The sequence below is a fragment of the Syngnathoides biaculeatus genome, chromosome 10 (assembly GCF_019802595.1).
Source record: "Syngnathoides biaculeatus isolate LvHL_M chromosome 10, ASM1980259v1, whole genome shotgun sequence".
In the NCBI taxonomy this organism is placed as follows: Eukaryota; Metazoa; Chordata; class Actinopteri; order Syngnathiformes; family Syngnathidae; genus Syngnathoides; species Syngnathoides biaculeatus.
The window spans coordinates 438649-682235 of NC_084649.1; the positions used below are offsets into that span (position 1 = coordinate 438649).

At 42.2% G+C, this 243587-nt stretch overlaps 4 protein-coding genes and 1 long non-coding RNA gene across 22 annotated transcripts; 3 read left to right on the top strand and 2 right to left on the bottom strand.

Annotated features, from left to right (window-relative positions):
• Positions 1-2189: 2189 nt before the first annotated feature.
• Positions 2190-81336, top strand: klhdc8a (kelch domain containing 8A). 8 transcript variants are annotated; one of them, XR_009796943.1, is made up of 11 exons: positions 2257-2329; positions 15769-15856; positions 16025-16057; positions 25877-26277; positions 26463-26673; positions 37126-37296; positions 37464-37682; positions 42969-43070; positions 53927-54075; positions 65321-65500; positions 71821-72175. XR_009796943.1 is itself a non-coding variant. In XM_061833549.1 (10 exons), exons 4-10 carry the CDS (start codon positions 26113-26115, stop codon positions 80827-80829), a joined length of 1086 nt encoding a protein of 361 aa, XP_061689533.1. In that variant the 5' UTR covers positions 2192-2329; positions 15769-15856; positions 16025-16057; positions 25877-26112; the 3' UTR covers positions 80830-81331. The 8 variants fall into 8 exon arrangements, 7 of the variants coding, with proteins under 7 accessions (XP_061689534.1, XP_061689533.1, XP_061689539.1 ...); XM_061833549.1 differs by lacking the exons at positions 65321-65500; positions 71821-72175 and adding an exon at positions 80761-81331 and having other exon boundaries at positions 2192-2329; XM_061833555.1 differs by lacking the exons at positions 65321-65500; positions 71821-72175 and adding an exon at positions 80761-81330 and having other exon boundaries at positions 25877-26308.
• Positions 81337-92924: 11588 nt separating this feature from the next.
• Positions 92925-97667, bottom strand: LOC133507947 (uncharacterized). The gene is made up of 3 exons (XR_009796944.1): positions 96222-97667; positions 94042-94437; positions 92925-93966 (listed from the first exon to the last, which is right to left on the bottom strand). It is a non-coding gene; the product is annotated as an uncharacterized LOC133507947 (long non-coding RNA).
• Positions 97668-98103: 436 nt separating this feature from the next.
• slc41a1 (solute carrier family 41 member 1) lies at positions 98104-163750 on the top strand. 5 transcript variants are annotated; one of them, XM_061833547.1, is made up of 12 exons: positions 98672-98891; positions 100515-100566; positions 100809-101595; positions 120043-120150; positions 127951-128022; positions 144272-144416; positions 145365-145511; positions 151924-152071; positions 153997-154076; positions 157341-157481; positions 157603-157751; positions 159401-163750. In XM_061833547.1, the coding sequence occupies exons 3-12, from the start codon at positions 101113-101115 to the stop codon at positions 159584-159586; spliced, it is 1659 nt and encodes a 552-aa protein (XP_061689531.1). In that variant the 5' UTR covers positions 98672-98891; positions 100515-100566; positions 100809-101112; the 3' UTR covers positions 159587-163750. The 5 variants fall into 5 exon arrangements, with proteins under 5 accessions (XP_061689529.1, XP_061689528.1, XP_061689531.1 ...); XM_061833545.1 differs by lacking the exons at positions 98672-98891; positions 100515-100566 and adding an exon at positions 98104-98374; XM_061833544.1 differs by lacking the exons at positions 98672-98891; positions 100515-100566 and adding an exon at positions 98104-98328.
• A 3959-nt stretch (positions 163751-167709) lies between these two features.
• Positions 167710-186083, bottom strand: si:ch211-112f3.4 (EF-hand and coiled-coil domain-containing protein 1). Of its 3 annotated transcripts, XM_061832351.1 has the most exons (10): positions 185149-186083; positions 183068-183497; positions 182860-182994; positions 174453-174511; positions 173715-173859; positions 173458-173608; positions 170513-170626; positions 169729-169845; positions 169504-169570; positions 167710-169404 (listed from the first exon to the last, which is right to left on the bottom strand). In XM_061832351.1, the coding sequence occupies exons 1-10, from the start codon at positions 185711-185713 to the stop codon at positions 169235-169237; spliced, it is 1953 nt and encodes a 650-aa protein (XP_061688335.1). In that variant the 5' UTR covers positions 185714-186083; the 3' UTR covers positions 167710-169234. The 3 variants fall into 3 exon arrangements, with proteins under 3 accessions (XP_061688335.1, XP_061688336.1, XP_061688337.1); XM_061832352.1 differs by lacking the exon at positions 170513-170626 and having other exon boundaries at positions 185149-186082; XM_061832353.1 differs by lacking the exons at positions 167710-169404; positions 169504-169570 and having other exon boundaries at positions 169748-169845; positions 170486-170626; positions 185149-186082.
• An 11571-nt stretch (positions 186084-197654) lies between these two features.
• Positions 197655-235948, top strand: etnk2 (ethanolamine kinase 2). 5 transcript variants are annotated; one of them, XM_061832930.1, is made up of 11 exons: positions 197694-197755; positions 197890-197928; positions 203339-203421; positions 210520-210657; positions 211406-211527; positions 214191-214331; positions 217303-217445; positions 226992-227075; positions 231463-231623; positions 231728-231801; positions 233657-235948. In XM_061832930.1, the coding sequence occupies exons 2-11, from the start codon at positions 197910-197912 to the stop codon at positions 233727-233729; spliced, it is 1038 nt and encodes a 345-aa protein (XP_061688914.1). In that variant the 5' UTR covers positions 197694-197755; positions 197890-197909; the 3' UTR covers positions 233730-235948. The 5 variants fall into 5 exon arrangements, with proteins under 5 accessions (XP_061688916.1, XP_061688914.1, XP_061688913.1 ...); XM_061832932.1 differs by lacking the exon at positions 203339-203421 and having other exon boundaries at positions 197655-197755; XM_061832929.1 differs by lacking the exons at positions 197694-197755; positions 197890-197928 and adding an exon at positions 202981-203227.
• The last annotated feature ends 7639 nt before the right edge of the window (positions 235949-243587 follow it).

A 243587-nucleotide genomic window follows, 5' to 3' on the forward strand; every position in this document is an offset into this window, starting at 1 on the left:
TTTATCTCCGTAAAGCATGTTGTGTTTGGAGGATTTAGCATCACATTGTCAAAATAGGGTATATATTACATGACCTATTGGATAGACTGTTCATGCAAAGCACTGGATATTTGCTTTGGATATTTCCTTTCTAAGTAGAGGCTGGGGTTACGTTATGCATCCATTAGATGGAGCTGCACTAAAGGCTCAATATTGATCTATATATAAGGGGCACCGGATTACAAGGCGCACTGTTGGCTTTTCAGAAGATTACAGGCTTTTAGGTGCGCCTTATATACAGTAATTTAAATTGATCTGAAGGTGCCCTTTGCGTTCTCCATTCTGAAAATGCCAAAACAAGTTAAAACCCACCAAGGACAAGATTATTTGTTACTGTCATCCCAATGCATTACTTACAAAGCAGTTCAGGACCGACATGCAAAAGTCCAGATCACTGTGTAATTCAAATCCAAACAGTGCTACTGTGCCCCACAAATCCTTGGTCTGAAAATGAACAATCACTTGCTGTCACCACTGCTCTCTGCCCACTGGGGACCTAGCCTGATTATAGCACCATTATTCTCCCTCCTATGCTGCTGAACATAAATACACACAAAAATGCACACAATGTTCACCTAATGTACCTCACTAATCATCGAATACATCCATCTATCCATCCATCCATCCAGTTTCTGAACTCCTCATAACGGTTGTGGGAGTGCTGCACCCTATCCCGGCTGTCAACGGGCAGGAGGCGGAGTTACCAGCCAATTGCAGGGCACACAGAGACAAAGAGCCGGACTCACAATCCCACATAGGGGATATTTAGAGTGTCCAACCATTTTCTTTGCCGCTTATCCTCACAAGGGTCGTGGGGAGTGCTGGAGCCTATCCCAGCTGTCAACGGGCAGGGTACACCCTGAACTGGTTGCCAGGCAATCGCAGGGCACATGGAGACAGACAACAGCCGCACTCACAATCACACCTAGGGGCAATTTACAGTGTCCAATTAATGTTCCATGTTTTTGGGATGTAGGAGGAAACCGGAGTACCCGGAGAAAACCCACGCAAGTTCGGGGAGAAGATGCAAACTTCACACAGGCAGGGCCGGGATTGAACCTGGGTCCTCAGAACTCTGAGGCCAACGCTTTACCAGCTGAGCCACCGTGCCGCCTAACTAAACATATTATTTATTTTTTTTACTTATTTATTTATTTTTTTTTGTTTTTTACCACTTGCACCTTCCATTTTGTACTTTTTGTAACTTTTAAAACTGTGGTGTTGTGTGTCAAATTGTATCAGGCTTGTCCATCATCTAAACCACAGATTATCATTAGGGGTATATGAAAGAATAGCACCCAAGTACAGTATAGGTGAAGTTGTATTCAACAAGTTCAATATTAGCATTTGGACATTTTGAGAAGTTTGATTTAAAATATTTAATTTGTACAATTTGTACTTCAAATTTATTGTGCAATACCTATTAAATGAAGCACTCGGGACATTTTAAAACTTATTTTACTGTATTTAAGTGACTTTTTTACTAAGCGGGAAGTCTCACTATTTTTACCAATAATCTTTTTTAAAGTCATAAATGGTGGAGCCTGTTTCTGATATAGATTTTTTTTAATGGTTACGTGGGCTCTGTGTAGATGTTTTTCCTACAGATCATTCAATGAAAATACGAATTCAATATGTGCAGATGCAGACAGCACCGTTTTTTAAAAATGTATTAACAGTAGCACAAAAATATTTCGGATAATTATTGAATCCTCTTTGAAAGTTTCATCACATTTCATAACAAATATTTCTCTCACTTGGAAACGATAGTGTAATAAAAACACAATAGAGACAACAACCACTTACCCTGTTGAGCAAATTGTTTATGATTTGTCATAAAAGATATCAGCCGTGATTAAAACAAGAGAGTACAGATAACAGATTGCATTTGGATACTGAGCAGTTGTACATGTCAGGAGTTACCTATAAATGAAATGATTACGTAATGACATTGAAACGACCATCACTCAATAAACAGAAAGAGATCGCTTGTTCTTGTCATAAAATGGATGAATTTCAGTTTGCGCCGTCAAAGCCCAAGATAAATACTTCATCTCTGACCCACCAAACAGCGAATATTTCAGGCGGACCTTCGACTTCATATAAAGCACTTGTCCGCTGAGTTCTCCCAACTGCGCCTTCAACTGCGAGCCTCGCCGCCTTCCATCTTCCTCCGCCACGAAGCCGCTTTGTCTCCATCCGCATCTGTGACCATCGAAACGCAGGCAAGACGAGAGGCAGGGAAGGCTGAGCAGAAAAAGCCAAGCGAGGGGCGACAGAAACGGCCAGGGTGAGTTCACGCGGGTATGGTTCTGTTATGGCCCACGGTTTGCTGTGGGCTTTTACAGTAAGTTAATATGTGAGCGGCATCGACAGCTACCTAGTGAATACCTGACGTTCAAATCGTTAATGCAATGGTGGAGTCTTATTTCTTCTTCTTTTTTTTTTTTGCGTCACCGAGAAAAAACAAATACGCTATCTTCAATGAGGAAGTACTCACCATAATAGGCAGGTAGATCCGAGGGTAGTTCCTTATACTGTAACTGTACGGAGCCTTGATGATTAGTTATTTCGGTTATTGTAACTGTTTTAAAGCGACACACGACCACAGTGTTGAACACAGCAGGAACGAAATGGAAGCAGGAGGCATGACGGTTGTAAAGTAGAGTGCAATCTTATTCTTTTACTCTGATTTACATCAAACTGATTTGGTGTACCTTTCAGCTTGATTCAGCATTTCTGAAGGATGTAATCATTGAGCAGTGGTTTTATTAGCTCACATTAAAAGAGTTAGAAAGTTGGGACTTTTCACTTCAAGTGTCAAATTGAATCTCATCGGTTCTAGTTTGAATGTTAATTGTATTCTTATACCACTCTCTCTTTCTACTGGGATGGACGATTGAATACTGCTGTCATGAAAGCCATGACTGTCAATTTAAAAAAAAAAAAAAAAAAAACCCACCCAGGTCTGATGAGAAATGTCACTCAGTCAAGAGTCACCATCCTAATCTGTAAGCAGTCCATCATAAAACAGATTCTGTACTCATTCAATGGGAGAAAGTCTTCTTATTCTTTTCTATTTTAACCACCCACCCATCAGTTTCTGAAGTGGCCATCCTAGCTGTCAACGGGGAATAGACAGGGTACACGCTGTACTGCAGTGCAAAGACATATATATTTTTTTAATTAAAAGAAAGTAAATGGGATGTCCTCTGGCTGGAGAGCACTAGTTTATTAACATTCTGGTGATCAGTGGAGACCTCTTAAATGCATGTCATAGTAAAACATTTTGTCATTGGCTGTTGGTTGTACATGGAAGAGAATACAGGTCTTTACGTAATACAATCAAAACTGTTTCTGCAATACACATACAATATTTATTAAGTTGGCATATTTAATTACCCGATGATAATTAAAGTATTTCTTTGTCATAGCATGGCTCATTTTTTCCCATTAACCTCATATCCTCCATTCATTATCTTAATCGAGTTTCCTCAAAACACAAAACATTTTTGTTTCCTGTTCTTCTATTGTCCTGCTTTTCCGCTCACTCCTGCAGCCTTAAGTGCCATTCTTCACTGATCCATTCTCCAGTTTAGCCTTCACAGCCCTGCCACAATGGATCAAGTCACTCCAATTTGAGTCCCACACAGTATTTGCTCAAAGATTGAACCCAGATGTTGTGAATAGTTTTAGAGCCAGTGAGAGCTAAGCCTGATGAAAATATTACATTTGATTGAACTGTACATCCCCATAAGTAACCAAGTATGTTTTTTTTAGATGAAATGTCGGAATGACAATAAGCCTCTGCATGCATCAAGCATTTTTGAAGATTTGATTGCCTTTCACTTTTTCTTGTATTAATCAATCAAGGACAACATCTCAATCAATTATGTCATTATGTACTTCAAATTTTTTGAATCCATTATCCATCCATTTTCTGAGCCCCCTATCCTCACAAGGATTTTAGGAGTGCTGGAGCCTATCCTAGCTATCATCGGGCAGGAGGTAGGATACACCCTGAACTGATTACGCAGGACACATGGAGACGGACAACAGTCGCACTCACAATCACACCTAGGGGCCATTTAGAGTGTCCAATTAATCAATGTTTTTGGGATTTGGGAGGAAACCGGAGTGCCTGGGAAAAAAACACGCTGGCATGGAGAGAACATGCAAATTCCACACAGGCAGAGCCAGGATTTAAACCCCGTTCCTCAGAACTGTGAGGCCAACACTAACTAGTTGTTTCACCGTGCCGCCGTTATCATATTCATCTAATAAAATAATTTTTTTTAACATCATCCAAATTGATATTTTTTTGAAAATCCTTTAACAATTTTCTTCACGATTGATAAAATATCATTTAAACAAGCTGATATACAATAACATTGTCTTACTTGTTATAATTTTCTATGAAGCTGAATTCAAAGTGGTTCATGAAGAACATCTTTTTCTTTCCGCTTGTCCTGTCAGGGGTGGCCACAGCGCGTCATCTTTTTCCATCCAAGCCTATCTCGTGCATCTTCCTCTCTAACATCCATTGTCCTCATGTCCTACCTCACAACATCCATCAGCCTTTTCTTTGGTCGTCCTCTCACTCTTTTGCCTGGCAGCTCCATCCTCAGCATCATGGCTGGCCACACCACTGTTTTGTAAACTTTGCCCTTTATCTTAGCGCGGACGCTTCTGTCACATATAACACTAGACACCTTCCGCCTTCCGTCAACTGTTCCACCCCACTTGGACTCGTCTCTTCACTTCCTTACCTCACTCACCATTGCTTTGTATTGTTGACCCTAAGTATATAAAGTCACCCACCCTCGCTATCTCTTCTCTCTGGAGCTTCACTCTTCCTCCTCTGCCCCTCTCATCGATGCACATTTGCACATATATTCTGTTTTACGTTGCCTAATCTTCATTCCTCTCCTTTCCAGTCCGTACCTCCATCTTTCTAATTGTTCCTCCACCTGCTCCCTGCTTTCAGTGCAGATCACAATATCATCTGCGAACATCATGTTCCAAGGGCATTTCAGTCTAACCTCATCTGTCAGTCTATCCATTACTTCCGCAAACAAGAAGGGGCTCAGCACGGATCCCTGATGCCGTCCCACCTCCACCTTAAATTCTTCTGACACACCTATGGCACATCTCACCGCTGTTCTGTTGCCCTCATACATGTCCTGTACTATTCTGACATATTTTTCTGCCACAGCAGACCTGCGCATGCAGTACCACAGTTCCTCTCTTGGTACTCTATCATAGGCTTTCTCGAAGTCTACAAAGACACAATGTAGCTCTTTCTGACCTTCTCTGTACTTTTCCATGATCATCCTCAAGGCAAATAATACATCAGTGGTACTCTTTGTAGGCATGAAACCATATAGTTGCTCGCAGATACTTACTTCTGTCCTGTGTCTAGCCTCCACAACTCTTTCCCATAACTTCGTTGTGTGGCTCATCATCTTTATTCCTCTACAGCTTCCACAAGTCTGAACATCTCCTCTGTTCTTAAAAATGGGGACTAGCACACTTTTCCTCCATTCTTCTGGCATCTTCTTTCCCGGTAGTATTCTATTGAATAAGTTGGTCAAAAACTCCACAGCCACCTCTCCAAATCGCTTCCATACCTCCACTGGTACGTCATCAGGACCAACTATATTTCCATTTTTCATTCGGTTCATTGCCTTTCTAACTTCCCCCTTACAAATCATAGCCACTTTCCGGTCATTCATGCTTGCCTCTTCTACTCTACCTTCTCTCCCATTTTCATTAACTTCTCAAAGTACTCTTTCCATCTACTTAGCACACTACTGGCACCAGTCAACATATTTCCATCGTTATCCTTAATCACCTTTATTTGCTGCACATCCTTCCCATCTCTGTCCCTCTGTCTGGCCAACATGTAGAGATCCTTTTCTCCTTCTTTCGTATCCAACCTGGTGTATATGTTGTCATATGCCTCTTGTTTAGCCTTCGCCACCTTTACCTTTGCCCTACGATGCATCTCAATGTATTCCTTTTGCCTCTCCTCAGTCCTCTCCATGTCTCACTTTTTCTTTGCTTATCTCTTTCCTTGGATGACTTCCTGTATTTTGGGGTTCCAGCACCAAGTCTCCTTCTCCCCTTTCCAACAGATGACATCCCAAGCACTCTCCTGCCTGCCTCTCTGAATACCCTGTAGTAGTATTCCAGTCTTCCGGGAGGTCTTCCTCCCCATCTCGACCCTGTCTCATCTCTTTCAGAAAGGCCACACAACATTCTTCCTTTCTCAACTTCCACCACCTGATTCTCTGCTCTACCTTTGTCTTCTTAATCTTCGTGCCCACTACCAGAGTCATCCTACAAACCACCATCCTATGCTGTCGAGCTACACTCTCCCCTACCACTACCTTACAGTCAGTAGCCTCCATCAGATTACATTGTCTTCACAAAATATAACCCACCTGCGTGCTTCTACCCCCGCTCTTGTAGGTCACTCTATGTTCCTGTTCACCACCATCTGACCCTCAGAGTTCCTTTGCTGAATGCCGTAATTACCCATCACTTCTTGATTGCCCCTGTTTCCTTTGCATTTGCACCAATCACAACTCTCACTCTGGTTGGGATGCTCATAACTACTTCGTCTAGTTCCTTACAGAATTTCTCTTTCAACTCAAGGTCACATCCTACCTGTGGGGCATACCTGCTAATCACATGATACATAATAACCTTAATTTCAAATTTCATCCTCATCACTCGATCTGATACTCTTTTCACCTCCAAGATATTCTTAGCCAGCTCTTCCTTTAAAACAACCCCTACTCCATCTCTCTTCCCATCTACTCCATGATGAAATAATTTGAACCCTGCCCCTAAACCTAGCCTTACTCCCTTTCTAATTGCTCTCTTGGATGCACAATATATCAACCTTTCTGCTACTCATCATGTCAACTAACTCCTGAGCTTTTCCTGACATAGTCCCAACATTCAAAGTCCCCACACAGCTGTAGGGTCTGTGCATTCCTCTTCTTCTTCTTCTGTCGACTGAGCCGGTTTCCTCCTCTTTTTGTATTCGACCTACATTATCTGAATTTCTGCCTACGCCTTGCAGATAAACAGTGCAGGCGGCGGGTGTAGGTAGGCCGGGCCACGACCTGCCTGCTATGGAATTCGTTTAATGAACGCTCACATATGCTTGGCACCAGATGCCCTTCCTGATCAACCCTGTGCATTTATCCGTGCTTGGGACCAGCCGACAGGTTGCACAAGATTGTGCTCCCCAACGGGCTGTCAAAAAGTTAAAAAAAAAGAGTAAGAATAAAAAGATGAACATGTAGAATATCTGTAGTTGATCATATTTTTAAAATACCAATAACTGAAGAATTGAAAACCACTTTTGTGCCAGCAATCAGCCAACTAATTTAGTCCCAGTTCACTCATTATTTAACCAAGAACATATTGTAGACTGGTAGATTCAGTTTGCTAATTTCTCTCATAAATTCCAGCACAGACATAAAAAAGTGTGCTGGATAGTCTTTTACAATTTCGTTCTCCTGTAAATACAGTGGAACCTCGGAGGTCGAACGTCTCGGTGGTTGTACAAATCGTTTTTTGACAATGAAATCTATATTAAAAATGCCTCGGTTTTCGATCAATTCTCAGTGTCCGAACACCCAGGCAAAGCTAAACCCATGATGACTGTATAGCTGACATGAGCTGAGCAACGCCAAACACACACATGGGGGTGCCAAGATGAGCTGCTGCCCACTTCGAGTCAAGCAGTCACTCAAACACAAGCCAATACGTATTCATAGCACAGAAGTGCATGCTCATGGTGTGAGCATGGACATTTGTAAATGCTTCTCAAGAATGTTTTTTGTGATTTTTCCAGTATGTTCTTTGCCGTGGGCTCAAAGATAGACAGCGGTGCTACCAGCAGCAAAGGAAAAGGAAAGTTGAGAGAACCACAGTGGGTCTAAGTACGCTAAATATGAATATGGGGTGCGTGTTTGTTACAGCTCTTGCTAGCATCGCATGGCTAAGTCGACTATTTCAACTATCCTAAAAATTAAAAATGTAATAAAAGGCTGCTAGTGTTGCCAAATGAGTCACGAAAATTACAAAGCAAAGGCCACAGATAATGGAAGAAATGGCAAAACTACGTGAAAATGACAGTCAAATCCTGGTGGGTAACTTCCCTCTCAAGTCCCTCTCGACCCATTGCACTGCAATCAAATGGGGAAATCATTCACATCTAAGCTCCTTAAAGTTTATGCATTTTTTATCGTTTAAATGCAGGGTGTACATGTTTTTACATATATAGGAATTAAAATGGGACTTTCCTATTTGGAGACTGAGAATGGATTAAACTCATTTACATTATTACCTATGGAAAAAATATGCCAGAGGTTGAACAACTCAGACTTTGAACACTTCACAAGAATGAATTATGTTCAAACTCCAGCATCCCCAGACCATCACACTGCCAACACCATGCTTCACTGTTGGCATAATGTTATTTTTATCAATTGCTGTACCTTTTTTACGCCAGATAAAATGGGCCACACACCTTCTAAATGTTAAATTTTTGACTTGTCGGTCCACAGAATGTTTCTCCGAAAAGTCTTGAGGATCCTCAAGATGTTTTTTGGGCAAATTTGAGATGGGCCTATGTATTCCTCGCTGACAACTGTCACGTCCCATCGGAAACGAGAGTAGGACCCAAATGTAGGAACTCGGAAGACGCAAGGTAGTTCAAGAAGAGACACGTTTATTATATGCAGAGGTAGGGGATCGAGCAGGCAGTCCAGTGCAGCAGCGGTAGTTGGGACGTCGGGCGAAGAGAGCAGATGAGCGGACAGGCAGGAGTCGGTACACAGGGGAACAATCAACGCAGGTCAGAAGTATCAAAGGAGTCGGGCTTACAAGGTTGGTCGGAGAACATGCGAAGGTCGGTACACACAGGTTCGATCAGGGATACCGGAGCACACAAACGGGACATGAAGATCATGCGAACTGGTGCCGGCCAGTTGTCATCGTGGTCATATAAATCCACAGCATAATCAGGCTGCATGAGGCGCAGGTGTGCACCTTCCAATCAGCGCACCTGCGCTGACACCCGCACAGCTCCTGCTGAAGCGGCAGGATCATGACAGCACCCCCCCCCTCAAAGGCACGGCCCCCAGACGTGCCTAAACGAAAAAACAGACAATAATTAACACAGGCAGGGGTGGGGGGAAGGGGTGTCCGGAGGAGGGCACGCCCCTCCCCCCGAACCCCAGTCTGGTAGCCATCCAGGCCACCAAACACAAGGCGTCCGGGGGGACAGGTCAGGAGGACGACCCGGACGCCAAGCACCAGGGTCCCCACGGGGCGATTCGGGCGGACGACCTCTGTGAGGAACCAAACGAAGAAGCAGGCACCAGAACGAGGCCAGCCACTGCTCCGGACGAGAACCTCCCACGCCATAGTTGCCAGACAACCAGGGATTGGTTGCCACCGAGGCTTGGTCAGTAGGCAGCTGTGGATTGGTCACCAATGAGGCCAAGTCATGAAACAGCTGGGAGCCATCTGGAGTGAATAGGATGATGGGGAGAAGGACCAGAGCCATGACCGCCACCATCCCGAAGTCTCCCCAGCTCCAGGGTGGCTCCACAGAACTCCCCAGCTCATTCTGGACAGCAACGTGAGAAGGCGGCGACACTATCGCCCCCTCCTGGACAGCAACGTGAGAAGGCTGCAACACCATCGCCCCCTCCTGGACAGCAACGTCTAAATGTCGGTCCCTACTTTTATTAATCAGTTATTGTTGCTTTATCACTTATTCCATGCGCAAGACTACGACTTCATCTTCTACAGGCGCTGTTGGCCTCATCCAATTTTAGCCCTAGTGACATTTAAGTCTTGTTCACCAATTAAAATTGCTGTTCCATTTGGATACGCCCGTAACTTTCCTGCTGATGGAACTGGTGGCAAGCCAAGGTCTGGTGGTCGAACGCATGCGGGACCAGAACAGGATTCCAATAGTGGCTCGCTGATGCTCTTCTGATCGATCATGGCTAGGAAAAGCATCAGAGCTGCATGGCTGGCTTCTTTGATTGGCTTGCGTCAGGTGTCTGCGCATGTTGTGGCGCCCAAGGACAAAAATAAATAAAAAAGAGGGATTCTGGAGCCTGGCTGGATACCAGGAGGTAATCAAGAGCTGAATACCAAAAAGAGCAAAAGCCTCAATAGCGGAAGAGTAACAAGTGAGACAGAGTTTAAATACCCACAGGGTGTGTCCAAAGTAGGATGGAGAAACTGGGGTGAGACCACACGCATCAGATGTGATCCAAAGTATAATTTGAACTCAGCAATGGCTTATACAGTAAATCATAAACTAAGACATTCCCACCTTTGTGTTCTCACTCATACAATCATCGTTTAAACTTTGGTTGCGGTAGATTGGTAGCTTATTGATCAAATCACATTTCAGGCTGCTGTAAGTCCAATCAAGCAAAACAATTCTTAAAATGTCACGGTTGCACAGGAAAGGTTGAAAAACTTAAAGTTGACACACTAACACAGACATCAAGGCATATATTTGGAATATTTCTGCATAGTTCATGAACTATTAAAACATATTTTATCTTCAATTAACAAACATCATCAGTGGGTCACCTCATTTTGCGGGTAGCATGTCCGCTACATACTATTTACTCAGGACTTGAGTAATAATTTCACTGCATACTTTAAACTCTTGCTCATGTAATTTTTTTTCGGGTTTACTACATGTATTTACATTTACTTGAGTCACATTATTGTCAAGTAATGTACTTTTTCTTGAGGACATTGTTTGACTACTCAACCCACCTCTGGAGTGGACATCCTCTTTTGCTACTCTTATATCACATAAGCCTTTGTGGTACAGTGAAGAAAATAAGTATTTGAACACCCTGTTATATTAAGTTCTCCCACTTAGAAATCATGGAGGGGTCTGAAATTTTCATCGTAGGTGCATGTCCTCTGTGCGAGAGATAATCTAAAAACAAAAATCCAGAAATCATAATGTATGATTTTTTCATGATTTATTTGTGTGATACAGTTGCAAATAAGTATTTGAACACCTGAGAAAACCAATGTTAATATTTGGTACATCAGCCTTTATTTGCAATTACAGAGGTCAAACATTTCCTGTAGTTGTTCACCAGGTTGCACACACTGCAGGATGGATTTTGGCCCAATCCTCCATACAGATTTGTATTGGGTTTCGGTCTGGAGACTGGCTAGGCCACGCCAGAACCTCGATATGCTTTTTACGGAGCCACTCATTGGTTTTCCTGGCTGTGTGCTTTGGGTCATTGTCATGTTGAAAGACCCAGCTACGACCCATCTTCAATGCTGTGACTCTGGGAAAGAGGTTGTTCCCCAAAATCTCACAATACATGGCCGCAGTCATCCTCTGCTTAATACAGTGTAGTTGTCCTGTCCAATGTGCAGATAAACACCCCCAAAGCATGATGCTCTGTATCATCCAAATGGTCATTGGCAAATTTAAGACGGGCCTTGACATGTGCTGGTTTAAGCAGAGGAACCTTCCGTGCCATGCATGATTTCAAACCATGACATCTTAGTGTTTTACCAACAGTCACTTTGGAAACGGTGGTCCCAGCTCTTTTCAGGTCATTGACCAAGTCCAGTTATGTAGTCCTGGGCTGATTCCTTTCTAAGGATCATTGAGACCCCACGAGATGATATCTTGCATGGGGCTCCACTCCGATGGAGATTAACCGTCATGTTTAGCTTCTTCCATTTTCTATTGATTGCTCCAACAGTGGACCTTTTTTTGCCAAAATGCTTGGCAATTTCTCCGTAGCCCCTTCCAGCTGTGTGGAGTTGTACAATTTTGTCTCTGGTGTCTTTGGTCTTGGCCATGTTACAAGTTTGAGTCTTACTGATTCTATAGGGTGTCTTTATGCATCTAACGACCTCACACAGGTGGATCTGATTCAGGATAATACATGGAGTGGAGGTGGACATTTAAAGGCGGACTAACAAGTCTTTGAAGGTCAGAATTCTATCTGATAGACAGGTTTATTTGCAGCTGTATCACACAAATAAATCGTTAAAAAAATCATAAACTGTGATTCCCGGATTTTTCTTTTTAGATTATCTCTCTCACAGTGGACATGCACCTCCAATAAAAATTTCAGAACCTTCCATGATTTCTAAGTGGGATAACTTGCAATATAGCAGGGTATTCAAATACTTATTTTCTTCACTGCATTTATTGGGCTCGTCATTTGTATTTTCATGTTGAGCCGCTCCAGGTTGAGACCCTGTAAAATAGTCACAATACTTTTACTACGTTATAATGATCTAAAAGTTGCATGGTTACACAATTGGTTTGAGCATTGGCCTCACAGTTCTGAGGTCCGGGGTTCAAATCCCCACACACCTCCTGTGTGGAGTTGTTTCAGTGTAGCTTTTGGATTGATTGTCCTTGACTCTGCAGAAACATCTGAACTTGGAGGGTTTTTTTTCCAATCAGTGGCAGTAGGAGCAGGCTTCCAACTGTCAAGAACATTTTTTCTTTTTTTTTTTTTTGAGAAATTTGCCATGGGGAAAGCATTTTACCATGGATTGAACCAGCGTGATATAAATAAAGCTTCTCAAACTAGTGCTGAACTTAACTTAGGGACAATATTTAAACAACTTCTCCAATGAAAACTGGCCGGGAATGATAAATGTACAAAGACTCCAAAATCCAAATTGTCAAATTCTGATGCCTTCCCGTCTGTACAAAAAAAGCTCGGAGAAAGAAGGTGTTTTTGAGCAGGAGATAAATTCATTTTGATTACAGCTATCCTGCAGCAATCATGCAGGATTTGCATAATTACACAGAAGTGAGTAAAGCAGAGAAAGATCTACTTAATCTCTTTAAGATCTACACCATATCAAGCCAAACTCTTTATTTTATTCGGATGGGACTTGGCTATTGAAGGTTCTGCAGGAGCCATGTTGAGACATGAAGGACCAAGGACTGTACATCAGCATGATCCACATTGGAGTAGAACCTGGCTGAGCAGCTGTCCCGCACAGCCTGGGAAACGGTAGGAGGTGTGAGTCACTTGGGCTCAGAAAAGGAGAGAGAGAAACATTAGGGAAAGACAGCACTAAGCCCCATACGGAGAGCACGTCCCCCACTGCCAGAGGTTCTATCTTGTTCAGTGGAAGGTCACTTAGTGAAGAAACCATCCTTGGATTTTATGAGAATTGGGTCAGCATCAACAATGAACCAACAAGCACTGATAGAAACTACAGAACCAAATACAAGCGACAACAAGGAACACTTGGACACGACGAGTGATTAAGAGAGCTGATAGGTTGACGCAAGGTATAGGTATATTCAGAACTGTTTTGTTTCTTTGAGTTTGCAGCACAGATGCAAGACCACAGTAAAGAGAAGGACTTTTGTTGTTGGTGGTGCTGTTTTTTGCTTTAGTGTTCCGTGTCCTTCAACAGTAGAAATGTCTTTGTAAGTTTTGATAATGGTTTGAAAGTGGCGAAACCAATAGCAAGTGGAACATCAAGGTCCCTGATGCACGGTGTCAGAAGTATTATTAGTGACCAGAGTTGGGAAGTTGTGGTGTTAAAATAATGATGTCGCTAGTTTAACTACTATATATTCTTGGTGGCATGGTAAAACTGTAATGTTGCTGTTGTCAACAAAATGATTTTCAGGAGTGAAGCCACATTCATTATCACAAAATGAAATAGTGTCCGGAGGAGCACAATTTTCCCTAAATATGAAATACATCTCTTCCTTTTAATGTCACATGTCCTTTTGCTGATTAGGTGAAAAAAAAAAAAAAACAACTTGTGGTTTCGATTTCCACCCCTAATATTTTTACACCATGTAATAAATCTGTCAGGGGCATGGGTTTCTTGAACTTGAAGGTCTCGACGGTTGACACAAGACAGTTAGACAGCGTCAGGAGCAGCTGTGGTGAATGATGTCTCCTGAAGTCCACTATCATCTCCACAGTCTTTAGAGTGTGCAACGCCAGGTTTTGTTGACCACACCAAAGCTCCAGTCTCGCCACTTCCTGTCAGTACGCAGACTCGTCACTGTCTTTGTTGAGGCCGACAAGAAAATAGATTGCACTGGTGCAAAGGATGAGAGCTTTGTGGGTTCTAAAGGAGAGGTAGGTGTGTATAGTGCAGGGGTACCCAGACTTTTTTACCCCAAGATCTACTTCTCAAGCATTCAGCCTCTCACGATCGACGAAGGGGGTGATTTTTTTTTTTTTTTTTAGAATGACCAATGATGAAATAGAATGAACAAGTCACAAAGATCTACCCACTGCAAAAATGCAAAACCTATTTATTTTAAAGTATATCGAGGATGTTTGTGTGCCTTGCTTAACCGCATGAGCCAATATTACACAACATAATTAACTTTAAACATTTTTTGTAACTATCTGAGCTCACGTTGATGATCACTAAACACCATATAAATGCAAATACACACCTGGGCTGTGTCACTCACGTCAGTGGATTCGTTCAACTGCAGTGAGAATTACTCATATCTCCGATGTCCTTCCACAGATCAGCCATGGCTTGACAGCGCCATGTAACTGCACTCCTTTACAGCTGCAGGAATTTTATTGAAGATAATATTTCCGCCTTATTTTTAAAAGATCGGAACGAGTCAGATATGCCTCTTTTGTCATCTCTCTGTCTTAGAAGGACTTCTTGTTATTAACGATGATGTTACAAACCCGGAAAGCTGCTTCCGTGGCAGCTTTCGCTGTTGAAGTATACTGTGTGAAAAGTGACTGCTGTGCGGCCAATTAGGATTTTCGTCTGTTCACTTTTCTCATTCTCAGCTTGCTTTTCGGCGGAATGTTGGTATCGTATTTTCCATAAACATTTCACTACACTGGCAAATGAGGCAAACGTGCTTTGAAAATTACATCATTAAAAAGCTGGCCGCCTCCCATTCCATATGAAAATGATACAGTTTTGTCTTCTTTACTGCAGCATTCATACTTGTGTTTGATAAGATTTCTTAAGCGGGGCTTAAAATAGGGCGGAACTCACTGACAATGTGTTTTCCTGTACTGTCATTGTTTGCACATGTGCGGTGAGCTCAAGTTAAAAAAAATATATGGCTGATGTCTTTTTTTTTTCTCTCAGCACGCTGTCACGATCGACCGAAACTGCCTCACGATCGACTGATCGATCGACGCATTGAGCACTCCTGGTGTAGAGCTATTAAAAAATAATAGTTGGGGGGACGACGTAAATCCTTTCAAAACACAGCAAAAGAGCCGTGTCATAATAACTTAATAAAGTATTTAAGTTAGGGGTGCTAAACGTGTCGATGTGTGCGGGGCCGGCGTTAGCCTCGACGCCGGCGTTAGCCCTGATGCGGAGGTGGATCGGGCAGGGAAGTGGTTTGGTCGCATGCAGGAGGAGAAAGGAGCTCTCTCCCCCACCGGCCACCAGTGTCTGGGCACCCATGAAGTCGCTACTTCACCCGGCATGGGTCCTCCTGAGTACGCAACATACTGTCATACATACTGTCGGGGAGTCGGTTGGTAGTCAAAGTGATCCGCATATCATCTAAATATGGGTCGAAACGATAGGGTAGTATTGCCCCGGTCACTTAACTTGATTGTGAGATGTTCTATTCTTTGAAAAAAGCTTCTGTCAAAAAAAAAAAAAAAATAAAAAATCTCTCTTGTTCTTCTCCCATACCAGGTGCCACTCCATGTTTTCTATGGTGACTGTTCCGGCGTGACATTTGCAAATGACGTTGCAGGCAATATGGCCGGCACTAGGATGTCAAGTAAGACTTCCGCAACTTAGTGCATTAATGACACGCTCCCCGCTTTTTTTTTTTTGTAAAGACATTGAAGTGAATAATGTTATATATACTCTTCATAACAATATCTATTTTAAAATGTATATTGTGCTGTCAGTGCCCCTTTAATTTGGACTTGTACTTGGTCTTCAGCGCACCAACAGCAGAGAAGCCAGTCCCACAAAGGTAAGATGTTGCAAAAGGACAGCCTTCAGCCCCAAGACTGGATACTGCCTCGCTAAGCTCAGCCAGAATTCATTCTGTCTGTGATCCGAACCTGAGTCTTAATGTAGAGTCAGATGTCATGTCGATGAACTAGTCCTCTTCTGCAGAACTGAAGCCAGTTGGAGCTGGTGCATGAAAAGGATCTCTCAACCAGTCATACTAAGAGCACTTTTCAGGGAATTACTTTTCAGTGATGAAATATGCTTCTTAATGCATGGAATCACTGAAGTGGCATCATATTCAGCAGTCTCAATAAATTCCTGCAGGTTCTCAAATTTATCAGTATTTCTTTCATCAAGTTCCCTACCTCACATTGAAAGCTTTCCAGTGAAAGAGCTGATCTTGTCTCTCAATTGAGGGGGGTGTGTATCTTTCGTTTGAAACTGTAGATTTAGGGCATTTTGCTTGCTAAATATGTCACTCTGGAAGGCCAGTTTCATCAGGAAAGGCTTGTGATTTTTTCTCCAATTCCATTCTTGTGTTCCTGCTCCTAAAACATTTTCATCTGCTCTCTGAGCTCAAAAACTCAGGACAAGACATTTTCTCATGACAGCCACTTTGCTTCACTGTGAAACAGCACAGCTTGATGTTCAGCTCACATCTCTTCACAGATTGCAGAGGAGACTCTTGTTTTCAGTGATCTGGTCTTTATGAAATTTAGAACACCTATGTCAGAAATGACCTCAATTAATTCAGAGGAACGATGCATTGATGCTTGTGCGTATCTGTGTATAACACCACACATCATTAGGTGAGGCTTTTTGCTAAGCACTCGAAGTCCTTTTATCATCCATGTCATGATATGTGCACCATCACTGCAAACACCCATGCAGTTCTCCCACTTCAGACCATTCCTAGTCAGGAAGCAATCCAGCAGTTTGTAAAGCTCTTCAGCTGTGGCTCCGTCTCTAACATATTTACAAAAAAAAGTAGAAGCTCACACAGGGAGTTTGTCATGTCAAAACTTACACAAGTAATAAACATACATTCTTTGTTGCTGTCAGTTGCTTTGTCTTTGGGTTTATATATCAGCTGTTCTTTAAGATCATCGGCAATGTCATTTGTGCATCTGGTGACAGTGTCATTGGATGGAGGGATCGTTATTTTTTTTGTGGCACCGTCGTCATCCAGCATGACAGTGAACATGTCTAATCCTGCAGGTGGTATCAATTCCTCAGCTTTGGTGTAGGGTTTTTTTTCCACTAAGCAATTTGGTACGTCTTCTTATATGATGCAAAGAGAGCTCGCTCGTTTGCTGAAGGAGCATTCTCAAAGTGGGATGGTTGTGGGCAATATTCGGCACGTTTTCAACAAAAAACTCCAGTGGCTTTTCAGTGTAATCAGGGTGTATTGTCTTTAAATGACTCCTTAATTTATTTGGCTTCATGCTGTCCACTGGGAATGTTTTAAAACACAGTAAACACATCAGTCTTTTCTCATTTCTCATCATAGTGCGACATATCATCACTCTTCCTCCACTTACCTGTCAAAAGACTTTTCTTTCTCTGACTGTTTCAGTCTCTCTTTGCCTCTCTTTTTGTCCCTGTGATTTTTTTTTCCATAGTGGGTTTATTAACTTCACTTCATATTTTACCAGTGAACTAATTCTCTCTGGACACACTCTTGACAGTGAGGGAGCCACTACCAACTACATTAGTGGTTGTACAATTACATTTTATTCTAGTAAGGAAGAACAAAAAAAAAAAAAAAACAATCCTTGAGTTCACACATGCCACCACCTGGCATCACACTGAACGAGACTTTACGCTGATCTAATCGGTTTAATCGGTATTGTTTAGTAATTAGCATTTTATGATGATTCGCTCTTCGGCTTTCATCTCATAATTCGACGATCTGATCAATGACGTCATTGACCAGCTCTACTCAAGTCAATGGACGTTTGCGATGGCAATCTTAAGCCCATCCCCTTAGCCATCTCCTACAAGCTTCCAAAATGGAGACTGAACAGAACATTTTTAAAGTCGATTCTCTATACCGTATTCCAGAAAATATTGGGGTATGTTTTTTGCCAAATGCGTCAGACTTGTCCAAGCGAGTTCTACAGAGGGGTCTCAACTATTTCACACAAGGATATGTACACGGAATTAAGATTTTGGATGGACCAGGACCCAATGTCAGAGTTTGTGTTGGCGATCAATGGAAAAAAGTTTGACGCCTCACAAGCTTCATATTGACATCCAACAGGATAAAATAGTGGAATTGTACTGCGCATGTAAAGCAGGGTGATGACTTTTTACTAGTAAAGATCACGAGTAATATCATTGCAGTCTTTATAAGTGAGTGGGCGTATTCATTTGACCTGGCTCGTAATGGAACCCCAGTGCTCTGTTTTAAAAGTCTGATGTGATACAAATAGGCAAACGGACATTTCTCTTGCATGACATCACGCATTTACGTATCACTAACCCGACTCTTCAGTATAAAACATTACACACTTCATTCAGCAGGTCAGTGATACACTAACAAGGTGAAAGTTTTTCTCCTGTAATGTATAAAGCACTGATAATAATTCAATCAAACTCAGAGAAGATAGTTCTCCCTCACTTACCTTTGAACATCCAGCCTTGTGGTTTGTTGATATTGTCCACATTTAGTTGTACGTGCGGTCTTCCGCAAGCCTTAACCCAAAGTAGACACTTGGTCAACTGTGTTTTAGGGTTTGGAAAATTAATTGTAACCGAGCAGCATATCTTTCGTCAGAATTGCATATTCCCCAAGCGCATCTGAGGACCATTTGCTTCGTAACATTAAATTTTCCAAGCGCACTCTACTGAGAACCAGCATTGCTTTTGGGACATTATGGGGAGAGAGGCGTGTCAAGCCAGGGATTAAGACAATGCGGCTATCTGATTGGCTATTATTGTACGAGTGATTGACAGGTTGGAAAGGTCAATTTACTCTGCGTCTTTGTCATGTATGAATCAAAACGCTAGTTTATTTGTAGCCTGATCACGTTTCTTTTGGTGCAATACTGTAACTATCTGGTGGCAAATGAAGTTTTTAAAATCTCGTCGGCAAAAAAGTTAGAATAAGAGTAATAATAAGATATAATAATAATAATATATTATAATAAGAGGCGGCATGGTGGATCATCTGGTAAAGCATTGCCCTCACAGTTCTAAGGTCCCTGGTTGAATCCCGGACCCGCCTGTGTGGAGTTTGCATTTTCTGCCTGCATTCCAAAAACATGCAACATTAATTGGACACTCTAAATTGCCCCTAGGTGTGATTGTGATTGTGGCTGTTTGTCTCGATGTGCCATGCCATTGGCTGGTAACCAGTTCAGGGTGTACCCTGCCTTCTGCTGTTGACAGCTGGGATAGGCTCCAGCACTTCCCGTGATCCTTGTGAGGATAAGCGCAAAGAAAATGGATGGATGGATATAATAATGAGAATTAACAGTATTTGTGATAGCAATGTTATAACAGTTAGTTAGTACCCATTATTTTTCTCATGTAATGTTGATTTGACCCAAACGTACAGTTGTCACGGACGAGACTCGGGGGTGGACCCAAATGCACGACTCAGGTGAGAGGTAAGCAGTGCGGAATAAGCCTTTATTCGTTCCAATGTCGGTTACCAGGGAGTCAGTCCAAACAAGCAGCAAGATCAGTAACGGCAGGCTTACGGGGTAGGTCGGGAGACAGGAGGTAGACGTCAGGAGTACGGTAGTGCGGGAACGAGGCATGAGAGGCAACGATCTAGCAGAGTAATAGTCGTCCCCCGGGTCCTATATGTACTGGGTCTTAATCAAAGGTCATGAGGTGCAGGTGTGCACCTTCCGATTAGCTGGCCACGCCCAGCCCTGGCTGGAATCCAGGAGCATGACAGAACCCCCCCCTCAACGGCCGGCTCTGGACGGCCCAGGAGCATCAGGGTGAGCCGCGTGAAAGTCCCTGATGAGGGAGCGGTCCATGACGAAGCGGGAGGGGATCCAAGAGCGCTCCTCCGGGCCATATCCCTCCCAGTCCACCAGGTACTGGACCCCCCTTCCTCTGCAACGGGAAGACAGCAACCGGCGCACAGTGTACACCAACCCACCGTCGACCATGCGGGGGGGCGGGGGGGATTTAAACGGAGGAGCCAGCGACGATGTGCGATTCGGGCGAAGTCTGCTGACGTGGAACATAGGGTGCACCCTCATCGACCTGGGCAGTTTCAACGAGACGGCGACCGGGTTAATAACTTTGGAAACCGGGAACGGGCCAACGAACCTGGGAGCAAGTTTGCGGGATTCCGTCCGCAGCGGGAGATCTTTGGTGGAGAGCCACACTCGCTGTCCCACTCTGAGCTCTGGTGCGGCCCTCCTCTTGCGGTCTGCTGCGGCCTTGTAGGCGCTGCTCATGCGCAGCAGTGTCCTCCGAGCTGCTTCCCAGGTCCGTTTGCAGCGTCGCACCACGGCCAGGGCCGACGGAACTGTGGATTCTGTGACCAGTGGAGGAAACAGGGACGGAGGATACCCATGCACGACATGGAGTGGAGCCATACCTGTTGAAGCGGAGGGTAGAGAATTGTGGGCATACTCCACCCACCTGATGTGCTGGCTCCACGTGCTCTGGTCCCTGGATGCCAGACATCGAAGACCGGTCTCTAATTCCTGGTTAATCCTCTCAGTCTGGTCGTTAGACTCTGGGTGATGACCCGATGTCCGACTTGCTGAAGCGCCGATGAGGTTGCAGAACTCCTTCCAGAAACGGGTGCTGAATTGCGGACCCCTGTCCGAAACGATGTCCTGGGGTAGGCCGTGGTAACGGACGACCTCGTCTAATACCAACTGGGCTGTCTGCTTGGCCGACGGGATCTTCGGAAGCGGCACGAAGTGGACCATTTTGGAAAAACAGTCCACTATGGACAGCACCACTGTGTTCCCTTGAGAAGGCGGCAGGCCGGTGACGAAGTCCAGCGCGATGTGTGACCACGGACGAAAGGGGATGGACAGGGGTTGCAACTCACCAACAGGCCGTAGGCGGGAAGTCTTATTGGCAGCACACACCGGGCAGGCGTTGACGAACTCCCTTACGTCCTTGCTGAGGTTAGGCCACCAGAACCTTTGTTCGACCACTGAACGTGTCTTCGCCATACCCGGGTGGCAGACCGTCTTGTTGGTATGGGCCCAGTTGATGACGTCTCCCCGCAGAGATGGGATGACAAACAGGCGGCCCGACGGACAATCCGGTGTCTCTCCCCCAGCCTCCTTCACCCGCGACTCAATCGCCCAGGTGAAACCGGCCACGAAGCACCCCGCTGGCAGGATAGTAGCGGCGTCTGAATCCGTGCGCCCTCCCTCGTGGATCCGCGAGAGTGCATCCGGCTTGCCGTTTTTGGAGCCTGGGCGGAAACACACCTTAAAGTGGAAGCGGGTGAAAAATAGGGCCCACCTGGCCTGACGGGCGTTCAACCTCTTCGCCGACTTCAGGTATTCAAGGTTCTTATGGTCCGTGAAGACAACGAACGGTACTTGCGAGCCCTCCAGCCAGTGCCGCCACTCCTCCAACGCGCTCTTGACCGCCAGCAGTTCCCTATCTCCCACGTCGTAGTTCCTCTCTGCCGGGGTCAACTTTCTAGACAGGAACGCGCACGGGTGGATCCTTCTATCCCTGGGACTCCTCTGCGACAAGACTGCTCCGATTCCTGAATTCGATGCATCCACCTCCACCACAAACTGGTTATCTGGATCCGGAATAATGAGAACTGGGCGCAGTAGTGAAACTTGCCTTGAGCCTGCTGAAGGCCTCCTGGCAGGTCCCGGACCAGTCGAAGAGGGTATGTGGCGAGGTGAGCGAATGCAGAGGAGCGGCCACGGAACTGAATTTCCTTATGAATTTCCTATAGAAATTGGCAAATCCCAGAAACCTCTGTACGTCCCTCCTGTTGGTGGGGGTAGGCCACCGCAGCACCGCGTCGACCTTCCCGGGATCCATCCGTATCGCTCCCTCAGCCAGGACGAAGCCCAGGAAGGACACGGATGCCCGATGGAACTCACACTTCTCCATATTCATGTATAATTGGTGCTGCTGCAGACGCCGGAGCACCTCTCTGACTTGTTGAATGTGAGAGGTTAGGTCTGCTGAAAAGATGAGAATATCATCCAGATAAACAAAGACAGATCTGTTCAGGAACTACCGAAGCACGTCGTTAATGAAGTTCTGAAAGACGGCCGGAGCGTTAGTCAGTCCGAAGGGCATCACCAGACACTCATAGTGCCCTGTGGGGGTGTTGAACGCCGTCTTCCACTCATCCCCTTCCCGAATCCGCACCAGGTGGTAAGCGCTGCGCAAGTCGAGCTTGGTGAAGATCCGGGCTCCCTGGAGGAGTTCGAATGCTGTAGAGATAAGCGGCAAAGGGTACCTGTTCTTGACTGTGATGTCGTTCAGGCCTCGGTAGTCGATGCAGGGTCGCAGCGTGGAGTCCTTCTTCTTGACAAAAAAAACCCCCGCACCGGCTGGTGAGGATGAGGGGCGAATGAGTCCGGCTGCCAGCGAGTCCTCGATGTAGTCCCTCATGGCTTGATGCTCTGGTCCGGTTAAAGAGAACAGTTTCCCTCTGGGAGGAGAGGTGCCTGGCAGGAGTTCAATCGCGCAGTCGTATGACCGATGTGGCGGCAGAGACTTTGCTTTAGATTCAGAGAAGACCTCCCGTAGGTCATGGTAGCAGGAGGGCACTGCGGTCAGGTCCAGGGTGGTACTAGGTTCTGTTAGCCGAACCGGCGCAACTTGAATACCCCTGTCTCTCCGGACAGCGACACAGCGACTGAGACAGTCCTCTCCCCAAGTCTTGATCTGACCCGTGGCCCAATCTATGTGCGGATTATGTTCTTTGAGCCACGGGCTGCCCAAGATGATGTCGCTACTACGTGCGTCGAAGACGTGAAAGCTAATACGCTCCGAGTGAGCGTCCGGAAAGCTCATACGTAGCGTCTGAGTGCGATGTGTAACCCGTCAAAGGAACTTGCCGTTGGCGGCATAGGCGTGACGAAAACGTTGCGTGGGAAAGGTTGCTGCCCCAAGCTCCTCGACCACGCGGGGATTTATCAGATTTGCTTCCGACCCAGAATCAATGAAAGCCGTCACAGAGCATGAACGGGAGTCCGTTCCCAAGGTGAGGTGAAGAAGGGACCTCCCTGACCCCGTCGCAGTGTACCGCACACTCACCGGAGTAGCGATCCTGATGTCAGAATACCCTGGTCGAGTCGGGCAACGGCCGATCAAGTGTCCCAAACGCCCGCAGTAAAAACAGCGTCCCTCTCGTCGCCGACGTAAGCGCTCCTCCGCTGAGCTGCCAAGCCCCTCCACTTGCATGGCTTCCGGTGAAGCTGACAACACGGGTGGCCGGGAAGCGGAAACAACCGGACTGCGACTCTCCCTCTCCTCCTCCCTCAGGCCCTCCATCTGTCTCTGCACGGTGAGGCGCTGGTCCACCTTGAGGGCCAATGCGATGAGGGAGTTAAGCGAAGGCGGAAGATCCATGGCCACGAGGTGACCACGGATCTGTGGGGACAGTCCCTCGTAAAACGCGTCATGGAGGGCTTCCTCATTCCAGCGGCTCTCGGCAGCCCGAATCCGGAACTCGATGGCGTAGTCGGACACGCGGCGACGCCCCTGGCGAATTGTCATGAGTGACGACGCCGCCTGGCGTTCCGGAGCCGCATACTGGAACACCTGGGTGAGCGCGCAGACGAAGCTCGCCCATGAGCGGCAGGTCTCCGAGTTACGGCTCCACTTGGCGGTGGCCCATGCCTCCGCCCTCCCTGTCATGTGGGAAATGACGAAGGCGATCCGGGAGCGGTCCGTGGGAAAAGCGGAAGCTTGCAGCTCAAAGTGGAGATCGCACTGCGCCAGGAAGGGCTTGACGTTACCGGAGTCGCCTGAGAACCGCTCTGGTCGAGAGAGCGGAGTGATGGTGGCACGGGGAGGCACAGGAGCGGCCGCGCTAGCTTGGGAGGCTAGCCACGGTTGCAGCTGGGTGCAGAGCTCCTGGATCTGGTGAGTCATACCCTGGAGAGCAGCCTCTTGCTCACCCAGGCGTTTGCCCTGCACTTGCAGCGCATGGCGAATGGCTTCAGAGTCGGCTGGGTCCATGTTCTTGGCTAGATCGTTCTGTCACGGACGAGACTCGGGGGTGGACCCAAATGCACGACTCAGGTGAGAGGTAAGCAGTGCGGAATAAGCCTTTATTCGTTCCAATGTCGGTTACCAGGGAGTCAGTCCAAACAAGCAGCAAGATCAGTAACGGCAGGCTTACGGGGTAGGTCGGGAGACAGGCGTTGGTCGGTACACGGGAGGTAGACGTCAGGAGTACGGTAGTGCGGGAACGAGGCATGAGAGGCAATGATCTAGCAGAGTCTCAGTCGTCCCCCGGGTCCTATATGTACTGGGTCTTAATCAAAGGTCATGAGCGCAGGTGTGCACCTTCCGATTAGCTGGCCACGCCCAGCCCTGGCTGGAATCCAGGAGCATGACAACAGTATGTCAGTGGCCAATCCTTGAATCTTCCCTAGAGGTCATTGATATATTAACTTCTGTCTAAAATGCAAGAGAATTATTTGGAAGATATTGTACACTGTATATAGTACACAAGTATATACAATAAATGTACAAGTCATGTAAATAGATACATTGCTCCATCTTGTGATCAGGTCAGTGATGGGTTATCGTTTTTTTTAAAGTTGGTAAAAATACTGATCATGCAAAGCATACTTGTACTATACTTATGGTTGCAGTAATAATAGTGAACCACGGTTACAATAATCATGCCTCATGTTAAAGGAAGAGGTGGTGAAATAACCTGATTCTGTTTTTTTCTTTCATTTATCCAGGTAAGTAACAGTTTCTCATTTACAATATTTCTGCACTGCTTTTTATGACAGTAACTATAATGAACATTGCAATTTTTATTGATTGCCTGATGTGTTAACATAAATAATATTAGTTACTTTGTGTGCTTGATTATAGCTCTGACTGGACAATCTTGGGCTCGGTACACACCTAAACACAATTGGGCTCTGTTTGTCCCGAATCTGCCCATTCCTGACCAAGCATGTCAAATGCCAGACTCTGTTATGTCTAACAAGATTATCCTCCTTATCATCTGTCAAGAGTGGATTTTTCCCTACAATAGGGTCCAAAACAGGCCGAGGCTAACAATTTTAAATGTTGATCGCATTCAGTATTTACGAGCAAAATGTCTTAATGTGTGGAGAGAAATCTACCCAGTCATGACACAGAGAATTGTGACATGGAACGGAATGTAGCCTAGTGGCCTAACTGAGGAACAATGGAACAGCAGTAAATAAAAACAAACATGAGTTGAACATGAGAAACAGTAGTTTCCCAAGTATGTATTTTTATTTATCTTCATCACTTCTGCCTCCATTTCATTCTGCAACACTTGGCAATGATCAGCACATGCTCGAAAGTGTCTGGCCGTCTTCATTTTTGTGATCACACGAGCTTTTGAAACTGGTGGCGGAACAGAATCCTTATGTACTGTATGTGGTGTTCTGCGTTCAGTAAATTGGCACACAGCACACACAATAGGACTAAAACCATGAACATTTTTTAAATTCTTTATGTGTGGATGTGCCAGATGAAAAAAAAAGTCGTTTAAAAGGAAAAAAAAATCCTTATGTGTGTACCAGGCCTTAGTGGATATTACTGCACTCGGAAGAGTGTGATCAAAATCAGCTCATTTTAGTTTTTACATTTTACTTTTTAACAGTTTATCTGTAAATTGTTTTTCTTTTCTGTATTTATTTTGCAGGGCCCAAATATAAAGCAGTGAATTCACCCTGGGGTGGAAGTCAGAATTTTTCCTGTCCTAATCCAACACTACCACCATTTACCATCACAACTACTATAGACCTCTTCCACTGGAGACTTCTCCTCAGTGTCATAGCTCTGTTCCGTCACCTCATTCGCTCATCAATCTCCTCTCCAAATCTCCATAACGCAGCAAATTCTTGCTTCCTGCTAACCTCTTTGTAAGCTGCTGAGGCCATGGCAGTGCCTTCAGCTCATGAATTTCATTGGCAGAGCCTAGCACGACTGCCCAGTGGCCGTGTCTACCACACTCTATCAGAGGTGGGAGGGCAGATGTACATGCTGGGGGGCTGCGATGCTGCAGGGAGGCCATGCCCCTCCGTGGAACTGTACTCGCCAGAGGTACAAAACAAAACAGGCCTGCTTTGCCAATGTTAGTGGAACACTTTAACTGATATACTGTAAATTTGTCAATAATTGATTAAAAGCAAGCAAGTGGTGTTTTTTCCCCAAAATCAAATTTGTTCATTAAAAGACTATGTATTAATTGTGTAACTGTTTGAAAAAACACCTTTTGCTGTTTGTAGGAGGACCGATGGATATGCCTTCCCTCTATGCCCACCCCACGAGCTGGAGCTGCTGTGGCAGTCCTTGGAAAGCAGATCATAGTGGTGGGAGGAGTGGGAGAAGACCAAAGACCATTAAAGGTGGTAGAAATGTATAACACCGAGGAAGGTAGGTGGAGGAGGAGGAGTGCTCTGCGGGAGGCCCTGATGGGTGTGTCCATCACTGTAAAAGGTATGGGTTAAAGATATTGTCTTAAGTTTAATGCTTATTTTCAATCAATTATTTTCCTTTGGGAAGATTTCTTTATTTCCCTTTTAATTCATTCTCCATTTGGAAAGAATTTGTAGATTTATGGCATGGGAAGCGCAAACGAGTATGCGTGTGTGGAATGTGCAAAATTTTCTCCTCCTCTTTGATTTTTGGTAGATTGGATGATCAAAAAATAATATCATTACAAGATACTACTGTTGTAGAGCAGCACAGTGAAGCAACTGGTTAGAGAATTGGCCTCACAGTTCTGAGGATCGTGGTTCAAATCCCCCCATGTGGAGTTTGCATGTCTTCCCCATGCTTGCATGGGTTTTCTCCAGGCACTCCGGTTTCCTCCCACAGCCCAAAAACCTACAGAAATTGGAGACTCTAAATTGGCCAAAGGTGCGTTTGTGAGTGGGACTGTTGTCTGTCTCTGTCTTCCCTGCAATTGGCTGGCAACTGTTCCAGGGTGTACCCTCCCTTCTGCCCAAAGATAGTTGGGATTGGCCCCAGCACTCCCGTGGTCCTTGTGGGGATCAGCAGATCAGAAAATGGATGGATGGACATTCTTGTAGATGCATTTTAAAGGGGTCCTGTCATGAAATGGATGATTTTTAGTATGTTATTAATGAAAAAACGTCAGCCAATATGAGCCCATGTGTTTTTTCACCACAAAACATGATTTTGACGTATACAACTTTTTCTCTCAGAGATTTGTTTTCGAGAAGAATCAGGAAGTGATGTAGAGAACAGAGGCGCCCCCTAGTGGACTCGTTTGTTTCCATTAGTTTTAACTCCGGCAAGGTAGCTCGTTGTTCCTTCGTGTTAGCCAAAACGCCGGCTCATTGCATTGCTGGACATTGCTTGAACACTGGGGAGAATGGATTTAGCCTTCATAAGTTTGCAAGAGACCGGCTTCGTTGTGAAAAATGGATTGCAAGGGTGCAGAGGACGAGAGCTTCATGGGTTCAAAATAACAGGTAGGCCGTAATGCGCCCTGGCTCGACAAGTACTACGGCGGCTTTGAACATACCCCTAAAAGCAGCACGGCTTGTCTCCATTCTATGCCACCACGGCGCAGAAAATTAGCCACACCGGCTGAGGCGGTGCGTTTGGTGGTCACTGCTTCTGCATAGGCGGCGTGTCAGGCTTTGAGGACGGGGGCGGCTCTGAAGAACCCAGCCGGGAATGCGTCACTCAGCCGCGTGTGCGCATAAAGCGCCCCGGCTCGGCTGTGTTGCTCAGTACTGCGGCGTCTGTGAAACCCCCCTAAAGCAGGACAGCTCAGCTCTGTCATAAGCCACACCGGCCGGCTCATCCGCAATAGCTCATCTCCGCTGCGGAAGTGGATTGGATGAGGATGCGATTTGGCCGTGGTCGCATATCATCTGAATATGGCTCGAAACAATTGTGTAATATTGCCCCGAGGGCTCGAAACAATGGTGTAATATTCCCCCGGTAACTTCACTCGGTTGTGTGGTGTTCTCATTTTCGAAAAGATCTTCCATGACAGAAGGGGTGCGTTTGTCTCCCATAGTTAGGGTGCACCGCATGTTTTCAGTGGCGAATGTCCGGGTGACGTCACGGACGGAGGACGCAGCCAATATGGCGACCACTTCGATATCGTAGATTGACAGTTCTGCAACTTTGCGCATGGATGACCCGCTCTCTGCTCACATTTATTTTTTCGTATAAACATTCTAGTGAATAATTTTATATGTATTTTTCATTACAATATCTACTTTAGAATGTTTATAGGTATGACACTTGGGCTTTAAGAAGTTGTTCTAATATGTATTATGGAATGTTACAATCAGGACATCAACATTTTAAAACTACTGTATATTGTAATCTGCAATCTTTCATATCAAGATATATGCATAAACATACTGTAAAATTTATCAACAGTCACAAAACATTTCTGAAGAAAATGTCCTTATTTTTTTGCTTGTTTACAGTCATAAAAGGCCGCTGGTCAGCCAGCGACTGTCAAACTTGACTGAACTGTTAAACAGTGTGCATGGGTTTGGCAACTATTTTCATGAGTTTCTGTTCATGATTTTCAAAATATGAATTGCAGCTGCACCGTTTAGCCACTAGCCAACTAGCTTCCACACAAAACAAAAAAAATTAAGTTTTAAAAGTGATAGAAGGGCCATTGGGCAAGCCATATAAGTGCAGTATATAGTCTAAAATATTGTGTTTTACAGCAACACTCAAAAGGGATGTAAAGGTTCATTCATCATGAATAAATTGATACACCGATCAGGGATGTGTAAAAATAATGACTTCTCAATGCATTTCAATACTCACCCCCGCAATTCAATATCCATCCATGTTTTACCGGTTATAGGAGCTTGTTCAGTAGCTTTAGCAGGGACGTCCAGTATTTTCCTTTCCCCAGCCACTACATCCAACTCTTTTGTTGGGATCCTGAGGCATTCCCGGGCCATCCGAAAGACCTAGTCTCTCCAGTAGTCCTGGGTCTCTTTCCGGGGGAACATGACCAGAACACCTAACCAGGGAGGCATTCGGGAGGCATCTGAATCAGATCAATTTGAGATTCAACTTCCCGATGCACCCTCCTCTCCAGCATCCCTGAATAGACTTTACCAGGGAGGCTGAGGAGTGTGATACCTTCTATTTGGAACACACACTCCCGTCCCCTTTCTTATAAAGGGGGACCACCACCCCAGTCTACCCATCCAGAGGCACTGTCCCTGATGTCCACACGATGTTGCAAAGGCATATCAACAAGGACAGCCCCACACCATCCAGAGCCTTTTGGAACTCTGGCCGAATCTCATCCACTCCCGAGGCCATGACACCGAGGAGCTTTTTAACCATCTCAGTGACTTCAACTCCTGAGAAAAGGGAACTCGCCTCAGAGAACCCAGACTATACTTGTTGATGGCAAGAAAGTATGCCGGTCCAATTGATAAGGTCTTTGAAGTATTCTGTCTTTGTTGAGGTCAGCAGCTCCACATCCTCACTATACACAGTGTTGACAGTGCACTGTTCAGGAGGAGGATGCAGGAGATAGGCTTCTATGTAAAAAGATGACACATGGCAATCCCTAATGAGACAAGGTGAAAGGAAAAGAAGAAGTTACATTATATTTTTATGATCCTTCTATTTAAAAAGAATATTGTGGTCATTGTGCAGGTATGGATATGAATGGGAGGCCCTGTTTTCTTGGCTCCAGAGCAGTGTTCGAGTTTAAGTTTAATAGTCTAACAGCTTCCTGAAAAAAAGATGTTCCTCAGCCTGATGGTCCTGCTTCGTATGCTCTATGGCTTCTTGCCTGAGGGCATTTCATTTTCATTTTCATTTCACAGATGCATATTTCTTACATATGAGGCATAATTTAAAACGGGAATTACTGGACAAGAAGCAATTATACAACAGATACTGTAATTACAAAAAAAACAAAAAAGCATTTGCACAATTCTAGCTATAGTTATATAGATATAGCTTAATATCAAGAATCTAGGAATCTAGATTTAGACTCTAAGCCCTAGCTGATTATAGTAGGATTAAAATAATTTAAAAAGTAATTCACACAAATGGTGAAAATTATACTTTTGTTAACATCAAACGAGTTAGCTTTTGTGGGTACAATAAGATTAGATATTTTTACTTACTGTAAGAAGTGAAGTAATGCAGCCCTATGAGCCAATGCCATCTGTCGGCTGGTCCCCAGCCGGGATAAATGCAGAGGGTTGCGTCAGGAAGGGCATCCGGTGCCAAACAAATATGAGCATTCAGATACTTACTTGTACTAGTACATGGTAGTGGGACAGAGAAGGTCAGAAGACGCTACCTTGGGTTTTTGTGGATCTAGGGAAAGCCCATGATAGAGTACAAAGAGAGGAACTGTGGTACTGCATCCATAAGTCTGGTGTAAATATATTAGAATAACACAGGACATGTATGAGGGCAACAAAATAGTGGTGAGGTGTGCTGTAGGTGTGACAGAAAAATTTAAGGTAGAGGTGGGACTGCATGAGGAATCACCTCTGATCCCCTTCCTGTTTGCGGTGGTCATGGATAGGCTGAGAGATGAGGTTAGACTGGAATCCCCTTGAACCATGATATTTGCAGATGATATTGTGATCTGCAATGAAAGCATGGAGCAGGTGAAGGAACAATTAGAAAGATGGAGGCATGCACTGGAAATGAGAGGAAGGAAGATTAGCCAAAGTAAAACAGAATATATGTGTGTGAATGAGAGGGGTGGAGGGGCAAGAGTGAGGCTCCAAGGGGAAGAGATAGAGAGGTAGTTGGGATCAACAATCCAGAGCAATGGTGAGTGTGGTACGGAAGTGAAGAAACAGGTTCAAGCAGGTTGGAACAGCTGGCGGAAGGTTTCTGGTGTGTTATGTGACAGAAGAGTCTCTGCTAGGATTGAGAGCAGTTGGGGTTCGAGAGGAAGATGCAGGAGATAGATGCACATGGAAAATGATGACAGCGCTTTGGTGACCCCTAATGGTACAAGCTGAAAGGAGAAGAAGAAGAAGTAAGAAATGATGTCAAATTGTTTTCATTGTTTACTGTTAGAATTGTACAACTTAAATGTGACAATATGCAATTTTGAAATTAACAGCAATATCTTAATACAGCCTTATTTCATTGCCTTCCCCTGCCCCTTGCATTTCTGCCCAAAGATCAGAATCAGAATGGAAATAAGAATCAGATTTAATGGCCAAGTATGTAACAAACCACATGGAATTTTTCTCCACCAGTCGGTGCCGACCTGGTATGACATTCATGTTGAGTACTGAGAAGAACAAACAAACTAACAACAATGAAGAACATTCAGTTAATACGGAACTATTTTTTTTATAAGAATCACAGCTGTGCAAAGATGCAGTCTTCTAGCATTGAGAGCAGTCAGAGTGCGTCAACGTCCCTCATTGTGTTAAGATTATACAGATTGTCCTTACCCATTCGCAGTTCACAGTTATAGTCCAGTGCAATGACAATTGTGCAAAGGGCGCAGTTTAAAGTAATGAATCCTGCGATAGTCTACACTATGTTACTAATGGTAATACTGATTGGATGAGCAGGATGTGAGGGTATGTCCCAACAACGGTGCAAGGAAAAAAATAGTAGGTTCGCAGATCAAGAATTTAATTACTTGATTGCAAGAGGGAAAAAAAAAAACATTTGAATGCCTGCCAATTTTGATTTGCATTGATTGGTAGCACCTACACCCCTAGCTCAATAAAAGTGGAGAACAAATCAGAAGCGGAATGGGACCAGTTCGCCCGTGCTTGCTTGGCCCCTTCAGAGCGCAGCTCTGTCACCCCGCTAGTGCATTGAGAGCCCACTGGCTGCCTCGAGGAACTGACTGCTGCTCCGTGCCTGGCTGGCTACCACAGAGTGCACATCAGCATCACCCACAAGCATGCAATATTCTACAAAATGTTACCAATTTGATGTTTTAATATTTTGGAATGAAAAATTAATCAAAAAGAAAGGAGATCAACTTATTTGATGACTTGGTAAGAACGATGATGAGACGTACATGCTAGTTTTCCAAACTCAGCCATGCAGCCGTCTATGTGCAGGACAGGACCTACCATTATAGTTCTTGTGTAATTGGGCATCTGACCTCTGGGTGGGAGAACTCATTTGTTTGTGCCCAGTACATTTACAAAGAAGATCGAACTTCCTTTGTGCCAGCAAGCAACAACTGAACGTACGTGAAGTTCATCGTCACGTTGTCGATCATTTCGTGTATGCTAGCCTTCAGAAAGCAGTGGCTGTAAGTTTGTTGTGATGCACTAGCCTAAGCTTTGATGTTTATATTGTTGTGTATTGTATTGGAATGTAAATATGTTCTTTTTAATTTCGTGCATAGCCTAGCTAGCTAGTTACTTTTTGACCATTGTATGTCAGATGTCAGGCTGGCTGTTTAGCTATTAGTGTGGATTTTTATGTTAATCTTCCTATTTTAACATCTGTTCATAAGTGGATAAGATTTTCAATTGGTTAACACTGTTTAGGTTGCTATTTTCATACATTTTATTGATGTACAGTATAGGATGAATGGACAACTCACAGTCTTGTCACTGTTTACAGTTTCACTCTGCTTCAATTGTCAATAAAGGAGCTATAGAATTCTCATCTCCTGGCTCTTGAAAAGAGTTTGGCTGGCTGTTAATTCTGCATTCTACCCTGAACATACATACATAGAACAGCACAGCTCCTTTTGAGTGACTTACTGCAAATACTATTTTCTTGTTTTTTTTTTCAGTTGATCTTTGAATCTATAATAAATTAAACGAGTTTTTCTTTTAAGTTGCAGAAATCAGTATAGTTTCACTGTTGATGATCAATCCAGCTGTCTATGTAAGCTCAACTTTCAGTTATTTGGAGTCTAGAGAGTTACATCTTCAGTCCTAGCTAGTTCTAAGTTATGATGCACTTAGATCTGTAAATGGACAAATACTCATTTAGTATGAGTGGACAATAATTCTTCATCAATCCATTGCTATGACATCGTTTGAACACAAAGCGTCTCTGAATTAAAAGATTAATGGTCTGACAAAATTATCAGTCAAGGTAAAGAGAATTTTTAGGTCACTAAATGGAGTCTATGATAACTCTTAGTGAATCATTATTTTTCAGAGATCAGCGAATCCATCCTTGGCTCATGAGGTTTACCTCTCAAAATGTATATACGTTTTGAAAAGGTTTGGTTCATATTAGTCCACGTGGGCTGCATAGTGACTGATATTTGGTTGTCTCACCTCAAGACAAAATGGTTACAAATGTTTAGACAATCTTCAATTACTATAGCTTCCTCTTCTCATCCAAAATGCTTGTACAGATTGTAAGATAACTGTTAGGTAACTTTCTGCTAGACATGAAGGAAACTTGGGAAGAACAAGTACAGGGTGTCCTCTGGTTACGAACGAGTTCCGTTCCTATGCTGGTAATGTAACTTGAATTTCATTGTAAGTCGGATTTCACCATTATAGTCAGAATTTTCGTCAAAATACTTTGTATAAAAAAACTAATACATTGAAATTAAAAAATAAAATGCTGTACTTACCATTACTGTTGAGAGGTGGATGGAGAAGAAGGGGAGGCTCTGCTTAAAGGAAGACTGTCGAAACTAATAGGAATGGGAGCACACATTAAAAGTTAGTAAATGAGGGTTCAGTGTTTCTTTTAATGCCAGAGTCATCCGCGGATTTCACAGAGAAACATCTCTAAATTGGAAAAGTATTATCGAAATTCCTCTCTCGCTCAGACATTCCAATGAGCCCGGCTGTAAAAGTGACAGGCAATCAGCATTTGCCACGCTTGCAATGCTTTATGTTCTGATGCCCCATCGCTCATGGGTACATTTCACCGAACAGAAAACGTCCACTATCTGGCATTTTGTGGCCGATTTTTGTGAAAAATAATTACAAACAAAACAAAAGTAGCATGACGTACAATGTTCAAACCTGGACGCTTGAGCCAGAATACACACCGCCACCAGTTGACTTGTTGGGGACGGGGCGTGGCACTAACGACAAACAATAGTCCCATTATATGGATCGTGGAGATTTTTTTGAAGTCTTTGTGAGGATTTGGTTTAGATGTAGAAAATATACAGCCGGCGTGGCCTGACTTTAAAAAAAAATGTTTTACCCCAAGCAGCAAGCCTCTCTCAAGCAACCGGGGGGTGGGGAAGGGGGGCGCACAGGCGGATCGCTTTAATAGTAACTGGGAAGTCTCGTGTTCTGAGCTTATATAGTAACCGGGAAGTCTTGTGTTCTGAGAGCTACCAAAGCCAGTTGATGCTCCGTGTTATTACTATACCGACCATTGAGCAAACAAAATAAAAATAATCTACAATGTACAATGTTCAAGCGTTTGAGCCAGAACACGCGAGCGGAATTCGCCGTGTTGGGAGGGACGTGGCGCTGATGACGAACAATAACTCCCATGAAATGGACCGCCAAGATTTGAGGCGTTTCTGACTTGGTTTAGATGTACAGAATATATAGCAGGTGGCCAGACTTTTTTTTTTTTTTTAAACACCAAATTGTACTTTTCAAGCAGCAAAACTTCTCGTGATCCAGCGACGGTGATGGGACACACGCGGATTGCCATATATAGTAACCAGGAAGTGTTGTGTTCTGAGAGCCAGCAAAGCAAATTGATACTTGGTGTTATTATTATACCGACCATTGAGCAAACAAAACAAAAATAACAATGTACAATGTTCAAGCATTTGAGGCCGAACTCACATGAGTTGAATTCGACGTGTTGGGAGGGACGTGTCGCTGATGACGAACAACAAGAGTCCCATGAAATGGACCGTGGAGATTTGATACTTTTCTGAGGAGTTGGTTTTGATGTAGAGAATGTATAGCAGGTGGCCAGACTTTTATTTTTTTAACACCACGTTGTACTTTTCAAGCCTTAATGCTTCTCGCGATCCACCGGCGGCGGGGTGGTGGGTGGGCTGTTGCACGCACGGATCGCCGTAAATAGTAACCGGGAAGTGTTACACGTATATATCCATCCATCCATTTTCCCATCAAACCGCCAGTACTCTCAGAGAAGTCACATCCGTGGTCCCATCCCTGTATCCCCGAGATCAAGATTGAGTGAACCCCTCACAGAAAATGGAACCGCAAATAGGGATAAGAGAAGAAAATCCTCACTCCGTGCATGTCATTCCACCATGCAAAGTGATCTAAAATGTATGCGTGTACGCGTAATGATTGTTTATATTTATTAGGATGGTTGATTAAGCTTATGTCGACAAGTATACATACACTAGGGGAACGTACAATCCAAAAGTTCAAAACACGAACTGTGTAACCCAAGTCCAGAAGCAGTGACTTGGTGTGAATGTGTACAGTTGCCATTTGTTTCTTGAATAGCTGTAATTAATGACTTTTCTTTATTGTACTGACGTTGATTCGCTGGGAAATTTCTAGATTTATTATTATGCTCAAAGTTAGTGTACCTTCATGGTTGTTGTTGAAAATTCACTCTTTGAGATGAGATGGAATCAGCCTTTTGAAGTTGTTTTTGAAGTATATCAGAATCAGGTTTAATGACCAAATGTGTAAAAACACACAAGTAATTTTTCTCCCCTAGTCGATACTACCCTGGTACGACATGCAGAACAAAGAACAAGGAACATCATAGCAACAAGAACAAGAGACATCTGATATATATAAGATATCTGTTGGATTACTTGGATAGTCTTCTGTGACGTGTTCTTCTGTGGATGACAATTTGCTTATTGGAAATGGCAGCATATATTGTGATATCGCCACCACTCCAGTTGTCCAGATTACACAGCCTGAACTCTCTGTCCACGAACTTGCACTGCCAGCTCATGGTTGTTGACATAATCATGTAATGTTACTCTGATTTAATTTCAAAGTTGTTGGTTTTTTTTTTTTTTTTTTTAGCATAAACTTCTCTACCAATTCAACTTCTGTCTCTCACGTTTCCGCCCACTCTCATTCTCATCCTGCCTTTTCTTCTTACTCTTACTACATTTTCCATCCATCCTTTCATCCATTTTCTTAATTGCTTATCCTCACGAGAGTTGCAGGAAGTGCTGGAGCCTATCCCAGCTGTCAACGGGCAGGAGGTGGGGTAGACCCTGAACTGGTTACCAGCCAATCGCAGGGCACCTCGAGACAAACAACCGGACTCACAATCACACCTAGGGGCAATTTGGAGTGTCCAATTAATGTTGCATGTTCTTGGGATGTGGGAGGAAACCGGAGTGCCCAGAGAAAACCCACGTAGGCATGGGGAGAACATGCAAACTCCACACAGGCAGGTCCGGCATTGAACCCAGGACCTCAGAACTGTGAGGCTAATGCTTTCCAGCTGCTCCACTGTGCCCGCACAACATGTTCCACTGTTGTTAAAAAAAAAAAAAAAAAAAACCTAAAAAAAAAAAACCGCTGCTTTTTCATAGTGCTTAGGCGACTTTCTGATGGAAGTGGTAAAAATTGACCATAGAAGTTCGGCCATGTGGTGCATACTGAAGCTCATATATTGTAATTTTTTATGCCAATATTTGGAAATGGCTCACTTGTGAACTGTTTTAGTTAGAGAACAATACATTTAAAACAATGGTACAGCATTTTGAATCAGAAAATGTGTTAAAGCAGAAAATGTGTTTTGACTTTAGGAGACGTAAAAGGAAGTTATGTTCTCCACATCACAGTTTAAATAATTGTGCAATGCATGTCATGTATGACAAGGGCAGTGTTCTTTGTAATGTAAGTATGGTGGCTGCCGTTTTAATTTTTTGGGAGGAAACAGGACCTATTTTGCAGAGAAAAATCTTTGATCTCGAGACAGTTGAGAAAAATATCAAATGTACCTCACACTGTACATTCGAGCAAATTCATTCCACAATTTTACAAATAATCTCACTTTTGTGTGCAGATGTAGACGGCCGTGCTCTTGCTGTAGGTGGGATGGGTGCTGACTTGCTCCCTCGTAACATCCTTCAACAGTATGACCTTCGTAAGGATGTGTGGGCTCTACTTCCTCCCATGCCAACCCCACGCTACGATGCCAACACACATTTATTTGACAGCAAACTCTATGTAGCAGGTACTTTCTAATAATAATACCAACTCTGCAGGCACAAAGTGTTGCAAAAAATCATTCTGCATGTCTTTTCAATTATTATATGCATCTTCACTCCCCAGATTTATAATAGTTAATTTTTTACAGTTTATTTTCCATGATTAATATATTGTCTTTTTCAAAATGTTTAGGTGGTCGCCAGTGTAAGCGGCCTGTGAAGGCCTTTGAGATGTATGACATAGAAACACGCGCATGGACAACGCTTCCAATGCTGTCATGCAAGCGCTCATATGGAGGTGCGATATGGGACAGTGCTGGGAAGCTGTGTTTGCTGGGAGGTCTGCGCCAGGGAGGAGGGCATCAGAGCTCAAAATTTACCAAGAACGTCAACATTTTTGACTGTAACCAAGGTATGGAGGGTCTTGAATTCTACTGTTGTGCATTAAGGAATTTTATTTTCATCATGTTAGTAATAATGATGGTATTAATCATTTGTTACTCGATGAAGCGCTCTGTCTTTTATTAATTACGCTCATAGGGTCGGAAATACATGACAGGTAGGTGACTACGTCACAACTAATTTCGTAAGTAGAGGTATCACTCAGCATTCCCTCACTACAACGCGATTCACTTCACATGGTCTCGCTATCACACAGATTTGTGTGTGTAATTTTTTTACAGTGTAGCAGACTTTTTTTTTTTTTTTTACAATGTATGAATGCGCATTGTGTTCTGCATCTTGATTCGCTCATGGAAACCCTGCAATGTCTGCTGCATCTCGATTGGCTAAGGGACTATAAACCATTGTTGACCGCCCTAAGTACCAGATTGCCATTCAGGGGGCCTGCCGGTGTTTCAGCTACTTCTCTTTGTGCAGTGCTGGCAGTCCCGGTACTGAGGGTGGGCGGGCAAGAAGCTAAGCTTCCTAACGGTGACCCAGTAGCTGTACATTCATAGAAAATTGAGTGGCATTGATGGAGTTAGTTCCAAAGCCCAATGCCAATACAAACATGTAGATACATTTTGTATTTAATTCTGATGAACCCAGTGATCCTGGTCACGCCATTAAGATGATAAGTCAACTTTGAATGAAGTTGCAACTAAGACTTGTCTTAATACTTAAAACCTCAATGTGACGAAATCCATTTTAAAGGAAAATTCCAGTGGTTTGGATAACAATGTGTCCAATATCTATGTTGATAATGTGATGTTGAATCCTCTCTCATTTAATAGTGTTTTGACAAGATTTTTATCGACAATTACGAATTTTCAGGTGCGCCGTCATTTTCGCGAGTCACATGACCTATGTGTGCCGATGTGACATGTTACATGACGTTCCAAATCCTCAATTACATGGGACACCATTATGCCCAGCGCTAATGTCTCGGATTTATCCTCATCTGATGAAGAAATAGTAATATCAGTTGATCGGAAAGACAAAGGAATACTTCCATACAGATTTGAACCTGTGGCTGTAAATAATGTTGAATATATAATATCCTGGGGGAGCGAGCTCACGGCTTGGGGCAGAAAGCGATGTGGGAGATCTAAAGTGCTGGCAGATTCCATTTGTTATTTGCTCATCAGATTGTTTGGATGATGCAAATGAATCTGTGCGCACCTTGTCTCGCCCAATCTCGTGTTCGTCTGATTGTTTGGGAACAACTGGATCCTTTTGACCTTGGTTTTTGTAAACATTTTTTTTACAGGGTCGTGAATGACTTACTATTGGAATAGATGTACCCATTGAACATCTTGACAAAGACTGCAGACTTTTGAAAAGCAATACAAATATTGAATCAAAATAGGTTACTTTGTCTGGATTCTATCCCAGCTGTCAACGAGCAAGAGGCGTGGTACACCCTGAAAAGGTTGCCGGCCAATCACAGGGCACATGGAGAAAGACAACAGTCGCACTCACAATCACACCTAGGGGCAATTTAGTGTGTCCAATTAATGTGTTAAAGAACTCAGGACAGAGCACATTTTCTTTGAAGCCATTCACTTTTCAAGTGGGGAGAAATTTTGGATCAGACATCATTAATTTAAAGTAATTCACATTTAATTTTTGGCAGCCTATTCCTTCCTTGCAATATAACTGCAATTGAGCACACGACCCAAAGTATGTGCGGAGATCCATGCTCGTGATTGCTTATAGCAGAGTGAAGGTTGGTTAAATCATCATAACCTGTTGTAGTCCAGACTGTGTGTTCTGTGAAAAAAAGGAGACATGGCCAACAGAACGTTTTGCTAATCTGTAGACAGCCGGCTAGCCATTTATGTTTGTCGTACGTGCTGGCTTGAACGTGATGAATGAAATTCTTCCCCATGTTCGTGATGACTACTGCAGGAGTAAGCCAAGCACTTGAAATTGTATTGCTCTTTTCCTCGAAAATTCTTGGGGATAACGGCACTTAACGTAAAGACTGGATTAAATTATTTTTTTTCATTGTGGGCGGCACAGTGGGTGCAGTTGTAGAGCATTGCCCTCACAGTTTTGAGGTCTTGGGTTCAAATCCCTGCCTACCCCTGTGTGGAGTTTGCATGTCCTCCCCGTGCCTGCGTGGGTTTTATCTGGGCACTCCGGTTTCCTCCCACATCTCCAAAAACATGCATTAACTGGAGACTCTAAATTGCTCCGAGGTGTGATTGTGAGTGCGACTGTTGTCTGTCTCCATGTGCCCTGCGATTGGCTGGCAATCACTTCAGAGTGTACCCCGCCACCTGCCCGATTACAGCTGGGATAGGCTCCAGCACTCACATACCCCTTGTGAGGATAAGTGGCTCCGAAAATGGATGGATAGATTCACTCAATGTGACTCGGCGATGAAATGAACTACTGACTGCTTCCCGCTGAACAATTCTAATAACCCAGTTATCCGCATGCAGCAGGCAAGCTGCTTCACTGACAGCTTTTTTTGCGTTTCAAAATGCGCACATAAAGTAAACAGCCTCTCGGAACTCATGATACTACTTGGTATGTCATTGCCCATGCACAAATCAAGCTGTCACTTTTCCAGCATTTTGGAAAACAGGACTAATTAGACGGGAATATATGACCAAAATAGCTGAACTAAGGTATTATATAATAGAGGACAGTGATGGATAAATATTTTCAATTATTCGATTGAAGGGCTTGGTCATGTACTGGATTTATTGCTTATCGTGACCGCTCGCCACTGACATAGTATATGTACTTTCCGTAAGTGTTGCAAGTTGGAACTTCCCACTGACATACAATTCTTAAGAGCTGTTTGTTCCAAGCATCCTCATTATTTATCTGTCATTTCTGAGCTTTCTGCCTTTTTCATCCAACTTCTTTTTTGGCTACGGTGTGGGTGTGTATGGGACTACTAGTTTTAGACAATGTCGCCACGATTGAATGAGCTAGCCAGAGTAAGCATTTTAGCTCCTTAGCTTGGTAATTAGTTGGTCTTGGGCTAGTGAACACAATAAATATTTGACGTTCACCTAATTGTCCAGGTTGTGGGCATATACACTTACCAAACCGTTCCTTCAGCGACTCGTTGCATCGTCAGCGGCCCATGAGGTGTAATTATAACAATGAAATTTTACCGACAACAAAAAAAAAATTTCTCCATCCATCCATTTTCATAACCGCTTATCCTCACAAGGGTCGCAGGGTGTGCTGGAGCCTATCCCAGCCGTCAATGGGCAGGAGGCAGGGTACCCTGAACTGGTTCCCAGCCAATCGCAGGGCAGATCGAGACAAACAGCTGCACTCACAATCACATTTAGGGGCAATTTATTGTGTCCAATTAATGTTGCATGTTTTTGGGATGTGGGAGGAAACCGGAGTGCCCAGAGGAAACCCATGGAGGCACGGGGAGAACATGCAAACTCCACACAAGCGGGTCCGGGATTGAGTTGCCATAGAAAACACGTAGTGGCACTTGCTATGCGAGACAAACGAGAGATTTTCAGATTTTTCCGATGCCCCTTCTGAGACTGCAGCTCATTTCGAAGAGAACATCTCACAATCGAGTTAAGTCCCGAGGCAATATTACCCTATCATTTCGAGCCATATTTACATGATATGCGGATCACTTCTAACAACAGACTCCCCAACATTATGTATGACAGTATGTAGCGTACTCAGGACGACCCATGCCGGGCGACATAACTACTTCAAGGGTGCCCAGACACCAGTGGCCTTTTTTCTCCTCCCGTACGCAGCCAAACCACCTCCCCGCCCGATCCACCTCTACGTCGGGCTAACAGCAGCCCCGGCGACACCGGCAAAATGTCGACCCTGGCGGTGATGAACAACGCCGTCCTGTGCACATAAACACATTTAGCACCCATGACTCACGTACTTTAGTCATTTATTATTACTCGGATTCATTTATTATTACTCGGATCTTTTGTTACGTTCTGAGAGGATTACGTCGTCTCCCCCAACTATTATTTTTTTAATAGCTCTATACATACCTACCTGTCATTTAGAACCCACAAAGCTCTCGTCCTTTGCACCTGTGCAATCCATTTTTCACGATGAACGGGGTGTTTTGGAAAAGTGTGAAGAGTGATTCCATCCTCCTGAGTGTTCGAGCAAAATCCAGCAACACGACGAGCCAGTATTTTGGCTAACATTACGAAAAAAATATATATTGTCGGAGGTACAATAGGTATAAACTAAAATAAACCCTCGATCCTGGAAAAAACACCACTTTTTGCTTCTTCTCCAACACAAATGCCTCGAGAGGATTTTCATGGCGGGAGTTGGAAAAATCCATATACAACAACATCATGACCTGTGGTGAAAAAAACGGATGGGTCTATTTCAGCTGCCTTTTTTAAATTAAAAACATACTAAAAATCACGCTTTACCTGCCAGTAGCCCTGTAAAATAAAATCCTCTGCCACTCACAAACAAGTATGAATGTTTCCACAAACACACAGAAAATTCACGAAACCATGCTTCTCCAATTTCAGAATTGATGAGATGGGAAATGAGCTGCAGATGGTAAACTGGTGACGAAAAGCTGATAAGATCAGAAAACAGATGGCTTTATTATCTATCTCCAGCAATATCTTTTTCAGAAATAACCACATTTGGTCATACAATCTGCTTCCATTCAGTCATTTTTCACATCTTGCTCCCATATCACCAATAATCAAACCCCTCCATCTGGGTTTTTTTCTTCTGTGAGAGTATTTTTTACTGTCATACATGCAGTGCTTAGACAAGATAGCACACGAATCAAGAATTAAGGAATAAATATGGACTAGACCAAAAGAAATTTTTGATCATGTCTACCTTCTGCATGTACAAAAATAAACAATATAAACTACAAAAGCAAAGTCAAAGCAATCTCGCTCTTAAACAACAAAATGGAACATTATTTTGTTGTCTCAGTGCAAGCGCCAATTAATGCCCATCTAAAACTACAACATAAGGGTATCTCTTATACAAAACTTTCAAATTCTCAACGTATTATTAGTGCATTAAAGGGTTTAAAACGTTCATGGATATACATCTGTTCACAGTGGTCCTAGTGTCTGTATTACGTGTTAGCAAAAATATGCAGATCAGTTTTTTAGAATGATCCGACCTTTTGACCTGTTTGCTCTCATCCTGAATTATAGGATGTGTTACCTTAATGATGACACATCTTGGGACAATTTCTTCCACATCATTCCCACCTTGTTTGTCCTGTATTTTCACGGTTCAGGTATTTGGCTGAAATCAGACGACACAGTTTCCTTGAAGAAAAAAAGAGCGGACTTTGTCGCCACTTTCCTGCGGGGCCGCATGGTTGTAGCAGGTGGACTTGGTAAGATTGAAAATTGATTTATACAAAATGAAAATCAAATCACATTTATTGGGAAATAAAAACAAAGACAACATCGTGAAGTCAGTTTGATATGTTACTACAATACAATCCTTTCCTATGTTTGAAAGGAAGCACCTTTTTATGACTTCCTGACCATATGATACCTTCCACAAAGGTTAAGGATAGGTATTATAAGCAAAGGAAAGCAAATTAAATTGTTATATAGCCCATTTCATACAAAAGGTAACTGAATGTGCTTTACCTAGTTAAAGCATTTGAATGCAAAGAAATAAAACATTTAAAATGGGGGGGAATAAAGATAACAACAAAAAAATGAAAATAAAAGTACAATTAAAAACAGCATACAGTGCAAGAAATTTTAAAAAGTATAAATAATCACCATTCACCATGTTTGCTTTGGACTCCGCACTCCACTATTTGATCTGAGTCTATCGATCTCAGAGTCCTACTGGGTTTGTATTCCGTAAGCATTTCTTTCATGGATTCAGGACCTAAACCATTAAGTGATTTATAGACCAGGAGGAGAACTTTAAAATCTATTCTAAAGCTGACTTGAAGCCAGTCAAAGGATTTTAGAATTGGAGTTATATGCTCTGACCTCCCCTCCTCGAGCCGTCACCTTATCGTGGTGGAGGAGTTTATATGTACCGATGATCGTAGGAGGTAAGTATTTCCCCCCGGCTCGGGGTCTGTACCTTGGGGTTTACCCTGGTGTTTGAGAGGGTAGCCTCCCTCTGCCTTCAGGGAGGGGGATGGGTCCTGACAGTTGTTTGTGGCTATGCATCAAATGGCATTTCAAACTACCCAGGCTTTTTGGGGTCCTTACAGGGAGTGCTGGAGAGTGCCCCCTCTGGGGACTCCATCATTTGAGGCAACTGAATGCAGATTCCGTGGTCACTGAGCCCAAAACCCAGACATATGAGGAGTTCGGTGTGGCCATGGAGAACGACTTCAAGACGGCTTCGAGGAAAGTCTGGTCCACCGTCTGGCGTATCAGGAGGGTGATACAGTGGACTGTCAACACTGTGTATCGTGGGGATGGGGCACTGCTGACCTCAACTCGCGATGTTGTGAGTCAGTGGGGAGAATACTTTGTAGACCTCCTCAATTCCAACAACACTCCTTTCCATGAGGAAGCTGAGTCTTGGTGCTCTGAGACGGGCTCTTCTCATGCTGGGGTTGAGGTCCTCAAGGTGGTTAAAATGCTCCTCGGTGGCAGGGCCACGTGGTTGGATCAGATTCGCCTGGAGTTCCTAACGGCTTTGGATATTGTGGGGCTTTCCTGGTTGGTATGCCTCTGCAACGTTGCATGGACATCGGGGACAGTGCCTGTGGATTGGCAGATTGGGTGGTCTTCCTTTTTTAGGGTGTGTTCCAGCTATAGGGAGATCACACTCCGCAGCCCCACTGGTTAGGCCGATTCAGGGGTGCTTGGGAGAGTGTCCATCAGGAAGTCAAATCTCAGATTCAGGGGGAGCAATGTGGTTTTCGTCCTGGCCGTGGAACAGTGGATCTACACGCCCAGCAGGATCCTCGAGGGTGCATGGGAGTTTTCCCAACCAGTCTACATGTGTTTTGTGGACTCAGAGAAGGCGTATGACCGTGTCCCTCGGGGAATTTTGTGGGGTGTTCTTTGGGAGTATGGGGTACCGAACCCCCTGATACGGGCTGTTCTTTACTGGCCATAACAATTATCTCTGTTTTGTTGTAATTTAGTTGAAGAAAATGTTGGCCCATCCAGTTATTTATCTGCTTTTAACAGTGACACCTCAATTGAACTGTCGTCATCTGGAGACATTGCTAAATATAACCATAAACTATAAATATAACTGTGTGTCATCTGCACAGCTATGGTAATCAAAATTTCTCAAAATGTTGACCCAAATGTAGCCTTTACATGAATAAAGAATTGCTGAATCCTTGAAACACAAAATAGTTTTGAGTTTGTAAAGTCAATGGCAGACTGCTATTTTTTTTACACACCCTGACGACAAAATGCCCCATTGCACAGCCTTGATACTGTGTATATCATGAATGCTGGGTCTTGTTTGTTTTTTGAGACTCTACTGCGCCTACTGGTAGCTTGTTTGACATGTAGCAATAAAAAATATACTGATGGTGTGCCTTGAGATTTATTTGAATGAAAAAAGTGTGCATTGGCTCAAAAAAAAAGGTTAAAAAACACTGCTGTAGGGTGCTTCGTCTCCCTTTGAGATAAGAACAACCAGTGTTGTATTGTCAGTGTATTAACGATGATATTTTTGTGGACTGGGCTGCAGTCAAAGTTGTACAGACAGTACAGAGGGAGGCTTACCACACAGCCCTGTTGTGAGCCGGTCCTCAGTATATGGGTGGAGGAAAGGTGGGAGTCAATTGAAGAGTTTGTTTTCAAAACGAGACATAGGCATTTTTTTCAGATTTACGAAACTCGCACCAAAATTATCCATTCGGAGCTGGATAATTTTGGCGCGAGTTTCGTAAATCTGAAAAAAAATGCCTATGTCTCGTTTTGAAAACGAACTCTTCAATTCTCACAGTCCGGGGTCTGATGATGAAGACGTACTTGATTGAGGTGCATGTGAGAGGATGGAGGCCAGAGATATCCAGTTTAGTCATCAGAATATCTGGAATGATTGTGTTAAAATCTGAGCTATAATCCACAAAGAGCATCCAAGCATAAGTCTGTGTTTGTTATAGGTGACTCATCATGCATGAGGAGCTATGGCGATGGCATCCTCTGTTGATCTATTCACCCAGTATGCGAACTGGTGGGAGTCAAAATTGAGGGGGTACTTTGAGGTACTTGAGAATCAGTCTCTCCAAGCAGTTCATCATGAAAGGTGTGAGGGCAACAGGTCCTATAGTAATTGAAGCTAGTTAAGGATTTCTTTTTGGAGATGTGAATGATTGTTGTAGATTTCAAACAAGTAGGGATAACTGCTTGGGGCAGTGAGACGTTGTAGTAGTGTACTGTAGTCCAGTACAGCCCCTATGTATCTCTCCAGGTCCTGGTGTACAAAAAGGTTTCATTCTGTTTGCTGAAAGCAGTCCTGCAATTTACTTTTTGCAGACTCTTGCCAGGTTGTTACAGTCTTTGTGGTGGGCCTGGATCTGCGTCGGAGGGGGTGTATGAAAGGATGAGTAGTGGGGAGATGTGATCTAACTCATCAATGTGGGGAGTGGTGTAGTTCTGTTCTGTTGCGCTGCTGTTTACGTTTGGCATTGGAGAAAATGCAGCTTTAACGTTAGGATCCGGAGAGATATAAACAGTCAGGTGAACAGTGTCTCCCAATAGCCACGCTGTTGTTGCACCAGTCGTCACAGACATACACAGAAAGGCCCCACATCTACTTTTGCCGGAGTTTTCGGTCCAATCCCAGTGGTGCAGGGCGTGGCCTGCTGGCTGCGCACTGTTTTGCATTTACTCAAATCCTTTTTTCTTGCTCTTCCCTGGAGCTAACGTCCATGGCCCCTCACTCGGGGTTGAGGCAGCCCGCAACGCAGGTCAGCTGGATTTCTTGGTAATCTGCTGGTGTTGTGCCCTCCCTTTTAGATGTCCCATATCGTTGGGCTTTGCTCCCAGCTAATTCCAGGGAGAACTGCTGGATGATCTGTTATTGTTTTCACCGTCCACATCTGTCCTTGTTGTTGAGCTATGTAGCTGTCTATTACCACACTTCTGCTCACCATTTTGAGACATCGGGAGAGACAGTGGATTTTCGTTTCCAGGGTTGACATCCTTTGCAGTAGTTCCTGATAGTCCTCAGTGAAAAAGGGAGGCATCTTGACAGATGGTCTTGATTGCCAACACCTTGGTTGTGCTAATTAGCTGGCCACACTCAAGAAATTGATGAGCGCATATCTGAAAATATTGGAATATGGCAACAACTGACTATCTACAAAAAAATAAAAGTACAGTCGCACAGGTTTAAAAGTATCCTGGAGTCACTGCTTAGATTAAAAAAAAAAGAAAAACAAAGTTTGTCAGCAAGAAAAAATGCAAACAGAGGCAAAGCAAGCAGCGCAAGGGGGAAAAAAAGTATCTGCACTGTATGAAAGCAAGAGACAAGACAATGTTAAAATACTGTGGCTGGTGAGAAGATTTCGCTTTCTGGAGAGCCCCTACGTCACGTACACTAAAACCGAGGCGTTGATTGGCCAAGGAGAAGATTGGGCAAAGAGAAGATCTGTGTATTCTCTATAAATTGGTATTCCTATGGTAACCGGATTTCTATTCCAGCTCGTTTAAAATTCCCTTGTGGAATTGAATCAGAAAGAATCCTACTAAATGTTTATTGGACTTATATAATATATATAATTAATAATGTAATTATATAATAAATATATAAAAATGGCGGCCTGGTGAAGCAACTGGTTAGAGCGTTGAGCTCACAGTTCTGAGGACCGTGGTTCAAATCTCAGCCCCTGTGCAGTTTGCCTGCGTGGATTATATCTGGACACACCAGTTTCTTCCCATCCCAGAAAGATGCAGTATTTGAAGAGTCTAAATTCCCTCTAGGTGTGATTGTGCCTTCCACCTGACCATTGACAGCTGGGATAGGCTCGACCACTCCCACAACACTTGTGAGGCTAAGCAGCGAAGTAAATGGATGGATGGATGTTTCAAATGAAACAATACAAATTCAAATTGTTATACATATTTTGTTTTTCAACACAGTTATGCAAGTTTAGCTATTTAAAGGGCCACTGTCATGAAATGGATGACTTTTAGTATGTTATTAATGAAAAAACGGCAGCCAATATGGGCCCATGCGTTTTTTCACCACAAAACATGATTTTGACGTATACAGCTTTTTGTAACTCCCGCCATGAAAATCCTCTCTTTTCGAGAAGGAAGTGACATAAGGACAGAAGCGCCCCCAAGTGGACTCGTTGGTTTCCATTAGTTTTACCTCTGGGAAGGTAGCTCGTTGTTCCTTCGTGTTAGCCAAAATTCCGGCTTGTTGCATTGCTGGACATTTCTTGAACACTCGGGAGAATGGATTTACCCTTCAAAAGTTTGCAAGAGACCCGGTTCGACGTGAAAAATGGATTGCACGGGTGCAGAGGATGAGAGCTTCGTGGGTTCCAAATGTCATGTAGGTGTGTATACAGCTACAAAAAAAAAAATAAATAGTTTGGGGCGGACCACTTTATCGGTCTCTCATAACGTAACAAAAGCTCCGCGTATGAAATGTGTCGATGAGCGCGTCGGACAGCGTCGGGCTGCTGTGTCGCCAGCGAACTCTGCGCTTCGGGCTCACGGACGGCGGGGGCTCTGAAGAACGCTGCACCAATGCCTCACTCAACTGCGTCCAACGACAACGCAGTAAAGCGCCCCAGCTCGACGGTGTTGTTCATCGTGTACTGTGGCGGCTATGAACATCCCCCTAAAGCACCATGGCTCGGCTCCATTGTAAGCCACCATGGTGCCGACAATGACCCGCACCGGCTGAGGCGCCGCGTTCGCCCGTCACGGCTTCGGCGAAGGCTGCGTGTCGGGCTTGTGGATGGCGGAGGCTCTGAAGAATGCAGCCGACAATGCCTCACTCAGCCGCGTGCAACGACAACACAGTAAAGTGGCCCTGTTGTTCATCCCGTATTGCGGCGGCTGTGAACAACCCCCTAATGCAGCACGACTCGACTCCGTGATAAGCCACCTCGACTCTGAAAATGAGCCACACTGGCCAGCTGCGATGTCTCATCTCCGCCACGGAAGTGGATCGGACGGGGAGGCGGTTTGGCCGTGATCGCATATCATCTGAATATGGCTCGAAACAATAGTGCTGGCCTGGCCAACACGCAGCTCGTGAGCCTCATGCGGCTATTTAACTAGTTTCATGCGGCTCTTCAGGTTGACTGTAAAGTAGTGGTAGGGGAGAGTGTAGCTCGACAGCATAGGATGGTAGTATGTAGGATGATTCTGGTGATGGGTAGGAAGATTAAGAAGACAAAGGTAGAGCAGAGAACCATGTGGTGGAAGCTGAGAAAGGAAGAATGTTGTGCGGCCTTCCGGAAAGAGGTGAGACAGGCTCTCGATGGACAACCGAAGCTCCCGGAAGACTGGACGACGACAGCCAAGGTGATCAGAGAGACAGGCAGGAGAGTACTTGGTGTGTCATCTGGTAGGAAAGGGGAGAAGGAGACTTGGTGGTGGAACCCCAAAATACAGGGAGTCATACAAGGAAAGAGATTAGCGAAGAAGAAGTGGTATACTGAGAGGACTGAGGAGAGGCGAAAGGAGTACATCGAGATGCGACGTAGGGCAAAGGTAGAGGTGGCAAAGGCTAAACAAGAGGCATATGAAGACATGTACACCAGGTTGGACACGAAAGAAGGAGAAAAGGATCTCTACAGGTTGGCCAGACAGAAGGATAGCGATGGGAAGGATGTGCAGAAGGTTAGGGTGATTAGGGTTAGGGTTAGGATAGAGATGAAAATGTGTTGACTGGTGCCGGTAGTGTGCTAAATAGATGGAAAGAATACTTTGAGAAGTTGATGAATGAAGAAAATGAGAGAGAAGGAAGAGTTGAAGAGGCAAGAGTGAAGGACCAGGAAGTGGAAATGATTACTAAGGGGGAAGTCAGAAAGGCACTACAAAGGATGAAAACTGGAAAGGCAGTTGGTCCTGATGACATACCGGTAGAGGTATGGAAGCAATTTAGAGAGATGGCTGTGGAGTTTTTGACCAACTTATTCAACAGAATACTAGCGGGCGAAAAGATGCCTGAAGAATGGAGGAAAAGTGTTCTAGTTTCCATTTTTAAGAACAAAGGGGATGTTCAGAGCTGTGGGAACTATAGAGGAATAAAGTTGATGAGCCACACAATGAAGTTATGGGAAAGAGTAGTGGAGGCTAGACTCAGGACAGAAGTAAGTATCTGCGAGCAACAGTATGGTTTCATGCCTAGAAAGAGTACCACAGATGCATTATTTGCCTTGAGGATGCTCGTGGAAAAGTACAGAGAAGGTCAGAAGGAGCTACATTGTGTCTTTGTGGATCTAGAGAAAGCCTATGACAGAGTACCAAGAGAGGAACTGTGGTACTGCATGCGTAAGTCTGGTGTGGCAGAGAAGTATGTTAAAATAGTACAGGACATGTATGATGGCAGCAGAACAATGGTGAGGTGTGCCTTAGGTGTGACAGAGGAATTTAAGGTGGAGGTGGGACTGCATCAGGGATCAGCTCTGAGCCCCTTCCTGTTTGCAGTGGTAATGGATAGGCTGACAGATGAGGTTAGACTGGAATCCCCTTGGACCATGATGTTCGCAGATGATATTGTCATATGCAGTGAAAGCAGGGAGCACGCAGAGGAACAATTGGAAAGATGGAGACATGCACTGGAAAGGAGAGGAATGAAGATTAGCCGAAGTAAAACAGAATATATGTGCGTGAATGAGAAAAGTAGAGGGGGAAGAGTGAGGCTACAGGGAGAAGAGATAGCGAGGGTGGACGACTTCAAATACTTGGGGTCAACAATACAGAGCAACGGAGAGTGTGGTCAGGAAGTGAAGAAACGGGTCCAAGCAGGTTGGAACAGCTGGCGAAAGGTGTCTGGTGTGTTATGTGACAGAAGAGTGTCTGCTAGGATGAAGGGCAAAGTTTACAAAACAGTGGTGAGGCCGGCCATGATGTACGGATTAGAGACGGCGGCACTGAAGAGACAACAGGAAGCTGAACTGGAGGTGGCAGAAATGAAGATGTTGAGGTTCTCGCTCGGAGTGACCAAGTTGGATAGGATTAGAAATGAGCTCATTAGAGGGACAGCCAAAGCTGGATGTTTTGGAGACAAGATTTGGGAGAGCAGACTTCGATGGTTTGGACATGTTCAGAGGCGAGAGAGTGAGTATATTGGTAGAAGGATGCTGAGGATGGAGCTCCCAGGCAAAAGAGCGAGAGGAAGACCAAAGAGAAGGTTTATGGATGTGGTGAGGGAAGACATGAGGGCAGTTGGGGTTAGAGAGGAAGATGCAGGAGATAGGCTAAGATGGCAAAAGATGACACGCTGTGGCGACCCCTAACGGGACAAGCCGAAAGGAAAAGAAGAAGATGCGGCTCTTCAGGAGCTTTCACATGACATGCGTCAAAAATGATTGGGTGGCACTGTCATTCACTCCCCCTACAGCGAGATGGCACACTGACCATGTAAGCCTGTTTGAGTGAGAATCTTACATTTGTGCTGTAAACAATTTACCTCTTGAAATGGCAGGGGAAAAAAACCACAGCCAAACGAAAATATGAAGAAGAACAGGAAGTTTTTGCCAGAGTGGGAGAGTTTATATTTTCTTGTTGAACGTAATGGCAAGCCGATCTGCCTTATTTGTCACGCAGCATTAGCTCATTTCAAAGCTTCAAATCTTCAGCGTCACTTCAGCTCACTCCACCCTAACATTGAACAGGAATTTCCAAAAAGGACTGAACTTGGCAAGAACAAGTTGGACGTTTTGAAAAGCCAGGCAGAAAAGCGGGTGCAGTTTGTAACGCTTGCATCATATCAGCTGCCTTAGAACATAGCACGGGCTAAAAAGCCATACAACGAAGGGGACTTCATTAAAAAATGCCTCATTGACGCCTTTGAAATCTTGGCGACTGGAGACGAAAAACTAAAACGGAGCATATCAGATGTTCACCTGTCCCGCCACAGTGTTGAACGCAGAATATCGGATATTAATACAGCTGTTGAACCAGTGGCATTGGATGAAAGTTGTGACATACAAGACAAGCCTCAGTTGGCAATATTTGCACGGACTGTGTCAAATGAATGTATGATCAAAAAAGAACTCCTTGATATTGTGCCATTAAAAGACAGAACCCGTGGCATAGATGTGAAAGAAGCAATGATGGCTGCGTTTGCAAAAGCAAATCTCCCCATACTGAAACTAACTGCAATAGCCACGGATGGAGCGCCAGCCATGATCGGATCCGTGAACAGGGTTGTGGGGCTGAGCAAAGCTGATCAAACATTTCCCGACTTTTGGAATTTCCACTGCATCATCCACAGGGAGCAACTCGTGTCTAAATCATTGAATTTAGACAATGACATGAAGCCTGTGATGGAAATCGTCAACTACATCCGCACACATGCGCTTAACCACAGGCAATTCAGGAATCTTATCGCTTAGCTGGACCAAGGGCTTCCAGGTGACCTGCCGCTGCACTGCACTGTGTAGTGTTTGTCAAAAAGCAAGGTACTCTCTCGCTTCTTTGAGCTTTTGGATGGTGTGAAACTGTTCATGGAAGAGAAGGACGAGGACAATCCCGAGCTCTCAGAACTCGAGTGGATTATGGATCTGGCATTTTCAGTCAACATGCTGTGTCACTTGGACAGACTGAACCAGACCCTGCAGGGTCAGTTAAAAATGGTGCCTGACCTGGTGCAAAGTGTGTTTGTGTTTGTCAACAAACTAAAGCTGTTTGAGGCGAATATTCAAAAGGGAGGTGTAACACATTTTCATACTCTGCTAAAAGCCAGTGAGCAAGTCACCAGCGCCGCCCTGAAAAAGAAAAGAGACAGACATGCAACACTGGTTGCAAACCTGCACGAAAGCTTTGTGACCCGGTTCTATGATCTGCAACTGAAAAGACCACAGATTACATTCCTCGTCGACCCATTTAATGCAGAGGTAGACTGTTTGAAAGCCCCGCTCATCACAGATGAGGCTGCGGCTGAGTTGGAGATGATCGACCTTGTGAGGAGGATCAACTGAAAGCTGTTTTAAGGGAAGGGACCGTTGAGTTCTGGAAAAGTGTGCCAATTGAAAAATTTCCCAACATCAAACGAGCTGCGCTTAAGATACTGTCCATGTTTGGGTCAACGTACGTCTGCGAGTCTGTGTTTTCTACCCTGAAACATGTGAAATCAAAGCATCGATCTGTTCTGACTGACACTTATTTGAAAGAATTGCTTAGAGTGGCAACAACAGAATACAAGCCAGATTTGAAGAGGATTGTTCAAGATAAGGAATGCCAGAAGTCTCACTAAGCAGCATAGTAAGAGAAGGATGTCATTGAAAATTATTCTATTATTGTTTGTGGACTTGCTTGAACTGAGAGTTTGTGTGTGTGTGACAGACAGTGCACACAATGTTAACTGTTGAAAATTACTGATATTATCATGTTGGTGTGGTTATTTTCATTAGATTCAGCTGCGCAGAGGTCTGTGTATGTGTGCATACATGATTAAAGATGATGTTTATGTGTACCCATGTGTATGATGTGGATCTTTGCAGTAACACAGCAAAAAGTGGCTCTTAGTCTCTGACTAGTTGGCCACCCATAATATTGCCCGAAAAGAGCTTCCGTGTCAGAAGGGGCGTGTTCGTCTCCCATAGTAGGGTGCAACGCGTTTTCATTGGCGAATGTCCAGGTGACGTCACAGACAGAGGATGCAGCCAATATGGCAACCACTTGGATGTCGTAGAATGACATTTCTGCAACTTTGTGCATAGATGACGCGCTCTCCGCCGAAATTTATTTTTTCGTATAGACATTGAAGTGAATAATGTTATATTTATTTTCATTACAATATCTACTTTAGAATGTTTATAGGGATGACACTTCACCTCTAAATTCAAATATAAATTATTGGAATCCAGTTCCTGCTGGCACAATTTTTCGCCTGCACTTTGCACATTCATGAATTTATATCCTTGCCCTGGCGCCAATCCGCAAAACACTCAGTTGGATAAGGTGAGGGGTGTGAGTCTCAATGTGTCTGAGTTTGCAAATTCTAAGATGTTATGTTCTTTACATAAGTACTTTACATTATGATAGTCCAATGTCATGCATTTCTCGTTTTCTTACTTTTGCGATGACTACGTTGTGCTCTGCTTAGGTCATGAGCCTTCTGCACTGGACACAGTGGAGGCTTTTCATCCTTTGAAGAAAAAATGGGAACAGTTGTCATCCATGACATTCCCCCGATGCTCGGCCTCCTTCATCGTCATCAGAGATCGGCTTTTAGTGGTTGGTGGAGTCAACCAGGTACACTGAAAACACAGGGCTGTATATACAATACACCACAACTCGAGCTGCAGTGGATGTTGTCTGCTGATGCATTAATTTAGATTTAGATTTAAATTTGTGGTTCTAAACTTCAATGTCAAAAAACTTGTGAGCCAATTTTTTAAAGGAATTCAAATGTATATGTACATCAACAGTACGTTGTACATCATCCTGGGGAATACATTAGCTTAGCTCAGTGCTGGAAATTATAATTAACTGAGATAATACTCATTCAGTGAGTCACTGATGCTCTAGTGGTACACTCTCCCAAACACGCTATGTGGGTTCCGTTCCCACTCAGTTATGCTGTTGTCATGTGCCCTGTGAATGACTGGCAAACAGTTCAGGGTGTAATCTGCCTTTCGCCTAGAGTCAGCTGGGATAGGCTCCAGCACTTTCGTGAGGATAAGCAGCTTGGAAAATGGATGGATGGAGACTCGTTCATTCAGAAAATTTACAATGCTAAAACTAAGAATACTGCAGGGGGCACAGAGTTGGAATTATATTGTCGACAGAGATTATTTGACAACATAGTAATGGTTCATATTTTTTTGTAGTTGAAGTAATCAACAGTTTTTTTTAACTCGTCATCCTAGTCACAGGTCTAATGGATTTAGTCACCTAAGGCAAAGTTTGGTTATCTTTCAAAGGTGGCCGGCGATATATGCACATGTCTGGCTTCTTGTTGGATTTATTTTTGTATGCGTTTTTGGGGAACCATATTTCATGCTACATGGATAGAGAAATGTCTGACACATTAGGTGCAACTGCGTAGTTGAATTGCAAAATATGCTTTAATAATACAGTAATCAGTTTTGATTGACACTGACTAAATGTGTTAATTGAACAATATTCTGATTACACTTTGCATTTCATGATATTGTGTACCCGGTGTACAGATTGTGAGTGTTTTGGCAGCTCTGCAGTGTGTTGTTTCTCAGGATCTGTCTTTATTTGTCTTTCCTAGGTGCCCAGCTCGGCCCATGAAATACTCTATGTAAAAGAAGAGGAATATCTGTAGTCCAATCCAATCAATGAAGCACATCACTAGGAGTACACTTTTTGTCACAATGTACTGTAATGGGAACTGACTTCTGACTGCCCCCGGTTGGGCTTTAATAATCCTGCAATTGTTCATTGAGCCACCAATGACAGTAATGCAAATTTTACTTTTATATACAAAATTAGCTTTCTGAGGAAGTCTTAGTATCTAATGGTTTTACATTGTACGTTGTAGTGCACACATTTTGTTGCTTATTCCAATGAATGTGGAGACTTGTACAGTCTTGACAAATATATTAGACAGCCACCAGGGGAGATTTCATGGCAGCTGCCATAAATTTACTGTGCATTTTGGGCCATTGTAATGGTTAATACATCAGTAGGTAGAAGCTCTTTAATGAAACCAGTAATAATAATATTTATACTATTATTGATTATTATTATTATTATTCACTCTTCCATCTTCCGTAGCAGTTATCCTCACTATGGTCGCTAGTGCGCTGGAGCCTATCCCAGATGACTCTGGTGGAGAGGCATGGTACACTCTGAACTGGTCACCAGCCAAATTGCAAGGCACATATAAACAAACTACCATTCGCACTCACATTCCCACCTATGGGCTATTTAGACTCTTCAATTAACCTACCTGGGGATGTGGAAGGAAACTGAAGTACCTGGAAAAAACCCACGCAACCCTGGGGAGAAAATACTAACTCTACACACACGATGCTGAATTTGAACCTGGGTCATCAGAAATTACAATTATCATCATTAGCAGCAGCAGCAGTCATCCATTTTCTATGGCACTTATCCTCATTAGGGTTTCCTGTAAGAGGGGGGTGTCTAATCCTGCTGAATTTTGGTCTGAGAGGCAGAGTATAATCTGAACAGATGAAAGGCAAATCCAGGGCATGTGGACAGTCGTGGCCAAAAGTTTAGAGAATGACACCAGGATTGCTTTTCACAAACTTTGCTGCTTCAGTCTTTTTATTATACTGAAGTATAATTGCAAGAATTTGCAGTGTTGATCTTTCTTTTTCAAGACCTCTGCAATTCGCCCTGGCATGCTGTCAATTAACTTCTGTTCCTGGAGTTTGTCAGAATTTGTCAGTTTTTGTTTTTCCACCCACCTCTTGAGGACTAACCATAAATTCACAATGGGATTAAGGTCTGGGGAGATTCCTGGCCATGGACCCAAAATGTCAGTGTTTTTCTCTCTAAAGTTCATTTTCATGGCAAATAGGGACTTTGCAATTAGTATCAATTCATCTGATCACTTTTCATAATATTGTGGAGTACATTCAAATTACCATCATAAAAATTGAGGCAGTAGATTTTGTGAAAATTTATATTGGTGTTATTCTCAAAACTTTGGGCCACGGCTGTATATGCAAGCAACCATTCACATTCACACTATTTTTAGAGTGTTCAATGAATCTAACATGCAGGATTTTGGAATGTTTAACCAGAATACGTGAAGAAACACACACTAGGAAATTAGGAATATGCAAATTTCACACAGGGAAACTGGAGCTCTCTTATTATCAATCCATCCATTGTCTTTGCCGCTTATCCTCACGGTGGTTGCGGGGAGAGCTGGAGCCTATTCCAGCTGTCAACGGGCAGGAGGCGGGGTACACTCAGAACTGGTTGCCAGCCAATCGCAGGGCACATTGAAACAAACAGCCGCATTTACAATCACACCTAGGGCAATTTAGAGTGTTGCATGTTTTTGGAATGTGGGAGGAAATCGGAGTGCCTGAAGGGAACCCACGCAGGCACGGGGAGAACATGCAAACTCCAGACAGGCGGGTCCGGGATTGAACCTGGGACCTCAGAACTGTTATTATTATTAATATGCTATCAGTAAATAGAAATGTACTGTTTAAAAAAACACCCAAAAGGTAGTAGCACACAGTATGGTTTCCTGATACAATCATCGCTATTGACTTGTATTTGTGAAGAGAAGAAAATTGTCTTTTGAGTTGAATGTTATACCTGATTAATGTATGACTGCTCAAAGAAAGATCACTAAAAATAAATGTAGGTATAACTGTGAAATTGGTCAAATGTTGAGAGCTCACACAAAATAATCGATAGAGTCTACATAAAGTTCTTCCTGTATGATGGTCTCAGAGGGAAATGGTGGTGGTGTAATCAATTTAAGTACCATATTTGAAGTTGACATATTTTATATTTATATTTTAGTTTGTACAAAATCCACCTTTTAAAGTAGGATAGTATGACTGGCATATTAAAGTTCATAAAATGCTCTCTAAATTTGCATTTGCACGAGAGTAAAATTTTTCATCAGTATTTATTCTATATATATGGAGGTACAAAAAATGCAGTGATAAACTGCTGTGATTCCCACGCTCTCTGTTGCAGCAGTGCACAAATGTTCGAATGTAGGTATGGTTTAATAAACTGTTTATCAGGGGCAGAACACAGGAGACCATCCAGATGCAAGACTCATGACAAGTTGTAGTGTGAGCAGAGGGTTTTAATGGCAGGCAAAAGATCGGTACTCAGGCGGTCAGTCCAAAATGCAGGAGTATCCAAAACGTGAGGCAAAAGGCACAGTTAAAAACACAATGCAACGTCGGATTGCTGTGAGTCATAAATGTGGAGCGAGGAATGCGGGAACGTGACATCAAGGCACAACAAACTTGCAACGAATCACATGACACACGAGGCTGGTATGCAAGGCACAATTACCAAACAAGGAAACGGTAGGGAGGCTGCTCTCAGGAGCCGTTGTGCACGAGGCACAGGGAATAACCACGGCCATGACACTGTGTTATGAATATAATTTTGTATTACGACATCAGGCAATAGATAATGGCATATACAATAGTAAATTGATTGTACATTTAATTATCAAAGGAATAGAATACAACTTTCCTTTTCTTGTTTTGTTTGTTGAGGTTTCTCATCTCTAATGGGCTCTCCAGTATCATACGTAATTCCAGAATTGACTCTTAAATGAAGGAAAACACGATGTATCTCCCATATATGCCAACTAGAAGGTACCCACGTGTATACATGTATACTTAAATAGATTTATATATATGGTTACATTATATAAATATATATTATACTTTGTATATAATATATTTAAACCTATGTACAATGAGCTTCATAAATTTGCTACTATCCATGCATTTTTCCCAAAAATAGTCTGGTCTGTGTGCATGTACTGACACATTTCAGATATTTTTAAAACTATATATTAATCTTAAGAATGGGTTGTGTTTTACACAGGTACAGTGAAGAAAATGAGCATTTGAACACCCTGCTAAATTACAAGTTCTCCCACTTAGAAATCATATAAGGGTCTGAAATTTTCATCAGGTGCATGTCCACTGTGAGAGAGATAACTTAAAAAGAAAAATCCAGAAATCACAATGTATGAAGTTTTAACAATTTATGTATGATACACCTTCAAATAAGTATTTGAACACCTGTCTATCAGCTAGAATTCTGACCCTCAAAGACCTATTAGTTGGCCTTTAAAAGTCCACCTCCACTCCACGTATTATCCTGAATCAGATACCTGTGTGAGGTCGTTAGCTGCATAAAGACACTTGCCCACCCCATAAAATCAGTAAGACTCAAACTTGTAACATGGCCAAGACCAAAGAGCTGTCCAAAGACACCAGAGAGAAAATTGTACAACTCCACACGGCTGGACAACGCTACGGAGAAATTGCCAAGCAGCTTGGTGAAAAAAGGTCCACTGTTGGAGCAATCATTAGAAAATGGAAGAAGCTAAACATGACGGTCAATCTCAATCGGAGTGGAGCCCCATTCAAAATATCACCTCATAGATGATCCTTAGAAATGTGAGGAATTAGCCCAGGACTACACGACAGAACTTGGTCAATGACCTGAAAAGAGCTGGGACCACCGTTTCCAAGGTGACTGTTGGTAATACACTAAGACGTCACGGTTTGAAATCATGCATGGAACGGAAGGTTCCCCTGCTTAAACCAGCACATGTCAAGGCCCGTCTTAAGTTTGCCAATGACCATCTGGATGATTCAGAGCAGCCATGGGAGAACGTTTTGTGGTCAGATGAGACCAAAATATAATTTTTTGATCATTATGCCACTCACCGCGTTTGGAGGAAGACATTTCCATCCCAAGAACACCATCCCGACTGTGAAGCACTGGATTGTTGCATCATGCTTTGGGGTGTTTTTCTGCACATGGGACAGGACAACTGCACTCTATTAAGGAGAGGATGACCATGGCCATATATTGTGACATTTTGGGGAACAACCTCTTTCTCTCAGTCAGAGTATTGAAGATGGATCTTTCAACATGACAATGACCCAAAGCACACAGTCAGAAAAAACAAGGAGTGGCTCCGTAAGAAGCATCTCAAGGTTATGGCATGGTCTAGCCAGTCTCCAGACCTAAACCCAATAAAAATTCTTTGGAGGGAGAAGAAACTCCATGTTTCTCAGCGACAGCCCACAAACCTGTCTGATCTAGAGAAGATTTGGATGGAGTAGTGGGCCAAAATCCCTCCTGCAGTGTGTGTAAACCTAGTGAAGAACTACAGAAAACGTTTGACCTCTATAATTCCAAACAAAGGCTATTGTAGCAATTATTAACGTTGGTTTTCTCAGGTGTTCAAATACTTATTTGCAGCTGTAGCACACAAATAAAAAAGAAAAAAAATCGTACATTGTGATTTCTGGATTTTCTTTTTAGATTATCTCTCTGACAGTGGGCATGCACCTACGGTGAAAATTTCAGACCCCTCTATGATTTCTAAGTGGGAGAACTTGCAATCTTGCAGGTTGTTCAAATACTTATTTTCTTCACTGTACATTACACACAGAATTAGGCCGACTCAACTTTTGCAGCATTTATTATAGCTGTGCAGTTTCCCCCCGCAATTATCTGATATTCTCCCAGACTTTACTGGGCAGCCTAAGAACATCTAGTGCAAACAAACAGCACTACACCACCATAGCCTAGTCTAAAACACATACAATGGGACTGACGTACTGTATTTCTGGGTCACAGATACACAAAATGACTAATTAGAATTCCAGAAGACGCAGCTCCCATCCCACCAGCCTTGTTGAATTTGGGGCATTAATGTGGCATCCATGTGACAGTTCTATCATTTGTCTATAGTGTGTAGAGCCCTCCACAGACAGCAAGTGCACCATGACAGTGGTGTCAACTCTGGGGAATACAAAAGACAAGTCTGGTGTCTGGAGCGTGCCATTTTTGTGACAGTACAATTTTTTCATCAAGTCATTTGTCTTTGGAAATGGATTTGGAACTAGGAAGCACACTAATTTCTTGTGGCTCATGAAAGCTACTCACCTATGATGAGTACTGTATCTCAACCACATCACCATAACGAGACAGGAAATTTGAAGAAAAGAAATTCTACTGCACTGTCGTGGTGGGATGATTAAATTCCACTTCCGGAAGTAAGGCCTGATGAAATTGTTCCACATAGTCTTTTGTGTGCTGGCTACTTCCAGTTGGCTTTCTTTTAGATGAATTAGTTAACTTGCTGTTTTTTCATGTATTTTAAAATTTACATTTATGAATGCATTGATTTTACTTGGGAGCTGTGCTCTGTAAAATGGCAGTATAGTAACAGAAATACATCTTCCATCCAGTAAAGTAAGACGCTAAATTCAGAATCAGATTCAGCTTCAATAGCCAAGTATGTAACAACACACAAGGAATTTGTATCCGGCAGTCGGTGCCACCCTGATATGACATTCGTGTTGAGTACTGAGAAGAACAAACAAACGAAAAACAATGAAGAACATTCAATTAATAGGTAACTATTACTTATAAGACTCACAGCTGTTCAAAGATGCAGAGTCAACATCCCACATTATGTCAAGATTATACAGAGTGCCCTGACCTGTTCGGGGTTCACCATTATAATCCAGTGCAATGACAATTGTGCAGAGAGAGCAGTGTAAAGTGCCGAATCATGGGATATTCTCCAATATATATGACAAATACGAATATCGATTTGACCAGCAGGATGTGAGGGTGTGTTCCAACAACGGCACAGGGCAGAAAATTGTAGGTTTGCTGATCATGGATTTAATGACTTAATGGCAAGAGGGAAAAAAAAATGAATGCCAGTCTTTGACTTTCATTGACTGGTAGCACCAACCAAAATGCAGCCCTATGGGGGAACAAACAAGTGTAATCTGTAGGCTGGTCCTAAACCCGGTCAAATGCAGAAGGTTGCGTCAGGAAGGGCATCCGGAGTAAAACTGTGCCAAACAAATATGAGCGTTCATCTAAGGAATACCATATCAGATCGGTCGTGGCCCGGGTTATCAACACCCGCCTCCAGCACCGTTAACCTACAGGGCATCGGTGGAAATTCAGCGACTGTGGGTCAAAGACAAAGAAGAGGAGGAAAGCGGATTTGTCGGCAGAAGAAGAAGAGGAATGCACAGAGCCTACAAATGAGTCTAAGGAATTTGAATGTTGGGACTACGACAGGAGCTGGCTGACATGATGATTCAGAGAAAGGTTGTGCATCCAAGAGAGCAGGTGGAAAGGTAGTAAGGCTAGAAGTTTAGGAGCAGGGTTTAAATTATTTTACCATGGAGTAGATGGGAAGAGAAAGAGGCATATGGCGACATGTACTCCAGGTTGGATACGAAAGAAGGAGAATAGGAGCTCTCCAGGTTAGCTTGACAGAGGGATAGAGATGGGAAGGATGTGCAGCAAGTAAAGGTGATTAAGGATAGCCATAGAAATATGTTGACTGGTGACAGTAGTGCACTAATTTGATGGAAAGAGTAGTTTTGAGAAGATAATGAATGAAGAAAATGGGAGAGAAGGTAGAGTAAGGTTAGGCAAGCGTGAATGACCGGGAAGTGGCTTTCATTAGTAAAGAAGAAGTTAGAAAGGCACTAAACAGAAGGAAAAATGGAAATACAGTTGGTCCCAATGACATACCAGTGGAGGTATGGAAGCAATTTGGTGAGGTGGCTGTGTAGTTTGTGTGTCAACTTATTCAATAGAACACTAGCGGGAGAGAAAATGCCAGAAGAATGGAGAAAAAGTGTGCCAGTCCCCATTTTTAAGAACAAAGGCAATGTTCAGAACTGTGGAAACTACAGAGGAATAAAGATGATGAGCTAAGTATCTGCGAGCAACAGTATGGTTTCATGCCTAGAAAGAGTACCACAGATGCACTATTTGCCTTGAGGATGCTCGTGGAAAAGTACAGAGAAGGTCAGAAGGAGCTATATTGTATCTTTGTAGACCGAGAGAAAGCCTATGAGAGAGTACCAAGAGAGGAACTGTGGAACTGCATACACAAGTCTGGTGTGGCGGAGAAATATGTTAGAATAGTACAGGACATATATGAGGGCAGCAGTACAGCGGTGAGATGTGTCAGAAGAATTTAAGGTGGAGGTGGGACTGCATCAGGGTTCCATCCTGAGCCCCTTCCTTTTTGCGGTAGTCATGTGTCGGCTGACAGATGAGGTTAGACTGGATTCCCCTTGGACCATGATATTCGGAAATGAAATTGTGATCTGCAGTGAAAGCGGGGAACAGGCGGAGGAACAGTCAGAAAGATAGAGGTTTGCACTGAAAAGGAGAGGAATGAAGATTAGTCGTAGTAAAGTAGAATATATGTGGGTGAATGAGAGGAGCGGAGGAGGAAGAGTGAAGCTCCAGGGAGAAGAGATAGCGAAGGTGGACGACTTCAAATACTTGGGGTTAATAATAGAGAGCAATGGTGAGTGTGGTAAGGTGTGTAAGTGAAGAAACGGGTCCAAGCGGGGTGGAACAGTTGGCGGAAGGTGTCTAGTGTTCTATGCGACAGAAGATTATCCGCAAGGATGAAGGGCAAAGTTTATAAAACTGTGGTGAGGTCGGCCATGATGTATGAATTAGAGAAGAAACAACAGGAAGCAGAACTTGAGGTAGCAGAAATGAAGATGCTGAGGTTCTCGCTTGGTGTGAACCAAGAGAAATGAGCTCATTAGAGGGACAGCAAAAGTTGGATGTTTTGGAGACAAGGTGCGAGAGAGCAGACTTCGATGGTTTGGACATGTTCAGAGGCGAGAGAGTGAGTATGTTGGGAGAAAGGTGCTGAGGATGGAGCTCCCAGGCAAAAGAGCGAGAGGAAGACCAAAGAAAGGTTGATGGATGTTGTGAGGGAGGACATGAGGACAGTGGGTGTTAGAGAGGAGATGGAAAAAGATGACATGCTGTGGCGACCCCTAACAGGCAAGACGAAAGAAAAAGAAGAAGATGGGAAGAGAAATGCAGTAGGGGTTATTTTAAAGGAAGAGCTGGCTACGAATGTCTTGGAGGTGAAAAGAGTATGATATCAAGCGAAGAGGCTGAAATTTGAAATTGAGGGTGTTATGTATCATGTCATTAGCGGTGATGCCTCAAAGGTAGGATGTGACGTAGAGTTGAAAGAGAAATTCTGGAAAGAAATAGACGAAGTAGTCCTGAGCATCCCAGTCAGAGAGAGAGTTGTGACTGGTGCAGATTGTAATGGACATGTTGGTGTTGGAACCAGGGGCGATGAAGAAGTGATGGGTAAGTACGGCATCCAGGAAAGGAATTTTGTGGGACAGATGGTGGTGGATTGTCAGGTTCACCAATCATGCATTCATTAAACCGGACAAAAAAGGAAGCAAAGACACCAGTTCAAGTCTCACAAGGAGAGAAGAGAGGAACTGTCTCGTACAATTCACCACTGCACTCTCTGATTATCCTCTCCTCACCACCTCTATTTATTTAGTTTTAAGACGCCCCTTATTTACATGGATGTTACAAAAAGGAGACGGCAAGCAAAACAGTTGGAAACAAGGTGTATATGTTTGTTCATGTGCGTGTGCATGTGTGGAAGATTGCTGAATAAATGTGTGGTCATCATTTCTTTAACAGGCAGCAGTTCTAACAGTTCTGATGATTAGAGGTTTTTGTTCTTGCTATCTCCTACTAGGAGGCTGCCACGTTATCTAGAGCAGAGCAAAGCATTTTTTTATTGGAAGCAGATGTGTGATAATTATGATCACAATTATTCTTACATTCTCCCCCTGTTTATCCTACATTTGCGACCACGTTTTCTAGAGCAGAGCAAAGGATTCTTCATTGCAGGCAGACCAAAACATTCTCCATTGCAGGCAGAGCAGTAACTGAATTGGAGCAGAGCAAAGCATTTCTCCATTGCAGGCAGGAACAGTAACTGAATTGGAGGAGAGCAAAGCATTTCTCCATTGCAGGCAGGAACAGTAACTGAATTGGAGCAGAGCAAAGCATTTCTCCATTGCAGGCAGGAACAGTAACTGAATTGGAGCAGAGCAAAGCATTTCTTCATTGCAGGCAAGAACATTAAGTGAATTGGAGCAGAGCAAAGCATTTCTTGATTGGAGGCAGAAACAGTCACTTAATTATATTTACAATTATTTCTACATTATCCTCCTGTTTATCCTACATTTGCTCAAATCCTCACATCATCTAATAGATCATCCTTTCGGCTTTATTCTGCAGAGTCATATTTATCAAAACAAACATAGTTACCCTCGGAGGAAAATATAGTACTAATTACTTGTAATCTTCTGGATCAGAAAACAGGTTTGTAAGAGAAGTCATAACATATCATCGTGGTCAACAACATCACTGTCATTACCCTGTTGTGCCAGTAGTGGATATATTTCTGCCAATTTTGAATTTGTCGGGGCAATAGCAGTGGTTATAAGTCAGGTAAGTATGCCCTTATGCAGGGAATACAACAACATCCACACAATGTAAGAATAGCTGCAAACAGCTATAAAAACTAGGACAGAGAACACCAAGTTTTTATATTTGCCAAACATTTTTTCCCACCACTCAGACCAGGGTGATGTGCTCACGCCACAGTGCTCCTTCATCTTGTGGTTCAGGGTGCGGAGGCCTTGAATGGCCCTTGTGAGTGACCCATCAGGTGCTGTGTTATTTGGAATAAACATACAACACTGGTCACCGAATATTCCGCAGACGCCACCCTTCTCGGCCAGGAGCATGTCAACCGCTATGCGGTTCTGGAACGCCATGAGTGAGGTTGCAGCTTGTTGCTCTCTTATGGCAATAAAGCCTGACTCCGTATAGTTACCTAGTTTCTCTATATTGTAATGTATGTAGTTGATTCTGTCAACATTTTTATTCGGGGTTATCCATAACAAGATGGATTCCCATCCTGCAGCAATCTGGTTAACCAACTTATACTCATCTGCTACGCCTCGTGGGATGCTGATTGCATCAATGTATGTCGGATCTCCATCTTTCCAAGAGGACCTTTGCCTTCGGGAAAAAACGAGTGGAGGTCCAAAGATGGATGCAGCCAATTGTATATCCTCTGCTGTGGATGGAAACACAGTCACAGGTAGGAGCAGTGATACCAGTGCACACATTCCTGATGCATTTATCAGTGTGTCATACAACTTTTGGCCACCGCACCACCAACACACATCACTGCGTGGGAGCAAGGGGGCATTTTGCCGATGGATAACATGACACCATGTTTTGTTCAGACTTCTCACTTTAACACATGTCCCTGTAAAGTTAACACAGGAGAAATTAGCGAATCCAACATTAGTAGAAAATATCGGTTTGTCATTTACTGCTTTAGTTGTCGGATAAACACTATTCCATTTCTGACAAGTGGTATTAAGAGTTGTTTTTGTCAATATTCCAGGGTGCACTGTGGTGGGATTGCTGCTGGAATGACACGTAGGAGTGGACTGGGGCCCATGCTGGTGTTGCAACTATAATTTACCATGCTAGCTGCATTCTCCATTTACAACAACCAATTATTTCCTACTTGTGAAATACCGGTCACTGCCAAAAAATGTCCATCCTTTTTTTTGGTTCCAATAGTTCAACTCTCTCCATAGTATATGGACTCTTTTGTCTGGGATTTGAGTTCAGGGTGACGTTAAATTGGCAAATGGTGAGAAGGAAACGGGGGTTTTCTTTGACATAACCCCATAGATAGAATGTCCAGCAAGGTGTGGTAGAAAGCTTAAAAGCTGGTGGAATAATTGAACCTTTAGTTAAATTTACTTGTATTGTAAGGCCTTTTTCTGTCTTAAGCAAGGTCATTAGGCGTTTGTGATGTCAAGAATATGATGATGTTCCCCAGGAGGGGGTCCATTTGTTACCTTTGTCCGCCACCAGGGTGTTCCACTTGGAGTCGCGTACATTATTTGTCAGATACCATTTATTTGATCTATACATTCTTCCTTTAAGGGTCCCTTTATTTGAGTGTTCAGTTAGACTTGGCCAGGGAATTAAAACAGTGCTTAGCTGATTCATTGGGAGGCACATATGGAGGCCTGCCCTCATGCCTAGGTGACTGCCGCATAGTAGTTTATCAATGTTATTTGAAATGAGGTTGCGCCTCTTTATCTTATGTGTAGTAGGCATAGTTGACTGAGTATAATTATATGTATGTATAAATTCTGTTATGTGTTTTTGTCAGCTGTACAGGTGCCCAAAGGTACCATATGAACAAAAATATCATAATCGATGTCGCAGTTGCAGCCCAACATGCTATGATTTTATTTAGCCATTTGGAAGTCATGTCGACCAAGTCACCTCTAAATGAGTCAGGTGTCTTTTAAATCTTCACCAGCCTTCGGGTATTTTCAGATACTAAAAATCTGCACCCACCTTATTCTAGACTTTGCTCACCTTTCCCTTCGGATGATGTAAGGATTAGAGATGGTGGCACTGAAGAAACAACAGGAAGCAGAACTTGAGGTAGCAGAAATAAAGATGTTGAGGTTCTCGCTCAGAGTGAGCAGGTTGGATAGGATTAGAAATTAGATCATTAGAGGGACAGCGAAAGTTGGATGTTTTGGAGACAAGGTTAGCGAGAGCAGACTTCTAAGGTTTGGACATGTCCTGTTTGGACGTGTGCAGAGGCGAGAGAGTGAGTATATTAGTAGAAGGCTGCTGAGGATGGAGCTGCCAGGCAAAAGAGTGAGAGGAAGACCAAAGAAAAGATTGATGGATATTGTAAGGGAGGAAATGAAGACTGTAGGTGTTAGAGAGGAAGATGCACAAGATGGTCTTGGATGGAATAAGATGACATGCTTTGGCGACCCCTAATCGAGACAAGCCAAAAGGAAAAGAAGAAGCAGAACAACAAGAAGAACAAGAAGGATGCTAGTGCAAAAGTACAGAGAAGGTCAGAAGGAGTTATATTATGTCCTTGTCTTTGTGGATCTAGAGAAAGCCTATGACACAGTACCAAGAGAGGAACTGTGGGACTGCATGTATAAGTCTGGTGTGGTGGAGAAATATGTTAGAATTGTACATCACATGTATGAAGGTAGCAGAGCAGTGGTGAGGTGTGCCATAGGTGTGACAGAAGAATTTAAGGTGGATGTGGTACTGCTTCGGGGATCAGCTCTGAGCCCCTTCCTGTTTGCTGTGGGAGATGAGGTTATACTGGAATCCCCTTGGACCATGATGTTCGCAGATGACATTGTGATCTGCAGTTAAAGTAGTAGTAGTAGGTGGAGGAACAATTACTGTATAAAGATGGAGGGATTCACTGGAAAGGAGAGGAATGAAGATTAGCCAAAGTAAAACGGATATATGTGTGTGAATGAGAGGGGTGGAGGGGGAAGAGTGAGGCTCCAGGGAGAAGCAATAGCAAGGCTGGATGACTTCAAACACTTGGGGTCACCAATCCAGAGCAATGGTGTGGTAAGGAAGTGAAGAAACGGGTCCAAGCAGGTTGGAACAGCTGGCGTAAGGTGGCTGGTTATGTTATGTGACAGAAGAATCTCTGCTAGGATCAAGGCCAAATTTTATAAAACAGTAGTGAGGCCGGCCATGATGTACGGATTAGAAACAATGGCCCTTAAGAGACAACAGAAAGCAGAGCTGCAGGTAGCAGAAATGAAGATGTTGAGGTTCTCGGTAGGAGTGAGCAGATTCGATAGGATTAGAAATGAACTTGTTACAGGGACAACCAAAGTTAGATGTTTTGGAGACAACATTCGAGAGAGTAGACTTCGATTATTTGGACATGTTCAAAGGCGAAAGAATGAGTATAGCGGTAGAAAGGTGCTGAGGATGGAGCTGCCAGGGAAGAGAGTGAGAGGAAGACCAAAGAGAAGGTTGATGGATGTTGTGAGTGAAGGCATGAGGGCACTTGGTGTTTAAGAGGAAGATGCAGAAGATGGGCTTGGATGGAAAAAAAAAATACACACTGCGGTTACTCCTAACGGGACAAGCCGAAAGGAAAAGAAGAAGAAGAAGCAGGCTTATTTATATATATTATTTTAAATGTATAGTATCTATAGTTTTGACGATAGGTCATAGAAAACAAAACACCCAAATTCCCATACTCTACAAATTAAAATAAAATGCCAAAAGAAATAATTCATTAAAGAAATAAAGTGGTTTTTAATGTCAAAGTTGGGCAGAATTTGCCCTCTGAAAAGTACTTTCCCAAGTGTTTCATGATCTTATATTTTGTATAAATACTGTAATAAATTGACATCCTGACCAAATGCTAATACGAGGGTCATTCGATAAATGAGGTGAATTTCAGTTCAGTCTGACAGAAGCGTGACAGTGGATGACATTGCAAGGACTTTGAGCTTATCTGTTGGGACAGCACACAAAATTGTCCATGATGACCTTGGCTACTTGAAGGTCAAGTGCCGGTGGGTAGCAAAAATACTTACTGCAGAGCACAAACAACGCAGGGTCGAGTTGTCCCAGCAGTGTCTCTCCCACTATGAGAAAGATGGTGATGAGTTTCTGAAGAAGGTCCAATGTGACAAGACATTGGTTTGGCACTATGAGCCTGAGTCCAAACAGCAGTCAATGGAGTGGAAGCCCACAGGCTCTCCAGTGAAGAAGTTCAAGTCCCAGCGGTCCAAGATGAAGGTGATGCTCACGGTTTCAGTGCCAACTACTGTGAACTACTGACACAGGTCAAGAAAGAGATGAAGAAAAAACACAGAGGTCATTAGCCAAAGGGTGTCATATTGCATCATGAAAACACAATGCTTCACACAGCACCCCAAACGGTGCAGACCATCAACGAGCTGGGCAGGGAACTGCTCCCTCATCCACTTTACAGCCCAGACCTCGCCCCTTCAGATATTAACCTGTTTGGTTCCTTGAGAGCGTTCACGAGAAGCACCAAGTTTGTAGGTGACGAAGTTAAAAGTGTTGTGAGCAACAGGGTGAGACATCAGTCCAAAGATTGGTATGCTGACGGAATATGAAAACTTGTGCACAGATCAGAAAAGTGTGTGAAAAAAGTAAGCTTATATCTCTATAAGAAGTATTTATACCAAAATATTCACCTTATTTATTGAATTCAAACAATTATGAAATAATTCAATCTGAGATTGTGCAGTCTGTAGAACTGTGGCAGGTGTCTATAGTACTGCTGATGTGGACCCAAAAGCGAACAAATGTATGGTTAGAGTGGATGGTTCATTTAGTACTGTATATCAGAGGAGATTACATGTACAGCAATTGGGCAAGGTTACTGGGGTGAGGCGAGAACACTGACCACAAGGGCTAAGGGTGTTCTTGTTTTGGTTGAGGAGATGATAGACTTTAGACATGGTGGAGCCAGGCTTAGCAAGAGACATGGCAACGAGACGTTTTTCAAAGTACACTGGTGGAAGCGGAAAATATCTGGCACTTGTTTGTCGATCTGGCAGGCTCTTTAAACCCCATTGATTATGAATTGATTTCAGGTGTGCAAGAAAGAGTGTGCCTCCAGAAGCTGCCCCGACAAGCTTGAAACAATAATGCAAACTAGCAGCAGCGTGGTGCAGGATATGAGCCCCCCAAAATTAAACATAGCTGTACTGAACCAGCACCGGCATGGTGCTGCAGCTATAAAGTGTTGGCCTCACAGTTCTGAGGTCCGTGGATCAAATCCCAGCCCCGCCTGTGTGGACTTTGCATGTTCTCCCCATGCCTGCGTGGGTTTTCTCCAGGCACTCTGGTTTCCTCCCATATACCAAAAACATGCAACATGAATTGGACACGCTAAATTGCCCCCTAGATCACAGTTCTGAGGACCCAGGTTCAATCCCAGCCCTCCCTGTGTGGAGTTTGTATGTTCTCCCCGTGCCTGCATGGGTTTCCTCCGTGAACTCCGGTTTCCTTCCACATCACAAAAACATGCAACATTGATTGGACACTGTAAAACTAGGTGTGATTGTGAGTGCGGCTGTTTGTCTCCATGTGCCCTGCCATTGGCTGGCAAGCAGTTCAGGGTTTACCCCATCTCCTGCCCAATGATAGCTGGGATTGGCTCCAGCACTCCTGTGACCCTCGTGAGGATAAGTGCTTCAGAAAATGGATGGATGGATGTACCGAACCTTTACAAAAACATCTTTATTACACTAGTTGGATGTGTGTAGTGTTTTGGGGGATGCCAAATATTACACATGGCATTGAGCAACACCTGTTCAGAACAAATGTAAGCCTAATTCAAGGAGCAGCAATACATAGCAATACACAGGATAATATACACTGTATTTATAATGTGCTGGTGTATCAAATGACATGGCCATTGAGTTTATAATCAAAGAATTCACGGAAGGTTATTGTCATACCAACATAACTGAGTTCCTAGATTCGCCCAGTTAACTTCCAGGACTTGCTAAAATATGCTAGTATTGTCTTTTTATTGTATGTTTTATGATATCCTCTTGAGGACAAAGAATGAAATTTAGCATATGTTGTTAACTCTGGAAAACTTAGATAATTTTTTTTGTGTGTGTTGATTCATGTGCATTGTCCAAATAATAGAAAAACATAAATGCAGGTAGATTTCAATAAATTAGACTTGTGTCAGAAGCTTAATTTAGTTAGGTAGTTCAATTCAGAAAGTGAAACTCGTATTATAGAGATATACTCCAGACACCAGCGTGACGTGTAATGGAGTATTTTTGTTTTTTTACATATAGGTACAGCTCATAATATTTAAATATAATAATTAGAAATCACTTTTATTCTTGAACAAATTACTTCTTTTCATATGTCATTTTAATTCTTACAGATCTGTAATTTGGCTTTTTGTTTGCTGTGAGCTACAGTATAATCAAATCAAAATTGTACACATATTTTAAGTATAAAATATTTCTCTATGACTGTCTTTACTGAGTTTCACTGTTTGAATTGGACTGCCTCATTAAATTACGATTGACTCTAGTCGGAAGTGAGCATAATCAACATGAGCATAACTGACATGAGTGCTTGACCCCCAGTGACATAAGCATGTGACCGTTACTGACATGCATGCATGATGGCCAGTGACATGCTTGTGTAAATATGACTGACATGCATTTGTTACTGCCAGTGACATGCATACATGAGCGTGATTGACATGCATGTGTGAGTATTTGTGACATGCGCATGAGCTTGTTTGTGTCGTGTTTATGAGAGGAAGACATTCAATCACAAGTATGAGTGTTAGACTTGGGTTTAAGAGCATTTGACAAGCTTTCATCAGCACGTTTGACTACTGTTTGTGAGGGCCTTCCAATAGTCCGTGTGTGTGTGCGTGTGCGTGTGTGTGCGTATGTCTTTGTGTGTAGGTGTAGGTGCGTGAATGTGTGTGTGTGAGAGAGAGAATGTGTAAGAAAGAGAGCATTTGAACACTAAATGTGCGAGTTAATTCTGAATAATGTTCGAAATGGCTCCTGATAGGTTATCGTTCCATAAACACATTCGACATGGGACTTCAAACTTCTCCAGCTCAGCATCTCACCTGCCATCTCGCAGTGGATCTAGAACTTCCTGATAGGCAGGACACAGCAGGTGAAGCTGGGGGACTCCGATTCATCCGCGCACACTATCAGCACCGGGGCACCCCAAGGCTGTGTCCTCTCTCCTCTGGTCTTCTCACTCTACACGAACGACTGCACCTCGCGGCACCCGACTGCCGAAATCCTGAAGTTCACAGATGACACCACAGTCATCTGCCTCATCAAAGAGGGTGACGAGTCTGCGTATCGACATGAAGTGGTGAGACTAGAGCTTTGGTGTGGTCAACACAACCTGACGTTGAACACTCTAAAGACTGGAGAGATGATTGTAGACTTCAGGAGGCATCCTTCACAACATCTGCCCCTGATGCTGTCCAACTGTCTTGTGTCAGCCGTCGAGACCTTCACGTTCCTGGGAATTACACTGTCACAGGACCTGAAGTGGGAGACGAACATAAACTCTATCCTCAAAAAAGTCCAGCAAAGGATATACTTCTTGTGGCTTCTGAGGAAGCACGACCTGTCACACGAGCTGCTGAGACAGTTCTACACAGCGGTCGTGTAATCAGTACTGTGTACCTCTATCACAGACTGGTTTGGGGCTGCCGCAAAAAAAGACAAACTCTGACTGCAATTGACAATCAAAACCGCCGAACAGATTGTCGGCACCACTCTACCCACTACTAAAGACTTGCACGCAACTCAAACTAGGTCCAGAGCCAGCAGGATCCTTTCGGACGCTCCACATCCTGGCCACCTACTCTTCCAGCTCCTTCCTTAGGGTAGGCCCTACATATCAATGCAAGTCAAAACTAGCAGGCATTCAAACACTTTTTCCCCTCTGGCAATTAAGTAGCTAAATTATTGATCAGCGAACTATTATTTTCTGCCTTGTTGTTGTTAAGAGACACCCCTCATATCCTGCTGGTGAATCAGTATTATTATTAGTAATATATTTTGTAGACTATCGCATGACTCATCACTTTAAACTGCTCCCTTCGCACAATTGTCATTGCACCGGTCTATAACATGAACTGCAATTGGGTGAGGGCACTCTGTATAAGTTTAACATAATGTGCAATGTTGACACACTCTTAACTGTTCTAAATGAAGAAGACTACATCTTGCACATCTGTAACTGAATGTCTCTTATTCTTTGTTCTTGTTCATTTGTTTGTTCTATGTTCTAAATGTTGTACCAGGGTGGCACCAACTCCCGGAGACAAATTCCTTGTGTGTTGTTACACACTTGGCCAATAAACTTGATTCTGATTCTGGTCTGTCTCTATGTGCCCTCTAATTGGCTCGCAACTAGTTCAGGGTGTACCCTGCCTCCTGCCGAATGACAGCTGGGATTGGCTCCAGAATTCTCACGACCTGTGTGAGGATAAGAGGCTCTTGTGTATTGTTCCCCACATCGGACACATACAACTTAACCAGAGTGTAACTGATAATAAAACAAAACCAGAGTGGCACAGATTGTCAATATTCAGCCGTAGTTGATTTCAGTGTACTTATTTTCAGTGACATTTGAGGGAGCGGTAACAGTCTCACATCACAGTCCAGGAGCTCAAGTGTGTGTTTACATTTTTATTTGGTAAGAGTGTACTGAGAGATAAAAACTTTTTTTTTTCCAAAGCCAAGAGGCAGCAGAAATTATACAGATAGCACAAATTATAAATTAGATGTAATTTTTGGCACATCGAACTAGAAGAGGTGCATACTTATTTAACTACATTTTCCCACTTATTTATGTTTACTTTCTCTCTACAAGTGAGTTATATACTCTAGGTTACGGTCACATTAATGGTAAAGAATGTTTTGCAAATGTTAAAACACTTTTATTTATATCGCAAAAATCTGGAATTTGAGTATGTGTATAAAATATGTCTACTCAGTCAAGTTAAACACAATTCTAGTAATAGCTGCATTCAATCAATTTGTGATCAGCATTATCCATTGGGATTTTGTGGTCACCTTTGACGTTAGAACCCCTTCAACCCTCAGTGTCTTTTGCACAGAATGAGCTATAAAAGAACGCATTGCGCCATTGCATTGCTGTGAATGATTTCCACTTTCCACTTTGTCTGCCAAAATCTCTTCTTCCATCTGGACACAAGGTTTCCAATTCACCTGTTGCATAACTTGTTGGAAACACGAGTATTTATTCAGTCAAATGTTACAAAGGTAGTTTGTTGGTCCTTGGATGTGCACCAATCTAGCATTGGAATTGTTGTTTGTGAACATTAATTCTTTTATGAGTTGGAAATTGAATTAGGGACTTTATTTTACTTCAGATTCCAATGCATGTATAATAATGGATCTTGGTCATTATATGGTACAATGACCCAGATGCATACTCATATGCTTAGGGGGAGCTCGTATGAAAAAAAAACACAAGCAATGATGATGTTTTTTGTATTTTCATGGCTAAGTTATGTGCAAGCTGCAAAATGTTACTTTTTAGTCACCCATAGAGGCAAACCAATTCCCTACCAGCATCACAAACTTGAAAGAGGGAAAGGCTAGTTAATTTGTAAAGGTGTTTACTTTCTATCATTGATTTTTCCATTCACAGTGAGATGTGTCTTGACCAACAGCGTGATGCAAGCCCCAACAGCATGTGGAAAATCAGTCATTGCAAGAGTTTTGAGGGGCAAAATACATTTATTTGAAATTATTTTATCATCATAATATGAACACAAAAAATATGAAAACTACATAAGGAAGTGTCATTTTTAATGAGATCATGGGTCGGCAACCCGTGGATCCCTGGAGTATTTTCAAAAATGTATGAAAATGCAAAAAGATGGGTGAGAAAAATGTATTTTTGGTTTTAATGAGGTTTATGTGGGAGGGGAAACATGACACAGTCTTACCATTTTCTAATGTTTGAAATAAATACTAAAACCCAACATTTCTATCAAGGAAAGTTTCTGTCATAGCCTGCGACGCAGGCTTCTTTGAGCTTGATGTGGCAGCTGACTGTCGCAAAATGAACAGGTGGGTGTGGGATGTGGCATGGATCGGAAAAGGAAAAAGAGAGAGATAGTTAATATAGTAGATAGATAGTAGAAGATGGGGTTCAGCAGTTTTTGGACCGAGTTATTTGCTTTCATTGCCAATGCTGAATGTTTGCCTACATGTCTGCTTTGCAATGTCAAATGACAAAAAGAGTATATGGGAAGATATTTCCAGGGAAGGCATGTTACATCTGTAGTTGAGTACCCAGTTGGGAGTGAAAATGTTAATCGTCAGAAAGCCTATCTTGCCTAAAGCCACAAATCGAGGGAAATTGAAAGCCCCACAACACCCAGGAAACTTGTTTCAAACATGGAATGCTCCTCCTAACAGTTACAGGAACATGAAGAAATGTTGATGTGGATGAAGAAGGGTGAAGACTATTGTCAATGATGGAGTCCACCCCTCAATACGCCATGCCTTAATCCCTCACCCAAAACCACCGTCCAATAAAAGGCTAAAGCCCCCTCCTCCACCCCTGAAGAATCTTATCTGTAACTCTGACTGTCTGCCGGGTCTTTTTCTAGAATAACTCAGACACCAGTGGAGATCAGGCATTTTTCATCCCTGCAATTACCAGCAACAGAAAGTTATTCAAGGAGATATTGCACAAGAAAAGTAGAACTACAAATTTAGTGAGGATAAAATATGAATCTATCAAACCATTGTCTCCAGTCAACTCTGCGAGACTAGCTCTTTTTAAATGCAGATCAATGGGTAATAAATTAATGTTGATTAATGACTTCATTTTAACCTATAATTGTCACGGCATTGCCGTGTGCGCAACTGTTCCTGGCAGCAGCCCCTCACCTGGGCCTCGTTGTTAATTATGTCATGTATTTATGGCATGAGTTGCCAGTTCATTGCGTGAGTCTATGAGCTTCTTGTGAGTGTATGTGCCTCGTTACGACATCCCAGTGTTCTTGTGCAACCAAAGTCCAGTTTTTTTGCTTTGTTTGGAGTGCTTACCTGTGTATGACCTCTGGCTGGAATTAAACCACCCTCGAAAACTATGTCCATGCCTCAGAGTCCTGCATTGTGTCCTACCCCATATCCTGTGCTCATGACAGAAGGAACTGGCTAGACATGGATCCAGCGCACGTTTGCCCTGAAAATAAAGCCATTCTTGTCATGAGCAAGACAAGAGGTAGGACCCAAATGCAGGACTCCAGGCTAGGATGTAAATTTATAACGGTGGTTTAATTCCAGGCAGAGGTCATTCACAGGAAGGCAGCCCAAATGGGCAAAAACACATGGCAAGAGGCAAGATCCAAAAACAAGAAACGAGGTCAGACTACTCCAAAAGAAAAACATGATACATGACAAAATGAAACAAGACTTGACTATGGTGGCACAGGAATGCTGGGATGTGGTAACGAGGCACATACACTAACAAGACGCCCATGTAGTCTAGACTCACACATAAGCAAGACTCACACACAACAAACTGGCCACCTAAGAGACGACGCACGAGGCTTAAATACATGACATAATTCACAAACGGGGTACAGGTGAGCAGCTGCTGCCTGCTGCAGTCGAGCACAAAGCAGTGACATGACCACGCCCGTCACAAATAAAGCGTGTCTTGCCAACGTTGTTTGTCACCTTCTGTTGAAGCAAACAATTTTTGGAGGTGGATTGAGCAGTTTTTCGATCTGGCTCGGAAGAGGAGATTGGCCAACCCGCAGGCACCCCTCCGTGCGCTTGCTCCCTGTCTTGTTGGCACCCTGCCCATGGCATCCCTACCTTGTTTTTGATGACCAAAAAACTGTAGAGAAAACAGTTCACCTGCTGAAACCATCAATGAGCTGTCTGACATCTTACAAACTATTGTTAAGTCAGTCCGATCTGATTTGCAATTGCTCACTTCAATCTGGCGAGTTTTCTAAAGCTCTTAAAGTAGCTGCTGTTAAGCCTCTTTGAAAAAAAAAAAAAAAAAAACAGAGCGCTGGACGCTTCAATGTTAGCAGGCTATAGAGCTCGTGCGCCTGACGTCACCATTTTCACGGTGCCATAGTACTGGTCAAAAAGAGCTGCTCGACAGTGTGGGGGGACAATGAACCGGAGCTGAATATTCACAATGCTCGGGACTTGTTGTGCTGTTGGTTGTACAATAAACAAGACAGAGATTCAAATACATCATTCCATGGGTTACCAGCGGAAAAGATGATAAAAGCTCGATGGGTTTCGGCAATTAAACGTGATGGATGATGCCCAACCAAATACACACACCTGTATAGCGATCACTTCACTTCAGGTAGGAATTATTTTTCTCAATCTTAAATTCCCAAGAAGTATTTATAAAGCCATGTTGGCTCATTTGCGAACAATGCGTTTTAAAAAAAGAAACAACAGGGAGTCCTCTCTTTAAAAAAGGAAAATAAACCGCTGGGATGGGCTTCAGGCCCCGTACATGAAGCATTTTGCAGCCACACGTTAATCTTCGGTAAACCTCTCCCCAACAGACTTTTTTTTCCTAATATGCTTTGTTCTCAAATGAGTCCAATGCGTATTTAAAAAAAGAAAATAAACCTTCGGTCACACAGAGGTTTACTGAAGTTCAACGTGTGGCCGCAACGCGCTTCCGTGTACGGGGGCTGAAGCCTATCCCAGCGTTTTTTGTTTTTTTTTAAATGCGCATTGGACTCATTTGAGAACAATGCCTATTTAAAAAAAAAAAGTTTTCCAAAGTTTAATGTGTGGCTGCAATACGCTTCGTGTCGGAGCCGACTCGCTGTCTTTTTTTTTTCCAGTCATAGTTAATGAATCCGAGTTTGTGTGAAACCAGGGGTCATTTATTTAAATATTGGTATTTGTATTGAAAAAAATCTGAGTGACTTCATCACTATGTGGGATTTATTCTTGATTGACAACAGACCCAGCAACAACGTATTTGTATGCGTCCAGACTTTTCTACGCTTTCAAACTCTTCCGTGTAAATCTCAATGACTTACTCACCAGATACATGTGTAGATCCAGTTGGCCAAGACAAGCAGAAGCTGGTTAATAATCCATTTTTTTATCGGCGAATACATCAACTTCCGCATTAAATATGGGTCCTCTATGCCAAGTGTCTCTCATTTTTCCATGTACCTTTGTTTATTATCACCTAAATCTTTAACGGTATCAGATGAAACTCTGGGCATTGTGCTGTAAGACATATTTTCACGTCATCTCCAACCGACTTAGCATTGATGAATGGTTTGTTTGACCAGCACTTCCGGCCAGTGACATGATTGGATGACGTAGGTGCACGAGCACTATCGACCCATCTTGAATCTCCCTTTCATAGTCAAGATTGTTGAGACAGTTATTTTTAATCAACTCAGCGATTTATTAAATTTAAATTGACTTTTTGACAAATGTCAATCAGGTTTCCGAACTCATTACAATCCAGAATCTGGTTTTATCGAAGTGCTAAATTATATGAGGTTGAAGATTGAGTCAGAAAAGAAACAGGTTGGAAACATGGGTAGGACTAATTAGAATGGTCTTAACATGGTTCAGGTCATACCTGGTGGAAATTAGCTACTTTGTAACCATTGGAAGTGCTCAATCTCAACAAATGGCAATGATTTATGGGATCCTTCAAGAGTCAGTTCTTGGACCCCTCCTGTATATACTACCGTTGGGTCAAATTTTTCAGAACTTAAATTTTGATTACCATAGTTGTGCAGATGACACACACTTATACTTGAACGTGTCTTGCCAACGTTGTTTGCCGCCTTCTCTCGTCGAACGTCTCTAGATGACTACAGTTCAATTGAAGTGTTACTGTTGAAATCAGATAAATAACTGGATGAGACAATATTTACTTTAATTCAACCACAACAAAATTGAGATAATTGCTTTTGGCAATAAAGAAATAGGATTACTTTTAGTAAAATCACTCTCTTTAAAAACAAAAAGACCATGTCCGAAGCCTTGGTGTTCTTGTACATTCTTACCTGACTTTCAACAATTATGTCAAATAATTTAAAAAACTGCTTTTTACCATCTGAAAATAAGAACATATCTGGAGTGAAGGCTTGCATGTATCAAGCGGACCATGAAACCTCTTCCGTGCTTTTATCTCAAGTAGACTTGACTACTGTAATGGTCTTCTGACTGGATTCCCCAAAAAGAGCATTAAACAGGTGCAGCTCATTCAGAATGCTACAGCTCAGTTTCTGACCAGAACAAAGAGGTTTGAGCAAATAACTTAATTTCTAAATTCTTTACGCTGGCTTCCAGCAAGCTTTAGAAAAGATTTTATGGTTCTGCTACTGGTCTGGTCTGTAATCACTGGTTTAGGTCCTGAATACATGAAAGAAATGCTTCTGGAATACAAACCCAGTAGGGCTCTGAGATCGATGGACTCAGGTGCAATAGTCGAGCACAGAGTCTTAGACAAACATGGTGAAGCACCATTTAGCTATTATGTTGCCCATGAATGGAATAAGTTGCCAACAAAGGTGACCCTATACAAATAAATTTGCTATGCTTTGCCTACCATGCATGTTTTTGGGATATAGGAGGAAACTGGAGTACCCAGAGAAAACCCATGCTGTCATGGGGAGAACATACAAGCAGAAGTGAGGTTGGATTTGAACCTAGGTCCTTAGAACGGTGAGGCAGATGTGCTAACTAAGATAAATAAATCGTGTGTATGAGTGTGTGTGACCAGATAGGTATCATGTTCAGTACCATTTGAACAAGAGGCTCTTTAACCCTTACATCTGTTAAACTTTCTGCTCGCTAATCACTACCTGAAATCCTTTCAGCATTGAAAGATTGACAATCAATTAATAACATGCATTTGTATTGTATATATTTTTCTAACCAAATATATTTGGCCTATCCATCAGGGAAAGCCAGATAGACATCCATGCTTTTTAGCCAGAATTTTCATGTGGGTCTTTTGCCTGGTGGTGACCTTTTATGTTTGCTTTCAAAAAATGCATCCAAAATTGTTTCCTTCTTACATTTTTCTCATCATGCCAATCACTCACCACTTTTCAGAAATCTTGCAAGCAATATTTTTTAACAGCTTTTAAGTTTACATCAGTTAACTTGGTAAAATAAAGTAATATCGTTTTATATATAGTTTTTTTATAGTCACCCTACTATTATGTAGTTTTTTCAAAATCTAATTACATTATGTAGCATGTGTACATTATATAACTAATGATATGTAGTGGAGGCTTTCCTTAAATCTGTCAGTGATTGGATAGGATGATGAGAAAATGACATTTAGGTCAATGAGAAGGAGGAAAACCAATTGCTCACACTTACTCTGCTTCTCTAGGTCTAATGCAGGAAAGTTGGAGTGGTGGTGGTGGTGGTGGTGGGGGGGGGGGGGGGTTCTGGAGCACACATTCATCTTGAACAGAGGGAACATTTCCAAATCCCCCCTCGACATTCCTCTAGGCTCAAAGAATCCCCAGGACAGAAATGGCCCAAAACTGGCACAAACCACAACCGTGTTGCCAGGAACTGAGTGCCTCTGTGATGGGGAGGCCCAGCATTTTTTTTTTCTTAGTTTCACCTCACTTTCTGGTTTGTAGAGAATCATTTACAAGCAGAAGCACCCCTTACAACAACCAGGTTCCTGTTGCCATGTCTTTACATGACCTTTGTTGCAAAGCTTAACTTGTGCTTTGTTGAAGGCAAACATTAATTTACTGTTAGTGTACATGTCTTTTCACCTCGAGGAAGAATTTTGATTTAAGGTAGTTTTACGCATCAGTTGCCACCGGAGTATGGTTGCAAGTCAGTATGCTTTACATTATAATAGTTACATTACCTGAGTGGATAAATGTTTACAAATTGGTCATCTATCCATCCATTGATCAATTATCCTCTGTTTATCTGAGGTCAGATTGTAGGGGGAGCAGCTGCAGAGAAGCCAAGACTTCCTGTCCCCATCTGGTACATCCAACTCTTATGAAGGCATCGTGAGGTTTTCCCCAGGCCAAGTTGGAGACTCTACTCTACCCTGGGGATGATCAAGCTTTTCACCCTCTCTCTGTTAGTTACAGGTGAACTCACCACTTTTGGCACCCCTTCAATTTTTATTCATTTGCATAACCTGAGCGCCACGGTGGAGCAGCTGTATAGCATTGATCTCATAGTTCTGAGGTCCGGGGTTCAAATCCCGGCCCCACCTGTGTGGAGTTTGCGGATTCTCCCTGAGCCTGCGTGGGTTTTCTCCTGGCACTACGGTATCCTCCCACATCCCTAAAATATACATTAATTGGAGACTCTAAATTGCCCTTACATGTGATTATGAAGGCGACTATTTTCTGTCTCCATGTGTCCTGTGATTGACTGGCAACTAGTTCAGGATGTACCCCGCCTCCTGCCCGATGACACCTGGGATTGGCTATAGCACTCCTGCTGCCTTAGTGAGGATAAGCGGTTCATAAAATGGATGTATCGATGGATGGATGTTTAACCTGTATATCTTCAGAAATAAATACAAATGTACCAAACATTTGTCACCATGATGTTGTAATTGTAGGTCCAGAGTAATTTGACAAAGATTTTTTTTTTCCAACTAATATACAGGGAGTCGTCAGTCTATGACCCAGATCCGTTCCTACACTAGCGACATAACTCAAATTTCGGCGTAAATCTGCTTTCATCGTTAAATTAAAAATTTACAACGACCCCTGGGATTTGCTTTAGATTCCCATAAGGATAAATGGCTCAGAAAATGTACGGGTGTTGGTCCTTCATATAAAAAAAAAAATGCATTAAAATAAAAAAATATATCCAGTGCCTTGTGAAAGTATTCGGCCCCTTTGAACTTTTCAACCTTTCGCCACATTTCAGGCTTCAAACATAAAGATATAAAATGAATTGATTAATTGACAGAATTAATTAATTAATTTTCAAGAATCAACAGCAGTGGTACAAAATCGTGAAGTGGAATGAAATTTATTTGATTTTTAGCAAATAAAAACCTGAAAAGGGGGACATGCAATATTATTCGGCTCCCTTGCATTACTACATTGTAGCGTCACGTTTTGCTGCAATTATAGCTGCAAATCACTTGGGGTATGTCTCTATCAGTTTTGCACATCGAGAGAGTGAAATTCTTGCCCATTCTTCCTTGCAAAACAGCTTGAGCTCAGTGAGGTTGGATGGAGTGTGTTTGTGAACACCAGTCTTCAGCTCTGCCCACAGATTCTAGATTCAGGTCTGGACTTTGACTTGGCCATCCTAACACCTGGTTACATTTATTTGTGAACCATTCGATTGTAGATCTGGCTTTATGTTTTGGATCATCGTCCTGTTGGAAGATAAATCTCCGTCCCAGTCTCAGGTCTTTTGCAGACTGCAACAGGTTTTCTTTCAGAATCGTCCTGTATTTGGCTCCATTCATCCTCCCATCAATTCTAAACCATCTTCCCTGTCCCTGCTGAAGAAAAGCAGGACCGAACCATGAGGCTTCCACCACCATGTTTGATAGTGGGGGATGGTGTGTTCAGGGTGATGAGCTGTGTTGCTTATATGCCAAACATATCGTTTTGCTTTGTGGCCAAAAAATTCGATTTTGGTTTTGTCTGACCAGAGCACCTTCTTCCACATGTTAGATCATGGACCTCTTGGCTGCATCTCTTATCAGTCTTCTCCTTGTTCGAAGTGAAAGTTGAGTGGGACGGCCAGGTCTTGGTAGATTTGCAAGTGTCTGATACTCCTTCCATTTCAATATTACTTTGCAGAGTGCTCCTTGAGATGTTTAAAGCTTGGGAAAGTGGCACGAGGCGGCTGGGGCTTGGGCACGGCAGAGGCATGGGTGAGAGGCAGCTGAAGCTCGGGCACCGCAGAGGTATGGGCAACAGGCGGCTAGCACTCGGGTACCACCGAGACATGGGCGAGAGGCGGCTGGGACTCAGGCACCGCCGGATTCTGGACGAGAGGTGGTTGGGTCGTGGGCTCCGCCAAAGCGTGGACGAGAGGCAGCTAGGTTACGGGTGCTGCCGGGGCATAAATAAGAGGCAGGAGGGGCGGGGTCGCCACGACAAGAGCAAGAGGTGGGTGGGGATCAGCTGCCGGCGATGCAGGAGCAAGAGGTGGCTGGGAAACTGCTGTCGCCGTTACAGGAGCAATAAGCGACTGGGGGTCAGGCGTCACTGTTGACAGGAGCAAGAGATGGCTGGGGTTCCAGCGCTGCCGAGACATGAATGGCCTGCGGCAATGGGTCTGGCACCGCGAAGACATGAGCGAGAGGGGGCTGGGTTTCTGGTTCCACCACGACATGAGCAAGAGGCAGTTGTGGTTGAGGCAGTGCAGATATATGAGCAAGAGGCAGCTGGGGTTCAAGCGCCGCCGAGACATGTGTGAGATGCGGCAGTGGGTCCTGCGCTGCCAAGACATGAGCAAGAGGTAGCTGCGCATCCGGCACTGTTGAGACATGAGCAGGACGCAGCTGTGGATCAGGCACCATAAAAAAATGAGTGAAAGGCGGGTGCGGTTCAGGCACCACTGAGACATGAGCGAGAGGGGGCTGGGGTCCAGGCACGGCCAAGACATGAGTGAGAGGTGGCTGGGTTTCAGGCGCTGCCGAGACATGAGCGAGATGTGGTTGTGGATCTGGCGCCACTGAGACATGAGCAAGAGGCAGCTGTGGATAAGGCACCACCGAGACATGAGCAAGAAGCGGCTGTGGATCAGGCACTGCTGAGACATGAGGAGTAGGACGCTGTGGGTCGGGCGCAGATGAGACCTGCACACGTGTTGGACAGCACGGGTTGGGCGCCACCGGAACAAGAACATATGGTGGACCTTGTGGTTTGAGCACCGATGAGACATGAGCACGTAGTGGATGGCATGTGTTGAGCCGGGCGTGAATACCACTAGCCGGGCGTTGCCAGAACAAAAACAAGGGGTGACGGCTGGTCGATTAATCTCTGTTGAATCTGGTCCATGAGAATCGCAAACTCATAGTTCATCGTTGAATTCCTCTGCTCCCATTGATCTTTGAAACGGCGGTGGGGGGCAGCAAATTTTTCAGCCCAATGCGCTTGAACGGCAGGGAATTTTGCATCCCACTGGGCTTGAAGTTTTGTGTTTATCGGCTTTGAGTCCACTGGGTCCATATATGGCCAATTCATTCAGCCATGAGTATGCAACAAGATATTGGACCCAAATGTAGAACATCGAGTTAGTGACATGATGTTGGGTGTGGTTTTATTCCAGCCAGAGGACAGACACAGGTAATAATTCCACAAATCCAGAGGCACAAAAACACTTGGCAACAGGCGAGGTCCAAAAACAACAAGCAAGACTTGATTTAGCTGTGGAGCCACAGGAACGATGGCCGTGACAACAAGGCGAATACATAAGAAGAGGTTTGTATACTCACACAGACTAATGCAGTCTCAAGCACAATGAACTGGCCACTGAGAATGAAAAACAAGGGTTGTATGCCTGACCTAATTAGTGTCAATAAGGTGCAGGTGTGGAGCTGCTGCTGTGGCCTGGACACGCCCCTGACACTAGAGCGGAGGTAGAAGCACGCAGGTGGATTATATTTTGTGCAGACGATGTAATCTGAAGGAGGTTACTGACCGTAAGGTAGTGGTAGGGGAGAGTGTAGGTCGACAGCATAGGATGGTGGTGTGTAGGATGACTCAGGTGGTGGGCAGGAAGATTAAGAAGTCAACGGTCGAGCAGAGAACCGTGTGGTGGAAGCTGAGAAAGGAAGAAGTTGTGCGGCCTTTCTAAAAGAGGTGAGACAGGCTCTCGATGGACAGGAGGAGCTCTCGGAAGAGTGGACTACTACTACAGCCAAGGTGATCAGAGAGACAGGCAGGAGAGTACTTGGTTTGTCTTCTGGTAGGAAAGGGTAGAAGGAGACTTGGTGTTGGAATACAATACAAGAAGTCCTATAAGGAAAGAGATTAGCGAAGAAGTGGGACACTGAGAGGACTGAGGAGAGGCGGAAGGAGTACATTGATATGCGACGTAGGGCAAAGGTAGAAGTGGGAAAGGCTAAACAAGAGGCATATAAAGACATGTACACCAGATTGGACACGAAAGAAGGAGAAAAGGATCTCTACAGATTGGCCAGACAGAGGGATAGTGATGGGAAGTTATGTGCAACAGGTAAGGGTGATTAAGGATTGAGATGGAAATGCGTTGACCGGTGCCAGTAGTGTGCTGAATAGATGGAAAGAATACTTCAAGAAGTTGAAGAATGAAGAAAATGAAAGACAAGGAAGAGTTGAAGAGGCAAGTGTGAAGGACCAAAAAGTGGCAGTGGTTAGTAAGGAGGAAGTAAGAAAAGCACTACAAAGGATGAAAATGGAAAGGCAGTTGGACCTGATGACGATTAATCTCTGTTGAATCCGGTCCATGAGAATCGCAAACTCATAGTTGATCGTTGAATTCCTCTGCTACCATTGATCATTGAAACCGCAGTGGGAGGAAGCAAATTTTTCAGCCCACTGCGCTTGAAGGGCAGCGAATTCTGAATCCCACTGTGCTTGAAGTTTTGCGTTAAAAGCATAAGGGTTGTATGCCTGGCCTAATTAGCTTCAACAAGGTGCAGATGTGGAACTGCTGCAGTGGCCTGGACACGCCACTGACACAAGACTACCACAAGGTTACTGTGAAAGTCAAAGTATTTCCTCTCTATTAATGATGGCAAGCATGTCTAAACAACACCTTGGGGACAGTCAAGTCTTAGTTTATGAAGATGATGTACTGATTGCTTCTCTTAATCAAGAAACGTGAAAAAAGACAAAATGGCTGTTTTAAAGCATCTGGCTGAGGAAGGGTACAAAGTAAGCAAAATGAAACTCCAAATTTGCCAAAAGCAGGTTAAATATTTAGGACACAACATAAGTGCAGGAGGAAGAACATTATTAGAAAACAGGAAAAACAGCTATTCTACAAGCTCCAAAACCACAAACAAAGAAACAAATGTCATTTTTGGAACTGGCAAATTACTGCCAAATTTGGGTACCAAATTATGCCGAAATAGCCGCTCCATACCACAAAATAATGTATGAGGAAGACTTGGAAATCATTGTTTAAATGGATAGAAGAAGCTGTGAAGGCACTGTGTGATATAAGACAAGCTTTAGTGTTAAGCATAGCATTAGCCTTACCAAATTATGATCTTCTTCTTTTCCTTTCGGCTTATCCCGTTCGCCACAGAGTGTCATCTTTTTCCATCTAAGCCTATCTTATGCATCTTCCTCTCTAACACCCACTGTCCTCATGTCCTCCCTCACAACATCCATCAACCTTTTCTTTGGTCTTCCTCCCGCTCTTTTGCCTGGCAGCTCCATCTTCAGCACCCTTCTACCAATATAGTTACTCTCTCACCTCTGAACATGTCCAAACCATCTAAGTCTGCTCTCTTTTACCTTGTCTCCAAAGCATCCAACTTTGGTTATCCCTCTAATGAGCTCATTTCTAATCCTATCCAACCTGATCACTCCACCTGTGCCATGCTTTCACTGCAGATCACAATATCGTTAACATCTAGGTCCAAGTGGATTCCAGTCAAACCTCATCTGTCAACCTATCCATTACTACCCTAAACAGGATGCTGATGCTGTCCCACCTCCACCTTAAATTCTTCTGACACACCTCCAGCACATTTCACCGCTATTCTGCTGCCCTCATACATGTCCTGTACTATTCTAACATATTTCTCCACCACACCAGACTTGTGCATGCAGTACCACAGTTCCTTTCTTGGTTCTTTGTCACAGGCTTTCCCTAGGTCTACAAAGACACATTGTGGGTCCTTCTGACCTTCTCTGTACTTTTCCATGCGCATCCTCAAGGCAAACCTTGCCAATTTATGATAAATTCTTTGATTAAATGGTCGGTTGTAAAGTTCATTTTATGACCTCAGTTTGGACCCAAAGACATGGAGATAAAATGAAACCGATAGCTTATTTTTCATCCAAATTAGGGTAGCATCTGCACTTCCTCATTGTGTGAGAGCAGTCATAGCGGTATCAATGGTTGTGGAGTTTAGTACACCAATTGTTTTATCCCACCCTCTGGTGCTGCGTGTTCTTCATGCATCTCGGCATTGCTCTTGCAAACATGACATTTCTATTGCCAACCAGACACCTGTCATACATAACGACGTTGTTTTCATAACTATGTTACAAAAGAAAGATGCACAACTCTCAACCCAACAACAATGCTACCACTTCTGGAGAATGGAAGAAAACATGACTGCCAAGAATTGGCAGAGAAAACAGTAAAAAGCAGGAGAGGTTTAAACAATCAACCATTACTGACAGGAGGGACCGTCTTTGTAGATGGGTCATCTAAAAAGAATAAATGTGGGAGAACAGAATCAGGACATGCTGTGGTCTCAAAACAAATCTTAAAAGCACAGAAATTGTCATTACATTATTCTGCACAAGCAGCAAAAGTAGTGGCACTAACTGAGGCATGTCAAATAATGAAAGGAAAAGATGTGACAGTCTATACAAACAGTAAATATGCATTTGCAAAATTGTTGGGTGAATTACTAAGTGCAATACAACTGCCAAAAACGGTTGCTCTATGCAATAGTGTCGCACACACATCAAACAAAGATGTAATTTCTTCGGGAATTGCTTTTTCTGATAGAATAGCAAAGGAAGCTACATTGGGAAAAAGTCAAATTATGATAATTGACACAGCTACAAATTTAGAAAAGGACACACTAAATTAAATGCAACAACAGAGTCCAGAAGCTGAACAAGAAGTGCGGAAGAAAAATGGTGCCACACTGAAAGATATATATGTATGACCAAACAATATGCTTGTCCTGCCAAAGAACCTGTACAAATGGGATGCAACAGTGAAGAAAATAAGTATTTGAACTCCATGCAATATTGCAACTTCTCCTACTTGAAATCATGGAGGAATCTGAAATTTTCATCGTAGGTGCCTGCCCACTGTGAGAGAGATAATCTAAAAATAAAAATCCAGAAATCACAATGTATGATTTTTTAAATGATTTATTTAATGTGATACAGCCGCAAATAAGTATTTGAACACCTGAGAAAAACATTGTTAATATTTGGTACAGTAGCCTTTGTTTGCAATTACAGAAGTCAAACGTTTTCATGTAATTGTTCACCAGGTGTGCACACACTGCAGGAGGGATTTTGGCCCACTCCTCCACACAGATCTTCTCTATATCAAACAGGTTTGTGGGCTATCGCTGAGAAACACGGAGTTTCAGATCCCTCCAAAGATTTTCTATTGGGTTTAGGTGTGGGGACTGGCTAGGCCACGCCAGAACCTTGATACGCCACTCCTTGGTTTTCCTGGCTCTGTGCTTTGGGTCGTTGTCATGTTGAAAGGCCCAGCCACGACCCATCTTCAATGCTCTGAATGAGGGAAAGAGATTGTTCCCCAAAATCTCACAATACATATCCGTGGTCATCCTTTCCTTAATACAGTGCACTCGTCCTGTCCCATGTGCAGAAAAAAAAATCCCAAAGCATGATGCTACCACCCCCATGCTTCACAATAGAGATGGTATTCTTGGGATGGAACTCATCATTCGTCTTCCTCCAAACACGGTTAGTGGAATTATGACCAAAAAGTCCCATTGTGGTCTCATCTGACCACAAACCTTTCTCCCATGACTCCTCTGTATCATCCAAATGGTCATTGGCAAACTTAAGACGGGCCTTGACATGTGCTGGTTTAAGCAAGGGAACCTTTCGTGCCATGCATGATTTCAAACGGATGATGTGTTAGTGTACTAGCAACAGTCACCTTGGAAATGGTGGTCCCTGCTCTTTTCAGGTCATTGACCAAGTCCTGTCGTGTAGTCCTGGGCTGATTCCTCAACTTTTGAAAAGATCATTGAGACCCCACGATGTGGGTCCACTCATATTGAGATTGACCGTCATGTTTAGCTTTATATATTTTCTAATGATTACTCCAACAGTGGACCTTTTTTCACCAAGCTGCTTGGCAATTTCTCTGTCGCCTTTCCAGCTGTGTGGAGTTGAACAATTGTGTCTCTGGTGTCTTTGGACAGTTCTTTGGTCTTGGCCATGTTACAAGTTTGAGTCTTACTGATTGTATGGGGTGGAAAGGTGTCTTTATCCAGCTAACAACCTCACACAGGTTCATCTGAGTCAGGATAATACATGGAGTGGTGGTGGACCTTTAAAAGCGGACTAACAGGTCTTTGAGGATCAGAATTCTAGCTGATAGACAGGTGTTCAAATACTTATTTGAAGCTGTATCACATAAATAAATTGTTAAAAACATTATGATTTATGGATTTTCTTTTTAAATCATCTCTCTCACAGTGCACATGCGCCTACCATGAAAATTCCAGAACCCGCCATGATTTCTAAGTGGGAGAACTTGCAATATAGCAGGGTGTTCAAATACTCATTTTCTTCACTGTATTTTGAGGCGTGGGCAAAGGCATGTCTCAGCAGGAGGGATGGTAAGACAGGTTAATCAACATTATATAACCTATGTATTATACAATTCCTATCCAAACATTTGTTGTAGAACATGCTTAACTTGTGCTAGACATAACCCACAAGGTAATTTAAGACCAAATAGAGGAAGGTTTCCCAAACCACAGTATCTATTTCCAATTGTCCACATAGACTTTATAGAACCCTAACCCTAAGTGATGGGAAGAAGCATTGCATTTTCTAAATGGATTAGAACTTTTTCCGACAAAACATGTTTTGGCAGTGGCTAAGGCACCCTGCAAAGTCATAATACCTCGCTATGGCATACCGGAAATAATGTATTGCGATAATAAAGCTTATTTCATCCATTCATCCATCCATTATCTAGCGTTTTTCTGATTTGGGTTGCGGTGGAAGTAGCTTCAGCAGGGATACCCAGATTTCCCTTTCCCCAGCCACTTCTTCCAGCTCTTCTGGAGGGATCTCGAAGCGTTCCCAAGCCGGCCGAGAGACATAGTCTCTCCAGTGTGTCCTGGGTCGTCCTCAGGCGCTCACAATACGTTTGGGCAATCTTCCCCAACCATCGGAGTCAACTCACCACCAGTTGGTGATCATTTGACAGCTCCACCTCTCTCTTCACCCAAGTATCCAAGACATGAGGTCGCAAGTCCGATTACACGACCACAAAGTCAATCATCAAACTGTGACCTAGGGTGTCCTGGTTCCAGGTGGACATGTGAACACCCTTATGCCTGAACATTGTGTTTGGTATGGAGAATCCGTGATGAACACAGAAGTCCAGTAGCAGAACACCATTTGAGATCTGATTGGTGGGGCCGTTCTTCCCAATTACGCCCTTCCAGGTCTCACTGTCATTGCCCACGTGGGCATTGAAGTCCACCAGCAGAATAATGGCGTCACCTGAGGGTGCGCTCTCCAGTACTCCCTCAAAGGACTCCAAAAAAGGTTGGTACTCTGCACTGCTGTTTGATGCATAAGCACAAAAAAACAGTCAGGACCCTTCCTGCTACCTGCAGGCGGAGGGAGGCTACCCTTTCATCTACACCCACCCACATCTGCTCGGCGTCTCTTTCCGTGGGCAACTCCAGAGTGAAACAGAGTCCAACCCCTTTCAAGAGGAGTGGTGCCAGAGCCCAAGCGGTGCGTAGAGGCGAGTCCGACTATATCTGCTCAGAATTTCTCGACCTCACACACCAACTTGGGCTTCTTCCCTGCCAAAGAGGTGACATTCCATGTCCCTAGAGCTAGTTTCTGTAGCCGGGGATCGGATCGCCAAGGTCCCCGCCTTTGGACACCGCCCAGCTAACATTGCACCCGACCCCTACGGCCCCTCTCACAGGTGGTAAGCCCATGAGAAGGGGGACCCTTTCGAGGTGTGCCCAGCCGAGCCCCATGGGTGTAGGTCCGGCCACGAGGTGCTCACCTTCGAGTCCCACCTCCAGGCCTGATTCCAGAGGGGGACCCAGTGACCCCCGGCTGGGCAAGGGAAACCAAGATCCAATTTTGTAGTCATCATAGGGGTTTTGAAGTCCTACTTTGTCTGGTCCCTCACCTAGGACCTGTTTGCCATGGGTGACCCTACCAGGAGCATGAAGCCCCAGACAACTTAGCTCCTATGATCATCGGAACACACAAACCCCTCCACCACGATAAGGTGATGGCTCGAGGAGGGGTGGAGCTCATTTTGAAAACCAAATCATTAAAAAGATAGAAACAATGTTTCAGATTGATTAAAAAGAAAACACTGTGTCGACTTCCCTCAACGTGGCAGACCCGTCGAGAGAATGACTGGTGCAAATAAAAACAGACTTAAGAAGTGCATTGAGGAGACAGGGAGGACATGGATACAATCAACATACATACATAGAAGTTTAAATTAATCAAACAAGCACTGAGGGGTTAACACCATATGACTACATTGTTCGGGGAATCATATAGACTCCCTCAATTTAAAAAACAATAGGAAACAGACAAAAGCAAGTAATCTGGACAATTACATGTGGACAATGTTTGAAAAACAAATGCAAACACCTTCTGTTTCTCAGCGGACACCACTTTGATGGAAATAGGAGATTGAATCCTGGTGAGAAGCATAAAGACGAAGCACTGGTATTCGCCAAAGTGGGAAGGTCCAGTTCAGGTTTTGTTGACAACATCTACTGCTGTAAAAATAGCAGGAAGGTTATTTTGGATTCATTTGATACATTGTAAAGAGGTCGTTTCAGCCTAGAATCCGATTGGAGAGGTGAGCTAAGGCTGGCAACAAGCTAGGTGCAGATTTATAGTATCTGAAAATAGCTGAAGGCCAGTGAAGAAGTTCAAAGACACCAAACCTACAGGGACACCTAGATGAAATGCCTACCCTAAAGTGGTTAGGTCCCGAAATGGTATGCTGTGGCATGGTCACAATCATAGTAACATTCTTCCTGCTTAAGAGATCTATTTGGTGTGTCAGAATGAACAATGAAAACACTTTGACTCTCCAAAAACTAAATGCACCATAAATGAATTTTCATGTGTGTGACGCAATGTTTAGATCTGACTTACAATTGTGAGTGCTGGTAAACTCAACCATTACTATAATCATCCCATCGTCAAGTCCGACAGATTGGGGAGCCAGAAAGAGTGCTTACAAACAAAATAAATGGTATAGAACAAATGATCTGATGCACACGGGATGGGAGACTTTGGTGGCTGATGAAAATGATGAATGGACGCTATCTTGGGGCACATCTAAATTTGCGAGACATCAGAAACAGACTTTACAGTTGTACTAAACAAGTAAAGAGCTCCAGGTCATTTTGAACACCACCAAAGTTCCTTTGAAACCCCCTTCTTATGAAGGAGCAAATCCTTGTTGGGGCTTCTACCTCTGGGCCTATGGCTCCAGTAATCCACACCTCACTTTACTTTGCACGGTGCCAGAAAACAAGAGCATGCAAAATCCTCCAGGACCCAACACACCCTGGTCACCACCTCTTCCAGGTCTTTCCCTCAGGTAGGCACTACGCAACAATGCAAACTGAAACCAGCAGATAGTCCAACAGGTTCTTCCCAGTTGCCATTGACTTCCTAAACAGTTGACTTATACTACAATGGAATTGTAAAATGTTGCCAAATTTGAATGTGTCTGTTGAGACCCGACCATATTGTTCATGCACTCACTGTCCTGTCATTCTCCACTGTATGCATTTCTGTTGATGACCAATAGTGTCCATGCTGTTGAGCTCTATCTGTCCAGATTATCACACTAATAGTCACGTTAATGTCTTGACAAATGCATGCACCTTTTGCACAAATTATTGTACTGTTTGTCACTGAAAATGCTCTAAATTACTTGCCCATTTTCACAATTTGCCATTGTATCAGCATTACCACATTACTGGTAACCTTTCATCGTTCATTGACACTCTGTTTTATGTTTCTGTGTCCCAAAAGTTTATTTCCTCCTAGTGAATGTCTGATGTTATACTAGAGCAGCTCCAAGTACCAGAGACAAATTCATTGTCTGTTTTTGTAAAACCCGGTAAATAAATATTATTCTGATTACAATCAAACTAATTATAAAGTGACAATAAGTGTTTTTCATTACTATTAAATGTTTTATTAACATATATAAAAATAAGCAATGACATCTAAAAATTTCACGTAAATACTTCAACTGCACAGCAATGATCCTAGATCCGGTCCCAGTCATCATAGTAGTGAAAGCCACGCTTGTTTTGGACCAACAGTAGGGTGGTGGGAGTGTGGGGGAGCAGTGGCTCATTGAGTTTCAGGGTTTGACTCTCAACTGAGTTTGCAAGTTCTCCCCATGCTTTTGTGGGTTTTCTCCAGGTAATCCAGCTTCCGCCCTCATTCAAAAGCATTATTAGATTCTAAATCGTCCATATTTGTGAATATGAGTGTGAATGACACCTGACTTCGGCTCAGGCAGCGTGGGATCGATTGCCGCTCAGTGATGGCGTTGATATCTCCCCTGTGACTGACTGGTGACCAGTTCAAGGTGTAGTCCGCCTTTCGCCCAATGCTGGCTGGGTTAGGCTCCGGCTCTGCGATGACCCTTGTGACGGTAAACGGCTTTGGTAATGAATGGATCGATGGATGGATGGATGGATGGATGGATGGATGGATGGATGGATGGATGGATGGATGGATGGATGGATGGATGGATGAATGGATGGAGTGTGAATGAGGCAGCATGCTGGCGCAACAGGAAAGCGTTGGCCTCACAGTTCTGAGGGCCCGGGTTCAGTCGCAACCCCGCCTGTGTGGAGTTTGCATTTTCACCTGAAGCCTTCATGGGTTTTCTCCAGCCACTCCGGTTTCCTCTCACATCCCAAAATCATGCAACATTAATTGGACTCTCTAAATTGCCCCTAGGTGTGATTATGAGTGAGCCTGTTTGTCTCAATGTGGCATGGAATTTGCTGGCAACAAATTCAGGGTGAACCCTGCCTCCTGCCTGTTGACAGCTGGGATAGGCTCCAGCACTCCTGCAACCCTCGTGAGGATAAGCGGCTAAGAAGATGGATGGATGGATGCAGTGTGAATGGTTATGTCTACTGTAAATGTGCCTTGGCCTGGCTACCAGTCCAGGGTGTACCCAGATTTAGTTAGGATGGACTCCAGTTTATCTTCACCTAATGAGGATAAGTAGCTTAGAAAATTGATAGTGCTAGATAGTCACTGATTGTACAGTATAGTGGTTCACTCACCTGATATCTGTGCAGGCACAATGGGTTAAATTTGCACTCAGTGCCGCGATGAGAATGTGAATGGTTGTCTCTCTGCCGGTGCTGCCTGGTGAGTGGTGACCAGTCCAGCTTGTATTGTTCCTTTTGTTGGGATATACAGTGGGGTCCACCTCTTCTCAACCCTCAACAGTATTTGTGGTATCGAAAAAGGATGATGGGATGGATATTTCATAATTTGGAGTTTGGTTTTGTGAGAATTGCTATCATCGCAAACCTGACAATCCTCAAATCTTCAAAATAATCCGCGTGAATCCTCTTAATAAAAACCCGGGAGTTTCCATTGTCACTACTTACATTCCTACGGGCCTCCTGCCACTGTCCAGTACAAAGTTCTGGGTTGGTGTACATGGAAACATCCTGAAAAAGGAAAGTACATGGACTTAAAGCAGATATTAAAAAATCACTGACATTTCGGACTACTGTAGTTCTCAATTACTGATTTTAATGCTCTTTTTACTAAAAAAAGAAAAGTTTGTTTCTATCCATTTTATGAATCGCCATTGTAGCTAGTATAATCAGTCCCTGAAATACGTCATTTAATAGATATCAAAGAGTGTAGACACACAAATAGAATATTCTTCAACAATCATCTGGATGTTATATAAGAAATACCCGTAAGATGTCAATTTTGCCCATCATTTGATAGACCCAGTGCTCTAAAACTTGTTTCCCTTTCCATATTTGGTTACACATATATTCAAGAGGAAATTATATTTGCAGTTATTCTTTGAATCTTCTCAATTAAAAGTATACTCTAATTACAGTATTCTACAAAAATAATGGAAATTTGTGAGGGGAAAACATCTCTTACTAAATCAAAGAATCATTGATTGATGATGGTAAGTGTCTACGTGTTTGTGTGTGCTTGTGTTCAGTTTATATGTAAGCCAGAATGCAGAGTCAATGAGCAGATGAGCAACCAAGCTTCATTGATCAATGACAAACTTGTCAGACAAAACCTTTCAAAGCAAAATGTAGATTTAGGTCTGCAAAAATCTGCAGGAAGTTTACGGAAAAAAAGTGAAAGTATTCACAAAAATATAACATGTATACACACTGTACAAGTATACATGTATCTTAAACCTTTAATCAACTTTTTTTTATCTATGCGTCCATTTTCTTAGCTGCTTATCCTCACAAGGATCGCAGCTGTCAACAGGCGGGAGGCAGGGTTCATCCTGGACTAATTGCCAGCCAATCGCAGGGGACATGGAGACAGACAACAGATACACTCACAATCACACCAAGCTTACTAGCTAACTAGACGTATAGTCAACAAACTCGAACAATTTCTCCAAAAGCAGCAATAATAAAAAGCTCTAGCATCCGACGATGTTATCCTTCTCTCAGGATGTAACAAAAGATCCGCGTCATAATAACTTCATAAAGTATGTAAGTCAGGGGTGCGAAATGTGTCGTTGTTATTCACTGGCGTTATTGTTGTTCGCCAGCATGCGGATGCGACGCGGGGGTGGATCGGGGGGGAGGTGGTTTGGACGCGTGCGGGAAGGAGAAAGGAGCTCTCCCCCCATACCGGCCACAATCCCACATCGTGATGTACCCACTCAGATTATTTCAATAGAAAAACCAATATATAAATAAATGACCCCTGGTTTTACACAAACTAGCATTCATTAACTATGACTGGAAAAAAATAGTCTCCTTACACGGAAGTCTATTGCTGCCACTCGCTTACCTCCATAAACAGACAGATGGTTTATTAATTTTTTAAAATATGCATTGTTCTCAAATGAGTCAATTTGGCATTATAAATACTTCTTGATAATTTGAGATTGAAAATAATAATTCCTACCTGAAATGATTGCTACATAGTGTATTTTGTTGGGCACCATCCCTCACGTGCTCTATACACTTCTCATTTTTTCAATACAAATACCAATGTTTAAATAAATGACCCGTGGTTTTACACAAACTAGCATTCATTAACTATGATTGGGAAAAAAATTTCGGACATGTAGTCGTCTCCTCAGTACACAGAAGCGTATTGCGGCCACGCGCACACACATAAACCTCTCTGTGACCGACATTTTTTTTTTTTTAATACGCATTGTTCTCAAATGAGTCAACTTGGCATCGTAAATACTTCTTGGTTATTTGAGATTGAGAAGGATAATTCTTACCTGAAATGAAGTGATCGCTACACAGGCATGTGCATTTGGTTGGGCACCAATCTTCACATTTCATTGCCAAAATCCATTGATCTTTTCTGGTCTTTTCAGCTGGTATTCTATAGAATGATCTATTTGAAGAACTGTCTCATCTATTGTGACAACCAACAGCACAGTAGGTCTCAGTATTGTAAATATTCTCCTCTGGTTCAATGTCTCCCATAATGTCGAGCAGCTTTGTTTGACCGGCAATATGGCGCTGTGAAAACAGTGATGTCACATACATGTTACTGTGATGAACGTCTTACAAAAAAACAAACAAAAAAAACTAGTAGTTGTATAGAATGTAAGTCTCTGTGTTGAATTGTAAAGGATGTATACAGCAATATATTGAAATAAACTTTCAGTTGCCTTTAAGTGATCAGTTGTCTATTACAGGGTTGTACCAAAAACAGCAAAATACAGTATATGCTACTGGTATGACAAATAAAATAACTCATAAAATGTTTAGTATTCATGGTTAAGATGGACACGTCAAATGACCTGTTACTTTTTTTTAACATAAAAAATACATATATTTCCACCTGATTTTTCCCTTCACTTCTAGAATAATTAGGTGCATTTTCCTTTACTGTATGACATTTTGGCACACAAGGAAGACAACCCATTCATACTAGTTGTACAAATATCTGTTAACTAGCGAGGCAAAAATGTGCAGTCCTGAAGAACTGGATGTTAACATGTATTTTAGGTCTCTCATAGTAATAGTAGCATCCAGTTGTCAGCGAGTGCACAATTTTTGCCTTACTCGTAACGGGGTAACCCGATCTCAAAATTTCCTACTCAGATGGTGAAGTTATCCTAGTACTATTACATATACATTAAGATGGATATCATGGATATGATTTAAAAAATGCTCAAACAGCTGATAAATAAATCCTCAAACAGCTCAAAGGCTGTTCAAGCATAAACAACTGCTCAAATGGCTCAAAGTCTGTTCAAGCATTTGTTTTTAAGAATATAATTTATTCATAATCTAACGCACAAGTAAGCAACCAACCGTTTTCTGAGCCACTTATCCTCACGGGTGCCAGCCAATTGCAGGGCACATGGATACGAACAGTCACACTCACAAATACACTTTGGGACAATTTACAGTCTCCAATTTATGCATGTTTTTGGGATATGGGAGGAAACCGGAGTGCCCGGAGAAAACCCACGCAGGCATGGGGATAACATGCAAACTCCACACAGGCAGGCCCAGGATTTGAACCCCAGTCCTCAGAACTGTGAGGCCAACGCTTTACAGCTGAGTCACCGTGCTGCCCCACTGCTAAACAGAACTACTTAAAATGTTTCCGCGATAAAATGTTTCAACACTCACAAAGAAAGTATATGAACAGTCAAACCAAAGGAGCTGATTTAAAATGTATTTTATCTCTTGTATTCGTTATCTAATTTGATCTCAACGAGGAGGAATAGGAGTATATTTTTTATTTCTTAATATGTTGTGTGTGTGTGTGTGTGTGTTGAGGTTTGGGGTGCTCAAAAGCTATTTGGCATTTTCAATAACACTTAGGAAACACTTTGGACAAAGATACGGTAATTTGTTCAAGTACATATTTCGTGAGGAGAGAGAGCGTAAGCGGGCTATCATTAGCGGTGCAATAAATGTGCGATCGGCGTTCCACGGGAAAGCGGTCACACAGCCTGTGAGCAGCGGCCAAGGGGGCAACGGTGGTGGTAGAGTTGCGTGGAGGGGTTGCCCGGCCCGTCCCGTCCCGTCCAGTCAGCTAAATGTGCGGAGGGAGGGTTCGCCTTGTGGCTTGGTGGCCCCCTGCATCGGACGGCTGTATTCTAGATGCACATCCGAGCAGCTCGGTGGCGTGGGCCAATGCCTAATGTGACGGGGTTGGGAGAGAGCGAAGTTGAGAGAGTTTAACTATTAACCATCTATGTAACCGTACGCGGTCGGGACCAGCATACTTAAGGCGTGCACACCGGCATTCGCGCCTGAGCCTGAACGCGTAACCACGGGGTGGAGGATACATGCAGCCAACTTGCCGGACTCCAGCGGAGCCTCTATTCGGGTCGTTCGCCGGACCACGGCCACTCAGAGGTAACCACCGCACTGACGTCTCTTATAAGACAGACTGCTGGACAATGTGAGCGTTTTCCTTGTATTCCTCCGTACGTCTGACGGAATGTGTCATGTCTTGGTGACTGTTCAGCCAGCCTTTCTTTTCCTTTCCTTCTCTTTCGCGATGTGTTCCATGTTTGAACTCGGGTTTACGCGTTAAAAAGGCACGCTCATGTGGTGGCAATGACTTTCTCTCTCAACCAACAGAAACAGGAACAGAAAGCCTCCTGGCCTTCACGAAACGAGCCCAAGAATAAAACAGGGGGGCTCGTCTATTCACTCGTGACTAGGGAGCACTAATTTACGCCTTTGCCATGTTGGGTTGGCCTGGTGTTGGTCCTGACTACTAAGCAGGATTGTTTCAGCAGGGATAAACGCTATCTTAGACGATGTCGCAACACGCGTGCGGAGGAAAGCTGCGTCAAGTCAGCCACAATAAGGACTTGGTTTGAAAGACAGTATTTGTGCACCCTGCACATTACATTGAGGTCAGGTGTATCGAGCACCTGTTAGCTTTTCCACATTTTCTGCAGGTGGCAAAAGTACGTAAGTATAAGTACACATACGCTTCATGTGTCCAAAGACTATTGTGTAGGGAAGAATTCTGATTCAACTGCCGGACTTAAGACAATGTAAAAGGTACAGTCTGACGTACTTAAATAACTAAAACAACTAGCACTATGCTATCAAAACGCATTCTCACAGTTTCGCGAACTTAGTCACACACAAAAATGCTCAATTAGTTTATGCTAACAACAAATGGAGTCATTACCTGTATGTTTTTTTAGATTAGTCTAAATGATGGGGGGTTTTAGGCCACAAATGTTTTTTGTCAATGAATGGGAAAATCATGCTTCTCTGAATCATTCCTTCACGACACTGCTGTTTCTCGATATTATGCTTTATGAGACACAAAGATTTCAAATTCTCAAGATCTCAACCGCTGCTTACGTCTCCATACCTTTTTGTCATCATTGACGTTGAAAAAAGTAACAAACCCATTTTGACAAAGTAAGGAGTAAGAAATACAACTATCGCTTTCAAATGTAGGGAGAAAAGTAATATAATCAGAAAAAGAAACATTCAAGTACAGATACCTGAAAAATGTACTTAGTGTAGGTATAATAACACCATTTGTACTTTATTACCCACCACCACTGCATTAAAAATGTAATTTACTCCATTATTAATATAAATACTCCTAATGATTAATAGGGGGAGATTTGTGGTTATGTTTGTGAAGGTTGTTTTTTTGGCATGTCGCAGATTGGAAAGATAATATTAATAACTTTTTTTTTTTAAAGTAGTGTGATGCACTGTACTTGTTCTGTGGACTTTATACACTACACTCTAATGATGCATTACCAAGTTAGATTTGTGTTTTCAGAGGAAGGATGAATGTATTCTACCACCTCATAGTGCGATATTTTAGTTGTGCTTAAAGATGAGGTTTCTTGTTTCTTATTATTCATCCATCCATCCATTTTCTGAACTGCTTAATCTCACAAGGGGAATTCACATGGACCATTTTACTGAGCAGTCTTTCTAATTGTCGTACACAATATGTATATTTGTTTTTATGTTAGTATTAGTGGTGGCACGGTCGAGTAAATGGTTAGATAATTGGCCTCACAGTTCTGAGGACCGGGGTTCAAATCCCAGCCATGCCTGTGTGGAGTTTAAATGTTCTCCCCATGCCTGCTTGGGCTTTCTCCAGGCCCTCCGGTTTTCTCCCAGATCCCAGAAACAACAATAATTGGAAACTCCAAATTGCCTTTAGGTGTGATTGTGAGTGCCACTGTTGTCTGTCTCTATGTGCCCTGCGATTGGCTGGCAACCAGCTCAGGGTCTACCCCACCTCCTGCCTAAAGTTAGTTAGGATCGGCTCCAGCACTTCCGTGACCCTTGAGGATAAATGGCTCAGAAAATGGATGTTAGTAGGATGGCAACACGATGGTGTACTGTTGATGGAGAAATTGAATTTCCTCTGCGTATGTGCATATTTAGATTGAGGCTTTGAGGCACTATTTTAAATTGTGTATATATGCGTAAAAGAAAATAATTCATACAATGTCTAACAGTGTTGGACTGATTTGTTTGTTTATGGTCCACTCTGTTTGGAGAAGACCATTTTTGTGGCTTGTAATTTAATCCTTGTGCTGCAGACCTTTAAATATCTTCAGTGAAAAGACCTTTCTCGCAGCCACGTGGTGTAAGGTGAGCCATCCCCAGCCCGTTGTGGCAACTAGTCTACTGTGATCAGTGGATTCAGAGCAGTACTCGCTTGCACTGTAATCTAGTGACTTAGACATCTGACAGTTCACATTTAAAATCCAATGCCGTTCAGAAGAATAAAAACTAATATTCTTAAGAACATAACAATGTGTTTTTTCCTGTTGAGTGCCTGTCCCAGTAGTGAACTACAAATATTAACTATGCCCTCTTCTTTGTCTTGCCAGCCCACACAGAGCAGCTTGCATTGAATGGAGAACATACTGGTCCTGCTCCCAAAACACCGACAGGAACACGGGGTGTGCAGACGAACGGATGCATGCATCTTGTTATATTTATTCCCCAAAGAGCAATTTCCATTTGGCATTTTAGTAGTAGTCATCACACCCTGTCCACATTTTTAATGGGATAAATTACTTAGACTGATCAGGATCAAAACGAGGTCAGGTGATCCAGTGACTTCTTTAGAAAAGTTAGGCAGAATTAGTCTATATTTTCTTTTCAAGGCCATTGTCTTCCAAAGGCTTCCGTATGGTACTTTGGTCAAAAGAACAAGAGAAATTGCCCGACATCAAGATGTCCTCCGGGGCCATCGAGGTGAAGAAAGATGGAGGGCGTCTTTCACCAGCCTTCCTCAACTCCAACTCCACTCTCCACCCGGTGATCCTCACCCAGGGGCCTGAGGAAGGGAGCACAGAAACTGGAAGTCAGTTTGAGCTTAAAGAGGTCACATCTTTAACAGAAATGGCCAATGAAACGCCGGAGAATGAAGAAAGGTTGGAGATTGTTGCAGTGATGGACTGCCGGGCTAATGCCAAAGGCCAGCGTGAGGAGGACGCACTATTGGAGAATGCAAGCCAGAATGAGAGTGATGACATCAGTAATGACCACCGCCCTGAACCACCGGCACCCCTCAAAGAAACCTCCTTCTCAATTGGTCTGCAGGTGGTTTTCCCATTCCTCCTCGCCGGCTTTGGGACAGTGGCAGCAGGAATGGTGCTTGACATTGTTCAGGTGAGCTACAACACAACATTTTAAGCATATTAAGAAGCTGTAAAACTCATAATCAAGTCTCTGTTCATACCAAAGCAAACTGTGGCAATGCTGAGAAAGGCTTATTTATACATCACACACCTGTAGCTATTATTTTGTTTTTTATATTCAATTATTATTTTATAGGCTGACCCTATAATATTCATTATTTTTTTTCCAACATTTAGCTTTTGACCTGGTACAGGGTTCATGACAACAGTCTGGCAAAAAGCAATTGGTAAAAAGTTAATTTATTTTACATGTATTTGTTACTGTCAGATGTTTTGTAGGTGTACTTTCCTCTCCAATACGTCTTGGTTGAAGTAAGCATGGGGTAGATTTAAATCTCTAAGCCGAACTGGTTCTGCAAGCAGACCACACATGCTGAAACTCACAATGGGATAGGCCTGTCACTCAAGCATTTCAACAAACTTGGTAAAAATCATGTACCATGGGTTATTTCTTTGTGTTAATTACATGCTTCTCACAATGCATGTGTATTTAAAAATACTACCAACCTTTAATTTGGTAAAAAACGAGACTTTGACATTAAAAAAAACAACTAAATAATATGCACTACTTGTACAAACACACCTAAAAATTATATTTCCTACATGTCAGCAGTGTTTTACATGGAGGTATCCCTCTAAATTTGGAATTCTGAGGTTTGAGGTCAAATATTTTTCACCCTGTCCTGTGTTTAGTCCCACACTGCTGTGGTGTCACTGTTTTGCAAAGCACTTGTGTGATGCACCATTATTTAAGGCCTGGTTGTTTCCCATCTGTCTACCATCACAGAAGTACTTGTTTTGGGGTAATGACAACATTGAGAGCCTATTGTAGTGAGTGTCTTGTGGCTATCTTGCTGTGTAATTTCCTCTCTGTGACACTGTGAAATGCTAACTCAGCTAATCCCCTATGTCTTTGGGAGGGCATTTCTAACATGGTCTGTCTGCTCTGACTGATTCTGTTCTAAAACCCAGTGATGAAAGTCCTACGGATTTTCCCGGAATTCCGGTTTTCAAATTTTCATGAAAATTGCTCCGCAAAATTGAGGAAAAATTGCAGAAAATTAATCCAGATATTAGTTTACAACGTTGAACAAACATGCGTTTGAGTTTGTTGTTTTGCTTTCACGAGCATAGCCATGTTGAGGCACTACTAACACTAGTAACAGTAACGCCCCCTCCCCTTGCATTCTCTCTAGACGTCACTTATTTTGTGCAGTCTTGACATTAATTTACATATTTATTTCATACATGTTGTTAACTAAACAAGCTTCCTCCAAAACAACTGGTATTCACCCGGAAACAGGAAATGCAAGTTAACCGTACTGAGCACGTACGGAAGTTAGGCCGAAAGCGCATGTTCAGAGCTGCTTCACGTACTGCGAGTGCATTTACGTCAAAAGTCATCAAGATCATGAGCCATGTCAAAGGAAATTCAATTACACCAGAAGTGCTCAAAATAAACTAAAATAAAATGAAACATGTTACCTCGTCGCTTGATTCAGGTGTGGCCAATACGTCAAGCGCATGCACATAAAAGCGCGTTCTAGCAAGCCGGCCTCCTACTTACGGCAATTGCGGCAATGCGCCTGTGCAACACCCCCTCCACAACAACACGTCACGATTGGCGACAGGAATGTTTGTTACAATGTATCGCTAGCTTGTTGCCACGAACGGCGATTATGTTGAACTAAACTTTCAGCATTTTCAAAACATTGCAGGTATAAACCGTTCGTGTTTATTCCTTGACAGGCAATGCATTTAACTGTTCTTCAGATTTTGACAGATCAAGAATTTTTATTGATGACATACATATATATATATATATATATATATATATATATATATATATATATATATTAAAGGCAACTCATTATACTAGTAGTATTACTAGATCTATGTCTAATATAGTGAGCAATCTGGTCGAGTGTATGAGTACAATGCGATGTAAGAAGTTTGAGACTTAAACGTTAATAGTAATTGGTACAGATCAACTTCTTTAACATGATTTGCTGTACGGTGTAGAAATTCTAGGATATATTTTTGTGTATATTCTATATCTATACTATATGTATAATGCGGGGGAAAAGGACAATTTTAGATTTTTCCATAGTTCACTTAATTCATTTGTCCTGAGATAAGATGGCATATTTTAACCATATTTTAATGACAAATGTGATTTTGTAATGGAAATAATCATAATAATAGAAGGATGGGGGCCAAAAAAATCTGCGCTTGGCCCTTGGGGAACTTCTGCCCAATTTTTTTTGGGTCAGGACTTAGAAATTTAACTTTTAATTTTTGTCTGAATTTTCTTCAGAGATATCGCCACAATGCACCACAGCCATCCATTTTTTTCAAAAATTTCACAGGGGGCATGCCCCAGGACCTCCATAACAGGACTTCACTCCTTCAGTGCTCACATTTGTATTTGCAGGAATTTTCACAAAAGTCCACTTTCATCTCTATAAAACCATCAGTCTCTCACTCCCGTGGCCAGAAATTGAAGACTGATGTTACAAATGATTATATATGGGTTTTAAAAATCTTGCAGTGAAAATCATGGGATTTGGGAATGGTACTGTGGTGTATCAAAAATGGAAGACGAATAACATAACATAACGAATAACTGACTCTTAATGTAAGACAGCAACAGACGACAATGACCAATGGGATATCAGAGCAACCAAGTTCTATATGCTCACATTCTAATCTTCTTAACCTGAGTTGTAAATTGACTTACTCTGAACTGGCAATGATAATTATTCAGGTCCAGAGCAGCTAATCTGAATCACTTCATCAATTCAGTTTTTCAATCTATTCAGTAAAGTCTGATGACTCTCACTTTGAACTCATCTCGTGCGTGACCACAAAAAAAAACTTTTATCGTTATTGATTCACCACGGAAACCAATATTTATTTTAGATTGTTATTTTGTTATTCTACCTTGGAATCAGAGATACTATTGCAGGCATATGCAGTATATGAAAATATACATTTCTTTGAAAAAAGTTACACTGCTCAAGCAGCAAAGGAAAGAGAATTGATGCATGACTGAACGCAGATTTTCAGCACATTACAATTTGAAGCAGTGATCTAATATTTAACCACTCAGCAAATAGGTGTATAATAATGACACAATTGAACAGAAAGTAAATAAAAATGTAAACTACTGTCCATCCATCCATTTTCTTTGCCGCTTATCCTCACTAGGGTTGTGGGGAGTGCTGGAGCCTATCCCAGCTGTCAACGGGCAGGAGGCAGGGTACACCCTGAACTGGTTGCCAGCCAATCGCAGGGCATATGGAGGCAAACAGCCACACTCACAATCCAAGAGATCTAAATCAATATCTCCCATTACAATTAATGGAAAATGAAATAATGCATTCCAAGACTAAAAATGGGCTTTTTAAAGCATTTTTTTAGCTTTTCCTGATAATAGACTGCATAGTAGAAATACATGTATATTTTAACTACTTTATATAATGGAATAATTTAAGGAATATATTTATTTTTTGCTTAAAATGTATGCTTTAGTAGTAGAGTAGGCTAGCCTGGAGGTGCATTGCCGTATCTGTAGCAACTCGGCCCCCAGCCTTGTAAACTTTTTTTAATAACAAAAGTGCAGAATAACTTTAAACAAGCAATAATAAGTATAAATAAAATAAATTTAGTTTTTTATTTTTACAAAAAGTAACATACAAAAACATTAACTCGTAACTTGAGTTAGCAAAATCTTGGAAACAAAACAGAAATGCTAATGAACAGGGCATTATTAAAGGACGCCTCTCCCCAAAATTCATATGTACAATAAACCCTCCAATGTGAAGTAATATTATTACATATATTTTGGACATTAATTGAAAGCTGGGGAAATGTCCATGCATCTACCCATTACTGGTTATTAGCTGCTTAGCTATAGCCTCTTGTGCCTCTCAATCCCAGACCTCTGTGGGTGGAATTTGCATTTTCTCCCCGTGTCTGCGTGTGAGTAACCTGCCTCCTCGTCCTTTTCAAACTCACGACAACACTGGCATTCCTCCAGAGTTGGCATTAGGTTACAAAGAGAACACGAACACCAGTCTTTCAAAACGAGCCTGTCCGGAATATCTCCGAGGTCTATGTTATGCCCCCCCCATGAGTGTCACGCCCCCTCTCCAACATGTCAAGTTCCGCCTGTGTGTATTCTGGCTCAAACGGTTGAACATTGTACTTTGTTATTTTTGTTTTGTCTGGTCAATGGGGGGAGTAGTAATAACACGGAGCATAGACTCATTATACTCGCTTTATTGGCTCTTAGCACACAACACTTCCCAGTTACTATTTACGGCGATGCACGCATGCAACCCCCCAACAGCTGCTGGTTGAGGCGAGAGGGTGGCTGCTTGAAAAGAAGAACTTGGGGTAAAGAAGTCTGGCCACGCCTGCTGTATATTCTCTACATCTAAATCAACTCCTCAGAAAAGCATCAAACAAATCTCTCCGGTCCATATAATGGGACTGTTATTGTTCGTCGTCAGCGCCACGCCCCTCTCCAACACATCAAGTTCCGCTCGTGTGTATTCTCAAACGCTTGAACATTGTACATTGTTGCGTTTATGCAGTATATATTATGCTTTGCATCAACTCAAAACTTAAACTACCAATAATAATAACAATAATAAATTCTGGAGTGATGCACAAGTCCCTGAGTTTGAGTGGATACAGTGGGTAGAGAAAGTATTCACACCCCCTTAAATTTTTCACTCTCTTTAATATTGCACTTATTTGCTAAAATAATTTAAGTTAATTTTGTCCACACGAATGTACACACAGGGCAGCTCGGTGGAATAACTGGTGAGAGTGTTGGCTTCACAGTTCAGAGGACCAGGGTTCAAATCCCGGCCCTGCCTGTGTGGAGTTTGCATGTTCTCCCCGTGCCTGCATGGGTTTTCTCCAGGCACTCCGGTTTCCTCCCACATCCCCAAAACATGTATTCATTGGAGACTCTTAATTCCCCATAGGTCTGAATGTGAGTGTAACTGTTGTCTGTTTCTATATGTCCTGTGATTGGCTGCCAGCCACTTCAGGGTGTACCCTGCCTCCAACCCAATGACAGCTGGGATAGGCTCTAGCACTCCCGTGACCATTGTAAGGATAAGCGGCTCAGAAAATAGAGGGATGGCTGGATGTACACACAGCACCCAATATTGACAGAAAAATGTAATTATATATATTTTTTGCTCATTTCTTGAAAAAGAACAATTGAAATATCACACAGTCATGAGTATTCAAACCCTTTGCTCAGTATTTAGTAGACACACCCCTTTGAGGTAATAGAGCCATGAATTATTTTGGGATTGATTGAACAAGTTTTTCACAATAGATTTGGGGATCCTCTGCCATTCTTCCTTGCAGATCCTTCCAGTTCTGTCAGGTTGGATGGTGAATGTTGTTGGGCAACCCCCCTTTCAAGATCTTTCGAGAGATGCTCAGTTGGGTTTAAGTGAGGTCTGAGCCATCCAAGAACAGTCTAGAAGTTGTTCTGAAGCCACTCCTTTGTTATTTTAGCTCTGTGATTATGGTCATTGTCTTGTTTGAAGTGGAATGTTCAGCCCAGTCGGAGGTTCAGAGCACTCACAAGGGTTTTGTCGAGGATATCGCTATAATTGGGCACATCCATCTTTCTTTCGACTAAAACCAATCATCCTGTCGCTGCATCTGAAAAACACATCCTTAACATAATGTTGGCACCACCATCCTTCACTGTTCAGACTGTATTGGACAGGTGATGAGTAGTCCCTGTTTTTTTTTCTTCTCACATATGCCAATTAGAATTAAGGCTAAAGAATTTACATCTTGGTCTCTTCAGACTAGAGATCTTATTTCTCACCACCATCTTGGAGTACTTCAGGTGTTAGTTTTTTTTTTTTTTTTAGTAAACTCCACGCGGGCTTCAGTGTGACTTGCACTGAAGAGAGACTTCTATCGAGCTACTCCACTATAAACCACTGACTGTTGGAGGGTTGCAGTGACTGTGGACTTTTTAGAACTTTCGCGCATCTCCTGACTGCATCTCTGGATCTCAGCCACATCCTCTTTGATTTCTTCTCTACGTCTCTCCAAGGCTCTTCTCTCCTAATTGTTCAGTTTCCAAGACAGCCAGTGTGAGGAAGGATTCTCGTTGTCCCACATGTCTTCCACTTAAATGATTATGGAGGTGACTGTGTTCTTGGGAATCTCAAGGGCAAAGGGATATTTTGGTAACCTTGGCCAGATCTGTGCCTTCCCATAATTTTGTTTTAGAGCTCTTCAAACAAATCCTTTGACCTCATGATTTCCTCATCAAGTCCAGTCAGTACCACAGTGACTTGCGGGTTGTCCGAATTTCTCTGACTCTGCTCTTTTAAACAGAAAATGCAAATGTTCCCTTATCTCACAATTAAACTTCCTCTGAGTTCACATAATGTGCTTGCCCCTCAAAGAGTAAATGAACACAACAGAAGGAACACATGCACACAGACAAATTGACAAGGGATATTAACTGATTCACTGATACAGCAAGCCAGCAATGATAAGACCAAGTTGCAGCCTTTCAAGCGACCTTTCAAACATATAGTTCATAGTTGGCTTAGTTTAGTTAGCAATGTATATTTTTGTTTGTTGACATTTTCATCATAAGTTTGCAAAAACACAAAATTGTTCTTAGAAATGTTCTGATGGGAATTAAATGCTGTAATCTGAATCTTTGAACGAGCCATTTAACTTCAATGGATGACTTATTGTATCTGACCACAGTGCATACGTCTGATGTTCCTCACAGTGGTCAAAGGGGGCGCTCACGGGCTTAGTGTGTTTGCTCAGACACGTAAAAAATTACAGGGAACATTGGTCTTGACATTAATCTACGTGTTTACTTCATAAACGTTGTTAACAAAACAAGCATGCTCCTAAACAATCAGTATTCACCCGGAAACAGGAAATGCAAGTTAACCATACTGAGCATGTTCCGAAGTGATGCCAAAAGCACATGTTCCGAGCTGCTTCACGTACTGCGAGCGCATTTACCTCGAACGTCATCAACATCACGAGCCATGTCAAAGGAAATTCAGTTACACTAAAAACATTTCTGGTATCTAACACAGGTGATGTTTCAGTATCTAACTGTAATAAGCACGAGATTGTGATTTACTTTGACTTGATCTAAGTTCTAACATTAGACTGCCCATATATCTAAATGCGAATGGTCATTTTCCCCTGTGGTACCGCGTTATCTTGAAGTTGAAAACATTTCCCCTCTACATGCTTTAGGAAGATATAGATCATCTCCCGCTAGCTTTTATCAATGGGTTGATAATAGATACCGCCGTAAATTACGCTAGAATATAACAATACATCATGATGAAATAAAATGATTTGATTATATGAATACTTAGTTTTGAAATTGAATGTCTATTGACCGCTTTCAAATGTCTGTCTCAGTACAATGTCAATAAATTATGATTATGGTATTAGGTAACAACTACATACTTGGGTATAACAACTCAGTAAGATATTTAAAGGTCCTGAGATTCCATCCCTAATCACACCCGCAACTTTATCTGCGGACATGGCTGGAGGACCACACCCGTAACTATATCTGTGAGCATGACTGACCACACCTGTACATTTTTCAAATGTAAGTGACTGGTAATGTATTGAGACAATTTTTGTTTCCTAGTGGAGAACCAGAAATACTGTTGTAGCAACACTGCATATTGTTCATGAGTCTGTGATTTCCGATTGTCTGAGGGGACATGAGGGTGGATGTTGGGGAAAAGGACACTTGATCTCCATGCTAGTTAATGTTCTTCCCCCTCGTCCTCTCTATGTGATAACGACATGGTTTAATGGAGGCGAAAAGTGATTTATAATTTCTTGACACAGGACATAAAGAAAGCTTTTGCTTCCAAGGCTCAATAGCTATGAGCCATAATAAAATAGTGTGCATCAAGTATTCATTGGCAGTAGTGTGTGTGTGTGTGTGTGTGTTTCTTTCGGCTTGTCCCTTTTGGGGTCGCCACAGCGTGTCATCTCAGATGAACGCATATATATATATATGTTTGGCACAATTTTTACGCCGGATGCCCTTCCTGCCGCAACCCTTCTCAGGGAGTGGAGGCCCCAGTGGTACCCGGAACAAAAGGGAGGTTGTGCGACTGTTCAATGAGGACAAACCATTTGTTCGATTCTAAAATACAATGTTTACATTTCATCAAATTCATTTAAGAAATTTGCACTGTGTTATAGCTGGAATAAGTCACCATTTTGTGATTTCGATAACAAAATATGGACATTCCCTAACATTTGACAGGTCTGTCAATCAATCAGCGATTGCCTGTCAGTTTACTTCTGTCTACCATGTACATAGTACAATCCCGATTCCATTAAAGTTAGGACGTTCTGTTAAACATAAATAAAAACAGAAAATAAAGGTCCAAGCGGGGTGGACCAGTTGGCGGAAGGTGTCTGGTGTTCTATGGGACAGCGAGGATGAAGAGCAAAGTTTATTAAACAGTGGTGAGGCCGGCGATGATGTGCGGATTAGAGACGGTGGCACTAAAGAAACAACAGGAAGCAGAACTGGAGGTAGCAGAAATGAAGATGCTGAAGTTCTCGCTTGGAGTGAGCAGGTTGGATAGGATTAGAAATGAGCTCATTAGAGGAACAGCCAAAGTTGGATGTTTGGAAGACAAGGTTAGAGAGAGCAGACTTAGATAGTTTGGACATGTTCAGAGATGAGAGAGTGAGTATATTGGTAGAAGGGTGGTGAGGATGGAGCTGCCAGGCAAAAGAGCGAGAGAAAGACCAAAGAAAAGGTTGATGGATGTTGTGAGGGAGGACATGAGGACAGTGGGTGTGAGAGAGGAAGATGCACGATAGGCTTAGATGGAAAAAGATGACACGCTCTGGCAACCCCTAACGGGACTAAAGCCTAAAGGAAAAGAAGAATGATTTGCCAATCATGTTCAACCTATATTAAATTGAATACACTGCAAAGATAACATATTTAATGTTCAAATTGATAAATGTTATTGTTTTTAGCAAATGAGCATTAACTTGGGATTTTATGGCTGCAACATGTTCCAAAAGAGCTGGGACAGGTGGGAAAAAAGACTGAGAAACCAACACCTGTTTGGAACATCTCACCGGTGAACAGGACGATTAGGAACAGGTCGGTACCATGATTGGTGAGAAAATAGTTAAACAATTTAAAGACAATGTTCCTCAACGTACAATTGCAAGGAATTTAAGGATTTCATGATATACAGTCCATAATGCAGTAATCCCTCGATTTTCACGGATAATGGGGACCATAATACCCTGCGAATTGTCAAAAGCCGCGAAGTAGGACCCCCCCCCACCCACACACACCCCAAGAATTTTTATGTACTGTAACTGGGTACCACAATGATTAAAATATGTAAGCAATATTTATGCTTTATATATTTGAGACTAACATTACAACACTACACATATTTACTCAAATCTTTAATTCTAAAACCTTTGTTAATCTTTCCTGCAACAGTCGCACCACTTTGCTACTTGTAAGGCTTTATTAGATCCTTTAAGCACTCAGAATCAACGTGTCCTCTCTTAAACACTACTCCTCCCCCAGTCATCCTCGCTAAACTTGTAAACTGTACACACCAGCAAGTGCTTGTGCTGCTTTTCCACAGGCCTGCAGAGTCCTGTCTCACTTGTTCTCTCTCTCACGCGCGCACACACTCACACACACACACACACACATTTGGAAGAGAGGCTCGTAGAGGCTTAAAGTTCACTCACCTGCAGCATTGCCACATGATGATCGTAAACATGTCCTCTTCTAAAAAAGGCCTTTTTCATCCATGTTAAAAACTTGTGCCCACTATCTGGGAAACTTCCCCCATGTAAAGACAAGCAGCACCATACAATCGCACGTTTCTGAGGCCGTATGTTTTTTGAAAATTTTGAACAAGCCTTTGCTGGCCAAAAAGCCACATCCTCGAGGGGGCGAATAACACTGCCGGGTCCAACAAGGAGAAAAATGCCCCATCTGGTGCCCTGGAGGACATCCCACAAGGTACCAGAGTGTCGGTACCATTTGCTGCACAAAGTGGTTGATTCCTCTGGCTGGATCCCTAAAAGGATAAAAGTGCTCCCAAATAGGAGCCCATTACTCCTGCTGGTTACCTAAAAGGATAAACATGCACGCGGAGTCACCACCTCTCGGGTGCCGCGGAGGAAGCTTTTTGCTGGGGCATAACACTGAGGTGCTATGTTAATTATATAATAAAAAAATGTTATTGCTTTAAAAATAAAAGTTATCTCAAACACAACACTATGATACAGTACATATGCAAGACAGTCAACAGTGTGGACGAGGCAACGCGGAAATGGGTGAGACAAGGGAAGTTGCTGGATGAGGGTTAGCTGGATGATGATGATGCGCGACCAATCAGGTTATGAGATAAAGCCACTCGTGCTCTTATTGGTCGATGTCACGCTGGAAAGCAATCATGCGCCTTCTATAAACGTGTCTTTCGGCAATATGCCGATGTGGCTGCTTTTTTTCTATTCTTGATTGATAAAAAACCCGTGAAGTACGGAAGCCGCACAAGGTGAAGCGTGAAGTAACAAGGGAAAAGGTTCAGAGAATCTGGACGAATCCCTCTATGTAAGCGGCAAGTCCAACAACTGTATTATACAACCATCCATTTTCTAAGTCGCATATCCTCACAACGGTCACGGGGAGTGCTGGAGCCTATCCCAGCTGTCAACGGAAGGAGGCGGGGTACACTCCGAACTGTTTGCCAGCCAATCTTAGGGCATATGAAGACAAACAGCCGTATTCACAATCTCACCTAAGGGCAATTTAGAGTGTCCAATTAATATTGCATGTTTTCGGAATGTGGGAGGAAACCAGAGTGCCTGGAAAAAACCCACACAGGCATGGGGAGAACATGCAAACACCACACAGGCGGGTCCAAGATTAAACACGGGACCTCAGAACTGTGAGGCCAACGCTTTCCAGCTGATCCACCGTGCTGCCTCAAAAACCGTATTATGTATATTTTATATTATAATATATCATCCCCTCCTTGAGACATCACCTTATCGTGACTGGTCTGTCTGGGTGCTCTGAGGTGGAATCTTCTATCTCTTGGGTTGAGGTCAACGAGGTGGTTAAAAAGCTCCTTGGTGGCAGGGCCCCGGGGGTGGATGAGATTCGCCCAGAGTTCCTAAAGGCTCTGGATGTTGTGGGGCTGTCCTGGTTGACACAGCTTTGCAACATCGCGTGGACATTGGGGACAGTGCCTCTGGACTGGCAGACTGGGGTGGTGGTCCCCCTTTTTCAGAAGAGAGACTGTAGGGTGTGTTCCAACTGTAGGGGGATCACACTCCTCAGCCTCCCTGATAAAGTGTAGTCAGGGGTGCTGGAGACAAGGGTCTGTCGGGAAGTCGAATCTCAGATTTAGGAGCAGCAATGAGGTTTTTCGTCCATTTCGTGGAACACTTGACCAGTGCTACACCCTCGGCAGGATCCTAGAGGGTGCATGGGAGTTCACCCAACCAGTCTACATGTGTTTTGTGGACTTGGAGAAGGTGTTCAACCATGTCCCTTGGGGCATCTTGTTGGGGGTTCTTCGGGAGTATGGGGTACTGAACCCCCTGATATGGGCTCTTTGGTCCCAGTCCGACCATGGATGATTTCACATCTTTAATCAGTAATATTCCATCCCAAATATGAGAAAATTTTGTTGTTGTACTTGACATGCTCACACCCTGTCTGTGCTTCCAATGTACTTTGCATATTTTTGTTTTTGTTCTTTGAATCATGATCAAATCTTTCATTAATTTTTTCAAATATATTATTTTCTATACTTTGTGATATCATACCCACTGATTCCAGGCAAAAGAAATTGCTTTCCATTTCTTATAAAACAGTTGTCAACTATTAAACGTTTACATTAATTTCCTTCCCTTGTTAGTGATTTTCTCTGTGTTTGCATTTAATCCATGTTCACACAGTGACAACCACTTTCTCACTAGTTCGATGAATGAATATCCATCTATCCATTTATCTATCCGCTTATCTTCACAAGGGTTGTGGGAGTTCTGGAGCCTATCACAGCTGTCAACGGGCAGGAGACAGGGTACACCCTGAAGTGGTTGCCAGCCAATCGCAGGGCCCATCGAGACAAACAGCCGCACTCACAATCACACCTAAGCGCAATTTAGAGTGTCCAATTAATGTTGTATGTTTTTAGGATGTGGGAGCAAACTGGAGTGCCTGGAGAAAACCCACACAGGTACGGGGAGATCATGCAAACTCCACGCAAGCGGATCCAGGGTTGAAGCTGGGATCCTAGAACTGTGAGGCCAATCCTTTCCAGTTGATCCACCATGCCGCCCTGATTAATGAATATTTAGATTAATAATAGTAATAATAAGTCAATGATGGCATCATGATGCTGACTTTGGTGCGGGCAGCGTGGTATTGATTCCCGCTCAGTGATGGTGTCCATATGTACCAGGTGACTGACTTGCCGACCAGTTCAAACTGTAGTCCGGCTTTCACCCAAAATTACCTGGGATATGGTCCGGCAGTCCCGTGACCCCTGTGAGGATAAGTGGCTTGGAAAAGGGATGTGTGGATCGATATTAATTATTATTATTATTATTATGAATGTGGCAGCACGTTGGATCAGCTGTTAAGTGTTGGCCTCACAGTTCTGAGGTTTTGTGTGATATTTACATGTTCTCCCTGTGTCTGCGTAGGTTTTCGCCGCTCACTCTGGTTTCTTCCCACATCCCAAAAACATGCAACACTAATTGTTTCTAGATGTGATTGTGAGTGCGGCTGTTTGTGCCTTGCGATTGGCTAGTAACTAGTTCAGGGTTTACCCTGCCTCCTGCCTGTTGACTGCTGGGATGGGCTCCAGCAGTCCCACGACCCTCATGGGAATAAGTGGCTAAGAAAATGGATGGATGGATATTATTAATGCAGTAGATATTGATTAATATGTTGGATATTCTATTTGAAAAAAAAATGTACTTGTAGCCAGCATTACACATTTACCCTAACCTCCATCTCCTCTCCTTTTTTTTTTCTTCGTACGAAGTCTTTTAAGATAATTGGGACACATTCCCCAATGGTGTGTGTGTGCTTAGTTTCATGGGGCATGATTCAACATTAGCCGCTAGGTTGGAAAAATTGATGCCAATCAAACCATATTAAAGCGAAGAGAAATCAGAATAAATCAGGGCAAAATAGTTCATATGTTTTGACAGCAAATGAAGCACTGAGGGCAGAATCAGTAGATGTGGTCATTCTTCAATAATTCCCGCTCAGCCATTCCCGCTCCTGTGCTGGTTGGTTATTTGATGATAATTGAGTGAGTGACAGGCTGAACCAGGAGAGGACAAAATCAGTCCATGAAGTGATCCCATTTCGTCATTCAATCAAAAGATTTGTTCTTTCAAATAAATGCTTCATAAACGATACATTACTGTAGTGACCACCCCAAACCGAGTGAGGCTAAGTACAGTGAAGAAAATAAATATTTGAACACCCTGCTATATTGCAAGTTTTCCCACTTAGAAATCATGGAGGGGTCTGAAATTTTCATTGTAGGTGCATGTCCACTGTGAGAGAGATAATCTAAAAAGAAAAATCCAGAAATCACAATGTATGTTTTTTTCACAATTTATATGTGTAGTATAGCTGCAAATGAGTATTTGAACTGCGGGGCTATCAGCTAGAATTCTGATCCTCCAAGACTTGTTAGTTCGCCTTTAAAACTCCATGTATTATCCTGAATCAGATGCAACTGTTTGAGGTCGTTAACTGCATAAAGACACCTGTGCAGCCCATAAAATCACTAAGACTCAAACTTGTAAGATGGCCAAGACCAAAGAGCTGTCCAAAGACACCCAAGACAAATTGTACAATTCCACACAACTGGAAAGGGCTACGGAGAAATTGCCAAGCAGCTTGGTGAAAAAAGGCCCACTGTTGGAGCAATCATTAGAAAATGGAAGCTGAACATGACAGTCAATCTCAATCAGAGTGGAGCCCCATGCAAGATATCACCTCGTGGGGTCTCAACAATCCTTAGAAAAGTGAGGAATCAGCCCAGGACTACATGACAGGACTTGGTCAATGCCCTGGAAAAAGGTGGGACCACCGTTTCCAAGCTGACTGTTGTTAATACACTAAGACGTCATGGTTTGAAATCATGCATGGCACGGAACGTTCTCCTGCTTAAACCAGCACATGCCAAGCCCAGTCTTAAGTTTGCCAATGACCATTTGGATGATACAGAGGAGTTAAGGGAGAAGGTTTTGTGGTCAGATGAGACCAAAATGGAACTTTTTGGTCATAATTCCTTTAACCGTGTTTGGATGAAGACGAATGATGGGGGCGGTAGCATCATGCTTTGGGGTGTTTTTTTTTGCAGATGGGACAGGACGACTGCACTGTATTAAGGAGAGGATGACCGCAGCCATGTGTTGTGAGATTTTGCGGAACACTCAGTCAGAGCATTGAAGATGGGTCGTGGCTGGGTCTTTCAACATGAAAATGACCGAAGCACAGAGCCAGGAAAACCAAGGAGTGGCGTCAGTGGCGACTACAGGAAACATTTGACTTCTGTAATTGCAAACAAAGGCTACTGTACCAAATATTTACATTGGTTTTCTCAGGTGTTGAAATACTTATTTGCAGCTGTATTACACAAATAAATCGTTAAAAAATCACACATTGTGATTTGTGGATTTTTCTTTTTCGATTATCTCTCTCACATGGATATGCACCGATGATGAAAATTTCAGACCCCTCCACTTGCAATATAACAGGGTGCTCAAATACTAATTTTCTTCACTGTATAACTGTTACAAACCAATAGGTACAGTCACTGTCGTGGAAAAGGGGCTGTATTTATGTCACTATTGTATATGAATGCGATCATATTTTAAACACCCCCCTTTCAATATTTATCAATGTTCACCATCTCAAACAGCAACCAAAGTAATGTTATTCATATGTCAATATTATTAATAAACCAACAGGAAACCCAACCTCTGTAATCAAGCTAGTAAGATTGACATTTCATCTTGCAAAGAGCATGTGACCATGTTTTTTTTTTCTGCATTTGTGGAAGCACAGTGCAATGAACATAACTCCTCAGTGGGGTTGCACTCGAACTATATTATCCAAAACTGTTGCAAATGGAAAGTGACACTACTTGCTGAAGTCTCTATGAGGCTGCCAGTTTGCGTCAACATTGCATGCCTTGAGGTTCATCCGCTCAGTGGGTGCAGCAAGTAAGTGATCACAAATGAAATACAGCCATGTTACTTAACAAGGCTATTTGACACCGAAAGAGATCACATACCAGAACTCCTATAGGTCTGCACATAGTGGTACAGGGGTTATCCTGTCAAGTTCCTAGAAGAGAGGAGGCCATGAAGAGAGGGCTTCTTTGGCTAAAAGCCAGTTTTCAGTGGAGACAACAACATATATCACCATAGGGGAGGCAAAGAGCTAGCTTGTGAGACAGAAGTAGAGTGTGCTAGAGTAAGCTCTAAAAGCATGTGGCTGTGAAAGAGGAGAGGAGTGCTCAAAGGTGCTCTCAAGGCTGCTGCTTTGACAGATGGCAGTGAGCCAAGTCAAGGGACTTGGCTGAAAGCAGCTCTCCTTGACCTGACAACAGCAAAGGCAAGTCACAAGTACTGTAACTACTAATGTTTTAGTGTCACACCTAAAAAATACACAAAAACAAACAGAGCTTTGACAACATTCTTATCTGTCATGTACATGTGCATGGAGAGTAGAATCAACATAGCTGACTTCTTCTTAAATAATTCACATTCATCCATTCCTGCTCCCATGCTGGCTGGTTATTTGCCGATAATTTAGTGAGTGTCAGGCTGAACCTTTTATTGCAGTACATAATTAACATTCCTCACTTGGAGTATCTTCTGCTGGAGGCGGAGGCGATGTACATAGCTGAGTTTTTTACCTAAGAGATGAGAAGTTGCTTTTAGTGTGTGTATGTGGGTACCAAAATGTTTAGAATATGTCAACAGTACAGTATGTATTTATACTTTGCATATTTAAGGAAAATATTTTCAACGGTACAAGTGTCTAGTTCAGGGGTGCTCAATTTGTTGATAGTGAGAAGGTTTTGGTCGATCGGGATGGCGTGCCGCGAGAAAAAAAAAAGACATCAGTTGCAGTATTCTGACCTTTAGCTCACCGCAGATGTGCAATCAACAATAGGACAGGAAAACACGCAAGTCAGTGAGTTCCCCCCCTATTTTAAACCCTCGCTTAAGAAATCTTATCAAACATGAGTATGAATGCTGGAGTAAAGAAGACAAAAACATATCACTTTCATACGGAATCTGAGGTGGACTTTTTTTTCACAATGTCATTTTCGAAGTGCGTTTGGCTCATCTGGCAGTGTAGTGAGATGTGGAAAATACGACACCGACATTCCGCTGAACAGCAAGTTGTGAATGAGAAAAGTGAATGAACTAAAATCCCAATTGGCCGCACAGCAGTCACTTTTCACACAATATAGTTCAACAGCAAAAGCCGCCACGGAAGCATTGTTCCGGGTTCGTCACATCATCGTTAATAACAAGAAGTCCTTCCAAGACTGAGAGATGATAAAAGAGGCGTAGCTGACTCGATGTTCCGATCTCTTGAAAATAAGGTGGAAATATTATCTTCAATAAAATCTCTGCAGCTGTAAAGGAGTACAGTTACATGGCGCTGTGAAGCTGTGGCTGGTGTGGAAGGAGATCAGAGATTGTGAGTTTTTCTCACTGCAGTTGGATCAATCCACTGACGTGAGTGACACAGCCCAGGTGTGCATTTTCATGGTGTTTAGCGATCATCAACGTGAACTCAGATAGTGACAAAAAAAATTTATGGTTCACTATGTTGTGTTGTGCAATATTGGCTCATGCGGTTACGCAAGGCACACAAACATACATTTTGAATCATAAAGAATCCTCAATATACTTTAAAATAAGTTTTGCATTTTTGTAGTGGGTAGATCTTTTTGGCTTGGTCATTCTATTTCATTTTTGTCGTTCTAATTAAAAAAAAAAAAAGCCCCCAACCCCCCTCCACCTAACCCCCCGGTAAATCGCGAGCTGGCTGCTTGAAAAGTAGATCTTGTGGTAAAAAAAATCTGGGCACCCCTGGTCTAGTTAATTCTTTATTTATTAAAACCTTGTGCTGCACAAAAACATTACATATTTAAGCACTTAATAAACATTCCTCACTCGGAGAATCTTCTGCTGGAGGTGCTGATGGTGTAAGTGAGGTTTTTATCTTTAACGAAAAACATGGTGATGGGTAGTTGTTTTTGTTTTTCATTCTACCTCAAAATTCCCCTGTACAAGGACATAACCTTGTTAACACAATTGCTAAACTCGACAGCTCGTACCATACTGTCATTGTGATGTGCAAATAATTTCTCCACATAACAACAAGCAGCATCGTTTTCAGCGGAGGAAGCCTCAATATATAGAGGCAGACTTCTGAGTCTGTGAGGCTTTTGAAATTTTTAAAACCAACCTTTAATTCCTAAAAAGCCTCATCATCGTGGAGGTGAATCACTCCTTGCCACTCGAGGTTCACCAGCACTTTCTTCAGCCTCTTCATTATCGTCACCAGACCGTTTTTCTGCAATTTGCTATCCACAAAGCTAATACAGCTTCCATTCGAACACTTCCTATTTCGCTGAGTCACCACAAGTTTCGCTTCCTTTGTTAAAAGTTATTGAAGCTGTTTTACATATATTTACAACATCCTTCTTAATGTACGATACCGTGGATTTATTTACGCCATAATGGAGCACCCAAAAAATTTAACTTCTGGCGTCTTTGATCATAACCAAAGGTTTAACTTTTTCACTGATAGTCAACATCTTCCTCTTCCTCTTGGGCGCTTCAGAGGAATCTTTCGCATCAGCACAGAGCTTCGGTTGCAATGTAAATCACACCATAATGACGTGCCACAAAAGCATAACTTTTGCTGTCTTTGATCATATCCAAAAGTTTTGCTTTTTCACTGATTTGCATTGTTTTCCTCTTGGGCGCTTCGGAGGAACCTTTCGCATCAGCACAGCGCTTTGGCGGTATTGTAAACGAGAGGTTATCAGATAACATGAGTGTTTTGCAAAATTTCTGTTCAAACCAATGCAAAATCCCTTGCTCTGCCACTGATTGAGTCTAAAGACAGAATTTAAGGACCTCACGAGTGAATGGAGGTCAAAGCACAAAGCCGTGATGACAAACAGGCAATATAAGGATGAACACTTATGCAGCATAAAAGCATTGAGTTGTTTATTCTGCTGTTAACAATGTTCAGAATGTATGTACATTGTGATCATTTCAGCACTGGACTGTGTTTACGGAGGTCTCAGAGGTGTTCATCCTTGTTCCCGCACTACTGGGGCTCAAAGGGAACCTGGAGATGACACTGGCGTCTAGACTTTCCACAGCAGTAAGTAATGTTTGCCTCTTTGTCTTTATTTTCCTATTGAGTTGCCCAGGTTTTTCTGGATTCTGTGGCTATTTAGTATTTTTTTTGTCAAGAGTTGCCCAATTCCAATTCCTGACAATCATCGAAGTGGCACTGTCCATCAATATCTTGGGGCCCATGGTAAAAAATGATGAATAAATCCACGAAGAAGTTGTCGAGTGTACACAAGCGTATGAGAATGGATTCGGTGACGAACATACAGGAAGTGCGTCACGGGTAAAGATTGACGTCCTCCACACCCCCCAAAAAAAAAAAAATAATTGACATTGCTCCAAGCCAATGGACGGATGTGATGCCAGGAAGATGCTACGTGCTAGCCAATAAGGGAAGTTGCTCTATTGCACCACACTTACCAAGAGTCAGGATTTACGTCATGGCTAAAGATTCACATCTCTCTGAGCCAATGTGATACCAGTAAGATTCTCCGGTGGTGGCCAATGGTGGCAGCTCTATTGCGCCGTTTTCAAACCAAGATACAGTACAAGATGTTTACATTCGGTGGAATCCAGCACCATTTTTTTTATCACCGGGCACTCGGAGACAGACAACTCTTGCACCCGCAATAACACTTAGGGGCACTTTAGCGTGTACAATTAATGTATGTTTTGGGGACTTTGGAGGAAACCGGAGTGCCTGGAGAAAAACCATGCAAGCACGGGGAGAACATATGCAAACTGCACACAGGATTTGAACAACCCACTAATATGGTGGAAAGAGCAGCAGGACCCGTCTTTGCTGTCATCTCTCTTTCTTTGAAGCTGTCCAGAAATCTTTCTCCATAGCCCCAAACTCCTCCCACAACTGAGTTTTTGTCTCAGTGACCACCAAAGCTGCATTCTGCTTGGCCAGCCAGCACCCATCCGCTGTGTCAGGAGTCCTTCATGCCAAAAAAGCCCAACAGTACTCTTTCTTCACCTTATTGCCATCTCTCACTGACAAGCACCGACCACCTTATGACCACAGCTCTGTTCAGCCGCCTCAGCAATGATGGCGTAGAATGTGGTCCACTCGGACTTGATGTTCCCTGCAGACCCTCACAATATCTTTGGGGCTCCAAGGTTGGACTGGCATCTTCTCCATCATCGGAGCCAACTCACCACCAGGTGGTGATCATTTAACAGCTTGCGCGTCTATTCACCCGTGTATCCAAGACATGCAGTCACAAGTCCGATGACACTACCACAAAGTCGATCATGGAACTGCAACATGTTCTTAAAAAGGATGTAATTGGCTGACTATACTCAAATATCACTCGATTGGGGCAATACGGTGGTTAACTAGGGAGCACCTCCGCCTCACACTTCTTTGGATCCGGGTTCAAATGTGGCCTGACTTGTGTGGACTTTGCATGTTGTCCCCGTGTATGGATGGGTTCTCTCCAGGTACTCAATGTTTCCTCCCACATCCCAAAAACATGCATGGTAATTTGGTTTAACACTCTAAAGTCCCCATAGGTGTGAATGTGAGTGTGAATGATTGTTTCTGTGTGCTCTGCGATTGGCTGCTGACCAGATCAGGGTGTATCCCGGCTCTTGCCGAATGATAGCTGGGATAGACTCCAGCACGGCCACGGCCCTAGTGAAGATCAGCACTATAGAAAAAGGTTCGATGTTTTACCGTATAGAAAAAACAGCACCATTATTTAGCCCATACCATGAGTTTTATTGACACTTTCATACATCTCCTATTGAATCAGAACAGAGGGGTGAAAAAAAAAAATCAAACTATAGTTTGTGGAAACAGTAATTTCGTGACTAAGACAAGTCTTTGAGCTCACAGGACAGAAATTGATTGAAATGCAATTACATGCTGACCTTCCAGTTTTGGACTCCACAGTCCACATACTTAGAAGAGAATTAGGCAAGAAATGCAGCTAAGCAGACCAATCCTCACATTCTTTCCACTCGTGTGTGGGAAACAAGTGACAACGCTGATTAGCACTAGGCCCAACTGACCTGGCTCAAATGACTCCCACTTCACAAGGAATCAATTCCAACAAAATGCGATTTCAAGTCTCCTATGAAATTGTAAAGATAACAGTGTTAACATGTTGGCATTTTTCCATGTAGTTTTGTTGGGGAGTAAGCCAATGTTTCTAGCAGCTATGGTTAAGCTATTTCAAACAGTTGGTCAGGAAAAAACTGTAAATCTTTGCAAGTTGGATAAATATAATGTAATCCCTATTTACAGCTGTTCTCTACGGTCAGATTTGAATCTCATATCACCATTTGTTTCCTTATGCAAAACAAAAACTAGACAGAAAATGAAAACTACATGATAGCAGGTGCATGAAATTTGTGAATATTACTTTTCTCTTGGTTTTGCTTGAAACCTCTTCGTCATTGCCCAAAGGTGTAAGCACAAAATTATCTACCGTCACTCCTCACAAACTGGGCCAAAGCATGTCTTGAAAGATTACTGTGATCTCTTGATTGATTGACGCTTGCTGGAGCACATTTCTTTCCATGTCGCCACTAATTAGGAGATTAAGATTTCCTCGATCCACGTATCATGTTAAAACACAATGTAGCCTGTAGTGTATCTCACCTGTCAGAGTTTTGAATTTATATGATGTTTCATTTTCTTTCCTTTTTGCTGATCTTCACCAGATCTGATATAGAGACTAATATTGCATTGATCTCCAGTTGTTCCAATGAAACAATACAGTATACGGTATATTGCAGTGGTTCCCAATGGGTCTATTGCAATCGACCAATCGATATGGGAGAGGCAGTTTTGGTCGATCGCGTGACTGAAAAAAAAAAAAGAAAAAAAGTCGTTAGACCAGGGGTGTCAAACTCATTTTACATTGTGGGCCACATGTGGCCTCGGGAGATGTCAAGTGGGCCAGACCATTAAAATTAATGCAATATCATGTCTTTACTTTGTTTTGGCGTAAAGAAGCACAAGAACATTAGTAAAATGTTGATGTTTAATGAACATTCCTTTTACAAAACATTTTATGAAACACATCAGATTTCCCAAGACAAATGTGCAATTTACTTTTATCATTCACATATATGCATTGCAACTGATCCCACTGATTGTACAAAGGCACAAAACTTTAACAAGTAACTGGTATTGAAAAATATAGTAATGCATTAAGATTAAATGAAATTTATAAAGAAACTCATTTTTAAACCATTTACATGTGCAAATTAAATTAAATTTAATCGTCTATATTTCCCACAGCCACCTCACCACACCTTACAAACTAAGGAAAGTGCTATTTAATGTGTAAAGAAAAAAGTATTCACATGTCAAGTAAATGTGTAAATTTCATACATAAAACATACACATACAATGCATACTGAAAATTCACAGAGTTGCATGAACAGTAGAATTCAACAATACTCTTTTGTAGTGAAGTTGGTGACTAACATCAAAGGTCAAGTGACATCACTATAAACATTCTAAAATAGATATTGTAGTGAAAAAGACAACATTATTCACTTCAATGTCAATACAAAAAAATAAATATGAGCGGAGAGCGCGTCATCCATTCGCAAAGTTGCGGAAGTGTCATTCGACATCCAAGTGGTCGCCATATTGGCTGCATCTCCTGTCCATCACCCCGGACATTCGCCATTGAAAACACGCCTTGGCCCCTACTGTGGGAGACTAACACGCCCCTTCGGACACGGAAGGTCTTTTCGAAGAAGAGAACATCTTACAACCAAGTGAAGTTACCAGGGCAATATTATCCTATTGTTTTGAGCCATATTTAGAAGATATGCAGATCACGGCCAAACCGCCTCCCCCATCCGATCTACTTCTGCGGCAGAGATGAGCCATCGCCTTGTCGGTCGGGGTGGCTCGTCGCATCGCCGAGGTGGCTTATCATGTCGCGCGCGTTGGGCTGCTTTACGGCATTGTCATCGCACGTGGCTGAGTGTGCTGTTGCCGGCAGTGTTGTTAATACAGGGTTCGCACGCAGCCCTAAAAGTCCCTAAAAACCCCTAAATTTTCGAAGGTGCATTAAGGGGCTCCTAAAAATCCGCGAAAACCGCTCAAGCCCCTAAAAAGGCCTTAAATTAAAAAAAATCAAACGGATGACCTCTACAGTATCATCAATTGCACGAATAAATAAGACCAGTTGTGCCACGTTTGTGATGTCAGTGCTCTTGTCGATTATAACGGAAAATGCAATAAATGACTTGACTCTCTGTTTCAATTGGCTGTCCAAATCTGCTGATAGGTCCAAAATCCTCTCTGCTATAGTACTCCTCGATAGGCTAATACTGGCAAAAGCGGCTGGGATTAAAGATCGGGCGAAAAATCAGAGTCCAACAGAATGTGAGGTGCTGGACAGGTCGTGGTCGGGTCATATTCATAGCTTGCCGGCGGACCGTGTGACACGGAAGCGGAGAACGTCATGGAGCCTACCCGGATCGGACAGGCTTGGTCCTCCGGCAGTTGGTCTACCTTGCGTTGGTCCCAGCAATGCCGCGTCTTTCCTGCTGGGTCCTGTTTCGGCCAGATCGTTCTGTCACGACCCATCAATACGGAGGTAGGACCCAAATGCAGGAGTATACAGGAGACGCAGAGGTAAATGGGGAAAAACATTTATTGTTCCACGTTCAGGGATCGGGCAGCCAGTCAGGTGCAGCAGCGGTAGTCAGGACGTCGGGTGTAGAGAGCAGGTCAGCGGGCAGGTAGGAGTCGATACACAGGAGATCGATCAAAGCAGGCAGGAGTATCAAAGGAGTCAGGCTTATGGGGTTGGTCGGAGGACAGGCAGAGGTCGGTGCACACGGGAATACGATCAGCGATACAGCAGGGCTGGAACGGGGCATGAACCGCAACGATCTGGCGCCAGACCAGTCGTCCCCATGGTCCTATATACACCAGGACCAATCAGCCAGCATGAGGCGCAGGTGTGCGCCTCCCAATCAGCGCGACCTCGTGGGCACGAGCGCAGCCAGGGCTGGACCGGCAGGATCATGACAAACCCTCGTTTCTCTCTTCCTTTCAAGTTAGTCCTATTAAAAATAGCTAACAAACATTTTCCTCTTTTCTAAGCTTGTCTGTTGCCATGGTGGTGCGATGGTTAGTACTATCACCTCACAGTAGGAAAGTTTTGGGTTCAAACCTACCTGCTGGGACTTTTCAGATTGGAGTTTATAAATTCTCGATTAGCCTGCATGAGTTCTCTCTCTCTTTCTCCCACAGACCAAAAACATGCAAGTTTTTACAGGATGGTCAAACTCTAAAATAGCTGTATGTTATAAATATGTGTCTCTCTTTGTCCATTTGCTGAGTGACAAATGATGCTCTAGATGAATGAACATGTTCTGAAAATTGAAATTGAATCATCATTATATACTCCAACTTGTCAAATACTCAGCTGCTTTTTTGTCTGTCAGATTGCATAGCAGTGTGGCTCATGTAGTTGGGCACATACAGACAAAAAAAAAAGTCTTTCACATCTATCGACAGTTCTAATGACACTGATAAGGAGCCAATAGCTTTCTTTTTCTACTTTTCTTTTTAAAATGATTTCTGTTAACACTGAAACATTTCAAGAAATATGTGTGCTCACACTGACACTGAAATATTTTATATATGCCACGTGAAGAGTCAATGATGCTGTAGTGGTGCACACACCTGTCTTTGATGTGGGCAGCGTGGGATCGATTCCCGCTCAGTGATGGTGTCGATATCTGCCCTGCGACTGACTGGCGACCAGTTCAGGATGTAGTCCGCCTTTCGCCTGAAGCTAGCTAGGATAGGCTCCGGCTTTCCCGCAACCCTTGTTAGGGTAAACGGCTTGGATAATGACATGACATGCCAGCCTTGAAGTGGCACTATAACCCTGCCATCGGAAGTCACCAAAAAGCTCGTGTGATGTAAACATTCTCCCAATGATGACGGCCAATGCGACGCAAGCAATAAATGAGACATTCATGTGGACTGACAACACAGTAGAATTTCTATTTTGAAACAAAGGACCAGATTAAAGCAAAAGTAGAGAACATTCAACACACTGATCTGCAATTGTTTTTTTATTGTTGGTGATGTTCGTGCAATGTCATGTGATACTGGGACAACAGGAGTGTTGTTTCACAAAAGATCCACATGTGTTGCACACATGGAAAGTAGAGGGCATTCTTTTAACAGCTATCCTCGCGGTTTGAGAAATAACTGATTTTGGGTTAACAAAATATGGATTCAAAGTTGAAACAGAAAGCCTTTGCAGATACAGTACACTGAAAACATCTGCAATTAACAAGCAACCACGTTTTTGCATTATGGGATGAACCTGGATTAACCGGAAGTACAATGACACAATACAGGTAGGTATTGAAGAAAATGGATACTGACGTCTCTATAGTGAGACAATACTTTCCTTATGTTACTGAACACATAAATCAATTGATTAGTTAACCTTGAATATTAACTCTCTTGGACTATTACACATCTGTATGTTCCGTGGCATCAAAAAGTATTTTCATTAAATTAAAAATCGTCCAAAATAGATCTGGTAGGCTACTTTTACCTTGTCCCAAATGCCCCCAACACACAAAGTATGCATTGTAAACTCTTGTGGTACAAATGAGAAAAAACACTTACCTTTAGCACAGTCCCATTCAGCAATGCTGTTTATTCCACCAAATATGAGTTTTTACACGATCATTTTTTTTTAAGTACAATCCATAGTTATTACACTAGATTGGCAGATAATGGTCAAATTACATGACCAAACTCAAGATCTAACGCTTCCAAAAAAAAAGCCAGTAATCTTGCCTTTAAGATTTTGAATAGCTGCACCCACAAATGACAATCTAACAGGACATCTTCAAATTCCATTTTGTAATACATTACTGAACATCTGAGCAATAATATAGTCTGACAAGTGTGTTTTATCCCTGCTTTGTTTCCTGCTCTGTTGAATGTGTGAATGCTAGAAAGACAGATAACTTGTTAAATGCTTGGGAGGTTTAAAGCCAAGACAACACTGTTTTTGGGGGGACCACTGTAAATATGATGTTTCTTGAGATTTCTATTTGATTACAGTGATATTAAAAATATGATATTTTGATACAAGGTTTTTGGACCTCTGGTGCCATTAGTACTTTAGAAAACTGTTTCTTTCATATGTTTTGATATTTTTGAACACCTATGATTTAGTGTGATTGTTTGCATCCTCTCATATCATTTGCATGAACATTGGAGAGATCAGTTTGCATAATAAGCAGTCTGCCTATTTTAAAATGAAATCAGATCTCAAACTACAGAAACTATCAACTAGGTTGTACCGCAGCGTTACTTTCCTTTCTTTGCATTTTTACTCCATGCATCAAGGGTAAAAACCAGGAAGTAAGTGTTGTCTGCTGGATTACAAAGTTTGAAGGCCAAAGCAGTGGTGTCAGAGAGACAGATGGAAGTGCAAGATACGGGTAATCCTTTTCAAAGTTTGGTGACCTGCAATGCAAAATCCTGACTGCCTCTGTGGGCTGGCCTTTACACAGAGGACTACTGTTATCATTGACTACAACCATTTGATGTTTGAGAACGTCTGCGCGTGTATGTGCGTGCTCACGCGCGTGTGTGCGTGTGTTTGTGTGGTGTGTGTGTGTTTGGTGAAAAAGGGGAGATGAGATAAGTGGAGTCTGCCTGGGGAGGGATCAGAGATCAGAGCATCTTTGTCTTGAAAACTGATCTCTTATTGTTCTGATGGGGCCCAAGAGGCAACACCGTGCACAAACACATTCACATGCAAGTGATAACTAATTTGTTGTGTTGTGCCTTGTCTTTCAGGCTAATATTGGTCTGATGGACACGAACAAGGACATGTGGAACATGATCATGGGGAACTTGGCTCTCATCCAGGTATAGAAATCATCACAATATGCACACTTCAATAAAGCAGTGGTGGTTCATGGATACAGAAGGGGCAGTGCCCCCCAAGACTGTGACTACATCTCCCTGCATTCTCCCTTCAAATGGTTCCTACAGAGTACTCTAGAGTAAGATCGCGGCATCAGCAGCTCATGCACACTAACTACTGTATGCACTTCTCGTATGCTAAAAATGAGCAAGGAGTCACTACATAGACCACAACCTACTCTTACAGTACAACAACACAACAAAAATGAAAATCAACAGGTGAGTAAAACAGATAATGTGAATGGAAATACACAAAAAACATCTAACATTACAATTGATGCATAAAATCTTTCAACTGTACAATTAACGCATAATGACCATGTGTAGAACATGGCGTTAGGCTGCATCCACCTCTCGCGGCGCTACAGTACATATTGTAAATATGAAAAAGGCAGCACTAATGTGTTTGGCTCAAGTTCAGAATTCTAGTAGAATCCTTTATTGTGCGTTATTGAAAACCCCAGCACAAAGTTACTGTCCACCTGGTAAAAGGCAGTCAGAACCAACAAACAATTACATTATTATCAGACATGGAAGAAATCCTTCTGGCCAAAATTTGTTGTTAAGACAACTGTGTGAATTATAACAGTAGAATATCAGACCAGACGTGAATGTCATCTTTTTTTTTTTGCATACTTCTAGTTAACAATCGTTAATCTCATGAATACACAAAACCGAGCAAGCCCAAAACAGTAGCCTATTATAATAAATGTTCTTTATTGTATATAAGCCTACTGCGTTGGTGAAATGTATATACAGTGGTGCCTCGGTTCTCGAACACAATCCATTCCAGAAGGCCGGTTGAAAACCGAAACGTTGGAAAACCGAAGCGTGTTTTCCCATGACAAAGAATGGAAAATGAAATAATGCATTCCAAGCCTAAAAAATAGTTTTTTAAAGCATATTTTTTTTAGCTTTTCCTGATAATAAACTGCACGGTAGAAATAAATGTATAGTTTAAATACTTTATATAATTAAATCATTTAAGAAATATATTTATGTTTTGCTTAAAATGTAAGCTTTAGCATTAGAGTATGCTTGGCTGAGAGTGCATTGCTGTATTTGTAGCAACTCAGCCCACAGCCTTGTAAACCTTTTTTTATTAACAAAAGTGCATAATAACTTTAAACAACCAATAATGAGGGGGGAAAAGAAACAGACAAATGTTTTTTTATTTGCACAGAAAGTACGTAACGTACAAAAAAATTAACTTGCAACTAGAGGTAGGGTTAATGGAACAAAAGAAAAAAGCAATGCAAAACAACTGTTTCAAATGTCTTTGGTGGGGGTGACTCGCCCTTTTTTAGCAAAGAAAGAATCTAATGTAGACTGTTTCTGCCGTCTTTTAAGCACCTTCCTGAAGTGGCTCATAACAGCGTCATTGAAATTTTGCAGTGCTCTGCAACGTTCTGCTTTGTTAGGGTGATGGACATCTACAAAATTATAGGTAGCCATTTGGCGCAGATAGCTTTTATATCGGCACTGGAGACATCCTTCCTGCCTTCATCCTCATCAGACGACATCTCCTCCCTTCCTCGCCAACACTATCCCCCGCTAACTGCTGCTCGTTTACGAAAATAAGACGCAACTTTTCGACTTCCTCCAAGATCTGTGGCTTCGGCTTGGTGAACACAGTTGCTCCTTTAACAACATCACTTGCTTTAAGGGCATCCTTGTGTTTCAAAATGGTGCTGATCGTGGATTTCTCCATACCATACTTCTTCGATACACACACATCAGATTCGTACTCGGCTATCAAATGCTTCTTGAAGTCTACAGTTTTGTGCACCAATTTCCTTTTTCCAGCATCAGCAGTTCCACTTTCCTTCTTTGGAGCCATGATCATGGGTTAATATTGCTCAATTGGAAGAAAGAAAGTCACTACCGTACACGTCTGCTTGCAGAGGAGTGTGTGGGTCAACTGGTTGCATCGCACGCGTTACGGCGTTACTGGTTTTTTTTGGGGGGTGCGTTCGAAAGCACAATAACAAAGTGTCGGGGTGTTTGAATACCGATTTTTGTTCGAAAACCGATTTGTACGAAAACAGAGATGTTCGAAAAGTAAGGCACCACGGTATTCCTCTCCACTGCTCTGTGTTGCCTTTCAAAATACGAATATATGATGTGTCAAAGATGTATAACTTCGGCTAATTTACAGTCTGATGCTACATTTACACCGAATGCGAAAATGTGCCACCCACTTGAATTTGATTGCAAGAGTCATTGAATGTGCATTAGCTTCATTTTTGCCACAAAGACTGAAGAGGAGGGGCTTCTCCCTCAGGAGGAGATGACAACATTTCCTCCTGCCACACGTAAGCAGCAATGGGCGACAATTTGACGTGTATTGTAGCTCTTGACTTGTTGTGGAAGTCCAAACATCATCGGAATGCCAAACGCCATAGTTCTTGGGTCCACAACACGATCCAAAAATCCACCAACTTTCACCAGCTTCTTCGGGAGCTACTTCTGAATGACTGTTGGTTCCAGTGCTACATGAAGCTGACCTGTCCCAAACTTCTAAACTACAACTGCCTGTCCATTTGTCCGGTGAGTGGCAATTTCATGTCATTATTAATTGGTGTGTCACAATAAATTAATAATCTCTATATCTAGTTAGACGGCATGGTGGATTATTTGTATTTGAAAAATTCCAGAGCAATGAGGAAGTTACTTTTTTAGGTATAAACAGTATTCCCTTGCCCATTCGCAGATGACAGTTCACATCCCTGCATATTCATGGCTTTTGCTCTCAATTTTTTTTCCATAATCTACCTTATTTTAACGATGATAAATTGCACTTAAAAGTTGTTTAAACAAATGTAATGTAAATGTAATGTTCTTCTGCTTACAAATGTAAAATTGTGTTTGTTCTTTCCTGCTTCGCGAGCCCTACCCTATGGTAACATACATGTAAATAATTATAGTCCAATGTGACTAAACAGCTTAATCCACATTTTCTGTTTTTTCTTTTATTGCTACCTCTCAAACAAGTTACCAATAGGTGCAATAGATTCATCATCATTCATGATATATACACTCTTAAGGCTGTGCAATTTGGCAATTTATTAAAAGGGGTGTGTTAAAAAAAAAAAAAAAATAGCAGTCTGCCATTGACTTTCCAAACTAAACTATTTTGTACAAATCTTTATGTTTCTAGGATTTACCAATCCTTTGAATCATTAATTCATTTTCTGAGCCACTTATCCTCATGGGAGTGCTGGAGGCAATATCACCTGTCATTGGTCTTGACTTGGTTGACAGCCAATCGCAGAGCACATAGACCTTAACAACCAATCCGCACTCACTATCACACTTAAGGGCAATTTAGGGTCTCCAATTAATGCATGTTTTTGGGATGTGGGAGGAAACTGGAGTGCCCGGAGAGAACCCACACAGGCATGGAGAGAACTTGCAAACTCCATACACGAGGGGCACTCCTCCACACAACTGTGAGATCAACGCTCTACAGCTGTGCCCCCGTGACCCCTCCTTTGAATCACTAAAATAATATTTTGTTGTTTGATCAGTTTTTTATAACTGCTTCACATTTGTGTGGCATGGATCAGCCAACTTGTGGTACCTTTTAGCAGTTATTCCAGTCAGATTCCTTAACAATATTCTACAATTCATTTACAATTCTTGGTTTTGCTTCAGAAACAACATTCATGTCACCCCACAAATTCTCAATTGGATTAAGGTCTGTGAATTAGGCTGGCCACTCCATGACATTAACTTTGTTGGTTTGGAACCAAGACTTTGCATGTTTACTCGTGTTTTGGGGTCATTGTCTTGTTGAAACACCTATTTCAAGGGAATGTCCGCTTCAGCATCAGGCAACATGACCTCTTCAAGTATTTTAACATGGGCAAACTGATCCATGATCCCTGGTATGCAATAAATGGGCCCAACACCATAGTAGGAGAAACAAGCCCTTATCATGATACTTGCACCACCATGCTTCACATGCTTTCTTCACTGTGTACCATGGCTTTAATTCAGAGTTTGGGGGTCGCCTCACGAACTGTCTGCGGCCCCTGGACTGTATGAAAAATAATTATTTTACTCTCATCAGTCCACAAAATGTTGCTCCATTTCTCTTGAGGCCAGTTTATGTGTTCTTTGGCAAATTGTAGCCTCTTTTGCACATGATTTTTTAAATAGGGACTTTGCGGGGGATTCTTGTAAATAGATTAGTTTCACACAGATGTCTTCTCACTGTCACAGTACTTATAGGTAACGCCAGACTGTCTTTGATCATCCTGGCTCATTGGCTGACCCTTTGTCATTCTGGTTATTGTGCGATCCATTTTGAAGGTTGTTTTCCGTTTTCCGTGTCTCTGGGTTTACTCTAAATTTTAAGGCATTAGAGATCATTTTAACGAAACAGCCAATAATTTTTTTGCAACTCTTCATAATGTTTTCCCTCTACAATCAAACTTTTAATGAAAGTACGCTGTTGCTCTGAACAATGTGTTGAACGACCCATTTTATTCATTTTGTAGAAAATTTAAGACTTTTAAGTGCATCTTATGATCATGAAAATAAAGTACATATTATACATAAGCATTTTAATACTGCATCCATTATTACATTATAGTTAGATTTTCAAGTTTAGTGGGGGCCAGGGCGGTGGATCCTAACTTGGTAAATTTGACATTTTATATGTTGCAGATACTTATGCCGTGTTCAAATCTTCGTGGTCTCCATGATTATTCCTGATGTGGCAACACTGATATGGGACTGGCTCGTGGATGAGTTCTTCATTGTGCTCACCAGAGAGGAGTGCAGGAAAATTGCTGAGAGGTTTGAGAAGCAGCGGGATTTTCCTCTATACTGTGGAGCACTGGATGGGAAGCCCGCGCCATCTCCCAGATCCCAGCTCTACACTTTAAGAACCACTTACACATACTTTTGAGCAAACTTCCTACAATATTACTTAAAGTGCCACTGACACCAAACATTACATTTCAAAACTACAAATGATATTAATAACTTTGATAATAATACCAGTCGGAACAAGTGAGCTAGAAGCATTTTATTAAAGTGCAAAGTTGCGTTATTCTGACTCGACACAATGCTCATCCCAGTGACAGCCATATTTGTCTGTAAGGTCATGTCCAGACATCACATTGGATCCCTAGCATTGAAAACATGCTGTGCTGAATGCAATGGCAGATGAACGTGAGCGATTTTCAAATTTTTCTGACACCCCTTCTGAGATTGAAGCTCTTTTTGAGGAAGAAAACATCTCAGAACTGTGTGAACTGACAGGGGTCATTTAACCATAGTGTTTCAACACATATTTAGATGATGTGTGGATCACTTCTCCACTAATAACAGACTCCCCAATATACACAGACGAGTGGGCACACGAGGAAGAAGAGGGACCCCATTAAATATTTTAAATGACTGGCCCATAATTGTGAATTCCTAAGCCTTTTACAAGTCTTGTGTATGTAGCGTACTCACGAGGACCCATGCCAGGCGAAGTAAATATTATGGGTCTGAATGAATTTAATCTAAAGCTGTATGTTACCTGTCTATTGTTATTGTAGTTATTCATTCTTTATTCTTCTCTTTATTTCCCTTTCTTACGTACTTTATTACTTACGGGTGGCCGGTGGGTGGGTGGGTCGGAGCTCCTTTCTCTTCCCCGCCCCCAGTGACCGCACACGCTCGCCCGTACATGCCCTTCCCAGCTCCCCGCATGGGCCACCCGGAGGAAATGGTGGCCCGCGCATCGAGACACTGAGCACCCCTGACTTACATACTTTATTTTTATTTATATGACGCGGATCTTTTGTTACGTTCTGAGAAAAGGACAACTACGTTGTTGGATGCATCCAACGTATTTCTAGAATGTTCCTATAAGGACAAGGATGGCTGTTGACGGAGGTTTTTCTTAATACTGCTGCTTTTGGACAAGTACACAGACGCCACACTGCCATTTCATCTTTTGGACATGTCCGGAACATTCACTGGAAATAATATTCGCCCATTTGGAACATTCGTTCGACTGTGGTGACATTACTTTGTTTGGCTAGTTAGCTCGTGTTACATGCTACTTAACTGTCTTTGTTTTATGTTGTGTTATATTGTATTGTGTGTGATTAAATTGTCTTAAATGCAATACAAGTCTTCTTTTCCTTTCGGCTTGTCCCATTAGGTGTCGCCACAGCATGTCATCTTTTTCCATCTTAGCCTATCTCCTGCATCTTCCTCTCTAACCCCAACTCCCCTCAAGTCTTCCCTCACAACATCCATCAACCTTCTCTTTGGCCTTCTTCTCGCACTTTTGCCTGGCAGCTCCATCCGCAGCACCCTTCTACCGATATACTCACTCTCTCACCTCTGGACATGTCCAAACCATCGAAGTCTGCTCTCACGAACCTCGTCTCCAAAACATCCAACTTTGGCTGTCCCTCTAATAAACTCAATTCTAATCCTATCCATCCTGCTCACTCCTAGAGAGAACTTCAACATCTTCATTTCTGCCACCTCCTGTTCTGCTTCATCGTAGACGCAATACAAGTGCTTTGAAGTGCAGTGCTTTGTTATATTTTTATAGTTTGACCATTTATTCTAAATTCACATGTAACGGATGCTATGAACCGTGAGACAAATTAGTTCCTCCCCAACAAATTTTTTTTATAGCTCTATACACACCTACCTTTCATTTGGAACCCATAAAGCTCTTGTCCTTTGCATCTGTGCAATCAATTTTTCACGACGAATCGGGTCTTTTGCAAACGTGTTAAGAGTGAATCTATCCTCCCGAGTATGGAAGCAAAATCCAGGAACACAGAGACAGCATTTTGGCTAACATGCGGAAAAAAATGCTAATTTCTCGCCTATACAACATGTAAATATATTCAACTCCGCAGTTGTAAGTGTGCAAAATACCCAAAACCGTCCACAGATTTTTCATGGCAGGAAATGAAAAAAATCGTTATACGGCAACATTCTAATGTGCTGTGAACAAACGGATGATTCCATTCCGGCTAATTTTTTGGGGGTTAACAACATAGCAGATTTCATGTTTTAGGTGTCAGTGGCATTTTAATGAGCAGCAAATTTCTTGTACCTCTTTGTTGAAAGTACACATCAAGAATTCAGATGCCTATCATAATGAACATTGTATCTGCTTTTATATTTTTTCCAAGACGTATTGTAATTCATTTATATATATATATATATATATATATATATATATATATATATATGCAAAACTGTAAAATGTATGGACTGCATTTAATAGGTAACCAAAATGTACACAGTAGAAAAACACCTAAGTAAACCTGACCTACGTCCAAATCCAGCCTCACCTGTGTGGCGTTTGTTCTTCCTGCATGAATATTCTCTGGATACTCGGGTTTCCTCCCACATCCCCAAAGCAAGGATGGTTGGTTCATTGATGACTCTAAATTGCCCGTAGGTGTGAATGTGAGAGTAAATAGTTGTATATATGTACCTAGCAATTGGCTAGGAAACAGTTCAGGGTTGTTGGTCATTCTCATCCCTGACGTTTGGAAGTTCCATCTTAGATACATTAGTCCTGTTTGTCCGTGTTTTCACCACAGGCTGTGCCCATTTAAGTTTGTGTCTGTACGTTGGTATTAAGTGAATTAAACAGTGATCACATAAGTGAAAAGCTGCATGGGGAATAGCATGGGATAAGTCCTTGACTTAGACTTAGACTTAGATTTGGTATAGCTGTGGTGTAGAATCGTATCTTCCCTGGTTGTACAGCCAATGTGCTGCTTGAGTTTGTGGTTGAGTTTTGCTTGATTAAAGTTGCCAAGAATAATGAGGAGTGAATCTATGTGCCTTTTTTTTCAAGTTCCTTTATTTGGTTGGCCAGCGTTTGCAATGTTCACGTTAGTCTAAGGAGGTGAAAACACCAGCGAGTATGAATGAGGTAAACTCCCTCAGTGAGTAGAAGGACTTACATTTCAAAAACAGTGACTCGAATCTAGGCTGCAGTGTGCTGAGTCTTGGCTGCACTGTGTGGTGAGCTCCGTGATGTCAGTACACCCTTTCTCATTCAGGTAAAAGCATATTCCACCACCTTTTGTTTTCCCCAATACCTACGTGCCACAGTCCACTTGGTTTAGTTGGAAGCTGCGCAGAATGACGGGACCATCGGGAATGCGTTCGCAAAGACAAGTCTCTCTGAAGCAGAACATGCAAAGTCTTGCCTTTTCTTTGTGAGATGATGCTCGTTCATTTTGTTGGATAGAGAGCATAGATTTGGGAGGTGAGTCAATGGTCGCGGCATTCGAAATCCACGCTAGCAGAGCCTAGCATTAACTTCAGCATGCTTTCGTCTTTGGCATCCTTTTTGTCTTCTTCAAGGAATGTACGATGAAGCCAAACCATAAGTGAGTATCTGGCAATGTGGGAACAAATGGTAATGGGGTTCCTCAAGGCTCACTTATTGGACCCCTCCTGTTCAGCATGTATATTCTACCCTTGGATGACATTTTTCAAAACGCTAATATTGATAGCATATGTAGATGACACACAGAGGCCCCGTAGCTCAGTGGTTAGAGCACTGGTTTGGTAAACCAGGGGTTGTGGGTTCATATCCCACTGGGGCCTCCACTCCCTGAGAAGGGTTGCATCAGGAAGGGCATCTGGCGTAAAAATTGTGCCAAACGTATATGTGCATTCATGTGAGATGACACACTGTGGCGACCGCGAAAGGGACAAGCCGAAAGAAACTATGTAGATGACACACAGTTATATTTAAGCAGACTCTCTAGATGACCACAGTTCAATTGAGGTGTTGTGTTACTGTCTAAACCATATAAATAACTGGATGAGCCAAAATTTTCTTCAACTAAACCACAACAAAACTGAGACGACTGTTTTTGGCGATAAAGAAAAGAGAACTGTTAGTTAGTTAAAAAGTTTGTAAAAAATACCTGGTCTCACTATCTTTGAAAACCAGACTGAGACCAAGTCCGAAACCTGATCTGATAGATTCCGTCCTGATTTCCAACAGTCATATCAAATCAATCACAAAAACTTCCTTTTACCATCTGAAGAACATATCTAGAGTGAAGACTTGTATGTGTCAAGCAGAAAGAAAAAGAAAAGAAAGAAAGAAAGAAAAGCACATCCATGTTTTTATCTCAAGTAGACTTGACTACTATAATGGTCTTCAAATTGGACTCTCCAAAAAGAGCATTAAAGAGTTGCAGCTCATTCAGAAGGCTGGAGCTCGGGTTCTGGCCAGAACAAAGAGGTCAGACGATATAACTCCAATTCTAAAGTCCTTAAACTGAGTTCCACTCAGCTATAGAATATATTTTAAAGTTCTGCTACTGGTCTATAAATCACTAAATGGTCTAAGTCCTGAATACATGAAAGAAATGCTTACGGAATACAAACCCAGTAGAGCTCTGAAATAGACAGATTCAGGTCAAAGAGTGGAGCGCATTGTCCAAGACAAACATGGTGAAACACCATTTAGCTGTTATGCTGCACACAAATGGAATAAGTTGCCATTTTTTATATATATTTTTTGCTTTATTTTTTATATTTATTTTTTGTTTTTTCCTGTTTTAAATGTATTTTTATGTATTCAGATGGTTTAAATTATGTAAAATACATTAGGTTACCTTGTGGATGAAATGCTCGATATAAATAAATTTGCTCTGCTTTGCTATCTCAGAGAAAAAGCTTTCGACTGTAGATTTCTCAAAGTTGGCGAAAGAAGCTTCAGAGTAGGCTTCCTAAGTCTTCCCTAATGTCGGTTAGTCACGCAATGTCTCAAAAGACAAAAAAGTCAGAATCAGGACAATACTTGAGATTTTGTCATGGACTACTCTTGCACGTCCCTGAAAGGTCGAATCCAGAGGACCTATATTTTATTTGTATATCACAGAAACATAGCTATTTTTTCATAAAACTTTTTTACCTCAAGATCTATTTTTCAATGCTGGGGGAAATGAATTTGTCAGGCGCAGAGATTATTAGAATTTACAAAAAGCCTGTATTAGGGTTAGTGATGAAAATCCTACAGATTTTCCCGGAATTCCAGATTTTTTAATTTTCACGAGAATTGCTCCGGAAAATTGAGGAAAAACTGCCTAATCTGGATATTAGTTGACAACATTGAGCAAACGTGTTTGAGTTCGTTGTTCTGCTTTCTCGAGCGTAGCCACGTTGAGGTACTAACACTAGGAACAGTAACGCCCGTCCCCTTGGATTCTCTCAAGACGTCGCTTATTTTGTGTGGTCTTGACATTAATTTACATGTTTATTTCATAAACGTTGTTAACTAAACAACCCTGCTCCAAAACAACCGGTATTCACCCAGAAACAGGAAATCCAAGTTAACCGTACTGAGCATGTACGGAGCATGTACGAAAGCACATGTTCAGAACTGCTTCACGTAATACGAGCGCATTTACGTCGAAAGTCATCAACATCATGAGGCATGTCAAAGGAAATTACATCAGGTGTGCTCATTGCGTCAATTGCGAGGCAGTGTGACGGTGTAAAAAAAAAAAAACACAACAACATTAGACTATCATCCACCTCGTCACTTGATTCGGGTGTGGGCAATACGTGGAGCCCGTGCACATAAGCAAGCCGGCCTCCTATTTACGGCAATCCCGTGGTGCATGCCCCCCACAACAATATGTCACGATTGCCGACAGGAACGTTTTCAAAACATTGCAAGTAAAGACCGTTCGTGTTTATTCCTGGACAGGCCAGTGCATTTAACTTTTATTCAGATAAAGTTTGTCAGATTAAGAATTTTTATTGATGAAAAATTTTAAATACCGTTTTATATCATGTTCTACTAATATCAGTTGAAATTGGAAATTATCATTTCTGGGTTTGAAGTTTTAGTTTTCTATTTTAGTTATGTATTTGTTTATTTTATTTTTAATTTACAGTTATGTTATATTAATCCAGTAAATTATTTTAAGGCCATCCCTAATCACTGTGTATATGTATGTATATATATATATATATATATATATATATATATATATATATATATATATTAAAGGCAACTGATTATACTATTAGTATTACTAGATCTATATCTAAGATAGTGAGTAATGTGATCGAGTGTATCAGTACAACGCGACGTAACAAGTTTGAGACTTAAATGTTCAGAGTAATTACTACAGATCAACTTCTTTAACATGTTTTGCTGTATGGTGTAGAAATTCTTGGATATATTTTCGTGTATATTCTATATCTAGACTATAATATGTATAATGCGGGGAAAAGGACAATTTTAGATGTCTTTTCACTGAATAGTTCACTTAATTCATTTGTCCGCGAGATAAGATGGCATATTTTAAGCATATTTTAATGACAAATTTTGTGCCATCCAGTGATAGGGAGATGGGGGGCAAAAAATCACGGCTTGGCCCTTGGGGAACTTCTGGACAGGACTTAGAAATTTTACTTTCAATTTTTGTCTAAATTTTGTTAACAGATATCGCCAGAATGCACCACAGCCATCCATATTTTCAAAAATTTCTCGGGGGGGCATGCCCCCGGACCCTCTTCGTGCTCGCATTTGTTATTTCAGGAATTTTCACGAAAGTCCACTTTCATCTCTATGTAATGAGCCTATCTTCTTAAAAAAATCTAATTAGTTTTTAAATGCTGAAATATGTCCGCTCCTCGCATGCGTTCTTTCATGGGTAGGACTGTTAACAGTTCTTCTTTTGTGATTATATCAGAAAGAACCATCCGAATAAAAATGCACAACTGGGCTGTCACTCACATTTGTAGACTCTGATAGATAATGGGTCTGAATGAAATTCTCCCCTAGTGGGGTATCAATTATCTTGAGAACGGTGAGGGAATAGTCTAAAACTGTAGGTCAATGACCTAAAAAGACTGGGACCACAGTCACAAAGGTTACCATTAGTAACACGCTATGTCATCACGGTTTGAAGATACACATCCTCCACTTTAAGCCAGCACATCTAGGCCCATTTGAAAACACTCAGCCCAGGCAACTAAAGAGTAGGTTTAGGTCTAATAAATGTTACATGAACAATGTAAAAAAAAAAAAAAATTCAAGTTCAACTCTCCCCATAAAATATCAACATAATGTAGTCATTAAGAATAAACCTTAGTTGTTAAAGCACTAATCCAGAGGAAATGTATTTTATTTGTCTATCATACAAAACAAACTAAAATTTAATTATTATTTTTTTTTTTAAATTCTCAACACAACAGAAATGAAATAAATTATCGCCTAAGTGCACAATTTTCTATGCCAGACAACCCCAGTAAAGAAAATGGCTTCCTATTCAAACAGTCACGCTGTGAGTGGGATCTCGAGGAGATAGACAGCAGTGATGAAGAAGTTTTTATGGAATGCTCTGTGGAAGAGATAAGAACTGAAGAGAAGGAATTTTCTAATTCTTCCCATGTTCGAAAAACATCCCATGCGGGTGTAATTCAACAATATTTGTTCGAACTGGAGTTGACGAGCACAACACAAGGACGGTATTCGGGGAGACCTGACGACCTGACCTGGAACTTTGCACCCAAAACACAGACTGGTAAGTGCCTCGAAAAATCTACCATACACCTTGTTGATGAAATAATCTAATTCAAACACGTTTAAACGTCTGATGCTGCTTCCACACAACAGTGAGTCGTTTTGTTGGTTTTTGTTGTACTAGCGACTGAGTCGACATAAAATAAAAATTGAAACCTTCGGTATGGTTCTGCGTTTAAAGATCATATCGATAACATTGTCCATTTCTTAATCGTTGTTAAGGTAGCTTTGCATACATTCAAGTGTGTCATGTTTTCTCTTTAGTCAGGAGATAATGAAAGAATAAATGATAGGGCTTTACGCCACAGCGGCAATATTTCAGCCTTATCTTGGCGAGCAAAAGATAGTAATGAAATACAACTTTATCCTTAAAACAAAACAAATAACATTATTTTAACCGATTATATTTTTTACCCAGGTGTAAATGTGGAAATTGCCAGCCAATGCCTTCCCAGGGAGAATGCAGCTGCTGTCAGGAATTTACAGAAACCACCCAGAAGTTGGATGGAACCGCCTTGGCTTGCGTTGTTAACCACAAAGGCTTTCACCCAGTCTGCCTAAACCCATTTGTATTGGAGACAGCCTCGCATGTCTTTCAATACCATTATGGCAGAAACACCTTCACAGGAGAAGGACATGAAAGAAATCGCTTAAAGACGTTAAACAATAAACATTTGTATATGCACATGCTAAATATGATACTGTTTCATTCCATAATGTCATTAGGAGCTGGAGAGTTCAAATCCAGAGTATGCCACCTCACCTTGCTTTCACCATGGAGGTCATATTTACAGAGATTCACAGAAGTTGAGAAAATTACTATTGAACAGACCGGAATAATGCATTACTTTTTTGCATCACGCAACATGACTGGTTTATCAGCATGCGTCAGAAGTTTGTAACATAAAACTTCTGCCACTGAAGTTCCATTAGGATAGAATTTAGTTTCAGTTTAACAAACCGAACACAGTTTTTAAATCGGCTTCTTCAAATTCAATTTTTTTTTTTTCCCAACCTTTTAAAAGCTTTGATTTAAAAATCTTGAAAAATTATCCTGAATAGCCAAGTCTTTGCTTGGTTTTGTGTATTGGCTACTGAGAGGTGGTGGTGCTTGGGGGTCAGCAAAGGAAGTCGTTTGGTCTGCATCCACGTAGAGTGTCCAGAGCACTTCTAACAGGCGTTCCACATACCCTGAAACATGGAAATTACATTACTTCATACATATGTAGATATTGATTTCCTGGTTTACTCCTTTATCCTATAGCAGGGGTGTCAAACACAACTTCACAGTGGGCCGAAATTTTAAATTGAACAAAGCCGCTGGCTAAGGTTGAACAAATTAACCTTTTGATATGGAACCAAACAAGTGTGTCATACTTGTAATACTAGCGGGCCACCTCTAATATTAATTTGAAATTGCCTCACGGGCCAAATATAATTACAATTTGGGCCGCGGGCCAGAGTTTGACATCTGTGTCCTATTGGTTAAATGTGCAAGTGGCAAGCCTCATAGTGAAAGTCTTTCTGGAAAACAAAGATTACATCCCTCGTTGGCATTCAAAGTTATTCTACTTCCGTGGACGAATCATTTGACTATGTCAAATTTTCGTCAAGCTGTTCGAGTGGCCCTGTCATAAAATTTACATCATAAATGTTTTTACTTTACATTTTGACTGTCTTCTTTGTGACATCAACAACTGAGTATTTGTAATTATACACAATATTATACTTTGATAGGGCTTTTCTTTGTGTCGTTCTGCTTTTCTTTCTTTTTCTTTTTTTGTGTGGTGGGGGGGGCCTCACCAAATGTACAATCCTGCATTATCTTCTTCATCGTGTTATGCCTTTGTTTTGCCATTGGAAGGTTATGTTGAACATCAAACTGCCATATTTGTCTTTTGCTTGAGCCCGGTGAGCATTCTCGTTGGAGTGAAGTGGTGCTAAGCGTAATCGATCAAACACAAAATTGAAAGTTAACTGATATCTTACAGACTAATTCAGTAATTGTCATTTACTGGTTTCTCATCCCATCATATCCAAAGTGATACATCTTGGGAGTAAAGTGGTTCACAACACTGTGGTATCCCTTGATACTGGAGGTCTGTCCCAGTGGAGATAGATCACATTGTTACTCAAATAGGCACTTTCAATGATGTCTGCCAGCTCTTCGTTCTCACTTGAACCTACATCAGATACACAACTTCTGATAATGGGTCTAAACTGACATTTGTGGATATGGCCATGGCAGTAAGCATGTGAATTATACACAAACGTTTTTTTTATTTTGAAAAACAAGCAATGTTGATAGTTGTACAGGCACATGGTAGTAACCTTGGCTTTCTGCAAGATAAAACAAAAAACGTTTAATTCATATTTTCAATTTTGAATATTTCGTCAGATCAGAATAATGTCCATTGTTTTTAGCACTTTCTTCGTGTTATTTACATGCATTTAGCCCGTATTATAATGCACCGAACACTTGAGCCCACACACTGCTGTCGTCGAATTTGAGGAAGACCTCAGCCTCAACAGTATATTAACTTTATACAGTGTCCAAATTTTGTCACCTCCTAAACATCATATTGTATTTACATTTAAAACGAGGTAGATACTTGTCAATACTAAACAATTGAACATGGACGTAAATGAACACAGACGTACTTACTTGCTAGCGAAGCCACGTGAATGCTGCACAGGGTTTTCAAAGCAAAGTCCTCCGTGAAATGCTTGGAACATAGTACTGTCGACTTTGACTTGTAACTCCAATGCGCCCGCTTTGTCTTCACAAACCTGGTCCATATCTTGCCTATGTCATGTAAGGTGATTCCGTCAGCGTTTTGTACGCAACACACCTCCTCACCATCTTTGCTAGATTTTCACTCTCTGGCTAAATGTTGCCTGGACGTGACGTTAGATTCCGGAGAGAACCGTAACTTGCCGAATCTAATCGACATTTCAAAAAAAATCTTGAGACTGTCTTTGATGCTAATTTATTTAATTTGTGTTGTGTTTAGAATTTTTAAAATATTTTTAATGAAATTTTAGCCTCATTTGTATGATAGACAAATCAAATACATTTCCTCTGGATTAGACCTTTAAATAATCAAAGGTTACCATAAACACACTATTGATGACATTTTCAGAAGAGTTGAAGCTGTAATAACTGCAGAAGTTGGACGTGTCATATTAAGCCTTATGGATTAGGAATGGGATGTCACTTAAATTCATATGCAAGTCAAGCCAGGTGAGCAAACACTTCTCGCAATATGGTGTATGTCCTTGGTTACTGTCTGGTTGCGCACTGACCAAAAGCATGTTAGAGCCAATCTAGTTTATACCACGAATTAGATGTGGCACAAGATGTGGCTGAGCTAAGTTCAGATGGACGTGTCACTCTTTCGGGTGCATCTCCAAGGGCACACCTTCACAGTGCTGGAACACCCATTGTGGCCCAAAGTGGTCTGCCAAATTGGCAGAGACACGCAGTGAGCCTTGCTCTTTCACAATAATCAGAATACACTGGCATTTGTTCTGCCAACACTGATGCTGTGCCTGTGAAAATAGAGCCCAAGAGTCTCAAAACCATTATCTGTAGCTAAGGAATGTAAAATATTTTGATGTTTCTGTGCATGTGTTCAGGTCCAAGCCACAGTCGTTGGGTTCCTGGCCTCCATTGCTGCTGTGATCTTCGGTTGGATTCCAGAGGGCCACTTTAGACTGGGGCATGCAGTGCTGCTTTGTGCCTCCAGTGTCGCCACTGCCTTTATTGCGTCTTTGCTACTAGGTACACAATTACCACCTCACACAATATCATGGCTATTCAGCATTAACACAGACTCGTCAGGTTTAATTGAAGTCTGTCATCATTACAAAACATGAGGGTTAATGAGCCCAGACGTTTGAAGGTCCATACACAGTTTCAGATGTTGGTTTTGCAATTCTAATGTTTTGGAGGTATCAGGTGACACAGTGGGGCAGCTGTAGAGCATTGGCTTCACAGTTCTCCCCCTGTGTGGAATTTGCATGTTCTTCCCGTATCAGAGTGGGTTTTTTCCTGGCTCTCCAGTTTCCTCCCACATCACCAAACCATGCATTAATTGGAGACTCTAAATTGCCTTTAGGTGTGATTGTCAGTGCAACTGTTGTCTGTCTCCATGTGTCTCCATCTATTGGGTGGCAACCAGTTCAGGGTATACCCTGCCTCCTGATTGGATGGGCTCCAGCGCTCCTGCGATGTTTGTTAGGATAAGTGGTGCAGAAAATGGATTGATGGATGGATGGATGGATGGATGGATGGATGGATGGATGAAAGCTTGCATTGCTTCTTCTGCCATAGAAGAAACTGAAAAGAGTCTCCTCCTACCGCCCCCCCAAATAAAACCCAAGATGGTGTGGCAAAAGCCTATACAATTATGTAATACTTATGTAAATGATTTACGCTAATAATCTCTTAATAATCTCTCTTCCAGAATGTTTGATCATCAAAAAAAGTTCTGTTAAAAATACAGATGTTATATTTACAGTTATCTGTCATCTGCCACGACGAATACATATAAATGAAAACTGGTCATCACTTGTTTCATATTCATCTGTTGATGTCAAACCCAAATGTTTTCCTTCCACAGTCAATATAATGGAATTTGGCTTGCTGTTCAAATACGTTTGGAGAGAACTTTTGACGATGTACAACAAGTGAAACTGACCATTAATATCTGCCTGCTTTGGCCCACAGGACTGATCATGATTGGTGTGATTCTTGCATCCAGGAAAGTTGGCATCAACCCAGATAATGTGGCCACACCTATTGCTGCTAGCCTAGGAGACCTCATCACCCTGTCCTTACTGGCCGGCATATCAACAGGACTGTACAAGGAACTCGGTAACAAAACTCTTAATGATACTTGAGTGATAAGATGAAGACCTATGTAATGGAATTTATAGTCCATGGTATGGGAGTCAAGTCATTTTGGGATTTGGACCAATATTTAGAAGAAAATTACTAAGAACGTTCAAAAATCCGGAGTCTGAACCAGCATTGTGCATCTCGTCAATCAAGACCTTGGTGGACCTCAGTTCTTTGAGCATCTCGAGCAGCAATCCAAACCACAGAATTGTTTCACGTGAAGCAGTTTTTTGATGGTACGAAACAAATAAAAACAAATAATTCAAAATAGATGTAATTTTTATTGTCATTGTAATTGTAATTAGAAGGAGCCCTGGGCTTCTTTCTCTTCAAAGAGCCAGTCTTATTGTATCTTTTGATGATTAACTGCAGCACAGTTCATTTTGTGTGTTGTAGGGGAAGCCTAAGAAAACGTGAAATTAGCATGAGCAATGTGGTTTTTAAAAATAAAAGCATCTCTGATTTTGTATCTTTCATTGCAAGTCTAAGATGGGCTCCAAACAGTGCCAGCATACCGGTGGCAAATAAGAGTCAGTGGGAGTACTTTGTCTTCATGTAATTTAGTGTTGGTTTGATTGATTAGCTACATCTCATGATTGACCGATATTCATGGAAAACGTTATCAACGCGCATCTATCAATGCCTTTCAGTACCAATAAAAAAAAATGATGACCTGTAACTCATACTTTCCAACCTATAAAGTAGGTGATTAGTGTAGCACAAGGGTAGGCGATTAATACAAATTTGAGCATGATTTAAGCTGTTTATTGACACCTGAGTTGGAGTTCACTGTAAAGCTAACCACAAAGGAAAAATAATTACCTTAATTTTATATCACAATACAAGACATTGTTTTACAAATTGCCATCTAATGACAAGAGGTGATGGAAAACTACTCATAGTCTATCAGAATTAGCTTTAATGGCCAAGTATGTAAAAACACGCAAAGATTTTGTCTCCTGCAGTCGATGCCGCCGTGGTACGACATTCACATTAAAGAACAGATAAACTAACAAGAACAAAGAACAAGAGACATTCAGTTATTGAAACTATTCCTAATAAGAGTCACAGATGTGCAAGATGCAGACCTATGTCAAGCTTGTACAGAGTGCCTTAACCCTTTGGCGGTTCCGTTATAGTGCAATGACAATTGTACAAAGGGAGCAGTTTAAAGTGACGAATCGTGCAATAGTCTACAGTATTTATTACTAATGCTGATTGGACCAAGGGGATGGGGAGGTGTGTCCCAACAACGGCACAAGGGAGAAAATAGTGGGTTCTCAGAGCAAGAATTCAATGGCTTAATTGCTAGAGGGAAAAAACAGTTTACTTGCCTGCTAGTTGGAAGGAGCTGGAGGAGCTAGTGGCCAAGGAATGTAGGTTCCAAAAGGATCCTGCCTGGTCTGGTCCTAGTTCGAGTGACGTGCAAGTCTTCACGGGTGGGGAGGGTGGTGCCGACAATCCGTTCAGCGGTTTTGTCTGTTGCAGTCGGAATTTGTCCTTTTTTGTGGCAGCTACAAACCACACTGTGATGAAGGTACACAGTACTGAGTGGATGACCGCTGTGTAGAACTCTCTCAACAGCTCTTGTGACAGCCCGTGCTTTCTCAGAAGCTGCAAGAAGTACATCCTTTGCTGGACTTTTTTGAGGATGGAGTTGATGTTCATCTCCCACTTCAGTTCCTGTGACACTGTAATTCCCAAGAACTTGAAGGTCTTTACTGTTGACACAAGACAGTTGGACAGTGTGAGCGGTAACTGTGCAGAGGGATACCTCCTGAAGTCCACAATCATCTCTACAGTCTATAGAGCATTCAACACAAAGTCTTGTTGGCCACACCAAAGCTCCAGTCTCGCCGCTTTTTGTTGATACGCAGACTTGTCGCCATCTTTGATGAGACCGATGACTGTGGTATCATCTGCGAACTTTGGGAGTTTGACAGCTGTGTGCCTCGAGGTGCAATCGTTTGTGTAGGGCAAAAAGAGCAGAGGGGAGAGGACACAACCTTGGGGTGCCCCAGTGCTGAGAGTGTGTGTTGATGAGGCAGTGTCCCCTAGCCTTCCCAGCTGTGTCCTACCCGTCAGGAAGTTGTAGATTCTCTGATGGCAGGCAAGATGCTTAGCTGGAGAAGTTTGGAGGAGAGGAGTTCAGGAATGATGGTGTTAAACGCAGAGCTGAAGTCCACAAACAGGATCCTTGGATAAGTTTCCTCACTGTCGAGATGTTCAAGGATGAAGGGCAGAACCCATGTTGGTGGCATCATCCGCAGACCTGTTAGCTCGATAGGCAAACTGCAGTGGGTCCAGCTGGAGACCTTTGACGCACTTGAGGTGGTCCAGCACAAGGCGTTCAATGGATTTCATGACCGCAGATGTCAAGGATGGATGACACAGGCCTGTAGTCATGAAGACCTGAGACTGCTGCTTTTTGGGGGACCGGTATGATTGTAGAGCGTTTGAAGCAGAGTGGTACTTCACGCAGTTCTAGAGACCTGTTGAAGATCTTTGTGAAGACAGGAGCAAGTTGGTCTGCGCAGAGTTTGAGGCAGGATGGGGACACAAGGTCTGGGCCCGGCGCTTTGTTGATCTTTTGTTGTTTAAAGAGCTGCCTCACGTCCCTCTCATGGATGTTAAACAGTGGAGTGGACGGTGGTGTGACATTGGTGTGTGTGTGTGGGAGTGAAAGTGTCTATTTCAAATCTGCAGTAAAAGATATTGAAGACCATAGAGGTCGAAGAAGCTCTTCAAAGTCATTTGCTTTTAACATATTTTGCTAGCTTGTGGGCTGTATATGATATGTTTCACATAAGATTTTCTCAGTCTTCCTTTGGGGTAGCCAATACAGAAACTGTCCCACTCCGTACTTGATTGGCTGACAGATACCGTAATTTCTCAAAAATAATGCGCAAATTTTTCCAAAAATATTTTCAAAAAGTTAATAGAGCGCATTATATTTGGTTATGGATGAAAAATAAAAAATACAATCACATTGTATAGGTGTATACAGGTACATAACGTGGTAAAAAAATCGTATACATATACATCTCGATATGATATTCGATGTCTTATGTTATACATTTATATATATTACGGTAATGTGCGCCTCCAACCTGAGCTCTCAGAGCTCCTCTAGGAGCTTGAATTTTACGATTGTTAGCGTAGCATCTTTGTTGCTACCCGCACCAAAGATCAGAAACAACTGTCCTTGAGTTTGTTTTAACTTAAACCAACACAAAAAAATGTCGACTTCAACAGCTAGTTGTGCAGCTGCTTTTAAAAGAAATGTCATCACTCGTGCCGATGATGCCGGCAACCCGGAAGTCACGACGCAATCCGAAACAACGATAGCTCGCCTCAGTGGCTTCAGTTGGGTATCAAAACAACGTGAACTCAAACTATGTAATAGGATTGTCTTGGGGAGATTAAAAAAACGGGAGAGCACACACAATTGAAATGCTCGCTTTTTAAAAAATGTGCCCATTACACTTGTTTCTACGTAGTTTGAGTTTACGTTTTGATAGCCACCTGACGCCATAGTGAAAATGCTACGGATTGAAGCCAAATAGAGGGGGAGAGGTTGTGTTGCACAGCCCAAACTCTTGGGATTAAAAAAATATTTCAAGTCATCAATGATGAGTTCTACAGCGATGCACCAAATAAAGCTACTACAGACCTTTTCCGGATTGGAGATGAGTCATAATGCTTCTTTTGATGCAGGGTTCGCACGCGGCCCTAAAAGTCCCTAAAAAACCCTAAATTTTCGAAGGTGCATTTAGGGCCTCCTAAAAGTCCTTAAAAATACGCGAAAACCGGTAAAGCCCCTAAAAAGGCCTTAAATTTAAAAAAATTAAAGGGAGGACCTCTTCCGCCAAAAAATTATCTTTTATTTTAAAAAAAATAGCGATCCGTCTGGCGTCCAAAACAGCCGTAAATTGTCAACGGAAGTCACCGTGTTGACGACTTGTCTCCATCTTGTCGATATTCCATTGTTTGTTTCCGTGATTAGGCATTTCATTTCGTCTTTGTTACGACATTGCGTAGTTCTTTCATCGATCCAACTTGTATCATGGGGAAGTGCATTTTTCAATATGCTTGAGTTGAAAGTAAGGAGTTTGGGAGCTGGGTTCGTTGAGATCCAAAAGATCGGCACATGTTTTACTGCCATCTGTGCAAGCAGAGTTACCAGCTTGAAAAGATGGGCGTCAAAGCGCTGGAGTCGCACCGGAAAAACAGGAGACACGCTGATTTGGCGAAGACTCTCTCATGTTCCGTTGGTATAAATCTGTTTCTAAAATATCAAGATAGTGTAGCATCAACTTCAGGCAGTGGTACTAGCAGTGCATGCGCACCTACAGGTGTCCAGTCATCGACTTCAACCAGCCGGAAGTCAGGCTTTATGAACGTAGTTCAATACACGAATACGGACTCGTTAAAGGCAGAGATCGTGTGGACTTTAAAAGTGATCTGCAGCCATTACAGTTACAAATCTTGTGAAAATAATTCGAAAGTGTTTGCAGTCATGTTCCCAGACAGTGACATTGCTAAAAACTACCACTGTGGGGAAAGGAAGACTTTGTACCTGGCTCCATTTGGCATCGCTGCCCACTTTTCATCTCTACTGCCTCAAAGCCAAAAAAGCTAGAATAGAGACTGACATATCTACGCTTATTGAGAAGGCAGAAGAAAAGAGGAATCTGAGGTTTATCACTGAGGCCAATGCACTCAGGCAGAGCAAAGGACAAGAGAGCCACTTTGGCACCTCTGCAGCAACAAATAGAGGAGGCACTGGGTAGGCTCAAGGAGCTAGAGTAGGGGTGCTGAGACAGACATCAGTAGAAGATATTTGTGTATATCGTCGCAATTGTAGTTAGAATCTGTTTTTCTGTAGACTGTTATGTGAAGACATTGACAATGGTCATATCAATGAGAACTACCACAAGGGGCGACAGGTGATCACTGTCACAGGTACTGAGGTACTGGAACATTTGATGAAACAAGAACGGTTGATGGCACCCACGATGGCCCTAAATTTTTTTGTGTCGGCCCTAAATTTTTTCTGTGTCGGCCCTAAATTTTTCGTGTCAGCCCCTAAGAATGCCCCTAAAAAGCCCTTAAATTTTTGGGGTCAGACTGAGTATGAACCCTGTGATGGCTTGGCCAAGGATGTGGAATGTAGTGGATAAACTGCACTATGCAGAAACGTTTTATGCACAAATACTTAATGCAATGTTTAATAAACAATGTTGAAGAGTTTATATTTTTGGGACTTAAATACGTGTTAAAAGTATTAATAAAATTTTGTGCCATCATTGAGCATTTATTTTAGTTGGTTGAGGGTGTCCTGTGGCCTGTACCAAGATTATATTACCGCTACATCAGGACTTGCACATTATTAGTAATGATTGTTGTACAGACAGTTTTTTGAAAAACAATACAAGTACAAACCTGACAAAATATAAATACAGATCATTCCTAATATTTTGAGCATATGGGTAGCGGCAAATTAGTAGTGTGCATCGGACATTGGTAGAAGGATTTTCCTGATTTTGTAGGTCAACTTTGGGAGTGCTCATTATACTTCAGGGTGCATTATACTCGATAAATTACAGTAACTGTTAACATCAAACTTTGAAAACACTAAGCACTTTTTTAAAGCCTACAGCCTACACAATAAAAGTCACCTGTCAAGAGAACACGACAGACTGGATGTCTTCCATTGTTGCTCACTGTTAACTTTCACGTTACTCTTTTTTTATTGAATTACAGTAAATAAAATGATAAAATTAAATAATAAAACTACCACTGGAATTATGTCAGACTAGTAATGCTAAAAGGAAGGGCAAGTCAGGTCACATTTTTTTTCATTCCCAAAAAATACAGTGCTCCGCTGAATTGTGTAGCTTAGAATAGGTGTCTGAAATGTTGAATGATGTGTGAGAAAACGGGGAAAATGATTCCTCAACTATTTACCTTCAATGTTGGTATAGTCACCACACCCAGGTTCACCACACTATACACTTTTCCATCAACTCGGCTGATGGACAGATGGACAAACACAGCACACCTTCTATTCTATTCGTATCTAGTTACAGAGGTTCTGACTTTAAATGTGACACATAAATCAAACATTGTGGCTCGAAGACACATCCTGGTTTCAAAGAATTGCAGCACTTGTTTCCTGATGTGCCTCGAGGAGACTACTTTATCTACACTTCTAAAGTCAAACAATCTGTCCAATCAAAATTGCAACTAGTGGAGAGGGTGAACATACCAATTTAAAAACTTTAACTGCACATTTTGTGAGTAACATTTCATCATCACACATTTTTTGAAGTGTAATTTAATCAGTGCCTGGATGTAAATCATGGAATGTGATCCTCTTGTACAGATTACAACAACTATGCCAATCCTCTGGTATGCGCGGTGTTTGTGGCATTGTGTCCAATATGGGTGCTGATAGCCAGGAAGATCCCATCTACTAGGGAGGTCCTTTACTCGGGATGGGAGCCGGTCATCATCGCAATGGCCATCAGCAGGTATGTCACTTTCGGCTCTTTCCACCTATAATTCTCTTTTACCTTGTGCCAATGCGGTAAATACAAGTCAAATAATCATAATACCTCTGATTACAGTAATCTTCCTCAATCGCTGAGGTTACATTACAAACTTGAAATAAGTGAAATCTATAATATTCAAATCCCTGTTTAAAAACACCCGAGGCTTGTTTTTTGTAATATGTAGCATTCATGGGATTTACATTTTTAATGCCTTTAAACACTTTAAAAACAATACAAAGAAACACATTTAAACAGAACATATCGGTAGAGACTAAGAACATCAACAATACGCTAAATATTGTACAAAAAATATAAACAAAATAGACTGCATGCCGATTTGATCGGTGGTATCGGCCTGGTAATGAACATTTTATGGTGATCAGTTGATCGAATTTTAGAATTGGCCAATTCAATCAATAGCATAATTCGCAAAAGACATTTACTCCGCTTTTTCATTGTTTCCTGTGTATTTGAATACAAAAGCGAGTTTATTTTTAACCTTCTGGCATGCCCTTTGATGTAAACTCTAAATATGTGACGGCCATCAATTTATAATTAAAAAAAAAAAAAAAACATTGTCGCCATGGGAGAGACAAGCCGGCTGAGAGATTGCACGTAATGCACAGATCAGACTGCAACACAAATATGCTCTTTCACGATTGCACTATGTCAGACTATTGCAATAAAGTCTTGCATTCCGAGTCCACCGCATCGCATTTTTTATGATATTTGGGCTTTATCTTGTCAACTCAAATGCGACCGGATAAACCGTGGCTACACCAACAAGAGTGGATCGCGCCGACTGTATTATAAGACGAAAATGGGGGAAATCGCTGCTCAGGAGAGGACTTTCATTCAAAGCTCGCTCGAGGTATTTTTCATGTACTTTTATTGTGATACAGCTTGCAAGCACGCAGCAAAACTTTATGTAGCCTAGCAAACTAGAGTTAGCGATTAATGGTTGCATGTAAACATTATGTCAAATCATGCTCTAAAGTTTCGTTCTGGTAGAAGTACTGTACTCATAATAAAGTAATTTAATTAACTTAGCACACATTATTTCTGTCATGTTTTAATTTAATTTGACCTGACTAATTAGAATACATGACTGACCAATGAGTTCCAACCTTAATGGAGCCAAAACACATTCAGTATTTTACAATTAAAGCTCTCACTGCACACCAACAAACCAAAGTATTTCAAACAGTACATACATTAATTAGTATAAAGACTACCATCTAAAAGAAGAGCATTAATTTGTTCTGTCTGTCTCTATGCCTCACTGTCATAAGTAGAAGAACAATGACATATTATTTATTGTAAATATATATTTTTGAGGGCAGCACGGTGGAGCAGCTGTAAAGCGTTGGCTTCACAGTTCTGAGGTCGAGGGCTCATTGTGGAGTTTGCATGTTCACCACGTGCCTGCGTGGGTTTTCTCCGGGCACTCCGGTTTCCTCCCATATCCCAAAAACATGCATTAAATGGACACTCTAAATTGCCCCCAGTTGTGATTGTGAGTGTGACTGTTGGCTGTCTCAATGTAACCGCGACCCTTGTGAGGATAAGCGGCTAAGAATACACAAGTATATCCAGTAAATGAACTGTTTATCTAAGTAGACACATTGCTCCATCTTGTGATTAGATCGGTGATCGGTTACCGTGCTGTTTTTTCCAACTCGCTGATCGGCCCCAAAAATCCTGATTGTGTAAAGCCTAGAACAAAATAGAGAAACTATAAAACAAAAGTAAATACAAACTGTGTGAACTGCAATGTCACAGGGAGATACTATATGCAGTTTTTTATACTTTTTATTCTGTTTATAGTATAGATGATCTGATTTCACTTTTAATAAGTTCATTCTAAATACAAAACTTGTGGATCTTATACATGTTTGTTTCAGTGTCGGTGGCCTTATTCTTGACAAGACCGTTACCAACCCAAACTTTGCTGGCATGGCAGTCTTCACTCCAGTAATCAACGGTGAGGAGCCTTTATTTGTTACACATTACGTCTTCATAAAAGATCCCTGGAATACAGAAGGGCTCTGGATCATGCAAAAGCAGAGTGTGGTTACGGAACATTACCATGACTACTGGGGGCAGAGCTAGGGTATGCGATCAATTGACCCCTCCGTACTTAACCATGCCTCCTGAAGTTACGTCACCCCACGTGTGCTAACCTCAGACAAACAATTAGCAAAAATGGCGGCGCAGGAAGAAAAGACTAGAGGGAAATTGTCCGATTTACCATCTGATTTCTCACTCGCATTCTTAGCGAATAGTGAAATATCGTTGAAAAGCAGACAGCAGGGCATCAAGTATTTCAGCAAGGGGTATTTCAATGGTATTTACATGCACATCGACGGAGAAACCATCGATATTAGCGCGAGATCTTTCCGTAGTCAGAGGAAGACCAAGAAGCCACATAATATAATATATTATAACCCAATGACGAATTCGTCATTGACAGTTTCCTATTTTCGTGTTACATATCACACTTGTGTGCAGAATCTGTATGTGTATCTGTATAGCCGTTTGTGAACCGCCGTATGAAGGAAAAGAAGGCGAGGCTTAATTTACGAGTTGTTTTTCTCGTTTTCTTTGTGTAACGTCACGCGCTCCCCTCAATAGTTATTCTTGAATTAGTGCCGAACCTACGTAAGTCCCGACCGAGTATGACAATCACTACTTTATAGTGTCCTCAAACATCCTTCCTTCAGTGTTGGTGTCTCGGTGCACGTCGAAGGCTTTTAGGACTCGCTAGTCTGGTTTAGCTTAGCTCGGTAGCGGCCAACAGAGACACGTTTGTGCAGTCAGATCATCGCAAAATATCGCTCAACACAGATCAAGTGTGTCAATCATTCACACGTAGCTATGTTATGCAAGCGAGGAACTGCTAATTCATTTATATGAGACATGTATTGAAAATCAAATATAGGGCTTACCTTCATGCAAACATATCTGTTCCGGTTGATTTTAGATGGATTCAGTTGATCATACGATCTTCCACAAAGTTTGATCCATCGAAGACATTTTTCGTACTCGGTCTTCTGTTCAGGTTGATTTTAGATGGATTCAGTTGATCATGCCTTCTTACACAAAGTTTGATCCATCAAAGACATTTTTCGTACTGGGTCTTCGGTTTTGGAAAGGGTACGAATTGAACTCCACCAACTAGTCTTTCAGGATACCTGTCGTCACTATTACAAAGTCCGTGACTACACCTCTTAACCATATCTATTGTTAAAGAACCCAAATAAGCGATAAAACGCTAACAAAAGCTATACTGGACCATGCAACGTTGTCTGAGGTAATAGCGGACGCCAACAAGGGGCGTGGTTTATGCAGATCTCTGGCCTCTAATTGGTCAGTGACGCGGATGACGCAATTTATACGGAGGGGTCAATTGAACACCCACTCAGTGTTCCCAAATTTGTGACTGCTTGTATGTTTAGCAAGTTGTCCGATCTCTATAGAGCTCATGCACGTGACGTCACCATTTTCACGGTGTCAGATTGCCGGTCAAAAAGAGTTGCTTGACAGTATGGGGGACATTAAACTGGAGCAGAATATTCACAATGCCCGAGACTTGATGTGCTTTTGGTTGTTACAACAAACAAGAGAGATAGGTCATTCTGTAGAATACGAGAAAAAAAGATCTATGTTTGCGACGCCATATTGCCGGTCAAACAAAGCTGCTCGGCAATACAGGAGTCATTGAACCAAAGCAGAATATTCACAATGCCCGAGACCTGTTGTGCTGTTGGTTGTCACAATAGGCGAGACAGTTCTTCAAAGATATCATGCTATAGAATACCATCTGAAAAGACCAGAAAAAAATCGATGGATTTCGGGAATTAAATGGGATGGATGGTGCTCAACGAAATACACACGCCTGTATAGCGATCATTTCATTTCAGGTAGGGATTATTCTTCTCAATCTCACATAACCAAGAAACTGTCTGTCACAGAGAGGTTTACGGAGGTTAACATGTGGTAGCAACACGCTTCCGTTTACAGAGGAGACGACTCCCTGTCCTAATTATTTTACCCTTGTGAGGATAACCGGCAAAGAAAATGGATGGATGGATGGATGGATGGATGGATGAATGGATGGATAGTTAATGAATGTAAGTTTGTGTAAAACCAGGGGTAATTTATTTAAATCGTGGTATTTGTATTGAAAAAATCTGAGTGGGTCCGTCACTATGTGGGATTTTTTCCTGATTGAGAACGGATCCGGCAACGAAGTATTTGTATGCGTCCAGACTTTTATACGCTTTCAAACTATTCCGTGTAAATCTTGACGATTTATTCACCAGATACGTGTGTATATCAAGTTGTCCAAGACAAGCAGAAGCAAATTAACGGTCAAATTTCTTATCGCCGAAAACATCAACTTCGACATTAAATATGGGTCCTCTATGCCAAGTGTCTCTAATTTTTCCACGTACCTTTGTTTCTTATCACCTTGAAAGTATTTAACGGTATTGGACAAAGCTCTGGGTGTCGTGCAATAAGACATATTTTTGTCTCCTCTCAACGGAATTAACTTGCAACAATGCTTTGTTTGACCGGTAATATGGCGACGTATACAAAAATAACGTGCTTTTGTGGCGTAGGTGCACAATGTCTATAGCAACTATTTTTCAAGAAAGCCTAGACACTCTGACAGCTTTTTGTAGTATTAATGGTTTCTTCTAGAGACTCTCCAAGCATATCTTCACTGCAGGAGATCTACCCCTCGATGTCCAAACTGCAAATGAATGGTGCTTTGTCAAAGGCATCACTGACAGGTTTCACCATAAAGCGAGCGTCATGGAGTTAGCACTTAATCAGTAAAACTCCAAATTTCATCCATCCATTTTCTTAGCCGCTTATCCTCAAAAGGGTTGTGGTAGTGCCGGAAGGAATCCCAGCTGTCATTGAGCAGGAGGCAGGGTACACCTTGAACTGGTTGCCAGCCAGTCACAGGGCACATGGGGACAGACAACAGCCACACTCACAATCACACCTAGGGGCAATTTAGAGTCTCCAGTGTTGAGTCCCAAATGTTTTTGGGATCTGGGAGGAAACCAGACTGCCTGGAGAAAAAACCCACACAGGCACGGGGAGAACATGCAAACTCCACACAGGCAGGGTGGGATTTGATTCCTCAGAACTGTGAGGCCAACGCTCTACAGCTGCCCCACCATGCCGCACTCCAAATGTGTTTACAACCTTATTTGTGTGTCTGTTTTTTCAGGGGTGGGTGGGAATCTGGTTGCAGTTCAGGCTAGTCGAATCTCCACCTACCTGCATATGAATGGGATACCGATGGGGGATCCAAACCCCACGTCGAGGAACAGGAAGTGTCCCACACCCTGCTCCACTTTCTTCACCTCCAGTAAGTTCTGTTATTTAGTTAAAAAAAAACATCAATGATAGTTCAAAGTACAATAAAGTAATGTGGTTTGAGTTTTCAATGGTGGGTTTAAGCTAACTCTTTCACACTCCTCACTTTGTAGCTGTGAACTCCCGTTCTGCACGTGTGCTCTTTCTCCTGGTGGCCCCGGGTCACCTTGTCTTCCTCTACACCATCAACTCCCTGAGGGGGGGACACACCACTCTAACCCCTGTCTTCATCACCTTCTACCTGGGAGCTGCACTGCTGCAGGTGAACTTGTGAAACACAAGTCTGTGGTTTCCAGTCAACCAAAAAGCATTGATTATATCAAAGAGGATCCAGTTGGGCACATCAGTATCCATAAATACTCTATCAGGGGCCTTATAATGTCCTGCAGATGTTCTTTTTGTTCTTTTTCATCTCGGTTAGGCCATGCCACATTATTCTGTACTACACATGAAAAGGACACAGTTCCTCCCTGTCATTTGAGCTGTCCATTGGCATATATATTTCATTCATGTCATAGTAGTTTTTTTTCCTAAATTTGTTTTAACGCTGAGAACCAAACTATGTGCAATGTAATTTAAATGTAAACTAAAATTCTTTCTTGTCTATCTGAACTAGCCAGTTCAATTTAAAATGCAAAGACTGAGTGGGTGGTAAATGCCAATTAGTTTAATCTATGTCCCCTGTTATGTGTTGGCGGTGTCACTCATTATCATTCATGGTGCCAATTTGAATTGAATTTCAGTGGTACTTTTAACCCAAATTAGTTATTCAGAATGCATTATTCAAACCCACTTTACCATTTATATTTCTTACCCCCTCTGCTTTCACCGTGCATTTTATTGTGTAGTGGTTTTCAAAGTTTGCTACGAGTACCTTAGTGATATGTGAAAAACTAAATGCTCACACTGCATAATATGATACTGATTTAAAGTGTTTTTTATAATCCAATAGGGTATATTTGATAAATTCCATTTACTTGTATTGAACTTTGAAGCACAATACAGTAGATGTAATTTTATTTAGCTGCTTGATTTCAAAGATGTATTTAAGTGGAATTTTAGTACATTTTCTAACAATATCCATCCATCCATTTTCTGGAGCCGCTTATCCTCACAAGAGTCGTGGGAGTGCTTGAGCCAATTCAAGCTGTCAACGGGGATTAGGCAGGGTACACCCTGAACTGGTGGCCAACAGTGGGCACTCACAATCAGACCTAGGGGCAGTTTAGAGTCGCCACTGAATGCATGTTTTTGGGGATCTGGTGGGAAACCGGAGTGCCCAGAGAAAACCCACGCAGGCACGGGGAGAACATGCAAACGCCACACAGGCAAGGGCGGAATTTGAACCCTGGTCCTCAGAACTGTGAGGCTAATGGTCTAATGAGTCGCGCTATCTTGCCGCCATTTTCTAACAATATTTTACTTTTTATCTTCTATGTTTAAGCACATTGTTACTCTTTAAAGTGAGCATAAAGATAGTGGTGACTTGATATACATTTTAGGAATGGAGGTTCTAGCTTGTTTTAAATTAACATTTGGGCCTATTATGTGCCTGTGAATTTCATTGTCAGGGCATTAAATCAATCCCAGTTGGACTGTTCTGGTTCTCTCTTCTCTAAGCAGGCTTCATCAGTCCATGTAACGAGACTTTGTGAGAACTCACTAGCTCGAGTTGTGCAGAAACTCAACTATTTGGATTGAAACCAAATCAGTGATTCAGACTGCAGATTTGAAACCAACTTTACCATTTAGGTGTTTCTCTGTTGATTGGTTAATGGTCGACTTTCATCATTTGAGAATGAAAATGGAAAACATACACACAGTACAGAACTGATGAGAAAGCAAAACATGTCAAGGTAAACAGCCTTTAGTTAGTGTTGCATAATGGATATATCATTGGTTGTCTTCCAGGTGATTATCCTGCTGTACTTAGCGGACTGGATGGTCCACTGGATGTGGGGTAGAGGGATGGACCCCGACAACTTCTCTATTCCCTACCTGACTGCTTTGGGTGACCTGCTGGGAACCGGCTTCCTTGCCCTCTGTTTCCACGTGCGCTTCTTCATTGGTGACAGAGACTCCAATTTGGGAAACTGATTGCATGTGTCAGCAAAATAATTCTTTTGCACGCATGGACATTTTATTACAACTGGATGTTTCCTTTGAAAGGGCTAATCCCTCGTAGGGTTCTGATTGGAGCTATAGTGCTCTAGTTGACAATGAAAACTGGGTGCACTATAGTCTGTTTTCATGTGCAAACATTGTAAACTATTTTTGTCTTATCCTGCCCCACGGATTTTTTTTTTTTTGATAACAGACAGAGTCCCATCTCTGTTATTATTGTACGATTGTAAATGATTATTATTATCAGAAAATAATCCATTTGATGTAGATTGATATCAATTCAATTTTGAATGGCTATTTCTCATTATTTTAAATGGGGAAACTTGCCAGGAAATCCATTTTTACATGATGAACTTGCAACAAATCCAAGAAAATGAGCAGAAAAATAAACATTAACAAGCCTACACTATATTCGTTCATCACCAAGTGGTTTGTCTAGAAATTCCATGAAATCATTGAAATGCATTTGTATCGGCATGCTTTAGAGGAGTGCAAATAGCCACATCAAGCTAGCTGTAGCTCAGTTTTCCCTTCATCTAATGACAGCAGACTTATGCACTTTTACCACAGGATGGAACCAGAAATATAGCAATTGAAAGTTTCTTCCACAACACACACAAAAAATCATTGTTTAATTCTGCTTTATAAAAATGGAAGGTCAGTCTGTAGGATCAGTCAGTAAGAATGTTTGAACCTGTTGGTTGGCTGTTATCAAAACAACAGACCACATAATCCTCCTTGTCCTGACATTGCAAAATTTACTGTTTCTGACTGAATGCGCAAATCAAATTATGAAACTAGTGCTTGATTCCAATTAGTCTTTGATGTAAAGACAACGCACTGAAATGACAAAGTATTGTACAAAGATACCTGTAGCCATTACGGTTCTGTACCACTTTCAAAACATTCTGCTAATTGTGTACTAAAGCAGACTAATTAATTATGTGATGCAGGTCAACCCTTTAGCCATAAAAAAAGAGGCTGAAGAAACTTGCGCAGTTTAGTTCAATGAACATTAGTGTATTCTCTATATTTTGGATAATTTGTCAGTCATTTGTTATTATCGTCACTGGGACCTGGAATCATTAGATAAAACAGCACCAAAGACTCACCTTCAGTCCTCATAGAGCTGATTTCAAATCGCCGGTTCCAGGAAGTTCACATAGAAGAACACATAGCATCTATGTTGATTTCAACTATAATATTTAATTGAAGTTTTATATCGTGCTTTTTTTTTGTCACAGAGGGGTTTTTTTTGTTTGTTTTTTTAATGTACTTGATGAAGTTGGGACATTTTTCCACATAAACATGAACACAAAATCATAAAGTCTCATTTGGCCTTTCTCACATTTGAAAAAAAATGGCTGCACTGCATATATGTGCAGAATAAAGTGGCACACACAGAGTGTAGGTAAGATGTTTAGGAGCTTGGATTTGGTAAATCACTTTACGTTAAATGTTGGTTCCATTAAATATTTAATTGTTTGCATACAATATCATCACAAATTCCTGTGTAACTTCTCTTATGACACACAACTGCATACTAACTCCCTTTTGCCATGATGTGCTTTACTCAAGGATCCCATCCATCCCAAGACTGAAAATCATGACCCATAACTGGAACATTTGGATTAAAAAAAAAAAGAAAGAAAATCTTAACTGAATTTAAATTTTCCTGATAAAAATTTGCCCAACAACAGCCCTTGCTTTTTATGTCATCCTGTTTTTGTCATAGTGTAAGCCAAGTGAAAGATGAAATACAATTTCTTTATGATAATGCAAAGTGTTATTTTGACCAATTGAAATAAGTCCAAATATGCGGGATGCTTGAATTATTTGCCACTTGTCGGACCTCTGTGTTATCTCAACGGGGCCAGAAGAATACATGTGCAGTGCACATCCTATGAATGTGAACATACAGTATACGTAGTATGTATTAGTGAGATGTTGTCTGTCAATCTTTTATTTTTGTTTTGAATGGTTTTCTGGAGAAAGTTCAAGTCATGTTAAGATTGTGACCTCCCCCAATTACCGAAGGAAAGAACAACCCTCTGTAAAGGAGTCATTTCTCCAAGGCGGGCCATGATATAGAGTACTGCAATTTGCTAAATTGACACTAGAGAGCGCCAGAGATATCCTTTGATGTATTATGTTTATCTTGGTTCAAATCCACCTTGGGAGTCATAATATTGTTATTTCTAATATTTTTCTTTGCGGGGGTTCTTTTCTTTTGTTAGAAGTCATATCCATACATCTGTTAACTCATTTCTCTTTTTGCTCAACCTCCTTACAGACCAGGTGCCAGCCTTCTGTTCTAAGTTAATGGAAAGTTGTGAATACTTCTATAAGAGGCCAGATAATGGTTTATTTATTTGTAGAAGCACACAAAGCAATTTGTACATACTATATTTATTCTATATATGAGGCTGTTTTTTGTGTCCTTTCATTGTGGCTCTGTTACTTTGTCACTCGTGTGAATGGTGTTTGCTTCTTTTTTTTTATTTTTAACTGTATTTTTTTGCAAATGGCCAGTAGTAATTTTTTCGTTTGTTGCTTGCCACAATGGTGGTGAATTGTTGCATGGTGCCTAATAATGACATAGAACGGCCTTAACCTCTGCGAGCCAAGCTCAATTCAGCGTAACCAATCAACAGCTTGGTAGCACCTTAAATTAGCGCTAATTAACAAATGATTTACAACATCTTGATTGTGCTATGCAATGTAATAAAATACTGTAACTTAGTGTGATGACGCTGTGATGGAGGACTGGAAGATTTGGGTACACACTTGAGTTCACTTGTACAGTATGTGCAAACACCTCTGCAGTTTGGGTACAACTGCCTGGGACAAAGATCAGCATAAACAAAACTGTCAAACACCACAAACTGTGCAGTGTTATAAGTAATTGTAGATTGTTGTGCAATCTGAAATACCCAACCAAAACCCACATACTGCCTTTTTAACCTCAATGCTTTAACCCTTGAAAGCAAAAGGAACCAGACAGGTTCTCAGGCTATCAGTATTCACATTAAACCATGAACAGCATTTCCGGTCATATTTTCTGCACAATGCATAATAATGAAAAATAATCATGATAATGTTCAAAAGCATGTGTGGTCGCACCAGGTCGGAAGATTGTTGGTTCATTGTCTGTTCTTTCTTGATTTGCTGGGAATAAAAGACAATTGTTTGATACCAGTCAACTGTGGTATTATCTTGTGTTTTCTAACGTGCATGTATCATGTTCATATAATTGGATCAGCAATCGTAAAGACCCAACCCATTGAATTTGCTTGGAAAATACATTTTACTGAATTATTGGCAGTTGCCATCCATCGAAAGGTAATAATTGCTGTTTACTGCTGGTGTCTGAAATAAAGTTTCATGATTAACAACATGGCGGAAGGGTGGAGCAACTGGTTAGAGCGTTAGCCTTGCAGTTCTGAGGACCCGGACTCCCCCTGTGTGGAGTTTGCATGTTCTTCCTGTTCATGCGTTTCTCCGGGCCCTCCCGTGCATTAATGCCCTTAGGTGTGACTGTTGTTTGTCTCTTTGTGCCCCTTGATTGGCTGGCAACCAGCTCAGGATGTACTCCGCCTCCTGTCCAATGATAGCTGGGATAGGCTCCAGAACTCCCGCGATGCTTGTGAGGAGAAGCGGTTCAGCAAATGGATGGATGGATTTGCATCATGCTCTGTGATACTAATTATTTCCTTCTGGGGGAGTGGTGGTCAGTTTCCCCCTTTGTTTTGCTTCTTTTATAAACTCCATCGTTTCACTCAAGCTTTCTTTACCATTAATGCCACTGGAGCAAGCCTCGTTATGTTGTTGCAATCAGAAGGATCTGTGTGTTGAAGTGTCAGGATGAGGCAGCCATTAAATGGTGTTATTTCTGAGAATATGTATGAATTTGTGAATGGGTTGGCATTATTGCATGTCTTTACTGTTATAATAATTCTGCATAAAGAAAAAGTGTAATGGCTTCAATGATTAGTCAGGATCATTTATGCATTTGTATCCAGAGTTGGAAGGGCCACAAATGAATTGTGTGGCTAATACAATTTTTTAGAGAAGCTGTTTACAGTGAAGAAAATAAGTATTTGAACACTGCTATATTGCAAGTTCGCCCACTTAGAAATCATGGAGGGATCTGAAATCTTCATCGTAGGTGCATGTCCACTGTGAGAGAGCTAATCTAAAAGAATAATCCAGAAATCACAATGTATGATTTTGTAACGATTTATTTGTGTGATACAGCTACAAATAAGTATTTGAACACCTGTCTATCAGCCAGAATTCTGATACTCAAAGACCTTTTAGTCCGCCTTTAAAAGTCCACCTCCACTCCATGTTTTATCCTGAGTCACATGCATCTGTGTGAGGTCGTTAGCTGCAGAAAGACACCTGTACACCCCATACAATCAGTAAGACTCAAACTTGTAACATGGCCAAGACCAAAGAGCAGTCCAAAAATACCAGAGACAAAATTGTACAATTCCAAATGGCTGGAAAGAGCTACGGAGAAATTGTGAAGCAGCTTGGTGAAAAAAGGTCCACTGTTGGAGCAATCATTAGAAAATGGAAGAAGCTAAACATGACGGTCAATCTCAATCGGAGAGGAGCCCCATGCTAGATATCACCTTGTGGGGTCCCAATGATCCTTAGAAAGGTGAGGAATCAGCCCAGGACTACTTGACAGGACTTGGTAAATGACCTGAATAGAGCTGGGACCACCGTTTCCAAGGTGACTGTTGGTAGTACACTAAGATGTCATGGTGTGAAATCATGCATGCCACGGAAGGTTCCCCTGCTTAAACCAGCACGTCAAGGCCCGTCTTAAGTTTGCCGATGACCATTTGGATGATACAGAGGACTCATGGGAGAATGTTTTGTGATCAGATGAGAACAAAATGCAACTTTTTGGTCATAAATCCACTGTGTTTGGAGAAAGACAAATGATGAGTTCCATCCCAAGAACACCATCCCTACTGTGAGGCATGGGGGTGGTAGCATCATGCTTTGCACATGGGACAGGCCTACTGCACTGTATTAAGGAGAGGATAACCGCGGCCATGTATTGTAAGATTTTGAGGAAGAACCTCTTTCCCTCAGTCAGAGCATTGAAGATGGGTCGTAGCTGGGTCTTTCAACATGACAATGACCCGAACCACACAGCCAGGAAATCCAAGGATTGGCTCCATAAGAAGCTTATCAAGGTTCTGGCGTGGACTAGCCAGTCTCCAGACCTAGACCCAATGGAAAATCTTTGGAGGGAGCTGAAATTCTGTGTTTCTCAGTGACAGCCCAGAAACCTGTTTGATCGAGAGAAGATCGGTGTGGAGGAGTGGGCCAAAATCCCTCCTGCAGTGTGTGCAAACCTGGTGAACAACAAGAGGAAACGTTTGACCTCTGTAATTGCAAACAAAGGCTACTGTACTAAATATTAACATTGGTTTTCATAGGTGTTCAAATACTTATTTGCAGCTGTATCACATGAATAAATCATTAAAAAATCATACATTGTGATTTCTGGATTTTTGTTTTTAGATTATCTCTCTCACAGTGGACATGCACCTAAGATGAAAATTTCAGACCCCTCAATGATTTCTAAGTGGGACAACTTGCAATATAACAGTGTTCAAATACTTATTTTCTTCACTGTATGTCAATACTGTCGTAAAAATAATTTGATTTCAATGGGCTACCACTATTTGCCCTGTCAATAAAGATTACCTTTACTATGAAAGCCTACTTTTTGAAAATAGGACTTTAAGCATGGCTGCTTCAGCATGAACTCAAAGCCTCTACTCGTCTCCTCTGAATGTGAGTCTGTGTGTGTGAGAGGGAGTGGGACGGGACTGTGCAGCCATGTGGCGCAGTGAGAGTGAGAAGGGATAGAAACACAGCGCGAGCAGTTGCTAGTGTGTACAGTTTACAAGTTTAGCAAGGGCGACCAGGGATGAGTAGTGTTTAAGAGAGGACACGTTGATGTTGAGTGCTTAAAGGGTCTAATAAAGCCTTCCGAGGAGAAAACTGGTGCTTTGCACCATCATTGTTCCCCCCACCAAGCTGTCTTCCTTGCGTTTCTTGACCACGGGCAGGCGACTGTTGCAGGAAAGATTAACAAAGTTTCATAATTAAAGATTTAAGTAAATATGTGTACTTTTATGTACAGTATTATGTCTCTTGGCTGGCTTGGGAACGCCTCGGGATCCCTCCGGATGAGCTGGAAGAAGTGGCTGGGGAAAGGGAAGTCTGGGTATCACTGCAGAAGCTACTTCCCCCGCGACCCAACGCGGAAAAGCGATAGATAATGGTAGAGGGGGGCTATAATTCTACAAAATGCCGGGAATGAATTCAAATTAACCACATACCCATAAAAACTACATTTTTCAACATCATTTTTCATTTAGCTTCTCTTGGCTACTGGCATATATGTGAAAAAATATGTGATAGTGGCATTTTTGCCTATCTTTTGTGATAGTCACACAACACTTGGATTTGATCATGGTATGTCCAAAGTTGTTAACAGTATTGAGGATAAGATGGGAATGCAAAACCTATTCAATGGTTTCCTTTCAGACCTGGATATTGACCAAAGAAAATATACAGTCTCCATGACAACTGTCTCCTGGGCACTGAGTCTCTTTGGACCAGACAACATTCAAAAATCATGGAACTAATATAAGGATTTCAAAATCTCCATGCAGCAGAAAGCCAAGCCAACTCATCTATTTCTAATGAAGGATGCCCGTTTTGGTCCGCTTTCAAAATCATGTGCTATAATGTGCCATCACTGGGATGATTTCAGGATCTTCCTGAGTAGCCAGGAGTACATTACCAACAAGCTAGCCTGCCTTGTTCAAGATGTGTTAGCTCTTGAATATGTCGAAGTGGTTATTACTGTTGTTGCTGCCTTTGGCTTGCACCTTGTTGCTCCATTTCATGCATAGACTATTTCAAGCAAAGCAACACATACAAGCCTTGCAGAATTCTTTGCATCACTCCACAGTGATCTCCAGAACACAGAAGTTGATGAACAATTCTTCTGTTTCCAGGAAACTACTTTCAGTTGAATTTCTCATTATCTCTTTGATGCAGTCAAGGCAAACTACAAGCTTGATGTCGTCGAATGGCAACTACACATACCAAAGAATGTGTATCTTTGGCAAACAGAATTCTTCCCAAAATGGCTGATGTCCTTGGCATGCAGAGGAGCAAATGTGATTTTGGAGGATATGAGAAAGAATATCCAGTGTTTGAACAGGCCCAGAATATCAACAAGGCTCCTGTTCACAACTTGCAGTTGGAAAGGCAGTGTGGAGATACAGATCAGCAGCTAAAGAAGAAGCCTCGTTTGGACACTGTATCTCGTGGCAATATAGTAAAGCTGACTCAAGACTTGCGCCAAAAAGATACTTCAAGTGATTTCCGTAAAATGGGCCCAGTGATCAAGATTATGGATACTATTACTGCAGACTGGAACAAACGCCAGCAGGATCTTAGAGCTCCTGGGCTGAGTAAGAAGGAAGCTAACCTGCTGCACATTGAGAACAGAAATCTAAATATTTTGGACAGACTGAAGGACCAAGGCGGACCATTCAGAGCAGCTGAACATGTTGATGAGTACCTTCAGAATACAGCAGATGACCTAAAGACAAAGACCAAGAGAATGAAAGACGAAGTAACATATGCCAGAGATACCTCAGTGTCACTACCCAGAACAAGCCATGTCTTCAGGATGTTCGACACTGAAGGTCGAAAGCAGAAGATGCTTACTCCTGAACAGTTTGGTGACAATCTTAAGGTTCTGTTAGGCAAGACCAAGGACAGATCTACAGTTACACTGTCAGACTTTTGTTTGGCCATGGAGAAACTTCCCTAACACTATATCCAATAGCTGAATGTGAATAGCCTGACATGTGTCAGACATACAAGGATGCATACTGAATATTTCTGCAAAATAAAGATTTTAAGGATATAGTCATGTATTTCATGAAATGAAAGTAACCGGAAGAAGCAAAATCACAGAGAGAAATAACATTTGGATATCTTCTTTACGTACAATAAAGGTTTATTTAAACTCATTCCCGAGTGTTTTTCCTCCAAAAAGGCTTTTATAGCCTCCCCCTAATAATGGATGGATGGATGGATGGATGTGTACTTTTATAATCTTAAGTCTCAAATATGTAAAGTATAAATACTCATTCCATGATTTAATCATTCTGGCACCCAGATACACATACATGAAAATTCCTGGTATGCGTGTCGGGGGGGGGGTTTACTTTGCATTTTTTAACATTACGGAGGGGGTTCTTGGTCCCCATTAACAGCGTAAAATGAGTGATTACTGTAGCTCCCAACGGATTTCAGCATTCCAAAAATACATACAATGTTTAATGAGGGCGACATGTTGACGGAACTGGTGTGATTGTAAGTGCAACTGTTGTTTGTCTCTATGTGCCCTGTGACTGACTGACAACCATTTCAGGGTGTACCCTGCCTCCTCCCTGATGACAGTGGGGATAGGCTGCAGCACTATCCCGGTGAGGATAAGTGGCTCTTGAACATGTACAACTTTTCAAAACTCAGTGGACAATGAACAAACTCAACTGGACATAATTTTTTGTGATAACAGTACACATTGGGTTTGTTTATTTTGCTGAACTTGAAAGTTGTATAGGGTATGTTTCACCTTATTTGAATGTCTTGAAAAACATAATTCGTGTGGCCAGTAGATTGTTTATGATAATTTGTTGCAATAGCACCATGTTTATTTGATTTTTGACGAGTTGTTGCTGTTTGACAGAAAATTGAGATTTAAACATTTTTGTTAAAAGTCAAAGACAGGATTTACCATATTTTGCACCTAAAGATGATACATTTGTGGGAAAATTGATTGGACTTTTAAAGTTGAATTTCTGAAAATCTCATATTTTATTCCATGACTCATCAGTTTCCATGAGCACTGAAATAGGCTACATGAACCTCTTTGTACACCTCTCCAGAAAAAAAGAAACTTAATTTATCAAAGAGCTTGATGGATTTAGCTGGTGGCATATGAACCCATCCATCCATCCATTTTCTTTGCCGTTTATCCCCACAAGGATCATGGGAGTCCTGGAGCCTATCCACGCTGTCAACGGGCAGGAGGCAGGGTAGACTCTGAATTGGTTGCCACCCAATCACACGGCATACGAAGACAAACAACAGTTGCACTCAAATTCCCCCCATGGGCAATTTAAAGTGTCCAATTAATGCACGCTTTTGGAATGTGGGAGGAAACCAGAGTGCCCGGAGAAAACCCACGCATGCACGGGGAACATGCAAACTCCACACAGGTAGGGCCGGGATTGAACCTGGGTCCTCAGAACGCTTCACAGCTGCTCCACTGTGCTGCCAGAAAAAAAATTAATATAAAGAGTTTAGGAAGGTAATCATCTTACAAAAGTAGTATGTGTTTCCTGAAGGAAAAAAAGCATCCCAAATTAAAAGTCCATGTCTGCTCCGTGTGAAATAATTTGTTGAGGAAAATAATAAAAAAAAAACAATTTATAGATTTGATGACATTTATGTTCTGCACAAGTTACATTATTAGAATTCAAATGTTTTTTAGCTTTGTTAACAAGAGATGACCAGAGAGCTGGTGCCACTTGTTTGATGCCCTGATGGAGGAAGCAAGTGTTGGGCTTCCCTCTCACGTCCTTTGGCTTCACCTCCTTCTCTAATGTGCACACTGGAGGATAATTGCACATAGAGGGCATCAGCTGCCTGCAGTACCTGGGATGGACCTGCAGGGAGAAATGAAACAAACAAAAAAAAAGAACAAAAAAGTTGAGCCGAAAAGGTGTGATGTATTTGAGTATCTGAGAAATACAGAGCGGGTTTACCATCTCCTTTACTGCACATATCTAGCGTGTCCATCATGATGCTGCCAAGCTCCCTGTGGGACAACTTCTACAGTGGCAAGAAAATATTCATTTGATAAGTGTCGTAATAATTAATTATTTTTAAAAATATGAATAATGTAATAATTAAAAATAATGTGACTGGTCATTAAAAAAGGTAAGCACAAATAAACATGACATGACAGCAATGGGTTAGGGAGGGGTTACCTTATTGCGTAGTTGCAGAAGTAACATGAGGGCATCTCTGAACTTTCCCTCCATTAAAGACAGCCTCTCTCTTTCCTTCTTTTCAAGACTTGACTTGTCCTCCTCTTGGTCTGGACTCTGAGAAGAGGAATAATTAATAATCAATCATGTTGCCGACAAAGCAATAATAGGACATTTGTGTCAGTCTTTTTGCATGCACAATGCTGTTAATTTACTTGCATGTGTCCATAGGTGCAAACAGGTGTGGGACAACTCACTTATTGCAACAAATAACTTATGTATTACCCCACTTACTGTATATTCTCATTCTTTAGACTCCTATAACTCACTTGGCCTGTCCCACCACAATTCAGTTGTATCGCTGAATTCACGATCCTAGTCTTGCATCCTTTTTCTCCTTTCCTTGTCTTGTCCGATCATGTCCTGTTCTTTCTTCAGAGGGTGTTGCGCTACAATCTCAGGCGCCATCCATATTTAATGTTTCTTTGTTGTAGATATGGAATTATTTATTTTTCTCATTTTGTTTACAGTTAGCACTTTCTATATGTCTTTTTTCGTTTTCCTTCTTTTCTTTTCTCTCTCACTCCACTGGAAATTCTGTCCTGTATGATTGATCAACTCTGATCCTCAATAAAACTTCAATTAAAATACTAAGAAATCAGAAAGGACGCTTAAAAACTCCACTGTGACACACTAAAACTGTTTCAGTAAAAAAGGGGATGCAGAGTTACTATTCTATGTTAACATTACTATTCACCTCAACACACAGCTTGGGCTCTCATACCAGTTCTCTTGAGAGGGGTTGGACTCTGTTCCACTCTGGAGTTGCCCACGGAGAGAGGCGCTGAGAAGGTGTGGGTATACTTATTGCCCCCCGGCTGAGTGGCTGAGCTTCACCCTGGTGGACAAGAAGGTAGTATCCATCAATCTTTGGGTGGTAGACTGGTCCCATTTGTTGTTTATGCTTATGCACCAACAACAGTTCCGAGTCCCACCCGTTTTTGGAGTCCTAAGAGGGAGTGCCGAAGAACACTCCCACTAGGGACTCCATTGTGCTTCAATACACACTTGGGTAATGACAGTGAGACCTGGATTTTTGAGAAACAGCTCCCCCAATGAGACCCTAAGCTGTGTTCTGTTGTTGGACTTCTGTGCTCATCCTGAGTTATCCATGACAAACACCATTTTCAAGCATAAGTGTATCCACATGGCCACTTGGCAGCAGGAAACCCTAGAACACATTTAGATAATGGACTTTGTGGTTGAGTCATCGGAGTTGCGACCACATTTCTTGGACACTCGGAGGAAGGGAGGAGCGGGGCTGTTAACGAATCACCAGCTTGTGGTGAGTTGGCTGCGATGGGGGGGATGCCAGTCTGCATGGCAGGGCCAATCATATGGTGAGGGTGTGCCGGGAACGTCTGGCAGAATCCTGTCAGAAGGAGTTACTACTGCAACCTCCAAAAGAAATTAAGTCAAGGGCACCATATTATCTATTGCCGAGGCAGCAGACCAACAGCCAAAACATGGTCGGTGCCTGCCATGGCAACAATCCCCGAACCCGGAGGTGGACACCAACGGTGAGGGATGCATTCAACCTGAAGAAGAAATCCTATCGGGCATTTTTGGGCTATGGGACTCTTGAGGTAGCTGATGGCTGGCCAAGTGGAATCCCGCTTTGGTGGCGACTGAAACCTCAGCGATGGGAGGAGTTTGGTGAGGCCATGGAGAAAAACTTCCAGATGCCTTCGAGGAAATTCTGGTCCACCATCTGGCGTCTCAGGAAGGGGAAGCAGTGCACCGTCAGCATTGTGTATAGTGAGGATGGGGCACTGGTAACCTCGACTCGGGACATTGTGAGTCGGTGGTGACTAAAGTATAAAGACTTCCTCAGTTCCACCAACATGCCTTTCCATTGGGAAGCAGAGTCTGAGTTCTCTGAGGTCACATGTGCAATCTCTGAGGTTGAGGTCAGGTTTCCTGGACTTGGGAAAGGTGTTTGATCATGTGTCTTGGAGAGTCATGCAGGGGGGAAGTGCTTCAGGAGTATGGGGTACCAAACCCGCTGATACAGGCTGTTCGGTCCTTGTACGACCGGTAGACGAGTTTGCTGGCAGTAAATCTGACTCGTTTCCGATGAGAATTGGATTCCGTCAAGGTGGTTCTTTGTTACCAATTCTGGTCATAATGTTTATGTACAGAATTTCTTGGCACAGCAAAGTCATAGAGGGGGTTCGGTTTGGAGCACTGCATCTCTGCTTTTTGCAGATGGTGTTGTTCTCTGAGCTTCATCAAGCATTATCTACAAATCTCACTGGAGCGGTTCGCAGCTGAGCGTGAACTTGCTGGGATGAGTATCAGATAAGATGTGTAGAGCATCTGATTCGGATGGCTCCCTGACGTCTGCCCGGTGAGGTTTTCCAGGAACATCGCACCAAAAGAATCCCTGGGGACAACCCAGGACTCGCTTCAGAGACTACATCTCTTGTCTGGCTTGGAAACGCCTCAGGATCGCCCCGGAAGAGCTGGATGAAGTGAAGGGAAAGGGAAGTCTTGGCGTCCCTGTTAAACCTACTGCCCCCATGAACCAATCTCAGATAACTCCTCGAAGTCTGTCCAAATCATCAAAGTCTATTTTGACAACTACTGTATAAGACTCAAATACAAGCAAATGACTCAATAGCACCTTTAAGATGACTGGGGTTGGTGTAGTGGTAACTCTTTCAAAAGCGCTTTCAAATACTCCCAAATACTTCATGCCAACTTCCAGGACCATGTTTGATGTTGTAGGTTAAAAAACGTTGGTCCCACTGATATTCTTCCCAAAAAAAGATCACAAATAAAACGCTAGATTAGCCAACTCACAGCACCTCTCTGATCAAAACAATAAAAGACATTTTGTTCAGTTTCTACTTACTTTTGAATGCTTTTTAGGAATTTATTACGTGTGGTGAGTTTTGTTGTAATTGTGTCCAAATTTCAAGAAATGTGCCCGAAGTAACGAGAAAGCTGTTCACATTCACACGGCACAGGATTTATTAAATCTTCTGGAGGGTGTACAAGGAACTGTGTATAAGACAATGTGTGAATGCCCACACAAATAGATTTGGCAAGGTGTGCCTACATTTTAAAGTTTCACCACCCCGAGTGCATATCCGGCAAGAAGGTCCATATATGTCAGATTTAAGCAGATGGGGAAAATCCACACAGACTGAAAGGCACAGAGCTGTGTGTATGGTGTAGTCAGCTCAGGAAATGTGAAATTCTCATCCTTAATCAATTTGCTATGATGATCATCATGTGATCAGTTGATGAATGCTTGACTTGGATGCAAAAAAACTACATGACCGGATTCTCAGATTATAACAATCCCCCCCATACGCAGTTTTTAGGTTACAAACCCTGCAGTGAAATAGTCTGAGCTAGTTTGAGCATAATGACATGAAATCGGGCAGCACAAGAACTCAGAAACGAGTCAATCAAACAGCATAGCTGATCTTCCCAAGACATTTTCACAGAAACTGTGGGGAGCAGGTGGGTGTTGTTTTTTTAAATTAGTTTTCCCTTTCGTTCCAAGAGGTAATTGACATTTTTAATTGGATCAGATAATTGGGATAAACTCCAATACGCCTGCGACCCTCGTCAGGACAAGCAGTAGGGGGAAATGGATGGATGGAAAACAACTGAAGAAAATACAAAAATCATGGTTTCGTTGTCTACTTCCCCCACCTCCGCTTCACAACCTTCTCTGCTTGCGGAGAACACTGGCTTTTGTCGCTTCCAGTTGCGGCATCGCGTGTTGCCCTTTGAATCACTGTCGAGGTGGCAAACGCACAGGTCCCCCTTCGAGAGGAACTGAGGGATCACGTGACTGTGACACCTTTAAAAATAGGCAAAAGGATAGTGGGGTAGTTTTTGCATGTCAAGTTAGAGAAATAACTACGACAGATTTTGTGCATTTTATTGAATGTTCAAAATGAGCAAACCCTTTGGCCCAGTCAAGCGATTGACTTATGTTCTTCTCCACCTCGAAAAGACAACATTGCTCTTCATCGGTCATGCCCTTGTCACCTTCCTCCTCCTCATCAGAGGCAGCTCTTCCCTCCACTGCTCTCTGCAGACAATCAGCATCTGCAGGCAAAAAAAACAGTCACTTTTCGGAGTTGATACCAGTCACACTTTACACCCAACATGTACAAAGATTTGCACTCAAACAATAATGTTTTGATGACAGGTGATCAATTTAATAATCTCAAGCAATCACAGGAGGCTACAAAGGAGCAAATAGGCATTACACCACAAGATTGAAAGCAGAGGGTTTACTTCTTGTCAGTTAAACATTTTACTGATATTTGTGGTAGGGGCTATTGCTGAAAAACTCACATATTCATAGTATTTGTGCTCAGGCTAAAGCCTTGTCCAATTCTAAAGTATTACTTTCGCTCTATGTTCTTGCATCTTGGTGCCAAAGACCTATGGTGAATTGAGTTGAGGAGCATCATGTAGTTCTTTGTAGCCATTTCGTGGCATCTACAGGCAATCGTGAACATTGGGGGGTTAATTGCTCAGCTGGGGTTCGCACTACACATTCAATTCAAACTTACAGAGTACAAATATTTGATTCCATCTTTTTCGAATTGGTCATGGGTGAGCCAAAGTCTACCTCAGCTGACTTTGGGCAAGAAATTTATTTGATTCTTATTTAACATTCACAAGTTCTTTACCTGCTTTACAGTTTCCTCCACTTGTAGAGGAAGTTTCAGGAAGACATACACAGCCGGATCTGAAGAAGGAAAACATACCTCAAATCATAAATAGTATCCATGCTCTTTGACACTGGACACACATTATGTGCATGATGACAATAAATATCATTGCAGATAACATATAGAGCTCGTGCACCTACGTTACCAAAATCTCATGACTGGCCATATTGCCGGTCAAACAAAGCATTGTTCAATGCTAAGTCTGTTGAGATGAAACGAAAATTCGTCTTATAGCACGACGCCCAGAGTTTTGTCCTATACCTTTAAACATTTAGAAGGTGATAATAAACAAAGGTACGTGGAAAAATGAGAGACACTTGGCATAGAGGACCCGTATTTAATGCCGAAGTTAGTGTTTTCGCCGATGACAAATTAGACTGTTAATTCGCTTCCGGTTGTTTTGGACAACTGGATTTATACATGTATTTGGTGAGTAAGTCTTCGAGATTTACACAGAAACGTTTGAAAGGGTATAAAAGTCTGGACACATAGAAATACTTCTTTGAAATAAATCCGACATAGTGGCGGCGCCATCGCCACCTCCTGGAAGCCAACGTGAGGCGGCGGCGACGACATCACCACCTCCTCCTGGACGGGAATGTGAGAAGGCGGCGGCGTTCTCGCCACCTCCTCCTGGACAGCAACGTGAGAAGGCGGCGGCAGCGCCACCTCCTCCTGGACAGCAACGTGAGAAGGCGGCGGCAGCGCCACCATCGCCACCTCCTCCTGGACAGCAACATGAGAAGGCGGCGGCACCATCGCCATCTCCTGGACGGGAACGTATGGGCTTCCCCGTCGGAGTAGGAACGGGGGGCGACTGTGGACCGGTCACCGATCAAGCAGGAGCGTGGAGCGGCCGCGGGCAGGTCGCCACCGGTACTCCTGGGCACGGACGAGAAGCGGCTGCAGAGACGTCCCCACCTCTTGGAAAGCAACGCGAGGCGGCGGCAAATCGGTCTCCACCGCCACTTGAGCTCTGCTCAGAACAGCCAAAACTTCGACGTGGGAATGGCGAGGAGGCGGATCCGTTCCCACTGTCACGTGTGCTTGCAGTGCATTCGTTGAAACAGCAACGAGGGCATGGCGCGGTGGCGGGTCCGTTTCCACGGCGAAGTGAACGAGAGAAGGCAGAGAGTCAGTCGAAACTGACACGTGGGCGTGTCTCGGGAGCGGGTCAGTTCCAACTGCCGTGTGAGCATGAGTCAGAAACGAGTCCGTTAAAACTGCAACGTGGGCGTGTCGAGGTGGCGGATCAGTTCCGACTGCAACGTGCGCTTGGCTTGGTAGTGGATCAGTTCCCACTGCCGCGTGAATCTGCATCAGCAGCGAGTCAGTAGGAGTCGCGACGTCAGCGTAGCTCGGCTGGTTCTTCAATCCTTGCTGAACCTGAGCAGTCAGAGCCGCCAATTCGGCGCTCTGCCACTCTATCTCTGCCTACATTTCGCGGCAGAACACCTCGTGATTTAGCGGCTCCTCCTCCTTCTGGGCTAGAAGCTTCGCCACCAGCTGCGGGTCTGCCAGTTTCACCGTTGCCGGCGAGGAGTGGGAGGACGAGGACGACGTCTTCGTTGCTGCGCCGCGGGAGGCACAAGGGAGCGCCCAGCCTGGACGTCTCCTCTGGCCGCTACGCGGAGGTCCCGGGTAGATGGCCAAGCGGGTTCCCACAAACAGGTTGGTGTACTCGGACCTACCGGGCGAAGACGCTCAGGTGCTGGAAACGCGGGGAGGTGAAGCGAACTGATGAAAGATCGGGCGAAGAGATTCATAAACGAAATAATCAGAGTCGTACTCAGGCAGCCGGTCATACAAATAAAGGTCCTCCTCATAGTCCGAAAAGTCAGAGTCCAGAAGAATATGTGGTGCTGGACGGGTCGTGGTCGGGACGTATTCATAGCTCGCTGGCGGAGCGTATGACACGGAAGCGGAGTACGTTATGGAGCCTACCCGGATCAGACAGGCTTGGTCCTTCGGCCCTCGGTCTACCTTGCGTCGGTCCCGGCGATGCTGGGTCTTTCCTGCTGGGTACTGTTTTGGCCAGATCGTTCTGTCACAACCCATCGGAACGAAGGTAGGACCCAAATGGAGGATTCGGGAGATGCAAGGTAGTTCGGGGAAAAACGTTTATTATAAGAAGGTCGGGGATCGGGCAGGCAGTCAGGTGCAGCAGCGGTAGTTGGGACGTCGGGCGTAGAGGGCAGGTCAGTGGGCAGGCAGGAGTTGGTACACGGGAGAACGAACAAAGCAGGCAGGAGTATCAAGGGAGTCAGGCTTACGGGGTCGGTCGGAGAACAGGCGAAGGTCGGTACACACGGGTTGACGATCAGGGATACTAGAGTGCTGGAACGGGACATGAACCTCAATGATCTGGCGTTGCGCCAGTCGTCATCGTCACCTATATACACAGGGGACAATCAGCCCGAATGAGGCGCAGGTGTGCGCTCCCAATCAGTGCAACCGCGCGGGCACCCGCACAGCCCAGGCTGTAGCGGCAGGATTATGACACCGCTAATATAGCGCCGTGAAAACTGTGATGTCACTTGCACGAGCTCTATATAGGTTTCTGTTGTGTTTTTTTTCCTTATTTTTTTTTCTACACATATGATGATGACGGATGTTTTACATCAGTGGTCCCCAACTACATCTTGGTCACTTCAGCGCCAAAATGTACCCCCACAAACTAGCAAAATTCGAATTTAAAAAAAATCACGTCTTTGGAAAGTTTATTTTCGAAGGGGAAAAGGCTCAGTGAAGAGACAGAAGAGCCTACAATTTCCAAGAAAAGAAAGTTATTAACAACATCAAAGCACACGCCTGAAACTCGTGATGTTTTGAGGAGCTTTGTGAGATGGATGGAAATAAATTATCCACAGGGAAGAGGGAAGAGTGTTTGAATTACAAGAGCCGCTGCAAAGATTTCTCATAGAAAAGAAGTCGCCACTGTCAGCACATGTCAGTGACAAGGGATGGGTCGCAAAACATGCTTACTTGTGTGACATATTCAGCCCGCTGAATGAATCCAATATGTCACTTAAGGGGAAAATGACAACGGTCTTCAAAAAAGTTGGCAGATAAAGTATCTGGAATGCGTAGCGCATGAACACAGGCATATTTGACATGTTTCCAACATTAGCGTGGCTTTTGTGTGAGACTGAGCCTTCATTCTCCCAGCTGGTTCACAATCACATGTCTTTGCTATTAAAAGACTTTGAGCGCTACTTCCCAACCAAAAAGCACCCACGAACTACCAAGGGATGGATCTGTAAACCATTTATCAACAAAGTAGGTGAATTCAGCATGTCTGTGGAACAAGCTCAACTGCTGGAGATCGGAAACGATGGTGGCTTCAAAAGTATTTTTGAGATAACAACTCTTGTCGATGTTCTGGATTAAAGTCGTGGCAGAATACCTGGCGATCGGCACCAAAGCACTGAAAACCCATTTGTCATTTCAAACATCTGTGTGAAGCGGGATTTTCTGGAGTGATAGCAACCAAAACAAAACGACAGAAAGGGACCATCTCATTGCAGAGAAACAAGTTCAAGTGTCAGCGTTATGGTGAGTTAAAATTCTCATGCACTTTAAAACCCCACTGACGCCCCTATATACAATGTAAAATAAATATTGTAATGAATAATACATATAACATTATTCACTTCAATGTCTATACAAAAAATAAATATGAGCAGAGAGTGTCTCATCCATGCGCAAAGTCGGGGAAGTCCCAGTCGACATCCAAGTGGTAGCCATATTGCCTGCAACGTCATCACCAGATGTTACACCGGGACATTCGCCATTGAAAACACACAGTGGCAACTTAATATGAATCACGAATCTTTTCGAAGAAGAGAACACCTCACAATCGAGTGAAGTGACCAGGGCAATATTACCCTATCGTTTTGAGCCATATTTAGATGATATGCAGATCATTTCTAACAACAGACAAAGCCGTGCTCAGCAGACAAGACACTGCCGAAGCCATCCGCAGTGGACGAGGCCCCAACGGGCACATCGACACATTTAGCACCCTTGACTTACGTACGCAGATTTTTCTGTACATTCTGAGAGAATTACGTCCCCCCAACCCCCCACCAACTATTGTATTTTTTAACTAGCTCTATACACATTCACGTCATTTGGAACCCACAAAGCTATCGTCTTTTGCACCTGTGCAATCCATTTCTCACGTCTCTCTCTTTTTTAGAAGTATGAAGAGTAAATCCGTCCTCCCGAGTGTTCGAACAATATCCAGCAATACAACGAGCCGGCATTTTGGCAAACACGAAGAAACAAAGAGCGACCTTCCAGCAGGTAAAATTTCTATAAACACATTTTTTTAGATTATCTCTCTCACAGTGGACATGCACCTATGATGAAAATTTCAGACCCCTCCATGATTTTTAAGTGGGAGATCTTGCAATATAGTAGGGTGTTAAAATACTTATTTTCTTCACTGTACTTATCTTTAGATTATAGAGAAAAAAAAAGTGAAATTTCTGGTTCTTGTTCTTTATTTATTTTTCCACATAGTTCATTATATAGTACACTTAGTTCATTATTATATTATTATTCATGATCCTGTTTATTATATTCGCTTTTCAATACAAACAATATTCAATAAAAATCTTCAGGTTTGGCCTTGGGTCTTGAAAACATTTATACCAGCGGTTTAATTCATCCATCCACCCATCCATCCATCCATAAACCAAGATACTTATCCTCACAAGGGTGACAGACAGCTGGAGTCTATCCCAGCTAATTTACGGCGAAAGGCAGACTACACCCTGAACTGGTCGTCAGTCAGTCGCAGGGCAGATATCGGCACCATCACTGAGTGGGAATCGATCCCACACTGTCTGCACCAAAGTCAGGCGTGTGCACCACTAGACCATCAGTGCCAGTGGTGTCAAACTACTTTCAATTCACTAGCCATATTCACCCCAATTCGATCTCAAGTGGGCCAGACCACAATATTCTTATCTTTAAAATCCATAAATAACATCCATCCATCCATTTTATGAGCTGCTTATCCTCACCAGGGTCACGGGACTGCAGGAGTCAATCCCAGCCGTCTTTGGGCAGGAGGCAGGGGATACCCTGAACTGGTTGCAAGCCAATCGCAGGGGACATAGAGACAGATAAGACTCGCAGTCACAATCACACCTACGGGCAATTTAGTCTCCAATTAATGCATGTTTAGGGGATGTGGGAGGAAACCAAACTGCCCGGAAAAAACCCACGCAGGCACGAGAACATGCAAACACAATACAGAAGGGGCCTGGGATTTGAACCCCAGTCCTCAGAACCATGATGCAGACACTCCAGAGATGCTCCACTGTGCCACTCCCATAAATAATAACTATTCAAATATTCCCCATTGTTTTTGTGCAAATGAGTATAAGCATTTTGGGAAAATATTCACATTTATTCATTATTGTTGCAAATCATGAGCACCCTGAAATTCATCCATTTATTTTTCTGAGCTGCTTGTGCTCATAAATGCCACGGGAGAGCAGGAGCCTATCTCAGCTATCTTTGGACAATAGGCAGGGAACACCATCAACTGGTTGCCAGCCAATCACAGGGCAGACAACCATTCCACTCACCTTCACACCTATGGTCTTCGATTAACGTATCATCCATTTTTGGGGGATGTGGGAAGAATGCCAAGAGAAAATCACACAGATATGAGGAGAACATGCAATGACTTGTAATGACAGGCATTTCAACACCAGGTGGCGCAGTAAGCGCAGTGTCTTGATTTTACGGAGCCATTTCCAGTTATCGCTCTTCTTCTACTGGTTAGATCAGAAGCCATCTACAGCAATGTCAAAGAAAAAAAAAGTCAACAGTGAGTGCCGGGTGTTTTACAAAGAATGGACGTCTAAGTACTTTTTCACTGAAGTCTGGTCCAAGGCTGTATGTCTTATTTGCCAAGAAATTGTTGCAGTTTTAAAGGAGTACAACATCAGGCGTCACTTTACCACCAAGCATGCTATTTACGCCAGCAACATTTCAACACAAGAACGTACGGCTACCGCTGACAGGTTGGTAGCGAGCTTGCAGGCTCAGAAAAACCTTTATTCACCTTTATTTGAGCAACTTCCATCCAAGAAGCACGCGCGAACACAAGTTATTTACTGGCATTCAAACTAGCAAAAGCCAGCAAGCCTTTCTCCGAAGGGGAGTTTCTTAAAGAGTGCATGTTAGAGACAGCAAGTATTTTATGTTCTGAGAGCAAGAACAAATTCGAAAAAAATTAGCTTATCACACAGGTCAGTGACTCGCCGTATTGAAGTAATTGACGAACACTTAACTAGCAAGCTAAACAAAAAAGCGGAGTCATTTACATTATATTCTTTAGCACTGGGCGAAAGCCATGATATAAAGGACACCACTCAGCTTTTAATTTTTATCAGAAGGATTAATGAGAATTTCGAGATAACGGAGGAGTTTCTGGATATGGAATCCGTGAAAGGAAAAATGTGGAGAGGATTTATTTAACAATGTGTCAGCGGTCAAACAGAAGCACAAGTTACCGTGTAGTACGCTTGCCAACGTTACCACCGATGGATCACCAAATATGATGGGAAAAAACGTTGGGATGCTCAAGAGAATTCAGGACAGGGTGAAAGAGGACAACCCTGAGCAGGAGGTAATTTTCCTACACTGCAAAATTCACCAAGAAGCACTGTTTAAATCCGTGTTGCAACTTGACCACGTAGTGAATCCGGATGTGAAACTCATGAACTTTATTCGAGCAAGGGGACTTCACCATCGTCAGTTTATTCATTTTTTTGAAGAAACTGATGCTGATCACACGGACTTACTTTCCCATTCTAATGTCCGCTGGTTAAGTTTGGGAAAAGTATGTCAACGTGTATGGGAGCTCAAACAGGATATTATTTCATTTTTTGAGCTACTTGAGAATACTGACAATTTTCCTGAGCTGAATGACACACATTGGCCATATGCTTTAGCTTTTACTGTGGACATATTGACACACATGAATGAGCTGAATGTGAAGCTACAAGGGAAACACAAGTTTGTTCATGAAATGCAAGCAAACGTCAGAGCCTTCAAAATCAAGCTGGTTTTATTTTTGAAGCAAATGTCAATCAAGTCATTTGCACATTTCCCCACACTGACTACGTTAAAAGAGGCCCCGCGACATGTGAAAAAATATAGGAAAACACTGGATGACTTGCATGAGGTATTCTGCCGTCGGTTTTGTGATTTTGGAAAAATTGACAGGGCACTTCAGCTGGTGTCATGTCCCTTCTCACACGACCCAGAAACGGCGCCACAGGAGTTGCCGTTGGAACTGATTGATCTCCAATGCGACATGGTGTTAAAGGACAGGTTCAACTCCCTGAAACTGGATGAGTTTTATGCTTCATTAAGTGCAGCCAAATTTCCAAACATCCAGAAGATGGCACAGAGGATGCTGGTGTTATTTGGCTCTACATATGTGAGTGAACATACTTTTAGTGTGATTAACACCAACAAAGCACCCAACAGATCCCAGAGGAGTGATGAACACCTGATCTGTTCTGAGAATTGCCACAACAGAAATACCACCAGACTTCGATACACTGGCTAAAATGGATGATCAACAACACTGTTCTCATTAAAAAGTATGTTAATACTTAAATGCTTTTTTTTCCTGTTTATGTTTCATATGTACTGTTATCAAATGCAGTTTTTTATATGTATTGTATCTTGTGCCCATCTGTCAAATTTTAAAAGTCATTGTGGCCCCCAAGCCAAAAAGTTTGCCCATCCCTGATCTATACCCACATTTGCTCAAACCACACATATTTACTGGCACAAGGTAAGAGGTGAGCTCTGACGTGATTTTGGTGAGTTTGATTGGGGCAAAAGTAGAAACATACTGAGGTCCACAGACTGTACTATTTAAGTCACCAGAGCTTATCAGCAGCACATTATTTAATCAGGGTATTTGCTCACATTGAGTGATACCACTCTGGCCAAAACCAGTGAAAATGCTCCACTCATGCACGGATCACTGCGATTACCCATCATCCACATTCACATCCACAAAAAGATGTCTCCATTGAAAATAGCATTGCGCCACATTTAAAGGAAATGATAGGAAACGCTTTGATTGGCAGCGAATGAAGTGGGCTGTGAACACACCCACTGAGGCAGAGTCCAGACACTCTCCAAACTGCCAGGTCAACAAATTTACCAACACTGGTCTAACCTATACCTTGCACACAGCTTCACCACTCACAACACTGGATTTATACTGTTCACAAAAATAGGCCCCTCAGTGTTGCACAGATACCAATTGTGTGTACGTTGCTGCGAAAACAAACATCTACACTCACTAACACAAAAATACCTGTACTGCTGCAGTTCACTCTCCAGCTGGGTGATCCTAGATTGAAGCTGTGGCACAGATTCGGCTTGCTCCTCAATAAGTCGCACCCTCTCGAGGCCCAAGGTCAAGGCCTCCCTGGCCTCCTCCGCTCGTCTCCTGATGAACATGATCACCCATGAATGCATAGTAGTACATCAGTTGATGATTTATGATTGAAACTAAATGTAACCTGATTAGGATGTTCTCCCTCCTGAGTGCAGACTCCACCCCCTGAAGCTTGCTCACTTCCTGGTAAGCCCACTGCAACTCCTGCTCCAGACGTTCATTGAACTTAATGGCCTCCTCCAGTTGTCCATCGCGTGATGAACGGATCAGCTGCAACTCTCTTAAAAGAGGGTCCCTTATGTCCCATCTTCTCCCCAATCTCCTCCCACTATTTCCTCCAACAATATTTAGCTGTCCTTTAATCCGGCGTGTGGGAACCAGTTTGCCTTGTATGAGGGAAATTGAAGTTGTGGGCGATGAAACACTGATGGGAGCTGAGTGTGTGCGGCCCCTCTCTCGCCTCAGAGCCACTTCAAGGGCCAAACAGCGAGCGTCGCTACCCTGCAGCGCTGATCGGAGGTCTTCCACCAGTTCCCTCAGAGCTGCTATCTCTTCTGAGAATGGAAATGATGGAAGGTTTGAAGAGAGAAGGAACACTTCATAAACATATGTTGGTACCAAAAATGATGTTCATGTTCTGCTTTGGTTGGCATTTTCAAATCCAACTGTTGATATATTGCTCCATCAATGAATGATGTAGCTTGAGTAACTCATCACTGTGAAACCACAACTCCAATTAAACAAAGCTAAATGTTCTTGGGATGTCATTTGAACCCATCACACAGTGAATGTGAGGCAGGTATTCATCTCTTTTCTGCAACCTGAAAAAAAATCTTTGGTTTTAAGAAATTTCTTAATGTCTACACTTCAATATGCTTTGAGACTGACATACTGAACACAGTTTCCACAGTGCTGCCTGGACCCCGGAACCAGCCTGTCACATCCTTTTATTTGGCCCTTTAAAGCAAATAAAATGTATCTAACTAATATTTCTTGCAATATATATATATATATATATTATATATATATATATATATATATATATATATATTTTCCTTTTGGCCAAAAAATGAGTACCAAATTTGCAATTAACAGATATTATGCATTTTCTGTAAAAAAAAAAAAATCTTCACAATAAGTAAATGAACAATGAGCTACTTGAAATATTTTTCAAATTAAAAATCTTGTAAACATTAAGTAAAAAAGTAAGTTTCTTTCGGCTTGTCCCGTTAGGAGTCGCCACAGCGTGTCATCTCAGATGAACGCACATATTTGTTTGGCACAATTTCTACGCCGGATGCCCTTCCTGACGCAACCCTTCTCAGTGAGTGGAGGCCCCAGTGGGATACGAGCCCACAACACCCGGATTTCCAATGTATAGGGGTATTTTTGTATGTGCAAACATGACATAAATTTACTGTTTTGTATTTTTCAAATACTGCATATAGGCTTCTGAGAGGAATCATATGTGAAGTGCATGGCGATAAAAATGAGTTTGATACTCTGACCTTATACCGTGACGCTTGCCGGGTGTACCAGTGACAGTAGTTTGTAAGTCTAATTTGATCTTTTGTAATTGCTCTTGTTTTGTTTGCCAGTCAGGAGTAATAAGCATCCAACCGTCCATCCCTTTTCTTTGCCACTTATCCTCACAAGGGTCGCGGGGAGTCCTGGAGCCTGTCCCAGCTGTCAACAGACAGGAGGCGGGGTATACCCTGAACCGGTTGCCAGCCAATCCCAGGGCACATAGAAACAAACAGCCAGACTCACAATCATACCAAGGGGCAATTTAGAGTGTCCAAATAATGTTGCATGTTTTTGGGATGTGGGAGGAAACCAAAGTGCCCGGAAAAAACCCACACTGGCATGGGGAGAGCATGGAAACTCCACACTGAGAACTGTGAGGCCAATGCCTTACCAGCTGCACTACCGTGCCGCAGAATAATGAGTGATTGGAAATACAAAAGTATTACAAACACAAACAACAACTTTGTTTCTGAAGTTAAAAAGATTTGTGTTATAGTGTATGTACTTTGAGGATTTCTTTTTCTGACCACTCTTTACTCAAGTTACCAAAACGGTGTACTATATAATTGAGAGTAATGGTGATGATGATGTTAAGTGCATTCCCGAGTTATATTTGAACTTTTACAGTGCAACTAGCCCTGCTTTATGCAAGTATGTCCTGCAGATGTGCCAGCCTACCCGATGAAGCGTCCTGTGCAGCTGTGGATCTGTTGTGGCCATGTTTCTTCCTTCTGAGACGAGGCCAGCGGAGCCTGATGTGCCTCTCCACCAGCTCCGTCTCCTCGGTGACAGGCAGCCGCCACGCAGGTTCCCCGCCGGCGCCTCTGCGCGCACACCGCACACGAAAGTAGCCGCAGAGACGCGAGTGGAAGTCTTTAAAAGTCATGTGGCAAGGAAGCCCGGAGCAAACGTCTGCGAGCTCTTCGTCCTCTTGCTCGGCTCCCGTACGCCCGCCTCCTTTCGTTGTTGTCTTGCCTTGGTGAGCTTCTCCGGGAACACCCAGGACGGCGCAGAGGGTGCTAAAGTCCTCCGCCGACACTTTATCGTCTCGGCTGGGATAAGCGAGATGGTGGAAGACCTCTTGCAAGTACTGGTCTATTCCGATGGCCAGCACGAGGATTTCGTTGTCCACGCCGGGATCGGGGCTGTGGTGGTGGGCCAGGGCGCTCCGGAGCCACTCGCTCCTCCGCGCTGCTCTTGGCCAAGGCTGGACGTGCTGCAAAGAAAATGCAGTGCGCTCCATAGTCGCGCAGGGAATTTCAGCAAATAAATTGGTGATGCAAAAATATTCCAGTTCCAACCTAGCCGAAGTTCACTCTCGTTGTCTCAAATCTCAATCTGATCCTTCCCAACCACAGAAAACAAAATCAATCCCATTCCACGCTGACTCCACCCTTGAATGCAAATCATCGGACTGCAGAAGGGCTGCCTCTGCCTCTGCCTCTGCACACAAATACTAGAACGACTGTCCTGTTAGTCTTTTTGTTTTTGAACAAGAGTAACTAAAGGACAACTGTGTGTTACCTGTTTACAAAAGTCTACAAATGAACATCTAGTGGTTTATTAGTAACACTAGTAGCACACATTACTCAACTAGTCGGTACTTGTTCTACCAGTCATTTTACTAGTTCACCATCCAATCCATCCATTTTCTGTAATGCTTATCATGACATGGGTCACCGGCATGCTGAAGCCTATTCCAGCTATCTTGGGGTGAGAGGTGGGTTACGCCCTTAACTGGACGTCAGCCGATGGCCTGTCAAGTGCTTATATGTATAGTTAACGTTCTTTTCTGTGTTATGTCAAATTTCGATGACATTGATTTTTTTTTTTTTCAGGTACTCAGGATGCCACATCTGTGGACAAAAAAATGTACTTCTCTGGTAAACTGTCAAGTCTATCTCCACTTTATTCTTGCACTTATATTTGACAGAAGCGCACACATCCAAAATAAATTCCTTCCTGACAGTTTTTTGCCTGGGTGGAGTCAAAGAGAAACCTTGGTTGCCTTCACCAGGTACCCCCCACCCCACTTCAAAGAAAATGTCATTGAACCTTGATTGGAAATACCTCTCTCTACCCTGATCTCAGGATGTGTCATTCCTTTGACAGCCAAAACAAAAAAAAATTCCAGGATACACTCACCTGAGCATGACTAGACTGCACCGTGCAGGTTGGGTCACATGCATTCCAGTTTGTGGAGTAGATTACATTTGTCAGTAAAAATGCAATTAGTTCTGTGTCAAAAAAGAGGATAGAGAGATGAAGTGAAAGAGTCTGAAAAGTATGAAAAGGATGCACGTACTCAGATGTTCCAGAAATCGTGTTCCTAAATTTTTCCAATATTCTGCATAGTGACGAAAGGAAAAGGTGATTCTGAGCAGTCACAAATATAAAAGAAAGTCATTGGGGTGAGGTGGCTATTTTTACGACTTTTAAGTTCAAATAACTATACCTCAGATCTTGTTTAAATACAGCTTAGTTCCAGATGGTCATTACTCAGAGGACTCCTGCAAGCATTCTGGCCAACATGCACATCAAGCTCATCCACTCATCCACTCATCCACCCACCAGGAATAATTGAATTCCCTTTGGGAAAGAAAAGAAAAGAATGCTTTGCAGATTTGCTCCTATCGTGTGTTCAAATTTCACTACGTGGAACTTCTGAAATACAGCAAATGTGTTTTTGTGTGTTTGTGTTGTAGGGTGATTAGCAGTTGGCTGAGAAGCTCAGCATCGGTCCTGTTGTTGTTCTCTTGACCTCTCAGCTGCTGCTCTTATCGGATGAAAAGACCTGATCTGAAAATGAAAGGATGGTACCATGGAAGAGGCTATAAATAAGAAGGGGGGGGGGACTTGTTAAGAGTATTTACATGTTTCTGTGTGTACTCATAAAGACAGGCCAAAGGGGCCGGTTGTTCACCTTTAGGAGGAGGAGTGATGAGATGGGCTTTCAAGCTCTGTGTTGGCTCCCATATTCTCCTTCGAGGGTCAACAAAAAAGACAAATAATGTCCTGCACCTTCCGGACACTTTAAAGTGAAACGGACTGATAGCCCGTGCCCGGTTACACCCAGCCAATATGGCATTGTTGCATGTGTTCTAGGATTCCTGTGAATGTACTGCCTTTTTTTTCTTTTTTCCTTTTTTTTTTATAATGAATTGGAAATGGAGGCTCAGTAAATGTGAGTTCATAGAATGGAAGACACTTTTTAACACTCATAATGACAATCAAAGTGCAAAAATTAGCAAATTGCTTGATCATATACTTTAAATACAGCAGTTATTTATACCAGTGATTTCCAACCTTTTTAAAGCCAAGGCACATATTTTACAATTGAAAAATCCCACAGCATACCAACAAAAGTAAATGTTACCAAAAATTGATCGATTAATTACTGTATGTACTTCCTGCCACCTAATAGCAGAGCATTTTTTTGTTCTGTCTGTCATTGGGCCTCACTGGCATAAATAGATGAATAAAGATACATTATTTCTTGGAATAAATGTTTTTTTTTAGCAATTACACAAAATTGGATAACTTCCCAAAGCACAACTGAAGAGCGCTCAGGCCACACTAATGTACCCCGGCACACTGGGAATCACTGGTTTATACAGTGGAACTTAAGTTCATAAAGAATTTTTCGAGTTTCAAGTTTACAAAGAAGTATTCCAAAGAAAAGTTGCCGTTTTACATGAACAGTCTTGGCATGGATGTTCAGTTGTCAAACATATTATTTTGCTTATTACAGCTCCAAAAGAACATGAAAAATTCAGACTTTTGACACTCGCTTTTTGCCCCCCCCCCCCAAAAAAAAAAAAAAAAAAAAAAGAATGTTACACATTTACTTGCGCCCACATCATCAATGATGTGTGTCTTGGGCATGCATGGATACTGAAATTAGTACAAACATGCTCATTTCTCAATTGATTTTCTTGACGGTAACATCTATTATCCATCGATCCATCCATTTTCTTTGCTGCTTATCCTCACAAGAGTTGCGGGTAATGCTGGAGCCTATCCCAGCTGTCACTGGGCAGGAGGCAGGGTACACCCTGAAGTGGTTGCCAGCCAATCGCAGGGCACATAAAGACTAACAGCCACACTCACAATCACACCTCGGGCCAAATTAGAGTGTCCAATTCATGTGGCATGTTTTTGGAATGTGGGAGGAAACCGGAGTACCCGGGGAAAACCCACGGAGGAACGGGGAGAACATGCAAACTCCACACAGACGGGTCCAGGATTGAACCCGACACCTCAGAACTGTGAGGCCAACACCTTACCAGCTGAGTCACCGTGCTGCCTCTATTATCCATATTTAACAGAAAAAAATTGGTATTTATATTTAAAAAAATAATATATATATGCAAATCAGACTCACATTTCCCCTGTCATAATTGTAAAGCGTTCTGTATGCTGTAACTGTATGCTTCACAATGTGCCACGATCCTTTTGGTTTTCTCAACGTCCATTAATTCCGTGACAACTGCAACCTCCCTAGTTTCCTATCACCGTTGGCATGGAGCTCAAAATAGGTGTGTCTTATTTACCTGTGTATACCTTGTGGGGCCTCCACTCCCTGAGAAGGGTTGCGTCAGGAAGGGCATCCGGCGTAAAAATTGTGCCAAACATATGTGCGTTCATCTGAGATGACACGCTGTGGCGACCCCGAAAGGGACAAGCCCAAAGAAACACACACACACACCTTGTGGTGCTTTTCCTCTCACAGGAGTGGTCCATCCCACAAGTCGCACCCCTTTTGTGTGGCACGAACGTCCTGCATTTCTGTCTTGCATTTGTTTTGAGATTTTTGTGTTTTATTGTGTTTGAAAAATTTTTATCCATCCATCCATTTTCTTAGCTGCTTATCCTTCCAAGCGTCGCAGGAGTGCTGGAGCTTATCCCAGCTGTCAACGGGCAAGAGGCAGGGTATACCCTGAACTGGTTGCCAAGCAATCGCAGGGCAAATTGAGACAGACAACAGTTGCACTCACAATCACACCTCGGGGCAATTTAGAGAGTCCAATTAATGTTGCATTTTTTTGGGATGTGGGAGGAAACCGAAGTCCCCAGAGAAAACCCATGCAGGGACAAGGAGAGCATGCAAACTCCACACAGGTGGGGCCAGGATTGAAGCCGGGTCCTCAGAATTGTGAGGCCAACTCTTTACAGCTGCTTCACTGTGCCGCCCAGAATTTTTATCTTGCAGCATTTTTCTTTTGCTGTTGTTGTCTCTGACGGTAGGATTTCTAACTTGCAACATTTTTCTGATGCTACTGACATTTGTAATTGGAGCATGTTTGCTTTAAATCTTTTTAAAAATAGTTTTTCTTTTGCATTTGCTTTATATGAAAGTGACCAATAAGGATTTGCGAAGTCATTAATAATTATTAGTAGAATGTAATTTTTCATCTGTTTCTGGTAAATGCATACAGTACATTATTTATGTCACAAAGGTTGTGTGGCTCCTGTGCTAAACTGATGGGCTGGTGGTGACCAGCTTGTGTTTGGGCACTAATTACCATTTGGAATAGGAAACTCCAAAGCTATCACATCTCATCACTGTAAAAAAAAAAAATTACATCTCTGTTTTGGAAGATCTGTCGCTCACTCGCATGTTGTACATTTTATTATGTGTCGTCGTGTTCTTCTTTTTCTTTCGGCTTGTCCCATTAGGGGTCACCACAGCATGTCATCTTTTTCCATTCTGCATCCTCCTTTCTAACAGTCACTGTCCTTATGTCCTCCCTTACCACATCCATCAACCTTTTCTTTGGTCTTCCTCTCGCTCTTTTGCCTGGCAGCTCCATCCTCAGCACTTTTCTACCAATATACTCACTCTCTCGTCTCTGAATATGTCCAAACCATCTAGGTCTGCTCTCTCTAACCTTGTCTCCCAAACATTCAACTTTGGCCGTCCCTCTAATGAGGGCTCATTTCTAATCCTATCCAATGTGCTCACTCCAAGCAAGAACCTCAACATCTTCATTTCTGATACCTCCAGTTCTGCTTCTTGTTGTTTCTTCAGTGCCACTGTCTCTAAACTGTACATCATGGCCGGGCTCACCACTGTTTTATAAACTTTGCCCGTCATCCTAGCAGAGACTCTTCTGTCACATAACACACCAGACACCTTCCGCCAACTGTTTCACCCCGCTTGGACCCGTTTTGTCACTTCCTTACCACACTCTCCATTGCTCTGTATCGTTGACCACAAGTATTTGAAGTCATCCACCCTTGCTATCTCTTCTCCCTTAAGCTTCACTTTTCCCACTCCGCCACTCTCATTCATGCACATATACAATGAAGAAAATGAGTATTTTAACACCCTGCTATATTGAAATTTCTCCCACTTAAAAATAATGAAGGGGTCTGAAATTTTCATCGTAGGTGCATGTCCACTGTGAGAGAGATAATCTAAGAAGAATCCAGAAATCACAATCTATGATTTTTTTAACAATTTATTTGTGTGATACAGCTGTAAATAAGTATTTGAACACCTGTCTTTCAGTTAGAATTCCGACCCTCAAACACCTGTTAGTCCGCCTTTAAAAGTCCACCTCCACTCCATGTATTATCCTGAATCAGATGCACCTGTGTGAGGTCGTTAGCAGCATAAAGACACCTGTCCACCCCATACAATCAGTAAGACTCAAACTTGGAACATGGCCAAGACCAAAGAGCTATCCAAAGACATTGTACAACTCCACATGGCTGGAAAGAGCTAAATCGCGAAGCAGCTAAACATGACGGTAATCTCAATCGGAGAGGAGCCCCATGCAAGATATCCCCTCGTGGGGTCTCAATGATCCTTAGAAAGGTGAGGAATCAGCCCAGGACTACTTGACAGGACTTGGTAAATGACCTGAAAAGAGCTGGGACCACCATTTCCAAGGTGAGTGTTGGTAATACACTAAGACGTCATGGTTTGAAATCATTCATGGCACAGAAGGTTCCCCTTCTTAAACCAGCACATGTCAAGGCCCGTTTTAAGTTTGCCAATGACTATTTGGATGATACAGAGGAGTCATGGGAGAAAGTTTTGTGGTCAGATGAGACCAAAATTGAACTTTTTGGTCATAATTCCATGAACCATCTTTGGAGGAAGACGAATGATGAGTACCATCCCAAGAAAACCATCCCTACTGTGAAGCATGGGAATGGTAGCATCATGCTTTGCGGATGTTTTTCTGCACATGGGACTGGACAACAGCACTGAATTAAGGAGAGGATGATTGCGGTATTGTACTGTATTGTGAGATTTTGGGGAACAACATCTTTCCCTCAGTCACACTATTGAAGATGGGTCGTGCCTGGGTCTTTCAACATGACAATGACCAGAAGCACACAGCCAGGAAAACCAAGGAGTGGCTCTGTAAGAAGCATATCAAGGTTCTGGCATGGCCTAGCCAGTCTGCAGACCTAAAACCAATAGAAAATCTTTGGAGGGAGCTGAAACTCCGTGTTTCGCAGCGACAGCCCAGAAACCTGTCTGATCTGGAGAAGATCTGTGTGGAGGAGTGGGCCAAAAAACCTCCTGCTAGGTGTGCAAACCTGGTGAACAACTACAGGAAACGTTTGACCTCTGTAATTGTAAACAAAAGCTATTGTACCAAATATTAACATTGGTGTTCCCAGATATATACTTATATGTAATACTACTAATACTTATTTGCAGCTGTATCACACAAATAAATCATTGAAAAAAATCATACATTGTGTTTTCTGGATTTTTCTTTTTAGATTATCTCTCTCACAGCGGACATGCACCTACGATGAAAATTTCAGACCCCTCAATGATTTCTAAGTAGGACAACTTGCAATATAACAGTGTTCAAATACTTATTTTCTTCACTGTATGTCAATACTGTCGTAAAAATAATTTGATTTCTGGCTGTGCAGGTCCCCTACACACCTGCGTTGATTAGGAGGTGCACACCCGCGCCTCATCGCTGATAATTAACTCCAGTATATATGGGACCCAGCGGACGGTCTGGCTTTGCCAGATCGTTGCCGTCCATGCCTCGTTCCAGCACCTCCTTGTTCCTGATCCTGAACCCCTATGTACCGACCTCCACCTGTCCTCCAACCAACCCGTAAGCTTTACGCCCTTGAGACTTCTGCTATCCCTGACGGCTCTCCGGTGTACCTATCCCTGCTCTCCCGCTGACCTGCCTTCTACGCCTGACGTCCTGGTTACCCCTGCTCCAGTTGACTGTCTGCCTGATCCCGGACCTTCGAACGGACAAACGCTTTTCCCAAACTGCCTCTGCGTCTTTGGAGTCCTGCATTTGGGTCTTCTCCCGCATCGATGGGTCGTGACATGCATCTACGATGAAAATTTCAGACCCCGCCATGATTTCTCAGTGGGAGAACTTGCAATATAGCAGGGTGTTCAAATACTTATTTTCTAGAATGTATTCTATTTTACTTCGGATAATCTTCATTTCTCTCCTTTCCAGTGTGTGCCTCCATCTTTCTAATTGTTCCTCCGCCTGCTCCCTGCTTTCACTGCAGGTCACAATACAGGAAGATATGTCTTCCTAGAGAATATAAAATATAAAGAGCATGACACCATAAATTCTACTGTCAGTGAAAAAGAGGAAAGGTGTGTGTGGGGGAATGGGGATAAAATTGAGTTCAAGTAGTAATCAATGAAGAAGTTTAAAAATGAACACTCTGGTTGGACAATAGTAGCAGATGATTAAACCATAAGGAAATTAAAGCAGGCAAACATTTGAGTCCTTGGTCCAGATGCTCAAATTTCCTTGAATGACCTTCAATTATTTGTTTATATAGTAGATCATAAACTTTGTGCATTGTTCAGGCACTCCAAGGACAGCTGTCTACTTGGAAACACAACAACATCCTTTATACTTCTCAAAGGTGAGTGTGGAAAATAATCACTCTTCACATGTTAATGTCTGTTGTCCCAAACACTAATCATGTAATCAGTGATGGATGAGGAGTGTGTCAACATGAACTTTAACAAGAGGAATTAGGTTAGACTGGGAGTAGGCTCAGAGTTTATTCCTTCAATGGAGATGTGATTGAAGGTCTTGTGTGTTCTTTATCTGTGTGAGTGTGAATATGGGTGTTGTGAGTCAGGGAGGTAAAGATCATGCTAATTTCCTCATTCCTGAAATACAAAAGCAATAGAAGCACTCTAAATTTACCCTTGAGCTAACCAGTCTGCAAATATATAAAGGTATATTGATATGCATATAAGTACAAATATTTAACCTCTCTTACATAATAACGCATACTCATAGGACCTGCAATTATGTGCCTTTGAGTCACTGAAAAGACGGGGTGAAGTTTATGGCAAGCAGATTAAGCATGTGATGATATGTACTGTAGCGCTGCAATACTGAGCTGCCACATTGACATTGAAACAACAGAGCCCGGGTGTGATTGAATACTAATAGATCTACTATCACACCCCGTTTTCTTCCATGTTTATAAAACACTATTTAAATCTGCCACAATTGGATTTAAATGCAGCCCTATGGGGGCACAAGCCAGTGCAATCTGTAGGCCGGTCCCAAACCTGATAAATGCAGAGGGAATGGCATCCAGTGTAAAACTGTATCAAACAAATATGAGCGTTCATCTAAAGAATACCATATTGGATCGTTCGTGGTCCAGGTTATCAACACCCACCGCCAGCACCATTAACTTGCAGGAATCCAGCTACTGTGGGTCAAAGACAAAGAAGAGGAGGAAAGCAGTAGATGGGAAGACAAATGGAGGCAGGATTATTTTAAAGGAAGAGCTGGCTAAGATTGCCTTGGAGGTGAAAAGAGTATGAGATTGAGTGATGTGGCTGAAATTTGAAATTGAGGGTCTTATGTATAATGTGATTAGTGGCTATGGCCCACAGGTAGGATATGACCTAGAGGTGGAAGAGAAATTCTGGAAGGAAATAGATTATTTAGTTCTGAGCATCCCAGACAGAGAGAGAGTTGTGATCTGTGCAGATTGTAATGGACATGTTGGTGAAGGAAACAGGGGCGATAAAGAAGTGATGGGCAAGTACGGAATCCAGGAAAGGAACCTTTAGGGGCAGAAGGTGGTGGACTTTGAAAAACAGAGGGAAATAGCAGGAGTGAACACCTTTTTCCTAGTAGAGGTAGGAACATGCGGTGACCTATAAGAGCAGGGTAGAAGCATGCAGATGGATTACATTTTGTGCAGACGATGTAATCTTAAGGACATTACTGATGTAAAGTAGCGGTAGGGAAAGTTTAGCTCGGCAGCATAGGATGGTGGTGTGTAGGATGACTCTGGTGGTGGGTTGGAAGATAGAGAACGCAGGTAGAGCAGAGAACCATGTGGTGGAAGCTGACAAAGGAAGACTATTGTGTGGCCTAGGAATGGGGAGAAGGAGACTTGGTTGTGGAACCTCAAACTACAGGAAGTCATATAAGGAAAAAAGTTAGCAAAGAAGAAGTGGGACACAGAGGACCAAGGCGAGGCGAAAGGAATTTATTGAGATGCGACGTAGGGCAAAGGTAAAGGTGGTGAAAGCTAAACAAGAGGGATATGATACACCACATACACCAGGTTGGACACGAAAGAAGGAGAAAAGGATCTTTACAGGTTGGCCAGACAGAGTGATAGAGATGGGAAGGATGTGCAGCAGATAAGGGTGATTAAGGATAGGGATGTAAATGTGTTGACTGGTGCCAGTGATGTGCTAAATAGATGGAATGAATACTTTGCAAAGTTGATGTATGAAGAAAATGAGAGAAGGAAGAGTAGAACAGACAAGTGTGTTGGAGGATAAAAAATGGAAAGGATGATGACATATGTATGGCGGTATGGAAGCAATTTGGAGAGGTGGCAGTGGAGTTTTTGACCAACTTATTCAACAGAATACTAGTGGGCGAGAAGATGCCTGAAGAATGGAGGAAAAGTGTTAGTGTAGTTCCCATTCTTAAGAACAAAGGCGATTTGCAGAGCTGTGGGAACTATAGAGGAATAGAGTTGATGGGCCTCACAATGACGTTGTGGGAAAGAGTAGTGGAGGCTAGACTCAGGAGTAAGGAGAAAGCATGGAATGAAGGTTAGCCGAAGTTAAACAGAATATATGTGCGTCAGCGAGAGGGGTGGAGGAGGAAGGGTGAGGCTCTAGGGAGAAAGAATAGGGTGCCATGGTGAGTGTGGTAAGGTTTATAAAACAGTTGTGAGGCCAGCCATAATGTACGGATTAGAGGCGGTGGCATTGAAAAGTTGACAGGAAGCAAAGCTCGAGGTGACAGACATGGAGATTTTGAGGTTCTCTCTTGGCGTGAGCAATTTGGATAGGATTAGAAATGAGCTCATTCGAGGGACAGCCAGAATTAGATGTTTTGGAGACGAGTTTTAGGAGAGCAGACTTCGACGGTTTGGACATGTCCGGAGGTTAGGGAGTGAGTTTATTGGTAGAAGGGTGCTGAGGATGGTGCTGCCAGCCAAAAGAGTGACAGGAAGACCAAAGAGAAGGTGGATGGATGTTTCAAGATATGAGGACAGTTGGTGTTAGCGAGGATAATGCACGAGATAGGCCTAGATGGAAAAAGATAATGCACTCTTGCTACATCTAACGGGACAAGCCGAAAGGAAAAGAAGATTTAAATTCACCACAATTACAGTGCTATCATTAGTTGTAGGTATAATTAGCTGTTCCAGGTTGGGTTGTCAATTTGTTCTTTCTTCAACATGTTTCTCTTGGCTCATGTTGTGCCACTCATCCACCACCGGACGCAAACCGCCAAACCAAGCCTCGACGTGTTCCGTCTGCCTTCTGCATCCTGCAGTTCAACTGCAACGGCCTCACGTCCAAGGCCCTGGAAATAGCGGACTATATGTCGCGGAACGACATCCTCCTTGCCGCCGTCCAAGAAACCAATCAAATCTAGACAAGCCATAGACTATACCATCGTATGAAACGACCGCAACCGCGACGCTGGAGGTGGCCTGGCGTTTATCATCCATCATACCGTGAACTATTGTGTTGTCCAGCCACCTACCACCAACGACCCTGTTATCAAACAACAGTGTCTGACCGTCCGGTCCGGGTCGTCCCAAGTAGCCATTTTCGACATTTACATCCCGCTTAACTTCAACCTAACTTCGCGATCCCAAATCCAAATCCCAGCCCTGCCTGTGCGGAGTTTGCTTGTTCTCCCAGTGTCTGTGTGGGTTTTCTTCGGGGACCCCATTTTCTTCCCACATCCCAAAAACATGCATTAATTGGAGACTCTAAACTTCCCTTAGGTGTGATGGGGATCGTGCCTGGTTGTTTTTCTATGTGCCCTGTGATTGGCTGGCAACCAGTTCAGGGTGTACCTCGTCTCCTGCCTGTAGTTAGCTAGAATAGGCTCTACCACTCCCGCAACACTTGTGAGGATAAGCCACTCGGATAATAGATGCTGATCCTTATTTTAGACTAGATTTTGAGTTTGACTGCTTGGACAAAGCAGCATCTGGGACCCCACTTGTATAAATAAAGCTGTGCAAACTGCTGAAAAGAGCAATATGTGGGGACTGGGCCCCGAAAAGCTTCAGCTGACTCCTTGACAACCTGCTGTGTAACATGAGTTGCAACGTGTCTTTCTTCGCACACAATCACACAAAGTCAACAACTGCAGCACAAAGAGTTGAGTCCACTGCTATCACATACAGGAGGCCCATTGAGCTGAGATACTGGAGTACTGCCACAAAACCTCTTTCTGACTGAAATGTTACAACACAGCTATTGTTGCATTCAATTGTGAATTGATTGTTTTCATAGGAATACTCACTTTCAATGTAGTTGTATTTTTTTTGCTGTATAACCAATAAATCTTGGAGTTTTTGGTCTATGTGTGTGTCGAGGACTACACTAAAAGTGTTATTGGCAATAGTCTAGGAGTTTACTTCTCCAGTAAGCAGCCACTTATTTAAAGTCAATACCAATATGGACATATTTAACAAAACATTCAAAATATCCATTTCACATTCAATACTAACTCTAATTACTGATATATTTTTGAAAGTTTTATTCTGTTACCCATAATTTGGGGAGTCACAGCAATGAACTTTGGTCTGCAAGTAACAAAACAGACAATGATATTATGTTACTGCCACCATTTGGTTGAGAGCTGGAGGTACAATACATCATTATGTCACTTCCCTTTCTTGATCTTTGTTTCCCCTCCCCCAGGTGGAATTTGGTTTGAAGTTACTTGCCTGCTGGTGCAAATTGATCAAGTACCTCACCGATTTGGATTAGTTTCAGAGAGGATATATTAATGAGGTACACCGACCCAAGTGATGTTGATTACACTTCTAAGATTCTCATGGCACAACTGTGTTTCACTGCACATCAGTGTTTTTAGCTATTGTGGTCATAAACTGCAAAACTAGACTAACTAATTATTCTCCTCACAGGTGTGCTTTTGGGCCTTTCCATGCTGTCTTCTGCAAGAGGTGGGGTACACACTGAACTGGTTGCCAGCCAAACAACCAATCACTCTCACATTCATATCTGTAAAGATAATTTAAAGTCTTCTTTGAACTTATTGTGCATGTTTATAGAACGTTGGAAGTAAAAGGATTAGGTGGAGAAAACTCACACAAGCACAGGCGAACTACTGCTATTTCAGTTGTGTCATGTGTCATGTATGTAGAACATCTGACAATAATGGTACTTGAACGTGAACATGTAAACTCCACACTGGAAGGCCAGAGTGAAATTTGAACCCCATAGGCTCAGAAACATGAGGCAAATGTGCTAATCACTCATCAATTGCAATTGTCGACAAGCCCTTTGTAGAGAGAAGTCATGACAATCTTTTGTTTCTCTAGAAATTGTGATATGATCCATCCATCTATTTTCTTATCCGCTTATCCTCACGAGGGTCTCAAGAGTACTGGAGCCTATCCCAGCTGTCAACGGGCATTAGGCAGGGTACACCCTGAAATGGTTGCCAGCCAATCGCAGGGCACATCGGGACAAACAGTCGTACTCACAATCACATCTACGGGCAATTTAGAGTCTCCAATTAATGTTGCAATGTTTTTGGAATTTATGAGGAAACCGGAGTTCCCAGAGATAACCCATGCAGGGACAGGGAGAACATGCAAACTCCAGACAGGCAGGGCCAGGATCGAAGCCTGGACCTCAGAACTGTGAGGCCAACACTTTACAGCTAGGTCACTGTGCCGACTTGTGAGATGATTATTTATTTCAAAGATATGGTAATTATCTCTTCCATGTTATTTATAACAATGCGTTCAATTAATCAACATAATTTGCCTTTTGAAAATGTGATATTTTATTCCAATTCAGGCAAAATAGCATCAGCTCTTCATATATACACTCTCCTATGAAGCTGTTTGAGCATTTATTTGATATCCTTGATATGCAATTTAAGGTCTATGAATTGTCATGCTCCTGGATTCCAGCCAGGGCTGGGCGTGGCCAGCTAATCTGAAGGTGCACACCTGCGCCTCATGACCTCTGATTAGACCCAGTACATATAGGATCCGGGGGACGACAGATACTCTGCTAGATCGTTGCTCTTCATGCCTCGTTCCCGCACTCCTGCTTTCTCGACTTCTGACCTCCGTGCACCGACCCACGCCTGTTCATTGACCACCCTCGTTAGCCCATTCGTACTGGTACTACGGATTGTTTGGACTGTCTACCTGATCTCAGACCTCGGACCGAATAAAGGTTACCTCTGTACTGTCTGCTGTCTCTGGAGTCGTGCATTTGGGTCCACCCTTGACCCCCGCATCGTGACATGAATTAGTGCATGTAATGGATAATAGCTAGCTTTGTCATGCAAAGTAAGACTACCTCGATGCCTTTGCAGTTGTGAAGGTCAGTGAGTACCCTACTTGGCTAACATGCTTGACTCTCAATCATTGGGAGTGTGGGTGGTGATTGCAAGTAAGGTTTAGGGAAAGTGCGCCATTGTCTATGTGCTGCAAAGGCACAGCGCCATGCTGCATTGGCTTGTGGCACACGAGGAGGGCGCCTGTCATCGAGCAATTTTCAGTTTGTGAGGGAGCGCCCTGTGATATCTTTACACATCCTCTCAATGTGGAGGAACAGCAGCTCTAGTTTAGCTGATATAGAGTCCACAACACTGCATACGAAGGCTGCCCCAATTCGCATGTTGCTTTGGTCTTTGAAGTATTTGGCTCCGGTTCCGAGCTGAGGTCAGCAGCACCTTGTCTATATACAGTATTGGCCCCATTTTGCTTGCTCTTTTTTGAGGCGTCGGATGTTGGACCAGAATTTCCTCAAAGCCATCAGGAAGATGTTCTCCATAGCCTCAATGAAATCCTCAGTGACCATAAAAGCTGCATTTCACTTGGCCTGCTGGTACCCATCAGCTTCCTCTGGAGTTCCACTAGACAAAATGACTCAATAGAACTCCTTCAGTTTGGAAGGCTTTCCTCATCACTCGTGTCAACCAACATTTGGGGGGATTGCTGCCATGACAGGCCCCGGCCGCCTTACAGCTACGGCTCTGGTCAGCTGCCTCTATACAGGAGCCGGAGACCATGATGAACTCTGACTCAATGTCTTCCACCTCTCCTGGGATCTACTCAAAGTTCTGCCGGAGGTGGAAGTTCAAATCAAATCAAAAGCTTTTATTGTCATTATATGACTGTGCATAAAACAAGATAATGAGCGCTTCTTCACAATGGGCTTGAACAAATAAAATAAAATGTTAAATATGAGGTAAAGTAACTCGGATAAAAAATTATAAACAAGGCACAGTTATTGCTAAAAGAACATTTAAAAAATAAATAAATATATAAATCGAACTTTTCAGTCGTACTCCCCATGTCCAGGCATTGGGAAGATTATTACCTTGTTGTACTCGACTGCTGCTCAGGCCCAACCGACATCCTCACTTTTGTTTTCGCTCTTTCCACCTTCTCCGTCAATTGCTGTGTAGACAGACTATCCATAGCGATCCCAGTGGTCTCATGATGTCCTCCGGAATATTGTTCTCCTTTCGATATACATGATTGATAAATTATGCTTCAGTCCCAGTTCAATCAGGTCCTGGAAGTTATAGGTGAACATGGCTTTACAAAAATCCACAAATAGCACCAAAATAATAAAAAAGAAAACGCACCAAACTGGAGAGCTAAGAACCGCTGCATCGGTGCATGCCACCATGTTGAAGCTCCTTCTGACAGGGTACTCTGTCAGATGTTCTCAGTATACCCTCACAATGTCTTTGGGGTCTGCTGGGTCGAACCTGCATCTTCCTCCAACATTGGGACCAACACACCACCAGGTGGTAAACAGTTGACAGCTTCCCCTATCTCTTTATCTGAGTGTCCAAGACATGCAGCCACATGTTGGATGACAGGACCATAATCTACACCTCTTTCGTTGGTATAATCAACATCATTGAACACAATGCTGACTGTAATCACGTGAATGAATACTTTTGACAGCATTCACTCAGAAATTAAGTAGCCTCAGCCTACATATTTAAATTGCATTGTGCGGTGCACCAACCTGAGCAGTGTGTAGACACAGGTTCCTTACAATGGAAACTGCCACATCACAAATTGAGACATTGATGGATTGGTTGTAAGCCTCCAGACTTTTGTAATTCTTTAGTTGGTCCACAGTACAAGCGCTTGCCGAGAAGAGGAGATAGTTGACGATGTCTGGATAGGGTTTTCTCAGGCACTACTGTTTCCTCTCACATCCCAAAAACCTGCATAAATTAGAAAATTAATTCTAATTTAATTCTATTTATAATGTACTGCATATAGGGATGTCAGTGGGACTTGAAGTTGCAATTGTGCTCTGAGGTTAACTTATTGTACATACTACATCGGCCCAGTTTAAGCCCATGTCCACGAAGCCCAGATGGAACCTACATGGAACCCTGTACCATTGCACACATCTAGTCCATGCCCCACTTGGTACCCAGGAAGCTTGTATTTACCCCACATGGTGCCCAACTGGACATGTGGGCCAGGGAAAAGTTTAAAATGGAAAAAACAAGTAGGCTTAGTACTAATCTCCGACTAAAATATTAATATTAGTGTAAAAAGCAAAGTGGAACAAGAATGTATAAGCTTGTGTGCTTTCACGCACACAGGAGTCAGTGGCCTCAATGTTTGTACTTTGTTTGCACTTTTTTTTGACTGCACAAAATGTGCATCATGTTCTGCTTAGATATTAATTTATCTAGATCTAAATTAAGCAGGACATATATTTATTTTAGCCAGCATGGTGGATCAGTTGGAACCAGTTGTCCGTCGTGCCGCCCTTATGAACATACATTTTATAGGAAGTTGCCAACCTTACTCCCCAGCTTCTTTCGAGCTGCGCTGATCAGTGGGTTGAAAGTCTGGGCTTTAAGCTTACTTGGGTCATGCATCTAACTCTCAATTAATGGTTATTCAGCACACTTAAAGGCCATATTCGTCAAACTTGTGTGCACAAACGTCATGCAGGTGTGGAAGGCAGAAATGGAAAAAACATTGCTAACAGGACATAGTTCATGTACTCGTGCACCCTAGTTGCTTTAAAGGGGAAATCCAGTGGTTTGCATGAACAATGTATCCAGTAGGTCATGTAGTATATATTCTATTTTGACAATGTGATGTTGAATCCTCTCTCATTTAATAGTGTTTTGAGAATATTTTTATCGCGTATCAACATTGTTTACAGCCGCAGGTTCAAATCTGTATGGAAGTATTCCTCCGTCTTCCCGATCAAGCGATACTGCTATTTCTTCATCAGATGAGGATAATTCCGATAAATCACCACTGGGCACAATGTAATCGACCCTTTTGTGCGGCACCTTACACGTCACATCTGCGCATTTAAGTCATGTGACTCGTGAAAATGGCAGCGCCCCAGAAAATTCGTAATTGTCAATTAATATCTTCTCAAAACACTATTAAATGAGAGAGGATTTAACATCACATTGTCAAAATAGAGTACATATTACATGCCCCATTGGATACATTGTTAATGCAAACCACTGGATTTCCCCTTTAAAGCAACTAGGGTGCACGAGTACATGGACTATGTGCTGCTAGCAACCTTTTTTTTTTTTCCCATTTCTGCCTTCCACACCTGCATGACGTTTGCGCTCACAAGTTTGACAAATATGGCATACGAGAAGGACAGCTTCATGTTGAAATTTACAAGTGAGGTAAAAGTAGCCTGATCGTGGTCGCTTTGCTGCTAGAGTTAGGTTCAAAAGACTACTGTAGGTAGTGCGTGACACATAGAAGCAGACAGTTAATGGTCGGAACCAAAACAACAGCAATCAATCGTAAGATGACAATCTTTAAATCAGTATTGACTTGAGAATCACAATTAAATCATCAGTGTGATTTGTGTTTAGAGCCGACATTGGAGGAAAACATTTTTGCTCAGAAAGTGAAATGAAACCAATTCGTCAGCGGTCGGGCGCCTTCGTCCAAACTCGGAAAGAAGGGGCGTGGCTCTGCACAATCGGATGATCGCGGATGGGCAGGGCCAAGTAGCAGGACGCGGGAATGGTTGGCTGGTCTGTCGCCTGCAGGAAGTGCGACCGGCCGGCGTCGAGAACTGGTAGTGCACAACTGCGGAGCGTTCCATTCTCACATCCCTACTTGTTTTAAAGAAGCCACATTCTGATTCTGTTCCTTAAGATATCTTGTAGCGAGTTTACCTGCAATCTAGGCGATTCTTGTATGCTACATAGTTACTACAAATATCGTAGAAGACCCCGGAGATTATCGGGTAAAAAATAAAAAAAAAAAAAAACGAAAAAAAAAAACGGTGGGACGATGGAAACGCAGATCCACGTGCCTGTCGGCACGCCGCTCATACGAAAGCTTGCCGTTTTTGTAGACGAGCACAACGTGATGGAAGGAGCAATGAAGATCATGAAAGAGCTGAGACCAGACTGGGAGGTGAACAATGTCAGAACGAAGGTATGTCAGTTGCGAAGCTATATGCTCGGGTAAAGCCGCTAAACCAACATTGAGAGTCCTGCAGCATCATCACAGGGCACGAGCAGACAGTTCGCAGGAGGGAGGTCCAGGAAACCAGCAAATTCATTTTTAACTACGCCATTAATATCCATTAATATATGTGTGTGTGTGTGTATATATATATATATATATATATATATATATATATATATATATATATATATTGGTGGGGTTATAAATCAAAAGTTCAAGGTTGACTCTTAATAAAGAACTTAATGGAGTTGGGTATAGAGCTGCACGATTATACCCAACATAATAGCTGCGAGTATTGTAATCACAATTTCTAGTCACGATTAGTCTTTATGCTAAGGAAAACCTTTAATTTTATTACAGTCTTATTCAGCAGGAATTTAACTGTTTTTCAGTGCAAAATGAATCTTTGAATAAGAAGAAATAATTGGATAATAATACAAAAAAAAATGTATCCCCAAAACATTGTACTTTACCAAGGGCTCACTGAATTAACGATTACAAAGTGCAATCATGAACTGCAATTTAATGGAAGCAAATACAGTTAATGTATGGACACCACTAACATTTGGTCACTCGCACAGACTTCTGTCAAAATAGTTAATCGTCCAAATGGATACGTCTCTGTTGTTCTGCTTTACCGTCAGTCGTGCAGGCTAACAAACTCCAAACAGTCTGTGGACACCCTTATGCTTGAACATTAGTGTTTGTTATGGACAAATGGTGGTGTGCATAGATGTCCAATAACAGACCACCTCTCAGTTTCTGATTGGAAGAGGGGGGCGTTCCTCCCAATCACGCCCTACCGGGTCTCACTGTCATTGCTCACGTAAGCATTGAAGTCCCCCAGCAGAATGATAAAGTCCCCAGCGAGAGTCCTCTCTAGCACCTCCTCCAAGGACTCTAAAAAGGTTGGGTACTCTGAACTGCTGTTTGATGTATTGGCACAAACATTCAGGACCTGTCCCCAAGCAAGGCTGAGGGAGTATACCCCCTTGTCTAACGGAGTGAATCCCAATGTACAGGCACCAAGTTGTGGGACAATATACCCACACCTGCTCGATGCCTCTCACCGTGGATAAATCCAGATTAGGGGAATCCAACCCCTCTCAAGAGGACAAGTACCACAGCCTGAGCCGTGTGTGTAGGTGAGCCCCACACTACCCAGATGGAACTTCTCGACCTCACACACTTGCTCTGACTCCTTCCCTGCCAGAGAGGTGATATTCCACGTCCCTAGAGGCAGTTTCTGTAGCCGGGGATTGGATTGATAAGTATTATTTTGCATGGATGTTTTTTTGGACACAAAAAACATTTCCATTCATCCTTATTATTTCTAAAATCCCTCCATTTTAACATCCCATGGAGTGTCATGAAAATTAACTGAAGTCTTCAGCATCTCTACAACCCTGTTTAAAAAAACTGTTTCTTTACCGTTGGAACTTAGGGATGAGGTATTACAATGCAATCCAATTGAAAAATAGTTTCCCAAAGTGCTGTATAGTATATCAGTGAATAGGTCAATTATACCACAAGTAACATGAAAAAAATAATAAAACCACAAACTGCCAACTACTGAGTGAGATAAGAAAAACTGGATTAAATTTTTTTTTTTTTACCAAAGTTCTCAGATCCTGTAGGAACATTGCAATCTATAACCTGTGTGATGGCAAAGAATATGAATATTTTTTAATCACCAAGTCAGTGGCATGAGCTCAACCCAATGGAGCATAGTTTTCAGTTATTGAACAACATGAAGGCAGCAAATCCTGCAAACAAGCAGCAATTGATAGTGTCTGTATTGAAGTCAAAGTTACTAGTCAAAGTTGACTATTTTATTTAAATCTGTTGCTGTGGAAAGCAAAATAAAATAAAAAATCCAAACGAGCCAAAGTCCACACACCCTGGCCATCCAACTAACATAAGGATAGAGAATTTTGGTTAGTAAAACGTGGTTTCTGATAAAATATGAAAATTATTTCAGGTGATAAGGTCTTCTGACATATAGATTTTTTTTTTTTTTTGGATAAACCTTATATTGATTAACAGTTTCAACAGCTGCTGTTTCTGCTACACTGCTATACACTATATAAACACACACTTCTTTTGGTTGTTGACATGCACTACACTTTGTTTTAGTTACTTCAAGACATTATTATTCAACAGTGACTTCCACACAATTGGGCTTACTCTGTAAACAATTTATCAGTTCCAAAACCATCTCTGACCTTTTGTCAGGTCAGACATGCTGGGCTGTCCTGAATGGCCACCACCCAGACAAGGGTTTTGTCCACTCAGGGGCTTTGTCTGACAGTGCTTGTTGTTCTGTAATTGCTTCACTTTATGACTGGCAATGTGTTTCTTACCCAGGTCACAGTCGATACGAGAGGGAGGCAAATGTTTGACTTTATTTTTGCAAAATTATGCAAAGAATGAATGGCCCTAGACTTGGGTATGTGCATGATTGCTTATTAGCTGTCCTGTTAAATTTATTTTTTTCTTGTTCATTGCCAGAAAAAGAACAATTAAAATCTTGTCACGTGTCATCAAAAGGTAGAATGTTTTATATATTTTAACATAACTAAAATTGATCGGTCTAGGAGAGGGGTGGACAAACTTTTTGACTCGCAGGTCAAGCCATCGCGGCTCATCGCAGCCGGCCGGTGTGGCTCATTTTTGGCGCCGAGGTGGCTTACCATGGAACGAAGCCGTGCTGCTTTAGGGGGTTGTTCACAGCCGCCGCAGTACGGGATGAACACCGTCGAGCCGGCGCACTTTACTGCGTTGTCGTCGCATGCAGCTGAGTGAGGCAGAGACGAGCCATGCAGCTTTAGGGGGTTGTTCATAGCCGACACAGTACGGGATGAACACCGTCGAGCCGGCGCGCTTTACTGCGTTGTCGTCGCATGCAGCTGAGTGAGGCAGAGCCGAGCCATGCTGCTTTACGGGGTTGTTCATAGCCGACACAGTACGCGATGAACAACACCGTCGAGCCGGGGCGCTTTACTCTGTTGTCGTCACACGCGGCTGAGTGAGGCAGAGCCGAGTCGTGCTGCTTTAGGGGGTTGTTCATAGACACCGCAGTACCTGATTAACAACTCCGTCGAGCCAGGGCGCTTTACTGCATTGTCGTCGCACGCAGCTGAGTGCTGCATTGTGGCAGCGTTCTTCAGAGTCCGGGAGCCCGAAGCGCAGCCTTCCCTGGCGAAGCGACGCAGCAGCCTGACGCCGTCCAACGCGTACATCGACATATTTCGTACGCGGATTCTTTATGTTATGAGAGACGTATTACATGATCCGCCCCAAACTATTATTTTTTTTTAGTAGCTGTATACACCCCTACCTGTCATTTCGAACCCACAAAGCTCTCGTCCTCTGCACTCGTGCAATCCATTTTTCATGGCGAACCGGGTCTTTTGCAAACTTATGAAGGGTAAATCCATCCTCCCGAATGTTCAAGCAATGTCCAGCAATGCAACGTGCCAGCATTTTGGCTAACACGAAGGTACAACGAGCTACCTTCCCGGAGGTAAAACTAATGGAAACAAACGAGTCCACTTGAGGGCGGGTCTGTCCTTTAGGTCACTTCCTGCTTCTTCTTGAAAACAAATCCCTCGAGAGGATTTTCATGGCGGGAATTACAAAAAGCTTTATACGTCAAAAACATGTTTTATGGTGAAAAAACGCATGGGTCCATGTCGGCTGCTGTTTTTTTCATTAATAACATACTAAAAATCGTGCATTTCATGACAGTGGCACTTTAAATGTATCAGCAATGGAACTTTTATTACCCCTTAGTCCTCATTTCTAGTTAAGTTCTGATAATACTTGTATGACAATGAAATTTCTGCTGCAAAATTGACTGTAGAGTTAACATAACCTTTATTATAGAGTGGGGTGATTGCTGCCCCCCCCCCCAAAAAAAAAAAATTGAATTAAAGGTTTTATAATGCTGACTGTTTTGACTCTGGAACAATAATTACAAATACAGGGGATGCTTGTTCTATGATGGAGTTCTGTCTCTTCATCAGTCATCACTGACAAAAGCTGTTTTTGTAAGCAAGTCGGAACAGACCGTAGTCAGAATTATTAACCTGTGCTAATGCATAAACACTATTTGAACAAAACTTCTAGACCATGAAAACCATTTAATAAAAATAAAACTCCTGTCATTGGCTTGCAATAGATACTTTTCACATGACATGAGTCACATGACTTTTGTTTACCACACCCACTGGACGGCAAAACTACAATACAACTTGCGTGTTATAGTGATCTTTTTGTGAATATTGGCTTGCTTATAAGTGTCTTACGGGCTTTTCATCATGGTATTTCATTGTGTGGCTTATGGTTGTAAGAACAGACAGTAAAAGGGGTCTGACACTTCAGGCATTGTTTACTTTTTGCTGGGCATTCAGCTAATTTACTGTGGTATCCTCCACACCTGTTACATATCTTTACAGAGGTCTTTGGGCTGTCAATATGCCTCCTCGCACCCGCAGTGAAACTTGGCTTTCCATGTTTGTGGTGGATAGCATGAACCTTGTGGCTGTCGCTAGCCATAGCCTTTAGCTGCACCTTTGCTAACTCGTGGGAGGGAGCTATGCCATCGCTTTTTTCGATCGTGCGCTCCGGCCCCTGGTTGAGTAACTTTCCGTGCACAGTCGGTGAGTTGGTACCGAAAACGATGCAGTCTCTGACCATCTCACCGCTGTTTGTGTAGTTATAGTCTTGAGTTCTGTCACAAAGTGCTCAAATGACTCACAGTTAACCTTGCGCATTCTCGTGAAATTTATATCTAGCAAATATGGGGTTTGCTTTCGGAGTGAGGTAATCGGAGAATTTTTGTGTAATAACAGGGTTCGCACGCGGCCCTAAAACTCCCTAAAAACCCCTAAATTTTCGAAGGTGCATTTAGGGGCTCCTAAAAGTCCTTAAAATCCGCGAAAACCGGTCAAGCCCCTAAAAAGGCCTTAAATTTAAAAAAAAAAAAATCAAAGGGAGGACCTCTACCACCAAAATTCTCCCTAAAAAATAAATTAATTTTATTTAAAAAAAAAATAGCGATCCGTCTTTATCCAAATCAGCCGGAAATTGTCAACGGAAGTCACCTTGTTGACAACTAGTCGCCATCTTGTCGATATTCCATTGTTTGTTTCCGTGAGTAGGCATTTCACTTCGTCTTCGTTACGACGTAGCGTAGTTCTTTCATCGATCCAACTTGTATCACGGTGAAGTTCATTTTTCAAGAAGCTTGGGTTGAAAGTAAGGAGTTTGGGAGCTGGGTTCGTCGAGATCCAAAAGATCGGCACATGTTTTACTGCCATCTCTGCAAGCAGAGTTACCAGCTTGAAAAGATGGGTGTCAAAGCGCTGGAGTGGCACCGGGGGAAAAAAAAGGAGACACGCTGATTTGGCGAAGACTCTCTCATCTTCCGTTGGTATGAATCTGTTTCTAAAATATCAAGATAGTGAAGCATCAACTTCAGGCAGTGGCACTAGCAGTGCATGCGCACTAGGGATCAACTTGTTTTATTGGCAGACATCAAAACACTACTTGCATAACGGCGGGAACTCTGTGAACTCATCACTCCGGAAGAGCAACAACAAAAACAGTCCGTGCGGAACCCCGCACCCCAACTTGAGGTCATGCGGGTGAATTATCTAAACACCACAATGGTACCGATTTTAAAACCGGTTAATTGTTTTTTTTTGCTACAGGTGTTCGGTTAAAACCAATTATGAAAGTAAGCGTGTTTTTGCGATCCATATCCCCCCTCCCCCCAACCTTTCCCACTGACGTCGACACAATGCTGTCAAGTTTCACATGTGGCATCTTTCTTTCCTCTTTATTCCTCACGCCAGCACAAGTTCCTCAGTCACATCTGGTTTAAGTGTTCGTTTGTCAAAGGACTTTCAAGATAAAAGATCAAATGATAACCGTAGCCAAAACATTAAAGTGTACATTTATCGCTTTCTAGCCATGATCTCTTGACACAATCTTGCCGTCCAAAACAAACAAACACGTGGTCGACGTGACGTCAGTGAAATGTATCTATTGGAAAGCGAGGAAGGTAGTTCATAACAGACTATTTGTAGCCAGGAAATGTTGTAGGTGGAGACGATTATAAACTCAGGTTCCCCCAGTTAAATTACTCTCAAACTGAAATTTTGTTTTAAAGGTTTTCTAATCTGATTGTGTTGTACTTTGAAAGATTCAATGTAGTTGTACTTAAGAATCCTCAAATTCCAGGAAATCGAACTCTAATGAAATGCATTTTCCTCCATGTCAGTTTTTTAAATAATTTAATAAACATAAATGTACATGATTAACAACCCCCAGATTCACGCTTTTACCATAATCAGGAGAGCTCAAATACCCTCCTAACCCCAACATGAACCTTGGCTGAATGTTTACGTCTGTCTGGGTCCAAAGTTGCTGTCTATTGCCATATTGGTCACCGGTTTTAGCAGTGTATTGTGTGGCAGGTGGAGGGGATCAGTCATGAAGTAGACAACGGTGTTTTTGCCAGTGTTGATAGCCATAACAAGGATGGCTACACGCCCACCTTTGTGACTGGCCATTCGTGGAATGCCAAAAACTGGTCTGCGTGAGTGAGCGCCTGAGATGGGACGTACACTAAAAGTCCATAATGTTTTATGTTGACGTCAGTTGGTGTTACAGGCCCACAGGTTTACACTTGTTTCATTTTTTTAGAGCACTTCAATTTTGATTGCATGATGACCCTGAAAAAGAATATTAAATGTTTATCCAAACTTTGCACTATTAACCGTGAAACTTTTTTACCAGTGTTTGAATAGGGCTTGAGCATTGATATTATTAAAAAATGTTAACTTTGCAAATTCCGCATGTTCTAAATGCAGAATAGTGCAATTTGAAATAAAACAATTTTCTTCTTGGAATTGTTCAACAAATAATTTCAAATCTTCCAGTATTACTTCGAGTTGTTTTTGCATGCCTGTCATTTGCTACTAGGTCTTTCAAAACCTTGTCTGTTGCTGAAGTCTCAATCTACATAAGGTGCATTTTCTTTCTTTCTTCCTTCAGTTCTTCACCGATGGGACAACCAACAAACTGGTTGGCTGTTATGCGGAAGATAATCCAAAAGATGTAGTCTTAGTACGAGTTTATGGGAACAAGACTGAGCTAATTGTGGACAGAGAGAATGAGCTTAAAAGCTTTCAGGTATGTTTAATGCTATGAATGTGTCAAAATCAGTCACTGTGATTTCACGGGTGAGTATGCGCTCAGGCGCCATCGCACTCGCAAATCTGTACAGAGTAGAAATAGACATTGAAAAACTTTGCTTTTTTTGTGTTTTGTCTTAATTTACATGTTTATTTCATAAACGGTAACAAAACAAGCCTGATCCTAAACAATCAGTATTCACTTGAAAACAGGAAATGCAAGTTAACCGTACTGAGCATGTTTAGAAGTTATGCCAAAACCACATGTTCCGAGCTTCGTCACGCACTCCGAGCACATTTCCGTCGAAAGTCATCAACATCATGAGCCGTGTCAAAGGAAATTCAGTTACACTGAAAACATTTCTCAGATATAACACAGGTATCTAATTATAATTAAGTATGAAATTGTGATTAACTTTGACTTGATCTCAGTTCTATCGTTAGATGATAGACTATATTTTGTTTTGAAATTGAATGTCTATTGACCTCTTTAAAAATGTCTGTGCAGTGTCACTAAATTATGATTATGGTATTAGGGAACTACTACATAGTCGGGAATAACAACTCAGTAAGTTATTTTAAGGTCTTGAGATTCCATCCCGAATCACACCCGCAACTTTATATTTGCGGGCATTACTGACCACACTCGTACATTTTTCAAATATGAGTGACTGCAAAATGATAAGCGGTTTCTGTCAGTAGTGTTCCATTTACGGAAGTAAATTCTGTTTGTTTTTCTCCTTCAGGTGCTGCATGCTAATGGTTGTGCTCCTCGTCTTTACTGCACCTTTCAAAATGGCATCTGTTACGAATACATGCAAGGGGATGCTCTTGGGACACAAGATGTCAGGGATCCTTCTTTACTTAGGTTGGGAACTTATTGAAACCTACAATATTTACAGTCTCTGACAATTCTGAGGCCAAATTTACTTTTGAGAAATTCAATGAAAACAGTGGTAAAACAAAGACAACTGCACCCAATGCAAAGCAAGCCGTCAATACCAGTGAGGAGTAGTCTTTTATGTCAAAATTAATCATAAAAAAACTGACTGCATCAATAGTTTGTATTGATATTAGAAGGTAAGATTTTTTATTTAAAATGTGGAGTTTTCAAATATGCATGGATAGAGAAGATTAATATTTGTGATATGTACAGTGAAAAAATAAGTATTTGAACACCCTGCTATATTGCAAGTTCTCCCACTTAGAAATCATGGAGGGGTCTGAAATTTTAATCGTAGGTGCATGTCCACTGTGAGAGAGAGAATCTAAAAAGAAAAATCCATAAATCACAATGTATGATTTTTTTTTTTTAACGATTTATTTGTATGATACAGCTGGAAATAAGTATTTGAACATGAGAAAACCTATGTTAATATTTGGTACAGTAGCCTTTGTTTGCAATTACAGAGGTGCAACGTTTCCCGTAGCTGTTCACCAGTTTTGCACACACTGCAGGAGGGATTTTGGCCCACTCCTCCACACAGATCCTCTCTAGACCAGACAGGTTTCTGGGCTGTTATCACTAGTCTTCCTCCAAACACGCTTAGTGGATTTATGACCAAAAAGTTCCATTTTGGTCTTATCTGACCACAAAACCTTCTCCCATGACTCCTCTGTATCATCCAAATGGTCATTGGCAAACTTAAGACTGGCCTTGACATGTGCTGGTTTAAGCAGGGGAGCCTTCTGTGCCATGCCTGATTTCAAACCATGACGTCTTAGTGTATTACCAACAGTCACCTTGGAAATGTTGGTCCCAGCTCTTTTCAGGTCATTGACCCAGTCCTGTCGTGTAGTCCTGGGCTGATTCCTCACCTTTCTAAGGATTATTGAGACCCCACAAGGTGATATCTTGCATGGGGCTCCACTCCGATTGAGATTGACCGTCATGTTGAGCTTCTTCCACTTTCTAATGATTGCTCCAACAGTGGACCTTTTTTCACCAAGCAACTTGGCAATTTCTCCATAGCCCTTTTCAGCCATGTGGAGTTTTACAATTTTGTCTCTGGTGTCTTTGGACAGCTCTTTGGTCTTGGCCATATTACAAATTTGAGTCTTACTGATTGTGTGACGTGGCCAGGTGTCTTTTATGCAGCTAACGACCTCACAGAGGTGCATCTGGTTCAGGAAAATACATGGAGTGGAGGTGGACTTTTGTAAGTGGTCTAATAGGTCATTGAGGGTCGGAATTCTAGCTGATAGTTAGATGTTCAAATACTTATTTGCAGCTGTATCACACAGATAAATTATTAAAAAAATCATACATTGTGATTTCTGGATCTCTCTCACACTGAACATGCACTTACGATGAACATTTCCAACCCCTTCATGATTTCCAAGTGGCAGAATTTGCAATATAGCATGGTGTTCAAATACTTATTTTCTTCACTGTAAGTTGCAACTTAAAAAGATTACATACGTGCACTTTGGAAAAAAAAATTCTTTCGTTTACAGTGGGCCATGACTGGTAAAATATGGATCCCACAGCAATGCCATTTCAGTAATGCTAAAAAAAATTCTGATTTCCTAGATTTCAGAGCTCGGGTCGGTAGATAGGTTTTTTTTTTTTCAATTTATAAATTTTTTTTTTACAAAATATTTTTATTCTGTCTCCAATACATGGTGCCGCCGTTTTCTTGTCAGTTTTCGTTAATTCACGCTCTCTCGTGCATAACAAAATTCATGATGGCATCTCCCATTGCGAAACACTGGAATATTAGCAGAGAAAGCTGAGACGTAAGCTTGTAGGAAGGTTTATTGCCAGACTGAGGTCATACACGGGAAGGCAGTCCAACAGGGCAACGATACAAAAATCACACTGCAAAAGGCTTGGTCCAAAAACATGAAACAATGTAAAAAATCGGACATGGCAAAACATGAAAACGCAACATGACTTGATATGGCTCAGTCACACTATGACATGAGATGAGGCAGTTACGCTAGCTGATGCTTGAGAACACACATGCATATATACACAACGATCCGATCATACTTAAATACACGACGTAATCAAGGCGCAACGAGGTGTAGCAGCGCGCACAAGGAAGTGGCACGGCCACCTGACTTAACTCTATGTTCCTGCAGCAGAGCGTGTGCGCATTCACGGCACTCGCTGCTTATGGAGCCGTGGAGAACTACGCCCCTGACATATTTATCATGAAGTGTAAAATTGTGAGGGTCGGTGGAAACTTTTAGGGCCGGTCTGGAAATTGGTAATTACATTACAATAAAGAGCAATAAAGAAACCCGTACAAAAGCTATATTGTTCAGTTTTGACCTTCATTGCTCTGCTCAGAAAAAGGATGGATGGATGAATGTAAGATGTTTTTTTTTTTTATAGTTATGGTGTAGAACTGCTGTTCTGTGGATGCCAACATAAGACCGCTTCAAGATATTAAAGATGTTTTTTTTTCTCACAAAAATTAAAATAGTTCATCAGTGACTCTTTGATGAAAATACACACAGGATTAAGAATTACATCACGTTGAATAGAAATCCTGATATTTGTATGTGTATGTCTTCCCTCAGACTGATAGCTGGAGAGATGGCCCGTGTCCATGCCATCCATGCGCATAACGGATGCATCCCGAAACCCAACCTATGGATTAAGATGCAAAAATACTTTTCCCTTGTGGCTACAGAATTCACAGAACAAGCTTCCAACATCAGGTGAGCAGATGTTTCTCAACTGTTATTTCTAGGATTTTGCTTGAAGATTGTTTCACCACTATACACTCAAATTTAATCTAAATTCATTTAACAGTCCGGAGTCGGTGGTAGATGTTGAAACATTGTAATCTTTAAACTGTTTTTTTTTTCTCAAGTATGAGCTTAGAAATTACCGATGACATCAGGAGGAAAAAATCCATTAGTTATTGAAGAAATTAGTGTATGTGTGCGTGCGTGGATGTGCGTGTGTGTCTATACAGTAAGTAAGACTTGAATAACTTATAAGCAAAACATACTAAGCAGTAATTGTCCAGTCTTACTTATTTGTATCTTTTTTAAAGTATATAAGTGTTTTTCGGACAGTGAGCGTACCTCTACAGTTAATGGTTAAGTTAGGCACCATAATGTGTTAGGGTGTAACTGGAGGTCTGATGTCTTTGTCATGTTAATGGACCTTCCATTCAGTCTAGCATGATGCTTATGTAAGTGGAACAATCTGACCTGACTGGATAGGACAGAAATGCAGGTGTTTGATTAGCTCGGCATTAACGTCAACTTTATTATTTTCCTTAGTAACAAGGCACAGTTTGCAGTGCAGATGAGTAGCTGCCTGAAGCTGAAAAGGAAATAAACCCCTGACAGGTGTACCTTTTACCTACTAATCAAGACAGATGTTAACCACTTGAATTTTCAGTCCCTTTGGGAGCTCACAACAAATGTAAAGACAGCAGGAATCTCCAAAGCGGACTGTATGATTACCTCCCATAATCCCATTACATTTATTACTTTAGAAGTTTCTGCTCAATACACAGATTTCTTTGGCTGAATTTCAAAACCATTTGCACACTAGCCACTAGCACTAGTCACCACATATGTTTTGCTGGGTTGTAAATGATGCCAAATGATGACCCCCCCACCCCCCTTCAAATATGGAAAGCACGGAAAACTATTGAATTTGATTTCATGAATTTCTAGGTCTAGAGAAGTATAAAAAATGGAAACGATTGACTCATACAACAGATATTTTTTCCAAAACGAAAAATAGAAATATCTAAAAAAAAATAAATAAATAAATAAAATAAAGGGAGAGATTGAGTTTTTTTATTTTTATTTTTATGCCATTACAATGTTTGGATAAAAGCAAACATTATTCAAAGATGGACTTGGTGAAAGGAACGAAAAGGATTTGTGCTTGTTTTTCTCTTTCTTTACCTTTGTAACCATGGCTATACCATTATAAGTTTTATTTTGTTTGATGCTTGTTTCGTTTTAGTTTTTAAACCTTGGTACTATTCCTTCTTAGTCTTGTATTTACATAGGAATGTCTATCCTTTGCTCCACTTTGTTCAAAAATTATCGCAATAGAAAAAAAATTAAGATTAGTTTTGGATTTTGCGTTCCAAAAATCTATGAAAAAAAGCTGTCAGACTAACTCAACAAGAATTCTGTACCCTAGTGTTGTAGTATCATCTGATAATGTGCATGGTTTGACCATCTGAAGTAATTCCTGTCAAGAAAATCATTACATTGTTCCAAATTAATGTGCAGCTGTTAGATTATACGGGCAAACATAAAAAGCTGATAGTTAGATTTTCTCATTAGTAATTGTAACGTACTCTTTGGACAAAAATTAGCACATTTAAAACAATAGTGAGGGATTTTATTTCATTTCCAGAGTATAAGTTGCTCCGAAGTTTAATTTGCACCAGCCAAAAAATGGACAAAGAAGGCAAAAACATATAAGTCGGACTGGAGTATAAGTCACATTTTTGAGGGGAAATTTATTTAATAAAACGCAACACGAAAAACTTGAAACACAATTTAATATAAAAATAGAATAGAGAACAGGCTGAATAGGTCTACAGTGTTGTTAACGTTGCATGACGCATAAACAACGAACGGAGAATGTACCTGGTATGTTAACTTAACGTAAGTTATTCAGATAACTATAGCATAAAGAACATCCTAACAAGCTTACCAAACCATCAGTGTCACTCCAAATCAATAAATCCAATAAAATCTTTATCCTCGGTGTCACTTCTAAACAACTCCGCAGACTTCAGAGGTAGACGACGCGCCGCTTCCTCTTCTACATCGCTTTTGTCAGACTCATTGTCAGTTGCAGTTACAGCTAGCTTATTCCAGCCTTTCTGAATCCCAACAGCATGGTTTTGGTTGTCACTGAAGCCCATACTTTGTCGAGCCATCCAATGACTTCACGTAAAGCTCCATGGCACATTCACCTGGTTGCTATGAAGCTTTGCTCTCCATCCGTCATCCACTCCTTCCACAGGTTACGCAAGACTGCCTTAAAGCTCCGATTCACGGAGGTATCAAATGGCTGGAGTATTTTGGTTAAGCCTCCAGGGATCATTACAGGTATGCAGTTGAAAACATTTAATTTATTTTTGAACTGTGGCGTGATGTCCCCTCGCATGCTATTAATACATCACAGGCAGAGCATTTCGTACTCTGAAGAAGCTATCCGAATGTTTAGTGTAGCTTCATATTTCACTACTTGCATCTTATAATCTGCAGAATATGATTTTTTTTTTCTTCATTGCCATTTTTGTTCAATCCTTCTCGGTTGTTTTTGCAAGTTACCGCTAATGTTGAAATGATGAATTTTCAGATGTATATAAGGAGGAGGTTCAGACCTAGAGCCCTCTTGCGGTTATGAGTGTGAAAATAATGAATAAGCATCTCTGTATTGATAATTTCTCATATAAATCGGTCTGCAGTATAAATCGCACCCCTAGCAGAACCATGAAAAAAAACTCCCACTTACAATAAAAAAATACAGTGGTTTATTTGATGATTACAACACCTTGATGACTCTGATGCTGCATTTTTCAGATTTTTTTTTTTTAAACTAAAACTACAAATACTGCAAATCGTATAAAATGGTGAAATGGTATCTGAACTTAAAAAAAAAACTGTCTTCAAATTTTGCTCCTTGTCGTTAATTTAGAATCCAGAAGGAAGTCCCGAGCAAGGAGGTGCTGGAGCAGGAGATGGTATGGATGAAAGAGCATCTTTCTACACTGGGTTCGCCTGTGGTTCTCTGCCATAATGACCTGCTCTGCAAGAACATCATACACAACAGCAAAGAGGGTACATATGTGTCATTACTGTGTATTTGTGTTATTTGACAACCACTATTTAAATAATTCTGGGATAGTCAAGATGATTGTAATAGGATACAGTCACGGTCAAATCACGTTCTCAAATGTCCCTTTAAGGACAATTTTATTTGCAGCAGACACATTTTGACAGTATAAGGCACTTCAGTGGACTAAAACCACCATCTGTGCAACCTGAGTACCCAAATTGGAGCCGTATCATTCACGTGGAAGCTGCTCGGCCCAAGTTAGCCTAGCTCAGACTGCTAACAACAAAAGTGTCTGTTTTCTAATATTTACTGAGGAGGAAAACATAAAATGCTAGTATCTACACATCCTGCAAAATCTATGTATTGTATACAACGAGGATACTGAGTACTCATAAGAAGTTGGGCGAGTGGAAACGTCAACTTAACTTGCTTATCGGCCAAGTATTCCTTAGTTTAGCTTGATAACAACGAGACATGTTTGTGATCAATTAGTGGATGTTGAAGAAACATTGAATGTGAGTATTTTCATAACTTGTACGAAGAGGGCAGTGGGGACTGATAAGAAATTTAACAAGTCTTATCCTAGTATATATTAGTACCCAAATTGGTGCCGTATCGTTCGTGTTGAAACTGCTCGATCCAAGTTAGCTAATTGCGCTAAAAACATTACCTACTTAGAGTATACAACTAGGACCGAACATCAATCGTGGACTCAATCTTTAACTACTAGAGTGAGGGCCATTGTGGTTTGAATCCCTTCCATCCACGTATCCTTTAAATCGCCGTACAGGTAGTATGTGATTTGTATACCTTATGTGCTGACTGTGTTTATTGTGATTGCTTTCATTTGACCTTAACTTTAACATAGATGAGGGATTGTGTGAATTGTGTATCTCATGTGCTGACTTTGTTTATTTGATTGCTTCTTCTTTTTGATTATCTGCAGCCCGTTGGGCAGCTCACTATTGTGCTACCTGTTGGCCGGTCCCAAGCCAGGATAAATGCAGGGGGTTGTGTGAAGAAGGGCATCCGGCGTAAAACTGCCAAACTCATATGAGCGTTCATCATATGAATTCTACTACAGTTATCCCGTGGCCTGGGCTTCCTACACGCACACCCGGAAATGTTAATCTGCAAGGCATGGGTAGTAAGTCAGAAAATGTAGGTCGAGGAGGAGAGCGGCTGAGTCGGCAGAAGAAGAAGAGAAAGACACAGGCCATACAGCTGTGGGTAGGGATGTTGAATGTTGGGACTATGACAGGAAAAGCTCAGGAGTTATTTGACATGGGTTATTTTAAAGGAAGAGTTGGCTAAGAATGTCATGGAGGTGAAAAAAGTATCAGATCGAGTGATGATGATGAAACTTGAAATTGAGGGTGTTCTGTATAATGTGGTTAGTGGATATGCCCCACAGGAACGATGTAACCGCGACTTGAAAGAGAAATTCTGGAAGGAACTACACAAAGTAGTCCTGAGTATCCCAGTCAGAGAGAGAGTTCTGATTAGTGCAGATTGCAATGGACATGTTCGGGAAGGAAACAGGGGTGATGAAGAACTGATGAGTAAGTACGGAATTCAGCAAAAGAACTTTGAGTGCCAGATGGTGGTGGACTTTGCAAAAAGGATGGAATTGGCAGTGGTGAACACTTATTTCCAGAAAAGACGGGAACATACAGTGACCTAAAAGAGCGGAGGTAGAAGCACGCAGGTGGATTATATTTTATGTAGACAATGTAATCTGAAGGAGATTACTGATTGTAAAGTAGTGGAGCGTGAAGCTCGACAGCATAGGATGGTGGTGTGTAGGATGACTCTGGTAGCGGGTTGGAAGATTAATAAGACAAAGGTAGAGCAGAGAATCAGGTGGTGTAAGGTGAGGAAGGAAGAATGTCCTGTGGCCTTTCGGAAAGAGGTGAGACAGGCTCTAGATGGACAGGAAGAGCTCCCGGAAGACTGGAATGCTACTGCCAAGGTACTCAGAGAGGCAGGCAGGAGAGTACTTGGGGTGCCTTCTGGTAGAAAAGGCGAGAAGGAGACTTGGTGGTGGAACCCCATAATACAGGAAGTCATCCAAGAAAAGAGATTAGACAATTGGAAAGATGAAGACAAGCACTGGAAAGGGGGGGAATGAAGATTAGCCGAAGTAAAACAGAATATATGTGAGGGGCGGAGGAGGAGGAGTGAAGCTCCAAGGAGAAGAGATAGTGAGGATGAATGAGTTCAAATACTTGGGGTCAACAATACAGAGCAATGGAGAGTGTGGTAAAGAAGTGAAAAAACGGGTCCAAGTGGGGTGGAACAGTTGGCAGAAGGTGTGTGGTGTTCTATGCAACAGAAGAGTATCCGCTAGGATGAAGCGCAAAGTTTATAAAACAGTGGTGAGGCCGACCATGGTGTACGGATTAGAGACGGTGGCACTGAAGAAACAACAGGAAGCAGAAGTAGAGGTAGCAGAAATGAAGAGGCTGAGGTTCTCACTTTGAGTGAACAGGTTGGATAGGATTAGAAACGAGCTCATTAGAGGGACAGCCAAAGTTGGATGTTTTGGAGACAAGGTTAGAGAGAGCAGACTTTGATGGTTTGGACATGTTCAGAGACGAGAGAGTGAGTATATTGGTAGAAGGGTGCTGACGATGGAGCTGCCAGGCGAAAGAGCGAGAGGAAGACCAAAGAAAAGGTTGATGGATGTTGTGAGGGAGGACATGAGAACAGTGGGTGTTCGAGAAGAAGATGCACGATATGACAAGCTGTGGCGACCCCTAATGGGACAAGCCGAAAGAAAAAGAAGAAGATTCTGTTCAGTGCCTTTTTAACTTCTCCCTGACTAATCATTGCCACTTCCTGGTCATTCATGCTTGGCTCTTCTTCTCTCCCTTTTCTCCTATTTTCTTCATTCATTAACTTCTCAAAGTACTCTTTCAATCTACTTAGCATACTACTGGCACCAGTCAACATATTTCCATCACTATCCTTAATCACCTTGACTTGCTGCACATCCTTGCCGTCTCTATCTCTCTGTCTGGACAACCTGTTGAGATCCTTTTTCCCTGTTATGTATCCAACCTGCTGTACATGTCCTCATGTGCCACTTGTTTAGCCTTCGCCACCACTACCATTGCCCTACAACACATCTCAATGTATTCCTTCCGCCTCTCCTCAGTCCTCTCCGTGTCCCACTTCTTCGGTAATCTCTTTCCTTGAATTACTTCCTGTATTTCGGGGTTCCACCACCAAGTTTCCTCCCCTTTCCTACCAGAAGACACCCCAAGTACTCTCCTGCCTGCCTCTCTGAATACGGTGGCAGTAGTATTCCAGTCTTCTGGGAGCTCTTCCCAACCATCTACTGCCTGCCTCACCTCTTTTCGAAAGGCCACACCACATTCTTCCTTTCTCAACTTTCACCACCTGATTCTCTGCTATACCTTTGTCTTCTTAATCTTTCTACCCACCGCCAGTCATTTTACACACCACCATCATATGCTGTCGAGCTACACTCTCCCCTACCACAACCTTACAATCAGTAACCTCCAGATTACATTGTCTGCACAAAATATAATCTACCTGTGTGCTCCTACCTCCGCTCTTGGAGGTCACTCTATGTTCCGTCTCTTCTGGAAATAAGTGTTCACCACTGCCAATTCCATCCTTTTTATGAAGTCCACCACCATCTGCCCTCAAAGTTCCTTTGCTGAATGACATACTTACCCATCACTTCTTCATCACCCCTGTTTCCTTCGCCATTATGTCCATTGAGATCTGCATCAATCACAACTCTCTCTCTCTCTCTCTCTCTCTCTGGTCTGCTCAGGACTACTTTGTTTGTTCAGCACTGTGGAAACTACGGAGAAATAAAGATGATAAGCCACACAATGAAGTTATGGGAAAGAGTAGTAGAAGCTACACTCAGGCCGGAAGTAAGTATCTGCGGACAACAGTGTGGTTTCATGCTTAGAGTACCACAGGTGCATTATTTGTCTTGAGGATGCTCATGGAAAAGTACGGAGAAGGTCAGAAGGCGCTACATTGTATCTTTGTAGACCGAGAGAAAGCCTATGACAGAGTACCAAGAGAGGAACTGTGGTAGTGCATGCACAAGTCTGGTGTGGTGGAGAAATATGTTTGAGTAGTTCAGGACATGTATGAGGGCAGCAGAACAGCGGTGAGGTGTGCCGTTGGTGTGTCAGAAGAATTTAAGGTGGAGGTGGGACTGCATCAGGGTTCCGTGCTGGGCCCGTTCCTGTTTGCAGTAGTAATTGATAGGCTGACAGATGAGGTTAGACTGGAATACCCTTGGAACATGATGTTCGCAGATAATATTGTGATCTGCAGTGAAAGCAGTGAGCAGGCGGAGGAACACTTAGAAAGATGGAGGTACGCACTGGAAAGGAGCGGAATGAAGATTTGCCAAAGTAAAACATAATATGTGTGTGAATGAGAGGGGCGGAGGAGGAAGAGTGAAGCTCCAAGGAGAAGAGATAGCGAGAGTGGACGACTTCAAATACTTGGGGTAAATAATAGAGAGCAATGGTGAGTGTGGTAAGGATGTGAAGAAACAGGTCCAAGCAGGATGGAACAGTTGGCGGAAGGTGTCTGGTGTTCTATGTGACAGAAGAGTATCCGCTAGGACAGCAGTCGGCAACCCGCGGCTCCGGAGCCTCATGCGGCTCTTTCATCCTTATAATGCGGCTCTGATTGGCTTGGGAAAATAAATTACCTTTTTTTTTTTTTTTGTATTTAATTGAAGTGTGTTTTATTTGTGTTAGTTTTTATATTATTTTAGTTCTAAGTTTGAAGATTATTGTGATCTTGAAATATTAAAATATTAATTAAATTATTTGATATTATTTTTTCGTCGCTCAAAATAGACGTCACACTGCGGAAGCGGGTATACCCGCTGAAACGCCGTCTATTTTGAGCGACTTTCAAGCCCGGCAAAGCCAATGGAGAAATGAAAGAAAAGAAAAATATCTCAAGAAAATAGAACATTCAATGATGCCTGGGCAGATTCATTTGCATTTACCTCGGGCGAGAGTGGCCTACCAGTATGCCTAATTTGTGGAGAAAAACTGGCTAACAATAAACGGTCAAATGTCACAAGACATTTTAACAATACACACAGAGCCTTTGCTGAAAAATATCCAGAGGGAGAAGAGAGGAAAAAAGCTGTTTCGGAACTGATGCAGAAGGCTGACCGGACGAAAAATCAATTCAAGAAGTGGGTGAAGTCTGCAAATTCAACTACATATGCAAGCTTTGTGGCCGCTCAGGAAATAGGCAGGCATGGGAAACCGTTCACAGATGGAGAATATATGAAAGAATCATTCCTTAAGATTTCAGAACACTTATTTGCAGACTTTAAAAACAAAGACGAAATTGTGCAGAAAATCAGAGAGATGCCTCTCTCTGCGAAGACTGTCAAAGACCACACTATAGTTGTTTATACAAAGTGTAAAGGTAAGAAAAAGCAATATATACAGTGTTATCTTCATTTTAGATAAGATAAATGGATATAGGGATGACGCCTCATGGCATTTTTCTGCTTTCGTTTGCTACATGGACAATTTAAATTCAGCTGTTTAATTTATTTGAAAGAGACATTCATCGTTATTATTTTTCAAGAATTCAAAATGTTCAAAATGTGTTCATTAAATGAATAAAATGTAATTTTCTCTGTAGCACGTGGATTTCATAAGAAACATGCTGCGGTAAAGTAGTAGAATTTTTTTTTTTTTTTTTTTTTTTTTCATTTTAGATGTGCGGCTCCCAGTGTTTTCTTTTCCGTGGAAACCGGGTTCAAATGGCTCTTTCGGTGTCAAAGGTTGCCGACTGCTGCGCTAGGATGAAGGGCAAAGTTTATGAAACAGTGGTGAGGACGGCCATGATGTATGGATGAGAGACGGTGGCACTGAAGAAACAACAGGTAGTAGAAATGAAGATGCTGAGGTTCTCGCTTGGTGTGAACAGGTTGGATAGGATTAGAAATGAGCTCATTAGAGGGACAGCCAAAGTTGGCTGTTTTGGAGACAAGGTTAGAGAGAGCAGACTAGGATGGTTTGGACATGTCCAGATGTGAGAGTGAGTATATTGGTAGAAGGGTGCTGAGGATGGAGCTGTCAGGCAAAAGAGCAAGAGGAAGACCAATGAAAAGGTTGATAGATGTTGTGAAGGAGGACATGAGGACAGCGAGAGTTCGAGAGGAGGATGCACGAGATAGGTTTAGATGGAAAAAGATGTCATGCTGTGGCGACCCCTAATGGGACAAGCCGAAAGAATAAGATGACGACGACACACGTGATAAAATGTACAAGATGTGAGTTGCAAAGTACTGCAATAAAGTTCATAACTCATGACAATAAAAAGTATGTAAGTATGAAATGGTACAATTGTTATGCAACCATAAATAATGGAAGAAGCTAGTAATTCAAGTGCCAATAGGAGCAATTGAGGCAAAGTTGTCACCTCTTTTTCGCTAGGGTATGTAAAGCTAGGATTGAGAGAAGTACAAAAGAGTACTCAAGTCTGTTTTTGGTAGCTGGAGGGGCTTGACGGACACAAGAAGGAAGCAATTTGTATTCTGGATTGAGAGGGTGAGAAGCATCCATAAAGATAAACTTGTCTCTTTTAAGCACCTGGATTTTGAAACTCTAATCCAAACATCTGAGTAACACCTTAGGTTCCACTTGCACAATACTCTCTAATAAGTTGTTGTTCTGGCAAGGTTAGATTGAGAGATTTTTGGCTAGATATTTGGGCTTGCCTCAACACACAGCGTTGGCTCTGGAACCACTCCTGTAGAGAGGGATTTACCCTCTCTACCACTCAGGAGTTGTCCTCTGTGCCTCTGTGAAAAGGCGATGAGCAGATGTGCATATACCTAACTTTCCTTTTTCTTTGTCTTTTTGCAGCATACTGAATATATTGTTCTTATTTTTTTTTTGTAAAAGGACAGTTCATTCGATATAGTGCCGTGAAAAAGTATTCACCTGATTTCATTTTTTTTTTTTTGGGTATATCACACAAAGGTTTTAAATCATCAAACCAATTTTAATATCACTCAGAGTCAACCGAAGGAAATACAAAATGCAGTATTCGGCTCATGCCCTCAAACTTAAGTGCTCTTGGATCATGTAGCTGGACAATGATCCAAAACACAACAGTAAGTTCACCTCTGAATGGCTCCAAAAAAAAAAAAAAAGTAAGGTTTTGGCGTGGCCAAGTCAAATTCTGGATTTTATATCAAATTGAGTTGCTGTGACCTTAAACAGGCAGTTAGTGCTAGAAAACCCTACAGTATGGTGGAGGTGAAACAACTTTGCAAAGGAGAGTTGGACAAAATTCCTCCAGAGCAATGTACAAGACACACTTCCAATTATCGCAAATTCAGGACGCAGTTACATTTTCACAGAGGGTCAGAAAGGTTTGGATTTTTTTGTGCCTTCATAAATTGAATTGTCATTTGAAAACTGCATTTTTTTATTTCCTTGCATTGTCTATAAGTGATATTAAAATTGGTTTGATGGTCTGAAACCTTTTGTGTGATAGATGCCGAACAAGGGGGCAAATACTTTTTCCCTGTATAGAGCTCGTGCACCTACGTCATAAAATCACGTGACATCGCCATAATGCCGGTCTAACAAAGCATTGTTGCAAGTTAATTCCGTTGAGACAAAACAAAAATGTCTTATAGCACGACATCCAGAGTTTTGTCCGATACCATTAAACATTTAGAAGGTGATAATAAACGAAGGTACGTGGAAAAATTAGAGACACTTGTAATAGAGGACCCATATTTAATGCTGAAGTCGATGTTTTCGCCAATAAGAAATTGGACTATTAACCCTGTATTGGACAACTGGATCTACACGTGTATCTGGTGAGTAAGTCATCAAGATTTACACAAAAGAGTTTGAAAGCGTATAAAAGTCTGGACGCATACAAATACTTTTTTGCTAGATCTGTTCTCAATCAGGAATAAATCCCACATAGTGATGGACCCACTCTGATTTTTCAATACAAATACCAGTATTTAAATAAATGACCTTTGGTTTTACACAAACTCCCATTCATTAACTATGATTGGGGGAAAAAAAATTTAGGATGGGGAGTTGTCTCCTCTAAACACGGACGCGTATTGCGGCCACATGGTAACCTCCATTAAACTCTCTGCGACAGACGGTTTATTTATTTATTCAAATGAGTCAACTTGGGATTGATCTTGAGAAGAATAATTCCTACCTGAAATGAAGTGATTGCTACACAGGCGTGTGTCTTTGGTTGGGCATGTTTAATTGCCGAAATCCATTGATCTTTTGCTGGTCTGGTCTGCACGTATTCCATAGAATGTTCTATTTTAAGATCTGTCCTATCTATTGTGACAACCAACAGCACAGCAGGTCTCGGGCATTGTGAATATTCTGCTCTGGTTCAATGTCTCCCACAATGTCAAGCAGTTCTGTTTGACCGGCAATATGGCGCCATGAAAACGGTGATGTCATGTGCACGAGCTCTATAAAGGTTTACCTTATTCTGTACAGTAGTGTTCAAAATAATAGCAGTCCAATGTTACTAACCAGATTAATCCACATTTTCAGTATATATTTTTTTTGCTACATGTCAAACAAGTTACCAGTAGGTGCAGTTGATTCTCAGAAAACAAACAAGACTCAGCATTCATGATATGCAGGGAAGATTTAAAAAAAATAAATAAATAAATTGTACATTATTTCTGGATTTTTCTTTTCAGATTATCTCTCTCACAGTGGACATGCACCTACAATGAAAATTTCAGACCCCTCCATAATTTCTAAGTGGGAGAACTTGCAATATAGCAGGGTGTTCAAATACTTATTTTCTTCATGGTACACCCTCTTAGGGCTGTGCAATTGGGCAATTTGTTGGAAATGTGGTGTTAAAAAAGTAGTAGTGCAGCATTCAATCGGTGAGGTCGTCAATTTTGTGGAAAACACGTGAATCAACCAAGAAATGTAAGTGAATTGTGTAATGTCGTTAGGTAATCTTGGAATGGAATAACAGCTGAAAGGTGCTACAAGTTGGTTGACTCCATGCCACACAGATGTGAAGCAGTTCAAAAAAAAAAAAAAAAAAACCATGGTCATACAACTAAATATTACTTTAATGATTCAAAGGGTTGGTAAATCCAAACAAAAAGTTTGTACAAAATCGTTTTGAGTTTGTAAAGTCAATGGTGGCGTGACACACTCCTTACAAGGAATTGCCCAATTGCACTGAAAATCTACTGCACTTACCATTAACTTGTTTGACATGTAGCAATAAAAAATGTACTGAACATGTGGCTTCCTCTGGTTAGTCACATTTGACTGCTATATTTTGAACACTACTGTAGAACTTCTATTGCTTTGCATTAAAGCAAAGTGAAAAAACATACCAACATGTTAATTAACAGTATATCTAATATGAATACAGGTCTGAACCTCTTTACCTCATATGACGCTGGGATGCCCCTGAACTACAATGAGTTTGCAGGTTCAGTCAGAATGCACTTACCGTCTCCTTGTGTTGTCTTGTAGCTCATGTTCGCTTCATAGATTATGAATACTCCAGTTACAACTACCAAGCTTTCGACATTGGCAACCACTTCAATGAATTTGCAGGTTTGTGACCATTTTCATCCACATTCATTTCACAGCCCATAATGTGACATCTGTCAATTTTAATTTTGATTGTGAATTTAGAACCCATAGAGACAATATGATTCCGAAATACTAGAAAAAAAGTTGGTTTGGTAAAATATGGGACCTTCATGTCTGACATGACAATATTCAAAGTTATTTTGAAGTTACATCATCAGTGTTTGACATTAACAGTGGCCTGGGTTCACTTTGACTTTGTCAGTCAACCACCGTGTATAGACAATGAGAACAAAGTACAAATTTCGAAGTCCTGCCAAAATTTTGCTGCCGAAAATGACCCAAAATTGCATTTTCAGTGTTGATCCTTTCATCTTGATCCTTTAATCCTCTTTATTGCCCAAACATTCCATCCAAGAGAGGAGGATGTGATTAGTAAAGGAGAAACCGCAACCAGAACCACCAGTCTACATTAACAGGCACGCATCTGCGCTAGCCATAAGACGATAGCTGAACCAGAGCTGCCAGTCGTAGCCTCATAGAGCAACTCATACTTTGCAGCCTGTAGAATGTTGATCTGCGCTCCCTGCGTGTGTTTTTAAGATGTTTACTGACACCCCAGTTGGACTTTACTGTAAAACTAAGAACACAGCAAAAGTAATTACTGTCCGAGTCATCCATTTTCTTAGCCGCTTATCCTCACAAGGGTCGTGGGGAGTGCTGGAGACTATCCCAGCTGTCAACAAGCCGGAGGCGGTGTACACCCTGAATTGGTTGCCAGCCAATCGCAGGGCACATAAGAGACAAACAGCTGCACTCACAATCACACCAAGAGGCAATTTTGAGTGTCCAATTAATGCATGTTTTTGGGATGTGGAAGGAAATCAGAGTGCCCGGAGAAAACCCACACAGGCACAGGGAGAACATGCCAACTCCACGCAGGCGGGTCCGTGATTGAACCCGGGACCTCAGAACCAACGCTTTCCAGCTGATCCACCGTGCCTCTCCCATCGGTCATTTTGTTTAAATTCAAGACACATAACATTTTAGAAATCGCCATGTTACTGCTACTAAACAGAAAACCCTACTAACTGGCTCGCTAACTGTGGTATTTGGTCATGGGATTTACTTTCAAGTAATTACTATTCACACACAAATGCAATAGTAACACACAGACTAATTGTCCAAGTTCTCTCACTTAAAAAGAGGAGAGGCATAATTGTTAAGTTGGTGGCTGATGAATACTTTTTTGACCCACTGGAAAGCTATTTGACCTCAACATTTAGTTTTTTTATATTTTTGGAATTGCTAATTAGTTTAAGAGCTATGGGATGTTTACACTCCAACCATTGCCAATTTGAAATAATGTCCTGTTGTTGAATAAAAGGATGGAAATGTAACAAAAGTTTTTTAAATCAATTTGATCGAGGAATCGAAAAAAAAGTAATTGGTTAATTGATTATTTAAATAATCGCAAGCTGCAGCTTGAGTGTCAAAGTTTACTTTGTACGAAACTGTGATATGCCATGGTCATGCCATACCTCCTCAAAAAAGAATATGACCAAATAATGTGCAGTTCATTGCACCAGTCCTACGGTTGCCAAAGTTAGTGCCGAGCCCAGTTACAGCTGCTAAAACGTCTTAGTTTTAGTTGTACAGTGGAACTTTGGCTCATGAATGCATGGCTTGACCACTGTTTCAGCCACTGCTGTTGGAGTTACGTTCAGGTCTGTTGAGCTCTTCTGGAAGGACTGGGCACATGTGACCAGAGCAGCAGTGCTTACTGTTCAAAGTGCTCATCTGCACTCAAGCACGTCCTATTTCCATTCATTTGAATTACAAAAATTGCTTGGGCTCGCGAACATAGCCTCAAAAATAAGGTTCCATTTTAATTTGTATATTTACAAAGGTAAGTCTCCGATATACTGTGAAGTAAATAAGTATTTGAATACCCTGCTATATTGCAAGTTCTCCCACTTAGAAATCATGGAAGGGTCTGAAATTTTCATCGTAGGTGCGTGTCCACTGTGAGAGAGCTAATCTAAAAAGAAAAATCCAGAAATCACAATGTATCTTTTTTTTTTTCTTAATTTATTTGTGTGATACAGCTGCAAATAAGTATTTGAACACCTGTCTATCAGCTAGAATTCTGACCCTGAAAGACCTGTTAGTCCGTCTTTAAAAGTCCACCTCCACTCCATGTATTATCCTGAATCAGATGGACAGGTGTGAGGTCGTTAGCTGCATAAAGACACCTGTCCACCCCATACAGTCACTAAGACTCAAACTTGTAACATGGCCAAGACCAAAAAGCTGTCCAAAGACACCAGAGACAAAAATTGTCCGACTCCACACGGCTGGAAAAGGCTACGGAGAAATTACCAAGTAGCTTGGTGGAAAAAAGGTCCACTGTTGGAGCAATCATTACAAAATGGAAGAAGCTAAACGTGACAGTTAATCTCAGTCAGAGTAGAGCCCCATGCAAGACATCACCTCATCGGGTCTCAAATGATCCTTAGAAAGGTGAGGAATCAGCCCAGGACTACACTGCAGGACTTGGTCAATGACCTGAAAAGAGCTGGGACCACCATTTCCAAGCTGACTGTTGGTAATACACTAAGACGTCATGGTTTGAAATCATGCATGGCACAGAAGGTTCCCCTCCTTAAACCAGCACATGCCAAGGCCCGTCTTAAGTTTGCCAATGACCATTTGGATGATACAGAGGAGTCATGGGAGAAAGTTTTGTGGTCAGACGAGACCAAAATGGAAGTTTTTGGTCATAAAACCACTAACTGTGTTTGGAGGAAGACTAATGATAAGTTCCATCCCAAGAACACCATCCCTACTGTGACGCATGGGGGTGTTTTTCTGCACATGGTACAGGATGACTGCACTGTATTAAGGAGAGGATTACTGTGGCCATGTATTGTGAAATTTTGGGGAACAACCTCTATCCCTCAGTCAGAGCATTGAAGATGGGTCGTGGCTGGGTCTTCCAATATGACAATGACCCGAAGCACAGAGCCAGGAAAACCAAGGAGTGGCTCCGTAAGAAGCATATCAAGGTTCTGGGGTGGCCTAGCCAGGATCAAGACGTAAACCCAATAAAAAATCTTTGGAGGGAGCTGAAACTCTGTGTTTCTCAGCGACAGCCCAGAAACCTGTCTGATCTAGAGAAGATCTGTGTGGAGGAGTGGGCCAAAATCCCTCCTCCCGTGTGTGCAAACCTGGTGAACAACAACAGGAAAAGTTTGACCACTGTTATTGCAAACAAAGGCTACTGTACCAAATATTAACATTGGTTTTTCTCCGGTGTTCAAATACTTATTTGCAGCTGTATCACACAAATAAATCGTGAAAAAAAAAATAATACATTGTGATTTCTGGATTTTTCTTTTTAGATTATCTCTCACAGTGGATGTGCACCTTCGATGAAAGTTTCAGACCCCTCCATTATTTCCAAGTGGAAGAACTTGCATTATAGCAGGGTGTTCAAATACTTTTCTTCACTGTATAATTGTTGTGACTATACAAAGATTCAGCCTTCATTACAATAATTACAGCATTTGCATTACATTTTCCCACCCATTTCGTCATGTTAGTATAAAACGCATCTTGAGGATCCAATGTCCCCAGATCCATAAATTACTGGTAGGGTTTTCCACAATGAAAGCCTTTATTACTTCAAATGTACACTCAAGTCTTAAATCGACTATTCAAGACTATTCAAAAGTTTCATATTGATTTCCAAATGCATCAACCTTGCTCAGTATCACAAATCAATAGGTTTATTTTAGAAGAATTACAGTGCTGTCTTGTTTGTTTGCTTGTTTTTATGCATTTATCACCCTTAAATAGTTGTGGTAATCAACCAATTGTAATATCTCACAGAGACAAACTAAGTACAGTCATCCCGCTCTTGCGGGTCATCTATCGCGGATTCAGTGCATAACAGATTTCCGGACCCCCCCTAGAACCAATGAAACACACAAAAAAAACGGCAGCATACATTAGTACAGTACTGTTGCAGGAAGCCGCATTTATAGGGTATAATGCGGTATCCCCAGCAAGACGACAAGGGCCTTTGAAGCCCCCCCCAAAAAACAATTAAATTAAACATTTACCCCAATTTTTTTTTTTTTTTTTTTTGCAGTTTTTCACTTTTTGGGGGTGGGTCTGGTGCAATTCATCGCAAAAAACGAGGGATGACTGAAAATCTAAAATGGGTTTTGTAAATGATCCATTATCCATTTTCCAAGGCGATTATCTTAAAATTGATCATCTTGAATCCTAAAATGTGGGGCCCTTAATCCTGCAGATAACTTGGATGAAAGAAAGATTGCGATGCTGATTCCGATGGTAATCTACTGTCTATGCATGACAGACTCCGATCTCTTTTTGAAACTAGGCATGGCAGAGCTGGACTACGGGCTGTACCCAAGTCGGGAGATTCAAATGGACTGGCTCAGATTCTACCTGCAAGCTTATAAACTTTTCAGCAAGAAAACAGAAGAGGTCAGCGGTAAAGAACTAGAGACACTCTATGTGCAGGTCAACAAGTTTGCTCTGGTAAGCCTTTTTTTTTTTTTTTTTTTTAGCTTTAAACACAAATCTGTTCCATCCATTAAAAGACTGATGTCCCTGAACTGAAATTTGTTTTGTCTCTTTTGAAGGCTTCTCATTTCTTTTGGGGTTTCTGGGCCCTCATTCAGGCCAAATACTCCTCCATTGACTTTAACTTCCTTGGGTAAGTAGTCGTGTGGTTGTGTGTTTGTTTCAAAATTTACAGAACCATAACAAACTCAACCTGCCTAACTTGCTTGGTAGAGTATGTCATGCAAAGATGACAGGGTGGCATGTCCCTCTAACTATATGTACCCTGTTATTAGCTGCACTTATCACGATAACGAAGCACAGTATTGCATCTTGGTAGAAAAGGTAGTTAGATCTGTTTTAATGATTATAATTATATCACGAGTATGTAGTCAGCCAAGAGACAAAACAAAGCTGTCATTAGCTCAATGCAGTTGTCAAAAATGTCATACTTCAAAATATGTACACTAGGGAAAGGCATGATTTCCGCTTACTTGCAACCCTGCACACTGATGAAAAGTGAGTAGTCTGTTTACCCAGCCTAGCCTTCATCAAGACAGTCAAGCGATGTTCACATTTCAGTATCTCGGTGTTACTTTGGCTGTGTTTACGTTTGCGGGACTGCCTGGATCCACACTGCGATCATGGTGACCAGCAGTTTTTTTGTCTATCCACCATGTTTTCTCCTTGATAGTTTTTGATCACAGCAAAATGATTTATCCATACTTTACTGATACTGATTTAAGCTTTGCAGGTTTGCATTTCCTACACTGGGCATGCACATTTCCCATGAATCATTGCACAATTTAGAAGGGATAATGCGAGTTGAAGTTAGCTTCTTAGACGAGCCCACTTATTAGCGCCAGAAAAAAAAGTTGTCTTTGATACCACCGTGATCCGCTGCGATGTCACATCTTATTATTTCATTATCAAGTGCCAAAACGCACACACGCATTCATATAAGTACTAAAACGCACACATGCATTATATATTAAGTCATTCTTCCTGGTATTGATAATAACCTTTAAAAAAAAAAAAACTATATTTTTGTATAAGGCTAAATAGATGACGACAGATTGATCCAATTGGATTGTTGGACTAAAAATCGCTACATCAATTTGATGAATAAATCGTTACAGCCTTACTTTCTTCTTCAGTGTCCTAATTGGTCATCTTGTGTGAACTCAACCTTGGCTCACACAACAAAAGCGGATGATGTGACAGGTTGGGCTTGGCATTCACTCTAATTTCCTGGAGATTATTCTGGGCTCTTTGATTATCATTTGGAGTATCACTCTGTTCAATTTGTCATCCATTTTCCTCTTGCACCTGTGTCAAGGAGGGATGTCTTACAGTCCCGTAGACCTTCAACTTCTAAATCTGTGTAACTGTAGTCACAACAACTCAAAGCTGCTTGGTCTTATCACCTCCACCTTTAGCATGCTTGTGTCTATTTTATTTTCACTCTCCTGGGACAGCTCTCCCCTTTGCTTCTGTGGTCCATGTGCAGTGTAGTACACCCCATGTCATCAAAAGCCACAGTGATGACTTATCACCCTTAATATATTAAAAGTGACCGATTATGAAGTTTGACGAAAATATACATTTTGAAGAGATGATCATTTTCGTAATGGCCTCTTTCATTACTTTTTTTACTGTGACTGAACCTCTATTTAAAATCAGAGAATAATTTTCAGTAAAATTTGTCAGGGATTTAACTGTTTGCTACACGGAATTGTGAAGTTATTTTCATTAACAGAAAAGTCCTCTTCTATTTGTTTTTCAATATCATGGATAGATGTAATTGAGTCATTCCATCATGCAAAATGAACGGTTGCTGGATAATCAATACCCCCAATTCAATGTGGTTTTTGTAATGTGTATACAGTATGTGTGTATGACAAAAGCAAATCAGTCAGTCCAGCAATAAGAACAGATGCTCACCTTGTCATCAGAACTTGGAGCTTGACTTTTTGTCTCTGTGCCCATGTGGTGTTTGTGTGTCACAGGTACGCTGTGTTGCGTTTCAACCAGTACTTCAAGATCAAGCCCACAGTGATGGCCTTGAAGATTCCAGAATGACAGCAGCCCGACAAACGTCCAGTCATGGGAGTTCTCCCTTTGGAGCGCTGCTTGTTCTTGATGGCATTTTGTTCTGCAACCCCTTATAACTCTTGATTCCTTCCAAATGTAGCTCAGTATTTGTCACAGAACTTAAATGTGTGGTGTAGATGTTTGTGTGACCGCTTGCTTGTTTATGGCTGTGACTTATCCATCTTACAACACTGGATCTCTTACTTGCAGGCAGGTGAGCCCTCACTTATTCTTTCCAGTTTGAGAGAGGTCAATGGCACAGAGTTTATGTCACTTCGTGTGGCAACACAACAGAGGCTGCTCTGTGGAAAGCCAATCTTCCATTGCTACTTTCATCCATTGCTCAACGGTGCTCTTCTCGCCATTGAAAATGACACAGTAATATTGGTCACGTCTGTTCTGTAGATCTGGGGCATTCCTCAGACTGTGGAGAGTGCGTTTGACACCATTCCTTCATTTTCTCATGTTCTCATTCTATTACCTCCACTCTAGTGATAATTTTTTGGAGAACGGCTGCTGTTACTACTACTATTTCTCTGCGTGCCCAACATTGTAGGCTTTCTGTGATAATGGCCTGCAATGTTTTGAGATCTGCAAAATGGAAAAAACTTTTCAATGTCTTGTAGCAACCATTGGGGGAGAAGCGGTGTATGCATATTTGATCTTTTATTGGAAGACTTGTTCAAGATCCCAGATGAAGCAACCTCATTAACACTGGCATATAAAGTGAGATGGGATGTGACCTTACACTGCATTTTTTCCACCATCTTGACTTAAATTAGTACAGTATGCCACTTTGTTGTATTTTCCGTGTGAATTTAGCAGAGCTCATGCTCATGGAAAATCCACGGCTCCACAACCTCCAAACACTGAGCTCAGAATGCGTCCTTTGATGTCAGAACCATTGCATTTAACCAATCTCTTAAAATGCTTCCCCACTACCTAAAATGTTCAGAGATTGCAGACAGGTTTTATCAGGTGGACTAATTTATGTATTAATTTTTTAAAAAATTGTGGTCTGGAAAGTAATTCAAGTGGATTAACAAGATTGGAAAATACTTGTGTCTTGATTGGTGTTTTTAGAACAGTGAATTGAGGACCTTCACAACCACCAAATAACTCTCTCTGTTCATTTTGTAAATGTAAACACTATAAGTTGATCTGATTTGTTAAATTTGCAGGACATTGCTGGCTCTTCTCTGGTTGTGTTGGTTTCCTGTGAGGAAGAGGGTGTTAAGAACACTTTGACACAGTGTTAAAAGGAGCTGTAAATGAAAAATCCTTTTTGTTTGAATCGGAACAGTTTCATCTTTATTTCAAGGGGCAGACGTTAAAGGCACGATATCGCTGCTAATTCAGCAGCCATTTTCAAGACATTACCGTTGCACAACCATACCTGTAATGGGACCATACGCAGTAAGCGAGGGACCTACACTTTTACAGTTGAATGCAGTATATGGTCTTTGTGGGAACCATTATTTTAAACCTGGAGATGATAACGTTTGTTAATATCTTTTCCTCTTTTTTTTTTTTAAATTACTGATGTGTTGTCAATAAATGTGGTTATTTGGGTGTTTGCAGTTAAGGAAATTTGCCCAATTGCGTTTGAGGGTTTTGCACTGACATTGATGTTTAGTATTTATTTAGAGCTTTATTTGACTTTGCTTTCTACACACCAAAAATATTAATGAAAGCGCTTTGTTTTTAAATGTCAAGCTGTGCCATAAACACATTTTGGCTTGTTCAACAACTTACAGAAGAAGTGGATTAACTTAACTAAATTAGCAAAATCCATTTGTGTGAAACAGGCTGACATTAAAAGCAAAATAGAGTGCTACATCAGGTGAAAAATTCATCAAGTGAAATACTGTCACTTTGCATTTGTCTCATTTATTGAGTGACTCCAAAATTGTCTAACTTTAACCGGACAGATAAAAGACTATTTATATTTCCTTTGTATGTTTAGATTTTGTAAATGCTTTGCCTTGACACACAGATGAGAGATAAAGCCAGTGATGCGGTGCAGGTATGTACATGATGAATATACTCATTGACCGCCGAAAAGATGCTTAAAAATAAAGGGTGTAAATAGTCTTATACTGTAAAATGTTTCCGTACATTGATTCTTTACAACTTTGGGGAACTTGCAAGATGTATTTCACTTGTATTAACTACTCTGTTATTAAAACAAATACAATAAAAATGCACATTTATTGTTTGACTACCACTTTCACAACCTCACAGTAACCCTCTCAAAGTGAATGTTGCTCATGGAGGAAAGAAACAGAAAACCTGTCTGGTGACATTTTATCAAACATGATCACTTTTGATGTTGGACAAGAACACAAACTGAAAGGATATCAGTAATTAGAATTCTTCAGCATACAAGAATACATTGAAAAAACGTGACGGAATGAAACAATACTCTAGAGTGACACTATTGCTAAAAGTGTTTGCTTACCTGCCTTGACCCCAGTGGTGGGTAGAGAATCCAAAAATCTTACTCAAGTATTGTTACTCTATATTCAAAGTAAAAAGTACTCCATGTAATCAAGTACTCACTACAAAAAATTGCGGCTTTTGATATATTTTTAAATCAAAGCAAGAATGCCAAATTGAGAAATTAAAACTGCAAATCTGAACAATATTAATTAAAAAAAAAATCTAATCAACAAAACATTTAAAGCAACTTCATCTCCAAGAACTTGTCTTAACCTACAGTATATTCTTTTTACTCATTAAACAGCACAACACTGGAGAGTGACCAGGCAAATTTGTAATCTGTAATAACTCTTTGCTTGCCCCCCCCTAACCCCCCCCAAAAAAAGAGGAACAAATCAGCAGTGGATATAAAAAGTATACACCGCCCCTTCTTCAAATGCCAGGTTTTTGTGTTGTAAAAAAAATAAAACCACAGTAATTTAAAAGTTTTTCCAACATTAATGTATCTGAGGATTAATGCAATTCAGCTGATTTTTGAATAGTTGGGGGGGTAACAATCTCTAATGTGAGTGATGTTTATCCTGCTACCTTCTAGGTCAGGTCACCATTCCAAAAGAGATTTTAACTTCTTTTACTTGGTAAATAAAATTGAACTAAAATAAACATATGGTTGCACAGGGATACATTCCTTCTTTTTGGTGGTATGTGGCTGTGTTCAGGAGTAACAGATCACATTCAAACTCATCAAGGCTTACCTATCATCAATGTGAGTCCACACACACACACACACCTGTCACCATTTCCATTTTTAAGGGAAAAATACAGCAACACATGCAAACATTATTTATCCACTACAATGACTGAATGAAAAACCTGTTTGCTGACCAGACTTGTTGACAGAATTGTATGTGCGCGTTTGGTAAAGCGAGAGAAAACAGCTGACCCCAGAAGATGCATGTTTACTTCTGACCATGACAATATGGCTAATGTTGCTGTATTTACAGCCATAACCACAACAAAATCATCTGCAACGTGTTTTCCACAAATTAAAAGTAGGCTGAAATAACCAGCTTATGGCAATGATAAAACTATGCTTTGTGTTAAAGCTGTTCTTTTGGTAGTCTGCAATGGAAACACAAGTCACATACGGCTGTCAAGTGCAGAAGAAGACCGTAACGTGACTTGTGATGTTTGATGAACCTGAGTCAAACAGTAATCACGTTGATTGGAGCAGCAGTGGAAGTGTGGTGTTTACATAATTCACCCACGGGACCTCGAGTTGGGTTGCGGGGTTCCGCACGGACTGTTTTTGTTGTTGTTCCTCCCTCGCACGGTTTCACCTACTTGCTCACCATGGTGGACAGGGCGACCCGCTGGCCCGAAGCCATTCCCCTCTCCTCGACAACGTCGTCGGACGTGGCCTGGGCGTTCATCGGCACTTGGGTTGCACACTTCGGGACCCTGTTCAGTTTACCTCTGAACTCTGGAACGCAGTCGCTGAGAGTTTGGCGGTTAAGCTGCACCGCACTACCGCCTATCACCCCCAGGCGAACGGTCTCTGCGAGCGGTTCCACCGCTCCATGAAAGCAGCCCTGCGTGCCGGCTTGACGGACGGCAACTGGTTGGATAAGCTCCCGTGGGTCATGCTCGGCCTCAGGTGCGCCCCCAAGGAGGACCTGTTGTTCTCATCCGCCGAGCTCGTCTACGGCCAGCCACTGCGGGTCCCCGGGAATTCATCCTGGACGCCACAGCGCCCTGGTCTGCAGCCAGGCAACGGTCCTTCCTGCTGGAGGCCACAAAAGAGTCCGCTCCGGTTCCCAGGTCGCAACATGGCACCCCAGGTGCCCGGCTGCCCCGTCATCTGCGCTCTGCGGATTTTGTGTTTGTTCGACATGACGCCCACCGTGGACCCCTGCGCCCCCCATACGATGGGCCCTTCAGGGTCCTGGAGCACGGGGAAAAGAGCCTGATCGTGGACATTGGCGGCAGACCCGAGACTGTTTCCGTGGACAGGGTCAAACCCGTGCACCTGGACATTGCCCAGCCTTTAGGGTTGGTCCTCCCCCCGCGCCGGGGTCGTTGCCCTGTGCCCCTGCGCCTGCCGGGCTTCCCTCGACCCCGCCTGGGCCCTTGTCCCGAGACTCCATGGACAGTGCGGCCCCCCCCCCTCGGTCCCTCCAGTGCACACCCGCCAGGGTCGGGTCGTCATTCTTCCACGGCACGAGGATTTTGACTATGGGTGACTTGACCCCTCCCTAGAAATTGCGTCATCTGCGTCGCTGACCAATCAGAGGCCAGAGATCTGCATAAACCACGCCCCTTGTTGGCGTCCGCTATTACCTCAGACAATGTTGCATGGTCCAGTATAGCTTTTGTTAGCGTTTTATAGCTTAGTTGGGTTCTTTAACAATAGATATGGTTAAGAGGTGTAGTCACGGACTTTGTAATACTGATGACAGGTATCCTGAAAGGCTAGTTGGTGGAGTTCAATTCGTACCCTTTCCAAAACCGAAGACCCAGTACGAAAAATGTCTTCGATGGATCAAACTTTGTGGAAGACGGCATGATGAACTGAATCCATCGAAAATCAACCGGAACAGAAGACCGAGTACGAAAACTGTCTTCGATGGATCAAACTTTGTGGAAGATCGTATGATCAACTGAATCCATATAAAATCAACCGGACCATATATGTTTGCACGAAGGTAAGTCCTATATTTGATTTTCAATACATGTCTCATATAAATGAATTAGCAGTTCTTCGCTTGCATAACATAGCTACGTGTGAATGATTGACACACTTGACCTGTGTTGAGCGATATTTTTCGATGATCTGACTGCACAAACGTGTCTCTCTGTAGCCGGCGAGCGAGCTAAGATAAACCGGACTAGCGAGTCCTAAAAGCCTTCGACGTGCACCGAGACACCAAGACTGAAGGAAGGATGTTTGAGGACACACTTGGTCGGGACTTACATTGGTTCGGCACTAATTCAAGAATAATTGTTGAGGGGAGCGCGTGACGTTACACAAAGAAAACGAGAGAAACAACTTGTAAATCAAGCCTCGCCTTCTTTTCCTTCATACGGAGGTTCACAAACGGCTATACAGATACACATACAGATTCTACACACAAGTGTGATATGTAACACGAAAATAGGAAACTGTCAATGACGAATTCGTCTTTGGGTTATAATATATTATATTAAGTGGCTTCTCGGTCTTCCTCTGACTCCAGAAAGATCTCGCGCTAATATCAATGGTTTCTCCGTCGATATGCATGTAAATACCGCTGAAATACTTGAAGCCCTGCTGTCTGCTTTTCAACGATATTTCACTATTCGCTAAGAATGCGAGTGAGAAATCAGCTGGTAAATCGGACAATTTCGCTCTAGTCTTTTCTTCCTGCGCCGCCATTTTTGCTAATTGTTTGTCCGAGGTTAGCACACGTGGGGTGACATAACTTCAGGAGACGTGGTTAAGTGCCCTGTACGGAGGGGTCAATTCTGGGGGGGCTTGTGTGGTGTTTTACATAATTCACCCGCGGGACCTCGAGTTGGGTTGCAGGGTTCCGCACGGACTGTTTTTGTTGTTGCTCTTCTGGAGTCAGGGTTAATGAGTTCCCGCCGTTATAGTGTATATAGTGTAGTGTTTTGATGTCTGCCAATAAAACAAGTTGTGTTCCCGTGTCCGAGACTCCTCCTCCGACTCCTTTTCTCCGGCGCTACAGAAGTAGAAAACAAAAGTCTAAAAGTAGATCCTGCACACAATTATTGATAAATTAAAGTACAGAAATAAAAGTACCATGACTTCTTAAGATTATTACATGAGTAAAACCAAAATTTATGTGTCATTAAAAGTACTCTGACAAGCACAATTTATCCAAAACGTTAGTTGAGTAAATTTAGCACATTCCTACCCACCTTTGCTTTACTTGCATAAGAACATGATTTGAAGTGATGCAAAGTCTCTTTTAAGTGATGCTTGCTAACACTGTAACCAGTGTGTTGAAGTGTACTTCATTGGACAAGTCATACAAAAGCATTCACTGATTATGGAACTCAAGCACTTAAGGTGCACTCTCCATTTTCCAGAAAATGTAAGTATTTTAAGTGGGCCTTAAGGTTGCAAAGATATGGTCGGTATCAAACATGGGTGTTTTAATACTGCATCCATTATTTCCGGATCTTCGTTATTTGTGGGGGTATAAGAAATGTAACCCCCGTGAATAACAGGGGAACACTGTACTGCATAGATCAGTCCAGCTTATAGGTCAAGTGTCATCCCTATAAACTTTCTAAAATAGATATTGTAATGAAAAATACGTATAGCTTTATTCACTTCAATGTCTATACAAAAAAACAAATGAGCGGAGAGCGCGTCATCCTTGAGCAAAGTTGCGGAAATGTCATTCGACGACATCAAAGTGGTCGCCATATTGGCTGTATCTCCTGTCCGTGACGTCACCCCAGACATTCGCCATTGAAAACACATGGTGGACCCTACTATGTGAAGACGATTTTACTTTTATTGCACTTTCATTATTTGCTTAAATATGACCTTATACATTTAATCAACAGATAAAATGTAGTCCATTTGCTAATCAGACAAGGATGTGTCGTGGAGCCAGTGGTTGTCCTTGATCTTTGTACACAGAAAACCGACTGACGCCATCCTCCTATCCCAGGCGTTGCCGTGGAGACGAACGACACCAGATAAGGAGAGGAAAGTTACCATCCCGGCCCAGGATCTGACTGCGAGTGGGCAGCCACTTCTACTATGGACCCATACATATAAAAACCATGTGTTACTGGGCAGCTTTTGTCTTCTTCTTTTGCTATCCTGCCAAAAGACACACGTTCGTGTGTGGCAGATACCTAGATAAGACCCGGACGTCTGTAGTGCACATTCCTTTGTAATTAATCCATTTGCTGTTAACTTTTTCTAATCATTGATCATATCTTCCTCGACTCGTGATTACGCATAGGGTCCAAACTCGCAAATCCCTACACATGTGAGACAAACACGCCCCTTCTGACACGGATGAACCATCGCGGCTCATCACAGCCGGCCGGGGTGGGTCATTTTCGGCGCAGAGGAGGCTTATCACAGAGCCCAGCCGACTGCTTTACGGCGTTTTTCATAGACAACACCGTCCGCGATGAACATCACCGTCGTGCCGGGCCGCTTTACGGCGCTGTCGTCGCAGGTGGCTGAGTGCGCCATTGTTGGCAGTGTTCTTCAGAGCTGCCGCCGTCCGCGAGTCCACTCAGCAGCCTTTGCTGCGAGCCCGATGATGTCCGACATGCACATCGACACATTTAGCACGCCTGTCATACGTACGCGGATCTTTTGTGATGTTATGAGAGACGTATTATGTGATCCACCCCAAACTATTATTTTTTTTAGATGTATACACACCTACCTGTCATTTGGAACCCACGAAGCTCTGTCCTTTGCACCCGTGCAATCCATTTTTCACGACGAACCGGGTCTCGCAAACTTATGAAGGGTAAATCCATCCTCCTGAGTGTTCAAACAATGTCCAGCAATGCAACGCGCCGGCATTATAACTAATGCGAAGGAACAACAAGCTACCTTCCCGGAGGTAAAACTAATAGAAACAAACGAGTCCACTTAAGGGCGGTGCCGCCATGTACGTAACTTCCTGCTTCTTCTCGAAAACAAATCTCTCGAGAGGATTTTCATGGCAGGAGTTACAAAAAGTTGTACACGTCAATCATGTTTTGTGGTGAAAAAACGCATGGGTCCATGTCGGCTGCCGTTTTCTTTTTAAATTAATAACATACTAAAAATCACGCATTTCATGACAGCGGCCCTTTAAGAGACTTAAGCAAAGCAGATGTAACACCACCTCAAAAGCGGGGATCACGATAAACTAGTAAAATAGTGCCCTCCACAGGTTCCAGTATATACAGTAAAGTTTTATTTAGAGTAATCATCTTGCATTATCCTGGTTTGCCTAGTAGTTTTGTTTATATGAAAAATGTGTTTCATAATTTCCATTAGCTACTGAAAACTTGTGAAAATGAAGTTACTGTCACATTTTCGACAGCCGACTTCAGTTCCTGTCGATCAGAGTGGCTCCTCTCATTCCCTTTAAACGTGACACTATTTCTGCATAGCGATTTCAATGCAGTAAAGAGCCATGCGTAATGCGAGCTTTGCATAGTCATTGCTCTGAAGCTGGTGTGGCAACAGATATCTGGTTTGCAGGTACTCTTATTGAATACAGCGTCAGGTGGTAAAAATTGGTGCTAACATAAACATGTCTGTGGATCAGTGGGCTTGAATTATTCTCCAGTATGATCCTATTAGTTCTTTCTCCACGTGAGTTGTCAAAATTGAAGTGTCTTTTTGTGTCCTGTTTAATAAACCTGACACCTGTCTTGCCCCACCCATTCTACTAATCCTCATAACTGAGCTGCTTGATCATACAATTTAAAATTAGGTAAACCTAGGCCACCTCCCCTCCTAGAAGCACATAGAACTTTCTTCCAGAGCCTGTTTCTTCCACTGCCATACAAATGTTGAAATAGTATTTATTTTTTAAAACATGGATGGAGGAATCCATATTGGTCATGCTTGAAAAACATACAAAAGACGGGGGGAGAACATTCATCTTGATTCCTTCTATTCTGCCGAGTAAAGATGCGAAAAATATTCCAGCCCTCAATGTACACCTTTACTTTAGTCATCAATGGGCCCAAGTTTTTCCTGAACAATTGGAAGGAGTGATGTCAAATATTGACACCTAAATATTGGAGTCCATGTATCGGTACCTCAAAGCATACAACCTTCTCCCGTTCTATTGTTTTCTCCCCTGATAACATAAATGCTTATGATATGGCCTCATTAACTTTGTACCCAGAAACCAACCCAAACTACTTTAGGGAATCTAATAATACAGGAACAGAGAACAATGAGTTAGTTATGTAGAACGTTGTCAGGATGCAATGATATTTAGAACTCTGTTCCATCAATGATTATTCCTTGTAGTCCGTGTTCTCTGTCAAATTCTGCCAATGACTATACTAAGCGGCACGGTGGATCAGCTGGTAAAGGGTTGGCCTCACAGTTCTGAGGTCCAGGGTTCAATTCCTGACCCGCCTGTGTGCAGTTTGCATGTTTTCGCCCTGCCTGCGTGGGTTTTCTCCAGGCACTCTGGTTTCCTCGCACATTCCAAAAACATACAACATTAATTACACATTCTAAATTGCCCCTAGATGTGGTTGTGAGTGTGGCTGTGTGTCTCGATGTGCCCGGCTGGCAACCAGTTCAGGGTGTACCCCGCCTCCTGCCCGCTGACAGCTGGTATAGGCTCCAGCACTCCCCGCGACCCTTGTGAGGATAAGCGGCAAAGAAAATGGATAGATGGATGGAGT

What these genes read in the sequence shown, in the direction of transcription:
- klhdc8a (XM_061833550.1), top strand. Translation starts at nt 26,113, where the DNA reads ATGGCAGTGCCTTCAGCTCATGAATTTCATTGGCAGAGCCTAGCACGA. An exon ending in TGTGTCCATCACTGTAAAAG is followed by an intron (nt 26,674 to 37,125) that starts GTATGGGTTAAA and finishes TTTTGTGTGCAG; the next exon opens with ATGTAGACGGCCGTGCTCTT. An exon ending in GGTTGTAGCAGGTGGACTTG is followed by an intron (nt 43,071 to 53,926) that starts GTAAGATTGAAA and finishes TGCTCTGCTTAG; the next exon opens with GTCATGAGCCTTCTGCACTG.
- slc41a1 (XM_061833545.1), top strand. Translation starts at nt 101,113, where the DNA reads ATGGTACTTTGGTCAAAAGAACAAGAGAAATTGCCCGACATCAAGATG. An exon ending in GGAACTTGGCTCTCATCCAG is followed by an intron (nt 128,023 to 144,271) that starts GTATAGAAATCA and finishes GCATGTGTTCAG; the next exon opens with GTCCAAGCCACAGTCGTTGG. An exon ending in AGGACTGTACAAGGAACTCG is followed by an intron (nt 145,512 to 151,923) that starts GTAACAAAACTC and finishes CCTCTTGTACAG; the next exon opens with ATTACAACAACTATGCCAAT.
- si:ch211-112f3.4 (XM_061832351.1), bottom strand. Translation starts at nt 185,713, where the DNA reads ATGGAGCGCACTGCATTTTCTTTGCAGCACGTCCAGCCTTGGCCAAGA. An exon ending in AGTGAACTGCAGCAGTACAG is followed by an intron (nt 174,512 to 182,859) that starts GTATTTTTGTGT and finishes TTCCTTCTTCAG; the next exon opens with ATCCGGCTGTGTATGTCTTC. An exon ending in TATGTGCAGTAAAGGAGATG is followed by an intron (nt 169,405 to 169,503) that starts GTAAACCCGCTC and finishes TTCTCCCTGCAG; the next exon opens with GTCCATCCCAGGTACTGCAG.
- etnk2 (XM_061832928.1), top strand. Translation starts at nt 203,275, where the DNA reads ATGGAAACGCAGATCCACGTGCCTGTCGGCACGCCGCTCATACGAAAG. An exon ending in TGAACAATGTCAGAACGAAG is followed by an intron (nt 203,422 to 210,519) that starts GTATGTCAGTTG and finishes TTCTTCCTTCAG; the next exon opens with TTCTTCACCGATGGGACAAC. An exon ending in AGGGATCCTTCTTTACTTAG is followed by an intron (nt 211,528 to 214,190) that starts GTTGGGAACTTA and finishes GTCTTCCCTCAG; the next exon opens with ACTGATAGCTGGAGAGATGG.